Raw genomic sequence first — 288,358 nt, 5'->3', positions numbered from 1 at the left:
TTAACTTTTTTATTTCTTCATCAGCATTTTGAAGATTTCCTTGCATTTAGGTGAGACTTAAATCAGAATCCTGTAACTTTCAGAAAGATAACGAATTGAATTTGTTAGATTGTTTTCTTTAAAAACATTTACTTGGAAATACTGTATCTCAGAAATACCATGATGGCTACATATGCTTTGACACTCCTTACCTGAACCTGGGCTGGCCTATGACTGATTTGACCAAAGAAATGGTGAATACAATACTATGCCAGTTCCAGACATATGCTACTAGAGGACTAGCAACTCCTACCTAGCTCTCTTGGAGCCCTGAGCTCCCATGTAAAACAAGAGAAGGGGTCAGCTGAGCCCAGGTTTATAGTCATCTCCATCAGGTGCTGGATTCTAAGTGAAGCCATCTTAGACCCATCCTACCAGGTGCTAGTGGAATGCCACTAAATGACTCCAGCCACCACTATAGAACAGAAAATCACCCAGTCAAGGCCTGCCTAAATACTCTGACCCACAGTGTGAGCATAATACAATTATTGTTCTTTATAGGTACTAAATTTTAGGGTAGTTTGTTGTGAAGTAACAGACAACCAGAATAGAAATATTTTAAGGGACCCAAAATATAATAAAAAACTAAGCATGAACAGAACATTCATGCTTATTTTCTTTATTGTGGTGATTTTTATTGATACATCATTCAACAAATATTTATTGAGCATTTACTTCTTTGTGTGCATGCTGGGAACCCATAATAAATAAGACAGGCAGTCCCAGCTTCCCTGAAGTTTATATTTTTGAAGAAAAAAAGAAAAATAAGTAGACCAAAAAAAATTCTGTACTTTCACATAAGTGTAAGAGCTATAAAGAAAATAAAACAGAGGAAGGGGCAAGATGGTGGAGTAGGTAAACACTGTGCTTGCTTCCTCTCATGAGCACATTAAAATTACAACTAAATTATAGAACAAACAATCTGAAGCCTAGCTAAACAGAAGTCCTATAACTAAGGACATAAAGCAGAAGCCACTGGAGATTAGTAGGAGGGGTAGGCTGGCCCCACACCCACATATGGCAATTGACAATCTGGAGGGATATCTTAGCTGCAGAGCTCCCCCGAGAGCAAAGGGCCCCAGCCCGCCCACACCACGCTCCCCAGCCCAGAGCACTGGTGGTGGGAATAGGAGCCCCCACAACATCTGTCTGTGAAAACGATGGAGATTCTGTATATCCGGATGAAACAGAAGAATGCAGTGCATATAACGTGGGCATGGCCAATCCTCACAGCCACTCAGCCTAATGTCAGTCCCACTCACTGATGTGCCAACAGTAATCAAGTCTCAACTACAACAGGAGGGCACACACAACCCACACAAGGGACATTCCTAGAGCACCTGGAAATATAGCAGATCTACCTAATACATAGAAACAAACACAGAGAGGCAGCCAAAATGAGGAAACAAATGACCAGTTGTTGGAAAATTATAAGACATTGAAGAAAGAAACCAAAAAAGATACAAATAAATGGAAGCATATATTGTGCTCATGGACAAAAAGAATTAATATCATTAAAATGTCCATACTACACAAATCTATAGATTGAATGCAATCCCCATCAAAATACCAATGGCATTTTTCACAGAACTCAAACAAATAATCCTAAAATTAAATGGAACTACAAAAGACCCCAAATAGCCACAGCAATCTCGAGAAAGAAGGACAAAATTAGAATTTTCAGCCTACCTGACATCAAACTATACTACAAGGCAATTGTAACCAAAACAGGATGGTACTGACATAAAAACAGATACATAGTTCAATGGAACAGAACAGAAAACCCAGAAATAAACTCATGCCCACATGGTCAATTAATCTATGACAAAGGAAGCAAGAATACACAGTATAGACAGTCTATTCAATAAATGGTGTTGAGAAAACTGGACAGATACATACAAAACAATGAAACTGGACCACCTTTTTACACCATGTACAAAAATAAACTCAAAATGGATTAAAGACTTAAATGTAAGACCCGAAACCATATAACTCCTAGATGAAAACATAGGCATTAAATACTCTGACATTGCTCTTAAAAGCAACTTTTTCTGATATATCTCTTCAGGCAAGGGGAATAAAAGAAAAATAAACAAATTGGACTACATCAAACTAAAAAGTTTTTCAAAAGCAAAGGAAACCATCAAACAAAATGAAAAGACAACTTACCAATTGGGAGAAGTGGTTAATAATACATCCAATAAGGGGTTAGTATCCAAAATTTATAAAGGACTCATACAACTTAACACCAAAAAACAAACAATCCAATTAAAAAATGGGCAGAGAACCTGAGTAGACATTTCTCCAAAGAGAACATATACATGGGCGATAGACATGAAAAGATGCTCAGATGCTCAACATCACTAATCATCAGAGAAATGCAAATAAAAACCACAATGAGATATCATCTCTCACCTGTCAGAATGGCTTTCATCAATAAATCAACAAACAACAAGTATTGGTGAGGATTTGGAAAAAATGGAACCCTCATGCATTGTTGGTGGATTGTAAATTTATGCAGCCACTATGGAAAACAGGAGATTCCTCAAAAAATTAAAAATAGCACTACCATATGACCCAGCAATTCTAGTTCTGGGTATTTATCCAAAGAAATCCAAAACTCTAATTCAAAAAGATATATGCACCTCTATGTTCATTGCACCATTATTTATAATAGCCAAAATATCTAAGTGCTCATCAGTACATGATTGGTTAAAGAAGATGTGGTACATACATATAATGGAATATTATTCAGCCATCAAAAAGAATGAAGTCTTACCATCTGCAACAACGTGGATGGACCCAGAGGATATTATGCTAAGTGAAATATGTCAGAGAAAGACAAATACCATATAATCTCACTTATATGTGGAATCTAAAGAGCAAAATAAATGAACAAAGAAAACAGCAACAGACTCATAGATAACAGAGAACAAACTGATGGTTGCCAGAGGGGAGGGAGTTCGGGGTGTTGGTGAAAAAAGTGAAAGGATTAAGAAGTACAAATTGGTAGTTACAAAATAGTCATGGGGATGTAAACTACAGCATAGGAAATATAGTCAATAATATGGTAACAACTATGTAAAGTGCCAGGCGGGTACTAATCAGGGGATCACTTTATAAATTATATAAATGTCTAACCATATGCTGTACACCTGAAACAAATATAATGTTGAATGTCAGCTGTAATTGAAAAATAAAATAAAGTAGCATAATGAGATGGCTAACTGGGGAGAAGGGTGTGGAAGTATTATAAATAAGTGATCACAAAACTCTTAAGAACAGGACATTGAGTTGACACACAAATGTTGAGAAAGGCACAGCAAGTATAAAGGCCTTCCTATGGTATGAGTTATACATACTAAAGGAATGGCAAGACAGCCAGTTAAATGACTGGTGCACATAACTCGACTGAGTCTCATTAACTTTGTTTCTACATAATAACTGCATCTCAATTTTAACTCTTACTTGTCACTATTCTATAATAGTTTGAACTCGTTCCAGACAAAAAACCAGCCTATGTGCACCTTCCATCTTTATGTGGCCCTTCTTTAACAAGAATAAAGTGATAATAGGTCATAACAACATCCACGTCTTAGCATTAATTAAAGACTGCAATAATGCATCTGCAGGAAACTGAGGATACACAAACAATGTAATAAAGTAAGGCTGCTGATTTTTAGATAGTATTTCAAAGAGGCACAGAAAAGTCATTTATTGCTGATATGAAACGTTAACTTGCATGTTTTATTAAAAATATTTTGATCAAAAGTTTTCCTCATGTTCTTCTTAGTCATTAGTTCAACTCTTCTTAATATAAATATTTATCAAACAAGCTGGTGAAGAAACAAAACTAATAAGTCATTTGTAGAGTGTAGTTGGTAACAGATAATACAGCAATTGGATAAGCACTGCAGTTTCCAAAATTAAGGACATCTATTGAAATCTTAAAATATTTTTTAATATTCTTTCTCTGTTAATAATGATTTGAGACATAACAGAGAAGACACTTTTTTTTTGACATTCAATATTATTTTATATTGGTTTCAGGTTTACAGCATAGTGGTTAGACAGTTATATAATTTACAAAGTGATTCCCCCAGTTAGTCTAGTACTATACCTGGCACTATACATAGTTATTACAATATTGTTGACTATATTCCCTATGCTGTACTTTACATCCCTATACGTGACTATTTTGTAAATAACAATTTGTACTTCGTTTTTTTAAATTAAATTTATTGAGGTGACAATGGTTAGTAAAATACATAGGTTTCAAGTGTACAATTCTGTAATACATCATCTATATATCATATTGTGTGCTCACCACCCAGGGTCAGTTCTTCCATCACCACATATTTGACCCCCTTTACCCTCTTCTACTATCCCCTCCCTCTTACTCTCTGGTAACCACTGAACCATTGTCTGTGTCTATGAGTTTTTGTTTCTTTGTTTGCCTTGTCCCTTTGTTGCTTTCAGTTTTATATCCCACATATCAGTGAAGTCAAATGGTTCTTGACTTTTTCTGTCTGACTTATTTCACTTAGCATAATAATTTCAAGATCCATCCATGTTGTCACAAATGGTGGTATTTCATCTTTTCTTACAGCAGAGTAGTATTCCATTGTGTATATACACCACATCTTTATCCATTCATCTATTGAAGGACACTGGTTGTTTCCATGTCTTGGTCACAGTAAATAAAGCTGCAATGAACATTGGAGCACATATATCTTTATGGATAAATGTTTTCAGATTTTTTGCATATATACCCAGGAGAAGGATTGCTGGGTCATATGGTAATTCTATTTGTAATTTTTTTGAGGAACCTCCACACTGCCTTCCATGGTAGCTGCACCAGTCTGCATTCCCACCAAAAGGGTATGAGGGTTCCTTTTTCTCCACAGCCTCTCCAACACTTGTTATTATTTGGAGAAGATACATTTTTAAGGGCCATATTATATATTGGATCTGATTACCTGCTGCCCACTGGCCTTGTCTTAGTCCTTTAAAGAAAGGGGTTCAGGGAAAACTTTGTCAACAGAGCCAATTTTGTGAAACTCAGGGATCTCCTTCCTCCCCCCCACTTAGGGATAGATCAGTGGTGGAAGAATTGGTTACCTTCCATGAAGAATTCTTTATCCCCAAAGTTAGAATATTGACACTAACATCCTTATTAGTACATTTCTAAATTTGTGAATGGTTGGACTATGCTTACAATAATTGACTCTCTTTCCATAACACATACAGAGTTAAAGCACTGCTCTCCTGAAATGACTAAAAGCAGTGTGTTCGTCAGAAAGTGCATGATTTGAATTTGGTCACCCTTTATAATCTAACTTAACTACTACTGTGTGTAAGTGGAAAACAACTGCAAAGGTCAATATAAATTCTCAGTGTTAATGCTTCTGCCTTGATTATCTAAGTTATCTAACTTATCTGTGTGATAAGAATAATTCCTTACTTGGAGTCACTTTGAACTCCTTCTCAGAAGGACAACTGTTACATTGTCTTTTACATAGATTTTTATAGGTCAACAGAAATCAATCGAATTTTCACTGTACAACAACAAATGTGACTTTTTGCCCTCTGGATAAATATTAGCATGCCCTGCCTTGTCAGGGTTCACTGGAGCATTTTCCTTTTAGAAAACAGTCCGTTAGGCAGCTTGTCCTCTTCTGTGTTTGTGATGACTGCACATCCAGACCGGTGATGTTGACCTTGTAATTCATTTATGAACATAATCATTAAGTCATAATCTGTCACCATTAAAGTACACATATTCTAATTTAGGAAATTAGGCACTATGTCATTTATTTTAATTCTTGGGTGATATCCAGCTAACCTTCTTAATATGATTATGCTTGAAGTAATCTAAATTGATATAAACTTGCCTGATAATTTTAAATCCTATAAATAATAGAAAGTTTCTCCCAAGTAAGTCAGCGTCTTCAATTATGTTAGGAGAAACATTTACATTTAAAGTAGTAAATTTATCAAAAAGCCTATAACCTCACTGTTGACCTACACATCTGATTATATATAATGTACCTCAAATTGTGGATCAATTTACTAAAATAGTCATTGGTAGTTTTAAAGGTATGTACAAACAGAACAACAGAAATATGAAAAGAATTTTGCAGTGATAGTAGATTTCACGATTAGGATATTGTTTCTTTCTCCAAGTCCTACAAATCAAAGTAATTCCAGAATTTTTTTGTTATTGTTGTTTCATAGAAATAATGTGAGGCATAATGAATAAAGGAAACTACCATCATTTATTTAAGAACTACTTCTGTAGTAAGAATAACGACATACCTGGGTATAATAGACCTGTTTAAGACCCTTGAGGATCTAAGATTCTATGATAAGCTATGCCCAGAATCCTCATTTATATTTTAACCATGTTTGCAATAAAAAATTATTTGAACTTCTGAGGAAATCTCGTAGGTCATATTTCTCAGTAAGCAGATTAAATAGAATTAAATACAATCACTGCTTATACAGAATTGGGTATAATAGAGGTTAAAAAAAAAGTCTTGTAAATGAACACAAGTCAGAATAGAAGACATGTAATAAAGGAACTCCAATAAATTCATATCTTCCACAAAATACACAGCAAAAATTTTAATCAGATAAAGTCTGACTTACTGCTACAAAAAAGGATATAAACAATACTTTTTAACATATCCGTTTAAACTGCTAGCTACTATAAAGAGAGCTAACCTTGCTTTAAGACAAATAAGGTCAAGTGCTTTGGTCTCTACATTTTAAAATATTACACCTGGTTTGATGCCTTTATGGAAATGTTATCCTTAGCTCTGGGATGTTGGTTAGCACTGTAATTGGTGAAGTAAACATAGCATCATTACTAATACCTGGAATTCCCTTGACATTTTTCAGAAAACGTTTATTTTAGTTTAAGAATGTGATTTGCAAACCTTAACATTACTGTACATAAAAACTCACTACTATAGTTGAATTCTACCTCTTTTCCTTTCTTCCACCATAGTCTAAATTGGATCATTAGAAAATATCAGACAAACCAAAATTGAGAGACATTCTACAAAATAACTAATCAGGATTCATCAAGAGGGTCAAGGTCATGAAAGACAAGGAACAATTGAGGAATTGTCACAGATTGGAGAGAACTAAAAACATACAGTAACTAAAAGCAATGTAAAACACAAAAAGGACATAAGAAGGAAAATGAGTAAAATTTGAATCAGATTTGTACTTTAGTAAATAGTATCATAGCAATGTTTATTTCCTGGTTTTGATTATTGTAAATGATGATGTAAGTTAACATGGAGCAAAACTGAATGAAGGTTATATGTGAACTCTCTGTACTGTTTTTATAAGTTTTCTACAAGTATAACATTATTTAAGTTTTAAAAAAAAAAAGATGACCCCAAAGTGGATGGCTGTGTTGTTGAACAAACAGGATTGGGAGTAGAAAACAAGAATTTGTATTTGGACATATGAAGTTTGAAATGTCTATTAGATTTGGGATGAAAGAAATAGTCATGAGCAAAGAAGTCAGAAAATTTGTATTTAGGTCTAAATAATGTATAAAGATGGCTGTGAAGCTTAATGAAATTTTTTAAAAGGATCCTTTGTTTAAAAATTTTGAAGGTATAATTTATAAGTTATTAGTAACCTGGAACTTAAATCTCTATGATTTCAATAAAACATCTCTCCATAAGAAATCTTCTTGATGAAATACTTTCTTCACTTAGTTTCATGGACATCTGTAGTCTCCTAGTTTTCTTCCTTCTTCAATAGCCACTCCTCAGACTGCTGATTTTCTTGTCCTCTTAATACTTGATTGTCCAAGGTGCATTTCTATATTCACTGCCTGGTGATCTCATCCAATCATATAGCTTTATATACTCTCTCTGAATACTGACACTTGCAAATTTCTATCAACTGCTGATTTTTCCTATGAACTTCACATTTGTATATCCATTTTCCAACTTCACATCTCCATTTGTATCTAACAGATACAGTTAATATGTCCCAAACTAAACTTCTGATATTCCCTCACAAACCTACATCTCAACTAATAGTACCTCCATCCTTCCCTTTGCTCAGGCCAAAAATTTTGAAGTAATCCTTGACTTACTCTCTCTCTCTCTCTCTCTCTCTCTCACACACACACACACACACACACACATATACATACACACACACACACACACAAAAGCCATCAGCAAATTCTGTTATCTCATCCTTCAAAATACACCTAGAATCCAACAAGTCTACCACATCTACCACTACTATGCAAATCTAAGCTACCATCATCTCTCCCCTTGTTATTGTCTCTTGACAGATCATTCTGAAATCTGCCTTTGCTCCCCTTTCAGTACACTCTGAACACAGCATCCAGAGTACTTGTCTTTTAAAAAAAAAAAAAGATTTTATTGGGGAAGGGGAACAGGACTTTATTGGGGAACAGTGTGTACTTCCAGGACTTTTTTCCAAGTCAAGTTGTTGTCCTTTCAATCTTAGTTGTGGAGGGTGCTGTTCAGCTTCAAGTTGTCCTTTCAGTCTTAGTTGTGGAGGGCGCAGCTCAGCTCCAGGTCCAGTTGCCATTGCTAGTTGCAGGGGGTGCAGCCCACCACCCCTTGTGGGAGTCAAGGAATCAAACTGGCAACCTTATGGTTGAAAGGATGCACTCCAACCAACTAAGCCATTCGGGAGCTCAGCAGCAGCTCAGCTCAAGGGGCCATGTTCAATTTTTTAGTTGCAGAGGGCGCTGCCCACCATCCCTTGCAGGACTTGAGGAATTGAACTGGTAACCTTGTGGTTGAGCGCCCACTGGCCCATGTGGGAATTGAACCGGCAGCCTTTGGAGTTAGGAGCATGGAGCTCTAAGCGCCTGAGCCACCGGACCAGCCCGAGTGCTTCTTTTCAAATGTAAGTTAGATCATGTCACTCTACTAAAAACTCTCCGGTATTCCTCTTCTCATTAAGCGTATAAGACAAATTCCTCCTGGAGATCTAAGATGGAGGAGTAAACACTGTGTCTGCACCCTTCCATGAAAACATTAAAATTACAACTAAATTGTTCAACAATCAATCTGGAGAACAATCTGAAGTCTAGCTGAACAGAAGTCCTACAACTAAAAATATAAATAAGAAGCCAAGCTGAGACTGGTAGGAGAGGTGGAGATGCAGAACGGGCCCTACACCTGCGTGTGGCAGCTGAAAATCAGGAGGGATATCTCGGCCACCTTGGTTCCCCCTGGAGGAGCAAGGGACCTCAGCACACCCCACACACACCAGGCTTCCCAGCCCAGAGTACTGCTGCCAAGAAGAGGAGCCCCCACAACATCCAACTATGAAAAACAGTGAAGATTCAGACAGTTAGGGTGGGCCAGAAGGCTTTGGGGAAACCCAGACGTCCTCTTAAATGGCCGGCACACAGACTCGCTCACTGACAAGCACTCACCTTGGGCTCCAGCAGATGGACGGTGACTCAGGAGGCCTTGGAGACACATGGGGGAGGGGGGCAGACTGAGGTGTGTGACTTCGGGGAAGAACTAGAGGATAGTCAGCATTTTCCCAGTGAGGGGCCCACCTTTGTGCAACAGGCAGGCGGCGCCATCTTTCCTGTGTTGAGCCCGCCCCCTCCAGCCTGATTGGCCTGTTGAGCTCCACTGCTCTGCCTTGCTAATTCACTGGGAACCCATTCCACCCAACCTGAGCACTGCTGGAGAAACTTTCTCCTGGAGCAGCCAGCCCCACCTGCATTGCACTTTCTTGGAAAATTGTCAGAGTTCACGAGCCCCAGGTAAGTGGTGACTGATCTCATTGTGCTGTGAGACTTTTGTTGAGTTGCTCCAGGCTCAGCACTGTCACCAAACCAGAATTTACATTAACCTGGTGACCACAATTCTTCCCACTCTAATGACTACCTGAGAACCCTGCCTCACCCACCTTGCATACTGCATGAGATGTTATCAGAAGGTGAACCTTATGTAGATGGTGGGCATCTAAGTAGTACCTTGTCTTGTACACCTGAAACTAATTTAAAAAAAAAAAAAAGATTATCTTAAAGCATGATTCCCACATGTTGGCCTTAAAAAAAAATAAAAAAAATAAAAAAAGTCAGGTGGGAACAGAAAATCCTAGGCTCACTATTAAAAAATAAAATAAAAAATTAAAACAAGAATTTAATGAAAGAATTTAAGGAATAAACCAACACAAGTTAAAAAAAAAAAAAAAAAGGTGAACCTTAAGGGAGCTGGCAGATGGCAGCAGGCCTCAGTCAGGCCTCCTGACTTTTTGCAGAGCTACCCCAGACCTAGTACTGGTGTCAACCATCCTCAAATAATCAGAGATGACCAAGTACCAGCACGATGAGAGTCAGCAGAAACAACAAAGAACAGATTTAGATTCCAAATGATTAGCAATTCAGAATATAGAACAGCTATGTATGGAGTATTTACTGACATAATCACTAAGAGAAACACTTTATCTGTTGGCCTTCAGTGTAGAAAACAGAAATCACCCTGGGTATTTTGTTCAGAAAAGGTATTTTGTTTTGGTTTTGGGGGTGTGTGTGTGTGTGTGTGTGTGTGTGTGTGTGTGTGTGTAACAGGGATTTGGTGGTATTTAATATGTTGGAGGGGTGGGGGCTGAAAAAATGATGCCAGACACCATCACTAGACTTTTGGCTTTAAGATTACGTTTGGAAACTGCAATTGCTATTACCACTGCCACAGCCTCCCACACTAATGCATTTGGAGACATCCCAGGAAATGTGAGGCTGGCTGCTACAAATACTCATGACGCCAGAGGTGACTCATCAGCCTCTACCACCATCAGAAGTATCACCTGTCTTTCTTCAAAAGTTTATATGAAAACAATCCCCAACCTAGAATTCTAAACCCAAACAACCAAACAAATATGTGGGTAGAAAAAGACATATAATTTATTTAAAAATTTACTCCCTCTGTAACTTTCTTCAGGAAACTACTAGAGAACATGCTTCACCAAAATGAGGGAGTAAACAAAGAAGAGGAAAATGTGGGATGCAGAAAACAGGCAATCTAGCAGGAGAAAAGGGAGGGGAATCCGCAGGTGACAGCTGTGCACCAAGTATAGAGGGCAAGCAGTTTGGATGCAGCAGTCACTCAGGAGACACGCATAGCAAGGGCTGTCATTACTATGCCCTTGGGACAAAGCCACTGGGGCACACACTCCATGACAATGAGGGAGTGAACCAAGAAAAAGGAAAGAATGAGATTCAAATAACAGAATCCAAATCAGGATAAAGGTTAAGGAATTCCTAAGATGTCAGCAAAGGGAAGTCCCAAGAGTGCAATTAGGCAAAGCATCACTAGATAGAGGGGAATGAAGGTCTCCAGGAGAAGTAACTCCAAGGGAAAACATTAAAATTAATAATAAAGGAGATGGGCCTTTTGGAAAAATTGTACAGAGAGCTATTGGCAGGTATGGAAAGTCTTAGCAATAGGTACAAAGACAACTAAGCAAATGAAAATAACAAGGCAATTATTAAACTATAAGAAAAAGGAAAAGAGAGCATAATCATAGAATACTACAATACTACAATACTCAGCAATGAATAACATTTATGTAAAAATAATGTAAACCCTAAATATCAATTTAACCGAAAAGGTCAATATTTTTTACCAAAAGGAAATGGGGTATAAGAAGCCTAAGTTCTCATTTACCATAACAGGAAATCAATAATCTAAAATTAATTAATTGAAAGATAGCAGTACCTGAATATTATGCAAAGTGTAAATAGGAAGAGGTATACATTTACAAAAACAGCTAAAAGATTTGAAGGTGGGGAAGAGGGCTGTGAGAAGGGAATACCTTAAAAAAACAAAAAAATAATTAAAAAAAAATCACACATGAACACAAAACTATAAAAGTACTAAAAAGAAAATATAAGAGAGTAGCAATATAATTTTAGAATGGGCATGGCTTTCCTAGCCCAGGAATATTAAAGAATATGAATAACAAATTTGATTGCATAAAAATGAAAATATTTTGTACATGTAAATACATTAAAACAGTTATTATGTTCTAAAATTGATTGTGGTAGTGGCTGCACAGCTCTAAATATACTAATATACTAAAAATTGTTCAATTGCATATATTTAGTGGATGAATTGTATGGCATGGGAATTATATATCAGTAAAGATTCTCTCAAAAGACAAATTGTTGGGAAAAAATATTTACAACATATATGTCAGAAAAGGACTTAATGCTTTATATATAATGAGCTCTTTCTAATTCAAAGGAAAAGACAAAAAACAGAACAGTTAACCAAGGAGATGAAAAGGCAACTCACAGGAGAGGAAATAAAAAGACCAATAAGAATATGAAAAGATTAGTAATCAGAGAAGTCCAAATGAATGCAGAAATGAGATACCATCTTTTCCTTACTATATTGACAAAAAAGAAAAGGACTGGTAATACCCAGTATTGAGGAGAGTAGGGGAAACTGGCTCTGATGCACTAATGGTAGGAGCTTATAAGTATTAACTGACTTTCTGAAGGGCAATCAGAAAATATCCATAAACATAGAAAATGCACACACCCTTCAACACAGCAATTCCAATTTTAGCAATCTCTTGTATCGCTTATGTATGCACAGTCGTGAATTCAGGGTTGTCAATTGCTGGATTGTTTGTAATAGAAAAAAATGAAGACTTTTGAATGTTTACCCATAGGTAAATAGTTAAATAAAGTATGGTGCACCTCTATCATGGAATAGTATGCATCTATCGAAAAACATTGAGCTAGAACTATGTGTACTGACATAGAAAGATCTTCGAAATAAATTATTAAGAGAATAAAGCACATTGTAGAGCACTGTGTATGGTGTGTGATTTATGGTTTTTAAAACTGCGAAAAGTGTGTGTGTGTGTGTGTGTGTGCGCGCGTGTGTGTGTGTGTGTGTGTGTGTGTGTAAGGATACACTCCAAATATTAACGGGGGACTTTAATTTTTTGCTCCATATTCTTTTATTTTCTCTCTTTTAAAACCACTGCTTAAAAACGTATTACCAGTATTTTTTAAAATATGAATTCTAAGAAGAAACAGAAGTCAAGTGTCTACTCAGATCTACCTAATCAGACTCCAGAGGTGGAGAGTGAGCATATTGAATTTTTAAAGCTCAAGGGGTGGTTCTGATGCATAGCCCAAATTGTGGAAAACAGTATGGAAGTTCCTCAAAAATTTAAACATAGAATTACCATATGATCTAGCAATTCTGCTTCTGGATATATAATCCAAAGAATTTAAAGCAGGAGCTCCAACAAATATTTGTACACCCAAGTTCATAGTAGCATTATGCCCAGCAGTCAAAAGGTGGAAACAACCCAAATGTTCATCAACAGATGAACAGATAAACATCAACAGATGAACAGATAAATGTTCATCAACAGGTGAACAGATACACATACAATTGAATATTATTTAGCCTTAAAAAGGAATTACATTCTGGCACATGCTGACATAATGCTAAGTGAAATAATCCAGACACAAAAGGAAAAAAATTGTATGATTCTACTTGTATGAGGTATTTGGAGTAGTCAAATTTATAGATACAGAAAATAAAATGGTGGTTTCCAGGGGCTGGAGAAGAGGAATATGGGAAGTTATTGTTAAATGAGTACAGTTTCATCTTTGGGAAGATGAAAAAGCTCTGGAGATGGATGGTGATGATGGTTGCACGATATGACTATATTTAATAGCATTTAATGGCAATGAACTGTGCATCCAAAAATGGCTAAACGGTAAATCTTATGTTGTATACTCTAGTACAACGAAAACATTCTTTTTGAAAGAATGAATGAGAAAAACTATATATGAAGAAACCTTTGTGATGACAATGACTTAATATTGAGGGTTAAAGAATTCTCAACTATTTATAAAGATAGATTATGGATTTATGAAATATTTATCATGATTTGGTGAATCAGGATAAGGGTTTCATCTTTCCTTAACAATTACCAAATACTTATTGAATATTTTACTCATAAAAGGGCTCACCATACTATCTTCCACAGCAGCTGTGCCACTTTCCTCCCCCACTAGCAATGCACAAGGGTTCCCATGCATCCATGTACTCACCAGCACTTGGCATTTTCTGGTGGGTTTTGTTTTCATAACAGGCAACCTCAGGGGTGTAAAGTTATGTTATTTTTATCTGCATATGTTCTGATTAAATCAGCTAATGAACTTAGCCTGACAATTATCCGTTTTCTTATATGAAACCTGAAATAGCTTCATGACAAATTATTGGTCACTAGTAAATAATTACTGAGTACCCATTTCAAAACTTAGCCTTTGTCAATAATCTCTTTTTTAATTAATAGACTTTTTCTTGAGCAACTGTAGCTACAGAGTCTTCATATACTCCTTTACTCCCTGCCACCGGCACCTCATTTCTCCTATTTTTACCATCTTATGTTAGTGTGGTACATTTGTTATAATTGATCAACCAATTTGATACATTGTTATTAACTAAAGTACCTACATTCTATGAACTTTACATTGGGTTTTGATGAATGGATCACCATCTGTATCCCACAGAAAAATAGTTTCACTTCCTTAAAAATCCCCTGTGACCCACCTATTCATCCCTCTCTCCCCCAATCCCTGATAATCACCGACCCATTCACTGTTTCCAGATTATCAAATAGTTGGACTCAAACAGTAGCCTTTTCAGATTGCCTTCTTTCACTTAGTAATATGTCTGTAAGGCACCTCCTTGACTTTTCCTGGCTTGATAGCGCTGTCTTTTTATCACGGAATAATATTCCATTGTACGGATGTACCACAGCTTATTTATCTATTCACCTACCAAAGGACATACTGTAGGTTGCTTTAGGTTGCTACTATAGGTTGCTTCCAAGTTTTGGAAACTATGAATAACGTTATAACCATTTGTGTGCAGTTTTTGTATGAACATAAGTTTTCGACTCATTTGAGTCAATACAAAGCAGTGTGACTGCTGGATAGTGTGATGTGAGTATATTTTACGGTAGTTTTGTAAGAAACTTTTAGGTAGTTTTGTAAGAGACTTAGAAACTATCTTCTAGAATGTCTGTACCATTTTGCATTTCCACCAACAATGAGTAAGAGTTCCTATTGCTCCACATCCTCGCTGGCATTTGCTATTGTCAGTGTTTTAGATTTTGACCATTCTAATAGGTATATAATGGTATCTCATTGTTGCTTCAACTTGTAATTCCCTAATGACATATAATGTGAAACATCTTTTCATATGCTTATTTGCCATCTGTACATTTTCTTTGCTGAGATGTTTGTTCAGATCTTTTGCCTGTTGTTTAATTGGTTTTTTAAATTATTATTATTGAGTTGTAAGGGCTCTTTGTACATTTTGGATACCAGTCTTTTATCTGATATTTATCTGTTTGGCAAAGATTTTTCTCCTAGTCTGTGGCTTATCTTTTCATTCTCTTAACAGTGTCTTTTGCAAAGCAGAAGTTTTTTTATTATTATTTTAATGAAGTCCAACTTATAACTTTTCTTTTATAGGTTGTGCTTCTGGAATCCTATGTACAAAGTCATCTCCAAAGTCAAGGTCTTCTAGATTTTCTTCTATGTTATCTTCTAGAAGTTTTATGGTTTTCCTTTTTTATATTTAGGTCTATGATCCACTTTGAAATAATTTTTGTGAGGTGTGTAGACCTGGGTCTAGATTCATTTTTTTCGCATGTGGATATCCAATTGTTCCAGCACCATTTGTTGAAAGGCTATCATTTCTCCATTGAATTGCCTTTGCTCCTTTGTCACAGATAAATTAACTATATTTGTGTGGGTGTATTCCAGGGCTTTCTTCTCTATTCCATTGCTTTGTGTCTGTTCTTTCCCAATACCACACTGTCTTGATTACCATAGCTTCAGAATAAGTCTTGAAGTTAGGTGACATCGGTCCTTGGATTGTCAGCCCTTCAATATTGTATTGGCTATTCTGGGTCTTTTGCTTTTCCATGTAAAGTTTAGATCAATTTGCCAATATCTACAGATTAACTGGCTAGGATTTTTGTTACATTGAATCTATAAATCAAGTATTATACAAATTTATATTCCAATCAACAGTGTCTTACAATATCATCAACACTAGTTTACATCACTTATTTTTATTTTTTATAATTTTACCGTTATTTTTATATGTTTTTATATGTGTTTACATGTATTTTTATATGTGTTTTTACTGCTGATTTAAATTTTTTTCCTTTAGTATACAATTGCATTTCCTCTTTTGTATATTTCTATTCATGTTTCTTAACCATTTGTCTGTCACAAATTTAGAATGGTTTTCTTATTGATATCCATGAATTACATATGTAATAAAAAGTTGGCCATTTGCCTTCTAGATTTGCTCAAACATTTTCCAAGTTTGTGATTTTTCTCCTAGTCTGTAGTCTCAATTGTTTTTTATGATTTTAATTATAGTTAAATTATTTATATATAATCATATAAACTATATATTTGTATAATTTCATATTTACTTCTATTTTCTTCTAGTTTTCTGTGGACCTATATATTTTTTAATTGTGGTAAAATACATGTAACATAAAATTTACCATCTTGACCATTTCTGTGGCTGTATATTTTTTAAGTAAATGTATTTGTGAGGGTGTAAATTATTACATTACAAATTTTTATTTTTAGTAATAATTTTTCAATATATATATATATCAAATCATTATGTTGCACACCTTAAACTAATATAAGATTATATGTCAATTATCTCAATAAACCTTGAAACTTTTTATTTTATTAGTAGTGAATTAAATGTACCAACTCCATTCATTCGATAGAAAATGATTAAGCATTTACTATGATAAGCAGTGGTAAAAATTTAGATAAGAGATTGTCTTACAGTATAGTGGAGGAGACAAACAATTCCAGGATTATGTGATAAATGCAGTGATGGGGTATACATAGTATACTATAAGTACATTCATTCATTCAACATACTCATATACTTTAGTGACTACTAGGCCTCATATTAATATATTCAACAGAGAACCAAACAGTCATGGTCCCTGTTTTTGAGAGAGAGAGAGAGAGAGAGAGAGAGAGAGAGAGAGAGAGAGACCAGTTGAACAGAGGATACAGATAAATTTATTGTGTGATGACTGTCATAATAGAGAAAGCATGGGCTGCCATGGTAACACAGAGGAGATCCATCTAAATCAAATCAAACTGGCTTTTTTCCTCCCTGACTGCCTGTGGCTCAACCACCAACATGAACAACACAGTAACTGTCTGGACCAGGAAGTTTATGACAACTGACTAGTCTAACAGAAACAGTCATGGACGTCCTTTACCCTAAGAAGGCAACAGTATCTAAGACAGAAATTTGGGGAAAACTAGCCAAAATGTACAAGAGCACACTAGATGTCATCTTTGTATTTGGATTCAGAACCCATTTTGGTGATGACGAGACAACAGCTTCAGTATAATTTACAATTCCTTAGATTACACACACACAAAAAACACACACGCACAAAAATGAACCCAGGCATAGACTAGCAAGACGCAGCCTGTATGAGAAGAAACAGATCTCAAGGAAACAGTGAAAGGAATGCAAGAACAGAATGAAGAAGGTCAAGGGGACTGCAAAGGCCAATGTTGGTGCTGGCAAAAAATGAGCTGGAGATCGGACAACAGGAGTAAAGATTCTGCAGTGAATTTATCTGAAATGGTTGTGTAGATTTTTCACAAGAGGATTGATTAAATTAAACAATTTTAAAAATGTAAATAAATTAATTAAACTGGGGTGTCAGAAAGGCTTTCCAGAGGAGGCACTGAAGTTTTGAAAAGCAGGTAGACATAAGCTAGTGAAGTAGGGGAACACATCCTAAGTGGAGAGCTCAAGTACCAAGGCCCAGAGATGTGACTGGTCGTGATGTATACTACTTATTAAAACTTGTTTACTCTAGCTAAGGGGAAGGGTACTACATGTAGTTAACTTATGAGAAATGAAGCTAAGAAATGTAGGCAAGAGCCAGAACAGAGTATCTTTTATGCTAAATCCTAGCATCACTTCCTGGATAATCTTTCCCTTTCACATAAAAATGCGAGTAATGTTTATTGAGCACTTACTATGTGTCACTCTGTTCTAAGTGCTTTACATGTATTAACTCATTTAATTTTCACAATAATCCACACAATAGATACTATTTTTATGCCTTTTCTTACATAAGAGAAAACGGAAGTACAGAAAAGTCCCTAGTCACACAACTATATTTAAACTCAGGCAGTTTAAATCCAGAGGCCAAACATTAACCACTCTGCCTTTCATTAGTATGTGATACTTCGAATATTTAAAGCATTGAATTTTTTCAAGGTTATTTGGAGGCTATAGATTTTGTACAATATTTGTTCCTATTTATTCTTATTCTAGAATCATGCTGTTTAAATTGTGCTTTTTTATGTTTTCATATCTGAAGGTAGTCTATGCCTTCACTATTTTCTTTTTCAGATATTTTGGGAATTATTGCCTATTTATTCTTCAAGTGAACTTTCATAATAATTTTGTTTAAAATTTGAGAGCAGAAGATTTGAGTTAAAAGTGCATTAAATTTATAAATTAAATTGGAACGTATTCAGTGTTTCCGCCCAAGGAGTGCTATATATTTTTCATTTATTTTCATTCAAATTTATCAATACATTTTTGTAATTTTCTTACAATAAGTAACATTTAATAAGATTATTCTTAGATGTGTTATAATTTTTATGAAAGTATAATATCTTACTATGTTTTCTAATTCTTTTGTTGTGTTTTGTTTTGTTTTCTAATTCTTTATTATTGGTATATAAGAATGTTACTTATTTGCATATAATAGTTTTCCCGAAATTTGAAATAGTAAAATTACCACTCAAAAACTATAAAATTAGAAAAGGCATATATTATAGGCAATAATGTTCAAAACGTGCAGAAAAGATTTGGGTCAATAGAAAAGGCTACAAAGAAAATACCGCATTTTCTATTCACTGTTGATATATGTTTTAATCACACATTTGAACGATTTTCACTGATGCATTTTCATCTGATTTTTAGATGAAAACCTTATTATTCTCATAATAAGAGAATGAAACGTGTTGCTGGCTCTAGTAGAGCCACCTCCCTCAAATTACGTTGCTCTCCATGACCCATCCTGAGTCTCACAGTTCAAGCTAATCATTGACAGAGCTTTACAATCACAAGCTTTTACTGAAGCGTTGATAAGACAGTCAAGCAGTTAGTGGCAAATGAAGCCAGTCTGTGCGGCAAGATCTCCAGGGAATGAATGGATTTTTTTCAGTACTGAAGAAAGAAACATATGCTATAGGAAAACAATGTCCAACGCGGGACTGCAAAGATCTGTCATCCTGTCAGCATTTATTCTCCTAGGAGCTGTTACTGGATTCTCCGGAGACGGAAGAGCTATATGGTCTAAAAATCCTAATTATAGTCCGGTAAATGAAAGTCAGCTGTTTCTCTATGACACTTTTCCTAAAAACTTTTCCTGGGGCGTTGGCACTGGAGCATTTCAAGTGGAAGGGAATTGGAATACAGATGGAAAAGGTCCTTCTATATGGGATCATTTCATCCATACACACCTTAAAAATGTCAACAGCAATGATAGTTCCAGTGACAGTTACATTTTTCTGGAAAAAGACTTGTCGGCTTTGGATTTTATAGGAGTTTCTTTTTATCAATTTTCCATTTCCTGGCCAAGGCTCTTCCCTGACGGAATAGTAACAGTTGCCAACGCAAAGGGTCTGCAGTACTATAATACTCTTCTGGACGCTCTAGTACTTAGAAACATTGAACCTATAGTTACTTTATACCATTGGGATTTGCCTTTGGCACTGCAAGAAAAATATGGGGGGTGGAAAAATGAGACCATAATAGCTATCTTCAATGACTATGCCACATACTGTTTCCAGACATTTGGGGACCGTGTCAAATATTGGATTACAATTCACAACCCATATCTAGTTGCTTGGCATGGGTATGGGACAGGTATGCATGCCCCTGGAGAGAAAGAAAATCCAGCAGCTGTCTACTCTGTGGGACACAACCTGATCAAGGTACTGTATAGCTGGCTTCATATTGTAGCTTTAGAATATAAGGAGCAGGAGTTAAAAAAAAAAAAAAGACTAAGAAATGTATCTTCTTTTTAAAAAATTATCTTTACTGAAATCAACTCAACTAATTTTAGTCGAACTCACAAGTTCATCCTCAATTTCATATATAAAGTTGTATATTTTTATTTATCCAAGCTAATATTCATGTATTAATCCAATTATTGTCCTTAAAAGTTGTGTTTTTTAAATTTAACTATTTTAAAATCTACAGTTATACATTAGAGTATGAGAATATCAGTTTACTTGCATTCTGTGGAAAACAGTACTTCACAAATTTAATTGTTGAAACCCTTTTATGACAACATGCAGCCAATTCAGAATTAGGTTAAGACATGACCATTTCATATATGTATTTGTTGTTACTATTGCTATTCTTAGTGATACTTAGCTATATAAGAAGCTAACTAAATGTTAACTAACTGATACATACTAAATACAGGAATTGAAATAAACGTACTTCACAATTGGTTTTATTTGTGCTACATAGCAGAAAAGATGAGATTAATTGTTCGAGGGGTTAAAATTAAACTAGTAACATAAAAAACTGGGAAGACTGTGCTCTACTAAGTGTTTTAAAGCAGTATAGTTCAAAGCTTAGAGTTTATGTCGGGAAATGTTAAAATTATTAAACATTAGTGAAAATGTAAGCAAAATAATAGTTAATATTCATTGAGTGTTTACTATGTGCCACAGACGACATTAAACATTTTGCATGCATTATCACATTTAATCTTCATGATAAATTTATGAACTAGGTCCTATTATTATGCCCATTTTAAAGATGGGAAAATTGAAGCTTAGTGAGATTAAATAATTTGCCCATGGTTATGGAATAAAATGCAGCTGTTGTGAGCATGGTGTTTATAAATGACAACATAATTTAACACTAAATGTCTTTATTAAGAATGTTTTTAAAAGGGCGATCTTTGGGGAATTTTTAAGAGATTTTGCCTCACACTGAGTCTGATATCTAGAATCAGGTTTAACTGTTTGAGTCAACTAGTTTACTTGGGAAAATAAATTACTCTGGACGTCTGTTACATATTGAAAATGGGTTTCATAATGTGCTAAGAGAAGTAATCTGATTTCTAATAATCAAATGTTAAATACATAGAAAAAGAAAAATAGGAACATAAAATTACTCCATGTCTAAATTTGCACATACAAAAATATCTGCTAACCCTTCTTTTTGAAATTTCTGGATTATTATACATGTGCACTGTACTATAATTCAGTCATATCTGCTCTTGCAGCAAACAGGTTGCATATGATTTCAAGGTCATTTACATATCTTTGAATAGAGCTGTATATAGAACATATTAATGTGTGAGTATACTGTGATTTGGGAAATAATACCTTAAAGGGGAGAAAAGTTATAGCTATTAACTATGACTATCATGCATATATAAGTTAGAAAACTATTCACTTTATCTAATTCTTTTATTAAAACAATACATGCTCATGGAAATTGAGAAATATCAGATTGTACCAAAGGATACAGAGTGAAAAAGTTAAATTCCTCTCTTCCTCTCCACCTGACAATCCCAACCTTGAGGAAACTACTGTTAATAGTTTCTCACATAATCTATTTAAAGTTTTCTACCCAAATATATGTACATGTATGTTTATTTAACCTTTTAATTTTAAAATATTCTAAATTGTTGAAAGTTTTTGGTTACCTGGAAAAATGTTATCAATTAGAATTTTCATGAAAAATATGTTTAGTGGTTAATTTAAAGCCTCAAAAACTGTCTATTTGATTAAAAACAGACAGAAAAAAGTTGTAAATAGCAAATAGATATTGCTTCCAAACTTAGCATAAAAAAATGCTACACTTTCAAATGTTTTGCGTTTTCCTCTAATTTGAGATAAACTATGCCTTTAACATGAAATTAGCACTCTGACAGTGAGGTAAATTTTGTTTTAACCTGAGGGATCACATTTTTAAATTGTTGTGTTTTCCAGATAATTTCTTCCACCTCTTTAAAATTTCTAAATCACTAACCTAAATAAGGACCGTAAGGGGCCCCTTGAAATTAGTCAGAAAGTGAAATATGCTGCATAACCCAGTGACTTATAGTACCAGAGAGAAATCTTGCAATGGTTTGGTAGCCCGAGGTGAACTTGTTCTTCCCACTTGTCCCCTCTCTGCCTTTCCTTTAACAAAGAAAAGATTAACTTAATATTTTATGTTGCAATAAAATATTTATTCCTTATTATGCCACCCTGTGGCCAAGAGGAAGCATTCTTTATGATTAATTTTTAGTCCAAGACCATTTATTGAGTTAAAAAAAATCTAATATAAAACTAAGTTCATGGGTGCTTGTAGACCACTTTATTCCCCAATTCTCAGATATTGAAAAGACTGGGTAGTGGCTACTGGGGTCTTTTAAGTTCCAGGATGAACTTGAAAACTCCATCTCAGTCTGAAATGTCCTGGTTTGGAGGAAACCTGAATTGTCTAGCCAAGTCCTGAGATTGACCTGAAATTTCGATTCTGCTTTATTTATCTGTAATTTGTGCAACTACCTTGCCAAGCACCTATTATTATCCCCATTTTACAGAATTATATTTCTAACATGCATCATATAATTCCCCTGCATAAGATCCATTAGTGACTCCCCAAAGCTTTTGCGATGAAGCCCCAGTTTTTCATCAAGATCTTCAAGACACAACCCGGCCACCATTCCAGCCTCCTTCCTGGCCACTTTCCCATCCCCTCACTAATGCCAATCCCTTGTACCCCACACTCCACTATAATGCACAACTAGCAGTGTCTTGATTTTACCTTACTATTCTTCTCCACTCAGCCTCTACTAGTGCTCTATTCAACTAGAATGCCCTTCTTACTCCCTGCTTTGCCAATATATACTCAATTCAGGCAGCCACCATCTCTAAGTTATTCTTGACCAATTAGAGTTAGTGCCCCACTGAGGGCTCTCATAATAAGATGTGCATAGCACTCCTCCATATGATACTTTTCTGTCTCCCCAACTAGACCAAGTGCCTTGAAAGGAGAGGCTATTTTTCATGTCTTTATGTTTCCAGTACCTTGCACAGAATATTAGGTACGTTTATACTAGGTATAAACGTTTGCTGAATGAGTGATTTAGGACTTCTATCTTAAACCTGTAATCAAAGACCCAATCTCAAGTTCAAAATTCATATTTCACTGCATTATTGCTAATTCCTGAAATTGCCTATATTAATTCAGTGGTGTATTAGTCAGGTCTCTTTTGGTTGCAAATGACAGAACCCTAATTCAAGTTAGCTTAAGCAAAAAATGAGCCATTTCCTGGCTTGGTAACCAAATCACAGGAATAAATGGACCCAGTAACGAGGACACTCTCAGAGGCCCCTTATATCACTCTTTCATGTCCATTTTTTTCTTGTGGATTGGCGTCTCTCCTTTGTAGAGGAAAGATTTCTCTCTCCCAAGTTCAGTTTTTAAAATTCCAAACTATTTGGCCTATGCCCTCATCCCTCAGATCAGCGAAGCTCCAAAGTCTCACATTAGTACAGGCAGTAATAGAGTCTATTTTCATTTTATTTTCAGATCAATACATATGCATAATAATTTAAACTTGTGTATTTCTCCCCTGCTTAAAATGGAACATTGAGAGCCTCTGAGTAAACATGCAGAGGTTGAGGGAGATGAGTTTGCTCATGAGATAGTAGCTCATACATTTTATTATTCCACTAATTACTGCCAGCTTCCATGATAGCTTTGATCAATTCATGGCTTTAAATTACTATCTTTCATAGACATATGCTGTTTATGTATACAGGATTTCTCAACCTCAGCACTATGGACACTCTGAGCCAGACAGTTCTTTGTTGTGGTGAGCTGTCTTATACACTGTAGTATATTTAGCAGGTTTACCCACTAGATTCCAGTAGTACTCATGTCCCCAGGGTTGTGACAACCAAAAATGTCTCCAGACATTGCTAAATGTCCCCAGGGAAGGGGGGGGGACAAAATTGCTCTCCCTTCCCTCCCTTGAAAACCACTGACTTATACCTATAACAGACAACTGGTTAAAGGCATGAAGCATAAAAAGCAAGGACATTGAAACATAACCAGCATGAGGGACACAATAAACGATAATAATTTACAAAATTGCCTCAAAGAGATTTTCACCAAACCTATAAGTTGCAAACATAAACTCAAAATTAATTTATAGTATACCAAGATTTTTTAGGGGAAAAAACAATGCTTTAAGAAATATTAAATGAGGAAATAATGTTGGTGATTATATCTAGTTTGACTTTTCACATAATTGGGAATAAAGACTGTCCCTATTGGCTTTGTGTTATTTGTGAAATACTTGAAAGAGCTGCCCCAAACCATTTCTCTTGTATACGTAGTTATTTACAAACAAAACACTAAACTTATTTTTTGAAAGCTTGTACTTTTTAAAAAGCAAAATTTAAGAATTTAAGCGAAATGTTATAGAAACAATTTTTATTGTCGAAATGTTATAGAAACAATAAAAATTGTTTTTGATGCCATAACATCGTGTTTCACAAAGTTTAGTTTTTTTGTGTGTATCACTTTATATTGGCCTTTTTGCTGGCTTTTTTATTTGTTTGCATATCCAAGCACCACATGTACTATTATTTATTTAAATATTTTCCTATAAAATGTTAATTTTGAAAGGAAACTTTATATCTTACTAAATATGAGACCAATATTTTCTAATACCCTTAAAATAAATGTAACATTTAAAATTTAAAAATTAATTTTTTTATACCTAGTGTCATCTCCTATATAAAAAGAGATAGGCGTGCCAGACTTGGAAAACACCACAAAGCGTGTAAATTTTACTCCACATTTTAGTACATATTTTGTCCTAAAACCAAATACGGGTGTCATTTTAAAATGTGTCATAAAATGCTTTTTCTTACATAATTAAAATAATTTAAATAATGAAATCGTGTTTATTAGATGGTAAAATGTCAATACTTATGTTTGTTTGTATATTATGAGTATTTTAAATATCCATAATTTATTTTCTGACTATTTTCAATAAACTTTACAATCTTTAAATAGACTTACACAAATAAGTAGATGTCAACAGTGTTTTGTATACTACACACAAATGATGAAATGATTTTTTAAATTCCTCAGGGATTCAAGAGCTTACTTAATATTGTGAAAGAGGCTTTCAGGACAAGAAATGTTAGGAAACACTAATCTAGGTCAAGGCCTGACTAAATTGTTCCTGAGCCTGGGATATTTATTTCTTCCCTATTTTTCCAGCTCTTTGAGAAACTTTGCCTTAGCATTTCTTGGCACAATTCCCTCAGAGAAGCTCGCACAAGGATGGATATGTGTTAGATATTCAATGAATAATTCAACTGATTATTTGCTATTCAAAGACGATCTACTTTGTCCCAGAAAGGATTTAAAATTGCAATTGAATAGAACTGTATTTCAGGCACACATATACCCTAACACATACGTACTTAAACATAAACATGTAGTCTTTTCAGAACATGAACTTAATTATTTATGCCTGTTTCTATGAAAAATTTTCCATTGAAAGTACATCTTGAATGCAGAATGTTGAGTTGCAGAATGTTGACAACTCTTAAAGCTGAGTTACGTGCTCATACGTGTTCACTATACTATTCTTTCGATTTTTGTGTATTATGACAATTTCTACAATTAAAAGTAAAAACTAAAATAGAATAAAATAAAACAATCGCCGCTATATAGTTCAGTTCTTAAAGGCTCTGTCAAAATTCTTAACCAAAATTTAGTATGAAAACTGCAAAAACAGCTGTGAAAAAGCCACCATTCACGTAATTATTAATAGCTAAGGCTTCTTTACCAACAGACTACTGCAACTGCTTTCTTAAATAAGAAGACTGCAGTGTTTCACAAGCACATTTATATAGATTAAACGCCATTTTAAAATCTGTTCTGCCCAATCCCCTACAATATCTTGAAGACTGTAATATTTTGAAATGGAAATACTAGCAGAATCCTTTTTTAGTCTGTCTTGGTTAGATAGAAGCAAAATTTTCAAAGATCATCTGAAATGATGTTTTTACAATAAAGGAATATTTTAAAACTCCCTTGCTAAAGTTGGGTTGCAAGACAATAACATACAAAATTAATTTTTGCTAAATCTTGTAGCTAAAAATCTAACCCAAGCTTTTCTGTCAATGATGAGCAGAAAAAAGAAGCTTAAGAAAAAAACCCAAAGAACTTGTTATTTGCTATCTTTCACCACCTTCCCCTCCCACACACAAAAAAAACACAAAAACAAATGGGACAACAGAGGTTCGTCTTAAAGTGGAGGATTGAGATAATTATTACAGATAAACTTTTGATATTCTATAATACTATTCTTAATTATTATTATTATTATAAGAATACGTTATTGCATACCTACTGTAGTGTCAGAAACTATACTAGGTACTTCTCATATATCATCTCGTTTAATTCTCACGTCAACCCTAAAGGTAAGTATTCTTATAGTCATTTTATAGGTGATGAAACTGAAGCCAGAGAAATTGGCCTGAGGTTACACACCTGTCTAAGTGTGCTTTTACTCCATAAAAGTGTCAGAGCCAAAATGCAAATCTTGTCTGTGGGAATCCAAGCCAGCAAGGTTTAATGATATGAATTAGCGACCCAGCTTCCATGAAGAATTTACAGCTTAAAACCCATGGCAGCCATTTGTGTTGATACTGACTCAACAGATATTTGACTTTACTTTGCGTATGTAAAGGCCAAAACAATCTATCTACATGTTTTATTTCTCCACAAAATCTATGAACAATTTATCCCTGACTCATACATTAACATGAGGCTTTTCATTTGTCCCCATGAGTTTACTTTTCATTTGCTCAAAACTTTAGTGTTCCATTACAGTGATGTTAAATCACATACGTGTGCCCTTGGCAATACCATCTAAAGTGATTCAATTTATTAGCTAATGCATAGTACCTATATTATAATCCCGACTCATCTCCATTAGGACCTAAGACACCTCTAACAAAACATAGAAAATAATGATCAAACAAGTTAAAACTAGCACTATTACAGATGTTTCTAATCAAATTTGAATAAAACATAAAACCCGCTTGCAAGTAAGAATTGCCAAAGACAGATTCTATAACCAGAATACCATTGTTAGATATAAGAATCATGTAAAAAACCTAATGTAGATGAAAATTGGTATCTAAAACCTTCAAGAGAGCAATATTTACTTTTTCTAATCGTTAAGTAGAAAAAGTTACACTTCAGTGAATGATTAACAAGAGTTTAAATAGATGTAATTATAAATGCTCAGAGAATAACATTGTGATCATGTTTAAACAGCTTGATTTGATATGAATACTCTCATATCATACATGGAAAATTAGGTCCAACTGGAGATCAGAAAATATTGAGTAATGGTAACAGAATTGGATATGATGAATCTATGAAATGAGGAAAACATTACATTAAATTATAGTATAAAATAAGTCATTTAATTGCATATAAAAATCTTATTGAGAAAACTTAATTTTAGAAAATAGTCTATGTTAAAAGAAAAAAGCTATTGAACATTAACAACGATTCTTGATGAAAAGTAGTCGGGATGCTGTGAATAGATCAGAACCGTTTAACTTACTAACAAGTAATGAGTGCATCACAGAAGCAATTAAAGTGGTTCTAGGTACAGTGGTATCTCGGTTTTCCGCCGTCTCTGTTGACGAACATTTTGGTTTATGAATGCCGTAAACCTGGAAGTAAACGCTTCGGTTTTCAAACACGACTCAGAAGTCGAACATGTCACATGGCTTCCGCTGAGTGCAAGATCCTGAGGCCTAGCTGTCGGCTGTTTTCGAACGTTTCGGAACTTGTGGATTACGTTCGAAAACTGAGGTACCGCTGTAATCTGGTAGTGCTACTTGAAAATGTTTGGGATCAGGGAAGCCTTGAGGCTGGTGAAAACCAGGATCTTTTAGTATTTGTGGGAGTCCATCGGTTGGTTCTTCATAGGATCATATCTTGACCAGAGATTACGTGACTGAATCTTAAATAAAGGGCTGGGGTTTACCGTTATCAGATCTTCTTTCATGTTAACTACATATGCATTGTATGCCTCCTTCTTTTACCTTTAAATATCAACATACTGCTATGGAGTAAACAAACATTATTTAATATATAATGGAATCAAGAGTAACAACTTTTTATTTGCTTCTGTTTTTTCCTTTGAAATTTCTGGAACTTTGAAGAAACTAAAGAGTGATAGCATACAGCAATTAAATTCACTGACAGAAACTATCTGCTTCAACCAATTCTCTTGACTTTCTTAAATTACAAAAATAATGCATTTTTACTACAAAACATTTAAACAATACATAAAGACATAAAGTTAAAAATGAAGTATCCTTTTTTCTTACCCCGTAACTCCATATCCCAGAAGTAACAACTGCTAGCAGCTTGTTCAATATCCAAATATTTGTCTATGTATATACATAAACACATATATAGTCAAAATAAGTTTTACAGAATTCAAATCATATTACTACAGTAAGTTTTGGTTATCATTTCTGATTAATTGAAACATAAATCATACTCCCTTTTTTTAAGTTATTTCTGTACTTCCTTCTCCTATTAGAGGTCATAAGTCATCTAAATGTAGGAGCTATCATGTTAATCTTTTTTCTAAATGCCAATCATAGTGCCTTGTATTAGTTAAATAAGTGTTTACGGACCTGAATTTAAGGAAATAATCAGTATAAATGAAAAATAAAGACAAGTATAAAATGATAGCTGTGGGTTAAAGGAAACTCAGATAAATAAAAATGATGTATCTAAACTTGCTTTTGATGATGTGTATAGTTTCTGTAAGGGAAAAAAGCTAAACAGAATAGAAGGTAATATTGATGAATTGTCTGACTGGGCACTGAAGCAATGCTTCAGGGCGTGCGGCAGGATGAAGGCCTAATCAAACCATGACTTTCAGACAGCTTCTTTCCTTAATGGGTTCTTAGCACCCAAACACAGCTTTCTGAGGCCCTTTTTTTTTTTTTAATGCCATGGCTGTTACATACTCCTTGCATTTTCATAGCCTATTCAATCACATTTGAGTCTAAAGCGTAAAAGTGTGTTTCAAAGGCACATAATTTAATTTGCACAATGACATGACAGTGAACAAGAAGACTGAAGTACTTAGTTCTAATTCTAGCTTTGCCAGTAACTGAAACTTTGGGTAGGCTATTTATTTGCTGTGGGGGGTGGGGGACTTCAGCTTCTTAATCTATAATAGAAAAGAAATTTAACTGGACCAAGGGACCTTCGAGATCCATTCCCTACTTCTAACCAGCAGGCAAGAGCACAGAACTTGGAGCAATACAGCCAGGGCTTGACTTAACTCATGAAACTAGACAAGTTACTCTCTACCCCTTGGTTTCCTCTCCTGTAAAATGGGAATAACAGCACCTACCTCAAGAAATTTAAATGAGGTTTAAATGAGCTAGTGCATGGAAAGCATTTGGAACAGTGCCCTGGCACATTTGGCACTAGATGCATGTTAGTTTTTATTACTATTGATATTTTTTATTTTCTATGGTTCTTTAATCACTATTCTGTTATATTTGGTTATGAAAGTCACTCATCTTTAAGGACCATTTAATTATGACTTGTTTGAAGGTGATGATGTGTTAAACACTCTGCACGCAGAGCAATCCTGCCCTGTCACGCTAACATTGCCAGTGGTGTACAGGCTGCTCTCCTCAAGCAAGTGTAGAAGGGATTCATTTCCTCTGGTACCAGTGAGGACAGTATCCAATGCCAATATTGCTGGTTCTAGGAGAGAGGCCCAGGCAATCACACATAAATGGTACGTGCTGTGCTAGGCATTTGGACAACTACATGGTTTTCGGAGCACCCCAAATTTGTTGGCTGGTCTTCCAGGACTTTTCTAGATGATCCTGAATTCCAGACATACATAGATATTTTCCTCTCGGTATGCAGGCGTGCGAGATGATTCTCTCATTTTAGGACTGTTTTGTTCTTTTAATAACCAAGTACAACAGAAAGAAAATAAAATTTTAAAACAGCATGTTGTGGTTCATGTCCAGTGGACTTTCCCCAGCAGCTTCAAAATTTAGAACTTGTGGGACATACAGAAAGCAGGATGGTTTAATAAAGAGATCAGGGAGGCCTGGGTTCAAAGCCTAGCTCCACTAGTATCCAGGCTCTGGGAACTTCAGTTTCTCCTCTAAAATGGGAAAAATAAAAACTGCCTTGCAAAGGCTGTATTATCAAAACTATATGTCAGGTGATGAGGCTCTCCGGATGCTGAGGCTGGGGGACAGCCCTGCCCCCCGCTACCCTGCAACCCCAGCTGGGGATGTAATGGAGCTCTGAGTTCTGGCAGGCAGTGCCCCTGCCCACCCTCCTTCTCTCCAGTAGGGGAGACCAACACCCCCATGAAGGGACCAGCTGCCCTGCTTTTCCTCCATATCAGCCCTCTGGGCACCAGACCCTTCCTCCAAAAGAGGACACTGAGCCCAATAGAACCCTGGGGTGGGAGGGACAGCAGCATAGGAATGGAGGCATGCCCCCCCACCCCAGAAGTGAATAAAGATTGCTGAGCAGAGGGGAAAAAAAAGAAGAAAAAAAACTATATGTCAGGTGACCGACAACCTAATTGACCCATAGTGGGTATTCATTCAACAAGTATTCTATGCCAGGTTCTTCCTGGGGATCTGTGTGTCCAACTATGGACAAAATAGATATAGTCCCTGCACTCGGGAAGCTCGTAGGCCAGACATGGACTTACGTTGTGTGGGCCTGAGACAATCTGGGGGCCCTTTCCAGGAAAAATATACAAAATTATAAACATAAAAGTTGGTACAAAAGTATTTATTTAGAATTTAAAAAAATGTTACAGCAAATTACTTAGAGATAAAGTCTTAAGAGATGCAGTTTCCTTTTTTTCTGAGGTCTCTTTAGGGAATTTATCAAAAATACTTACCTAGAAATGCTTCTAATCACCTAGTCCACCTAGAACTTCTTACAGGGACCCATACAAGTCAGCAGCCCTGAAGCTTCAGCTTCCTTAGATTCGTGGTAAATTTGCCTTTGTGGTAGGCCCCAAAATCATAGGTCTTATTTTTGTTATTGTAATAATTATATTATTTGTAATTTCCAGAGTGGTTTCTACATTGGCTATCTTTAACTCTTCATTCCTAAATCCTGAGGAAAGGCTTCAAGTCACCAATCCAGTCTATTTTTAACTTCATGTTATATTCTGAGATATGGTCCTTTTGCATGAAAAAAAATTAGTAACAGGATTAGTATTATTAATTTAGTAATAACAGAAAGCTGAAAATATCATTCTACCCTCTGCAAAATTGGCGTGCAAATGTTTTCCCTGGGCAAGGAAGCTGAACTTCAGTAAAGCACCAATTTACTAAATACTAATTTCTTCTGAGCTCCCTTCTAATATCTGAGCTGCTTCATTTAATTAATTATGAACTTTATTCTACACCTTTTTCCTTTTGTATTGCCAGGTTTAGATTCCAGCTCAGGCATTCATTGAATTTAGCAATAATATAATAGAAATCAGAATTTATAAACAATAATAGCACCATTATTTTGAAGAAAGAAATATTATTAGAGTTTAGTTCATTCCTATGGGGAAATCTTGAAGCTATACAAACTGAGAATAATCAATGATTTGTTAAGATTATTTGAAAATATAATGACTGAAAAGAAAATCGGAGGAAATATTTTCTTTATGAAAGGTGGTAACTTTTATTAATATTTAAATTCTCTCCTAAGAATAATAAGGATAATAATATAGAGTTTCTAAGAGAATTTCAAGATTGTGGGGGGAAAATATTAAATAACAGTCACATAACATATTTTAAGGAAATAATAGTCACATAATTTTTTAACAATGAACAGTTAAGTTCACATATCTTAAGCACCCAATAAATATTTGTGGAATGCAGAATAAATGAATGAATGTTATATAATCTGGAAGAGCAATAATTATAATTAGTAGAAAATAATACAAAGAAGTGATGAGTAGATGAAAAAAAAGGAATCGAACTGAAATTAATCCCAGTTCAAATAGATAATGAATAAAACTCAATTGGCTACAAAAAAATCAAATGAGAACAAAGATGTTAGCCATGAAACTTGAGAGGTAAGGGAGAACTCTCTTCATGCCCACACAGATTCCCTACCGTTGTTTTCCATAGTTAGTTAAATTATTTCAGCTTGCTCTTTCAAAGTACTTCAAATTTACATTTGTGTAGTTTCCATAGGGTCTTCACATGTTACCTCATTCCATCTTCACCACAATTCCCTAGTGTTTATTTTTAGCTCAGTATAATGGAGGAGGGAACTGAGGCTGCTGAGAGGGAAATGATTTATCCAAGATAATAAAGCTAATCAGTAGCAGGGCCAGTACTAGAGACTGGGTGTCCTGCTTTCAAGACCCAGGTCTGTCCTCTATAGTACCATGTAGGTAAGTAGCACCTTTATATCATTCCTGATGGCCATTTATCCCTAAAAAGAGCAATCTATGTTTCAAAATAGATTGTCAAAGAACACTCATATCAAAAGACAAAATGTGTGGAAAGCAATTCAGAGTTATGCAAAACGACTTTAAAAATTGTTAGATAGTCATTTCTGGGATTAACTAAAGGAAATAAATCAAACATATTAAAAGCTATTTGGCCAAAGTTAGTTATTACAACATTATTTGTGACAGGAAAAGGGAAAGAGAGGAAGGAAAGAAGGAAAAAAGGAAGGAAGGAAGGAAGGAAGGAAGGAAGGAAGGAAGGAAGGAAGGAAGGAAGGAAAGAAGGAAAGAAGGAAAGAAGGAAGGAAAGAAAGAAGGAAGGTAATACTATCAAAAGAGATGACTAAGTAAATCATATTTCATCAAACTGATGAATTATCATACTGTTAAGATAATTAGGAAGAGTAAAAACAATGTGCAAAACGTTCAGAGAAATTTTAGCTGGGAAAAGCTGGAAGAGAACACAGAACTATGTGCTGTGATTGTGGAGGTTTATAGTTAATTTTTTTAATAGTTTTTATTTAATACTTTATTAAATCACTTTAACAATAAACAAGTACATAGTTCACATGAAGATACTTTGGCCAAAATGTGACTAAAATCATGCACAGATTTGGAAATTTAACTTTTGACAAATGATTAGAGAATAACATGCTGGGTTTGCTTATCTGTCTTCCACCCATGCCTTCCACAGTACTTCCTTCCACAAGTGTCCTGCCATGTCTTCCTGACCTCTAATCCCTTCTTCATTTTTGTTTCTAAAGTTATGCCAGCTATCTTATTTGCCTCCTATCATCCATTGAACTTATCTGAGTCTGGATATCCAGGGGCATCAAAGAGAACTGCTACACTAGACTAGCAGCTGTCTCTCAATGACATGAGCCCCTGATAGCTGGCTCAAAAAGAAAAAGCAGCTAACTTCCCCTTTAAGCTACTGAATCTAAAGAACAAAGGTTGAAGCTCCCTTAAATCAATCATTCCAAAGGTAGATGGCCTTGTACAGATAGAGGGTAACCTTGGAAAATCCCAGAATAACTATTGTGCAAGGTTGCAGGGCCCAGGTTGCACTCCCCTACCAATCCCAGTTTAGTTTTCCCAACAGCCCACCTTTATGAGCATCAGACCAAAAAACATATGTAGTTATCCCTGTTTCATCAAGATCTATGTCAAACTCACTATCTCTGACCAATACTTTTTACCTTGTTACTTAGCAAACAGGATCAAGTTATAACTATAATAAGCACCACCCAAAGAATCTCCCCCACATTCTCTACATGAGAATGGAGGGCTGTCTTCAGCCCAGAGCAGATAACCCTTGATACCTTGATAGCCTATGCAAATAGCAGCAAAGGTGAAAGAAATACTGTGAAATACGAAGGTCACCTTGGGGCATGACCATATGTGTGTGTGTGAGCGTATATATATACATATATATATATGTATATATATACATATATATATATGTATATATATACATATATATATATCTGGAGATTTTATATATATAAAATCTCCAGAAAACTTGCTTGGGAAGGTATTGCAAAAGAAGTATGTCTGTTGTCTTCTAAGCTGTCCTGTTGCTCATTAAAATGCTGATGCAACAAAGATTTTATCATAACTTAGGTCATCTTTCATATAATTACTGAAATATGCAACAGAAGGTCTATTTTAAAGAAACTCCCCCAACACCACCCCCACCTTTCTTTTTCCTATTAGGGCTAGTTCATTGCTAGTAGGACTGGTTTAATGAATTTGTACTGATTCCATCTCACTCTCCCTTTAGTATCTGATGGCATCATTATTTGCAAGGCAGCTAGTTTCTGGCTCAGAATCTTACACATGTTCAGAGCTTTACAGTTTATACATTGAAGGTGTGCAACAGCCCTGAAGAGACGTACTGATCACTGAGGCTTTTGTGGATGAAAGCACTGAGGTTTTTGGTGGATGAAAGCACTAGGGATTAAGAGATCGATTAGAATAAAGCAAAGAATGCTCCTTTTGAATTCTGGTAAAGCCTGACTGCTTTTGTTTCAAATCAGAAAAAAAGGTGGTTCTCCACACTTTAGATTGTGATTCCAGGCCCAGAAAAGCCCAGAAACAGTGGCTAAGACCACTTAAGGTGGAGTCTGTCCCTGGCTCCCAGAGGCTGGAACCTAAGGTTGGAGACAGGGGAGGAAGCTACAGTCTGAACAACTTGTCTGAGAGGAGAGCATTGTTAAAGATATTTGGGAACATTTGGGTGCTAAATGGTTCCAGGATTTCCAGTGAAAACCAAGGAAGACCAGATAGACAGAGGGGTAATACCTCGAGGCATCTACTTCAGAAAAATCTTTCAGGGAATGATTTAAATTAGCTCTTCTTGCATAAAGCAAAGAGGCACCAGTTTTGGAATCCTCACCCCTTATATTAACGCCTACCTTTACCTACCCGATCCGCATTTATGGAACATTTTTGGTGTCCACGGGCTCTATTAACTTTGAACTATTGTACATATTTGATTGTTATTGACCTACAAAAAGGCAGTTTCAGATAATTCAACCCAATATAAAGCATCTCTAATGAGCAAAAGGAAGTTAAGAAACAAAACTGAAAGCAGACGTTGTAAGTTAAAAGGGTTTGTAAGCTTGTTTCAGAAACAGCCAAATAGAGGAGAAATTGGGAAACCTGGGAAGAGGCAAGCAAGTCAACAGCTGAGGGAAAGAGAGATGGACACCGGTAAAGGATTATTTTATGATTGGCACTTGTAATGTGGGCTTGGGTATTTCACTGGCCTAGAATCCTTCACTGGAGTTCTTCACGTTTGCTTCTCCTTCTGATACAGCTCATGGCTCTTTACAGAACGGTGCCTTTTGGCTTTTCATTATTTTTCATTTCATGCCTTATTTTATATCATTTTATATGTTTCTTTTTCACACAATTCAGTCTCATTTCCCCAATAAGATTATTGGCTCCTGAGGGCAAGTTTCACTGACACTTATTTCAGCCTCTCAGGGCCAGCAAGATAGGCATTGAGTTAGCACTCATACCTATTACATAGACTGGAAACCAATCACGAGGCTCTGCTATAAGAGCTCAACCAGAAATGTAAACTCCGGGAGGACCAATAATAGTAACCTAGGCAGTAGCTCCTCAGTGCTCTATTCTATGCCACATACTTAATATATACATTAGCTCTACATCTAACAACAATTTTTCCAAGGGCATTTTTTTAACTTCATTGTACAGCAGAGAATACTAAGACATTTCAGAAAGGTTAAGTGACTTATTTAAGGCCACACAGTAAGTACCTGAACCTCAAGCCCAAGTGTGCTGACCTCAAGGCCCACACTCTTTCCACTGATTTTCTACTTTGTGCATGCCTGCCACCCATTTATAATAGTAACAATAGCTAAGGCTTATACTGAGGTTACTTTTTACCAGGAAGTGTTCTAAGGCCCATTATATACACTAATTCATTCACTCCTCACAACAAGCCTAGGAGATGGACTCTATTATTATTCATTTAGAGCCTGCATTATCCTGAACTTCTAAATAAGGTCCAAAAGGAGATTCTGTAGAACAACGAAAGATCACTGCTCCGTGTCTTTTTATCCGGAGAAAGAAACCCTATAATACACATAGTAGCTCACATTCACCCAGCCTCAAGAGGGCCCAGCAAAGGAGCCAGAGAAAAGAGAAGTAAGATGGAGCTTGGACTAGGGCTCTCTGCTTGCCCCTCGGCGGTCCTGTAGAAGAAGCTTTAGGTTGGAGACACAGGGAAGTGGACAGAGAGTAGAATTTGAGGTCAACAGGGCTCGCGGCAGTTTCCCCATGCATCTCCCTGTGCTTCATGAATTTGTTCATGGAAAGACCTTCTACCAGCCAAGTCAAAACCCTTGTAAGAACAATAAAGATTAATAATATTTTCTTCTTCTTAGGCTCATTCGAAAGTTTGGCATAACTACAATACAAATTTCCGCCCACATCAGAAGGGTTGGTTATCGATCACATTGGGATCCCACTGGATTGAACCAAACAGATCAGAAAACATGACAGATATACTCAAGTGCCAACAGTCCATGGTTTCTGTGCTCGGGTGGTTTGCCAACCCTATCCATGGGGATGGTGACTATCCAGAGATGATGAAAAAGGAGTTGCTCTCCATTCTGCCCCCTTTCTCTGAAGCAGAGAAGGATGAGGTGAGGGGCACAGCTGACTTCTTTGCCTTTTCCTTTGGACCCAACAATTTCAAGCCCCAGAATACCATGGATAAAATGGGACAAAATGTGTCACTCAATTTAAGAGAAGTGCTGAACTGGATTAAACTGGAATACGGCAACCCCCGAATTTTAATTACTGAGAATGGCTGGTTCACAGATAGTCATGTGGAAACAGAAGATACCACAGCAATCTACATGATGAAGAATTTCCTCAACCAGGTTCTGCAAGGTTGGTTGTATATTGGCTCAATTTTTAAAATTAAATCAATTAAATATGCTATAGCATCTTTAAAGTCACCTTTGAATATATGGTTGCTGTTGTTGGTGTTGGATTTTTGTATTGTCCAATGTTGACAGAATTTTTTAATGTTACTCTCATGTCCTTTTTTAGTAAAAGTTTGATTACTAACAATTGTCACCCCAATAAATTTAATTTAAAAAAAGTTTGAGAGAAAAGTAATTTCAGAGTGTAGATACATCCTTAATGGGCAATAAGATGCTGTCTCATTCTTTTAAAAGGACGTAATGCTAAAAGAGCTATGTCCAAAGTTTTCTAGCAGTAGTACTTTAAGATGTTGAAAGCTTTTCTTGAAATTGTCTCCTTTCACCTTATTACATGACTAAATGATTAAAAAAAAGAAAAGTATGAAGACAAAGAAGGAGCTGTGAATGGCAAAGATGAATAATTTCTATTGCTCCTGGATATTGTTCTGATCCCTACTTATTCCCTCATTCCTTTTCCATTACTCAAGGAGTGATATCTACAGGTGACTGTTACATGGTGATGGAAGAACTGCCTCTAGGTGGTAAACACACAATGTGATATATAGATGATGTAATACAGAATTGTACACTTGAAACCTATGTAACTTTACTAATCATTGGCACCCCAATAAACTTTAATTTAAAATATAAATAATGGAGCAGAAGACAAGCTCAAATTATGATGGTTCTGTCTACAGAGTTGGGCTCCATTTCATGCAACTATAAAGGAGTTGTTGGTGGACCCTTCTAAAACTCTGTAGCTCTCTTTAAAAGCCACAAGCCTGGAGGAAAATCCCAGGTTCTGCAGTACAGAGTGCTCAGGAAGGGACCTCAGGGAGAGTAAGATCCTGCTGCCCAAGCTGCAGGAAGGAGTAGCATGAAACAGAGCCATGCCCAGCCACAGGGCAATGCATATGGGGGATGGAGGGGGGCTTCCAGAGCAGAGGGCCTGGGCCACATGCCATTCACAGAGCAGAAAGGTGTCATCTCCCAGGTGTTACCCTTCCACCTCTCCTCAGCATTCTATAACACCAAAGGAACTAGAACCAGGGCCTGTTAAAATGTATATATCTCACAGGAATCTCTTGGCATGGATTTTTCTATCTTTTAGGAGAACGGTATCAGTGATAAAACCCCAAAAATGCAGAAGTGAGGCATTTCTATGAGAGAAATAAAAACTTTTAGGAAAGAGAAATGGTTCATGATTGACTTGGGTATTTGTTGCTTTTAAAGTTGCTGTTGATTTTCGTGTTTCATTGTTTTACCCAATTCTTAAGTTATTGAATCAGAGTTTTCAAGCAAGAAAGGTCCCGAGACATCATCTTTTCCAATCTTTTCTGTTTACAAATGAGGAAACTGAAGTTAAGAAACTTGCCCAATAGCACCCTCCCACCTCCTGCCCCTCAGCCCAGTGAGTTCTTGTTCTCTTACATCATTGTACTTCGTTCTCCTTCTTATATTTACACTCATTTGTGTTAATTCTCAAAGCTGGTGTTTGTGTCCCTGAAGGGTAGTTTCATAGAAGATAGTCTGTCCACAAACAGGAACCAGCCCAAGCTTGAAATGAGAAACTCTTGGTCATGAGCAAACATTGGTCCCAAAAAGTTCTGGAAATTACCATGCCCTCTGACAAAGACTTGCACACTAAATCTCAGAAATATTTTTAGTTTGATTCTTTAACTGTGTCATTTACTTGTTGGGGGGGGACCATTCTGGATGAAAATAACTGCCACTTTTCAGGTATAACCACGAAATTTCTATTTGATGTGATGGGCCTACAAATTAGGCAAAAGGTTGGTTTCACAATATACTGTCCCCTGACATGTTGTTAGTGAAGTCATAAACATGAACTAGCATGTTTAGGCCTCCAAACATCTCTGCTTTTTTTCCCTCTATGCAGCAATACGGTTTGATGAAATACAAGTGTTTGGTTACACGGCCTGGTCTCTCCTGGATGGCTTTGAATGGCAGGACGCTTACACCATTCGCCGAGGATTATTTTATGTGGATTTTAATAGTAAACAAAAAGAAAGAAAACCCAAGTCTTCAGCACATTACTATAAACAGATAATACAAGAAAATGGTTTTACTTTCAAAGAGTCCACACCAGATGTGCAGGGTCAGTTTCCCTGCAACTTCTCCTGGGGTGTCACTGAATCTGTCCTTATGGTAAGTGGCGACTTACAAATTTACTATAAACTGGGGCAAATAGTACACAATATTTTATTTCATGTACTCAGTGACAGCTAAGAGAGCTGTCAGACAATTTCAAATGCCGTGATTACTTGGAGGTTATGAAGGGAAGTTGGGGAAAGAGGAAGAGGAAGAGAAGAGTTAACGCTTACTAAGAGCTTTTCATGTGCCAGAACTCATGATGGAGACCTTGGTGATGGAGACCAAAAGGCTCCTCAAGGAGCACACAGTCCAGAGGGAACGTACAGTCATTTCTGTGAGAGGCACTTGTTAGTAGTGTCAAAATTACAGGAAAAAAATTTTAGATTTTTGTTTTGCCAAAAGTAAATTATTAGTGGCCCTTTAAGTGATTCCTGTTGTTTGATACATTTGGGTAATTTGCCTGATGAGGTCTCTGTATGGGGGGGGGGGGGGGGGGGGTCTCCGTACATGTCTCATTCCTCAACTTCTTCAGATAGTTATTCAAATGTCATGTCATGTTCTCAAAAATGCTTCCCTCCACTCCAAAAATATAACCCCATCACTATCACTTCTCATCCCACTTTCCTGCTTTATTTTTCTATATAGCATTCATCACTATCTAACTTACATGTACTTTACACATTCTTCTATTTCTCCAGATTATACTTATTGATATAATTGATATACAGCATTGTATAAGTGTAAAGTATACAACATGTTGGTTTGTTACACTTATATATCACAAAAAAAATTACCAACACAGTATTAGCTACAACCTGTATACTGTCACAAAATTCCCATTTCCTCCTTGTGAACATTTAAGATCTACTCTCTTAGCAACTTTCGAGTATATAATGCAGTATTATTAGCTATAGTTACATGCTGTACATTAGAGTCCCAGACTTGTTATTTTTTTTAACTTTTATTTATTTAAGTGTGTTTTTCCAGGATCCATCAGCACCAAGTCAAGTACTTGTTTCAGTCTGGTTGTGGAGGGCACAGCTCACAGTGGCCCACGTGGAGATCGAACCAGCAACCTTGTTGTTAAGAGCACTGTGCTCTAACCAACTGAGATAACCAGCCACCCCAGAACTTGTTAATTTTATAACTGGAAGTTTACACCCTTTGACCAGTATCTCCCCATTTTTCTAGACTTCCAGCCCTTGGTAACCATTTCACGCATTTTTCTTATCACCTGTCTTCCCTGTTAGAATGCACACTTTCTCCACAAAAAAGTGGAGATGTTACAGGCTTTGCTGCCTGCTATATACCTTTCTAGAGCAGTGTCAGGCACATGGTAAGTGCTCAGTGTGTAGTGAATGAATAACGTAAACTTTAGAGCCAAGTGAGACCCTACGGACCCTCTATTCCAAATCCTTCATTTTATAGATGAGCAAAGTGAGATGCATCAATTAATAATTGAGACCTAAGTGACTTGCCCAGCGTAACAGGCAAAACTGCAACAGGCAACCCTCAAGCCTCCAGAGGCACAGTGCTCTTTCCAAAATAATAGCATAAGCCCATATTATGTGCCAACCATTTAACTGCTGTATGCACGCACATTCTCTCGGCCTAGTCTTAAAACCCTCATTTTACAGGCAAGGAAACTGAAGTTTAGGGAGGTTCCATAATGTGTCCAGGTGACCCAAATCTGTCTGTCTCCTGATCACCATGCTAGAAGACCTCACAGTATGACACTATTGCCTGTATTTGAGAAGCATATGGAAAACAACAAGATGTTCAAGGGATGGGACCAGACCAAAGGGCTCAAACCTTGACTGGGCAAAGTTCACAGGTTACGAATTTCAACCCCTGTCGATATTTAAACAAGACTTTAGTAAAGGCTCAGGGTGATAAAAGGGGAAAAGATACAGACAGTAATATAAACACAGTGACTCACCTTCAGTTCGTGTCCCCTATAGAGCCACCTACTTACTCCATTCCTATCTCCCCCTCCACACAGAATGGGCAGGCAGCCATCTTTTCCCTCCCACTTCAAGTGGGTTTATATTTTCCAAAATTCCAGACCCAGTGTCATGGAGGGTGTCATGCGAGGTCTCTGGTCTCACTTCCCACATAAGAACGCAGGACATGGTGAGGCCAAAAAGGAACACCCACAGAGCCATAGATAGGGGAGTCAGACCACTATATTCTCGCTGGCAGCTGGGTTGGAGACACAGGAAGCAGGAGCCACACGGTCCGCAACTTGCCATCTGCTTCTCTGCCTACCAACCTCACATGCTAACTGCAATCGCTCTTGCTAGCTCAGCCACCATCTTCTTGCTAGCCCCCATTTTCTGCTAGCGTAGCCTCGGCAGTTATATTAGAGGCCAATGGCTCACTGGTAACAGCCAATGGTTCACTGGTAACAGCTGATGGCCAACTAGCCACAGCTGATGGCCATCCAATCACAGTTGATGTCCATTTACTAGCCGAGCCAGGACCTTTCCACGTAAGGCCGAGAGCCTGGAAACTGCACTCCTGGCTCTGTCCCCACACCCAGCAAAAAGAGAGATCAGGAGAGACAAGTGTTCCTGCCTGTGCATGACCCAGCTTGCAAGTTCTTGCTTCATTTGAAGACCTCCATCTGTTCCCCATCGACTGACGGTGTGAATGTCTGCCCCATTCTGAGGACCATACTCGGACGCCGAGTAGGAGCAAAAGCTGATCACTTGGGTCAAGGGAAAGAAATTCTGTAATCAACCAGGTCTGGGTTTCATGTTCACTCCTGCAGCCCAGCAAGGAGTCAGCTCCCCTTGAAGTTGGACTAAGAATGAGGATGAATGGTTTGCTAAGAAAAAATAGGACGCTTTATGAAAATCAGCCGGAGGATGTATGTATAGGTGATGTGTAGGCAAAACCTAGATGTCCTCTATAAGAAGGCTGATAAAGTGAAAGTTACACTTTAAAAATATTACTATGCCTACCTATACATACCCCCATTTTATTTTCCCCCAAGCTCTTACCATTCTTTTCTCCTTTGAATATTGTTTTGAAAATTTTCAAACTCATACAATAAACACCCATATTCCCCTCAGCAAAATTAACCAGTTGTTAACATGTTGCCACACTTGCTTTATCTGTCTTTTTCTTGTATGAACCATTGAAAAGTTGTAGACCTCATTACACTTCATCCCAAAATATTTTAACATGTATCGCATAAGAACAAGGACATTCTCCTACCTCATTATAATATTATCAAACTCAGGAAATTTAGTATTGATTCAATATCTAACATACAATCCATATTTAAATTTCCTTAATGTTCCAAAAGTGTCATATATATATTTAAATTTGATCACAAACAAGGATCACACATTGGCTGTCATGTATCTTTAGTCTCTCTAATTCAGAACAATCGGTCCCCCAAACTCAAGGTACTGTCATTTTTTAAGAGTCCTGGCCAGTTGCTTATAGAATGTCTCATGGATTTCTCTGATAGTTTCTTTATCAGATTCAGTTAACAATTTCTGGATATACCACTACACAGATGATGTGCATTTCCTAATACATCACACGAGAAGGTACATGATGTCAGTTTGTTTCATTACTAAAATGTCAGTTGAAATAGTAGCCACTAGATTTCTTGGTTAAGGTGGCATTTGCCAGACCTCCTAATTGAAAGGTACTTTTCCATTTGTAAATAAGAAGTAATTTGATGGTGCTACTTTGAGGCCGTATAAATATCCTGTTCCCCAACATTTCACCCAATGGTCTTAACATTGATTATGAATCTTGCTTGAATTAGTGCTTTATAGATTGCAAAATGGTGATTTTCTAATTAGATTATTCCTTCCACATTTATTAGGTAGTTTTTTTAAATTTTGTAATTTAAGTATAGTTGGTATACAGTATTATATTGGTTATATTAGGTTCAGGTGTACAATATAGTTATTCAACATTTTGTACCTTACAATGTGATCACCTCACTGAGATGGTTTCTTCTAAATTCAGTGTGTTATAACTCACTGTTGTCATTGTTTCATTAGAACTTTTGATGTTCAAATTATACCAAATTTGGCCAATGGGGCTCCTTCAAGCTGCTCCTGTCTTTTTAAAATTTCCTTTTCAGTTTTCAAGCACTTCTTTATTTTCCTGGCACAAGCTGTACCAGCATCACCTCATTCTTTGCCTGCCCCAGACCTGGAAAAAGCCATTTCTCCATTTCTCCAAGACCCTTATACTAAAGAATAGAATTTTAGAACAAAGCACTGGGAACTAGAGTTGAGACCAACAGGCATCATTTTTAACTAGATCTCTTAGCAGATTAATCACACCCACTTGCTAAGACTAATGCTTTCTGAAGGTTTTTAAAAGTAAAACAGATTTTCATTTGATCTTGCCTTACCCGATGGTCAGATTGCCCATTGTAAACATCTTTTCAATACCATGATTCTCTGATGTTTCAGAACACTGAAACTGGCTTTCTAGGCTAGCAGGATTTTACTCAAATAATTATATACAAATTTAACTTCAAGATCACCTGATCAGTGTTCTCTCAGTTTAATGTTCTAGATAACTGGTTGACAGATGGCAAGTGAGCAGTGATATGGTTTTGTAATTAGACTATGAAAGATGACACATGAGAAAACAATTAGAGGGAAAATATTTACCAAAGGTTAAATTCAGCCATGGGAAGAAAAAGTACTTTAAAATAAGTTGTTTTTAAAACTCTTAGTTTCTCTTATTAATTTGAATTTAGAAATGTTTTTTTCTTAAGCCCTCTGCTGTTTTAATTTAGACTCAAGGGCCTAGCTATGATTGCAACCAGGGAAAACTAAACCCAAGTCATGTCTACCCTGTTTGTAGAGTTCTTTAGAGTTAACAGAGCACAGCAAACCTGTGAGGCGGGGGAGATTGCTCCATCACTATTTAAGCTGCAAAGTCTGAGTTTCAAAGGAGCAGAAGTAGAACAGGAATCCAGGGCTGTTTCCTTGGTGGATGGGGCAGGGAATGAGACACCATCAGATCTAAAAGTCAACATGTGAGTTTCTGGAGAATATCTTACTGTCCTTTCCACTCATAATCCAGGTGCCTTGCATAAAAAGGGTGTTCAGTATTCTCCTGTTGGATGAATAAATGATGTGTACTCATAGGCACGGGGTGGGGGAGAACATAATGAGGCACATGTGACCATATCACTCGGACTTTTCAAATAGGAGGCATTAGGGAGTTGCATTCAGCAAATGCAAGGGGTCGTTTCCTACCTGATCCCATTGGTTTCTTTTAGAAACTGTGGCTGGGGTCAACCAGCCTTCTCTAACCCAAAGTGCTGTTCTCAGGGAAATCCCTATCACTGGAATTTTAATTTTGCCTTCACTTTATGGTAGGGTTTGAAAAGTCCATCTTTCATGATTCCTTTCAACTGAGGGTACCAAGCCAATATCCTGATGCACTTGAACAGAATCACGGGAGACCCCATGGTATGATCTAGATTTTTAGGATGAATAAACTGGAAAACAGTTTCTCAGTGTTTTCTGTTAAATGGCTTATTTTTCAAGCCAAGCCCAGGTCTCCCTGGGAAATTTCAAGGGCTGAGAGGGAGGATAATCCATCAGGCCTTTTCTCTGACATCTCCAGGTCAGCCGGGACACACAGGTAGGACATATGCATCATTTATTTTCTCTGTTGTCAGTGAGAGGCTCTTCTCCCTCTCTGATGATGTATACAATACTGTTTCCCCGAACATGAGACCCAGCTGGACCATCAGCTCTAATGCGTCTGTTGGAGCAAAAATTAATATAAGACCCGGTCTTAGTTTAATATAAGACCGGGTGCTTACCCTGAATGTGCTTGTTTTTTCACAGCCAGAATTGGTGGCTTCCACCCCACAGTTCACCGATCCTCACCTGTATGTGTGGAATGTGACAGGCAACAGACTGTTGTACCAAGTGGAAGGAGTGAGGCTGAAAACACGGCCAAGTCAATGCACGGATTTTTTCAGTATCAAAAGACAACTTGATATGTTGGCAAGAATGAAAGTCACCCACTACCGGTTTGCTCTGGACTGGCCCTCAATCCTTCCCAATGGCAACCTGTTCACAGTTAACCGACAAGCTCTGAGGTACTACAGGTGTGTGGTCAGTGAGGGACTGAAGGTCAACATTTCCACAATGGTCACATTGTACCACCCGACCCACGCCCACGTAGGCCTCCCCATCCCGCTGCTGCAGAGTGGAGGATGGCTGAACCCATCGACGGCCAAGGCCTTCCAGGACTATGCCGGGCTGTGCTTCCAAGAGCTGGGGGACCTCGTGAAGCTCTGGATCACCATCAACGAGCCCAATCGGCTGAGTGACACCTACAAACGCACTAGTAATGACACCTATAGGGCCGCCCACAACCTGCTGATCGCCCACGCCCTAGCCTGGCACCTCTATGACCAGCAGTACAGGCCCACGCAGCGCGGGGCCGTGTCGCTGTCCCTGCACGCGGACTGGGCGGAACCCGCCAACCCCTACGCCGACTCGCACCGGCAGGCGGCCGAGCGTTTCCTACAGTTCGAAATCGCCTGGTTTGCAGAACCCCTCTTCAAGACCGGAGACTACCCGCTGGCCATGAGGGAGTACATCGCCCTCAAGAACAAGCAAGGCCTGTCGCGCTCCACGTTGCCTCAGTTTACCAAGGAGGAAAAGAAGCTGGTCAAGGGCGCTGCTGACTTCTGTGCCCTGAACCACTTCACTACCAGGTACGTGATGTACGCGCGCCACAACGGCAGCCGCTACAACGCGGACAGGGACGTCCAGTTTCTGCAGGACATCACCTGCCTGAGCTCCCCCACCCGCCTGGCTGTGCTGCCCTGGGGGCAGCGAAAGGTGCTGAGCTGGATCCAAAGGCACTATGGAGACATGGATGTTTACATCACAGCCAATGGCATCGACGACCAATCTCTGGAAAATGATGAACTCCGAAAGTACTACTTAGAGAAATACATTCAGGAGACCTTGAAAGGTGAGGTTCGTGGGCCATTTCAGATACAGCGAAGTATATGACATTTCCAGCTAATGTGAATAAAAAAATGAGGGGAATGGAATAGGCTCGTTAGTGACAGTGTCAGCTCATTAGGAAAATTTGGCAAGTACAGAAAAGTATTGAAAGAAAAGAAGGAAGGAAGGAAGGAAGGAAGGAAGGAGGGAGGGAGGGAGGGAGGGAGGGAGGGAGGGAGGGAGGGAGGGAGGAAGGAAGGAAGGAAGGAAGGAAGGAAGGAAGGAAGGAAGGAAGGGAGAAAATAATCACCCAAAATCTGACTCCCCCAAACACGTAGACTTGTGCTTCCTAGACATTTTTAATGCAACTGAGCTCATGCCATAGTAGTCTTGTATCCGTTTTCTCAATATCACATTTTAATGTATTCCATGTTCCTTGTTAACATTATTTTAATGATTACTTAATATCTCACCATATGGCCATGTCTCCATGTATTTAACCATTCCTCTAATGTTTAATATTTAGATTTTTTTAATTACTAAAAAAATAGGTATCTTTGTACACAAGTATAAATCTTTGTCTTCATTTCTGATTATCTCCTTAGGATGGATTAACCAATATGGAATTATTAGTCAAACATTATAAACAGCAGTGTTTAAGAGTACTTATCTCATATACTCTTCCCAGCATTGGCTATTATCATTCTTTAAATCTTAATTTTAAATGTTCCTGATTGATTTATTGAAGCAGCAAAAAGTTCCCAGAAATTTACTCATTTGACAAATACTCATTGAGCATCTAATATGGGCAAAAATTGTCCTGGGCACTATATCATCACTGAACAAAACAATTATTACTGTCCTTATGGAGCTTATATTTTTATGGATTAAGAGTCAACAAACAGATAAGATATAGTGTGTCAGAAGTGAAAAGGTCTATAGAAATAAAATAGAGCAGGGAAGAGGGTGCCCGGGGTGGGAGAAAGGAAAGTGATTACAACTCTAAATAGAGTGGTTAGGGAAGTCTTCAAAGATCTGGAGCGGTGAGGCAGCAAACCCATGCAGTTATTTGGAAACAGAGTGCCAGGTAAGGGAATACCAAATGCAGAAACCCTGATGGAGCATGCCTGGCCTGTGTGAGGATAAGGAAGGATGAGTGTAGAGAAGAATGAGCAAGGGGGGAAGTAAAGAAAAGATGAGGCCATGAAGGTAAAGAAAGAGGCAGGTCAGGTAGGGGTTGGCAGGCCATTGTAGGAATTCCGGGTCTCACACTGAGTGAAATAGAAAGGTTCGGGAAGGTTTTTAACAGAAGGGTGACATGATCTAACTTAACACTTTAAAAGAATCACTCTGGCTGCTCTTTTGTGAATATGCTATGTCAAACCAAACCTTTTCATGGCTGAAAGCTCTTCTGAGGGTTTCTTGAGCCATATGCTGGCCAGGAAAAGGACAGATCCTGGGGCATGCAGCCTGAACCACCACCAGCAGTGCTACATGGAAAAGAGACACATGTCCACTGCCTTGGAGCTGACTGAGATTTTTATACAGTGGGTTTGAGGGAAGAAAGATGTAAATTGTTTTGAATTTACATTGGCTATAGATAAACGAAGGTGGGGAAGTGAAGTGGAGACAGTTCTGGGATAGGTGCATAGTCCCTAAGGAAGTATTTGATGCTTCTGGATTGGTTGTGGACAACAGTCCAGAAAGCTCGTATATAAGCAAGATGCGGTGGAGTCTGGTGATGGGCATCCCTTTTTAGATAAGAGCTGAACTAGCCACCTGGAAGTTGATTCAAAGTTTCAATATACATTTAGGAATGTGAGCAATCTTTGGTTGGTTTTGGCTTTGTTAGCTGACCAAACTCCTTGTCTCTTCTTCCCATTGTCCAGCTGTAATTTAATTTAGGATATCTCAAAATTTTTCGCTTGTCAACTGTAAAGGAGCAACACAGAAACAGTGTTTGTACTAGTCTACTCATAGGTAACAGATAATGGTGGGTTGGATCAGGTTATTAAACGTGGAGATGGTAAGTTTGCAAGTCTTTGCTTGGGACACGTATGCCTCAGCTAATGTCAGAGACCAGTGACGAGTGCGGGATTGAAGACAGCTCAGAATGAGGGGGGAGTGGGGTGGGCAGACCCTGATTCTTACTATAAGCATGGATGCGCTCGGAACAAGTCTGAGCTCCCGAGATAGGGCTGCTCGGGGCCGGATAGCCTCCATCCCCAGCGAAAGAGGTACCTGACTAGTCTTCCTGAGAGTCCCACCCGGTGCTTCCTTCCTGGTGACGCCGAGCCCCAGGCCTTTGGGTGGCGCAAAGCCAGCCTTACCTGCGCACTGACAGGAGAGCCCAAGCTGGATAAGTCAGCGAGTGAGTGGTTGTAGGACTGTCCCTCGGCCAGGGAGACGCTGTGGCAGCAGGAGGATGACACCTCGCAGTGAGCGTTGAAGGAACCATCACCGACCGTGATGTTCTCAAAGTCAGAGAGAGGGGCTGAGGGGCAGAGCTGCGGAGGAGCGCGGTCACCGCTTGCCCGCCGCGGCCGCCCGCTCCGTGCCGGCCTCCCCGCCCGCCTCCCCGCCGCCCGCTGCAGTTGTGGTTGGAGCACGAGCCGCAGCGCTTTTATAGCAGCGCGTTCGGACTAAGCGCAGCGACGTCACGGCGCAACCATTGCGGACAGCGGAGGGGTGGCGACCGACCGTCTGCGGCCTCCTTGCCGCCATTGCCGCGCGCTTACCGCCGCCGCCACCCCCATCGCTCCATGGCCCGGTCTTGTGGTGGTTCTTTTTCTTATGAGCGTTTGGCCATCTGGCTCTTAGGGGTGTCGTGGATCGCGACTTTGGAGATAGTTCACCCCAGGCTGCAATAGTACTGGAAATTGAAGCCTCTTCCAGACATGCACAGCCTGTGGAGCGGGGAGGTACTGATGCGAACCGCTCGCCTGCGGCAGCCTTTTTCCTTTAAAAAACAAAAATTTGAAACACCCACCCTCGTAGTAAAGTAGGTTTCGTCTTCTCTTATTTTTGATTCCCCCACTTTCTGCTTCCAAACCCAGTTACAGTCCTGGTAGTGCTTGAGCCCCGGGGCGTGGGGCTTGGGGTGAGGGTCCGCTTGTCCGGTTGGCACGGAGGTAAGTCTAGAATTGGGGATGGGGTGGGGGTGCAGCCCTTGGCCAGCCGAGGCCGAAGCCCTCAGCACTGTTTCTCCTGGACCTGAGCCTCAGCACTGTTCCCTGGTTCCTACGCACTGGTTAAAAGGCGTCCCCCCAGCCCCCCGCACCCTGGGGAAAAGGGTCTGCATCGAACGTCGCAAATCTTTGCTCGCGTTCTCCGCCTTCGGGCCTCCCCACTCGGGCCAGGGGCCCTGCTTCGCCACACGGGACAGACCCTCATCCCAAGCCCCAAGCCCCAGACGCAAGCAATACTAGGACTGTAACTACATTTGGAACCAGAAAGTTGGGGAATCCAAAGCAAGAGAGTACAATAACGTACTTTACCTACAACGACGCTGGGTATTTTAAATTTTCATTTTTAAGGGAAAAGGCGCATTTCCCCCCCTAGGGCATATATGAGGATATTAGTGTTAATGTCAAATTCCTTAGACACTAGCCAAAAAACACTGTGCAGAAACTCCAAAAAACAAAAAGTGGAGATGGTGAGAAGGGGCTAGATTCTGAATATAGTTTGAAGATAAAGTCAACAGGATTGGGTGTGGGGTGTGAGGTAAAAGTGAAAAATGATTCCGAGGTTTTGGTTTAAATAATGAAGTGGCCATTTACCAGGTTTAGGGAGACTGGTAGGCACGGGCTTTTGGAAGAGTTGTTTTAGTGTTGCACAGGTGGTTTGAGATGTCCATTAGAGATCCAATTAGATGTCAAGTAGGCTAATAGATACAACAGTCTCAGGTTCAGAGGAGAGGTCTGGGGCTGAGATACAAATTTGGGACTCAAGAGCAAATGGATTTTTAAAAATAGGGCTTAATGAAATCGCTAAGGGAGCAACCATAGAGAAGGGGCAGAGTCCTAGGACACTTCAGACTTCAGAGGTCGGAGATGAGAAATCAGTGAGAGACCGAACAGGAGCTAGTCCTGTGCAAGGTAACTAGAGGATGTGTAATCAAGGGAGGTGGGTGCTTTTAAGATACCAGAAGTTACAACATGTTTAGTCAGTAGGTGGGTAGACAGACGTGATTGTGAAAGATTGGAGAAGTGCCCTGAGTGCTTGTTTTTCAGTGAAGTAGGAAGGTCATCACTTCAAAGCAAGGATGACAAAGGAGGTGCTGTAAGTTTGAGGACATAGAAAAGGTGAAAACAGCAGGACAGAGTGAGTGATTTGGGGAAACCAAGTGTGGTTATTGGCAGCACAAGGGCACATCTGAGGTTTGGAAGCAGACCAAATAAGCAAGACTTTCGTGCTGTGACCCTATGATCAAAAGTGACAGTCCTTTGACCTTCATACCTCCAATTCTTAAATTTGCTCCCCCACCTCCCGGATATTTTTGTATTATATATGCATCAAAGTTTTACTTCAAAATTTAAACTTAAATTATTACACATATTTTCACCTTAATATCAATTATAGAAGAATGTCAAAAAGCCCTTTAATGAAAATCACTTATGGACATGTTTACCTTGTTTCAATGAAAACATCTTTTTCAAAGATATTTTATAGTTGTGATTTATAATGTTCATTTCTGATATTTTTCAGCATACCTGTTTGATAAAGTCAAAATCAAAGGCTATTATGCATTCAAACTGACTGAAGAAAAATCTAAGCGCAAATTTGGATTCTTCACATCTGATTTCAAAGCAAAGTCCTCAATTCAGTTTTACAACCACCTCATCAACAACAGTGGCTTCCCCTCTGAGGACAGCAATCATATATGCAGCCAGGTGCAAATAAACACGGAGTGCATTTCCTGCTTATTTCTTGCACAGAAGACGCCACTGATATTTTTTAGTTGTTGCTTCTTCTCCACCCTGGTTCTACTTTTATCAATTGCCATTTTTCATAAGCGAAAGAGAAGAACATTTTGGAAAACAAATAACTTACAACATATACCATTAGAGGAAACCCACAAGAAAGTTTGTAGCCAAACTGACCCTATTTCTGTTTGCATGACAGAAAGTTTCAAAATTCACTCCAGTTCCATATACCAGTAACTCACAAAAGATATGCCTATATCGTAGAACACAGTTGTGGTAGCCAAGGTGATGACAATGTCTCTGCTGTGTGGTTCAAATGAATTTTCCCTTAGGTGTTTACTGTTGACGACAGTGAATTCTTGGATATGAAGATAAAGGCTTGTAGACAGTAAACTATAAGGATTATGATACATTGCTTCAGGACGTTTGATGAGCTATTTTCCATCATTCCTCTCTAGCTATCTTTTTTTTTTTTTTTTTTTAAGGAGGGCGCAGCTCACAGTGGCCCATGTGGGGATCGAACTGGCAACCTTCGTGTTATCAGCACCATGCTCTAACCAACCGAGCTAACCAGCCACCCCATAGCTATCTTTTATAAATACCTATAGCTACTTAGCATAAAGAAATTTTTGAAAAAGTGCAACTTTTTGTTATACTCCATACCAGAGATTTAATACTCTTAACACTGGATAGTGCTATATTCTGTCACTTCTAACAAGGTGCTTTCCCCTTTAAGACAGAGTGATTTTCAAATGGAAAGGAAAAAACACAGTAGGGTAAACAGTCCTTATCTGTAGCCAGTTACAGCACACTCTTAGGCACATTCCTTTAATTTTACTCAGTAGAAAAAAATTATCAAACATTTATAAAGCATGTAATTTTGAGGTCTTTTATCAGATCTGATTTTTTAAAAATAAGGTTAACTTCCAAAACTCACTTCATGGAATGGTAAGAGTACTAAGGAGAGCTAGACACAAATGCCTGTGAAGATACTGTATGCATAGATGGATCGACCTCTCAAGGCACAGAATGCTGCCATATCTGGACCTAGCAACTGTGACTCTCGATGCAATTCCGAATGTTGATTGTCTGAATGAGTTAACTTTTTACATTGGACCTTTTGAAGCTGGGATAAAGTAAATCCTTAAATCTGTACTTGCTAGTTTGACTTTCTTGAACTCTGTACTCAAGATTTGTTCAGTGAACCATTGTCAGAAATCTTGAATGTAAACCCATTTATACCGATTGTTTCTTTAGGTTAATCAACACTAAATAACCCATTGCACACAGTAGCTAGTCACTATCCACCCTCTGCAGGAATTTAGACTTTGTTAAAAGTCAAAGAAAAATTCTTTTGGTTCAAAAAGCCTTTGTAGGAAACTACCCTAAATTAAGGCAATTGTGATTTGTTTTCTGGGTCCACCTATTATGTCAGAAGCCCAATTTCATAGATATGATTCTAAGTGATAATGAATAGCAATGTTTCAATGATACTGTAGAGGTAACATAATTGTTCGAGTAATTGCAAAAGAAATGAGAAATAAATTTGCTATTTGGCTGGCAAAATACTAAACTTTTGCTTGTTTTTTTCTGTTCTCCTTGCCCCCACTGTACTCACTCCTCCAACCATAGCAGTTTTTAGGTTAGCCTTTCCAAAGAATTTTTGGTATTTTCTCTTTGAGAACTCACTAAGTGGACCTGAGGCTATACAAAATTACAATAACTGGTCAACTGTTTTTAATATACTCGGTCTGACAATTAAGTTCGAGAACTTGTTGCAATGATGTTGCTAACCTTTTTAGATTATCAGAGGGATTATTCATTATGAATTTGTACCAACTGGACAGTTAACCAAGTTTACTATTTGGAAGTGCTGAAAAGGCTGTGTGAAAGTTAGATAACCTAACTTTTCCTCAATTCATGGTTCTTGCATCATGAAAATGCACCAGCTCACACGGCACTTGTCTGTGAGGGAGTTTTTAGCCAGTAAACAGTAACTGTATTAGAACCACTCCCCCACACACACTCACCTTTCTGGCCCCCAATGGCTTCTTTCTTTACCCAAAATGTTGAAAGGAAGAGACATTTTGATGACATTCAGGACATCAAGGGTAATACAACAGCTCTGATGGCCTTTCCAGAAAGAGTTCCAAAATTGCTTTGAAGGGTGGACTGGGCGCTGGTGTTGGTGCATAGCTTCCCAAGGGGAGTACTTTGAAAGGGACCGTAGTGATATTCAGCAATGAGGTATGTAGAACTTTTTCTGGGATGAGTTCACGAACTTAATTGTCAGGTCTGGTATTAACTACACTGATATATTTCAGTAAGAATCACTTGGCTCAGTTTTTCCCCCCTTCGTACCACATGGATTCACTGACCCAGATCTCCAGTGATTACTACAGAAGTATCAGTTAACTCATTCCCAACTTCTTAAGATCTGTAACATCCAAGGTTTTGAAAAAGAAGTGCATATTTAGCCTACGAATAACAAAGATTTAGAATTAAATTTAAGTTTTGCTTTTCTGGTCTCTTTTTTGTGCTATTTGTATCTTATATTCATGGTTTACAAGTCCGTAAGCATCACTTTTTAATGTCTTTAGATTTAGAGCTCACGCTTAAAACTTATGTCCTTCTTTTTCTAACTTGCTGCCTTGCCATAACGCTCCCAAATATTAAAATCCCAAACCCAGTGCTTACAGTCCTCCCTTTATGCCACTTGGGAATTACTTTACTATTAGGTTGGCGCAAAAGTAATTGTGGTTTAAAAGGTTAAAAGCAATTGCGAAAACCACAATTACTTTTGTACCAACCTAATGATTTTCAAGCCATCACCACTGAAGAATCCTTAGGTAAACAATCTGGCTTATGATCGACTATACTTACTATTTGGATTTATCCTACTCATTTAAAAATCATAAAAGGTCCATTAGAAACTGTTGACAGCTTTTGACAGGATAAGACCTTTAGAACAAAGTTTTTCTGAGACTTCTTGGAAAAAAACCTGTTTAACCTGTTTAACTTATGTTACACTTGTGTATTCAATATAACTCTTTCACTAACAAGTCTTTGATACACGTACCGTTTCCCCAAAAATAAGACCTAGCCGGACCATCACCTCGAATGCGTCTTCTGGAGCAAAAATTAATATGACCCGGTCTCATATTAATTTTTGCTCCAGAAGACGCATTCGAGCTGCTGGTCCGGCTAGGTCTTATTTTAGGGGTTAACATGGTATACATATGTGTATGTACATATATATATACACACACAGAACTACCTTAAAAGTGTTTTAAGTTTCTGGAAAATTAGGTCAGTACATTGTGACTGGTTAATTCTCAGTGTAATTTATTCCAAATAAACCGGTAACACTTTAGTCAATTTTAAGAACTGTGGAATGTGAATGGGTTTGGTGTTGCAACTGGGTGCTGCCCCAACACTGCTTTCCACATGCTCCCATGATATGGGTCAACTGGATTATTTGAGTATTTTCTCATTATAAAATGTGGACTCCTACACCTCAACGTTAGGAGCATAACACACAAAAGCTTATCCATAGTAGACACAGAAGACATGGAAGTCTTCTCTGGGGAATCCAGACTTTCATTTACCATATCTAAGTTATTAAATGGAATCACTCCTTAGCTACAGATAACCAACCTCTCCAAGTTACCTCCTATAAAGGTCTCACCCAGCATACCAACCCACCTTCACTCTTGGAAAAATCACATCTACTCTCACAGCTGCTACTAGCACCTACCATGTTTCCCTGAAAATAAGACCCGGTCTTATTAATTTCTTCTCCAAAAGACGCCTTAGGGCTTATGTTCAGGGGATGTCATCCTGAAAAATAAATCATGCTAGAGCTCATTTTCCAGTTAGGTCTTATTTTCGGGAAAACATGGTATATTGCTATGGGTCTTTATATTGAAGTTAATACTGACACTTTCAGTATTAACACCTCTTTACCTGTGATAGTCCCTTGAAAATTTCTTCCTCACATTCAGCTTTGAAATCCTATTTAAACCTTCCAAAACATCTTTCCAGTCCCATTGTTATTGCTGTGGGTCTTTATAACTTGCACCTCCCTGGCAATCTGGGTACCATTCACTTGGCAAATAGCTATGTGTCAAACAGTTCCAGGTACTTAGAATATCCCTCTGTAGAAAAGACTGAATCCTCAGGAAGGTTCCTTTATAGCAGCAAAAAAAATAAGGAGAGAGCACTATTAGTAGTGTGGTCAAAGTGGGCTTCACTGAAAACATTTGACTACAAACTTGAAGTGGCCGCTCCAAGGGGCAAGACAACTTGAAGGCTTAGAGGCAGTGACACTGATGAACAGGAAGATCTGTTCAGTCAGTGTGTCAGAAAGGTTAAGAGGGAGTTGAGTTTGAAAAATACACTCTGGCTGCTGCTGAAAACATGGGGGAAGGAGCAAACGTTACCAGTTAAAAGGTTATTACACCGGGCGGCCAGTTTGCTCAGTGGTTAAAGAGCAGTGCTCATAATACCAACGTCGCTGGTTCAATTCCCATATGGGCCAGTGAGCTGTGCCCTCCACAACTAGATTAAACACGATTTGACTTGGAGCTGAGCTGCGCCCCCCACAACTAGATTGAAAACGACTTGACATGGAGCTGATGAGTCCTGGAAAAACAGTTCCCCAATTAAAAAAAAAAGTTATTATACTAATCCAGGTGAAATGTGCAGGGCTTTTTGATTCATTTCCACATTATGAAAAATTTCAACACTATATTAAATAGCGACAGTATAGTGAATTCCCATTCAGTATCAATAAATTTGTAAGTAACTTGTTTCGCCTAGTACAACCCTATCCAATACCTACTCCCACCCCACACCAGAAGTATTTCAAAGCAAATCCCAGATTTATCATTTCATCCACTTAAAAAATTTTTAACCATTATAATCAAACCAAACATACTTTAAGTATAACACATGGAATTCAGAGATTATGAAAGGATTATCAGTTTTTAAAAATATCAAGGACTAGGATATGGGAGTAAATGGCTGAGGGAGGGTAGAGGACACTGAAGACCTTGGACCACAGATACCAGGTTCATCAGGAACACAACTGCGTCTTCTAATGCTTGCTAAGGTGGTTAGCACCTTATTCTTCCCACTGCTTCTGCACAAGTTAGTGGTACACAGACAACTGACTCAGGCTCACTTGTCTCACAAATATTCAAATTCATGCCTCTGCATGAACATCTTCAGAACATCCCCCCAAATTCTGCACCTGATAATTAACAGCCATAGAGTTGCTTATCACTGATACCATATTCTTCTTGCCTGAAATACCCTTGATATGCCTTCAAAAAACCAGATTCAAGTCATTTCTTCCAGGAAGTCTAGAATAAACTGTTCCTTCTGTTACTGTTTTTAGCACGTTGGAATTTACTTAACTGTTTACCTGCCAAATACCTGGAAATTATAATCAGTTTAAGAAAAAAGTCCCAAATCAATACATGTCTTTTATTGCGCCTTCAAAATATCACAAAGTTCAGATTCGCTCTGTGTCTTGATATCTTGGTGCTTCTGTAGCTGGACAACTGTAAAAAGAAATAAAAATGCCTGTAAATCTCCATCCATACCCTTGCCCAGAAAAGGCCAACTTTAATCTAAAACATACTTTAAGATTATCACTTACTGGTTCATATTAAATACATGCATCAATTCCATCTTATTCTGCCAAATTTTCTGTTTTAGATGCAATTCTTCATTTTCTGCCATTACATCTCTAATCTGTCTGTTAATAAATTGAGACACCCAAATAAAGCAGTAATAAAACTTAAGACCTACCTTACACCTTATTCATCAGCCTGCTGAACTGTTCCTTTTTCAGAAACATAGATACCATCCAAAAATTTTCTGATGTCCTTGTTTTTAACTGTTGTGGCTTGTTGAATCAAAGCAGCTGTAAGAGTGACAAAGATAAGGCAATTACTTTATCAGCCAAATCTACCTTAAAAGAAACTTATTTTAACATAAATATAAAAAGTATTTTACACTTAGAAAACCTGAATCTTTGGGATAGTTTTTGATTTAATTTCCACAATACAAAAAAGCTCCCAAAATGAACAGCATGTATTCAACTACAAGATTCACACAAAATTTTGTAGGAATAAACACACCAACCTGAATTTGATACAAGTTCAATGTCATTTCCTTCAAGAATTAACTCATCTTTCTGGGCTTGAGATACTGAACAAGCAACACCTAAAAAGAGAGAGTGCATTTGCATAATGTCAACATGAAATCAGAGGAAATACTTAATTTAAAAATATTTCAATAGCAATTTATGCCCTTTAAAATTCCACAGATTAAATGAAACGTCTCCAGTTTTTGTTTTACAGGATTTGATTTATCTGGTCTGAAATCTTGTATTTCTCCTTAAATGAATGTGTTAGACTCTGTAATACAAATAAGGAGTTTGAGAAGATGATGGTATTCAGCTAGTGTGATTTAGCTAAACAAAGCTTCCATCAAGTTTATTTCTACTGTTCCTGTAGAGCCATTAAACTGGTACTAAAAATCGCTTTCCCCCCCACTTTCCCCCCTCAATAGAATAAAAAAGCATCGAGCATTTAACTTTAAAATTTTCTAATGCTTCAGTGTTAACTATGTAGCAGGCAAGAACTGTTTCATGTGCATTTCAATTTTAACTCATTTAATCATTAGATGTTCCTAATTTTACCGATGAGTAACATGAGATACAGAGGTGATTTGCCCAAGGTTGCTAATGAGACCTGAGAACTGAACCTAGTCAGAGTCTATGCTATTAACCACCATTTAAACGGTCCTTTCAAAAAACACAACTACCATGCTCTGCAAACTACTCCAACGTAAAAAAAAAAAAAAAAAAAAAAGCCTTCAGGAACCACAATTGGTATGTAAAGCCTTCATTAACACAAAGTTATTATAAGCATAATGAAAATAGACAATTCTGAAATTAATCTAGTTTTATTTATAGCCAACCCAAAGCACAATGTCTCACAAGTATAAAGGAAGAATTTCTGAATCCTATCTGAAGGTATGCACATACCTGACCTCATCCGAACCCTGCGGATGTACTTTTCACCCAAGAAATTTCGGATTTCAACAAGAGAACCATTCTCCTGAATAACAACGTTGATGGGGAAGTGAGCATACACAGACCTCATCTTGTAACGGAAGCCCTATGTTAAAGTAAACAATTATCGATGTTGAGAAATTTAAAAGACAAGAAATCCAGTTTTTAAATTTTATAGGGTGCTTACAATCATACTTATTTAAAAATGAAGTAGTCCTCACATAGCACTCACTGTCAAGATTTTATAACAACTGTCACCTGAACCAAGCGTAACAAAAATTTTATACACAAATATTTGTTTTCAGTGTCTCCTCGCTTAAGATTTATTTTAATTCTTAATTACCAGAGGGGAAACTGGTTAGCTCAGTTGGTTAGAGGACGGTGCTCTTAACAACAAGGTTGCTGGTTCGATCCCCACATGGGCCACTGTGAGCTGCACCCTCCACAACTAGATTGAAACAACTACTTGACTTGGTGCTGATGGGTCCTGGAAAACACACTTGAAATAAATAAAAGTTTTAAAAAAAAGGTATTTACTACTTCCTATAAACCTACAGTAAACAATGCTAGCTTCTTTTTTTTTTTAATGGGGAACATTGGGGAACAGTGTTTCTCCAGGGCCCATCAGCTCCAAGTCGTTGTTCTTCAATCTAGTTGTGGAGAGCGCAGCTCAGCTCCAATTCCAGTCGCCGTTTCAATCTCAGTTGCAAGGGGCGCAGCCCACCATCCCATGCAGGGATTGAACTGGCAACCTCGTTGAGAGCTCCCACTCTAAACAACTGAGCCATCCGGCAGCTCCAATGGTAGCTTCTTTTAATAACACCAAAGCCCTTCATCTTGGGCATTAGACTAATGGGCATTAGACTAACATTTACTGAGTTACTAAGGTAGGCCAGCCAGATGGCAAGAAGTAAGGATATCAAGGAAGGCAAGGATACCCTGCCTTCAAAGAACTTGGCTTGGGAGCAAGGAGAAACACAAGATAGGGTTATAATGGAGTTAATTAAGTACAGGGTGCCATTACCAGGGGTACTCTAGATAGGCTGAGTTTTAATGAACAGTATTTCAGCAAAGGCAGAAGCATAAATTTTATCTTAAAGGCTGGGAGGGAGGAAGGTTTAAAAAGAGAATAGTGACATCAACCATGCTTTTAGGGAAATGGACAGGGAGCTCAGAAATTAGATCCATCTTTTTCTATCCCCACAGGACTTAGTGGTGAGGTATACGAACCTCAAAGCCTACCTTATGTGCTACATTTCCTATTAAAAAAAAGTGCATCCTGAAGACATGAATCTAATTTTGTGTGAAAAACACCATCAACATACTAAGACCATCTGGTCTTTACTCCCATTTATCACTTAATCCTAAAGATAAGGATGCCAAAATTACGTTTTCCGCGTTCTAGAATTCAAGCATCTCAGTAATTACATGTCTTCTCTGCAGTAGACATTTCTATTGCATAAAGTACAGCCAAGAAAGCTCCCCTTCCTAAACAAAGTAGTCTGACGGGTCTGCTTACCAGTGTAACACCCTTGATCATGTTCTGTACATGACTACAGATAGTGCGAACAGTAGCCAGTTCCTTTCTATTTCCCCACCATTTGTCAACCCGAAGCTGCAAAAGAACAAAAAGTTTAGCCCATTCTTTCCTGGAATGAGTAGGCTTGGAAGAAAACAAAGTAAATTCTAGTATGTCATTAAAGTACATGATTTTCAACTGGAAAAATGCAACCACATGTAAAGCCTTCAATAATTAACTTTCTATTAATTATCACAGGGACACAATTTCACGAAGGAGTGACAACCCAGAAACACTCATTTTTGTACACGTTGCATCAAACTTCCTTTTTAGAAAGCTAAAATGCTCGGTGTAAAAGTCTACTGCCTCGTTCCTAAGATTCTTACAAAACAATCACGAGGAAAACAAACCTCACCTGTAGTAGTATTAAGACCTGCCACTAATGAGGACTACCAATATCGAACTTTATAATCCACTCTACTCAGAATTCAGTTTTCCAACTTCGCTAAAACGCTCACACTAAAGCTGGCAACAATTTGGACACCAAATTTAAGCTAAAACATTACACCTCTTTAATTTTTAAAGAACCAATTTTGGTGTTATTAAATCACAACTTTCCCAACATGCAATTGAGGTGTCAAAAAAAAAAAAACAAAACAAAACAAAAACTCACCCTCTTCTTCTTCTTTCCGAGGAGACTGAGTTCTACATTGATGTGATTGAAGTCCCTCCGCAGGGTGCCTCTGGGGCCCTTCACGATAACGGTGCGTCCCTTCAGGGTGATGTCCACTAAGAGAGAATGCATTTGTAAGGCCTCTGAATGAGGTCTAGAACATGCAGTAAAGACGCAAAAAAAAAAAAAAAGAAGCAAATATTAAGTCACGTACCATTTTCTGGAATGTCCACAGTCTGATTGCTGAGAATGGTCTTCATCCTGAAATACAAACATTTGGGATAAGAAAGCGCGCGGAGGCTTGTTTTCCACCCCACTACGCCGCCCAGAGCTTCTCTCCCACCGGAGGCCGGCAGGCAAAACTCCCGGGGAAGGTAAAGGGAGGCCCACACGGAGAGCGGCCGCCGCTGCGTTCTGCCCTGCAAGGAGCAATACTAAGCCGGTGTCACGAGGCCCGCCAGCCGGCGAACTCTCGTTCAGCGCAACCCTGGGAGCCCTATCAGGGAGGCGCCATCCCGGCAAGGCTGAGGGGCGGGGGTTAGGCCTAAAAGCCCAGTACAGGGGTCGAATCCCAGCGCCACCACATGCATATGGCGCTCGCCGCGCAGGGGGACAACCAGGATAAAAGCTCCGAGAGCCACAGGCTCGCCGCTGGCTTTTCCGCGACGATGGCTTCAGATTCCCAGGGCCCACCAACTATTCACACATCCTCACCTCGCAGTAGATTCAGCAAAGAGAGAACGTCTGTCGTCATCACGTTCTTGTAGCCGTAAGGGCCCTGCGTATGGCGTCTTCAGCGCGCGACGACACTAGGTGAAAGCAACCAATCGCAAGGCAGCTCAAGTTCCAACGGCTTAGCGGTGGCTCAGGTTCTCTGTCATACACTCTGCGACGTCTTGTCTGTCTTTTTCCCGGGAATTCGTGTTCCCTCGACCCTGCGAGAAAACAGAAGAGGATGTCGCTACGCTGCGGGAGCGTAGCCCGCTCCGTGAGGCCCCGGGTGAGCGGCGGAGCGAGTAGGGTGCAGGCGTGGGGTGCGGGCTCCCCTTCCTTCAGAATGCCCAGTAATAAGGCCAGCACTTACTGAGCCTTTAGTTCTAGCCAGGCACCTGTTCTAAACTGTTTTCATTTAATTTTTCCTGCTCACCCATTAGATGGAGTCTCTGGTATTGGTTAGCTTCTAGGTTCTCCGGCCGGCACTGAGCTTTTTTTTTTCTGCTTATCAGTTATTCTTACCCTGTATTTTTTGGAGCTCTATAGGAGCCATGAGCACCCCAAATCATTACTTTGTGTTGGCCTCTTACTACGTACTAGACACCACTCTGGACGCTGGGAACACAAACCTGTGCTCTAGGCTTTAGCGGGAGACGTGGACGACTGGCGTAACGATCGTGCAGCACCTTTTTTGAATTGTCAGAGGTTCTTTTGTGTTACATGTACTGATTCATGAGTTTTACAGTATTTGGCCATCTTGTCACATTTGTATTCAGATCTAGAAGCCAGTGGTTTCTTATGGTCAACAAATGTATACAACTGACCCTTGCACAACATGGCTCTGAATTGTCGGGAGGGGGGCGGGGCGAAGGGGGTCCACTTATACCCTTTTTTTTTCCCCAATAAATACCTGTACTGTTTTCAATCTGCAGTTGGGGAGTCCAAACAGGGAGGGTGGACTGTATGCATTGATCTGCGCCATTTTATATAGGGGATTTGAGCATGCTTTGGTCTATTTTGGGGGGGGTTTTGGGGGGAGGGAAGATAAGGGTTATTAAATAGATTAAAAGTAAATTTTTTCCAAGCCCTACTAAATAAATGTCATGATATACTCTTTAGGTATTTGGAAAATATTTATGCAGCCCAGTGAGAGCAGTAAGTTCCTTGACAGATAAAAAAAAGGAATTTCTGCAGAATGGACCAGACCTTCAAGATTTTGTATCTGGTGATCTTGCAGACAAGAGTACCTGGGATGACTATAAAGGAAACTTAAAACGCCAGAAAGGAGAACGGTAATTGAAATTTTGAGATAATTTTAATGTCCCATTCCTTCATCGTGCATTATTTTTAGATATAACCAAGCCTTAGAGTATATTTTTAATCAGACTTCTTAAATTTAGCTTAAAGTCATTAGAGAGAAGTGATAACAGACATAAAACAGGTAAGTAGGTGAAATTGCTGGAATCCTTTTCTTTTTTCTATGCCCTTTGACAGTTTTCCTTCATCCTTCCTAAAACTTAACCTTCCTAACTGCCATCTCCTATTTTCTCTCCACCATCAAATTTTTTCAGAAAGTGAAGGTGTATTACCTTGCTACTAGTCTATTAGACCTTGATAAATTTATCAGTTTTTCGTTGTTACTGTTTGTTGATAATCTAACTTGTTGCTTCTCCTAATCAGTGTACTTATAAACTGTGCATACTTGGCCTTAATTTAAAAGAATGGTGAGGGAATTTCATGCAGAGGGCAAATTGTTTTGCTCTCCAGCAATTTCTAGATCATAAGTCGGTGGAAGTGAAGGGGAACCTTAGGATACATAGTCTTCACTCCGAATTTTAGAATTTTTCCATTTAATAATCATCATAAAAAGTAGAATAGAAAGTAGAGCAGAAAGTACACTTGTGGACTGTCTCCTTACTCTGAACAAATATAGAATTTTTTGTCAGTAGTATTTATTGGGGAATGAGATTTTCAAAACTTCCTCATTCTTTTATTAGGATGGTGTTGCTTTATACCTTTGTAAAAGGTTCACACAAGCAAGTAACTTCAATGCTGTGCGATTTGTTAATGGATTGTTTTGATTTTCCTCAGGTTAAGACTACCTCCATGGCTAAAGACAGAGATTCCCATGGGGAAAAATTACAATAACCTGAAAAATACATTGCGGAATTTAAATCTCCATACAGTAAGTCGTCAAACTGGTAAATATTTCTCTTAACCAAAAGCCATAATGTTTCTACATATGTGTAACTTAAAAATTAATAAAATACATATCAATAACAGCAAGGAACGTGAATAAAGATGTTTAGGATGCATTGCTATCAGTAATGGAAATATATTTAAAAGTCATTTTGTCTGCAACAGAAACAAAAAGTAACTATTTCTTAGCTTCTCATTTAATAGTTAAAAATAAAAGATTTTTCTGCATCTTAGGAAATGAGGGTTTGTTTGTTTTATATTACAAATTAAGAACATGCTTGTTAGAGTATAATATTAAATGTGAAACATCATATATGCAATCCCAAATTTTAACCACATCACTTTGTTTTTCAATATATATTTTTCCAGATCTTTTTCTTTGCACATGTAGTCTTTCATTTAAAAATGGGATCCATATATATATATATATACACACACACACACACAAACACATATATATATGTATACACACAGACACACACACACAGAGTTTGGCAGGTTAATAGCATTTTTGTATAGTGAATTTCTTCATAAATATGTTGTAAAGATGAACAGTGTAAAATGCCTGATCACTAATTTGTTCAGTTGGTAAATATTTACAACCTGATTGTATTCAGTTCCCTTTTACATACAGGTGTGTGAGGAAGCTCGATGTCCCAATATTGGAGAGTGTTGGGGGGGTGGAGAATATGCTACTGCCACAGCCACAATCATGGTAAGGCCAGCCTCAAACTCTAAACTTTTAGTCTAGAGACTGAAAGGAAATATTTTACGTCTTTCTTCTAAAAATGTGCATTGTGAATCTCTGATCAGATTTTTCATTACATATGAATTTATGAGAAATTGAAAAAAACCTGAAGTATAATCCAGACTATTATGATCTCACCTTCTCTGAACAAATCTCTTACTAATTCTTCCATCTCTCTGACAGTTAATCCTTGCTGCCTTGAGCTATCTTTTCTATTAAATTTTGGAAATGTTGCTTATGATTGCTTAACTTCTTCCCCCCCCCCCAAACATCAAGAATTTATTTTTCTCTTTCATGAGTCTTTCGGTTACCTGGGGTTCAGCCGATCTTCACTGGGCTAAGCTGGGCTCCAGGAAGTAGGTTGGATCCAGGTCTGCTCTACATAGCTTTGTTCTCCTTGACCAGCAGCTCTTCCAGGCATATTCTTATCATGGATAATGGAAGGAGCACAAGAGGGCAAGCCAACCATCTATGCACATTTGAGGCTTCTGCTTGGTCATGCCTGCTATCATTCTATTGGCCAAAAAAAGTCACATGGCCAAGCCAAACAGTGGGGGTAGAGATAGGAGCTCCTCCTCCAGTGGAAGGGTCCTGTAAGTTACATGGCAAATGTTGAGATGTATAACTTTGATATGGTGGAGTAAGAATTGGGATTAACAGTGTAGTCTACCATATTTATCCAGAGTGGTATGGAGAGTGAGGTATTAGGGTTAAACCTAAATTGTGTGCAACCAAAAGTTCATACTTTTCTGGAAATGTCTGAAAACTGTTGAGTTATACCAGCAGGATGCTGTTTACATGAAGAACTGAGGATTCTTAGGAGATAGAGCTCCTTCTGGAATAACACAGCGTCAACCAGGGAGCTTATCCAAGTTACACACCCCAATTCTTGAAGGAAGAAGTGATTCTGAATACTCCATGATGGAAATCTCTGGTTTCACCCCTTACCTGGTCCCCTTTCCTGCTATTGACTCAGTTGGTTCCTGGGGAGAGTTCATTGTTTCAGTAAAACTCTGAGATGTTGGGCCTGAGCACCACTGCTGTGAGTCCTCTGTGGAGAGTTAAACATAAAGGAGAGAAGGAGTTTTTCACCCCCAAATCACAACCCCAACTGTGGGACTTTGAAACTTCGTTGGCCCCAGAATATCTGTAATGGCTGCGCTTGGCAGGGGGCAGAACATGGTACTGACCTGTGGCAGCCAAAGCAGTGTCTTGGAAAGAATGGTTCCCACAGAAAGCAATTTATTAACTTTTTATGTGTTTTCTGTTTCACATATTTAACAAGAAGGAGGTGTGGCTTGTGTTTAACTCTCACAGAGACCTGTATATCGATATGTTAATTAAATATTTTTAAATCATATTTATTAATATTAAATAGGTACAAAAGAATCTTTATAACCTATGTGTAAGTTATAAAGAATACCAATACAACTGACACCCTGATACCCCCAGTTTAAGAGCAAAACATCAGCATTATCTTTGAACCCCCCCGTGTATGCCTTGCTGGTCCCATCCCCTTTCTTTTTCCCTTAACACTATTCTTAATTCTGAGTTTATCGGTTCCCTTTCTAGTTTTACCACATTACATTTTATTCCTTAACTGTATTGTTTAGCTTTGAATGTTTCAAATTTCTTATAAACAGAATAAAATTGTATTCATTCTTTGCAACTTTATTCTCTCAACATTATATTCTTGAGGGTCATCTGTCTACTTGGTTTAAATTGTAACATCTCTATTCTAGTTGATGGGTGACACATGTACAAGAGGTTGCAGATTTTGTTCTGTTAAGACTGCAAGAAAACCACCTCCACTGGATGTCAATGAGCCCTACAATACTGCAAAGGCAATTGCAGATTGGGGTCTGGATTATGTTGTCCTGACATCTGTGGATCGAGATGGTTAGTGTGTCATCATTGCCTCTTCCAGAAATTGGCTCTTATTAAGTTGTGACGTCATGTTGAGCAGTGGACTCTTGTTTCTAGATATGCCTGATGGAGGAGCTGAGCACTTTGCAAAGACTGTATCATACTTAAAGGAAAGGTACTTCTTTTTGCATTGCTTATGTATTTGACTTTTTTTGACTGATATAAATTCAGGTTATTTAAGGTCTTTACCTTAAAGCAGTGGTCATTAACCTTTTTGGTGGGGGGGCGGTTATAAATCCTTCTAATAATCTGCTGGAAATTATGTGGTTTTTCTTCCAATAAAAGCATATTTGAACATACAGATTCATATTTGCACAAAATTTAGGGACTCGGGCACAAACTTATCCTTAATCTATAGAGCACCTGCTTCATATTTGAGTTAGTCAAAACTTTGAGTAATTTTAAAAGTATAAAACTGCAGTCTTCCTAGCACTGATTTTGAATAAGTCATCATCTAGAAGTAGTTAGGATGAGATAAGCTCCCACATTGTTAAATAAAATATGTAAGTCTTGATATAGATTTTATCTATATTCACATGCCCTTGGAATTTTACCCATAATCCACATTTTCATTAATATTTTAATCTTATCAATTTAAAAAGCATTAAAAAAGAATTTATGCTTATTTCCTACGGCTCAATGCTAGTCTAGCACCTAGCACACGTAGTAAATGTTTCAGTGATTTCCCCCAATATTTTCTGGGGTTTTTTATAGTTCATTTTAAAACTTTGTTTGCAACCCACTAAATTGATTTCACAAACTAATGGATCTCAATCTGCAGTTAAAAAACAGTGAATTATAGGATGTGTTCTTTCAGCATCTCTTAATATCCGTGAGAGGGTGTGTATGTGGTCCTTTATACGTCTGTTCTCTCAGAAAACTGCTCCAAAAACTTGGCATTTTGGTTTGTGGAAAAATTTATCAGCTGTCCCAGTCATTTCTACTGCTGTCCAAGGAAGCAGCACTGACCTAGTTCACATTTTAATGCTTGAATTCGCGGAGATAGCCAGAATATAAATAGGAAGATTAACGTTTTGCTTATATTTCGTTTAAACAAAGCTTTCAACTTAAATCACTGAGGCATTTTTACTACTGTTCTGTTAAAATCAGGATTTTAGTGCTTGCCATCACCCGATGAGTTCAGAAGCAGCTTTTCTGTGGAGAGTAAGAATAATTGTGTACAAGTAGAGAAATGACAACCAAGGACAACCTCCATGTAATAAAAATTTGTTTAAAGTTTAAAGAAATACACACGTAGCGCTTGTGAAATATTTGTCCAGAGAAAGGGAGGTTGGCACCATTTGATGAATTTTAAAAGAAATCAAAATTAAAGCAATCAAATAATGTTTAAATTCACATAAGAAATGTCCTGATTGCTTTCTAAAGAATAAAAATACACTTTATATTTAATGTTTTAATATTTATATTTTAATTCCTTTAAGCACTTTTATTTTTTTAATACCTACTCAATAGTTTAGAAGGCTGTGGAATCTCAAAATTTATTCTGATCATTATTTGCATGCAGATGTGCTTTAACCACTATATATTGTTTAATGTTCTGGGTTTGCTTGTGGTTTGTTTGTTTGTTTGTTTTGTTTTTCCATTTAACAGTTCATATATAAACATTTGTATGTTCATGCTTTTCTTGGCAGACTTCTACAGATGAATATGTTGAAACTGATACAGCATGAGTACTGGTGATTTCTGTTTTGAGCAGCAGTTATGTCAATTCTTTTCCTCAGTTTGATACTTATCTTTTTATTCTCCTAGGAATCCAAAAATTCTTGTGGAATGTCTCACCCCTGATTTCCGAGGAGATCTTAAAGCAATAGAAAAAGTGGCTCTGTCAGGATTAGATGTATATGCACATAATGTAGAAACAGTTCCAGAATTACAGAGGTAATTACACATACAGAGTAATGTTGGCAGTTTAGAGGGTCAGAATCAGCTATATTTTCTCACTTTTTTTCAGGGGAGAACTTCGTAATTGATTTGTATAAAGTGAACTCTTTAAAAACATATATATACACACACATATATATACATATGTTTATTATAGAAAAATTAAAAACATAGCCAACGAAAAGAATGTAAATATCACCCACAATATTTCTGCCCAGTAATATTGATTACTAACATGTAAGTGTATACATACATACTTATACATATTTGTATGTTTTGTTACACATAATGAGCATCTTTTTTCTTTTTTTAATAGTATATTACAAGTGCCAGTGAGTTATTTTTTCTAAAGAATAGTTTTCAAAAAAAAAATTACACAAGGTTAATTGCTTTGCTTGTAATTCCAAAAAAAATAGACCTTTAAAATGAATTTGGCACTAATATATGCAATAAACGATGCCACAGAAAAACTGGTATCATTCAAGTGTATTAAATCTCTTTTAAAAAGTAGACACTAGGCTTCCTTACTTTTCCTAATAATTTTAGTAGTTAGGAATAATTACAGATTGTTAATCCACATCAATGCCTATGTTCATGTTTCAGAAAAATGAAAATTACTTTAGCCTAGCAAGATTAATACATTCATTTTACTTAATTTTAGTAGAGTATTTGGCAGTGGTTTTCTTAGCTTCTCTACATCATTCTGTGATGGAGAACTTGAAAGAAGTATGATAAACAACCATCATTTCCACTAAATCTGATACATTAGGGAACATAACTTAAATTCAGTAGAGAAATACTTTCAGAAAGTAATTAATTACTTTCTGTGTTACCAGTTTTATGGTTACTTTTATATTCATAAATTTGTTTCCTCTCTTTCCTGTGAACTGGTCTCTGATTAAAAATAACAACCACAACAACAAATCAATTACACAAAATAAAGGTGCATTTGAATTCAAGTAAATGCTGATTTAACATCAGCAACTTTTCTATCCTTTGGTCCTTGTCCCCATTTTAGCCATGGTGGTTTGGCCCCCGTTGAAGCACACAGCCTGTTCCAGCCCTGTCATAGCTCATGATACCACCGCCAGTGGGTGCCAATTTCCCTGGTTTCACTTAAGAAACATTATCCTTTCCAGTGAAAATTCCAGAATCACAAGGTTTTTTTTCACCTAAAAGATGTTAATGTTGCATACTCACCAGCAGAGGGCAGCTTAGTCTTTAGAAAAGAAATGAACGTAAAAGTTTCAGACCTCTGAAATGTGGGTTCGGGTTAAACAGGTTTTTCTTTGTTCATCGATATTTTCTTCTCTTCCCCTTCTCTCTTGACTACCCTTTGCAGTTACTCATTCTCAGCTTCAGAATTCTGTTTTTTTGAGTTATTGATAAATTGAATTACTTCCATTTTAGTTTTCTCTGCCCTAGGCTTGAAAGGCCTTAAAAGTCAACAGAACTAGAGGGCCCCATGAAGCCTTATTTTCTATCCTAAAATAAATAACATTATTCACAAATTCTACCATTGAACCATATGATATAATGTCCGAAATGTACTTCTCTGGCTTTTAGGTTGCTTGCATAACTATGTCCTTAGTTGAGCTTGTTATTCTTGCTGACAACAGCCCTGCTGTTTTCAAGGAAAGTTCGTGACCCCCGCGCCAATTTTGACCAGTCTCTACGCGTACTGAAACACGCCAAGGAGGTTCGGCCTGATGTTATTTCTAAAACATCTATAATGTTGGGTTTAGGCGAGAATGACGAGCAAGTATATGCAACAATGAAAGGTAAAGAAAGTGAAAAATGAAAACTCCCATTTAATTTGAGTGATAGCAGGAACAACCTCCCCCCCTTCCCGTTATACCGCCATAGTGTCAGTGAAAGTGCCAATAAGAACAAAATACAGTATGTGGTTATAAATAGCACCATAAAAAGGAAAGGAAGTGTGTTTCCTTAGAACTTTATGGAATAATGTGCAGGAAGCTCGGGATACAAAATTTGTACCCCATTTTATTCCCTACCCTTTTATTGAGGAAAGCCATGATTTTGTCTACTTGTTCTGTCATTGGACAGTTTTTTAGAGCCATTCAGGTACCAGGAGCTGTGGCGGCACTGACAGTTCAAAGATGAATAAATCCAGGCTTTCAGGAACAGCTTCCTTGTAGCATTGTTACATAACATGCTTTGGACTTGGCTGAACCTTAGTCCAGTAAGCCCATTTGTGTTGTGATTCTTGGGCTTTTTAAATTTTAAAATATAAAAGCTTTCTTTCACCTGAGGGTCATTGGCTTTCTTGCAGTTATTTATTAGTTCAAAAAGTAATAAATTCAAATAGTAATTAAAACCTGCTCTTTACCACAATGTATATAGTTTTATTAGATTTTGATGTCAGAGGTCAACTCACATTCCCCAGGGCGTATCTCGTACACTAAGCGAAAGCCTAATACAGTCTATAATATGGATCTTTTCAGGTCTTTCATATACTACTTCACCTTTTCTGTCTAGCAGACTTCTTCTCCAGATACCTTCCACCCCCTATTCTATTTAGCATGTATTGCATAGTATTGGAGTTGTTTGTCCATATATTAGCCCCATATGACTGTCTTAATTATTCCTGTGTTTTCAATCCTTACCATATTTCCTGGCACATACATTCCTTTGAATGGATAGCTATAGTCTTTTCCAATATCAGGATTATAGGCCAGGATAATATTCATGCTGTTCTGAAGTAAAATTACGTTCTGAAAAATTATGCTTAAATCTGCAATTTTAGCATCATAGAAACATCTGCTAATGTAATGTGTGCTTTTTTTCTCTAGCACTTCGTGAGGCAGGTGTGGACTGTTTGACTTTAGGACAATATATGCAGCCAACCAAGCGCCACCTTAAGGTATAGCTACCATGAGTTGCCAAATGTTTATTGGTAATTTGAATTAAATCTTTATTGTCCACAGGTAAAATTAAGAAGCTGCTGGATTTTTAGTATAATGTTACATATATATATTTCCAATTTCCATTTTAATAGCTGCATAAAGCAGTTACATTGGCACTTAGTTGCTGCCCCCAAAATTATATGATTTATGTGAACCTACAGGAAAAAAATTTTTAAGTTGGAAAATTCCTTTCGTATACCTCCTTGGTGATCTTGTGATTTGTTTTAGAGTTATGTGAGAGCCAGAGGTGAAGAAAGAAAGAAAAGTCAGTCAGTCTTCCTATTTTTTATATTGGACATTTATTCATTCATTCAAGAAACTTTTCTTAAGTGTGAACCATGTGCCAGGTACAATGCTGAGCAGAAGATGCAAGATGAGTAAGACACAGTCTTGTCCTCAAGAATCTTATAGGCATGACTAATTCATGCATATGCCTGTTAGTAAAGGAATGATATAGATATTCTCTGTAGGTAATCTCATTTTCTTTCTCTGTCCTTTGGAATAGTTAATCTAATTGAGAATTGCTGTTTTCCATCCTCTCTAATTCCCTGTAATTATGCTGTGGTAGAGGGACCAGAGGGGAACAGTGAGGAGGGAGAGGAAGAAGCCTGGGGGTGCCTGGGTAAATTAGGACATGAAAATCACCCCGAATGCATGGGAATAGATTTTCTGTAGAATCAAAACAATTTGTGGAAATTCTAGAATCTATCAGAATTAATTATTTAAATCTAGGTTGAAGAATACATTACTCCTGAAAAGTTCAAATATTGGGAAAAAGTAGGAAATGAACTTGGATTTCATTATACTGCAAGTGGACCTCTGGTGCGTTCTTCATACAAAGCAGGTAAGTTAGACCGCAGGGGATGGTTTTATTTAGACCATAACTTTCCACATTAAAATTATAATTGCTGTGGTTGTCTTTTATGGAGGGGAGAGGTTGTTGTTTTTTTCTGTAACACCCTTAGGAGATTTCCATAAGGGTCATACTAAAGAAAAAATGTTTCTTAAATATAGTTTTTTCCTTAAATAAAGAACCTTGCCCCCTACACCCCCCATTAATAGCTCAGCTACTATAATGAAAGCAGAAGTCATCAGTTAATTCTACGTGTGGATTTCAATAGTAGGTTATTCAGACAAAGATCTGTCAAGCATGTAACATGGTTTTCTAGAAAATGTATGTTCATTTGACAGGAATGTCAGTGGCATCTCCAAACTCCCAATTTCAGATCAATTTAAACTCTGAAAAGTATCTACTCGACAGTATTGCTGTTTGCACCATTATCTTTGTGTTTTTCCTCTCAGAAGCAACAGAAAAAAATGCTTAAGATTATTTTCCCTATAGAAATTTTTAGTGTTTTTACTAGCTACAATGCTGTTTTTCAGCTTTGTAATTCTGGCTGTTGATTTGATCAGTAGTTTGAGCTGACTTATGAAAATAAAAGCCTTTTCCAAGAAATAAAAAGTCATGTGGTAATGGCCATCAAAAGGTCTATGAGAATATATCTGAAGATTGAATTTAACCTAAAGAAAAATATTTATGATGTTTTTCTTGTCGGTTAAACTTAACAATTAAAATTTTTTGAAGAATATACAGCTACTTATTTTTTGGATATATCTAAACTATGTTATTACTATTAATGATCTTTTAAATGACTTACATATTAGAATCTAAATCATAGGTATATTTAAATTCTATTTGTAAAAATTAATGTTCAAGTATTAGTAATATTCAGTGTGTTCCTGTAAAGAAATTGAAGACATTTTACTGAAGTATCAACTTATCCGAGTTACAAAACCCAAAAATTTGATTCAGCACTGACTGACAAGGTGTGGGGACTTTGGAAACCTGTGATTATAAGTGATTTATTATTAGTCAAGTGGCGCTACTGGCAAGCTAAAACTATACATAAAGAACAGAAAAAACATCAGCTTCCCGAGTGATTAAAGTAGAATATCATTTGAAAGGAGTTTTTCTTTTGCTGGGGTTTTTTTTAAGGAAAGTTTCTAACATTTATAAGGAACTAAGTTATGAACTTTTAAATAATGCTTTTTAAATTAAGTAAAGAGTAAGAGATCAAATTCTGGTATGTGGAGCATGAGACTCAGATGATGGAGTAATATCTGATCATGTTGGTTCTACTCCTATCAGATTTAGATGAGATATGGAGCAGCACGGATTATTCTATCCATTATTTGGCTAGGTGATGAGCCTGGGGATTCTTGTGATTGTGTACAGATAGGATAGTTGGAATTCTACTCATATATTAAGATGACAGAGAAGTTAATCAGACTCCACATAAAATCAGACCTGCAGTGCTGAGCTCTGCCAATAAGCACTGAGCCGTGCTGTAACAGTGACAGACTAAATGGAACCCTAATGACCTGAAAAGAGAATGTGTCCCTTCTAAGCAGCTAACTTACCACATAAGCACACTTAGCGGGTAGAGAGAAAGCCCTTTTAAATGAAGAGCTCTTACTTCTCTAGAAGGGAATAAGCTAAAGAGATTCCATCAGATGAGTCTGTTCAACTGCAGTGAGGTCTGTTTTATAAACATTAGATCCAGGCTAATAATGTAACAGAATTGCTCTCTGAAATGAATTGTGTCAACAGCAATACTTTTGTCAATGATGAGGAATAGATAGTGTACATAAAGTGGAATAAATGTACAGAAGCAGACCCATAGATACAATAGGGTCCCTTTATAATACTGAGTTACTAGGAAAAATAATAGAACTGTAGTGATAAAAAAAATTTTTAAAGAATAATGATTAATCATTATTTTGGGGAAAAGGGCCAATGGGTATATGTGAGGTTAGAAAATTATTGCCATTGAGATTTAAGAAGAGAAATGTCTTCTCAAATACAAGTCTTCTTTAAAGGGCAACACTAAAGTGTAATTACTCTGAAATTTATTAAAACTATAGATTTTAATAAATTTATTAAAACTATAAAACTAAAATTTATTAATAATAAATTTTATTAAATTTATTAAAACTAATAATGTGTTTTCATTTTTCCTAAATAGGTGAATTTTTCCTGAAAAATCTAGTGGCTAAGAGAAAGACAAAAGCCCTCTAATATTTAACAAGACATTCAAGATCAAAGGAATTTAAAAAACGTGATTCCAGTTGGTAACAGAGGTGGTGTCAGAATGCCTACACTTCAGTGGATGAACTCCAGTTTTTTGTTTTAAGAAAAATATCAATAAGCTATGCATACTTAATTATAGTAATTTGTCTTTTACCATATCTTTGTCCCAGTAAACAATTGCTTGCTATGATGTAATCATTAAACATCTTTGTAAGAGTTTGCTGTTAAAAGTATAATTAAAAATATACATAGGGCCTGCTCGGTGGCTCAGGTGGTTAGAGCTCTGTGCTCCTAACTCCGAAGGCTGCCGGTTCGATTCCCACATGGGCCAGTGGGCTCTCAACCACAAGGTTGCCCGTTCAATTCCTCAAGTCCCTGCAACTAAAATTAAACACGGCACCTTTAAAAAAAAAAAAAAAATATATATATATATATATATATATTGGGGCTGCCTAGAGCACGGTGCTCTTAACAAGGTTGCCGGTTCGATCCCCACGTGGGCCACTGTGAGCTTGCGCCCTTCACAACTAGATTGAAAACGACTACTTGATTTGGAGCTGATGGGTCCTGGAAAAAAACACATTATAAAAATATATACATATTAAAAATTTGTAGAAAATCTTTTTTTTAATTTATTGGGGTGACATTTGTTAGTAAAATTACATAGATTTCAGGTGTACAATTCTGTATTACATCATCTATAAATCCCATTGTGTGTTCACCACCCAGAGTCAGTTCTCCTTCCATCACCATATATCTGACCCCCTGACCCTCATCTCCCACCCCTCACCCCCTAGAAAATCTTTAAGCCTCTGTTACCTGTACCTCATGACACAATTCATTTCTGAAAAAGGACATACTGTGATGAAACAGTCAATGTAGTTTGAGACTGATCAGCTCACTCATAATTAGCATGTGTTCTTTGCATAATAAAACATTGAAATAATTTTAAAAGGCTTACAATTTTGAGTGATTTTTTTACACTGGCACGACTACTTCAGACCTGCAAAATAGTTCTACATTAATTACTTGCTCAGGACCTCTGTGAAACCAAGACCATGGTGTTGTCCAAGACTGGGTAATATAACCTAAGAATAACAATATTAATGCTCATCTTATAATAGTTTGCTACATCACATGTACTCTCCCATTTATTCTTTTTATTCCTCATATCTCTCTGGTGTGGTGTTTGTACTGTATGATAGTAATGACCCGAGGAAGGAATTTCTTTCCTAAGTAATAGGAACTTTAGACTCTGAAGCCTGTCTTTCTACATCTCACAGGAAATCTTCAGATGACTGTACTGTAAAATATGAATTGTGGTAGCCAGTTTGGTTTTGAATTTTTAAATATGTGAACTATTATTTTTTCACAAAAATATGCACAGCTTTGAAAATTAGTTAAATTTTAACTTGGGAGCCATATATTCTTTGACTCTCTTTATAGACCCTAATAAATTTTGCTGTGTAAAATTAACCCCATTGACTATATGAAACTTAAAAGCTTCTGCACAGCAAAAGAAACCATCGACAAAATAAAGAGGCAACCAACTGAATGGGAGATTTTTGCAAACAGTGCCTCCGATAAGGGGCTAATATCCAAAATATACAAGGAACTCATGAAACTCAACAACAAAAAACCCAATTGAAAAATGGGCAGAGGACCTGCTGAAGAGACATTTCTCCAAAGAGGACATACAAATGGCAAATAAACATATAAAAAAATCCTCAACATCACTAATCATCAGAGAAATGCAAATAAAAACCACAATGAGATATCACCTCACCCCAGTCAGAATGGCTATCATCAACAAGACAAATAGTAACAAGTGTTGGAAAGGCTGTGGAGAAAAAGGAACCCTCATACACTTGGTGGGAATGCAGTCTGGTGCAGCCGCTATGGAAGGCAGTGTGGAGGTTCCTCAAAAAATTACGAATAGAATTACCATATGACCCAGCAATCCCTCTCCTGGGTATCTACCAAAAAAATCTGAAAACATTTATATATGAAGACACGTGTGCTCCAATGTTCATTGCAGCTTTGTTTACGGTGCAATGGCCAAGACATGGAAACAACCAAAATGTCCTTCGATAGATGAATGGATAAAGAAGTTGTGGTATATATACACAATGGAATACTATTCGGCGGTAAGAAAAGATGATATAGGAACATTTGTGACAACATGGATGGATCTTGAGAGTATGATGCTAAGCGAAATAAGTCAGGAAAAGCAGAGAACCCTATGATTTCACTGATATGTGGTATATAAACCAAAAACAACAAAAGAACAAGACAAACGAGAAACAAAAACTCAGACACAGACAATAGTTTAGTGGTTACCAGAGGGTAAAGGGGAGTGGGGGATGGAAGATGAGGGTAAGAGGGATCAAATATATGGTGATGGAAGGAGAACTGACTCTGGGTGGTGAACACACAATGGGATTTATAGATGATGTAATACAGAATTGTACACCTGAAATCTATGTAATTTTACTAACAAATGTCACCCCAATAAATTTTTTTTAAAAATTAACTACATTAACTTTAATCTCTGGCAGCCACCCTCCCTAAAATCTATGCTTTCACAGGAATAATTAGACTCCAATTTTGTAACATAATTTGGATATTTTCTGGTTTTGCACACTGGAGGGAAATGCTAATAAAACATTTTAGCAAAAGAATCATTTTGTCAAATGAAATTTTCATGGAATCCCAATGTAAAATAAAATGGCATTTTCTTAGCACAATGTATGGTAACAACTATATATAAAAACTGACTGATAAAATGAAGCAATTTTGATAACAATGTGAAATTGGGAGTCACAGATGACATTTGCAGTCTTGTCAGCCTCAGCAGTCTACTTATTCGTTTTATTTTGGTTGCACAGTAATGAGAAAAATCCTGACACAGCTAAGTAACTAAACTAAGAAATATTAAAACACCTCATCTTGCAATCTCAGGATACTCGCCAGTTAAACTTAATCCAAAAACTTGAAAGAGTAGCAAGAAATGTCTGCTTCAAAGTGGAATCATAAATAGTCTCTCAGTGTATGTTATTCATTCTCTCATTATTGCATAACTGACCATAACACCGTAACTAGAGGCCAAATGCCAGGGTGTGGCCGGACATTTGAATGGTGAACGTGTGCGGTAGAGGAATACTCCTTTACACAACTGTACAAGAAAGGATAGGTTTGAATTTTAAAAGGCCAGGGCAGAGCTTTCACCTTCCTAAACAGTGCTGCATTAATAAGCACATTTAGATGCACAGACTTGGCAGGAGGTCTATACAAAAATTCTTGATTGGGCAGCACAAAATAATGCATCAGTGGTCTCCAATGTATGAAAATGTATGTGCCCGTTTCAGTATGTCTGATCTCTTCCTTTCTGTAGTACAAATGACATTTTTAAGAAAATGAAAGTGATAAATGCACATGGTTTATAAGAAATCAACAGTACAGAGTACAGAGGTCCCTGCCCCTTTTCAAACCACTGAATCAGCCAACCCTGAAAGCCACCTCCTGTTTGGTGAGATAATAAATGTCTTTCTTCATGACACCAGTTCGAATAGGATTTTCTCTTACTTGATGCTGAAAGCATCTTAACTTTAGAAGAATTACATTAAGAAATGTGAGCACCAGTGGCCATAGGCAGAAAAAGGGAATAACACCCAAAAAAAGATTCAGAATGTGAGTAGAGCAACACAGCAGCAGGAGCCGCAGCTGAGGGGTCTGAGTACGTGGCGTACGTCCCCCTGGGGACTCCAGCAACTCAGAAGCCACACACACACACACACACACACACACACACACACACACACGTTTATGCTAACAGTATACCATTTTAATGTATTTTACATTGGGCTTCCATAAAAATTTCATTTGACAAATGATTCCCTTGGTAAAATTTTGGCCACTACGTTTTAATTTTCAAAAGCTCTTCTCTGGGCCAGACAGTCGCTCAGGCGGTTGGAGCTCCGTGCTCCTAACTCCAAAGGCTGCCGGTTCGATTCCCAAATGGGCCAGTGGGCTCTCAACCACAAGGTTGCTGGTTCAACAACTCGAGTCCCGCAAGGGATTGTGAGCTCCGTCCCCTGCAACTAAGATTGAACACGGCACCTTGAGCTGAGCTGCTGCTGAGCTCCCAGATGGCTCAGTTGGTTGGAGCGCCTCCTTTCAACCACAAGGTTGCCAGTTGGATTCCTCGACTCCCGCAAGGGATGGTGGGCTGCGCCCCCTGCAACTAGAAAAGGGCAACTGGACCTGGAGCTGAGCTGCGCCTTCCACAACTAAGACTGAAAGGACAACAACTTGACTTGGGAAAAAAGGCCTGGAAGTACACACTGTTCCCCAAGAAAATCCTGTTCCCATTCCCCAATAAAAATCTTTTTTTTTTTTTTAAAAAAAAGCTCTTCTCTGATAATTCTTTTGTGTTTTTTAATTTTTTTTTATAATAGCATCCTGTACCTGTTTCTTATCTTCAATTTCTTCCATTTTTCTCTGACAATTCGCTTTTTTTTTTTTTTTGACAATTCGCTTTTGGAAGTTGGGGTTCCTCTGCATTGAGCATTGTCTGTTCCATGTGTTTGTTTTGGTTTCTGCCTTTTGTGTTAAAAGCTCTCCTCAAGTGTCTGGTGATCCTTGGCTCTACATATAGTCTACGAGCCACTCTAAAACTGAAGGAAAGGGTAGAGGATGCTATCAGAGCTTCACTGTAAGTGGGGGGATGAGCTGGATTTTTCAATGAAGGACTCACAAATATCACGATTATTTCCCTAAAGCCATTCAAGTTGTTTTCTGTGTTTTTTTTTAATCTGAAGTCTCCTGCCTGGAGGGTTATAAACTGCTGCCAACTTTCTCAGAGCCAGATGGTTTAAAGCAAGTAGGCTAGGGGAGTGTGGGTCTCTGCTCCAAACACAGCCTTTAATTTATTTCCCTTGTTTCTTCTGGCATCTCCCCAAGTCTGAAACTCTGATGCTATTTCCCCTGAAAATCAGCCTCTAATAGCTTATGAGTAAGGGGTGAGAAAGGTCCTTTGTTGGTGTGAGGTGGGGTAGAGACTTGTGTGCATTTATTCCATATCTAATCTTCCAACAAAGTCCCATTTTCAGGCTCACACCTCAACTCCACCGTTTGGGGTATCTGGTGTCTCCAATTCTTGAGAGTGTCTAAGGGGCTAATTACCTGCATCTAAAAGGCCGTCCTTCGTGTGGGCGTTGAAGTTTCTGTTTGCTCTCCTTTGTAGTTACTAGCCTCCCAATGCTTTCCACCTTCCAAAATTTGGTTGACATATCTCATCCACAAATGTCTCCTTTCCTGTTCTCTTTGTCTTTGTCTGTTTACAGCTTTCTTAGGCCATTACTGCCATTTTAGTATGGTTTCAGGAGAGAATAAAAATAGCACGTGTTTAATTCAACCCTTATAACCAAAAGTCCAGTCTTTTAACCTGCTGGCTTTGCTTTAGGGCAAACGCAGCTGGAGTAAACTTGACCTTTGTGCCCACACTGCATTTGTTTTTATCATTCAGGGCTATTTTCATATTTAGCCAGTTATTTCTGTATGCGTCTTAGCTTCTCTACAAGGTTGCTCATTCATCTATATGTCCTCCACTTCTTAGCACCCCACAGCATGCCTTATAATCCCCACACCTAAGCTGAAATATTTTAGTTACCTGTTAGTACAAAGGAGCTTACCTCGACAGCTAGACCTTAATTTCACTAGTTTGTCTTGCCACCCTACCTTCTCTTCCCCATTCCCAGCCTCTTGTAGAACCTCAGAGACCCCTTTCTAAGTGAGCAGTTAGTTGGGAGTCCCCAGGAAGGTGAAGGGAATGTACTCACATCCATTTCAGCTGTTGCTTATGCTGTTTGGTCCTCCCCACCTTCTGATTCCTTCCTTGGAATGTTATTCCATTCTGCCTAAGGCCACAGGTACTCATTCCTCTTAACACCTCTATAACGAGGATACCTAATTAGGAACTTCAAGAAAAGGTCCTACTCAAATTGTTGTGACCTTGAGGAAGTTACTTCATCTTTCTAGCCTTCTGCCCTTCATCTGCAGATGGGAATAGGACTTATCTCAAAGGAGTTATGTGAGGAACAGATGAGAAAATACACCTAAAGGCCTTAGCATAGTGCCTGCCCTGTAATGCTGTTAATTACTGTACTCTTAGTGATTCCAGAAACTACCCTCCGCTCTGGTTCAGTGGGACCAGCTTGTTATGGTGTCTAACGGGAGTACCTGCCTACCATCCACTGTGCCAGTAAGATCTTTGTGTAAACATTGATGTCATGTAATCCTCATGACAACTTTTTGAGTTACAGATTAAGTATCTCTATTTTAAAGATGATGAAACTTAGCCAAGATATCACACGCTAGTAGGTGATGCATTTAAGACTTAAAGCTGTAAGTCTTAAAAAAAAAAAAAAAAAAAAAAAAAAGCTGTCTTATGTGGAATAACAAGTGATCTTGCAGAGCACATTGAGGGAGAGATTTTCTTTTCTTTTCTTTTCTTTTTTTTTTTTTAACATTTTTTGGGGGAAGGGGAACAGGACTTTATTGGGGAACAGCGTGTACTTCCAGGCCTTTTTCTTCCAAGTCAAGTTGTTGTCCTTTCAATACTAGTTGGGGAGGGTGCCATTCAGCTTCAAGTTGTTGTCCTTTCAGTCTTAGTTGTGGAGGGCGCAGCTCAGCTCCAGGTGCAGTTGCCCTTTTCTAGTTGCAGGGGGCACAGCCCACCATCCCTTGCGGGAGTCAAACCGGCAACCTTGTGGTTGAGAGGACGCACTCCGACTAACTGAGCCATCCGGGAGCTCAGCGGCAGCTCAGCTCAAGGTGCCATGTTCAATCTTAGTTGCAGGGGGCGCTGCCCACCATCCCTTGCGGGAGTCGAGGAATCGAACTGGCAACCTTGTGGTTGAGAGTCCACTGGCCCATGTGGGAATCGAACCGGCAGCCTTCGGAGTTAGGAGCACGGAGCTCCAACCGCCTGAGCCACCAGGCCGGCCCCAAGATTTTCATTTTTTATATACCCTTCTGTAGGTACTTTTTTTTTTTTTTTTTTACCATTTCCATGTATTATTTTGTTTTAATTAGCTAATAAATCTCACCAATATACATTAACCCCCATTAAAAATATTAGCTAATAAAAATAGAAACTGTATTATTAATAAAAAGAAATCATGGTCTTTAAATTTCTTAGTAGGGGAATTTTTCACACAAAGCTCGCAAATTACTGTTACCTCCCCAGTTACTGGATTTTTTTTTCCTTCCTATCACAAACATCAAATTTACATGGCTCTATGAGTCATCTTTTGCCCATTTTCCTCCACTTACCAATTCTCCTACCTTTTAATCAGTAACTATTTTTTTATACATGAATAGTAGGCATTGAAACATGCTGCAAATAAAAAAACGGTGCCTAACTCTATCTGCTTTAGCAAGACATTTTTGGGTTATAATTCCTTTACTAGAATATAAAATTATTAAGCATAATACAAGAATACTAGGGATGCCAAAAAATATGTATATAAGTGGACACTTTGGTCAGCGTTGCTCAAGCAGTAGTTTGCCGTAATCAGAAGTGTCTGGACACTGATGGTAACCACTTTGAGCACCTCTTGTAACTGCAGAAGTCAAATGTGGCGTGTATTCATCTTTCGTTATCAGCATATATTATTACAATTTTAATAGTTTTCCTTTCTTAAAATGTGTATACATTTTTTGGCACCCTCTGTATTTTCAAGCAGCAATGTAAAGCAAATTCTAATTAATAAGCTCATCCTTACTTACAGATCTTATGAGTAAGGGATCGTGTTATGTTCCATAGTCTGGTGTTTGTCTCTTTTAGGGGTCTGCAAACACTTTCTTGAAGGACCAGGTGGCAAATATTTCAGGCTTTTCAGGCCAAGGGGCAAAATTGGGGACTTACATAACCATTTAAAATGTAGTCACGTAAAAATGTAAAAACCATTCTTCTCTCACAGGTGGCTGGCCATATTTGGCTCAAGTTATAATTTGCTGATACCTAGTCTACGTGCTAAATTTCCTCCCTTTCTTGCATCATTTGAAAGTGATTGTCATGCAGTGACTCAGCTCCCGCTCCCCACACAAGAACACAGGATATGGTGAGGCCAAAAAGGAACACCAAAGGAGCCATGGATAGGGGAGTCATACCACTATATTCTCGATGGTGGCTGGTTGAGACACAAAAGCAAACATCCGCTAGCACCCCAACGAGGAGTCCTCCTGCACCCCAGCTTCACCGGCAGCTGGGCGAGACAAAGGAAGTAGGATCAAAACGATCTGCAATCCGCCACCCACGCTTGCTAACCCACCTGCTAGCCGCAATCGCCGTCCACTTCTTTGCCAACCAACCAACTCCACTTGCTAGCTGCAATTCACCGCAATCTGCGCCTGCTAGACCAGCCACAGAAGTTATATTAGTGGCCAATGGCTAACTGGTTACAGCTGATGGCCAACTAGTCACAGCTGATGGCCATCTACTACCCAAGCCAGCGCCTTTCCACGTGAGGTCAAGAGCCTGCAAACGGCTCTCATGTCTCTGTCCCCACAAAGATGCAATGCCCTTTTCTCAAAAACGTAAGGAGTGACTTTTTCCTAACGTCAGACTGTCATGACTCAGTTATTTGCACTGTGACAAAAAATAAACCCACACAGTTGTTGATGCAGAATTTTTATTTATGTGTTTGATATCTATACAGATGTCTCTGTCCTTTATTTGTTTCTGTGTTCTTATTGCACAGCATTAATTCCTAAAGGATGAGGCCTGTATCTGCTTAACTTAGTTTGTACACTTTCAGCAGAGCATAAGCATCAAATGGATTTCTGACATATTTCAATAATAACAAAACAGAAGAGAAAACAGTCAAATATAAGCCAACAAGAGACATAAGAAAAAAGCAGATGGAAATACATACAAAAATTCTTATTTTAGAATTATGCTATACGTAATTCACAAAACCTGTCTTTACATTTATATATAAGATTATATTGGTTTTCTTATATAAAGAAAAGGGGAAATTGCAATGAATAATGGAAATAAAAATGCAAAGTCAAGGTATTTTTGGCTCTTGGACTAAAATAATAATGATCAGTGAGGAAAAACAAAAAGTGAAGAGGAATGAAACAGACCACTACTGATTCTTCTGTTCATGTTAAAAAAGAAATTGCCTTTTACACTTATTTGGATTGATTGAAAATAGGAGTGATGACCTTTTTGGGCTAAAAAACCAATGACACGGCTCATTAAAACAAAAGGGTTACTTCTAACATGGGAGCATAGAAAAAATATTATAAGCATTAGAAAAAAAAGGTAAAGCACAAAAGGCCCCATTTTGTCCATTGCATCCAAGAAATGGCTTGGAAAACACCTTACCCAAATAAGCCAGAAACCTCTAAGTGACACTTTCTGAAAGGATAACAGGGTTAGCCCAGCATTTAGCACAGCAATCGTATGGTTTAAAATACATATTTAATGACAAGTAAACAAACCGATGATCAGAAAAACGGAAGAGTGCCTTTCCGTTTACAATGCGATATTAAAGTGCTGCCTGTGGATGTTTTGTAAGTAAAAAGTGTTTGAAGTTTAATTTTTGTTTTACAAAAATCGACACCATTAAAATCAACATGATTATTTGCCACTTATCCAATCACTGAGGTAACATTATATTATAAAAATATGTAAAAAATAGTCTAGATTCATAATTACCAGATATGCTGATTCCCATATAGCTAGTATAAATTGATTATTAAAAAATAGTTTTGTTTCCTTAAAAACACTTGGTTCATTTACCATTAAATATTTGATAGATATTTGCTATCCTGAAGTACCAAAAAAAAAATTACAAATAAAAACGGCACTGTCTACACTTTGGGTTTCTTGTTAGGCGGATCCTGCAGACTGAACTTGGGAATTTCACCAGAAGGAGCATATGGAATTCTCTTTGAAGACACCTTTTTGCCAATTGTTTCAATCTAGGGAAAAAAAAGATTTTAGAAAGAAAACTATTAACAATTATAATACAAAATGTAAAACCTATAATGAAGTATAGGAAAGCCTAGATTATTTTTCTTTTTAAAAGCAGAAAATGTTCCTCAAGTTGTCTGAGTTGCAATGAAAGATCTTTGGTTTCTTCCCTATTTTTTATGTTCCTGGAGTCAATGTACATGCCACGTTTCACATTCATATCTAGACACCCTCACTCCTACCAATCTCAACCCTAAAACACTTCAGAGTAGAGAATCAGATGCCTCTGTTTTAGTAGCATATATGAAAGCAATTAAGAGACTAATTCCAGTTAATTCACATGCTCTCCTATACTCTATTCTTGTGTCCACTTCCCTTATTCTAAAAAACTTGCATAAGCTGTAATAACAGTTTTTACGAGTTCAGACTTCAGATTCTGAAAGGCCCCAGTTGGTATCCTGACTGGTAATTGCTATGTTAGCTAAACTCTCTAGGTCTTTCTTCTTTGTTTGTATTAATTCCACCTGCCTCAAAGGGTTGTGGTTAAGGATTAAAGTGTTCAGTATGGTGTTTGGCATACAAGTCAGCCTTCAATAAATAAAATCAAATTTTATTTTGCAGATCACATTTTACACTGTTTTTATATATCCAAAATCATCAATCTTATCTTTAGACACTGCTTCTTTAATAACCATAAGTTTATCTCCTCTCTACAGCAGAGATAAACATACATGCAATTTTCTTAAATGTCTTTTGAATTAAAAATATTTAATTCTGACTTGTACCACAAAGGAAGAGTTTCTGCTTTGTGTTAATTGTCTTAATGACTTATATTAATAAAGTCTGGTTTTTTCATGATTCCATAGCTAATTTTTTTTCATCCTTACTAGGGAAAGTTAACATATAAGAACTCAAACTCAGTTTAAATGTATACTTCTTTATATATCTTCTCCCTTAGATGCATAAAACAGGAATGAGAGAAAATTTGTCTATGCCTTGCAAATACTCTTTAAAAAGTAAATTTCTGAGTTAAGTCCTGACTGGGAAAAGTCATGTTGTTATTCACTGAAGAGGGTTGGGCCAGAAGAACCCCCAAGGCCCTTGATGGAGTATTAACAGACAAAATGCCATCTGATGCTTGGTGCATCTCTCACGAATGAGAAATGGACACTGAATTCTAAAGAAGGCTCTTCAGCAAGTCGGTGACACTTTCAGAGAAGCAGATATTCTGAACAGTAGGTGAGGCCTTATCGTGCTTCCAGGACAGCTGGCGCTGAGCAGATGCGCACGGCCAGCTCTGAACAGCGCCTGTCTGCTCTGCTGGAGGACCACGCGGACAGCAACCCCCTGGCACGTTTTTTATAGTCCCTTAACCTCCCCCGGTCCTCCCACCCCCATACAGACTGCTGGGAGGAAACAGAAAGTAGCTCCTTCTTAGTAATACTTTTGGGACTCCTGGTAAAACTGAAATAGATGCAACATATAAACATACTATTCTGGGCAGAGGTTCTGTCAGTTCTCGAAACATTCCATAATTAATTGACAAACTTTGAATGAGAAGAGGGCCAGTACCACTGAAGCCTCCATTATGCATTTTGCAGTTTTCACCCCATTTGTACAGGAATAAAAGCCCAGGCCTCTGAGGGGGGCAGTATGCTGCAAACAGTTCAGTATAGCAGGCTCGTGCTCCAGTAAAAAACTTTGTTTAGTATTTTCTTACTTGATCTTTATATTAGGTAAGGGAGGGTACATTCTGTCCCTATATGATAGGCAACTGATGACTTCCCAGATACTATGTAAGGGAGACAAACACTGAATGACCTTTAGATCACAAACGTTTGTAAGGAAGACTTACAAAAATCCTATAGAGACTTCCCAGAGAACTGATCCACAACCATGTTGCCTCAGAGTCATGCTATTGCTAAATGAGCAAATATTAAAATCTAAAACACAAAGCCATTAAAAAGCACATGACCAAACAAAACAAAACCAGCCCAGGATCATGATTACCTGAAAGCCAATGGTTTGTAGTTCATTGTGGAGCCCGTCCAGGACACGTCGTCCATCAAAGATAAAGGCTGGCTTTAGCATTTTTTTGTGAATACGTTCATAATCTAACTCCTAACAAAGATAGAACCAAAGGGATAATTAGAACATCTACATGAGCACATACTCAACCCCAACTGATACTAGAACACCTCTAAAACTCTCCTTAATACGATTTCTGTCGCCTCACCTTAAACATGTCCCACTCAGTGCAAATAACAACAGCATGGGCGCCATCACATGCTTCATACGGATCCTTAGAAATGGTCACGAGTCTGGACACTGTAACAACAACAGCAACAAAAAACTCAATAGGAAAGGAGTTATTTGAAATTATGTATTTTTAACATTAGGATTGCAGGTGGACTTGAAGGTCTGAATGAAATGGAATAGTCTGGCTGAAGTGTCACTGAGAGTAATGATGTGGGGCCTGGAGCACCCCCAATCTTACCCAGAAGTATCTCCTTGGAATTTTTCTAGAGCTTTTTAGAATACGTTGAAAATATCGTTAGAGTAACTACATCACTTCAATTCAAAGCTGACAAAGGAATGCCTAAGAGTTTGATTTTAGACAAATGAGGTTGAAAACAGGGCCTGCCAATGATATAAATGATAAAAGCTGAACCAACAAAGGTTTCTGGAAAACAAACAAGTTTTGGGGCCCATACTCAAAGTCACTCATAAGACTCAACTCCTTACCTTGGTCATCCTCTGAAACTCCTGGATGAGAAAGATCCACAACTATTTGTTCCCTTGGTACTTTTGGATCATATATATGGAGGTGTGCACCTTCATCCATCAAATATTTGCTAACATATATACTAGAAGATTCTCTGAAGAAGAAAAAAATCAGTATTGCTAAGCTGTTTAAATGGCATATACTCTAATACCTTAGAGATTTAATATATAGGTAAGATCCTATTTCTTGTGAGATTATGGATGTTTATTTTTATTCTTTATACTATATATATTTCTCACACACACATCCACCAATCAAACAGGATAAGATATGGAATTAACACTCTCAACTGAGCTGAAATATTTTAAAGAACTGATACCTTGTGTCACCAGTGTCCTTTTTGAATGCAAACCCCAAAATCGCTATCTTCTTATCAGTCACTGTATTAAACAGACTGTCTATAATCCGGGAAGCAAATCTTCTTCTCTGGTAGTCATTTATGTCTATGACCTGAAATTACATGTACAATTATGCAATGATTATTTAAAAGAAGTGAAGCTTGTGCCATACATTGCTCAGATTTTTATCATGAGTACCACTGTATGAATCCAAGCCTTATAAATTAATAAGAGGCAAAGATTAACCAACCTCTATAGTATCTACAGATTAAAAAGAAATTTATCCCCCACGTAAAGCCATATTAAAATTTTTAATGTTTCTATGATTTATCTTTCCATGCTTCAGGCTGAGATGGATGTAAAAATGGGGGACACAGCTAAGTTTCAACCCATTTGAGGTCCAGCTCCGAAGCCAGCCTAAATAAGGCACGCAGAAAACTGTTCGCCTTAGACAACTTCTCCAAACCCTATGGAAGCAAGACTGTAAGCAATCAAATCCCAAAGTACTCCCTCATATGCTCACCCTCACTCCTCACCAAAATTGAGTGTGAATCGAAAGTGGACAAAGAATAGTCAAACAATGTACAGAGAGTTACAGCTGCCTCTGGATGAACCATAACACCGTGAACATTTGGCAGTTTTTAACTAAATGTTGAGTAAAAGTCTCTGATCACCTATGTGTTACTCTCCTAAGAGTTTATAAACAAGACTTCATATTGGTGGTTAGATGAATATAAGGAGACTTTTTTGTGTGTGTTTTTAAAGATTCTAAGCTAGGGCCTATATCAAACCCTGAGAACTTGAGAAATGAGCCCCAAGTATTGGAAAATCAAGCCTTTACCTGCATTTTCCCCACAATGGACAGTAAGATAAAGCCATACCGATGGATTGAGTGAAACTAACTTAAAAGCATACATTTCCATTAAAAAAACGTGCATTTCCTTACATTCCCACCCAGTGCTGAAATCTGAAAAATTATAAACTTGAGAGGAAAATATTGGGAAAAGGTATATACACTGGCTGGTATCTTGGACAAATTACTTAACATCTCTAAGTTTCAACCTCCTCATCATGGGGGATGATGTCAGTGATGAGGACTAAAATGAACACCAAGCAAAGTACTTAAAAGAGTCCCCGGCACAGAGCAAGCACTCAACAAATGTTAACTCTATTCCCAGTTTTGGAAAGGTGTTTTAATTTTAGCTCTGTGACTCTCAAAGGGACAAGACAAACATCAACACATGGAAACCATTTAAAATCATTATAATGTAGGTTCCTCCTTTATTTTGATTTTAATGCCTTTCAAGATATAGAAGAATTATAATTTAGAATAAGTGCTTGCTTTACTGTGGGAACAAGTTTAGTTATAAAATTAGAAGAAATACTGGTTTATCAGAAACTTCCATCACAGGTGATTAGCAAAAAAGACAAATTAAAAATATAGAAACCCAGTAATAAACCTAAGATTAAAAATTGTGTATAATAATAGTTGAGTTCCTGGAATAAATAAATCCTATCAAAAATTTTTCACTGAAAAAAGGGTAACATGTTTTATTTAGACGTTAATCATCAGTTGTTGACTACAAAGCTTAATACCTGCTGCCAATAATGAGCTACTTCAGGCAGATTTAGGGCCTCACAGAGATAAACCAAATTCAGAACATCTTTTTGAAAGCAGCTCCCACCAAAACCTAAAGAAAAAGAAAATGACAATATTTTCATTTAGGAGCCACACAACTGAATCACGTGACAAATTTCTGTCACACTAAATCAGAAGACCTATGCTAGGATTTTTAGTACTAAAATTCAGATATTGGAAAATGAATGGCTTTATAAATTGTGTGAAATTTGCAAGCAACTAATCAATTCTATAAAGAAATTACAAATAATTTTTTAGTTAAAGTTTTATTATAGCTATATTTTCTATTTTTTTCTTCACTCATCTGGTATCATTGCCCCACATATCTAACTCTAGCACGGAGCTGGCAAACCTTTATAAGCCAGATAGTAAATATTTTAATCTTTGTGGGTCATACAGTCTCTGGCACAACTCTTCAACTCTGCCTTTGTAGTTCAAAAACCAACATAGACAATATATAATCAAATAGGCACTGCTATGTTCCAATAAAACTTTATTTACAAAAACAAGCTGTGCACCCGTTCTAGTGCAACACAGTATATCGTGAAGGTTGGCATAGGCTCGGGAGTCAGAAACAACTAGTCACTCAATAGTTGTATGACTCCGAGCAAGTTGCAAAAATTTCCCTGATCCTCAATCATCTCTATAAAGGCTATACCAGCACCTTCATAACAGGTTATAAAGATTAATAATGAGATATATAAAGTGCTGATTCAGAACGTGGTGCATAATATGCCTTTAGTAAATAGTTGCTATTTTTATTAAATGGTAGCTAGAAGAAAATATCAAAAAGATAGATAAAAGAGGCCAGGGAAAGCAGTATTAGGAAATGGCATAAGGCCCCGAAATGCAGGACAGGTTGCCTATGGCCCTATAAAAGGTTCTATTTACTTTTACATCAACCTTATTAACTTATATCAAATAATACAGTCAGTTTTCATTATACTCAGTAGTTACGTCCTACAAAACTGCCACAAACACTGAATTAGCAAATGCTGAAGCACTGCTCCTAGGTAAAGTGCAGTAAGGTTCCTGTAGCTTCTGGTCACATTTTCATCAACCAGTCAATACATAACCTTGTTTTATGTGTTTCTATTTATAGACACCTTATTTAATATGTATTGTTGGTTCATTAAGATTAAACTCACAGTCAACAGCACTATAACTCGTACCTGAACGAAGCTTACCTAATCATATACATTTTCTCCCTAAGGCACAGCACAGCTTTCTGGCACTCAGAACACTAGATAACACTTCATCAATATACTTGGGGGCCATTGTAAACAGTGAGATCACCAACAAAAAGCACAAAAATGTGAAAAACGGGGCACTTAATAGACCACAAAAACAGCAGATGTTTGCAGCACTGAAAGAAGGAGGCAAAGGGCATTGCCTTATTCAGCTTCAGCTGAGAATGTGACTCAAATTTTTTGCTGCTCTGTTCATGTCTGCAAATAAATGACCACGAAACACTATGAGTATTGATTGGGGGTTACAAATAAATTTTAGTGAGTAAGCTAACTCACAAATACGGAATCTGCAAATAATAAAAATGAACCGTATTTCACCCAGGCCACATTGCGAAAACATTAGTAGGAAAAGCAAATGATAGTGAATTGTTTATTACCTGCTGCTTGAGTCATTTACTATGTGGTCCCGCAAGCTTATTCTTTCTAAATAAATACTAATTTATTCCTTCTAAAACACTGAACTATGTTTCTACTAATCAGTCAGTAATTATGAAACAATGGAAGTTTCATAATAACTACTGCCTCACTTAAAAAGTGCATGAAAGGCTGAAGGCTGCATGGATAATAGAATAATTATTTTAAGGACATTGAAGTAAAGACTTCCTTAAATTTAGAGACCTAGCTAAATGAACCTACTTTATGTGCCAAAAATTTTCATTTTACCAACACTGGCTTTCAGAAACTTATTTCCAATTCTCTGGTCCATCCCGATAGCCCTGGCCACCTCTTCCACGTCGGCTCCTGTAGCTTCACAGAGGGCACTTATAGAGTTAATACTGCTGATTCTCTGCGCAAGAAAAGCATTTGCTGCCTAAAAAAACAAAAGGGGGGGTGGGTGGGTATGATGAGCTAAAATAGCCATTTTATACATCTGGGTTATATTTCTTTGAGTTGATGCCAATTACTGAAAGAAAAAAGTTATGGATGGTCTCAATGTGAGGAGGCAATGGATGGGCTGGTAAAGGAAAATGTTTTAATTAGAAAAGAAAGATGATTAAGAAAGCGGGTAAAAGAAGGGAAAGAATGGTTTTAAACATTACTCTTTTAATGTATCCTCCATTTTATCTTACAGTTCATGAAAATTTTATAATTTTCTAGAATATTTTATATACTAATATTTGGTCCCCCTCGTGAAAATTACTTCTTAATGTATAAGAACACTATCTTCAAAAGCATATCTTTTATTAAGAAAGTAGCTATGTCACTTATTAGGTTTAAGAGAAATAAGTCCTTGGCTTTAAATTTAATGGAAAGTTGAATGTCATGTACCAACCAGTTTGGAAAGTTCTGAAGACCAGGTATTGGTGGTGAGGATCTTTTCTTTGGGAACCCAGTGCTCATATACAGCACACAGTGCCTGCACCGCTCTCTGGCCTTCTGGGGTTTCATCCCCGCCGATCAGTACTCTGTCTGGGTTCTTGAGGTCCTTGATGGCCGTTCCTTCTGCCAAGAACTCAGGGTTGGACAGCACCTAGAATTAATAGCATTAATTATGAACAACTTTAAGGCATCAATGTTTACATAAGAACCAGATTCTAATGCTTCCTTTTTTTAATACCTGTAAATTCAAGTTGGGTTTTGTGTTTGCATCAAATATTTGACGAATACTTTCTGCTGCCCGCACAGGAACTGTGCTTTTCTCGGTCACAATTTTGTACCCATGTGAGTTTTGCACAATGCGTCTAGCACAAGCTTCAATATACTTCAGATCTGCTGCACGGCCTTTCCCCATTCCATAGGTTTTTGTTGGAGTGTTCACCTGGTGAAAGTGTAATGGAGTAAGAACAGATTATCTGTGAGATACTCAGTGATTTCCAGATAGGCCCTGAACCATTAATTAGCTAGTCACGTGGGAAGTTAACTACCATCAGTAGCCCTGACTTGAATCCTCTATCAGTTCCTGGAAAATAATACATTTCATAAATATAATCACCAGAAGGAAAGCTTGAAGCATCTGGAGAACTCATTCAGTAAGTGTTCACAATCCAAAATGAAATGTAAGTTTTCTCTTCTTTCCTCTCTTTATTGTATGTAACATATTACCATGGTCTTTAAAACTAAACTTCAAATTCCTTTTTTTTTCTCCATTTTTATAGGCCTATATCAAAAGCTTTAAAAAATGTTTACAGTATCATTCACAAATGCTTTCTTGGCTCATTAAAGCTAGGAATCATCTAGCATCTTCAGGATACAGAATACTATGTAGACAAAGACTATAAAATAGAAAGAAAAATAAATCATGAGTCCAGAGTCTAGGCATTTAGTTTTGGCTTACCTCTATTATGTAACCTTGGGGGAGTGTGGCTGCCTTTGCCTCAATGACCTGATTGGAAAATGAGGCTAACACACTTTCTAAAATCTAACATGAGTTTTATAACACTCTGATAAAAATGAAAGTACTTTGAAAAGTCCAAAATTTTATAGAGGAGTAATTTTTGAACCAGTAATAAGCAGCACCAATTCTCTTCCCCTGACAAGCTTATGACCTAATGGGAGACTAAACAAAGGAATTAGCCAAAATAAATCAAAACTTAAAGACTGAGTTGAGGTGTGAAAAGCAGGAGGAAAAACTTGTTTCTGTGCATGGCACAACTTGGGAAAAGACTTAGTCATAGATGGCTGGGTGCAGTGGAGTCAGAAGGGCAATGACAGCCGGCTGATGGGATAAGGTAAAACATGCCAGAGATGGGCGATGATCAGATGGCTTCCCCTGGTAAAGGAGCTCTGAAGATAACAAATGAAAACTGATTTGTATAAAACTATTCCCATCTGGAATTTGCCTTAAAAAATCTGGGGTGGGAAGAAGTGGATAGAAGTAGTAAATGAAACAAGATCAGCCATGATAACCGTTGACAATGGAGAATGAGTAAATAGGGGTTCATTATATTACTGTGTTCACCTTTTGTATACATTTGATATTTTCCATAATGAAAAGTATACAAGTGATTTTTTTTAAAAAAAGATCCAGAGAATGTAAACTACATGTGAGTTATATAATAATAAATTACCCAAACAGGCAGGCACACAAAGCAACAGCTTAGAAAAATTCAGGGCAGCTCAGGTTATATGGGCAGTGAGACAAATGTAAAACCAGCTATCTGTGCCAGACCACCCTACGGTGGACTCTATTGCCTGAGAGTAGATTATTTTTAAATACTTTCTTTACAGAAAATTTCCCAATTGCCATTCCAGGGTCTGGTTAGCCAAACTAAGATAATCAGAGAAATAAGGTAACTTCTTTTTTTTTCTTTAACATATTTTATTCAAATATCACTTTGATCACATATGGCCCAAGAACATTCAAATAATAAACCCAAAAGAAACAGATTGGTCTTCAAAAGTTAAAGATTGGCTAAAAGCATTTTTCTATAGAGACACGTGTACTCCAATGTTCATTGCAGCTTTGTTTACGGTGGCCAAGACATGGAAACAACCAAAATGTCCTTCAATAGATGAATGGATAAAGAAGTTGTGGTATATATACACAATGGAATACTATTCGGCGTTAAGGAAAGATGATATAGGAGCATTTGTGACAACATGGATAGATCTTGAGAGTATAATGCTAAGCGAAATAAGTCAGACAGAAAAAGCAGAGAACCCTATGATTTCACTGATATGTGGTATATAAACCAAAAACAACAAAAGAACAAGACAAACAAATGAGAAAGAAAAACTCCTAGACACAGACAATAATTTAGTGGTTACCAGAGGGTAAGGGGCTGGGGGGAGGGAGATGAGGGTAAGGGGGATCAAATATATGGTGATGGAAGGAGAACTGACTCTGGGTGGTGAACACACAATGGGATTTATAGATGATGTAATACAGAATTGTACACCTAAAATCTATGTAAATTTACTAACAATTGTCACCCCAATAAATTTAATTTAAAAAAAAAGGTTAAAGATTGGTCTTCAAACCTTACAGCCAATGATGCCACGCTTGCCTGTGGTCTCGCCGACATGAAACTACACCCCCATCTCACTGGCCACCTCATTCAGCGGAGCTTCCTTAACTGTGAGCTGTTTGAAGCTACCAGTTTGAGCAATAATGACTTTTTTTCCTAAGCTGTGAATAACTGTAAGGATCTCAGCAGATGTTGGAGGAACCAGCTCAACCTTGGCATAGTACCAAAATGTGGCCATTTGAGGCTTCGACTAAGTCACAGCACCGTTGACCAGCGCCAGGGCCTTCTCTGCGAGGTTACGGACAAATTGGGCCATGATGCTAGGATGGAAAGTCAGTAACTTCTTGATTAACTCCAAGTATCTAGCTACTCCGAAATATTTTCTCATTTTCTCTGCCTCTTCCCTAACCTTCTGCAAACTTAAGCAGAGGATGGGTAGGTAAGTCACAGAAGCTGCATCAATTTCTCTGAAGCAATTAAGAAGGCCAAAAAAAGAGACTTAATTTATTTATTTTTAATTTTCTTTTTCCTTCCTTCCTTCCTTCCTTCCTTCCTTCCTTCCTTCCTTCCTTCCTTCCTTCCTTCCTTCCTTCCTTCCTTCCTTCCTTCCTTCCTTCCTTCCTTCCTTCCTTCCTTCCTTCCTTCCTTCCTTCCTTCCTTCCTTCCTTCCTTCCTTCCTTTCTTTTTTTAAAGTTTATTGGGTGACAATGGTTAGTAAAGTTACATAGGATTCAAGTGTACAATTCTGTAATACATCATCTAACCTTTTTCCCAAAAAATAAGACCTAGCCGGACAATCAGCTCTAATGCGTCTTTCGGAGCAAAAATTAATATAAGACCTGGTCTTATATTACATTACATTACATTATATTACATAAGACCCGGTCTTATATTATAGCAAAATAAGACTGGGTCTTGTATTAATTTTTGCTCCAAAGGATGCATTAGAGCTGACTGTCCGGCTAGGTCTTATTTTCGAGGAAACATGGTATATATCACATTGCGTGTTCACCACCCAGAGTCAGTTCTCCTTCCATCACCATATATTTGATCCCATTTACCCTTAATTAATAACAGTTTTCCCACTGGCTTCATTACCACTTTCTTCTCGAGTTCACAGAGCTTCACAGTACTGCTTTTGTCTCACCAGTCAGAAAACCCCTTATTCAACAACTTACAGACCTTAACAAATGTATAATCGATTCAACAGCATCTACCCTCTATGGACCTCATGGTGTTTCCTTCCTTTATCTCATAGGACCCCATCAAAGCTCACACCAAAGCCTTGCCCTTTATTCTTAAGGCCCTAAAGGCCTTAAGTCATACAACACCCTAGGTCAGCCACCAAATGGTTGATAACTATACCATCACACACAGAATATTTGAGATGGTTACCAGGACATCAAGAAATAAGTTACCTTGGTTGAAATACTGAGTTACTAGAGTTTACTCCCAAGCATTAGATCTATTTCTTTTTCATTGCAGAGGTACAACAGTTTAGCCAAATTATAAGCTGAAGGTGCCTGCGGACTAGCCTGATAACCTAACCAACACATGCCAACTTCCAAATAATTAATTTAAAATGACTTCTGGAACACAATTTACCTAATTAGGAGATGCCTGTAAGTTTGCAAGTAAAACTTTACCTGATTTTCTTTACCTCACCTCTACCCACCAGTAGAAACAAGAAATGATGAAATATATATACTATCACACATGTGCTCATACATTACCAGTACTTCCTAATTCTAGATATCAGACTAGAACTTTCTCTGAATTTATTTGTTTAATGGTCTGAAATACCATATTTGACCAAATGATTATAGAGTTTGGTGAAATGTTGGACAAAGTTAGTGACAACCAAAATTCAACTGGACAATGGCTACTAAGCAATGCTCTGGCTTAATACAATGGATTTACTATTAAAATAAAATGAAACTTCTATATAGATAAGAATACATTAAAACTCCCATAGCAAAGGGAAATACTTACAGAAATAAATACAAGATCAGCTTCTTTAATGGCATCATCAATATTGGTAGAAAAAAATAGATTTTTTCCTCGACAGGATTCTACCACTTCTTTTAGTCCTGGCTAAAATGAAAAAGAGTTGTGTATGTACTGTTTACCAGTCATGTAAAATAACCTAATAGTATAAAATTACATGTGTTAAAGTAATTTAAAGATCTTGCTCTAGACTTGCTCTCAAATAACACCTTTGTAGAAAAATCAAAGACTACACACGAAAGGCCGTAAGTAAACATTATGTAACATTACTAAATAAAGGAAAATTGAACTTACCACAATTAAAGTAATAGCTCATTTTAATGCTGTGTCATTGTTTACCATGTGCCTGACTGTCTATAAGTTAATAATTAACTCTGAGTATCAACACAATTATCAGAAAATTCAATGTCTTCTGTGATTTTAAGCAAACACTTTATTTCTGCATTATCATTATGAATACAGGATTTCACCCCCCAAGAATTTAGGTCATTCATTTGGTTGTGAAACAGTCAGTGTTTACACATACATACACATATTTTTTCTAAGTCCCTATTATAAGAAACCTTTAATGAAAATTTTGTTTTCCCATACAATTTAACAGGAGATGCAGTAATGTTAAGAATATTAAGCTGTACAACACCACCTAACAAGTATTCTTGGAAAAAAACACACAAAAAAATCAGGTCTAAATCTGATCACACTAGCCCAATCAGCAAAATCCACACTGTGAAAAATGTCTACAGGCTAAACAATCTGGTTTCTGTAACAAATAAACTGAAGAGAATAACAGGGGATGGGGGGTTGGGAGTGTTAAAATACTGTGGTCTTAAAAGACACTGAAACAATACAAATCTGTTGCAATATATGGATCTTACTTGGAGCCTGATTCAAATAAACTAGAGATGAAGAACATGTATAAGAATTCTTGATATTAAAAAATTATTTAAAATGTTAGTAATGATAATGGCGATGTGCTTAGGTTTTAAAAACTAATTATTCTTTTTAAAGATACATAACGAGAGGCTTATGGATGAAATTATAAATAATCAGGATGGTAATAGGTGGGAGGGGGGACTGGTCATGTTGATAAATTTTTGAAACATGGTGATGGGCACATGGGGATTCATTATACTATTCTCTCCACTTTATTACATGTTTGAAATTTTCCATAATAAAAAGGAAAAAAAAACAACAAACAGACCTAAACCACTAAAGCTTACTTTTCTTGGGGGAGAAGTTTCAAAAAATATACACAATATTATGGATGTTTATAAAACTACCTATGCAGATAACAAAATAAAAGCCACTACAGGTTTAGAATTATACCCAGAGGCAATTCACTTTTCTTCATGGTTCTGGGGCCTTTGAACATAAGCAATTAGAGGAAGTGTAAAATGTAAATTCAAATTTCCATTAGTTTGACTAAATGTTTAACAAGACCAGCAAAATATATAAACCACTACAACGATGAATACAGTGTCATCAATCACAGTAACTGTTTCCTTGGTTATTTTGACTAAGTTCCGGAAAATGAGAGTAAAAGGTTATGAAATTTGGGGATTTAGCAGAGAAAATTTAATACAGTCCTATATATAAAATTTCTTAATACTGTATTTAAATTGAAGTATCCTAAAATCAGAGCAATGCAAAATTTATACTAAGCCTTAATAAGACCTCAAAATGAACTACATTTTTCTGTTAAAACCAATAGGATATTTGTAGATCTTCAAAATGATGGAATAGCAGTTAATATAGGTTCTACCTCTTATTAGAGTCATTATGTAATTATCATAATTAGTATTTAGAATTTACATGGTGCTTTTTTGGGGGAAGAATTCCAATCCTTTCACAGGGTAAAATTATCTTTTATTTTACTCAGAAAAAGAAAAGCAAATTATCCATTTTTTAAAAAGTAGTTATTAAAAACACTGATGAACAAAGTTAACAAAAAAGCAATGACTATTCAACAAATATGGTAACACAAAATAAAATGTTTTAATTGTTAAATGTTAACAGTATCTACTATACTATTTTCTGAGTAAAACTGAAGTATCTTATTACCACATTTTATCAACTAGCCTGTGCTATTTTTTTCTCTGGCGATAAAAATGACTACTTTTTTACTAATACAGTTTTGACCCCTAAAATATAAGCTTATAAGATTAGAAAGAACCACAGTAAACAGAAGCTGATGGGTTTTCTTTTTTTTTTTTTTTTTTTTTTTTTTTTTTAATTAATTTTATTGGGGTGACAATTGTTAGTAAATTTACATAGATTTCAGGTGTACAATTCTGTATTACATCGTCTATAAATCCCATTGTGTGTTCACCACCCAGAGTCAGTTCTCCTTCCATCACCATATATTTGATCCCCTGCTGATGGGTTTTCAATGTGGCCTGATAAATCTTTTTACTTGTCCTCTCTATTCTCAGATACTGACTTATGATGGTTCGACTTACAATTTTTTGACTTATCAATGATGCGAAAGCAATATGCATTCAATAAAAACCATACTTTGAATTTTGATCTTTTCCAAGCTCGTGATATGCAATACCATACTCTCGTGATTCTGGGTGGCAGCAGTGATCACCAGGGTGAACAACTGATACTCTACAGTGCACTGTGTTGCCAAAGTTTTTTGGATGTTGTGTTTTTGCATCCCACAATGTCCACAAAACACCCATCTGTATCTCCTACTCTTGGTGAGAAGAGGAAGGCAATTACTCTTGAGATGAAACTGAAGATAACTGTTCATCAGTAGGCTACTAACGGAAGTATTCTGAGGACATTTAAAATAGGCTAGTAAGTTATGATGCTCAGCAGGTTAGATGTAGTAAATGCATTTTTTACTTATACTATTTCTAAGTTACAATGCATTTCTCTGGACATAACCCCATTTGTAAGTTGTGGAACATTTATACTGCTCTGAACCTTACTACACGCAAGTCCTTGACCTCACACTACCCCTTTTCTCTTCTTCAGAATATCTCACTTCCCAATTCCAGATTATTAAGATTACCAATATGGAAGTCACCTTTAGTTCATGTCCCACCAACAAAACTGTATGTATCTTTATTCATCCTTGTTTTCTTCCCTCTGGTCTCCAAAGACGAGGCTTTCAAGGCCAATCCCTCCACTTATACTTTTTATCCCATCCTGTTGCTATCTTTCTAGATTTTATTCCACCAAGTAGATCCTTTCTTCTTATGCTTTTGACCTTTCTTTCTCTATGTGATTTTATTAGATGCTCAATCCTTTATAAACCACAGAAAAATATATAAATAAATAAAATCACTTCCTTTAACCTGTGTCCCTCTCCAGTGACCACCCCTTTTGTTTCCTTCTAAATTAAACTTCTTACGAGTCTTACTCCTTGTCTATATTCTCCCACCCTCAATCTCCTACCATTTGGAATTATTCTTGCAAAAGTTACAATGGCCCCCATAATACCAAATTTAACAAATCTGTCTTAGTTCTTATTTCTTCTGCACTTGGCATAACTGACAGCTCATTCATTCAGCAAATATTTATTGAGCACTTAACTCTGTACTGGTCACTGTGTTAGTCACTCATAATCAAGGCATACACATCTTTTAGGAGCTTGAACTACTAAATCTATTCTGGTTTTTGGTTCACTTTCCCTAAACTACTCTTCATTGCTTCTCTACGGCATTCCTTCCCACAAACACCACCATCCCTAGAATTTTCTAGGGTTCTGTTCTTGAGCCATGCTCTGTTCTTTCCACAAGCTCTTCTTGGAGAGCTCAGCTATACTGATTTTAACTGCTACCTGCATAATCCTAACTTTACATTTCCAGCCCTGAATTCTTTTCCTAAACTTTTGATATATACCCCGTGGCCTCCTGCAAATCTCTATCTGGACATTACAACTAGTAACAATATGTTTAAGTTACTCAATAAAGCAATTCAGAAAGCAACATGAACTCTGGTTAAACCTATGCCATTCATTTTTCTTCTTTTATAGTTGTTCCTATTTGACATTTCACTTAATATTTCACATCTCTAATATGGCCAAAGAAATGTGCAGGGATAGATAATTTTACAACATAAAGAAATAAAAATGGAACAAAGGCTAACATATCTCTGAAAATGGATATTGGGTCATATAATTCATCCCCCCCCCCATTTTTGTTTTTCTTAACACAATTTTACAGAAATCTTTTTTTAAAACTTGATTTATAAATTTCTTAAGCAGGCATGTTTTAACAACTGGTGTCTTAGAAAGACACATGAAAATTGTATGTCTACAATCACTTATGTGCTAAAAGGAAAATCATTCTACTTGCTAAGAAGATTTCTTCTAGAATTTTAAAGTTGCAGTGCCATGTTTATAATCTCCAAAGCCAGCTGGTTTTCGGAAACAGATTTCATTTCCTTTGTAGGCTTCACCAAATAGTGCAGAACTAAAATAGCTGCCTATGTTATCATCATCTAATTGTCGTATTAAAAAATGAGATAAAATTAAGACTTTAAATAGCAAATAACCATTTAGTTAACTAATAACCATTAAATATAGCCAATACAATTATGGGATTTCAGAGTTCAGAGACTCACACACTGCTTCTTAATGAGCACAGACTTTCAAATATTATTTTCCAGTTAGAGTGACTTAAAAAAGAAAAAATTTATGTATGAAATAAAAGTGTGAAACAACCAAAAATACTTTCATTTTTTTTTTGTTTATAAAAGATAGGTTATTGAGAAAAAAACAAGACATGGAAAATAAATCATTTTAGATCTTAACACTCTTAATATGACTATATATTCCAAATGGATTAAACGTAAATGTACAATACACTATTTTAAATTTAAAGCACTGAAGTCTTAGGAAGAGAGTTTCAGATTTCAAATAATGGAAATAGTAATACCAATAATAAGAGTCTCACTGAATAAGAACCTGGCCAGGAAACAAGCCCAGCCAATTGATATTTTTGTTTTCTTCAAGAAAAATGTCTAATTCCGATATATTACATATGGTTTATACTTTTTTTCTTGTCCAGGATACCCTTTGTTTTTTCAGTAAAATTTTTATTGAAGTAAAACAAAAATACAGAAAAGTGCACATACATTAGTATAGAAAAATGTTTAACTTAATTTTAACAAGTGAATACACTTGTGTAGCCACTATCCACATCAAGAGTTAGAAGAACATTAACAGTAAATCAGAGTCTGCAATGTGCCCTTCTCCTAGTCACGACTACCCTTCAAATTACCATCATGTGAATGAGTTTGTCTATTTTTGAACTTTAGACAAATGAAATTATATAGTATGTATTATCTTTGTGTCTGACAACACATTACTTTTGTGAGAATTTAACCATATTCTTGCATGCAGTAGTGTCTTTGATTTTCAATGCAGCGTAGTATTTTATTACCGGATGGAAACTACAAATTTATGTATCCATTCTATTGATAATGAACATTTAGGTCGTTTTCCCTTTGGGGCTACTATGAATAGCACTGTTAATACCTGTCATTTGACGTGCACATATGTATGCATTTTTGTTGGATATATATACACTTAGGACTGAAACTGCTGGGTCATAGATTATACATATTTTCAGCTTTAATAGATACTGCCAAAAGTACTACAAAGTAGTTGTACCAATTTACATCCTGATCAGCAGTGTATAAAGTTCCAATTGTTCTAAATCCTTGCAAACACTTGGTATTGTCAGTAGTAAAATTTTAGCCATTCTTATGGGTGCCCTTTGTTTTTGAAGAGTAGAATACACTGCTGGCAGAATTAGTTACTGAATGATTGGCTATAAATATGAATTACAGGGTTTCAGATGACTTGTAGACCTTTTATGGATATCAGAATTATAAAACTCATTATCAAGTTATAGTTCCAAAATGTTTTTTAAAATTCCCCCAAACCAAATATAGTAGTAATGTTGTAATGGGGAAAGAAATGCTATTATACTGAGGTATGTAAAGAACTATTATGGGCAGTCATTTGGTAGAAGAAAGGATTAAAGTACAAACAGAAGCTACCACATACACACAGGATATTTTCTAAAAATCTTAGGTCTGATTCACATGAGTAAATCCACGATGTTGAATTGTTACTACTCTATGAGTGCTTTTTCACAGATTTTTATGTTTCATATGCCTATAAATAGCAGGGAGATTTGTCCTCCAGATTGAACTAGGATGAGACTACCCTTCCAAAGGCCTAACATGCCTGAAGACTATGGTTGATGATAATCTTATAAAAAATAAAGCTTTTTGAGGGTGGTGGGGGGTGTTTTATCTGTATACATAAATATAAATGTTGGATAGAAAAATGCTACCATTAAGTTTTGAAATATTTTCCTATTGGTCTTTAAAAGCATAATATCTTGAACTCATTTTGTAATAATACAATAAAAAATAGGACAGCCAACTTAACAAAATGGTTAAAACATATTTTTCTTAACCATAAAACTGTAAATTCTCTAAATTCACATAAATTTTTAAATTCCAATTGAACTAATTTGTGATATTAAACACTAAATATGAAAGACACCATTTATCCATCCAAGATTTACTTGATATAAATTTAATAATCTAAAAACATAAGACTTACATGAATTCATATTATAAACGTCCAGTTTTATTTTATTTTTACAGAATGCCACTTTTAAATTTTACTATCTTAATATACCCATAATAACAGACAAAATTAGAAAGCAGAGAAAAAATTACCCACAATCTCACTGCATTGATACAACCATTATTAATATTCCAATATACTTTTTTCCAGTCATTTTCCCCGGTCATACTTGACATAATTGTAATAATAATGTCCTTAACATTGTGTATCTAAATGTTTTCATTTAATTTTTGACCAGTTCCAGTCATAAACTTTTATATCAATAGTAAATTTTTAAACAAAAACAGTGAGAAGACAAAGAGCATAAGAAACAAAGAGTTGTTTAACATGATTTACCTCATAAATAGGAAGCGTAGGAGAGTTCCATGCATTGATTCTTGATTCATTGACATCAACCACCGTTACCCTGACTTCAGGGCACATCTGAGCTATGACACTACACGTGGGTCCTCCGACATAGCCTGCACCGATGCAACAGATTTTCTTAATTTCAAACATCATTGTACTAGAAGAGAAACAGTAAGACTGTTTTAGTATCGAGAACAGAAAATTTAAAGACATCACATTGCACATTCATCACACTTTATAAAACCTGTCAAGGTGACAGATATTTGGAAAGATCACTTACTTTCACACTCATTAAGAATTATGAAAATAGTGATAAAAAATAACATTCCAATTGAATAAGCTAGCCTGTTCTCTACTGCACTAGCATGAAACATACGGAAAAAATTACAGGAACTGATATTACTGGAGAAGAGCCACAAAGATTATAATGACCCAATATTTAAGAAAGTCAAGAAGCAGAATAAAACCTTACCTTGGCCTCTAATACACTAGGGCAACTTGACTGCTGAGGGAAAGTTCAAAGGTGAACATACTAGTGTAATTCTTGCTTAAATAAATGCTGGTATTCAAAGGTCAGCCTTGAGACAGGTTTAGACTAACACAACAGATATTAAGATTAGTTCCATAGTCCAAAATTGGACTCTGAGATTGTATTCCCTACCCAATTTGACTTCAGTTTATTTTTACCTATTTGACAATGACCTTAAACTCGATTTCAAATTTAATCAAAAACCATGAGACGGTTAAAGGAAAGTAGTTACCAAAGCTGTAACACAGATTTTGATAGGTTTTCAAAAGCCATTAAGTAAACCAATTCACACTAATCAAAATTACACAGGGCTGATTTATACATAATAATACTGAGTTTATTCATTATGAGAATACAAATTGTCAAACTGACCAAGTTCTTAGAATTTTAGTCCTGGCCAAATCCTCAGACATCTCCTAATTCGTGGATTCCAAAGAAAAGGAAAATGGTAGTCAGAAAGCTTAACAATTTGTTAGTATACTCCTGCATGGATCTAGAAGGCTGATCTAATTACAATGCCTGGCAAGTATATCCCTTTATGAAAAAAGATACACAAAGCACATAATTAAGATGATCTAATTCCCTTTGGTCAATCTGTATTACTCAAACTATATTCTAATCTTCATTGGTTCTCTGAGTAGATTTCCTTATTGGAAGACAGTGAGCTGATATAAGTATACTGGTCTGCATTAAGAAAACAATCTGGCATATAAATTGATCTGTGGTTGTCATGATTAGCAGATATTGACTCAGAGTCTGATCTCTAATGACTTTTTTTTTTTTTTTAAGATTTTATTGGGGAAGGGGAACAGGACTTTATTGGGGAACAGTGTGTACTTCCAGGACATTTTTTCCAAATCAAGTTGTTGTCCTTTCAGTCTTAGTTGTGGAGGGCACAGCTCAACTCCAGGTCCGGTTGCCATTGCTAGTTGCAGGGGGCGCAACCTACCATCCCTTGCGGCACTCGAGGAATCGAACTGGCAACCTTGTGGTTGAGAGCCCACTGGCCCATATGGGAATCGAACCGGCAGCCTTCGGAGTTAGGAGCACGGAGCTCCAACCGCCTGAGACACCGGGCCGGCCCTCTAATGACTTTTTTAAAAATATAAAACGAAACAATTTTCTGAGCAAAATTTGGAATCTAATGATTCTATGAAAGAAAGCAATATACTTAGCAATATACATAAAGAAAAAATTTTCATTTATTTTTTTGTTCTGAATAGATAACACATTCATATGGTTCAAAAATTAAACCTGTATAATAAGGTATATACACTAAGAAGCCTCTATCCCTTACTTTGCTTCCACCCAACAGCCCCTTTATTAGATTCTTGCATATTCTTTCAGTGTTTTTAATACAGTACAAGTAAATAGACATGTATATTCTAATAACCCTTCTTTCTAAATTCAAAAGGTAGAATACCATATATACTATCAACATTTGGCTTTTTTTCACTTAATGCATTTTGAAGACCTGTCCATTTCCTCTCCTCTCTCTCTTCTTTTTTTTCCTCTTAATAGTTACACTGTATTCCATTGTTTGGATGTACTGTATTTTGCCGTGTATAATGTGCACCCACGTTTTTGGCCCAAACTTTTAGGGGAAAAAATCTTTGGTTTTAATTTTTTAATTCAAATTTTTGTTTGTTTACACTTAGGTACTTGTTTTTTTTATTATAAAGGAATTTTAGCATTTATTTTTTCAACATATTATGGTACAAGAAATTTTATAATATATAACAAATAATTACAAAACACAAGAGCAAATACAAGGTATAAGAAATTTTATGTACCGGTAACAAATTTACGATATTTAGGCATCATAGAAGGTCAAGAACTCTTCATTGTTGCAAGTTCGTCATAAGTTCAACAAAACTGATTATCATATTCCAGCGTATTATTTTGCATATGGATATCATTACTGATTTCTAGAGTTACACTTTTTTTAAATTTATTGGGGTGACAACTGTCAGTAAAATTACATAGATATCAGGTGTACAATTCTGTATTACATCATCTATAAATCCCATTGTGTGTTCACAACCCAGAGTCAGTTCTCCTTCCATCACATATATTTGTAGAGTTACACTTTTAACTCATATGCATAAATAAAAGAACGAAAAACGTTTAGATTGATATGGAATTAGTACTACCCATGTATAATGCACATCCTTATTTTTCCCTCACAGATTTGGGCAAAAGAGTACGCATTATACATGGCAAAATACAGTACTTATCAGGCAATAGTAAAACCATGCTAAATCTGGTAGATTCTCTCCTTAATAATCTAAATCAGTGGGTTAAGAGTTCCCTACTAACACTTGTAAAGCCATAAAAATATGATATTCCTATTAAACGTTTAGGATTCCAAGATTCACCTCAGCAAAAAACACAAAATTTACTTTTGGCAACCATTCATCTTTCACTTCTTCACCTTTCTTCTACTTTTCACTTCTGCCCTTTATCTCTCTCCAAGCTTCAAGTGCCCTATCCACCAGGAGAAAGAGAAACTACGGGAGAGGAAAAGACTGCATTGGGACTGATTGCTAGTAAGTGGCTAAAGCTCAGGGGAATGTTTTCCTGAAAAGTTCCCACCTGTGGGAGGGACAGCTGAGCCTGGAGAAGGCTTACCAGAGATATGTCTGTCTCCAGCATTTCCTGTTGCTGTTCCCACCTCCACAATAGAAAAGCCTTAGCATCCGGTTTCAAAAAAATTGCTTCAACTTGCTTCAGGCCTATTCTGTCTTCTTCACCTTCATGAAAGATTAATATTCCCAATTTAAGGGTCTACTGTGTGGGCATGGTAGAGAATTTGGCCAGAGATATAGGCCCTGACACTCAAGTATTTACAATTTATTTAGGGAATAATTAAATCAAAAAAACCGTTAAATACCGTACTACGTAACAGTCACTACTGATCCATATACTGTGGATACAATAGTAAACACGGCATATGCAGTTCCTACTTTACAGTTATAGTCTAGAAGGAGAGCACACAAACAAAATGATGGCAGCTGTGATAAATTCCACATAAAGGACATAAACTTGTAGGAGAATGAGTGGGAAAGACTACTTGTGGAGAAAGGACTACTTTAGATAGGGTAGTTAAAGGACTCTCTGAGAAGGGAACTTTTAAGCTAACTTAAAAGATGAAAAGGAGTTAGTCGCACCTAAGTAACATGGTTAAATTATAAAAGGCAGTACAATCAATTAAATGACAAAATGAGTGTTAGAAGTCCAGAAGGAAAAAAGAAAACCAAAAGAATAAGGCATCTACATTAAGGCAAATGTAGAATCTAAGCTTGGCCTAAAGAATGAGAAGGATGGAGAAAGAAAGGTAAGTGGGGAAGGGCATTCCAGATGAGAAGAAGGGAATAAATAAGAACTTATACACAGAAATGAGATCTGCCTATTTGGACAATAAAAGTGGGTATTGAGAAGTAGTGAGCAGCAATAATTGTCTCCTAGGGTAGAAATGAATTGCAAGTGGGTCTTGAATGTCCTTTCAGGAAAGCATGACCATAACAATCCATGAGGCTATAATTTAACAGGTAACGACACATAGCTGAAAGTAACCTAGTAAGTTAAAGTAAGCTAAAACCTAACAAACTCCACTGAAGAGAAAAAAAGGGGTTAGCAAAGGGAATGATCCATCTGGAAAGAGTTAAGCACAAGACTGACAGTGTTTATTTCAGCATTGTCTAGAGAAGAGTGGCACAGACCCTGAAGTCAGGAGTATTCTGGTTTCAGAGAGGTGAGGTAAGAATAGCCTTTCCCAATGGATGGATGGCATATTCCCCAAAGATTCTTTTATTCTGGTTTCCGAGAGGTGAGGTAAGAATAGCCTTTTGCAATGGATGGATGGCATATTCCCCAAAGATTCTTTTTTTCTGATTCCACGCTGCTTTATGCATTCAGATTCCCAAGAACCATAATACTAAACAGGGATGGCCTGGATTTGAGACACAAGTATTCCAGGCACTGGAATAAAAAAATTTCCCTACTGTAATAGCTAAGTTCCCTTCATTCCAGTGTATTCACCAATTTCTTATGAGCTTAATCATCATAAGTTAACATCTAAAGCCTCATTAATTCTGGGTCCATGTGGGGGGGGGAGAATCTACTTTCCAGATATATAAGGCTGAAGATTACGTCCTGAACTATGATGGACCTGAAGAATATCACAGACTGTTGTTGTCACACAGCTGCCTGCCCATCTGTCCCCTCGTCCCTACCCCTAAAAAGAAAGAAGAGTCCGTGAGACTATTCCTTTCAGGGACATTGCTTCACCTTTATACCATCTCCTTGTTTGGACCCCAAGGATGGCTGGCTAGCCAATGACAGGTAAGATTCCTCAAGAAAGGAACAACCTACAACAGGCACAGTCGTGTGGGGACCACCAGGAGAATTCACGGGGTTGACAGAGGTGGGCACAGCCCCCCACCATCCCCCGTCTAAGGAGAACTTCTGCCTCTGTGGCTGCATTCCTTCCCACAACCTGCTTGGGAAGTGATTCTAGATGTGATAACATCAGTTCTCCATCTCAGTAAGTTTTCAACATAAAGGTTTTGTCCCCTGGGGAGGTACAAACAATAATTATTTCTACATCATGGGACTTTCGACAGGCAAGGGTGATTGGTTGAACCAGTTTTCTGGTGTATGAGACTCACAGACCATAGAAAAAACATGCTACTTCCTTGTACGTGCTTCAATAAAAGCCACAAGGTGGCCCGATTCGGGATTCTCAGTCCTTTGAGGCTGTGAGACCCTTGGCCCCTGTTTCAAAACTTTCTTTATTTCTGTTTCTTTCTTAACCCTTCGCCGCCCCTTCTCTTTCTCTCACTGCCTGTGTTGCGCTGGACGTGACACACTGTAACACCCTTTCTGGACAGGTAGCCAACCTCCCTCCTAATTAAAACCAGTGTATCTAAAGTACCCAAACCATGGCATCTCAAAGTATTTTTGGAGCAAAGGATGTTTTGGGGTTATCACTTAATCCCATAGCCAAGAGGTTATTAGGGCAGCTTATGCTCACAATCACAAGCAGAAGAGGTTCTGCTAACATACTTATAATAAACATGGATTGAATGTCTACATGAAGCAACTCAGGCTCAAGAAGTTCATAGCTGAATAAGGTGATCCCAGGCTAACAGTTCCCATCTGCTGTTCACCTCAACACCTAGAACAGTAGGTGTTCAATCAATATTAATTGAATGAATAACTCTCTACAAGGGCCTATCTTTTTGAGATAAGACTGTTATTTGAGTATCTTTAGTTCAAATGGCTGATCATAGTATTTTTGCAGATTGTCCAGAATTCTATCATCTTCTCTTCTTTAGGTAGAACTTCAGCCATGTCTTCCCAGAGTTACTTCTTATCCACATTGATTGCCAGGCTGTATTCAGCTTGCCTTACATCCAGCAGTTGGGGTAAACAATTGATTGTGGACCTTTATTATAGAATGCACGTGTTTCTGGGTATCCCTGCATTGCTGTTTCATAAGAAGTATGGCTTGCAGATGACAATGGGAAAAATACAGAAGAAGCTAGATGGACAATCTATGAAAATCCAAATAAATTATTACTTGGAATTTTCAATAAGCTTTAAAATGGAGAGTGATACAATGTTAGTGATATACTTTCCCTGACACAGATGTCTTCTGATTCTATTTTCTATTCCTATTTTTATGGACCTTCTGATCCTCTCTACTGTGCTGTCTGGGAAATGGGAATGTTTGCTTATTTTATAAGTCAGTTTGAAATGAGTTTTTACCTCTGTATTTTAGAAAAGCCACAACACACCAGGCCATTCCACAACTACTGTTCATTTAAAATTTTATAAATTCAGATCAATAGTTCAAGCTAGAAGACATGGCTAACAAATAGGGGAGGTCCTACGACAATCTAAACATCTGAATATAATCCCTGTACCCCACCCTTCATCAGTATACTCTGCATAATTGCCCAGCAGCTAAAGCAATGGATGTTATAGCTAGACACATCAATTCCACAAATATTAATCATTTCCAAAAATTAAATACTATCAGATGCTTGACCCAAGAAAAATACTTAATCAGGGAGATTATTAATGTTATATCTAAAGGATTATCATACAAAGCTCTAGAAATAGCAAGAGGGAGGATGGAATATGCTTAGCAGTTATTAATTTTATGTAGAGAAAGATGTACAGCAAAGGGAGAAATCAGATCCTTTCAATCAGGGTTGTCTACCACCTACCTTGAGCTAGATGCTTGGGTAAGACCAAGCACATTTCAGAACAGACAGTAAGATCTTTCATTTCCAGAACGCCCCTGAAGAAACAGACCAGACCACTATTTTCCATTTCTTAGGGGACTTGAAGAAACTCAAAGACTCACTGTGTCTTTGAGGGCAGTCAATGGACAGCTACTCCTCTGTATATCCGTGAAAAGCTCCCTACCAGTGAATCCCTCTCTTCTATATGCCAGAGTTCTAAGCCCTACTCAATATATATTATAAGGGGTATAATAATTTTTCAAGGTCTCACACAAACATGGTCTTCTGAAACACTTAAGAAAGGACTTCACGGACATGAAATAAAGCAATTATATATATATATATGGTGTGGCGGCCAACAATGGATTCCAGGACAGCCTATACAGACGTCCCGATAGAACGTCTTAGGATTTCGCCCTCGAAAGGGCTTTCTGGCTTCGTTTTCTCTTTAGTTTGTTAAGAAAGGCGGCCAGTGCCGTGAGGAAAGCAACAGACCCCAGGTGAGCAGACTTTGCACAAACAAAAGGCAATACTCTGAGACTGAAATGGGGTCCCTAATCAGAGGACCACTTCCTTCGATGAACCGTCGGCTTTTTCAGGCGCCGGAAAAAAAAATTCTCATTTAGTTCAAGTCAGAAAGTGGGAAAAAAGAAGAAAAGATGCGGCGGCTGGAAGGCTCGCGAGTCCTGACTGAAAAGCCTAACCTATCCCATCCCCACGGCAGCAGATGCAAAAGGCGATTCCCGCCCAGAACCCAAAGGAGGAGACGGGGTTCGTGAGACTGGAAGCCCGGGACCGACGGCAGGGAGCGACCCGGGGCAGCGCGCACATCCCGGCTCCGCTCCCTCCACAAGCCGCCGGGACGCCAGAGCATCCCCACGCGGCGGCGGGGCCAGCCCGGGAAAGGGACTTACCCACTTCCAAGCACCAGAGGCGGCTTCCGCTCCTATCCCAACGGCTCCGACAGCTGCTCCCTCTGGGCCGCACTGCCGCCGCTCCGCCAGATCTCCTCTCACCGCACCCCGAGGCCCGGGCCCGGGCCCGTATTTAAAGACTTCTGCCCGAGAAGGCGGAGGCTTCATCCCCCCGTAGCCAGACCCTCCCGGATTCTGCCCTGTGCCGCAACCACACTCCTCCTCCCGCCACACTAGGCCCAGGACCCGCCCCTATTTCCTCCAGGGTCCAGGGGCGGGGAGGCGGGGGCGCGGCCAGTCCTGGAGGGGGCTGGCCCCGCCCCTGGCCGAGCCTGAGCGAATCCGCTCTGGCCAGATCAGCGGCCCCGCCCCTGCCGTGAGGGCGCTGGGCGGAGCTGCGAGCGTAACGGGTCCGTGTTCGCCGCGGGGCTGGATGTCAGGCGCCTCACGCCCGGGGCAGTCAGAGACGCGGTCCTGTCTGGCCTCGCTTCCCTGCCGGTATCCCCGTCTTGACGGACGATCGGCGCTAAGGTCGTGCCCCGTGCGCGCCAGGTCAGCCGTACTCTGGGGTGCGGGTGTGCTGTGCAGGCTGCGCCCCAAGTGGACCGGAAGGTCCCGGCCCTCTTTCCGGTCTCCCCGGCAGCCTGGAGGGCTGGCTTTTGTTTTGTCCCAGTGGACCCTGCGGGTCAGACCCGGCCTGCGGCTCACTCCCCTCCCACGCCCTCCAGGCCCCTGGGTCCGCCGCACCCTCCGGGCCCGCGGCCTAAGGTTTAGTCAGATCCCTTGTGACCCGCCGCTTCTGGGAAGGTGGTACCTCCTGTCTCGAGGATGCTCAGACCGGTCATGACTGGACCGGTTACTGCCCCCGCCCCGATCCCTGGGAGGAGAAGCGGGACACCCACGCCCTCCAGAGATGTTTTCCAGAGGTGGTACTCCTGCCAAATTCGGGAGGTGGGGTGTCCGTGCACGAGGTTTAGAGTATGCAGCATGTAAGTGCTGAACACGAGGAAGGGCAACGTGAACATACGGAGCCTATCCACTTTTAATGTGGAGGGCAGTCCCGTTCCTCTTTCCCCACGCGAAGGTCATCTTAAACCAAAAATAAGAAAAAGCAGTCATGACTTGGTTTCCCTCATTAAATTAAGAATTACATCCTGTGACATAATGCGTGCTTGAAGTCAAACATCATCTTTAAATGCGTCATGAGGAAAGTGATTAGGAGTTTCTAAAGACACATTAAAATACCACATAGATAATGGTTTTCTCGATAGGATCATGACGACGTTTAAAAAGCTGTTGAATGTTGGTTAAATACAGTTCTCTGTGAATTATAGAAAGTGTGGTAGGATGTGTAAAGGTTGTACATTCTGTGCAGTTAAATTCATCCATCAAATATTTAGTGTGTTAGACATTATCCTAGAGAACAAAGATGCAAAATGAATGAAAACCCAATTCCTTCTTCCAAACTCACAGGCTAGCAGGAGAGAGAAATGAACAAGTAATTGCAATGCATGTGGTTAATACTATAATAGAGCTATCTTTTTGAACTTGGCATATATTAATACACAAATTTAAGTTACCTTATTACAATTGGGTTTCTAATAAAAACCACTATTCTTTTTTTCAATTCAACCTTTTGCTACCTATTATCACTTCACATTTTTTGTTACTATTTTGATAATAATCGTAATCTTCAAAACAATGGACCTTTGAATCTACAGTAGCTCTCAAAATGTGCTGACAGTCTTTGAGACCCTTTCATCAGATCCAGGAGTTCAAAACATTTTCATGATAAAACTAATATTACTTGCTTTATTCACTGTCTGTCACAAGTTTACGGTGGAATTTTTGAAAGGCTCTTTGACGTGTGACGTTACAGATTGAATGCAGATTTATGGATTTATAATAGATTTACAAAAATGTAAAGCAATACCAATGTTCTTACTAATTTTTTATTTGGAAATATAGTAATTTTCATTAAAATATACTACTTATGTTAACATGTAGTGGATTTATTAATCACTTTTAAAGAATCAGTGTATTTTTCATAATTTATCAGTTTTCATTTCCAGTAGGGTAACCAATAGATAGAATCAACAAGAAAAAAACTTTTGGGGGTCTTCAAATTTTAAATATGTAAAGGAGTCCTGAGAACAAAAAGTTTGAGAACTTCTTGATGTAGGCCAATTATTTTCAAATTATGTGTCATGAAACCGTAAGTTTCTCTGGTGGCGAGTCAGCCTCTGAGGAAAGAGAATGAGCGGGAGGTTAAAACAGGCAGGGCTCTGGGTCTCCTGCATGTATCTCCCTTCTCAAAATCACAGCGGTTTTACTGTTACCTGCTTTATATATCAATTTTCATGTAGTATTTCAATTTATAAACAGGTTCCTCTTACAATTTAAAAACCATTCATTCTTTCTCTCATTCATTCATTCTGTATTTCCTCCAGGTGTTACATGATAGGATTGTGCTAGTCACTAGGAATATAATTGTGAGTAAAGAAAAGTACATTGCCTGCTTTCATAAATTTTACTTTCTCTGGGGAAACAATCGTACAGATAAATGTAAAATTATAACTTTAGTAAGGGGAGATACATAGTTTTATGAGAGTATACAATAGGATTATTTAACATAGCAGGTCAAAGATGCTTCTTCAGGTTGTGATAATTGAGTTCCTAAAGGAAGTACAAACACTAACTAGAGGAAATAAAGAGGGCAGTTAGAGAAATAAAACGAGTGAATATGGAGAGAGCAATTCAGAACTAATTACAGTTATCAAGAATTAGCATATCGAGGGCCAGCCTGGTGGCTCAGGCAGTTAGAGCTCCGTGCTCCTAACTCTGAAGGCTGCCGGTTAGATTCCCACATGGGCCACTGGACTCTCAACCATAAGGTTGCCAGTTCAACTCCCGCAAGGGATGGTGGGCTGTGACCCCTGCAACTAGAAACGGCAACTGGACTTGGAGCTGAGCTGTGCCCTCCACTACTGACTGAAAGGACAACTTGAAGCTGAACGGCACCCTCCACAACTAAGATTGAAAGGACAACAACTTGACTTGGAAAAAAATCCTGGAAGTACACACTGTTCCCCAATAAAGTCCTGTTCCCCTTCCCCAATAAAATGTTAAAAAAAGAATTAGCATATCGAGCATAGTAGCCATGGAGATTCAGAGAAATAAACAGATTCAAGAGATGATCAGAGAATAAAAGCATGAGAACTTTGACAATAATTATACACACCCTCCCTTCCCTGCCACACACACGCACACACACACACACACACACACACACACACACACACACCCTCCAATGGTGACTATAGTATCCAGGCTTCTCACAGTAAAGGTTAGTTTTGCCTTCCTTGCACAGATATATTTAAGGGAATCAATTTCTAGCTCCTCAGCTTCCACAGGTCTCCTTCCCAAGTGATCCGCCTGAGAACAGTCCATTTTACAAAAGAAAGGCTTACCTTTCACCCAAGCAAAACCTTACTATGATCCATTATCCAGGGATAAAATTCTCCTGAGTATCAAAGACATAAACTGAACTCTGGTTTGGGGGAAGTCCCCTACAGTGATTAATCAAGACACTTCAAATCTGTCTTTCCTCATTTTATACTTACTTTTTTTAAGGCTGAAGTTGAGAGTTAGAAATAGGACAGTTTGGTCTATGTTGGATGTTCTGAATTCCAAACAGAAGATGCCATATAAATGACGGCCTTGATTATTTTAAAAGCAACTTGAATACTAAACCTTTCAAGAGATGTTGGATAAAATTTACAAGACTTATTCAGTAAAGTACTTCAACTTAGTTTTATCAAATCTTATATTTTCCAGGCTGTTGAATCATACTGATTCTGGCACACGGACAGCAGCTTGAGTTGTGATTATCTTAGTGCTTTGGAGCTATCCAATCTTGTCTGCAAGTTTTGCAAAATCTCTGGTGGTTTCTGTGTTGTGATTTTGCTATCAGTAGTGGCTTTACCTTGTATTAAAATAAATGGAGGTAGTTTTGAATCTGGGGTAGAGGTTCCACTTCGTTTGCTTACAGATGGAGCCTAGTTAAGTAAGTGAAAAGGTACAAGTCAAGGCTTAAACCCCCTTCTGCTTCCCGGTATATTTTCACCAAATAGAGAAAAAAGAATTAAATGACACCAATAGTATGGTTAGCTGAGCTTTTGAAGTGGGAGGGACACATATGAACCTTTTTACGGGAGAGCATTAAGATTGCTTTGCATTTCAGTTCTTAAAAAACAGTGCAAGACAGTATGGAGTTTTTAAAAATTCTTTTAGGAATATACAAGCAATAAAGGTAGCAATTACACATCTAGAATATGCCAGTGGGAGTGGATGGCTGCAGTTGTATGAAAAACAAGATCATTGGAGGAGAGATCAGGGGACTGAATATTGGGAGGATTGTCTACTTGGATATAGATATCACCAAGAATCATGACAGGAAGAGTGCGGGAAAGTAAAGCAGAAAGTCCAGCACTAAAATCTTCAAGGAATGAGGACTGATCCAGAGGTCTATAGATGACTGCAATAGATAGGGTATCATGTGGAATACTCTGTCAGCATGAGCTTTCAAAGAGATGGAGAGTTTTAGGGAGGAGAGAGGGATAGCCTGGCAGCCAGAATGAGAAACCGGGAAGCAGCTCACTCTGCATTGACATTCTTTGGTTATATAGTCCGGAAAAGTAAACAGCTCCCATTTAAGAGGGCAATGGGAGGGTCAGTGCCATTAAGGAGATGCAGGTTCAGAGAAAAGGTTGAAATTTTTGCTGATGAAAGCCCTTGAAGTTCGGAATGTGAGGAAGGGTGTAAGTGAGATTGAATCAGTTTAAGGGGATGGTTGAGTGATGTGACCTGAGGGCTTGGATTTCTAGTGGATGTTGATACAAATGGGTATAGGACACGACAAGATCTATCGTAATAGTCTCTAAGGCCAATTATAGCAAAGCCACAAATATAGGGAAACAATAAAAAGATGGGCTTGAGGAAGCCTTGGCAAAAACATGCAGATGTCAGTGGGTCTTCCTCTCAAACATGAGAGTGCTGCTGATGCCAACAGAGGGTGGACATCACTGTGGGGAAGTGGAGGGGGGTCTGTGGGTATCCCCATACAATTCTGTACACACTCTTATCTTACATCTTATCTTACATAAAATAACAATAAAAATCTCTCCCTCTCACTCCAGACCCTATTTCACTCAAGTTACCGCCCCATTTCTCTGCTCCCGTTCATTGTAAAACTCCTCTAAAGAGTCGCTTATACTTTGACTCTCTTTTTTACTCCCAATTCTTTTCCTTAACTATTCCAGTTGGGTTTTCTTCCTCATTATTGCACCAAAATATCTTTTGTCAAGTTCAACCATTGAATCTTTAGCCCCAAAATGTTCAATTCTCCATCCCAATGGTTTGATTTATCAGTAGAATTTGACACCACTGAGTGGTCACAGAGTTTTCTTCTTTCACTGGATGCTCCTTCTCAGTCTACTCTGTTGGTTCCTCTCTCTGAACCCGAGCTCTCAATATTGCAGTACTCCAGGTCCCAGTCCTGGGATTTCTTTGTCTTTACTGTCTCTTTAAGTGACAGTCCCAAAGATTCAAATGCTATCTATATTCTGTTGGCTTTAAATTTACATCTACTTTTATGATGGAATTTTAGTTCCATACGTATCTATTCAACCACCTACTCAAGAGCTCCAGTTGGATGTCTAATAGGCACCTCAGAATCATCATAGCCAATACAAGTATCATTTTTCCTCTCTGGCCGTGACTGCAGCTGACCCCTAATTCTGTTTAGTAATAAAATTCCCAAATTTCAGCTGGTAAGATATTTCCCGGAAAGAAGACTACATTGAATAACGTCCTTTGGGTATGGTCACATGGCTAAGTTTCGGCTAAGGGTGTGAATGGAAGGGACATGTTCAACTTCCAGGATAAACCCTTAAATGAAGAGACAGGCCCTCCAATATTAGCTTTCCCTCCTCCCCTCAGGCTGGAACACTGATTCAATGGCTGTTGTGGGGAACTATATTTGAACATGCAGACAAGAACATTGGGTGGACCACACACGAGCAGTTTGAGAAGCACTGTCTGAGGAGTCAGTGGAGCAATACTTGAAGCAAGAGTTTCAAACCCTAAACTGGTTATATTCTTGAACTATAACATGAAAGAGAACTGAAATCTATCTGGATTAAGCCACTACAGTCTATTCCAGCAAGTTAACCTGTATCTTAACTAATATTAGCTCCTAATCTGTTTCTTCTGCACCTTCATTTCCCTTACTATAAAACTTTCCCATCTCAATTTATATCACCAACCACACCCTGTTGTTCAGGCCCCAAAACTAGACGTCATTCTTGCTTTCTGCCTTCCCTCGCATTTGTTGCCTGGGTGGCCTGTTGGCTTTACTTCAAAAATAAATCCCAAATCTTATCTCTTATAATTCACATTGTCACAAGCTTAGTCAAAGCTACTAGCATCTCTTATATGGGCTCCAGTGGCTTACTAGCTTCCTGCCTCCCTTCTTGATACACATTTCATCTTCTACACAGCAGCCAGAGTAAGATTATAAAGTCATAAATCAGGTTAGTCACTTAGTAGCTGTCTGGGTTATCAGATTGACTGTCGGTATGACAGTGCTTGCATTCAAGTAACCCTTATTTTATTTGATAATGGCCCAAAGTGCAAGAGTAGTGATGCTGACAATTTGGATATGCCAGAGAGAAGATGTAAAGTGCTCCTTTTAAGTGAAAAGCATCTATGAAGATAGTCATAATTTTTAGAAGGTTCTAGTCAAGATGGTGGAGTAGGTAAACACTGCTCTCTCTTCCTCCCCATGACCACATCAAAGTTACAACTAAATAATAGAAGAGCCAACCTGGAGAACCATCTGAAGTCTAGCTGAACAGAAGTCCCATAACTCGGGATATAAAGCAGCCACGTAGAGATGAGTAGGAGTGGAGACATGAAATGGGCTGGCCCTCCTCCATCCATATGTGGCGGTTGAGAATGAGGAGGGATATCCTGGTTGCAGAGGTCCCCCTTGAGGAGCGAGGGGTCCCAGTCCCACACCCGGCTTCCCAGCCCAGAACTCCAGTGGTGGGAAGGGGAATCAGCACAACAGCTGGCTGTGAAACTCAGCGATATCCAGTCCTGGTGAGACAGAGGGCTTCTGGAAACCCAGATATCCTCTCAAAGGGCCCATGCACAGACTCACTCACAAACACTCATCTTCAGCTCCAGTTAAGGGACAGAAGATCAAAAGGTGCCACAGGTGTATGGAAATTATATAAAAGTCTAACCGTTATGCCATACTCCTGAGAGTAATATAAAATACCGAATGTCAACTGTTATTGAAAATGATTCAAAAATCATAATCAGATCATATGTCTCCCACCTCCTACCCCAGTGGCTTTTATACTCTTAATAAAATCCAAAATCCTTACTTTGGATTCCAAGATCCTACAAGATTTAGACCTTATTTCTGATCTTGTACAGGTCATTTACCCTTATTCTGGTTCTTTGAAAATGCCAAATCTGTTTCAATCTCAGGGCCTTTGCACTTTTTTTCTCTTGGAAAACTGCCTGGATGTTTGCATAGCTGCATCATGCAGGTCCCAACTCAAATCTCTTCAGAAGGCTCTTGCATCGTGATTGTGTTTTAATTTCTCTGTAGCAGTCAGCAGTCCCTGAAAGTCTTACCTCGTTTGTTAGCTTTTGTATTTGTCCCCTGTAAATAGACTATAACCTTTTTGAGGACAGGAACTAAAAACAAATGACCTTACTACAGAATTTATTTTTCAGAAGAACAAAGTCTATTTGTGTGAGGAATATTTACCCTATCAACATAATTTTTATCCAGTTCCCTGTAAAGTAGTATTCTACCTGTATTCCTTATGATAGTATTGTTTTTGTTTCCTTGGACTTTAAAAACAAAAATTTCCTACCTATATACAGTGTGAAAGTATTTTTTCTTTCTTTGTGTTTGTCTTTAATCTGTAGAACTAAACTCAAGGTTTAGCATTCTGTATGGTTATCACCCTTAGCTATTGGAAATCACCTATAGATCCATTGGCCAAACTCCATACCAACTAACCCCATATCAGAATCACTGAGATGTGGGGCCAAAGCATCAGTGGTTTTTAAAGCTCTCCAGGTGGGTGCTATGTATAGCCAAAGTTGAAAACTAGTAGGTCTAATAGTTTTCTGTTTAGCCTTTCTTGGAATGGATTTATTCATCTATTCAAAATTTGCTTTACTGTTTACCTTTCAATGTTTTAAAATTTTGATTAGACACTGCAATATTTTAATCTTTTAACATTTTTCATATGCCAGCCACTGACCTAAAGATGCCATTGTCCATTCCTATTAGGGTGCATTCCTTCCAATGGGAATTCAATGGAAGTGTCTTAAATTCAGTGTCCACACAACTTAAGGTTTTGAAGTGTGTGTGTATGTGTTGGGATGGTGAAGGCCTTTACATAATATTTATTTTGGGTTTTACAAAGCATTTTTACAAACATTTCATTTGATCCTCACTTCAGCTTGCTATGAAGTAGTAGTACATGTGATAAAGGAGGAAACTGATGCTCTGAATTAAGTGGGCTGACGAAGGGTCATATAACTTGTGTTCCCCAGTCAAGGCATTGGCTGCTCAAATACCATTAGTCTTGTAGTAATTGAAAACATATGAGGTGTGACAATTAAGTTCGGGAACTTTTTGAACCGATGTTGCTAACCTTTTTTGGTATCAGAGGGATTATTTATTATGAATTTGTACCAACTGGACAATTAACCAAGTTTACTGTTTGGAAGTGCTGAAAAGGCTGCATGAAAAAGATGAAAACGACCTGAACTTTTCGCCAACAATTCATGGCTCTTGCATCATGACAATGCACCAGCTCACACGGCACTGTCTGAGGGAGTTTTTAGCCAATAAACAAATAACTGTATTGGAACACCCTCCCTACTCACCTGATCTGGCCCCCAGTGACTTCTTTCTTTACCCGAAGATAAAGGAAATATTGAAAAGAAGACATTTTGATGACATTCAGGACAGCAAGTGTAATACGACAACAGCTCTGATGGCCATTCCAGAAAGAGTTCCAAAATTGCTTTGCAGGGTGGACTAGGCGCTGGCGTCGGTGCATAGCTTCCCAAGGGGAGCACTTCAAAGGTGACTGTAGTGATATTCAGCAATGAGGTATGTAGCACTTTTTCTAGGATGAGTTCACGAACTTAACTGTCAGACCTTGTATGTATAATTGCATCAGGGAAGATAGTGCAACATTGAATGCAGAAGTAAAAATGATAACCCAGCTTTCTTCTATTAATTAAGCCAGCCATTAAAGAGACTTGCAAAATGTAAAACAGTGCCACTCTTCTCACTAAATGGGGGCACCAACTCTATACATTGAGATTCTGAACTGAAAAAAACGACCAGATGAAATGGCAGGAAGTGAAACATTTATTTTATTAGAATTCCATTTTCTGGGAGGAATACTAGTATTCAGAGTCATTAAATGAAAACTTAGTTTTAATGGGGATTCAGCTGTCCACTTACATATATATGACAAACTTTAGATTGAAATTGTTAACTATCTCCAGGCAATTATGTATTCCACAAATTTTGCTATTTTAAACAACACTGAAGTATTACACAGGCACTGACATCATAATCATGCCAGAGCAATTTTACCATTTTTTACATGTACACAGTTTTAATGATTTTTTAGTATCTGGATCCATTCCAGGTAACAGAACAAAAGCGAATTTTCACTTTTGTATGTTTTCAGTACAGTTACATTTCTAGCTCTTTATGGGTAATATGTCTACTCAAATAATTAGCTCTGTTGAATTTTGTTCCTTCAAAGCAAATGTCTATTGATCCTGTATTCTAGGAAGAAATAAAAAATAATAATGAGGGGCGGCTGGATGGCTCAGTTGGTTGGAGTGCAAGGTCTGAACAACAGGCTTGTTGGTTCAATTCCCACATGGGCTAGTGAGCTGCACCCTCCACAACTCGATTGAAAACAATGAGCTGCCACTGAGCTTCCAGAGGGGATGGCTCAGTTGGTTAGACCGTAAGCTCTCAACAAGGTTGCTGGTTCAATTCCTGGATGGGATGGTGGGCTGCGCCCCCTGCAACTAAGATTGAATACGGCGACTGGACTTGGAGCTGAGCTGCGCCCTCCACAACTAGACTGAAGAACAACGACTTGGAGCTGATGGGCCCTGGAGAAACACACTGTTCCCAAATATTCCCCAATAAAATTTTAAAAAATTTCCCTATATAAAAAAAAATGAAAGAAATAATTACTGCGGTACTTTACTAGAGATTTTTAGAATTTCTACTTCTGAATACTGGCCCCATACTCCTATTACATAAATATTTTTCTTATAACTTCAAGTTCTCTTTTAGGAAAGTCTTTAGTTGGGGGTAAAAAGTCTTACAAAAAAACTGTTTAATAAAGGATGTTAACATTTTACTAGGCAAGATACTGTTTCTCTTCCCACAAAAGCCAAACAGAAAACAATGAGTGTTACTAATGTTTTCTATTTATTCATTAATAAAAAGTGCATAGTACAAGCCCTTTATCCCAATCCAAGTACTCAGTAAAAGATTACAATAAACCCTGGGTGGCACAGACATGATTTGTTTGGCATGGTTTAAACATTTAAAAACAGCAATTAACATTTAGTGTATTACGTGACCACTTTTGCTTTTCACAAAGTAATCATCAGACATAGTAACAAATATGCATGGTTTTTCATTTAGAAATATTGTAATGTTAAGACAAAACCTACTGCAACAACAAAAATTTAACCCATTAACCCATTAACTGAGAACTCTCATTTTTTCTTCAACTTGATGTTTTGTGTCTTAAGCTGAGCTGGTCAAATTTTAGCACATATTCATGTAAAGTGATAGACTTCCATTCAGAATAATTTCCAAGGTTCCTTTAAAAATGTAAGAATTTGGTAATTCCATAAACACTATCATGTTACATACCACAAAAACACAAAAGTAACCATGGAATAGCTGAACTTAATAGATACTTCAGAAAATCTCTGCAAGTTGTTTAAAATATGACATGCTGACCATGGGATAGTGCTTGGATAGATACATAATAAAATCTTTTACTACACACAGTTCCAATGTTAACTTTTTCCATATGGAAAGCAAAAAAACAAGTTATTTTGCATAAAAGAACATTAAATGACTAAGACAAAGTAAACTCTTAATGGCATTGGTGGAATGTTTAAGAGCGCAAAGTGAGTAAAATGTGAGGATTCATCTTTTTCCAGATTATTTTAAAATAATTATAGTCATATAGTTCAGGTGAACGTTTACAAGCCAAGTAATGAATATGAATGTGCTCAACAAAAAATTGTTTAATAAAGGATGTTAACATTATATGTAGAAGCTTTAAGAGTTAAAAATAATATAAATTATAGTTAGGATAACAGGAATACTTTATATGCAGTAGTACACTGTCTATTTCAGGACAACAGAGAAATTTTATAAGCAAGAAACCCAAGACTAAATGCTCCCCTAAAAACTTTGTTACTAGACAGATGGTCAATATAGGAAAAAGTTAATTTCTAGATGTAATGTCCATAAAGTGTGTGTGACAGAAATGAAGAACCAGGAATAAGAATCTAGATTTCTAGGTCTCGTGCTAACACTAGACATTGTTTCCAAGTCTTGGCCACATCTTCTACCAAAGCCAATTCTCAATTATTTGTGAGCCGTTGATATAGTAAATATATCCATATTTCTGTTAGAGATTGGCTTTCGAGCAGCTTAGAGAACAGATATGCAAGCCTTCCAAGTTCAAAGGGCAAGGGCAGAAAAAGAAATGCTTCTAGGCATTTAGCTCCACTTAATACCATTTGTGCCCTCTGGGTTTTAAATACTTTAACAGATGTACAGCTGGGAAGGCTTCCAGTAGGCCACAGCAAGAAGAAAAACCTTAACTCTAGTGTGTGTTTATCCAGGATTTGACTTACCTGTGTTACGATACCCCTCGATCAGCACAAGTAATTAAGAGTAGCTTATGTTAGTTCAGGAAGTTGAGCACGAAGCCAAGATGCACAGGAGGGATGCAAGCAGTCAGTACTGGATTATATACTGAGATGAAGCCCTTACAATGTTTATGGCCCAGAATGTAATCATAATAAAGGGAAGGTAATACCCTAAGAGCATCACACAATTGTATTAGAGATTCTATTAAACAATACAATGATATAGAGAAGTTTATTCAATTCATACAAGTAATTTCTGTTTGATACAGTAAAAAGCTAGACAGTCTAGGGGAAAAAAATCCTTACGCTGATAGCAAAATATCTTCTAGCCCTCATAAATCATCTGCAATCACTTGCTAGGAAAAAATTCCATAACCACATAGGTCCTGCAGACTTTTAAAAAACGCCATTTGTATTCACTTTCTTTCAAACTCACCCAACAATGGAATCTTTTACTTTTTATACATTTCAAAATTTTACCTATATTGCTCCTCCCCGACCCAATCTGTCACATTACCATGAGATAAGGGGTAAGAATGAGATAAGGGGTAAACAAAAGATCCTTTTCCCTTGGAGTAAACCAAGAATTCATTAAATATTTTTTTAAAGTCTGAAGGATAACAAAAGATTCAAATTATTTTCTTCAAAGAAAAAAAATAGAGCAAGTAAGTAAATAGCATTCAAATGTCAGTATCCAAACAGGACCTCAATACAGCTGTAAGAGAGTTTCATTTAAGAGGGAAGTGTTAGAACAGAAAAGAAGCTTTGTGAGAGTCACCCATTTTTAAAATAAATTACAGATTAAATTATTACTGTATAGATTATACCTGGCAAAGGCAGAAAAAAAAAAACTATTTTCCTCCTTTCATGAGCCCTGCAAGGCTAGTGTGCAGTGGCTTCAAATGTCCTATAATGGACTGTAAATCATCCACCATATTTAAATCATGTTTAAAGTTTTCTTAATATTAGATATTTTTATCAGAATAAAAAAACTTAGTAGACAATTATTTCATTTTTTTCTCCTCCTTTTCTAGTCACATAAACCAGTTTTAGTGGATGATACAGATTTCAGCTGTAACTTGTAAAATATTCCAAAGGCTGCCACAGTCCCAAGAACTAGAGAAAACTGCCACCCACAAATAAACTACCAAGGTAAATGTAAATACAGTGTGGTTCTAATGTTATTTCATACAATCTCAGACAATCCCAAGTAAGTTTATAAATACCTATGAAAAATGCAATTTTAAAACCTATCAAAACTATTTAAAATATTTAAATGCAGAGATCTCAAATTTCCTTCAATCAGGCCAAAAATCATCACAGAAATTATGATCATGGTTACAAACAGAATGAGTGGAATGTGTAAGTTTAGGATAACCAAAAGGCCCATGTAACTTTTTTTTTAATAGAATCATTTACTCAAATATACTGTAAATAGGAATGGTGATAACACAGGAAGCAAAAATAAGCTTGCAAGTGAAATTTCTAGAAGCTCATGAAAACTATACCATCCCATATTGCAGATGCAAAAGGAAGAACAGTTCTAACGGGGTTAAGAGTACTCTGGTCATCTTCGTTCATTTGGTCGTGCAAGGTGGTAACTATTTTCACTTCCCAAATCCTAGTTAGTCCACAGGTGGGGCTGGTGGATCCTGTCCCTGGTGTTAGAGAGAGAGAAATTATGGAACCGACTGCTTAAATCCCAGTGCACCCAATCTAACACATACAGTAAGAACTGAGCAGCAGTGCCCCCACCCTCCCATCCCAGATCATAACCTTATTTGGACTTTTCATGTTTTTGCACAAGGGAACACTAGATTAGCATTGTGATTCCCCAACATTTGTCTCATTCTTCCCTGTGGTACAGAAAAATGGAAAATGTGTAACAATGATACGTTTGGGGTGAAATTGCTCCCCCTGACAACTCCAGAGGTGATATTTAAACTAATAAAGGTAGTTTCATACCTCTTGCTATGCTGATTGACTGAGTACAGCACAATCAAAGCGAAGCTAGAGACTGTTTCCCTACAGAATATCAGTGAAGACCCACTGGCTCCAGTCGCTATTGGCAGCCATGTAATGACCACAAAGGGAGCCCACCTTGAAATGAAACGAGGTCTTTGATGACACTGTTAAACCTTCTAAACACTGACCCTACCTCTGGATATTCTGATGTGCAAACTAATAAATCATGTATTTAAACGAGGTTGAGTTGATTTTTGTGACTTGCAATAGAAAGCACCTGAACTGCAAAGGAAAGATGAACACTTGTAAGACTCTTCAGGAAGATTCCATTTGTTTACTCTGACATGCTAACATGAGGCCCTAGTTAAGGGTGATCAATTTTTCTATTTGGAATTAGCTGATATGTTTTCTTGCTTATTCTTAGGGCAGTAGGACTACTATTCCTAGAATTCCTACAATGAACTAAGATTCAGGGTACTGTAATTTTGCATTTCTGTCACTTTTAATGGCTTCTAAGTCAGCTTATTAAGTTGTATTTCTTTAGCTCCAAACACTGAGGAAGTTCCTCTTTGATATGAAATAAAAATGTACATAAAGAGTAAGAAAAAAGTCTAAGGAGAACATACTTTATCAAGATTATACAGGATGTTTTATGGATAACTCCCTCTCCAAGAAGAAACAAAAATAAATTCAAGGCTTTTTATATAGTGTTAATGATGCCTTCGTTTTTAATTAAATCAGTCACCATGCTACATATGTACATGTTCTAATCCTAAAGAAACCAAAGCACTGACCAATTAACATTACACATTAGCTTTCTCTTGTATAAAAAATAAGTCTAACTGAACTTCTTCCCTGTATCAACAACACAAGATTAGGGAAAAGAAGCAGTTATTTTAGGAATTCCACATGGTGAAGGTTGAAAAAGGTAGTCAGTGAGATAATTTGGTGTTCAGTAAGTGAATCCATAATGGAAATATTTCTTTTTATTTTATTTTATTTTAATTTATTAGTTTCAGGTGTACAAGACAAGGTAATACTTAGATGTTCATCATTTATATCCCTCACACTGTGAACCCCCCTCCCCTCATCCACTATCCCTCCAACCTCGCACTGAGCCATCACATTATATATATAAAATTATAGTTGGCATTCATTAATGTTTAGCTTCTGCTGTACAATGCCATGATCAGGCATCCACAGTATCCCTGAGGTGGTCTCCCAAATAGGACGCATGTCCATTGGATACCCAACAAAATTTTTACATTATTGAATACGTTCATAATGGAAATATTTCTAAAGTGATAACATTGAAATCAAATAAAAATATATATGTATAAATACTGATTCTGAAAATAATTAAAAGGAATCCTTTAATGGAGTTTCCATCAAAAATAGTACCAAAAACTCCCTGTTGGGTCACTTTATCATGTTTTTTTTCATTTAGAAGATTCTAAAAATGGTTGTAATCATGACTATCAAGATTTATCAACATAAATGATTCCTATCTCTGCTTTTACCAGCTCAGTTGATGTACTGTGATGCAGAACTAGAAAAATGAGTTTGAGAGAAACAGGATGGGAAAACGAGGAAAACAGGATTTAGCCATATAGGCTCAGTGTCTCTACTATATCTAATAGCTAGGACAGAGGAAGAAAATGAAGTGGGAGTGGGGAACATTTGGACTGTAGCTAGTATGAAATTTAGGGAGCTGGAAGCATGAGAAGAAGCAAGGGATCAACTTTGAGTTGGATAGGACTGGGGAGTATAGGACTGAGATTTGAGAAATATTGCTGTAGATTATCATGAACTGAATTTTTTATGTTTCTCATGAGTAAAGATTGGAAATCACTTTTAAATTATTTTTGGGCTACTGTGCTGCTCTCTCTATGTAACTTCATGAAGACGAAGTCATTTGAGCTTGCAAGATATGCTAGGAAGACATGGGAAGAACTTATTCCATGAATGAAATCTTCCTTTTCCTAATTCAAATATTTCAGTCAAGACAAACTCATCCCTCTTCCCAGGCTACAGTCGTCCCCCCACTGCAATGGGTTTCTAATCTACACCACTTACATTATGAGGACTGGTTGGCTTTCCAGTTAGGTTGGATCCTCTTAGATTAGGAGGTCGCAGTAGAAACAAGATCACAGCAATAACCATCCAGGCCATCAAGATCATGGTGATACTGATGCCATTATCAGCGGAGGGTCCTGGTACTGAAGACAAACGAAAAATGTATTGCAACAAAAACTGTAGCGTGATTATAATACTGTTAGATAAATGTAAAAACAACTGCTTAAATGTCAACTTCAAAAACTGTATTAATATAAAAAGTTGTGGGGGCCGGCCCGGTGGCTCAGGCGGTTAGAGCTCCGTACTCCTAACTCCAAAGGCTGCCGGTTCAATTCCCACATGGGCCAGTGGGCTCTCAACCACAAGGTTGCCGGTTCGACTTCCACAAGGGATGGTGGGCAGCGCCCCCTGCAACTAGCAACGGCAACTGGACCTGGAGCTGAGCTGTGCCCTCCACAACTAAGACTGAAAGGACAACTTGACTTGGAAAAAAATCCTGGAAATACAAACTGTTCCCCAATAAAGTCCTGTTCCCCTTCCCAATTAAAAAAAAACAATCTTAAAAAAAAAATAAAAGTTGTGTCAACAATTTTAAGAAATACAATTATGAAGGATTACATTTTCAATTTCTGTTTCCTCCTATGAGAAAATCTAAATGGTAAATGATAAAATCCAAAGTCTATTAAATGAAAATTTTAATAGTGCAGTTCTTAATATTTCAGAGTAATAGAGTCCTTTGGGAATTTGATAAAAATTAAGGACTTTTTCACCATGAGAATCCATGCACACACATTCAACAATTTTGCATATAATTGTGGAAGGTTCATGGACCCACAAAGCCACTAATCCACAGATATACAGAGATCTACAGAACCCAGGTAAAAATCACCTGATATACAGTAAAGACACTCTAATTTGGGTAGTGTGGAGGGGTAGGTCTGTGGGGGGGAACGGGGGACTCTGAATTTTAATTACAGAAGCAGCAAAAAAACTAGAACTTAAGGAAAAGGGAACATCAGTATAATATATAAAGATCCCTTTGATGATATTTTGAAACAGAGATATAAAAGTGGCCTTCTTTTTTGCAAAATGAAGTTGGATTTTGATCTAGATATTTTAAAGTCTACCCATTTATCAAGAGAAATAGGCCAGAGGTGTGTGTAGGTTTCAGTCTTTCCCAGCTCCTTGAGGCAGCCACATCCTATTCAGAATAACAAGTACCTATCACGGCGCCTGACCCATGGTATGAACTTAAAAAACTTCTAATAAATGAAACAGCTTTTTTATTGAATTATATTAGAGAACACAAATGTCAGAAATGAGAATTACAGAAGATTGGAATTCTAAAAAATACATAGTATCTCTAGTTGGTTATTAAAATAGCCCATCAAGACTATAACTGTTTGGTTTTGTTCTCCTTGCCTCAGGAAAAAGTGAAAGAAATCCAGACAAACGATGTTCAAACTAAGCTGATGCATTGCATTGGGGTCCATAGGCCTTGGGCTCACTCCCAAGATATGGAAGGGATGGGTGGCGTTGCTGAAGTCAAAAGATTAGTGATGAAAGGGGATAGAGTCAAGCAAAGAGCTGCGCTAGCCCAGGAACAGGCTGGGCAGGAACAAAGCCTCTGTCCCAACCCCATCACTTCCCCAGAAACAGCTAACGCAATACTCAAGAGTCACCAGAATTGCATTACTCACCACACAACTCATCAGCAGTTTTGTTTTCTCGATATCCATATCCATTCTTTCCCTTGTTCCTTCCAATCACAATGAACATGCCTCCCTTCATAACTAAGACCAATTTCTTCACTTGAGCTTTGGATCCCATTGCTCTTGCAGAGATCTATTCACTATCCTTTCTCTTTTGTGTATTCAACACCCCCATCTCCATTGCAGCCAACCATAATCACTTAACCATAATCAAGTTTCTCCCATCTTTGGGGGGAAAAAGTCCCTCCCTCAACCCCTTTCTCTGTCCAGCTATCAAAGCTAACATCTTGAGAGCTGCCTACATTTCACTACCTCACATTCACTCGTGTGGCTGGTATCCACCTCCATCGTCATTCAAACAGCTCTTCAAAAGGTCACCTCCATGCTGCTAAGCCTACGGCTTAACTTTAGTCCTCATTTCCATGACCATTCTCTCCTTTTGAAAAATACTTCCTTCCTTTGTCTTCTTTACCACTGCTTGATTTTCTTTCTAACAATTAGCTGTTCTTTTACATGTTTGTTTTCCTTTTCCTGGCTGTACAATTTTAGAATTCCTCGTGGTCACTTTTAGGTTCCCTTCTCGTCTTGCTCTACACACACAGTCAGCCTCACCCGTAGCTTCATTTACCTCTGGATGAAGATCACACCTAAATTTGTACCCAGTCCTGACTCTCTGAACTTCAGACCCAAATCTCCAATCATCTATCCACATCAATAGTTCTGTCTTTTTTTATCTTCACATCAACAGTTCTTAAAGCGTGGTACATATCAGAGCCATTCACCAGCTTCTGAAAAACACAGGTGACTAAATCCCACCTCACACTTAACATACTCAGGATCCCAAACTCATTCCATGAGCCTCACCCCTGCCCCACCCTCCATGCCCCACCAAAATGGCTCTCCATTCATCCAGCTGCCTTGGCCAGAAACCTTTTGCTCTCCCCCAATGACCCTTTACTTAACCCATCATGAAGTTTCTGTCCATTTTACTTCCTAAATATTACTCAAATCTACGTCTAGCTCCACTCCCATACTTGCTCAAGCTACAATTACTTCTTGTCTGATGGCCTCTTAACTGATCTCTCCATAACTACTCTTGCCTCCCGTAATTCTGTCCTCTATGCTGCTCCAAGAGTGATTTAAAAAAAAAAAAAAAAACCCACACAAGTATTATCTATTTTTACTACTAAATAATAGCTAAAATTTCAGTGGTTACTTTGAACCAGACATTATCTCTTACTCCTTTTAACGATCTTATTTTATGGTAGGTACTATCGTATCTTCACTTATAGATGAGGAAACTGGGGAAAAGGGGGGTTAAATCCCAATGTCATGTAGTTGGTATGCAGCCAAGCTGGGATTTAAATACAAGGTCTAGTTCCAGCGCCTGCGCACTTGACCTCTTTGCTATGTCATAATCTCTGACAGTGACACACAGTGAGGCAGACCCTGAAAAGTATTAGTCCTAAAGGTAGTAAAATTGCAAAATACAGCTTTAAAACAGATTTTTGATAAACTTATAACTAACTTCTAAAAAAATCTAGATTATTTAAAGTTAGTCAAAGAAAGATAACTGTACCTTCCACACGTTATCACCTTTGACAGTGTCCGTCTATTTCAGAAATAAAACACTTAATTGTATAGACCAGAGTGTAACTCCAATGCCAATTCTTATGTTATTCAATTTGGAAAAAGGGTCCCTTACTTGTTTTTTTTTTTTTTTTTTTTTTTTTGTGTGTGTGTGTGTGTGTGTGTATGTGTGTGTTGAGAGCCCACTGGCCCATGTGGGAATCGAACCGGCAGCCTTCGGAGCTAGGAGCATGGAGCTCCAACCGCCTGAGCCACCGGGCCGGCCAGGTCCCTTACTTTTTGATACTCTTTTCAGTAAAAGACTCAGAAGTTTCAGAGAGTTGAATCTCAGATCACAAATTTACAATTCATATTTCTGGACAAAGCAGCCCTGATACAATGTCCACTCCTTTTTAAGACTCTATAGTGATAATATGACTTGTAGCTCCCTGTAGCTGTCCCCTGGCTTGGTTCCTATTGCAGCCTTTCCTTCCTGCATTTTGCTGCCAGAAAAGTCTGCTTAACACACTGCTCTTAACGCTTCTCTGCTGACCAACCCCGTGACTCACTCTATACTGCCTCTGCGTCAACGCTGAACGTTCAGCCTGGCTTTTCCGCAGATGATTTGGCCTACTCATCGATAGTAAGTCTTACCATTTCTCAGAACGAGCATCCTCTGCTCTAGCCAACCCTACACCTTCTTCCTTCTGTCGCCTGTGATTCCTACCTTCCTGGGCATCAGAATAGCCTCTGAGGACACCGACACCATAGAGTCTAAGATCCTGCCTCACACTATCTATCTGAGGAGCAGCTCAGGGATGGGGTCAGGAAACAACAGTAATTTAAAAGCTTTCCAAATGAAATCTGACGCAATAGTCAATGCTAGTTTGGCTGACAGCATGTGCCAACTTTGGAAACTCACCCTAGGGGCACTCATGTTTCCTTTTCTGGCCTGTTCTTACACCTGACCTCCATTTATTCACCTATATCCTACACCCCTCTCTCTTCTGTAAAAATCTCCATTTCCTCTGCTCACTCTTTCTTTTCTTCTCTAGACTAGTGTAGCATTTTTAGTTTGAAGGGATGGTTTCCTTTTTCTCCTAACTAGGTCATTAACTTTTTAAGAACTGAAACTTTCTCTTAGCTAAATAATCTCTATGCCTCAGTTTTGTTACCTGTGAAATAGAAATATTACCATCACCTATCTCACAGAGTAGTTGTAAGGATTGAAACGGTCAGTACATGAAAAGCACTTAGCACAGTGCCCAGTAGATGGTAGGTATTCAATAAAAATTAGCCATTACCAGTATTAGGGTCAACTACAGCGCTGGAAAGTCTGAGTGCAGATAAACCCTACTGGGACTAACTAGCCTGGATAAGATGGTGAAGAATGGAAAAGGGTCAAATACAAACGGTACTAGGATGGAAGAAGCACAACACTTCGTGATTGACTGAAATGGTTACCAGCAGCAACTGGAGGAGGAAGAAAAAGGAGTTAAGGATGCCTCTAAAATTTCTAAAGGGTCGTAGTATGCAGTAGAATCTCTCTACTTAAAAGACTAAGTGGATATAGTTTTCCCGACCTCCAAGATTTAATAAAATCATTTTCGTATTGTTTATTAATTGAAGGTCCATCTCACAATAAAGGGTAATAGATGAACCAATTAAAGTCGAACCTCTTAATGACAGCCAATGTTTTTCAGTTATAGCAGTCTCAGAGAATTAAGACTGGTTCTAGAATGTACTTTCACATGGGCATATTGTGCAAGGCTATTAACAAAAAACTGGAACAAACCTAAATGGCAGCGAAGAGTGTCTGATTAATAAATTACAGTACAGCTATATAATGTATACTATGACACTAAAAACATGTTAAAGGAAGTCTCCATGAGATATGCTATTTTTTTTTGACAGGTAAAAAAAAAAGCAGATGAAGAACAGTGTGTCCAAAAAATGGGGGCAGCGGAGACAAATAACATATTTTACTTGTACATACATATGAAATTCTGGAAACATATGCACACAGAAGACTAACAGCATCTAGAGATAGAGCTTAGGTAGATGGGAGAATGAGTAGGAAGACAATTTTTCACTGTACACTAATTAAGTTCTTGATTTTTTGAACCATATGTGAAATTAAACATATTGAATTAAACTAAAAAGCACCTCTAAAATATATTGGGGTTTGGAGATACTGGGTATCTGAACTGAGTTAGATTTCCTGAAATACTGAGGAACAGAAACAAATGACCCTGTGGAATGAATGAATCACCGAAGTCTTTTTGTGATTATTCAGTCCCCTATGACAAGACCCACTTCCTTCGTATAGTCTCAGAACTCATATGCTACTCACACTCCATGACACTGCATGCAGCTAATACAAGCAAACACTAGGAGCAGCTATTTTAAATGAACATGGAGAGGTGAATGGGTCTTTAAATGATCTGGCCACTGTGGTTTTTATTGTGATAACTGGAAAGATGTCAAACCATGAAAATGTAAAACACTTTGTACACCAAAATACAGTGTTCTGTTCTGCTTAAGGATTAAGTCTTTGGTTATAAGCAAAACAGGACTATTATAAATAAGAAGCCAAATGGAATATTCACAATGAAGCTATTAACTTAGCTGAACACAGGAAGATGAAATAGAAGGAGGCTCTACAAGCTGGCCAATCCTGGGGGATTATTTCTACATACTTTTATAGGTTTCCAGTGGAAAAAGTGGAAATAGAAAGTGGACAATGCACCAGTAGGTTTTAAGCCTGTAATTTTTGGTTTGTATACAGTAATTACATTATTCTCACTACAGCTACCATGTACTTCAAAAGTAAGTTAGTGATAGAGCTGGTTTCCATACAACTCTTTATACGAAAGGCAGTCTTTCAGAAGAGTAAGCAGACTTATTCTATATTGTTCTGGAGAACAAACTGGGGTGGACATGACAATTAAGTGGAACTTAGCTCATTATAAAGAATCACACAGAAACTAGATTGTAAACAGATTGCAACTAGATTCTGCTGCCTCATGAAGTAATGAGAGCCCTATTCAATTAAATCATCTCAAATACATGCAACACACCATGGCAGGCCCAATGGGTAATGTGATATTGTGATATAATAAGAAATACGTATTTGGTTTGCATCCTGGTTCCTCGAACAAAGCTCCCAAAGCCCTTGGAATTTCCTGAGTGACAAGATGACAGGACCGTCTTTTGTTATTCATACCATGTTTCCACCAAAATAAGACGTAACCGGAAACTAAGCCCTAGCATGACTTGTCAGATGACATCCCCGAACATAAGCCCTAATGTGTCTTTTGGAGCAAAAATTAATATAAGACCCGGTCTTATTTTCAGGGAAACATGGTAATAAATCCCTTTCAACCATGCCTGAGTTTATGCTAATGAGGCCTTGGTGGGCCCCTATGTAGCTTCAGGATGGGGCTGGTAGCCAGAGTTTAACCACCAGTGTGAACAGAGGATTGGAACTTTCAGCTCTATGCCTCCACTTCTAGGCAGGAGAGGGGCGGGAGATCCAGTTAATCACCAACGGCCAATGATTTAGTCATTTGTGCCAACAGAATGGAACCTCCATAAAAACCCTAAATAATGGGGCTCAGATGCTTCCTGGCTGGTGAATACATGGAGGTGCCGGGAGGGTAACACCAAGAGAAGACAGGAGAGCTCTACACGCCTTCCCCTCAGACCTTGCCCTATGCATCTTTTCCGTCTGGCTGCTCCTGAGTTGTAACTTCTATAATAAACGAGTGATAGTAAATTAATTGTTTTCCTGAGTACTGTGAGCCACTTTAGCAAATTACTGAACCTGAGAAGGGGATAGTCGGAACCTATGTTTTATGAAAAAAGATGAGCTCATTGGAGAAAATTTAGAATACACAGAAAAAGTGTTTCTATTTCCCAGAGGAAACAACTGCTTAAGCCATTTAAAAATATGGCTCTCAGAAAGGATTTCCAACGAACGCTAGAAGAACTGGGTGGGGGGGGAACTGGTCAATATGACTAAATTAATATTCAAGATCTAGAATTTATCTTAGGATGAAGGAAATGAAATTTCACTCTGAAATAAAGAGTATATTTGGTTACAGGTGGGGCTGGCTCAAGGGTCACAAATACCACAAATGTAACACACACTAGTTTTCCTGTAAGAAGTTCAGTAAGATTATTTTCAACTAGACGAACAAGTTTTAGCTTTACCTGGTGAGGCAAACACTTCAGTTGCTTATTAGAAGGCATGATGTAGATTAATGAATGCTACTGAAGAAGCGACATAAAGAAACATGAAGTGAGGGCCCCACCACCCATCACCCTAACAACCTAACACAACATCTGCACATTACCATTACCTGCTTGTCCAGAGCCTAAAATTATTACCCTGTTGCACCAACGGACTACATTTTGACAAAATTCCTACTTTGGGCAAGGCACTGTACCAGCTCCTATTTCTTTAAAACGTTATATGGAATTTGATGGGACACCAAGTTCACCCAGCAGTAGCAACAATATCGTAATAACAAGCCCCTTTGTAGTGGTACCTTACTGTGTTTTGTTTTACTTTCAAATACAAAATAATGTAGAGCTTAGCTTCAGAGATGTTAAGTATAAGCAACTAGCCTATTAATAAATGCAATTTAGCACTATGTCAAAAGCCTTAAAATGTGCATACAAAGGATGTTTAACTATTGCTTATAATAGCAAAAAAATATATCATAAACCTAAGATTCCAACAAAAGGGAGACATTTAAACACTGATTAAATGACCCATAATAGATTATTATTTAGTCAGTAATATTTTTCGAATAAATATACACTGATATATTCACAACATAGTAGTGAAAAACAACACATACAAAGCAATTGATGATGCCATTTTATAAGTGTACATGAAATCTAACTGTGCCGGTCTTCACCATCCTGTGAACGTCATACTTCCATTCTTAACAGTCGAATTAATAGAGCACAAGACTGGACAGGCTTAAATGTTAGTTATTAATTCCCCTTAAAGTATCCTGCAAGTTATTTCTGTCCTGAAAAATGCCTCACATAATGGCCACTAAGTCTTGTCAGCTCCATTCACTATGCAGGACTCACTCACCTTCCTGCTCTGATTCTCACTTTACTATCACCACTATATACAGCCACACGGAGAGAAATCTCCCCACTGCCCATTCCCTCTTGAGAATGCGAATGTCAGAACCAAAGGAATGATTCCACAGGCTCCCAAAGCTTCCAAACCTCGGGAAAAAATGGCCTCTTCCTTTACTCAGAAGTTCTCAAAGCTGCCAATGGATGAAAATAGATGTTAAGGAAAGAGTGAGGGGTTTGTGCTAGCAGCCTCAATGTTCCAGTTCAACCAGCCAAAAGTGCCCTGTGACACGTATATTTGCCAAGAAAAAGGTCTGGAAGAGTTTACACCCAGTTTGTCAACAGTGTTTACTTTTAGTATTCTGGAAGTTTCTCCTTTTTTCTTTCTTTTCTTTGATTTTTATAATTTTCTTCAATGACCAGGGTTTGTTTTTGAGGCAGGAAAAAAAACTTTAAGTTAAAAAATTAAATATTTAGTAGAAAACATGTTACCGAGAACCATTTCCTTAAAAAACAAACTGTAAGAATAATTTTTGACATTCAGTCATTTGGCCCCTAATTCTGCCCCCAATACCAAGCCTCCTTCTGTCCCACTGTTACTTACATTCTTGAAGACATTCCGTGTCTGTGCAGTAGGACTGGGACTGCCTCAACTACAGTGAAGAAGAAGAAAGGAACGTTAGCTACTGGACCTCACCAAAGACCGATACTACATACTAGAGAGATCATGTTTTGTTTTTTAATGCATGCTACTATAGTATACCTCATACCTTCGAAATCAGATAAACAGAACACATTGAGGGTCTGTTCAGTTTGGGGGGATTTCTCCTACTCAAAATAATTTTCAAATACACTGTGATTCTACTGCAATTCACCTGTTTGAATTAAGGAATTAAAAAAAAATCACTTATGACAGAAACTCCTACTGCCTTACATTATTAGACTTCCCAAAGGAAAACTGCTATACTATAGAGGAGAGCTACTAGAGAGAGAATAAACTTTGTTAATGTGATGTTTTTTCCCATTGAAAACTAAAGCAAATAGAAAAAAAAAAAGATTCTATTTGTAGAAAATACACTTTTGAAAGGGAAGAACACATATTTTTTTTCCTTTTTGTTTACCTCTGTATAAACAGTGGTCGGATAAATAAACTAATAAAAACGAACACCACAGCAGTAGAGGGTGGGATGGACAACAGGGTGGGCTCTGACAACCATAGGGAGTTAGGTGGGAAGTTCAAGTTTTCAATGCCTATCTTTTTACATTATCTAATTTCGGAACCATATGATTATCAGTTTTAAAAAAATTAAGAAGAAAACTATCAATAAATATGTATCATCCTTTTATGAATGTTCACCCTATGCTGAAGCCTTTTGGGATGTTTAGAAATGATAATCTCATTAATCTTAAAATAGAGATGATTACATAGTAAAGAGAATAAGGAGCATGCAACTTTTCAAGTCAGCCTCAATTCAACTACAGCTTTTCAATACACCCGCTCTCACAACTTGTGATTGTTTGGGGAAGCAACTATAGAGCAGTGTGCTTAGCTAGTTAAACATGGACTCTGCAGAAAGACCGACCTTGCTTTAAAGTCTGGTTCTCTAACTTTCTAGTTTCAAGACCTTGGGCAAATTCTTTAAGAACTCTAAGCTTTAGTTTCCTCATCTGGTAAGATGGGGTAATATTACCTGAATCTGATTAAAATAGACGATACATGTGAATTGTAGTAACAATCCAAGAAACACTAGCTATTATTATTACTGCGCCACACTAATTATGACCTTATCTAAACTAATTATTGGAACTAACAACTAGACAAATCATTTTGTAAACTGTTCTCTAAGACGAACCATCTTGCCCTGGTGTATACCACTACATGCAATCATACTGAAGTGGAATGGGAAAACAGCTCGTAATGAATGTAAAAATATACTGCATATCTTAATGCTTTCTAAATATGAAAGGAAATCAACCCAAAAACTCTTAAATAAATCACATATTCTACAGGTATTATAGAAAAGACAAGAAATAACCAGTGTTGGAGAGGATATGTAAAAAAGGGAATTCTTGGTGCACTGTCGGTGGGAATGTAAATTGGTGCAGCCACTATCGAAAACAGTATGGAGGTTACAAAATATTTTAAAATAGAACTACCATATGATTCAGCAATTCCACTTCTGGGTACTTATCTGAACAAAAACTAATTTGAAAAGATAACTGCACCCTCATGTTCACTGCAGCGTTATTGACAATAGGCAAGGTATGGACGCAGCCTAGGTGTCCATCTACAGGTGAATGAATAAAGAAGATGTGGTGTATATACCCGACGGAATCTTATTCAGCTATAACAAAAGAACAAAATCTTGCCATTTGTGACAACACAGGTGGACCTTGAGGACATTATGCTAAGTGAAATAAGTCACACAGAAGAAGATAAATACTGTATGATCTCACTTATATGTGGAATCAAAACACAAAAACAAAAATCCGAGCTCATGGATATAGAAAACAGATCGGTGGTTGCCTGAGGTAGGCGGGGTCAGTAGTGGGCAAAATGAATCAAAAGGTACAAATTTCCAGTTATAAAATGACTAAGTCATGCAGATGTAATATACAACATAATGACTATAGTTAATAATACTGTAAAAAAACATACACATTCTACAGAAATTAGAAAAAGAAAGACCCTTAAACCCTTGGTCACAAAACAGGCATAATCAGCCTCTAAATTTGCATATATTTTAAGTTTTATTTGTTTTTTCCCCCAATAATATGTATACACAGCAGAACATTCAAAAGTACAAAAGGATAGTCTGCGCAAGGCAAATCTCCCATTCTCTCCTGTCCTTCAGCCTCCCCAGCACTCAGGGGTTTTTTGTTTGTTTGTCTGTTGTGTGTGTGTGTGTGTGTGTGTGAATCTCTCCAGAGATGTTCTTACATTTTTATAAGCATGTGTGTCTTTCCCCATTATTCCTCCACATACAAGTAGCATTGGTAGAGAATGTAAAACAAAGAGAGATTTATTTTGGTAAAAATAAATGGTAAATGGTAAAAAGGTCCTTGGATCGAACAAGAACTATCTAATTACTTAAAATATCAAATAAGGAGCCAAAATAACTTTCCTACTCAATTGATTATCCTGGGTTTAATCTTTAGCAATGACATAGCATATCCGAAAATCTATAGCTGCGATCTAAATGACCAACAAATTGTGCTCACTTTGGCAGCACATATACCAAAACTGGAACAATACAGAAGGATGATAACAAATTCGTGAAGCGTTCCATATTTAAAAAATAAAAGAAAAAGAAAAAAATAAATGACCACCAAATTATCGGGTCATTGTATGTTATGTAACTCCGTGTCAGCCCTGGCTTTGGAAGTGCAGCCCTTGCCTTAACATCTGCCCTTAAGGTCTGACTGGCTGTCTGTAACTCAACAGTATCTATAAATACATGACTTCCATGTGAGAAGTCCAAAAATCTTTGTACATCCATTTCCTCACAAATCTACTTCTACGTAGGGCCACGTCAGCAGCTCTAAGCTCCCTCCTTAGGAATCCACCAGTCCCATCGTCCTTTCCAGTGTGAGCCTACCAGATGCTCACTGCTTTTTTTCTCCTTCGTGACAATCCGGGTCTGGTTTTCACCACACACCCTCGTAGTGGCTTTGTGGTCTACAGCAGGAGTCACCAGCAGGCTGGAGGCCTATTTTTATAGTTTTACTGAAACACACCCATTCATTTACACATTGTCTACGGCTGCTTTCACTACAACAGCTGAGTAGCTGCCACACAAACTCCAAGACTAAAATAGTAACTATCTGATGGCCTTTAAATCACTGAAAATTGCATGGATGAAAGACACGTAGGGAATACCACAAGAAAGAGAAAAGGCAAATATTTTTGTGTAGGTATATAAAAACATTCATTTAGAAATGTGAGATACTCATTAGTTATGTCTAGTAATGCAATAATCATTTATTCACTTATTCATTCAAAATATTTACATACTGGGCCGGCCTGGTGGCTCAGGCGGTTGGAGCCCCATGCTCCTAACTCCGAAGGCTGCCGGTTCGATTCCCACATGGGCCAGTGGGCTCTCAACCACAAGGTTGCCAGTTCAACTCCTCGACTCCGGCAAGGATTGGTGGGCTCCACCCCCTGCAACTAGCAATGGCGACTGGACCTGAAGCTGAGCTGCGCCCTCCACAACTAAGACTGAAAGGACAACAACTTGCCTTGGAAAAAAGTCCTAGAAGTACACACTGTTCCCCAATAAAGTCCTGTTCCCCTTCCCCAATAAAAAAAGCTTTAAAAAAAGATTTACATATTGAATTCCTACTATGTATCTCCAAGTACTGGGGATGTGGTATGAATGAGACGAAATTTCTACTCTTGTGGATCATACAGCCTTGTGGGGGAAATCAGACAATCGACAAACATAGTATAAGAAATCTCATAAAGGACATAAAAAAACTAAAGCCACGCGGAGGACAAAACAGGATGGCAAGATATAGTGGCAGTCAAGTAGCCACTAAGGCAGACAGACACAGTAACACTTAAGGGCTTTCCACATGATGAAGATCAAAGGGATGAACATTCCAGCCAGAATAAGCAACTAGGAAAGGTCCCTGGGTGAAAAGGCACCAGTGAGTTGGTGATGAGGAACCAAAAAGCCAACGTGGCCATGCTACTTAGCTGTAGTACCGAGTCACCCAAACGCTCTTCATAATGTGCTCAAATCATCAGTTTGCTATTAGTAAGTCATTTGTCTGACTGCCTCCAACTTTAAGACCGATCAATATATAACAAACACCAATGTGGAAAATAGGAATACTTTCTCATTATATATTTGCGATATATTTAAATATAAATATATTTTAGTGATCAGTTAAAATTTACATATACTTTTTAAATGATTTAAGAAATAATTTATATTACATATTATAACATTACATAATTTTTAGAAATTAATGTAGAGTAACTCACTGCCCTAATATAATCTCTTTATGTTCATTTCCACTGTTAAAATATGCACACTTTCACACAACTACAATTATTACAATAACAAATATTTACTGGAAAGTTGTATGTGGTAGGTACCATACTAAGAACTTTATTATCTTATTTAATCCTCACAACCACTGTCAGGCGACAGGTGCTATTCTACCTAATTTATCAATGAAGAAACCTGGGTTTGGAGCAGGTTAACTAACACATCCAGTACTAACTCCGAAGTCGAAATTCTTATCACAATTCCATTCTAGTACACAAGGTATAAAATTTTGTATCATAATTTTGGGTAACGTATCATCAGCATGAAACATTCTTTCAACCACAATTTTAAATGGTTACAAAATGCTCCTTGTAACCAGTTGATGTACGACTGCACAACTGAACTGAAGTACATTCAGAGGAAAGTGAAAATCACAGTTACTTAATAGTCTCTAAGACCAACACAGCCAGTGTTTTCCTTCAGCACTAAAAGAGAGCTCTCTTCCTTTAGGTATCACCAGAAGAGGGCTCTGATTTAAAAAAAAAAAAAAAAAAAAAGGTGGTGGTGGGGTAATGTACAACTTGTCAGTTTAATGTGGAAGCTATGTTGGTTCTGAGGAATAGAATGAAGGCATAAAAGGGAGTCACTACAGTCGAGCTGCTAAATTATTAAAATCAAGTAGGTTGAGGTATGAAGAAACTATTCTATTTTTGTTTTAACTAGCCTGGGAACTTAAAATTTTTGAACTTTCCAGTCCTGCGTCAATGCCTGGATATGCATCAAACCTTCAGATAACCCTCTGATTACTCCTGAAGGACTAAGGAAAGAATGTTCACATTTCGAGACCGCCTGACATCCAGTATCCAGACCACCTTTCCTCTACGGAACAATCTCAGACCGATCTAGAGGCTAGAATGCAGGACTGATTCTCCTCAAGAATGTACTTTTCACTGTAAGAACTCTTAGCTTTTTTCCCTTCTTTGAAACACTGGGTATTGCCTACTTGTGTTTCTGGTTTGCAAACCAACCAAGAATGAGAAAAGATCATTCACTGGGAGCCTGGCTGAGTGAAGCATGTCATCTCTAGCCCAGCTGCAGCGAACCTTCGGGACATTCCATCCAGCGCTGGGGTTGAATCCTGCCCTCTGGCTGGTCTCCTATGGGTTCCTGGCTACATGCTTCATGTTCACAAAGAGGTGGTGCTGCAGACTCTGAATAATGAGGTGCCCAAGTATCAGGACCACATTACTAGCCCAGGACACAGTGCTCTTTCCCCCACCAGTGTGTTGGAATCATTTATCCATCACAGCTGTTTGAATCTGATATACTGAAAACCCATTCCAGTATATCAGATTCAAACAGCTGTGATGGGTAAATGATAGTCTTTACAGAATTCAAAAACCATATATTTAAAACAAGAGAATCTCACTGTTTTGATGGAACTCTTTAAACAGAGGCCTAATTTACAATGCAGCTTGATTTTCTCTTGACTTATTTGGAGAATACAGTGGTATTGTTGATGCAGATTTTGGCTACTCCAAAAGGAGAACAATTTGTGAAAACAAACATAATTATAAGAAAACCATGGATAATAGGTGAAGGAAGCAGGTATGGCAGTACCTACAGGATGGAGCCATAGAACTTCAAACATTTTCTGTTTTGTGATGGAGGAAGGAAGCACAAGTGGGCTATCTATAGCCAATAGTTGCTGTACAAGTAAACATTCATGTTAACACTGATCCTAGGATCCCCGGAAAGAATTAAAAGAAGATTTCGATCTCCCCACTTAAACAGGATGGTCATGAAAAGTTCATGAGGTGAGTTACCTTCCAAATTGCAGAGACAGCATAAATATGAGTAGAATAAATGTGTTTCTTCATTGGGGGAAAAGGCAGAAAAAAAGACTAAAAGAGATTGACAGAATAGAAGAGTCTTGGCACAGAAATGTAATGTTAGGGAAAATTACAGAACCTAAAATAGTCTATTAGAATATTCATGAAGCTTACCAGAAACCTTGGCTGGCAGAGGCTTGTGGGAAAATGTAGATCAAAGAGAAGATTCTAATGACAAAAACTAGATAAATGTAACTTTCATAAGGAATCTTACTTTGGAGAAACTATTTGAAAAATATTACAAAGAACAGAAAGTCTCTTTTTGGAGTTATAAATGTACCTTCTATGGACTAAATGTTCATGCCCCCCCCCCTCCCCAATTCATATATTGAAGCCCTAATCCCCAATGTGATGGTATTTGGAGGTGGGGCCTTTGGGAGGTAGTTAGGTTTAGATGAGGTCTGGAGGGTAGAGCTCCCATGATATAAGAAGAGGAAGAGGCCAGAGCCCTCATTCTCTCTGTGCTATGTGAGGACACAGCAAGAAGGCAGCCGTGCGCAAACCAAAGGAGGGCCCTCACCAGATATCCAATCTGTTGGCACCTTGATTTTGGAATCCCAGCCTCCAGAACTCTAGAACTAAAGCTACCCAGTCTGTGCTATTTTGCTGTAGTAGTCTGAGCTGACTAAGTACCTAAACATGATCGTATTTGCTATTTTTCTATGTCTACTCAAAAACCATGTATATTGGAGGTGCCCTTCTTTTCCCTGAATAGCAGCTGCCTGTGGACTGGTGAACAGTGTGGTACAAAACAGTAGTTAAACAGAGAAGCTTTAAAGTCAGAGGCATCTGAGATCAGCATCTGAGTTCAAATTCTGTCTGTTACTTTCTAAGGCAGAGTTTCAAATGACATTATGAACCTTAAGGTCACTGCGTGGATTCAAGGATGTAATTAAATACACACACACACACACACACACACACATATATATACATATATATATATATAATGTATATAAAGAACTCAGTTCATGACCTAAAGGATATTTTCAGATCATAGCAATATTGTAGATATTATGAGGTGCTTAATTAAGAAAGTGCCCGAACAGAACCCTGGTGCTTCCTAACTAGCACAATTTACACCCTCCTAGAACCTTGTTTTTTATTGTGTCCTTTCTACTTAGAAGTGAAAACCTTAAAGACCTCTGTCTTTTCTATTTTGGGCTTGAATCTTGTTATTTATATTGTGGCATTTTTCTCTATACACTGTATAATACAATGACTTTCTAATATTTTGTACCTCAAACATTTATATTTTGCCTTCAAAATTCAGATGTTTAAGTTTTTTTCTTAGTAAGCAGATTTTCCTGTTTAACAATGGAGTTTTATACAATTTGTCCTTCACTTTCTAAACAGAACCTAAATTAGATCACTTTGTTTTTTTTTAGGCAGCTCCATTATTATAATTCTTATGGCTTTTATTTAGAATATGAAGGTAGAAAAAGACCTAAACTTCCAAGTTACATTGGTCACCACTCAGAATTGAGGAGGCAGGGGGGGGGGGGGAGCGCGCGCACGCGAGAGCACTCACTGGTAACTAATTCAAAGGTGTCTTTTCTAGATATAACCAGCACTTATTGTAAGGTATGCTGGAAGAAGAGTAGCCTCTAAAGACCCAATTTTACTATTCTACTTTTGTTTCTAGTGTCTGGGTTGCTCTTGCTTGCTACACAACTTTTATTCAACGGGCTCCTTCCTTTGTAGCAAATGGTTCATAAGAGAAAAAGGAGGAGAAAGGATTCTTTTTGAATATGAAATGAGCAAGTAACCTCTTATGTGTTCCCGTCATGTGTGGTACTAGTCCACGAGTAACTAAAATCTAGTTCAACATTCATTCAAATTGAGTTTGTGCTTCACCTTTAAATTTTTTAATTCCCCCCTTCCCCCAAAAATCACAAATGAGGAAGAATGAATTAATTCATGGCCTCAGGAGGTCTGAGTAAATAAAGACATTTAATAGGTGGTTATCCATACATGCAACATTTTACTTCTATGGACACAGAAACCCAGTCCTTAACCAACCAGATACAGGAAAGGGGGACAAGTCCTACTTGTTTGTGCAAATAAGCCTGCTCAAAATGATCACTACTATTTTTATTTTTTTAAAAGAAAACTAAACACCAAAACCAACAACAAAAAAAGTACTTTTAAATCAATGGTTAAACAGTTCGTCAATGTCCTCTCTACCAGACCTCACACAGCTCACAGGTTAGCTTGAAAATCTCTAAGCAGTAAGATTTCTGCAGCTTTCCTCAAAACATAAATACAGAAAAGTATTCATTTATTTGACAACTATTTAACAAGTGCCTTCTATGTGCATGTTGTCAAAATAAGGTTTTCAGATTTTAAGAGGCTATTTTTTTTAATTCCTCAGAGGAATTATATATATATATCAACTTTATTTTTAACCACTCATTTCTTCCCCAGCTTAAGAACAAGCTATTATTGAAAATGAAGATGCGAATGAAATAGGTGTGCCCAGTTTTAAATATTCTAACTGGTCAGGTCATGGGTTCGATTTGGGGTTTGGGAGACACAGCCACAGAAATACTGAGTTTATACTATGGATCAGAAGATACAGCAGAAATAAAACAAAGTCTTATTTAAAAAAACAAACAAAAACATTTCCTATGTTCTGATGTTACTCAGTAACCTTTAAGTAGTTAGGAATAGAGCTGTGAAGAAAATGGACAAAATCCCACCATCCAATGATAACCATTTCGTTAACATTTTGGTTAAATGTGTTCCAGGTATACATTTTTTGTAACATATACCATATGATTGTACATACGATTTTATAAACAGGACATTCTTCATGTTACTTTGCTTGCTATCTTTTTGCCACATCCAATGCCTACTTGCAAATCTTTTAATGCCAAAACCCCACTCTACATAACTTTTAATGCTGCATAGTGTTCCATTTAATTCCAACATTTCCAAATTTATATATGAAAAACAATGCTGTGGTGAATGGTCCTATAAATACATTTTTACACACTTCATTAATCTCACTAGGATAAGGAATAGAAGAATTGCTAGAATAAAGATATGCACATTTTAAGTTTTGGTACACATTGCCAAATTACAGGAGGGGAATTTTAAAGAAATGACAAAGTACATTCAATTCAAGTATTTCTGCATAATCCCACCATTGTAGAAGTTCAGTGTTTCAACTGGGAGACCAACTAGAACCTAATATTTCTGATTACATTTAGTTCTTAATGACTAAGTAACATCTCTACATATTTCCTACAACATCAACAAAAATGATTTTGAAGGACCACAATAATCTCACACTTAAGCCTCAAGACTTCAAATAATCAAGTTAAAGGCAAGTCTGAATATTCTGAAAATATTTTTTAAATGCCTAACACTAATAGGTTGGGCTGCTTTGCCCAAATGATATGTACATCCTTCCCCCAATCCTACAGAATATCATCTGAATTTGCGTTTAATTGATTTACTGAACCAAAAATCATCACATAATTTATGGCCACTGATGAAACAATAGTATAGTTTATATGCTATACCCTTATGGTAAAATCTATTTTTATTATATATAATGATATATAAATGCATAGATATGTGACCACAAAGTCCACAAACTGAACGCAATCTCTGACCAAACGAGTGATAGTGGTCATGAGGTAGACCGGTGAGTGGGGGCGGGGGGCCACAGGAAGGGGGACTTTGACATTTTGCTCTATACTTCTATATTACTTCATGTATTCATAATTTGGATATACACATATTTTGTGTGTTATTAAAAGACAAAAAGGACACACACACCGAAGACAAAATTCTAAAAATGAGGCTGACTTTGATTTTTTGTTTTAGACTGAATATTTCTCTCAAAATTTGTATGTTGAATTCCTAACCCCTAATGTGATGGTATTAGGAGGTGGGGCCTTTGGGAGGTGATTAGGTCACGAGGGTGGAGCCCTCATGAGTGGAATTAGTGCTCTTATTAAGAGACCCCAGAATGTTCTCTTGCCCCCATGTGAGGATACAACAAGAAAATGCCGTCTGCAATCCACAAGAGGGCTCTCACCAGAAATGAACCATGCTGGTACCCTGATTTTGGACTTCCAGCCTCCAGAACTGTGATAAATAAATTTATAACCCACCCAGTCTGTAGTATTGTTTTAGCAGCCTGAACTAAGACATTGCTAATATGAAAAGATATATGAAGTGAAAAAACCAAGTTGCAGAAATGTATATGTTCTATGATCTCTCCTATGTAAAACACATTTCTAGAAGGATATTCGTGGCAGATTATATTTCCTAAAAACAGCCACAGCAGTATTTCCAGTCACACATGCTCTTCCAGAATCTTACCACTCCCCATCAGGAGACGATGTCTATTTGCCCTCCCCTTGAACCTGACACAGCAGGCCTGTGGCTGCTATAACCAAGAGTTTAGCAGAAGTGTTGAATGTGTGCGACTTCTTAGGCTAGGTCATAAAGTCTCCAGCTGCTGCCTGGTTCTCTCCCTCCTCCATCCTCCCTTGGGAGGGATGCTTGCCCTTGGAACCATGCCACCATGCTGTGAGGAAGCCAAGCAGCCATATGAAAATATCATATGTAGGTGTTTTGGCTGACAGTACTAGGAAGGGTTCCAGCCACCCGCCAGCACCAACTGCCAGTGAGTGAGCAAGCCTCCAGATGTTTCCTGCTCCCAGGCTGAGTCTCCCGGCTAAGAATCCAGACATTGTGTAGCAGACAAGCCATCCCCACTGTGCTCTGCATGAACTCGAGACACATAACTTGTCAGCTTAATAAAAGGTAGTTTTATGCCATTAAGTTCTGGGATAATTTTTTATATAGCCATAATAACTGGAACAACATAAAAGAAAATGTTACTAGTTCATATTCAGTCAAGTGGAAATGAGGAGTTGGGGAACACGAAGAGATTTTTTGCTTTTCCTTTTCTACACTTAGTACTGCTTGGATTTTATGCCATGAAGACATGCAATACTTATTTTATTTTTTAAATAAAACAAACTCACTTTCTAAGTGGTAAAATCAATTGTACAATTAACCACAGGTGGACTATCTAGTCTTCCAGTGCCTGTATGATAGTGATAAAAAAGTATTAAGATAAGAAAGAAGTCCAATAAAATTTCCTTTACTGACTAAAATAAAGCCCAAAAGTTGATCATGATTAAAAGAAGGCTTTGTAGCAACATGGAAAATGCTAAATATTATTATTAAATTGGGGGGAAAACACATATATGTACCATAGTATCTAAATACATATTTGTTAGAAAGACCTGGGAAGAGGCACACCAAATTCATCAGGGAAGCAGGGAATAAACCAGATTTGGAGAAGTGACTGAGGAGTTTAGTCTTACTTTAAATGTATAGATTGCTTGTTTTTTGAAAGAACATAATCACGTATTATTTATATCAATAGTTAAATATTTTACAAAAATATAAATAGGAAAAGATAGTAGTAGATATATTTGTTGGGTACAGGTTTCTCAAGAAAATTTTCAGACATACATATTTTTTTTCCAGGAAAAGGCCAATAGGTTTCAACGTGACTTATTTAAGTACAGTAAATATCAGTCACAATTCACAGTGACTCTGGGCCTATAAAGAGGAATCTGACCAACGATCTCCCAGATCACATGCTTATATAGTACTCTAATACGGAAACAAATATAAGTAAATTGAAGATGTAGAAGTTTCAATTACACTGTTTAGATTAGAGTTGAAATACAGAGTTCAACAAACAAAAAGGGATTACTGCATCTTGGGTTACAACAGAGAATAGGAAAAACACAGAGCATAATCCAAGTTCACATTTCTAAATTCATCTGTTCTTTCTGGAACTCCTATCATTATAGAAGAAACTAAACACCAAGAAACAGCCAAAGAGAACAGGAGAAGGAGAAGGTGGCAAGGGAACAGAAGAGGGTGAAGCCAGAATGATGCTGCAAATGGCTTCAATGGGAATTAATAACAGCCCCTCTCCAGGCGGTTTTTATGGTTGTAAGGAAATGAGTGGTTTAAAACAAAACTAGATACATTAGCTATAAGGAAATAATACCTTTTTTTTAACTTTTTTAAAGAATACTAACCTTAGATGGGGCACACACACAAAAAAACTAGACAACTTAAAAGCGCGATTTACAATTATATGATGGTTTTGTGTTGGCATTTTTCTACATATGTAGTAGTGTTCTATTACAACAGTACTAAAAATACGTATTTATCACTGGGCATAGTCACATATTAAATCAAGTAATAAAACACAGAATTATATGTAACATGACAAAGGTATCTGATTTTAATTGAAACTCACTGTACATTCCTATCCACCTCTTTGAGTCCTATTAGCCAGTATTTAACAAGCATGAAAGTTCTAATTAGAGCATTAGACTAGGATAGAAAAATATCTGTAATGACAGATAATACCTCCATTTTTAATGTTTCTGAACATTCCTGAGACAAACAGAAACATACATGCACCTGGCAAAACACAACTGCATTAAGAATAGTCTAACACTTGTGTAACTCGATGTAATTAAATCATAGGAAGGAAACATGCCAAGAGAAGTAAAGCTTTGTCACGAGCACCCCAAAATGGGCATTCTCTGTACTACAGTCTTATCAGTTTTGAACTTTAACATTATTTATAATGAATGCATCATTTAAAAATGCTCCTATAGTAATACAGAGATACATTCATTTACTTTAAAGTCCATATTGCAGATAGACAATAAAAAGAATGATAATCAGATTTATATTCTTTGTACTGGTCAGCTTAGCAGTTAAGCAATCAAAATGCACATAAGTATTGATGAGGCAGCAGAATCTGAATTATTATTTGTATCCAGTAAGCTTAAGGAAACACAAATTATTTATGTATACATATATATGTATATATAGACAGACAAAAAATTATATATACATTTTAAGAAAGGAAAATACTATTAAAATTATGCTGATGGTAACCACTTTGAGCACCTCTTGTAATTGCAGAAGTCAAACGTGACTTGTATTCATCTTTTGTTATTGGTATATATTGAGTTTTAATACAGTTTTTTCCTGTCTTAAAATGTGTATACATTTTTTTTGGCACCGTGTGTGTTTGCACGTGTGTGTGTGTGTTTTACATTCTGATGAGAAAAAAGATCTACCAATTTAGAAATCAAAGAAGAAAGTCTTATCAGAATTATTGAAAAGCTAACTATCATAGAATACAGTATTTTGTTTTCAAATCATGTAATAGTACATTCAAAATTTTTAATCTCTAGTGACAAAGTCTGTAATTACAAATTTTGGTATATGAATGTACTGCTTTTAATACCTTTGAAGATGTTTACAAAGTTTTATTTTTAATTATTTGAATAGGTAATACATTCACACAGTTTTAAAATGTAAAAATACAGCGAAGAGTCTCCCATTTTCTCCTATCCCTCTACAGCCTCTTCATTTCAAATACTGTGCTTTTTAAGGTGCCCGAAGGAGATCACCAGGCAATGGAGCAGAACATAGTACTAAAGAAACATTACAGGGCTTGGAACTAAACTCAGGGCTGAAGTGCCTCTGCCACTCAGGTCAGCTCCAATACCTGGGAAAAGGGACTCACTTCTCTGTATCTCTGTTTCCTCATTTGTGAAAGGAAAACCTACATCAGACATTTTCTATGGGCTTAACAGTTCCTAGACTCCCTTCAAACTCTCTCCAATACAACCACTGTTATGAGTCTGAGGTGTATCTCTTGGAACCTCTTTCCTGCATTTACATTATACTGACCTACACATACACTCTCTCTAACCTGCAAAGGCATCTCTATGGCTTTCACTAGCATTTCTCAGATACTTCTAAAACATGCTTCTTCTTGTATTTCTAGTGATGTTTACATTCTGTTTTCTGAACATAAAGGTTTATATCTTTTTGATGAATTCTTTTTTTTGGGGGGGGGGTAAACATAATTCTTGTGTTCCAATTAATTGTTTTGGCTTTGAATTATATTTTATCTGAGATTTAGAGTATCACATTCTTTTGGGACCGCTTTTTCCCTCTCCTTTATCATTTATCTAAGATATTTTGTTTTCAGTGTCTCTCTTGGAAACAGCATTTAAAAACTCCAATCTGGGGGCCAGCCCAGTAGCTCAGACAGTTGGAGCTCCGGGTTCCTAACTCTGAAGGCTGCCGGTTAGATTCCCACATGGGCCAGTGGGCTCTCAACCACAAGGTTGCCAGTTCCATTCCTTGACTCCCGCAAGGGATGGTGGGCTCCACCCCCTGCAACTAGAAAAACAGGCAACTGGACCTGGAGCTGAGCTGCGCCCTCCACAACTAAGACTGAAAGGACAACAACTTGAAGCTGAACAGCGCCCTCCACAGCTAAGGTTGAAAGGACAACTTGACTTGGAAAAAAGTCCTGGAAGTACACACTGTTCCCCAATAAAGTCCTGTTCCCCAATAAAATCTTAAAAAAAAAAAGTTATGCTGAAATTATTAAAGAGAAAAAAAAACTCCAATCTGTCTCTTTTAATAGGGGAGTATAACCTATTTACCAGTAACATTTACTTTATGCTTTCTATTAATTATGCTTCCCTTCTTTCTTCTTGCCTACTTTCACAAGTTAATTTTCGTTTCTTTTTTTTAAAACCCTTATTCTCCTCCCACTCAAAGGTTCTCAAATGTGTCAGTACTAGGGCATCCTGGATATGTAGGAAGCAGATCTTTGGTTGTTACTAGCTTGTGCCCCACGACTTCCAAAAAAAACCGCCCTTCATGTAAGTGAAAAAAACACATTCACGTAAGTGAAAAACCTGAGTTTATAATAATCTAAGTACATTTCAAAGAAAAACACAAAGTATTTTTCCAGTGGTTTTACTTGACACTGAATTATCAAGAAATGTAGTGACTTTAGCATTTAAATCAAGGGAACATTATACTTAATTTTGTTTACAACTTTACCAAGAATTGTTCCCATTTCAGAAAATCATGTTGCTGGTGGTATTTAAGACCAGCACAACATAGCTGTTGTGAGGCTGTGTTGACAATCATAACATTCTAACGCTCTCTCATCTTAGAAGTATCTGACTATTTCATCTTGCCTTCTAATGTAGCTATACCCAATCACATTGTGGTCCTCTAACTTTCTTCGACTACTCTGCTTGTTTTTCCGTTCACATTTATTAATAAAGGACTAGGTTGGTAAGCAGTTGAGGTATATAAAGACCTTATCAAGGAAGCTTGCAGGCAGGCTAGAGAATCTCCCAATGCTCAAAGCAGGGAAGGCTTCATCGTATTATTTCATTCTTGGACCAAGCATTCTTTCTTTTTTTTAATTTAATATTGTTTTCGTTAAGGTTTTATTTATTTGTTTTTGCAATGTCATTCCATACAAAAGCAACAGAAACATAATAGTCTTAACAGGAAGTTTACAATTAATATTTGAACAGAAAACCTGTATACATTCTCATTTACAGCAATTTTACATGAGAAATTCACTGTGTAAAAAAACTGTTCTTTCTAAATCCCTCTGCTGCCTCAACTGTTGGAGTATTATTGGTAGAAGTCCTACATAGCACAAATTAAAACGGTATAACTTACATAAAACCTATTAATTTAACAGTTCAATTTAATACCTTTGACTATTCAGTGCTCTGTATGAAGGAAAAAAAGCCATCTTTACATATTGATAAAAGGCCAAAACTTAAGTTTCCATAAAGACATTAAAGGTATCTGATCCTGAGAATACTTATTAGTCAGACACCAGTAAGGAAAGCTGATGTTAGATTGGTCCCGTGAACATATGGTTAAACCCAAACCAGCCATCTGACAAGTGGAAACTTAATGTCTAAAATACTTGTGGGAAATCAGTTAAAGTATGTTTGTCCGGTTACCTTGGAGGATGTTAGGGACGAAGCAATTAAGTTTGTTGGAAGACTGCTTCAAGTTCAATTTTCATTGGATTTAGCTCCATTTTCAATTTAAAACATGCAAAATTCACTCTACATAAAATTGTTCAAGAAAATAAGGCAAGAATAACAATTCCCCATGAGATAATAATTAACAGAAACCACACAGTTGCAAATGCAGAGGCATGCTTGGCTGGCCCTCCCTCCAGCCAGGTAGAGGCAACTTGCTCTCAGTGGCCTCCTCATGGCACCAGTTCGCTCATGGCTGAAAAGTCTTTCAAGGGTTTAAACAAGCTTCCAAGTCAAACACATCCTCTACTTGACAATCTACGAGTCCACCTTTGGAGGGTGTGCCAGAGTACATATGGAAGTTATCCTGAGAGCTTGTCTGGGACTCAGAGCTGCTTTCTGTGGATTCAGTCTTGGGATGAAGGCCAGCTTGTCATAGGTGCCTCTGGACTTCTTTTATACAGTGGTCATAGGCAATGACGTGCTTTCCATAGTTGATCTGCTTCTGTCTTCTCGTCGGGACACTTTCAACTGTCTCCAAGTCGGCGAGTACTGCAGACATCAACTCCTTCAAATCAACTTCCCGATGATGACTTTCTCTCTATTCCAAAGTCATTTATAAGGAGTTTTCTTTTATATTTTGCAATTTCTTTCACTCTGGTCCTCATTTCATCTTCTTCAACTGTACTTGCAGTTGTGCAGAACTGGGCTTTGAGCCTTCAGGAAGGGTAAAGCTGTCAGGTCTGCGGGACCCCCTGTTGGCTTTGCGAGGCCCCTGGCCCTGCACAAGCAGTGGGCTCTGCACTTGTCCCCAAGGCTCCAACTCGTGCCCAAGGCTCTAAATCATAAGAAGTGAAGGAGGGGCAACACCCCAGGCATTCTTTATTTTCCTTCTTTACATCCACTAAAGAGGTTTGGAGTTACCTGGCTTCTCTCTTGGTCCGTAACACCCAACTAAGAGCCTTCCCCATGAATAGCTTTCCCTCTTCTTAGAAAGCAGTAATCCTGGTTTTAGCCTGGATAGCAAAGGCCTCATAGAGGGGAAAAAGACACACATACAACAGATCTAGCTATCTAAAAGATTCACACCTACTTTTTATACTCCCTAACTTGGAAGGTTTTTGCTTTTTGTTGTTTTAATTTTTATTAGTTATTCATTTACACGGTTCAGAGTTAAATACTTCTACAAGTTTGTTCCCCAAAAAAGCAGTTCCTCATCCCTTACTACCTATTTTCCCTCCAGAGGCAACTACTTTCAACTTTTAACTGCTTATTTTAGTATTTATTCCATGTCTTTATATATACATATGCATTGTTGCTACTTCTTGATTTTTCAGTTTTAAGCGACATATATTGATTCACCAGTTTAGAATAAGACCAAGTTCTCTTTTCTTGACCTCACCTCACATGTTCACTCTTCCCATCTCCTAATAATAGTTATATCACAAAATGGTTTAGCTCAATAGTCAGTTTTAACATCACTATAACTATGTAAATGCTCTTCACAGTTGAGCCATGTAGTAAACTACAATTGCTTTTTCTTTTCTGTACAGTTTTCAGTGTTACCGTAGAGTTAACAATATTCTTTTGTTTTTTCATTTACTTGGTTTTCTGTGACTGTTCACAACTTGTTTTCAGTTCTCTAGATCACAAGATGTCTAGATTTCCCAGCTATTCTACCAATTTATCTTTGTGAAAAAGTTTGTCCTAGAGCTGTGTGACACCCTCCCAACTAAACCAGCTCTCCTGTGGCCCTGGTGCACAGCTGTTACTAGTGTTTCCAAATTCCTGACATTTTGGAACCTTCAGGAATTGAGAACGGGAAATCTTAGTTCCCGAGAATTCTCGAGAATTCCCGAAATAATCTTTTTAATTTAATTTTTATCGATCATCTGTAATAATGGCTGTAACAGTAAATGTTAATAAACAGAAAAGCCGTAGAGAAGGTGGGGTAACTGGGGTTCATGGCCCCGGTGAAGTCTTTCAGAGTTTTCGAGACACTCCCATATGCAAAAGGTCGATGCAAAACTTGAGTAAATAAAATTTCCTAAATGGAGGTCAACTGGAATTCCAAGACTAGTGCATCGCTTGCCCTGAGCGCTAAACAGGGGTCACTATGATATCATTTTGGCTAGATTTCTGTTATATTTCAGGTTTTCTCAAAATATAAACAATGTAATTAATACAAACTTTATGTAACCAAACCTTATAGTATACAGTGAGTTTTTACAGATATCCTAATCTCATTTAAATATTTTATTAAATTAAACATTAATAGAAAACAAATGCAAATATTATTCATTTGAAAACTTAAAAAATACTTCAAACAGTTTTTATTTGTCATTTTTAAAATGAAACTTTAAGAAACATAGAGCAAAAAAAAAAAAAAAAAAAAAAAAAAAAAAAAAAAAAAAAAAACATAGAGCATTAATTGCCCGATCAGACAATCGTGATCTTCTCTTTGTAACAAATATACTTGATGTGGAAAAATTTCTTTCATTTTCTGTAGATGTTGGTCGAATTGTTATGAGTGAGTCTAAAAGCATCTTCAAGTTGGGAGTGAGAGAATGTATTGCTTCATATAAGCTCATTTCCTTCCTTAAAGAAGCAAATATTTTGTCTGCACGCATAGGGCTGGGCTTTGATGTCAAAATTGATAATGTTTTAGTCATTTCACACTTCAGATCAGATTTTGACTTAATGTCAGAACTCTCTATAAGGACATCCTTTATTTCTTCTCTTGGAACTTCTTCTGCTGTAAATGTTCCTTTAAAATGTCTTTCCATTAATGACTTCGCCAATCATGCAATTTCATTCTTACCTGACAAAGCAAAAAAATTCATCCTCTTCCATCTCACATAGACAACTAATGTTGCTCAAGTACTTTGTGAGAGACACAAGATCTTTATTTCTATGTTTAACCAATTCAAATTTTATTCCCTTTAAAAGCATTAAGAAAAAATTAAGAAAGACCTATATTGTGCCCCGAATATTTACAGCTAAAAAGTGCCACAAAACATTATGATATGAGACTAGAAATTATTGTAATATTGGAATAAAATATTAGCAGGGCAAGTTGTTTTAAATAGACTGACTTACCCACTGTTGCTGAGAGAGCCACGTACACTCACATACATCACAGTCGTCAGCTGCAAACAAACTGATCGAATGTGGTTGGTGGTATCCGCTGTCACTTTGTAGAAATGATTCATCATAGAGAACAGAACACAGTTGGTATTTACACAGAGAAGTATTTGTTTTCACAACCCAGGATTTGACTACAATGTCATATTAAGGTAAACTACCTTAGATTTCCTTAGTTCACCCAAAGATGACATTGTAGTCAAATTCTGAGTTGTGAAAATAAGTATTTCTCTGTGTAAATACAAACTGTCTTCTGTTCTCATGATCAAATGAGCTCAATTTACAAGAGCTAAAATTAGCTGGTCATGTGACCTCTGATTCTGGCATTACCACGTGCATGTCTGGTGGCGTGTAACATTGTAACACAGTGTAACTTTAGATAGCAATAAATAGGAAACATGTCGAGGAGATACATTGTGAGTAGTACCTTTATTTCCCATTGTGGGTATTACTGGGTTCAAAGAGCTGATTTTCCCGATTTCTCCACCAACTTTTCTTGGGATTCAGGAACGAGAAAGCGAAAAAAATTCCCGAGAACGGGCGGGAAAGAATTCTCGCCTGGAAACCCTAGCTGTCACCCTGAGATTTCCCTTCACTGTTATCCTGGAAGTTACTTTTGCCTCTCTTATGTCCTGGATCTCCTGCTTTTAATACTCCAAATCTTAGTCTTCTTTCTTGGTTTATGCCTTCATTTTGATGAAAAACAGTTCATTGTTTAATAACTAAGAAAAAGTAGGAGATAAAATTTTTGAAGACAAATTTTTAAAGATATCCTACTTGACTGATTGGGTGGCTATAGAATGCTGGCTTGGTAATGATTTCCCTTCTGAATTTAAAGTCATTGTGTCAATGCCTTCCCGTTCTGCTGTTTGTGAGTTATATAAATGTCTAACCACTATGCTGTATATCTGAAACTCATAATATTGAATGTCAACTGTAACTGAATGTCTTTTTAATTAAAAAAATACTGCTATTAGCGTGTTATACATGAGTGGATTACCCATCAATAATTTACATTGTGTGAAAATATCCAGGATACACAAAAAGATGTGGACTTTGAAAGGAATTTATAATATACCCTCACATAATTACAAGGTACTTTAATCCAGGACTGCTATAAACAATATCCCGTCAAGCATAAAATAAAGTGCCCATAACAAAACAAAACAAACAAACAAAAAAGCTAAACATGCCTTTGCTGACAATCTACTAAAGTAGAGAATAGAAATGCACAGGGCATCGTACAAAGTTTTGGCTATCCCTAAAAAAGCGAAGAACTAACAGAAACTATGTTAAAAACAAAGAATACTATACTAATAAAAAGAGTTAGTAACCCTTATTAAAAACTGATCTCCTAGGAAAATTTATCACAGTTAAATTACAAATCTATTTTTTGTTCTTAATATCACAGTAATTTGAAAAATTTTTGCCTTAGGTTTGATTGAATTTAGACATATAAAGTATCAGCTCTAACTTCGTAACAAGAGAAGATAGTTTTTAAAACATTCTTTCCTCAGACTCATCTATTTTTACATCGAGTTATCAGAGATATGATACTCCCATTATACGAGGTCTGACAATTAAGTTTGAGAACTTGCCACCGTGTGCTTACATTGGCAGCGCTGTACAAACAGCTTGGTAAGGTTTCATAACCTTGGTACATCAGTGTCTCATAGCTGAGCTCATGTCAATATGTGGTGGTGTCTTGCTGAGTGGCGTTCATTATTGTGGTTGCGTGTTTCTGTGTGCTGTCGCAAGAATGTCTAAACCTGAATTAGAGCAACAAACAAACATTAAATTTCTTGTTCAACTTGGCAACAGTGGAAGTGAAATCAGGGACATGTTAGTCCAAGTTTATGGGGATAATGCCATGAAGAAAATGGCAGTGTACAAGTGGATTAAACGTTTTTCTGAGGGGAGAACGAATCACTGATAAAGAGAGGTTAGGGCAGCCAGTAACGAGCAGAACTGACGAAAACATTGCAGAAATTCGAATTGTGCATCAAAATCGTCGGCTGACTATGAGAAGCATAGCAAACAAAGTAAACATCACTAGAGACACAGGAAAATGTTAACTGAAAATCTTGGCATGAGAAAGGTCTGTGCAAAAATGGTCCTATAGGAGCTCTTGCATCACGACAATGCACCAGCTCACACTGCACTGTCTGTGAGGTAGTTTTTAGCCAGTAAACAAATAACTGTATTGGAACACCCTCCCTACTCACCTGGCCCCCAGTGACTTTTTTTACCCAAAGATAAAGGAAATATTGAAAGAAAGACCTTTTGATGACATTCAGGACATCAAGGGTAATATGATGACAGCTCTGATGTCCATTCCAGAAAAAGAGTTCCAAAATTACTTTGAAGGGTGGACTAGGCACTGGCATCGGCGCATAGCTTCCGAAGGGGAGTACTTCGAAGGTGACCTAGTGATATTCAGCAATGAGGTATGTAGCACTTTTTCTAGGACGAGTTCGCGAACTTAATTGTCAAACCTCATATTTCTATACCCACAAAAGTCTGATTTAATTTATAAGGTCTTAGTTTTGTTTTCCATCTAAGCCATTTTTTAAGATCACAAGTCCTAGTATATGCTGATTCTAAAAGAAATATCATTCACAAGAAACACACTTCTGATCACTGTATCTAGATACTGAGTCAACAGAAAACCTTATGTGCTACCAACCATCAAATATTTAAGCAGATATTTGTACCTGCCTTTATTAACTCACCAATGGTAATATACCCCTGTACAAGAGTATTCTAAAACAGCAATGAAATGTTGTTATAATGTATGACATAACAATATACTTAATAATGGTCAAATTTCTCCTTTTGTCCATAAAAAGTATAATACATAAACAGCTCACAAATTCAAGATTATAGATTAGGAAAGTCTTAAAAATCCCACAATTCAAATCTCACCACAATCCAAAGCCTGTTGTTCAGAAATCTGCCTCTGTCAAATAATTAATTTGGATTTGGAAATGCTTTATGTGGAGATTTTTATTGTCATGCCATTTGGCAGACTAGGATTTGAAATACATTACAACAGAAACTGACTTCATAGCAATTTATCAGGTAAACAAGCTCCATATAACTAATGACTATATGCTTTAACACAGAACAAAAAAGGCTGTATTCGAATGTGTTACCCACCCATGATGTGGGGAATTTCACCAACATAAATCTAACATAAAGACAAATTTATCTCTACTAAAAGAATTGCTGTAAGCATTTTAACCATTACAACTTAAAACCACTGTTGAATTTCAATTATGAAATGACTTTAGTGACCATCAGATGACAATCTTCCAATAACCAACATTTTCACAGAAACAGGATGGAAGTAGTACAGTTCAGTTCTGAATAGGACTGTCCTGTTCATCTCACCAGATTGATCAGTCTTCTCATCGCATGTTCATGAGAGCAAACACATTCACAGGGATCGAATCCACCTTCTGCCATGATTACACAGCTTGATCTAAGTTCACGGTTTAAACCTAGGAGGAAGGAAAAAACATAAGACTACTATTCAGTTATTTTGTCTTGAGCTATGAAAATTTTATATATTGTACAGATTCACAATAGCTCTCTTAACTTAGTTCTTATTTATTAATGACCTGTATGTATGAATTTATTACTACTCTTATATGAATTAATTTATTATATGAATTATAAATCTATGCAAATGATTGTACCCCTTCTGCCATCAGACTGATTTCCTATGAAAGTGACTGTCTTCAGATGCTCTGTACTGGCCCCACCTGGGAAGCTGATGATGCCAGAGCCTTACTCTGCTTAATTACTTATTTAATTTTGTTCGCTCCAGTACTGCTATGGACTGAATATTTATGTCCCTCCTAAAACTCGTCTGTTGAAGCCGTAATCCCCAATGTGATGGTATTTGGAGGTAAGGTCTTTGGGAGATAATTAGGTCACGTGAGTAGAGCCATCATGAATGGGATCAGTGGCCTTAAAGAAAAAAGTTGAGAGAAATGATCTCTCTTCTCCACCATGTGCAGATACAGCAGGAAGGCAGCCCTCTACACACCAGGGAGAGGGTCTTGCACCAAACGATGAATCTGTGGGCACCTTGATCGTGGAGCTCCCAGGCTCCAGAACTACGGTGGTGTGCTATCACAGCCTCAGCGGACTAAGACAACTTTGCTGCCTTTATCCTATACAAAGAAAACCCTTGGAAAGGAAAAAAATGAGTTATCTAAAATGATACAAAGGGTTCTCTGGGTTTGTTTTTTTTTTGGGGGGGGGAGCAGGGGTTGGACATGAATTAACATTACTTAACCTGACAAGGGACACAAAATAGCTGGGGAGATTTTAAAAAATAAAATAACAAGTAGCAGGCCAAGATGGAATACTATCAATATTTAAGAGGGAACAGACAGATCAATGCAACAATTCATAAATTAACTTAAAGGAACTACATTTATTCATTCAAAAACTATTTAGCACCTTTTCATGGCTTTAGAAATATAAAAGTGAACAGACTGACATAGTCCTCACCCACAGAATGAGAGAACATACTCTAATGGTGTTCACATTCTAATGGTGGAGACATATACTAATCTCTTTAAAATTATAAATACAAATTTGTAAATGCTACAAAAGATAAGAACCAAAACACTAAAAAGACAACCCACAGAATGAGAGAAAACATATCCAAATCATGTATCTGATAAAGACTTAATATGCAGCATACATAAAGAACCCCTCTAACTCATTAACAAAAACTACTCAAAAATGGGTAAAGGGGGCTGGCCTGGTGGCTCAGGCGGTTGGAGCTCCATGCTCCTAACTCCAAAGGCTACCGGTTCGATTCCCACATGGGCCAGTGGGCTCTCAACCTCAAGGTTGCCAGTTCGATTCCTCGACTCCCGCAAGGGATGGTGGGCAGCGCCCCCTGCAACTAAGATTGAACACGGCACCTTGAGCTGAGCTGCCTCCCGGATGGCTCAGTTAGTTGGAGTGCGTCCTCTCAACCACAAGGTTGCCGGTTTGACTCCCGCAAGGGATGGTGGGCTGTGCCCCCTGCAACTAGAAAAGGGCAACTGCACCTGGAGCTGAGCTGCGCCCTCCACAACTAAGACTGAAAGGACAACAACTTGAAGCTGAATGGCACCCTCCCCAACTAGTATTGAAAGGACAACAACTTGACTTGGAAGAAAAAGGCCTGGAAGTACATGCTGTTCCCCAATAAAGTCCTGTTCCCCTTCCCCAATAAAAAAAAAAGAGCAAAAAAACCTGAACAGACATTTCTTCAAAGATACACAAAAAGCCAATAAGCAAATAAAAAAATGCTCAATGTTATTACTCATTAGAGAAATACAAATCAAAACCACAATGAGATAACCTTTCACACCTATTAGGTTGACTATACTAAAAAAATAGAAATAAGTGATGTGGAGATATTAGAACCCTCCTATATTGGTAGTGGGGACGTAAAATGGTGTAGCCTCTCTGGAAAAGTTTGATGGTTCCTCAAAAAGTTAAACAGATAAGGGGAGGTGGGGACTGGAAGGCGAGTGGAGTTGCAGGCAACCTAAGCTGAAAAGTCTAACTCTCCAGAAGTAGGAAATATCAGTATAAATCCTGACCACTTCAGAGTTTTGCCCACTGTGTCCACATCTTTTTCTGAAAATTGATTATCTTTCACGTTAGAGAACTAACTGCACATATCCAACACAGAAAACCCTGAAAGTAAATATACTCCACCCTTATATGTAGATAAAGTTCACCCTTGGAAAGCCTTTTTCTCAATTGTCTTTTCAAATTGTCCACAAGGGGGAAAAAGGCTCGGACTGTACTGGTGTGGAGCTCAGCAAGTGTCCACTGCTTACAAACACTTTCTTACCCTCTTTCCTCCCGATTTGTGCCTCCTCAGGCCAATGATAAAACGTCTGGTGAAATGAAAGGATGGTGAAATGAAAGGATACTGTACTAAGATTTTTAAAAATGAAATTCAAATACTAAAATGCCTAATACCTATCCAGTTCTGTAGCCTCTAAACATGGAAATGCTGAAAAAGTACAACAGGTCCTCCAATAAGGTGCTTTCATTGTTAACACTGCTGAGAAAAAAAACCTGATTTATGGCAGGAGCCATTGTCTGTCTGGAGTCTGCATGTTTTCCCCTTGTCTGCACAGGTGTTCTCTGGGAACACCCCAAAGACGTTCATGTGAAGTGAACTGGTGTGTCTGTCTCAATTGTCCCAGTGTGAAAGAGGGAGAGGGAGGGGGAGAATGAGTGTGTGTGTGTGTGTGTGTGTGTGTGTGTGTGTGTAAGGGTGTCCTGTCCAAGGAGGGTTCCCGCCTTGCACCCTGAGCTGCCAGGAGAGGATCCAGCCACCTGTGACCCTGAACAGGAACAAGAGGGCTAGAAAATAATTACCTTGTTTTTATTAATCTTTCTTAAATGTATATATAGCTCACATGTATTTCAATGATTAATATTACAAGTGTTTTAGGTCTTTACTTAGAAGTTCGGTGATATTTTTGTGACCAGAAATATGCCATAGGAATTTAACTCTTATTTATATCAATTAGCCTATAGTAAAATTGGTTTCTTTATACTGTGTTTCACTTAACGTTGCAGTTTCCAAGAACCTATCAATAACATTAGCTGAGGACTTACGTACTAGCAAACTGACTTTTATAAGGAAAGGGAGACTTGCTTTTATGGCCCATAAAAACTGTAAAACACAGCTTTTAACTCTTTTTGATCCATCTGGTTAACAAAATTAGATTCTACCACTACCATCACCCTCCTGGCCCCCCACCCAAGAAAAACAGCTTCTTAAGGGCAGGAACCTATCTTAGTCACCTCTTTTTGCAAACACCTCCCTCACTGCTTAAGCCACAGCAATGAATAAATATTTACTGAATTTTGACAATGTTTATTTTCTCTGTTATCTATATGTACCAGGAACATGTCAATCAATGAGAATTTTAAAGTATACTCAGTTTTAATTAGCCTCCAGTAAAATGAGAAAATGTATTTATAAACAGGACATTCCTCAATAGTGCTATGCTTCTATGGAAATTTCGTCACGTAAACTTGAGCTTTTTAAGTACTATTCAGTTTTCAGATAATAGTTTCCACTTTAAAATTACCTTTGTTTAAAAAAAAATAGAAAAAAAATAGAATGGAAACAAGTTTTCTTTTAGCTAGGACCTCAGAACGTGTGTCAATGCACACCCAGCAGCTAAGCACTAGAGCAAAAATCTTAACCAACCCCACTCACATTTAAATACCATGGTGTCCAGAGACATGAGAAGCTGCGCTGGCCTGGGCAAAACAGAACCTGGGTCACTGAATCACAATTCTGATAAGTCAGCCTAGAAGAGTCCTCTGACAGAAGGTAATTTTAAAACAATGCTTTTGCCTTTCACGTTTCAGAGGAATTTTTCACCTCCCCGACACATATCCCTAACATGACAACTGTTAAATAACACCAAAGGCAAGGGCTTGAGCCCTGAAGACAACTGCTTTACCCAATTGGTCACAAAAGGTCTAAGTGAGAAAAATATGAACAGTGCGCTAAAAAAGTTCAAAATAATCCAGAGCAGGAGGGGGAGAAGTAAATATGGGCACAGATGAAATAGATTAAATAAAACGGGCTATGAGCTGATAATTACTGAAGTTGGGTCCTGGGGGGGATTCCTACACAATTTTACTTTTTTATATTTTTGAAATTTTCCATAATAAGTATTGACTATTTATATATCAGTATTTTCCTATTATAATTACTATCTGTGACAGCAATCTGACTCTTGGTCTAAATTCAGCAGGAGTTTATAGGTGACATTTTATGCAGCATACAGGACAAAACAGGTGCACACATGTAAAGATCCCAAACCACCCACTCCTAGACAACTCTTAGCACAAAAAAGCAGTGAAATAATGCACACTACGTTGGGAGGGCAAATAAAATCCCCCACCGTCCTCAAATTCAGGTCACTTCCTCCCTCCACAATTAACAAAACTTTCCTGGTAGAGTTCAGCTGTGATAAGTCAGTTGAGTCATCCTGTTTCTGTATGTGCTGAGGGAATTTTCCAGGCTGTTAATGAATTTATTGTCTGCTGTTAGAACCTTAAACACTGGAGCCCAAGCTGGGTGGGTTTAATTTACTTTACATCACCTTTGGGAGTCAAATTTAATTGCCTGCTTATAACTTTGGAAAAGGTGAAAAAGTAGATACTGTAATCTCACAATAGTGTTTTCTAGAATTACGCCATGGAAATACATGCTTATACATAGGATTGATTCTTGGGAATAAACTTCTCAAATGTGTTTCTTAATGAGGCCGAACACTCTTAGCAGGAAACAGTAAAACAGCGAAGTTATCAGTGTTACATATTTTTACCAGGTCAATGGTATCCCCAGAAGTACCTAGAGTAAAATGGAAAATGTCAACCTTCCCATTCCTCTCTCCCCAATTCTCCTCCCTTTCCCCAGAAGGACCACTTCCAGGTCTTTTTATAAGTATTTACACCCTTAATGTAAACAGATATACATGGGTTTTATGAGATCATTTTATACATGTTCTGCAACTTATACGTGTTCTGTAACACAAAAGCTTTGGAGACCCTACCATACATAAGGTTCTACTTCATTCTTTTTAACGGCTACATACTACTCCAAAACATGAACAATTTTAACATTCCTTCAGTAGAGATTACTTAAGGCCTTTCCAATTTTTTTTTTGTTAATATAATGTTGCAACAAACGTCTTTGGGCCCGTATTTCTATAGGACAGACTACAAAAAATGAAGTCTTCAGGTCTTAAAGACATTCACAAAAAACCACTACAAATTTTAATCCTATCAACAACACACAGTACATATTACAAATTGTATAGCATATTAACTAAGTACATATTATGAACTGTATAGCATATTAACTACATACAATGTTATTACTATCGCTAGTAGCACAATAATATATAGATATATTCAATTAACAAATGTTTGCCAGGATATCAGGACCAAACTGCTATTTTATTTTAAAGATTTTATTGGGGTAAGGGAACAGGACTTTATTGGGGAACAGTGTGTACTTCCAGGACTTTTTTCCAAATCAAGTTGTTGTCCTTTCAATCTTAGTTGTGGAGGGTGCTGTTCAGCTTCAAGTTGCTGTCCCTTCAGTCTTAGTTGTGGAGGGCACAGCTCAGCTCCAGGTCCAGTTGCCCTTTTCTAGTTGCAGGGGGCGCAGCCCACCATCCCTTGCGGGAGTCGAGGAATCGAACTGGCAACCTTATGGTTGAGAGGATGTGCTCCAACCAACTGAGCCATCTGGGAGCTCAATGGCAGCTCAGCTCAAGGTGCCGTGTTCTATCTTAGTTGCAGGGGGTGCTGCCCACCATCCCTTGCGAGATTCAAGGAGTTGAACCAGCAACCTTGTGGTTGAGAGCGCACTGGCCCATGTGGGAATCGAATCGACAGCCTTCGGAGTTAGGAGCATGGATCTCTAACCGCCTGAGCCACCGGGCTGGCCCCAAAAATGTTATCTTATTGATTATATTTCCCAATTCTAAAGAGGCTGTGAGGCTTTTCAAGTTTACATTTCTTCGTTTTCAAACTCTTTTTGTCTTACTGATTTTAGGAGCTCTTTATATTATTGAGTATTAATACACTGCTGTATCATAGTAGAATTGAGAACTTTTTATAGGTTGTTTCCCTTCCTTCTAAGTGGCACTAAAACCAGATTAATAAGGGTTTATTTTCACATGTTTTTTCAACTATTTATCTATCTTCTCAGACTACTAGCTAAAGAGTTAAAATTGCAAACCATAGAAAAATAAATCTAAAATCCCAATACAGCAATTGAAAATAACAATCAACAATAACATGAAGTATTGGGAGAGTATTTTCGTTTTTTTAAATGTTTTAACACACTAATTTCTTTCAGGGACATAGTAGAGGAACTGAAAGTTAATGATAAACCCTGAATTTTCTTTTGACAATTTTACTTCAGCTCTTTTATATTCGAGCTATTTTTTGCTGCCACCGCGGTTAAGAACACACATGTAGGAAAAAAAACAATGTCTTCAAACAAAGCCATTAAAGATTTAAGGGGGAAAGTGTTTATAGTGTGTGTGTGTGTGTTCATTTTCATTCCTTTTTCAGAAGAAAATATTTGATTTGGGATATGTGCTTTTAAGAAACTATTATAGTCTAAATTTCTTTTCTGTAAAAAGATACATTATAAATACCTAGGGGTAACAAAAATTCCCAAAATTTAATAAAATGTCAACACAGGTTTCAAGATTTAAAAAGTACTTTTCAAATATGTTAGCTATGTTTGTAACATGTTGCAAAATAGTAAGGATTTTAAAAGTGCTTTTAACACATAATTCTTGGGAGAATCAGGAATTTTAAAAGCAAATAAACTAATCATATGATAGATTAACCCATAATAGTTCTCACATTACTTTGAGATGGAACTACTATTACATGACTTTTACCTAAAATGACCTTACTTGTTTATTTACCAGTGGCTACAAATTTCCTCCCAGTAGAGAAATGTAACAGAATCAAGAAATAAACTGAAAGAAAACAATAGGACTAAGAATGATGTGGTCGTGAGATCTGAGAAAAAGAGAAAACCCTGAAGAGGATTAAAAATTAAGGGCTAGGCCCGGTGGCTCAGGCGGTTAGAGCTCCATGCTCCTAAATTCCAAGGCTGCCGGTTCACCGATTCCCACATGGGCCAGTGGGCTCTCAACCACAAGGTTGCCAGTTCAACTCCTCGAGTCCCGCAAAGGGTGGGCTATGCCCCCTGCAACTAGCAACAGCAACTGGACCTGGAGCTGAGCTGCACCCTCCACAACTAAGACTGAAAGGACAACAACTTGAAGCTGAACAGCACCCTCCACAACTAAGATTGAAAGGACAACAACTTGACTTGGAAAAAAGTCCTGGAAGTACACACTGTTCCCCAATAAAGTTCAAAAAAAAAATTACGGGCTAGTAAGCAAAATGTAAATAAATGTCTTACGTCTCTAAGGGACAAAAGAGTTAAAATAACCAAGAGTCTATAAAAAACTTTTGAAATAGGTAAAGCCCAAGGGAAAAGATAATTCTCCAAAGAGATATTACAGCTACTTAACATTTTCTTAAAGGTCACTTTAAGTCATCCAATAAATGCAAGTTAAAATGTGAACTTTCACTTAAACACAAAACACAAAAAAGTACAATGAAAGTTTAGTCATACATTAATTCTACAATTTACGACAACTCTTCTGGAATGTAATTTGTATCAAGAACTATAAAAACGTTCATATCAATGACGTGTCTTATCTGTGGCTTGCTTTAAAATATTTCAAGAGAGAGAACGGGACAAATCTTCCCTACAGAATTCCAAACAACGTTAGATTTATCCCCCTCCAGGCGGTGAAGCTTAACCCTCTCTCCCTTCCTTGAATGTGGACTGGACTTAGTGACTCATTTCTAAAGGATAGAATTACCTTAACCAAAAAAAAATCACTACCTAAACCAAACTTACACTACATTAACCAAAAAAAATCAGATAAACAACATTAGTGGTAAGTCGTGTTGATATCATGTACCTTTTGATATGATGTGAAGGGCACTTCACTTCTGTGATATTCTTCCCCAAAACCATGACACCAACTCAAATCATGAGAAAAATCATCAAACCCAAATTGAGGGGAATTATACAAAATATCTAACCAAACTCTTCAAAACTGTCAAGGACATCAACAAGGGAAGCCTACAAAACTCACTGACCAGAGAAGACAAAACAGACTAATGCACTTATAAATGATAAAAATAAATAGATTATTGCTGACATTTTACCTACTATCTTAAGTGAATAATATTGGGTAATGCACTATTAATCTCACAGTCATCCACTGTTCTCCAGAAATTTGGGGGATCACCCTCCCTGTAATTCTACCAAGAGGCTTACAAATTAATTTTGATTTGAAGCAGAGCGAGGCATTTCTGTCCTTCCATGAAGCATCCAACCCCTGTACATTTTATGACTTGGGAGCTTCTGGCTGCCTCAGCTTCATTGTGCTCCCAACATAAACTGAATGAAAGGTCCTTTCCTTTCCTTTCCTTCCCCTTCCCCTTCCTTTCCCCTTTCCTTTTTCCTTTCCTTCTCTTCCCTTCTTTTCCCTTCCCTTCCCTTCCCTTCCCTTTCCAAACAAATCCTCCCTGATACCCACATCAAAACAGAATGTCAACTTATCCTCTACACACCTCAGATTCATTCCTTACTTAAAAAAAAAAAAGGCAGTTCTAAGAACCCAAAATTTGTTTTTTCAACTTGATTTTTCCTTTTATTTTTTTCAAGGCTGAATAATAAAAATATTTACCCTTATTTAACCTCCCTACTCTTGCCAACCTCTAGTTTCCCCTCTTCTTCAATAAAGGCAGTTCCCTGTTCCAGCTTCCAGGAGCAATACTGCTAAGAATTTCACTTCCCTCATAAGCAATGAGTCACAAAACCAGTATGCTCAATGTGAAATTCTTGCAGTTAAGGGGCAAAAAAAGTAGAATTACTGTATGTCTACAATTTAAACCTAGGAAAGAATTACTCTACTTTAAAATGATTATATTGGTTAAGGTGATCAGATATTTTTTCTCATTTTCCTAATTGTCTATACTACATTTTCCTTTCTGAATTATATATTTACATACACATTTAAACAAAAGATTCTACCCAAAATAAATACTAAAGATTCATGTCAAACTCCCACAAATTAATAACTTAAAGACAAATTTTCACCTGTGAAAAAAAGCTTGCAAATGGTTTAAAACCTTAAGAATTTAGTATTTAAAAATAATTTATTATTGGTTGCCTCTGAAAAGGGGGCCTAAGTGGCAAGGGAATGTAGAAATAGTAAGGAAACTTTTTACTCTATACCGTTTGTGTCTTCTGAACTACTCACAAAATAATAACTTTCTAAAAGAATAACCTTACAATGAGCTTCTTGTTTTTCCCCCTACCAGAACCATTAGCTCTAGGGACAAACAATCTCAATTTTCTCTTGAACTGAATGTGCTAAATTGTCCTAACTCTCTATCTGACCCTCTGTAATCACTGAATTTTTGGGCTACAGTTTATAATAAAAAAGATTCTAAACTCTATAAAAAAATGTGTTACAAAATGAACCAAATCCCATCATCAATGAGAAATGACCAAATATAAACAGACCGTATGACGGATACTTCTAGAGTCAGCCTTTATCCTAAATCTGAAGTAATCATTCTTTACAAAATCAGTTTTCAAAGTTTACCTTTTCCTTCCCCTATCCACCCTCAGGTAGAAGCTTTAAATTTAGAGAATCAAAATAATAAAACAACAGTGTATGTGACACCAACTATTAATGTTGGTATAATGCTTTGTCAAATTGAGTTTAAAATAAAGGCAAATGAAAATTCATTTTATAATTCATTTTAAAATACACATAAAACAGAAGGGAAAAAAAGAAAAAAGATAAGGACTAGACTAATTTTTTTCAGGTGTTTTTCTAAGGCACATTCGGAATCAAAGACATCTAGATGCATACATACTACAGCTGGGATGGCAAGCAGAAAAAAGAAGGTGGAGAGAGGATAGGGATAAGAGATAACAGTATATCCAGCAAATAAGAAATCAATTTTTCTTTCTAGAATTTTCTGAACATGCCAATCATAAAATATACTTATTTATATTTATATATCAAAACTTGAATCACAGGGATGGCCCAGTGGCTCAGGTGGTTGGAGCTCTGGGGTCCTAACGCCGAAAGCTGCCGGTTGGATTCCCACATGGGCCAGTGGGCTCTCAACCACAAGGTTGCTGGTTCGATTCCTCGACTCCCACAAAGGATGGTGGGCTGTGGAAATAACAACGGCAACTGGACCTGGACCTGAGCTGTGCCCTCTACAACTAAGATTGAAAGAACAACAACTTGACTTGGAAAAAGACCTGGAAGTACACACTGTTCCCCAATGAAGTCCTGTTCCCCTTCCCCAATAAAATCTTTTTAAAAAAAATCCTGAATCACAAATAAATGAGGAAGGAATCAATATTTCAATAAATGGCCCTAGGGAAATGGTCCTGCTAGCAATTAAGGAAAAACACTTATCAGCAATTCTAGAAGACAATTTAGGTGAATATTGTGAAGAACTTCCAAAAGATACATACTATGGAAAATATCAACAAATTTACAACATAAGAATGTGTGCATAAAAATAAATAAATTAATTAATTAAATTAAAAGAGCAAAAGAATTAGGGGAAAAAATTCCACTAATATGGCTGGCAAAAGACAGATTAATAACAGTATATGCAAACAGACCCTTAAATAAGAGTCTGCATTTGATATCACAAACTATAATAACTTTTATAGCAATACGAATTCAGAAGTTAAAAATGCTTGTGTCCTCTGAATAATTCCACTTCTAACGTTCTATAACAAAAAACAAAAAAATAATCTGGGGTGGCCAATAGCTCTGCTCTGAACAACAGGGTTGCCGGTTCAATTCCCACATGGGCCAGTGAGCTGTGCCCTCCACAACTAGATTGAAAGACAACAACTTGGAGCTGATGAGCCCTAGAGAAACATACTGTTCCCAAATATTCCCCAATAAAAAAATTTTTTTAAATCTAAGATGTACAGAGATGGTTATCATAGCTTTATAATAGTGAAATATTGGAACAATCTAAATGTCTGGCTAAAAGGGAATGTTTAAATTACGATACTGTGTTTCCCAGAAAATCAGACCAAGCTGGACAATCAACTCTAAAATTTAACTAAAAATTAACTCTAAAAATTAGCTCTAAAAATTAACGTAAGACCCAGTCTTATATTATGTTACATTACATTGTATTATATAATACCGGGTCTTATATTATAGTAAAATAAGACCAGGTCTTATATTAATTTTTGTTCCAAAAGACGCACTAGAGTTGACTGTCCGAATAGGTTTTATTTTCGGGGAAACACGGTACATACTGTAGCCAAATGTTTCATTTTCTTTCATAATGACATGGAGAAATGATCACAACACAATATAAAAGTATTCCAAATAGGATATAAAAATAAGCACAGCACATGCAAATAAGTTTAAAAAGCACACACTTGAAAAACAAAACTTTAACATTGGTTATCCCTTGGTGATATGATTTTACTTTTTATTTTGTACATTTTATTTTTCAAATATCGTACAATGATCATATATTACCTCATAACCAGGAAAAAAAATTTGGATGCAGCAGCTAAGTCCAGGAAAACTTAACTCAGATTTTTCAATAAATAAATGGCAAAAATAAGTAAAACTTTAAGAGATGGCAGGGATATGATTACAGTTTGAGAGGTTTAAGAGATATCAATCAAATGCCACGTATAGACCTTGTTTGAATCCTGATTCAAACAAACATAATAAAGGACATTTCCTGGACAATGTTCCTGGAACAACCAAGAACTTTGAACACTGACTGGATTAAATGACATTTAGCAATTACTAATTTTTTTAAACATAACTACAATGTCAATTATCAAATCTAAAGAGTCCTTCTCTTTGAGAGGTCCCACTAAGTATTTTTATTTAAAGAGATATAATGCCTGGGATCTAATTGAAAATAATGCTGCAAAGGGGGCAGTATAGACAAAATAAAACAGCCATGAGTTGAATAACTGTTGAATCCAGCTGATTGGGTACAGAGGGATTCATTATACTATTCTACCTTTTAGTACTAAAAATTTCAAACATACCACTTTTTAAATACTTTTTTATAGAAAAACAAAACAAAAACTCCTTCACTCCCCGCCCCCCCCCCATGCAAACACAGGGCTCTTCTAGAGAAAGCAGGGATGACCAAGACTAATTCAAGGTCAGAATGAAAACTCTCTACTGTGATTTTAAGAAGGTGATTTACGATGAAATCACCTTTTCAAATAGCCAGTCAAATCTTTACAGTGATCAAAAATGATTATCAAAATTCTTCCCATTTAAAAATTACAAATAAAAACCCACAGCAAGAGCAAAAGCCAAGTAACAATTTAGAATGCATGCAATTTGTTTTTATAAGACAGAAAATAGAGATGCTTGCCAATAAAATGGGGAACTCAGCAGAAGTGTTCTAAAAAGAAATGGGGAACTCCGAAGAGGCATTTATCTAAAAAGCATCAATGCTATTGATTAGAGCTCCAAAGTTATAAAACCATGGAAGTGAATCATATGACAGAAACTGCTGTAACTGTCTGCAGGATATTCAGGAAACCTACACTTGAGTTCGCTCTCTCTTTTTAACCTTATTCCCAATTATATATTGCAGGGGTAATTACTCACCTCTAAAAAAAGTATTTTTCAAGAACTAGCTTCCTGACCCCAAGTTTTTACCCAGTAGCCAATCAGAAAACTGATCAACCAAATGAGCAGAGATATCCCAAAACTCGGGCTACCTTTCATATTAAACAGGGAGAACAAAATATTTATCTATCAATTTCAGTATTACTATCATATTATACTGTACACTAATGTACTATAATAAGTAGTTGGGATTACTTTTATCAAATGACCCAACATCTCAAGGTAATAAGGCGTTCAAATTCACTCATATACAATACTTTTTTTGCAACATATTAATTTGCTTTATTCTTTTATCAGAAACAGACCTCAAACATAGCTATAGCTAATAATAGTTTGTTATTAGCTTTACTAACTACTTTCACATCCTAAAAACCACCCTTCTGACAAAGTCAAAGCAGGAAAATTATTCCTGCTTCAAAATGAGGAAAATAGGTTCAGATAAGCTAGCAATTTAACTATGACACATCTGGTACGAAACAGACCTTGGACAGGAAGTCACAATGTAAATTCCTGACCAGAACTCATTCCATATCTGTCTAATATGATCAGCTATGCTAGTTACATTAATTTCACCCCTATAAAGACAACTGTAGAGCAATACAGAAATTAGGTAACTATCAGTTGACTCCCTATTACTTCTTATTAAAGACATATTTTTCTGTTAAACTACATTTGCATCTTTGATGGGAAGTGGACAAGGAAAGGATGCAGATTCAAATTCATATCAATCAATCATTATTTGTTTAAAAATGTGATAAAGCTACACCTGGGGGAAGTTAAAGACATTTCAAAAATTTAAATATTGAAATAAACCCTAAATATCACAATTCTCTGTGCTTAAAAGAGTTAAGACTCCCTGAATTCTATCATGACATTTTTTTTCACTGTTTATGATTCCATTTACATTAAGTGTCCAGAATAGACAAATCCACAGAAACAGAAATGAGGTTACTGATTGCCAGGGGCTGGAGAGATAAGAGGTGAGTGCTAATAGGTATGTAGTTTCTTATGGGGGTGATGAAATGTTCTGGAATTAGTGTACAACGTTGTGAATATACTAAAACCCACTAAAATTTATACTTTAAAAAGGTGAATTTTATGGGATGAATTGGGATTCATTTTATGGGATTGAATTATATTTCAACTTAAAAGCAAAAAAGTCCCTTCAAGTATTCTCATCACACATTCTAGGAGTGAGGTAATTTCATTAAGAGGCTAGGTGATACCAACATGCAAACAGATTGTAGTAATACAAAACAATTGTTAAAATGACCATATATATTTAAATGATTATATGTAAAAAGAATAAGCTACAAGTCTAGTTAAGAGGGAAAAAATGGCATTTTCCTTGGAGTTTTCCAAATCAATATTTGTTTTTCTGCTTTTTATTTTTTTGTACTGTCTCTAAATCGGGGGTCGAGGGTGTGGAGAGCAGTAGAGAAAGATGGGCTATATTACCATCTGGTCCTTTTCCCTCAACAACTTTAATCTTTGAAGCTGTCACCTCCATTTACTATATCACATGAACTTACTCTGCATAACTGGTAGCAAAACTAGCTGCAACATAGCTCTTTTGCTATGATTTTCATCAATTCTTTTTTTCAACAGCCACTTCTTATATGAGTGTGAAACAGGAGAAAACAATTTATAAGAAATTGGAAAAAAGAGGTAGTGACATTTAACATTAATATTTCAAAGACTCAGGTTGAATTTTAAGTACCACAGTCCCAGGAATGTGACACTTGGAAAGTTCTGCAGTCTTAACTCATTATCTTTGAGGTTGCAGACACACTTGGCAGACATTAGCTCAGATACTCCCCTGAGTGTACTTGCGGAAAAACACCCCTTGCACCTTCCCAAAAATTTCATAATCCACCGATATTAGGGTGTCCCCTTCTACCATACTCATGCTCAAACCCTCTAGGTCCGGCACAACACCCCGACCACCACTGCAACGATTCATGACATTTTTTTAAAAATTCTAATTTATAGCCAAGCAATTATAGTTACAAATTCCTTATAATATTCCCTATACTGATCCAATAAGGTACCATATATTGTTCCATCCAGTAGTATTTATAAGAGTAAAATATAAGGGGCCGGCCTGAGCGGTTGGAGCTCCGTGCTCCTAACTCCAAAGGCTGCCGGTTCGATTCCCACATGGGCCAGTGGGCTCTTAACCACAAGGTTGCCAGTTCAATTCCTCGAATCCCGCAAGGGATGGTGGGCTGCAGCCCCTGCAACTAAGATTGAACACAGCACCTTGAGCTGAGCTGCCTCCCGGATGGCTCAGTTGTTTGGAGCGTGTCCTCTCAACCACAAGGTTGCCAGTTCGACTCTCGCAAGGGATGGTGGGCTATGCCCCCTGCAACTAGCAATAGCAACTGGACCCGGAGCTGAGCTGCGCCTTCCACAACTAAGACTGAAAGGACAACAACTTGACTTGGAAAAAGTCTTGGAAGTACACACTGTTCCCCAATAAAGTCCTGTTCCCCTTCCCCAATAAAATCCTTAAAAAAAAAAAAAAGAGTAAAATATAATAAAAACCACCTCTGAAAGTCTTATCATAAAATGTTTTTACAGGAAAACAAAAAGCTTAAAGACACGAGTGGCACAGGCGGTTGGAGCTCTGTGCTCCTAACGCCAAAGGCTGCCGGTTCGATTCCCACATGGGCCAGTGGGCTCTCAACCACAAGGTTGCCAGTTCAACTCCTCGAGTCCCACAAGGGATAGTGGGCTCTGCCCCCTGCAACTAAGATTGAACACGGAACCTTGAACTGAGCTGCCGCTGAGCTCCCGGATGGCTCAGTTGGTTGGAGCAGGTCCTCTCAACCACAAGGTTGCCGGTTCAACTCCTCGAGTCCCACAAGGGATGGTGGGCTCCGCCACCTGCAACTAAAATTGAACACGGCGCCTTGAGCTGAGCTGCTGCTGAGCTCCAGGATGCTTCAATTGGTTAGAGCGCATCCTCTCAACCACAAAGGTTGCCAGTTCAACTCCTGCAAGGATGGTGGGCTGTGCCCCCTGCAACTAGCAACGGCAACTGGACCTGGAGCTGAGCTGCGCCCTCCACAACTAAGATTGAATGAACAATAACTTGACTTTGAAAAAACCCTGGAAATACACACTGTTCCCCAAAAAAGTCCTAGTCCCCTTCTCCAATAAAATATTTTTTAAAAAAGGAAGCTTAAAGATACTCTTTCAGAGGCCACATTATTCAAAAGGAAGAGACTAGAGCAAGCTAGAAAAACATGACAACAAATGTTAATTCTCCATCAGTACAATGGGAACGTATACAGGAAACAAGCTGGCATGATCAGGATGTCTTTGCAAGGTATCACTGTATAGAGATCAGGTATAGATTAGAGGGTGCCAAGTCCTCATTTATTCATATTCAACAAATCGCAACTTCACAAATAGCACTATTAAAATTTGGGGGATGCACCAGGTTTCACCCACTCATTTAAAGAGGAAAGAACTGATGTCCAGAGAGCTTCAGTGACTTAGCTGAAGTCACACCGCAGAGAAGCGATTCAAACCTATGTCGTTCTCACTTCTTCTTTCCTGAAAAGGATATAGCTAACAAGTCCACAGGGAACTAAGTGAGTGGCAGAGAGTTCTGAGAAGGATACAGAAAAAATAAACAGCAGCCCTTACTTCCAAGTGCTGGCAATCAAGTTAATTATTAATTATAATTAATTCTATGACAATAATATAATTACATACCAATTAGTCAAAATAAATGTCACAGACAAATGATTTCTGTGATAACCTCTCTGGAGAAAGCTCAAATTCAAAGAAAAGGAGAACTACTTCTCTCCTATTAAAAGCTTAACTTTCAAGGTCATCAAGAATTTTCTTATTTCCTTAATTCCCCCATTTCTCTGCAGCACAGGTCTCTATTAAAGGTCCACCCTGGGGCTGCTATCACTTTTCTGGACATTCTCAGTTAATGTGACCCTATTTTCCTATGTCTTAGACATTACCTTCTCTTTCCTCAGTGACCCTTTTATTCCTTACCAGTATTTGATCATATTCTAGGAATCACCCTAGCAACGCTTGCTAAAACGTCATGGGATAGCAAAAAGGAATACACCTTAGATAAATGATTCAAGTTGTGGCACTACACAGAGGAATGGATAAATTGCTTAGCTTCTCTGTGACTTCTTCAGTTTCTCTAACAAAACAGGAATGTTAACTGAAACTATTCATTTTAAAGGGTTGTTGCGAGGATCAAGTGAGAATTTGTAAGAGTGCTTTATAAACTGTAAAATGCTCTGGGCCAATTCAACTCTGAGCCCTTAGATTTGAAACGTATCTTCAACCCTCAAGCCCAAGTTCTTATATACTGCTTTGGACTGTTTGTATTTCCCTGGAGCTCAGCTATCACTCTTAGGCATAAAAGGGAAAGGGAGAAAGAAGTCTTCTGTTCTGAATTTTAGTCCCTCACCTAAGGATTTCTTGTCCTTCCCTGGTAGTTCCTTACTCCTGGTACAATCCCAAAGATTCTCTCAAGGTCCAGAGGTAAAATTTATTATAAATGGTCAAAGGAAAACTTTTCAAATGTTTATATTCAATATCATAACCCAAAGTTTCACATTACGGAAATGTTTTCTAAAATTTCTACTCAAGAGTATTTAATACACATGAAACCAAAAGGAAAAAAAGGGGGGATTTAATAGTCATACTCTGAATTTAAAATTTTAAACTCAGGGGGAAAAAGATCTCTTCGTAAGTTAAAAACTGAAAAATTCAATAGAAAATGATATAAAAATTCCATACTATGTGATCCCAACTCAGTGGATAAGTTATTTTATAAATGTGAAGAAAGCAGTTTTCAACAACTGTATTACCGATACTAGTGTGTTGTGAAATTGTGAGGTACATACAAGTATCGTTAAATGTAATATTACCTTATTTTTTAAAAGTATGTTGTAAGGTAAAACAAGATAACAGCAGAACACTGCCCTCTAAGTCTGGTGCATACACCATGAAGATGCTTACTCTATCCCTAACTTGAAGAACCTTTATTAACTGTTAAATTTTAAAAACGCTGCACCTGTAACACTTGTCAATGCATGCAGTCAAGCAAAAACCAGCTTCATTCTGTAGTTTTTACAAAGCTGAGGCTCACATCTGTGCTTTGAACTAAATTTAAAAAAGGAAATGAAAATTCAGTATGAAAATAAGCAACAAGAAGGTAACTTTCTCCAAAAGTACTGAAGTTTAAAATGTTATAAACCAAATATAAACCCTACTATCCCCCTAAAAATTGGTTTTAGTTTAGTAAAATATACTTATCCAAAGAGTTGAATTTAATTTTAAAAGCTATACACATTTATAGTTTTAAAATTCAAACACAGAAAGGCTAAAAAAAAAATTTAAAAAAACCACAAAAGTTAAAAGGTACTGTCCTCTCTGTAGAGGACGCTATTAAAATCCTTCATGTAAATTTTCTAGGCATTGCAAGTGTATGTATGCTGTTTATATTTGCTGAATTATGATTAAAATCGCTACATTTCAAATCATTAGAATGTCTTAAACATGACTTGTTTTGTAATTAAACTGGTTGGTCTAATTTTTCAGAGTGTGAGTTAACTATTTAAAACCATGGTTCATCGCAGTATTTATAATGGTGAAAACTGGAAACTACATTCATGCCCAAAATTAACCAGTTTTATTCAAAATATCTCATAAAATATTGCCAGTTAAAATCAAAGTTAGAAAGTTTCTAAGGCTATGGTAAAAAGCTCATTAAGTTAAACTAAACAAAAAAATTAGGATACAAGCTTATGTGGGTATTACATCTCATTTACACGAACATGAATTAAAAAAAAAGACTGGAAGGAAATATGTGCATAGAGATGACTTCCGAATGAGTGGATTGTATTTTGTTGTTAGCAAACAACAAAATAAATTTTGTTAATTTTGTTGTATTTTGTTTGTCTGTTATATATTACGATCCTTTGCAGCTTTCAACGAACTTGTCTTGTGTTTACAAAAAGGGGGCTATTAGAAATGCATATCCAAGGGCAGCCAGATGGCTCAGTTGGTTAGAGCGCGAGCTCTGAACAACAGGGTTGCTGGTTCAATTCCCGCATGGGCCAGTGAGCTGCACCTTCAACTTGATTGAAGACAACAAGCTGCCATTGAGCTGCCAGTGGAGCGGCCAGATGGCTCAGTTGGTTGGAGCACGAGCTCTTAACAACAAGGTTGCTGGTTCAACTCTCGCAAAGGATGGTGGGATGCGCCCCCTTGCAACTAACAACACCAACTGGACCTAGAGCTGAACTGCGCCCTCCACAACTAAGACTGAAAGGACAACAACTTAGCTTGGAAAAGTCCCGGAAGTACACACTGTTTCCCAATAAAGTCCTGTTCCCCTGCCCCAATAAAATCTTGAAAGAAAAAGAAAACAGACTTGGGTTCAAATCCAACTTTCTGCCACTTGCTAAGTCTCAGTTCCTCCCTTTGTACAATGGGAATAGGAATAACTGAATTGCTTTCCAGTTAAATGAAAAACACGTTTAAGAGTTTTTCATGACATATAGTACATATAGTACATGACATATAGTGTCCCCCAAAATGATAGCTATCATTACTAATATAGAGAACCAATCTCCTAGAGAAAAGCCATTAAAATATTAAGACATTTTATTAGGATATAAAATTTTGATTAAAGTTTAAAAATCACCTGAAGCACTTGTTGAAAATGCGGGTTCCTGGGACCCATTCCTCCCAGGGATTAATTCTACAGGCCTAAAGTAGAATGTGGTCCAAACATTGAGAATTATTGAAGTAGGACAATCAAGACACTGCCCTTTTAAAGCTGAAAATTAGGGTTCCTCCATAGAAAGAACTGGTCTAAAATAGACAGTACGGTTCAAAGAGGAATACAGACATATTCACCAACTTCACTCGTTACACCAATATTCATTGAGTACCTATTATGTGAAAGGACAGTGAAAAGGACAGACAAGGTCTCCACTTTGGGAGTTGAATTCCTACTGTAGGAAACAGAATATAAAAAATAAGGAAATTACAGATACTGACAATTGTTAGGAAGAAAACAAAAAAGAATAGAGAGATCATTGGGAGCAATCTCCTTGAAGAGGCAACATCTAGAACTGAGACCTGAATGACATCAAGGAAATAGCAGCAGAAAAATCTGGGAGAAGAGTACGGAAGACCTAGGGTATACCAAGCGCAAATGCCCTAAGGCAGGAGCAAGCATGGCGAGCTCCAGGGACCAAGCTAGTGAATATGGAACACAGGAAGACACTGTGGCCAGGCTCCAGAGTAATGATCCAGGCAGAGGGACACAAGGTGAGATGAGAGTGGAAAGGAGTGCCAAAACTTCTAGTACCTGGCAAGCCCTGGTAAGGAGTTTAGATTTTATTCTGAATGTGACGGGAGGCTTTCAACAAAGGGGTGATATAATCTGATTTACATTTTAAATGATCTCTTAGGCTGTAGTAAAGGGAAGGTAGCATAAAAACGCCAAAGTGGAAGCAGAGAGACCAAGATGTTAGTGCGATAGGCCAGGCAAGAGATGGTGATAGTTGGCAAAGGTGGTAGTAGTAGACGTGGGAAGAAGGGGACAAATCTAGAATGTATATTAAACATTATAATTTAAAGGCAAAACAAAGAAAAATAACTAAGTCACATAACGAGTAGTAAGCCTCTAGGACTAATTACCCAAGAGATACAGAATGAAAATTGAGATTTAAAGATTTTAGGTAAGTTTATGACTAACAGACACCCAAATGGGTTATCAGCATATTTAGGAGACTTCGTAGTACGTCTGTACTAATCCTTTGAAGTTGAGGTGACAGGAACATTTCCTTCTCTTTTGGCACCACCCATAAAGCACTGGAAAAATGGGCAAACATCCAAGACTCAACGTTTAATAAACCCTATTAAGTGGGATTCATAAAGTAAAATCTTTCAGGACTTTACTGCTGCAGGCCCAAACAGATGGGCAGCATTGGGAGCACAGTGGAGCAATGGAGAACTAAATTAGCAAAAATTTTTTCATTTTCCATACTGTCAACTCAGGTTATTCTTTGCCTGCTTTCCCAAGAGTTAAATAAATAAGCAAAGCCTTACTTTGCCATACAATGCATATTAATTTCTTAAATCTTACAATATCATTATAGATATTTGGGAGGAAATCTTTTAAAACCATGATTTCAATTGTTATGGTCTAGAAAACAGTGAATATTCTCTAAAAGTGAAGGTCCAAAACTCCATATTTGAGAAAACAGGTTACAGAAAAACATATGTGGTATATACCATTTTTGCATAAAATATACAAATACAAAAAATCTGTCTGGAAGGATATAAGCTGCTGCTAACACTGGTGATCTATGAATGGCAGGTATACTGATGACTTATTTATTTTTTTGCTTATCTGCCTTAATATTTTCCCCAATTACCACAAATTATTTTGTATAGGCAAAAATATTCAGTTACAGGTTAGCATAAAAGGTAAAAAAAAGAACTTCAAGAAAACAATTTGATTTGTCTAAATCAGCAGGATTCCAACTGTGGTATTAAGAAAAAAGATCTCAACTGCCCACAAGGGGGGAAGAAATTTGTTAAGAGCTCCATGTTATACCACACAAGAACATACCTTTCAAGGGAGTAGTCTAAACTCATAAGAACAGGATTTGATAAGGGGCAATCAATTAGCACATACTTTTGTTTTTCTTTCTTGCTGTTTACCAAAGAAACACTCCAATAAATGAGTTCTCTGGAGGAAATGTTCTTTTTAAAAACCAAGTTACGACAAAAAGGAGGTTTTGTCTTCAGGTCTCCTTCGTTCCCTCGTGGAACACGGAGGGTGGTAAGGCTCAGACAGAACAGGCTACACTAGAGGAATCTGTGCGGCCAGTCACCTGAAGTGGAAAGCAACACAAGCTTTCTGCAACCTCCACGGAACTGGGCAGTGAGAACACTTCCTAAAGGTCTCAACACTAAAACACCTGAAAGGTCTACGCTGTCCAAGTTACTGCAGGCACAGCTTCCAACGATTTCTGACAATAACACACAAAAACTGGAAGGTCTCTGTTCGATAAACACAGGTATTACATGCTTAAGGCTCATCTGATTCTCTCGATGCAAATCCAAGACATTCCCTATTCCCTTATTAAGGCCGTATCTTCGATTTTGCAAACTAGGACAACTGAAAACATACTGTTGACTCTCTACAGCTAACAAACATCACTACGGCTAAAATCCTAACACAGAGAAACACGCCACTTTGAAAAACTTGGGCTTTAAATGGCAGCATGGGACTTCAGGTACTCAGGTACGTTATCGTACGTTATCTGTTCGAATAAAAGGTGCTACCTCTTTACTGTCAGTTCCACTTACTGAACAAACGGAAAAATGGGAATCCTTTCAATTTGCAACACATTAAAAGGATGAAAAGCTCCCACTTTCTGGATGACAGCTTTCCTGTTTCATCAATCACAACAAAAGACGCATCCCAGTGACTTCATCAAACCCGGCAAGAGCTGAGGGACAGAGGTAAATGCGTGTGTGGATTTCAGGATTTGCAGGTTTCTCCTTGCAGCTATGACTCCCTTCTTTTTACTCCATTATACGCCTCCACCCGAGTTGACTGTCTTACCCTAAAAATAAAACCACCCGGGGCTACCGTTCACTTCCCTGCCAAGCCTGGACTCTGGCTTCCTGCAGAGAAAGCCAAATTGCAGGCTGTCTGCCTCACTCTTCGCCGGGAGACGCGGGCTCGGCAGCAGAGGGTTCCTCCCGGGGCAGAGCCGCCAGGCAGCCCGGCCGGGGAACCACGGAGCCCGAGAAGCAGTCCCGCACTGCCGCAGCCACCGCAGTCCGCGAGAGCCCGAGGAACCTCCGGGAAAAATGGGGGTGAAGGGAAGGTGGGCCGGCTAACGGTGTTGGGAGACGGGGAGACACTCACCCGCCCAGACAACAACCGACGGGGCGGGGAGGATGGGAGCCGAGACCAAGGCTCGGCAGAAAGACCGCCTGGAGCTTCGGGAACGTTGCAGCTGCTCCGGACGCCGCCGCCGCTGCTGCTGCTGCTGCTCCCGGCCGCCGGCTTCCTCCCCTCCTGTGTTTTGATTCGATTGACCACGTCACTCTTAGCCACGAGACCCGGATCTGCCCGCTCCAGCGGGCGGCGGCGCAACAGATAGCAGCTGCCCGAGACCCCAGCGGCCCGTCTGCCGCGCATGCGCGCGCTCCGCGCCTGCCCAGTGCATCCGGGGAGGCGGGACGGGCGCGAGCGCTACGGGAGCGAGCATCACGCTATTCGTGGAGCGGCGAGCGGAGGTTGCAGTTCCGGTTGGGGGGTGGGGCCGAGCGTTGTGAAGTAGTGAGGGCGGGGTCTGTTGAGCTGGCCCGCGTAGCCTCTGTTTCGTAAAAGGTGGGCAGTTTCCTGTGCTGTGCGTCTCCCTTTGCCGAAGCCGATGCCTTTCCGCTCCCGGAGTCTTTAGACTAATGGGGGTAGAGGTAGAGGTGGGCGCAGGATAATGTCAGCTGAGACAGGGTACTCCTGTAAAAATTGTGTTTTTGATTACTCAGGCCCAGGTGAAAAGTGGACATCGAGGATTTTGTCTAATGTACAAAAGTACGTCAAAGTCCGGCAGTTATTAATCCCTTTTACCCCCCCTAACATATTTGCACCCGGAAAGCTGGCTAAAATTAAAAGGGAAGATGTCACCAAAGATGACTTGCTGGTGGGGAGATGGGGGGGGGGGAGGGAAAGGGAAAGCTGTTGGTAGGCAGCTGGCCCAAGCCTTTGCTTTGACCTTAGGGGCTGGAATAAGGATATTATTTGTGGGTAAAACGCCATTTCTTTTTAGACCAACTTGTTCCTTCCTACCTCAAATTCTGACGACCTCCAGTCTCCCTGCTAAGCCTTTGGGGCCCGGGAAATTTCTCAATTTGGCAAAATTTAGGGCTATTCTGTTGTTTTCTTAAGGTCCACGAGTTGGCAAACTTTAATTAAAATGGATCAGTGGTAAAAGTGTGAGTTTTAAACAAAGATTTAACAAAGGTGCCTTTGCCTATCCTGCAAGAGAAGTGAAAGCTGTAAGCAACTTCCTTTCTCTGACAGCTGACCTTTTGACCTACTACCCGGACTTGTAGCTCAGGTTAATCATTTCAGCTAGCCCAGGTACCTTCAGAAAATTGGTATAATCTGCAAGAGCTTTTTAATTAAAGTAGCTATTGAGTACAGGTAAAGGTTTCTAGAAAATTAAAGGTTTCAGGGAAAACTCAGTGTTTCCTAGTTAATTAACAGATTAAAAGTAGAAGTCAAACTTCTTGGCCCTGAATCTGCAATCTTAAACTCTGTTCAAATTCATCGAGTTTGAGGTAGAATCTAGTGGCCTAAAGAAGTTCATGGGCTGACCCTGTAGCAGAGGGTCTTTAATCAGTGGAACAGGAAGTCTTGTATGCTTGGATGCACCCAGGTGCATATATGTGTTTGAGAACATAGCAGTGCTTAACAGATCAGTATGATACAAAACTAGACTTGTACACATTGTTGCAAAATTATGAGTATTTGCTTTGTAAAAAAAAATCAAGATGTTAGGATCCCTGATAGCTAGCTTCCAAGACAACCCTGCAATGATTCTCTCCTTTGGAAATGTAGTCTCCTCCAGCCCTTTGAATCAGGGCTACTCCATTTGACCTGTAGAATACAGCTGCAGGTGTGTGACTTCTAAGACTATGTCATAGAGTCACTTATTGCACCTTTCCACCTCATTTTCTTGGATTGCTTGTTCTAGGGGAAGCTAGTCTCCATACCACTCCACTCAAACAGTCCTATGTCTTCATGCAGAGAGGAGCAAAAGCCTCCACCAATAGCAGCCTACACCAACTTGCCAGCCATGTAAGTGAACTCTCTTGATTGGGTTGATCCTGCAACCCCAATCAAATATTGCGTAGATTGCCTACCGGCCCAACATCTGCTTGCAATCTCCTGAGAGAAAGGGCTAGCTCTTCTAACTATATAAGACAGAGTTTGAAAGGAGCCCAGCTCATATCATTGTCTATGTCAGAGATTGTTTCCTTTTAAATGAAGTACGATCCTGATTTTGAGCCCATGGCTAAGAATACAAAGTCTGTCAATTAAATTCGTGAACTCATCCTAGAAAAAGTGCTGCATACCTCATTGCTGAATATCACTATGGTCTCCTCCTTCGAAGTACTCTACTTGGGAAGCTATGCAATGATGCCAGCATGTAGTCCACCCTTCAAAGCAATTTTGGAACTCTTTTTCTGGAATGGCCATCAGGGCTGTTGTCATATTACCCTTGATGTCCTGAATGTCGTTAAAATGTCTTCCTTTCAATATTTCCTTTATCTTCGGGTAAAGAAAGAAGTCATTGGGGGCCAGATCAGGTGAGTAGGGAGGGTGTTCCAACACAGTTTTTTGTTTACTGGGTAAAACTCCCTCACAGACAGTGCGGTGATGCAAGAGCCATGAATTGTTGGCAAGAGCCATGAAAAGTTCGAGTCGTCTAACTTTTTCACGCAGCCTTTTCAGCACTCCCAAATAGTAAACTTGGTTAACTGTCCACTTGGTACAAATTCATAATGAATAATCCCTCTGATATCAAAAAAGGTTAGGAACACTGTAGCAACAAGTTTATGAACTTAATTGTCAGACCTAGTACATAGTGCTAAAAACTACCCTCCACGAACCCATTATATATCTGAAGAAGCATGGGCTTTTGGAGTCTATCTCTATCTATCCCTCTTGGCTTAGTGACCAGTTACGAACAGTACCACTTCTGTTATCCCCTCACTCATAAAAGGGACAGACGAGAACAAGTGAAAGTTACCTTTTTGGGGGAATGCAGTATTCTTATGTTGTAAAGGGGAGTAGGGAATTTTCTCTTTCCCCCGGACCAGGGAGGGAGTCACCAAAAGAATCACTCATAAATCTAGGGGTGCTTGAACCCTCTGAACCATCACCTGCTTCAATAAGCTGAGAATTAATGATTGTCTCCAGTCTAAAAATTGCCAGGCCATTGACCTAGGGAATGGAAAAAGAGGCATGAGAGGGGGTAGGTAAAGCTGAGAGAGGGCAGTATCAGCTGAGTAGTGGGGCAGTCTGCATTTCTCCTGTTTGGAATAGTAAGAAGTTTGCCAAAAGTCACGTGGTACTACATGGTACAGCAGGGCCCTGGACAACTGTCCCATCACCACACACACGCACAAATGCACATGCAGTGCATACCCACACCGACTATATATTATCTCCAGTTCAAGCAGTCAAAAGAAACTCCAAATCTTATCTTTTAGAGATACATAGTGATGTATTTACAGACGAAATAAGAGTCCTAGGATTTGCCTCAACTCTTCTAGTAGTAGGGGTAGTGGATATAGCCATATGTTATGTTGTTGAAGCTAAGTTTTGTTATACCATTTCCTCTACTTTTGTATATTAATTTGAAAATTTTAATACTGAAAATATTTTTTAAAATATTTGGGCCCAAAAAGTTTTTGTAAAAAAATCAATTGAATCAATCACAATTTATAGGCTTTATTTGGATCCCTATTTGAAAAAACTTTCAAAAATTATAAGACAATCAGGAAAGTGCAAACATTAACTGGATATTTGATGATACTAAAGGATTTCTGTTAATTTTTTTCTGTATAGTAATGCTATTGTGGCTTGGTTTAAAAGAGAACTTTTCTTTTAGAGACATATAATAAAATATTATAGATGAAATGTGATGTTTGGAATTTGCTTCAAAATTGTCACAGAGAGGAAAATGGGTGGTGATATAGATGAAAGAAGCTGGACCATTATCAATACAGATTGACCATGTATTGATAGTTTTTAAAACTGAGTCATTATTATTAATTTTTCTCTTTACTTTCGTAAAGATTGATCCATAATTTCCTCAATAACATGTTTATTTTCGGTTTTTCATTTTAATGCATGGTATTTTAAAATTTATTTAACCTTGCTTTTCACTCCTCTATGAAGAGTTCACTGTTGATCATTTTGTCTAAAGATCAGTAACTGAATCAGAAGTTTTAGAACTTCCCAACAATATTCAGAAGGTACATGTTTCAACACTACATTTCTGATTCTATATCCTTGTTATTTCCATATACCTATTAAACTTACATTATCAATAATTAATGGTGTGCTGGAGCCAACCCATACTTGCTCCTTCCTTATGAAAGCCAATTGTGTCCATCTCTTCGCAACTTCATGTTCAGTGATGTCACATTAGTAGCTTAAAATTGGCACAATAGGAATATTAACACCATGGAAATTGGCAAATGCTACAAATCAAGGGCTACTTCCCCCAACACACCACTCCAGAGAGTTGTTAAACATTTACCATCACAATACTGCCAATAATTTCCTTCTTGCCATATGAAGTAGATATGTTAAGCATTCATAGTGTCATTCACACAAAGGTGCCGGCTAGAAGGAAGTTTCATATACTAAAGACTAAATTTGATATAAGTATTAAAGGAAATAAAGATTATTTACATGATAAAAAGAGTTTTTAATGTAAAATAATTCTCTGTATAAGCATTATTATACATAACTGTCCCAAACTGGAAAATATCCAAATGTTATTCAATATATAAATGGATAAATAAACCATGGTTCATCCACACATGGAATACTCAGCAATAAGCAGGAATGGATTATTGATACATACAACAACATGAATGAATCTCAAATGCATTATCCTGAGTGAAAGAATCTAATATCAAAAGATTACATACTGTATGATTCCATTTATATGACATTCTAAAAAAGGATAAATACAGGAATAGATATAATTCACACAGATCAGAGTCAAGAATAGGTGTGGAAAAGGGTCTAAATACAAAGGGGCAGCAGGAGAGAATTCTTTCGGGTGCTGTTTTGTAGCCTATCTGTGGTGGTGGTTACAAGAATCTATGAGTGTGCATGTATAAAATCTCAGAAATGTACACACATCAAAAAATTAATTTTTATGTAGTTTTTTTAATTTGAAAGAAAAAAGAATTCTATGCATAGAGAAGGAGCTTCCTTGATGCTTTAAAAAATGTTACTTTGTTTACCTATATTTAGCTTAACATAGGTTTTCATAAATCTGTTGTATGAACTGAGGCTCACTGAAACTATACCAATTTTCCCCCAAGAAGTCTCTCTACCTCTCTGCAAAAGATTAAGAATTTTAAAAACAATCTTAGTGAAGTAAAATTAACTTAAAATAAATCACATGTTTAAAGACTACAACTTGATAGGTATTAACATATGTATACAACCACGAACTGTCACCATGACCAGGAAAACTAATTTATCGTACCCAAGTGTTGCTTTTGTAAAACCCTCTCTCCTGTTCCTCCCAGACCCTTGTACCCAGGTAATCACTGATCTTAGTTTCTATAACTATAGAATATGTTTGCATTTTCTAAACTTTTATATAAATAGATTCATACAATAAGTACTCCTTTTGTCTACTTTCGCTCAGCATATTTATTTTGAGATTTATCCCTATTTTTTCATGAATCGGTAGTTAATACCTTTTTATTGCTGTGTAGCATTCCATTGTATGGACATAGTACAATTTGTTTTTTGTTTTTTTAAGATTTTTTTATTGGGGAATGGAATCAGGACTTTATTGGGGAACAGTGTGTGCTTCTAGTACTTTTTTCCAAGTCAAGTTGTTGTCCTTGCAATTTTTTTTAGTTGTGGAGGGCACAGCTCAGTTCTAGGTCCAGTTGCCTTTGCTAGTTGCAGGGGGCACAGCCCACCATCCCTTGTGGTAGTTGAACTGGCAACCCTATGGTTGAGAGGATCTGCTCCAACCAACTGAGCCATCCGGGAGCTCAGCTCAAGGTGCCGTGTTCAATCTTAGTTGCAGAGGGCAGAGCCCATCATCCCTTCTGGGACTCCAGGAGTTGAACTGGCAACCTCGTGGTTGAGAGCCCACTGGCCCATGTGGGAATCAAACCGGCAGCCTTCAGAGTTGGAAGCACGGAGCTCCAACCGCCTGAGACACCGGAGCGGGCCCCGATTTGTTTATCCTTGAACTTTTGGGTTCCTGGGAACCTTAATTCTCCATACCTTTACCAATAATTGTTATGGTCACTCTTTTTAATTTTAGGCATTCTAATAGGGTGGAGTATTATCTCATTGTGGTATTAGTTTGCATATCCCTAATAGCTAATGATGTTGAGCATCTTTTCATGTGATTATTTGATATCTATATGTTCTCTTTGGTGAAGTAAATCTAAAGATTGTAATGAAATATCTTTCAAGAGACATAAACATGAAATTTAACCTTTCAAGTATTTACTATTTCCTCTAAGAGCTCCTTTTTAAGAGTTTGTTTAAATAATAGCTTTATTGATCTATAGTTCAAATACTATAAAATTCACCCATTTAAAGTGTATAATTCAGTAAATATTCATAGATTTGGGCAACCATTACCAGTGTCTACTTCCAAAACACTTTCATCACTCCAAAAAGAAACCCTATAACCACCAAGAGTCACTTCCCATTCACCTACTTCTATTAGGTTGGTGCAAAAGCAATTGCAGTTGACAAGGTTAAAAATAATTACAAAAACTGCAATTACTTTTGCACCATTCTAATAGCTCCTGGCAACCACGAATCACTTTGTTTCTGTGGATTTGCCTATTTGGACATAGCAATCGAATTTCTGGAGCACATCGTAACTCTAAGTTTGAGATTTTTAATAATTATCAAACTGTTTTCCAAAGTGGCTATACCATTTTGTAATCCCACCGGCAATGTGTGAGAGTTCTAATTTCTCCACATTCTCACTAACAGTTGTTATTGTCATTATTTTATTCAATGTTAGCCACCTTATTGGGTATGAAGTGGTATTTCAATGTGTTTTTGGTTTGCATTTCCTTAGTGACTATGTCAGGCATCTTTGCATGTGCTTACTGACCATTTGTATAGAAACGTCTATTCACATCTTTTACCCATTTTTTAAATCGAATTGTCATTTTATTCAGTTATACTAGTTCTCTATATATTCTGGATGCAACTCCCTTATCAGGTATATGATTTACAAATATTTTCTCCTATTCAGTGGATTGTCTTTTCACTTTCTTAAATAGTGTCCTTTGAAGCACAGAAATTTTTAACTGATGAAGTCCAGTTTATCTATATTTTCTTTTGTCACTGGTATTTTTGGTGATATACCTAAGAAACTACTGCCTAATATGAAGTCATGAAGATTTACTTCTATGTTTCCTTCTACAAGTTTTATAGCTTTAGCTCTTATATTTAGGTCTATTATCCATTTTGAGTTAATTTTGGCATAAGTTTTGCATGTGGAGACACACTTGTCCCAGTACCATTTGTTGAAAAGGCTTATTTACTCCATCTTTTTAATAGTTTTAATTCCTGATTAGGAAATATATCTATGCAAAACTCATGCATCACTTAATTTCTAAATTCATTTTCATCATATTTATTTAATGACTATCAGAATTATCTGTCATCTCATGACCTGAATTTGAATAATCATAGTTTTAGTTTGCTTTCACTTCTGAAAGATCTTCAGGAAGTAAGCTGTATTTGCTTTTCAAAAAAATTGATTCCTGTATAGTAATAGTTTGTTATTCTTAGGGACAAAAATATGTAACTATTTGCAAATTTAACTTTTAGTACTAGTTAACTCTTTACAATGTTATTTAGTCCTATAGTTTCATTTATAACCTATACCATTTTTTAAAGTGCAAAAACATTGATAGAACCTTTTGCTTATATCCAATGATAACTTCATTAGAGCTAGAGCATTGATTTTCCATTTAGCTTTAAAGTTTACATTTTTAAACAAAATTGACATAACTTAAAAGAAAACATTTGTGGTGGATTTGTACTGTGTTAATTTAGTTAAGCAGGAACTATCATTCCCAGAAATTCCCTTCTCTACGTAGTTACAGATTAGCCTGGGCCACAGACATTTTGTGCAAGATTTAGAAAGACGTGCCGGTCCAGTGGCTCAGGCAGTTGGAGCACTGTGCTTCTAATGCCAAAGGCTGCCAGTTCGATTCCCACGTGGACCAGTGGGCTCTCAACCACAAGGTTGCCAGTTTGATTCCCACAAGGGATGGTGGGCTGCGCCCCCTGCAACTAACAACGGGCAACTGGATCTGGAGCTGAACTGCGCCCTCCACAACTAAGATCGAAAGGACAACTACTTGACTTGGAAAAAGACCTGGAAGTACACACTGTTCCCCAATAAAGTCCTGTTCCCCTTCCCCAATAAAATCTTTAAAAAAAAAAACTTAGAAAGACTGAAATAACAGGTATCTCCCCCCCCTTAAACAGCTTTATTAAGACATAATTCACATACCATACAACTCACAGTTGTCATCTTTTGCACTCAGAGGGTCAATGCAGGGTACCAGGTACTTGTGCAGTTCATGCACACTGTCGCTGATTTTTTGACCCACTTTGCAAAGGTGTGAGACAGCAGCTGGGTCCACAGCAACTGTCTCCTGCTGGTTCTCCTCCTTCCGCTTCTACAACTCTGATTCCTGGGTCAGGTGTTCATCAAACTTCATAATAAAGGATATACTTCTCTTGCAGGTCACCTACATCACTGAAGTTAGAGGCTTAAAGGTGATATGGGACCAAGGCAGGTTCCAGCTTGTCCTTATGGGTTCCAGGTTGACTTTGCTCTGCCCCACTTCATGTCCACCTTTTCTTCTGGACTTCTTGCCATGCTGACATCACGCCCAGAACCAGACACAGAAGCAAAAGCTATACATAATCTATTTAACCAGTTTCCACAACTGTGTGAAGTCAAATCCTTGTAACTAATACCCTATCATTCCCAGTGGTGCTGTTTCTCTGATCAAATCCTGTTACACCTTTACACACTCACAATCTTTGAGAATCCTTCCTGTCAATAAGACATCCAAGGGTATAATTAATGGAGAATCAACTGATCTAGGCAGCTTTCACCCCTAATTCAGAAATGTTTGTCTGGAGGGTATTTTGTTCAAGCACCCCTTTGTGAGCTTTTATTTCTTACATTACAATATTTAGCTCAATATTATCACTTGGATCTTCCCCCATATTCAGCTTTTGTATATCAAATGAACAACAGATGGGATGAAATGGCCTAAGGATAAAGAATAAACTTTTAGATCTATTAAATACAGAAGCACAATGTACAATATTGGCTAGGCTTGCTAATCAGCCCCTTAGGGTGATAGAATTAATTTAAGGGATGTGGCATACTACTGTAAAAGGAATGACAATTAAAATATGGTTAAAATTTAGAATGTATGATTTTAAAAATGTATATTGTGGAGGTGTCTCTCTACCTGAATGTATAATTGATATAGGCATAATGTTTGAATAGAAATTTTCCCCCTACTGGGTAGAATTTAAAAAGGAATAATATATTCATCAACCCTTTGACCAGTATTAGTTGGAGATGCAAAATAGGAGCCTTTGGTTCCCTAAGCCAGACCTCGCCTGCTGTTGTTGTGGAATTGGGCCTCTCATTTCAACCAACTGTTCAAGGATATTAGGCAGTTGGTGAAGTGAGTTGACATAGGGGAATTCAAGCCATACAACAGTGGACCAGATGCAAAATACACTAGTGGCCCTCATTTAAAGTTCAAACCAGTAATGATAATTATTCTGTTTGCCGTCAGGAAAGACAGTATTTGCAGTTAGTCCTGGGAAGTAGTACCAGGGGCGAAAGTCCAGCCCATGGCTGGCAAGTAGATAATACTGACCCTTTGTCTATTGCTTCAGAGGAAGTGGGATATGACAGAGCTTGATACATACATATTCTGGGTTTTGCTTTGCATACCTACTGACTGAAGCTAATGCTTTTAATACTATCAAAAAGCTGGAACAAAAATATTGTACCAATTTGGCCTTCCTAATTACATTTCTTTGGATCAAAGCAATTCTCTGCCCACATGGTACAACAGTAGGTAAAGAACCGTTATATTCAATGGACTGGACTTATATTCCTTATCACCCTCAAAGTAGGAGATTGATAGACAATTGTTTGAGATACAACAACTGCTTAAAAAGATGCAGGGGTGACAATTAGTCTACAAACCTTAGCTTGTGCTTTGCAACTTAACATTAGGAGGACAAAAGTTGGGTCCCCATTAGCTAAATTGTTATGTTTTTACAGTGGGGATAGAGAAAAGAGAGCAGGGGATGATTAAATAGATTCAAATAGTAGTTTACCACAGTTTTCTTTTTCAATATATCTTGATCTGTTTGGGCTGCTATAACAAAATACCATAGATTAGGTGACTTATAAACAACAGAAATTTATTTCTCACAGTTCTGAAGGCTGGAAATCAGAGATTCTGGTGCCAGCATGGTGAGGTTCTGGTGGGAACCATCTTCCAGGTTACAAATTGCCAAATTCTCGTTGTTTCCTTACAAAGCAGAGAGCAGAGAGCAGCAAGCTCCCTGGTGCCTCCTATAAGGGCACTGATCCCATTATCTCCCATGAGCTCATCTAATCCTAATTACCTTCCAAAGGCCCCTCCTCTTAATGCCATCACATTGCGGGTAAGGTTTTAACATGAATTTGGGGGAAGACGCAAACCTTCAGTCTATAACAAATGCCAACTCAGTAGTCCCAAAACTGGGTGTATAATTAAGGACTCCAGAGGCTAATGATCTGAAATGAGATACTGTGCCTATTAATTTGAACCTAATGCAAGAATTGCAGAGATTGATAGGGGAAAGATTGTCCCTTCTCCCAGGTCACCACATCGGGGCTAACTGTGTAAATGTTTTGTTGCCTAGTGGACGAGATAACCCCGCTTTCCTTACTTATCCAATGTGACCCCCTGTAATTAGGGATGGATTGATATGGAAGTCCAACCGTGTCTCGTCTTGCTACAAGCCCTTTGGACTAGCTCAGTGGCTGAACCAGAGGATCTGCTTCAGGGCGAAAGGTTTGGGTTAAAATTAATGATTAATGAAAGAAGGGTGAAACTATTGCTGAGAGGAAAGGAACCAATAAATGAGTTTTATGAAAAGGAAAACCTAACAATTCTGCTGAGGCTTAGAGAGAGGCTTAGGCCAAGAGAGTAATATTCTGTGTTAGCTTGAACTCAGATGCCTGTTGCACAGAAGGACCCTGATCAAATCTTTTCCTCTTTTGAAGAGCCAAGAAGTGAGCAAAATGAAAAACAACAAAACAAACTTCCAGAAGTGGTCTACATTCTCAAATAAAGAAAAGGGAGCTCTAAGTATGACTATCTAGAAAAACACTTATGTGGCTATGTCTTTGGTTTTTGTTTCGCATGGCATTATCCCTGTGGAGGAAAACTGGCCTAAGGAAGATGGAGACTTGATTAGTGCTGGATGGATTAGGGTACATAATCATGCAGCAGATGATTTAGTTATCTATAAAGTATAGCTATCGATACCTTAAGATTCAGATAGCTATAGATCAAGGAGGCAAGAAAATTATAAAGTCAGTATAAAACAATGAGAAAATTTATGCTGGTGTTATTGAAAGGTTTAGTTTCTGTTTAAATCCAACCAACTCTTCACTGGTTATTGCAAATGTTTAGAATCTGTGCGCACATTTCAACAGCAAGGCAACTCAAATTCTATCAAACTAAAGATTCTTTTTTTTTGTAAAAAAAAAAGTCTTGAAAACAGATCAGGGTGGAGGACCATACTGTGACAGTTAGTTCCAGTAGTTCAGGGATTAGCCTGAATTGTTTTGCTAAAGTTCCTACATGGCACTGACCCCTGGTCAAGGCATGAAATATATTGATTAATAGTGTTGTTTAGTAACCACTGGGCTGAGGAGTTTTGGGGTAGTTGTAGTTTCTACCACTTTGTCAACATTGATTATTTATATCAGTGAGATCAAGTAAGGGCTCTAGAGGCTGATAATCTAAAATAAGATACCGTGTCTATTAATTTGAACCTAATGCAAGAATTACAAAGATATTGATGGGATAAGGTATCCCTTCCCTCATTTTTCCAATTGGGGCTAACTGTGCAAATGTTTGTTGCCTATTGGACAGGACAGCCCCATTTTCTTTACTCATCCAATCTGACTCCCTACAATTAGAAATGGACCAAAGGGAAGTTCAACCACGTCTCTTTTTGCTAACAACCATATGAACTAAACTAGTTTTATACCTGGTCTCAGCTGTGCTGTTGAAAACGGTTACTTAGCAGGAATATGTTCTACATAACCAGCAAAATACAAAAAACTGCACCCAAGACTCTATTTTGGGCTTTTTGCTTCCAAGGTATCCTGTGCACATGTCAGTGTTTCCTGCTTTGTGAGAAAAACTGCATCTGGTCTCAACCCTTATAAAGGGCGAACAAAGCAGCCTGCCCTGGCCTTTCTGGACCCCTTACAGTGAGGCAGTCTTTGTTATGATGCAATCCTTACTTTCATGGCATTGATATATACTTTCCCTGTAACAAACAATAAACTATTGTTATTTTGAGTCTTTTGAGTCTTTTTTAGTAATAAACCCTGTTTAACTACTACTGCTAGTGCATGTTTAGATATTACACATAAACGAAAAATATATAAGACAATAAGGGCTTGCAAGTTAAATTATCATCAGGGGCTCTGTTTAAAAGATAAGTTGGTCCAGTGGCTCAAGTGGTTGGAGCACCGTGCTCCTAACTCCAAGGTCTCCGGTTCGATTCCCACATGGGCCAGTGAGCTGCTCCCTCTACAGCTAAGATTGTGAACACGGCTCTCCCTGGAGCTGGGCTGCCAGAGGTTGGCGAGAGCTGCTGCCAGCTGTTGTGTGCTGCCAGAAGTGGCCGACAGCCATCTTGAGCAGCTGTGAGCGGCCGACCGACAACTGGCAACCGACTGCCTTAGCCCGGGGGAGCTCAAGGCTCGTAATACTCGCATGGGCCAGGGAGCTGAGCTGTGTCCTATACAACTAGACTGAGAAATTGAACTGGAGTTAGAGGTGGAAGAAAGGGGGGAAAAAAGATAAGAAAGGAAATAAAGGATGATGAATATAATACCTAATTAGGGAGAAAAAATAATAAGAATATTTTGACTCCAGAATCCCACTTCTTAAAAGGAGAGTCAGAACTGGCTGCTCCAATTTTAATCAGAACTATCCTGCACACATAGAAGTTTATTTCAAATTAAAATACTTGGCTAAACATTCAGCTGGTATGACATCACAGTATGGCTGGCCAAGAGTATAGTCAGAGTTCAACAAATGATTTTATGACATTTAAACATATAATCCTAGAGTCTCCCCTAACTCCAAGCTAAGGGCATCATGATCCATGAATAAATGAGCTGGTGGGGAGATTTAAGAGTGGTATTCGTGAATAAATTGGTATGTTTGGTGAAATACTTTGTAGCACCCCATATGAATTAAAACTGGAAACATAAACCTCCCATAGAAGAATTTTCAGTTCCTAAATATAAGTTTTCTAGGGCCAGGGCAAAAGTTTTGAGAGAATATAAGATCAGTTGGATCCAGCAGATAAAAATGAAAAAGAGATGAGTTTTGGCAATATTTTGAAAGCATAGTGTAAGAACAAAGAAGTCTTACTCTAAAATTATAGAAATCAAAGTGTTTGTATTTGAACCAGGGACAAAATCCAAGATAAAGATTTCTGAACAAAATGATATATATGAATGGAGGCCTGCTTTTCCTACTGGAAGACTGGCCTTACGTACATAATTTAGGGCCAGATATAGCACTTTCAACAATTAAATCATAGAACTACTGAGTAATGTAAAGCCAAAGACAGACACTGTGGTTATTTAATGACTGAATAAACATGACAGAAACAGAACACATAGTTCTTGGCTTTGCTAAACAGTTCTCCACCCAAATACTGGAAATCACATAAGCAGCAACTGACATTAAATTATGGATGACTCTGTCCACCAATTACTTGTAAACATAGCAGATAGATCATCAGGGATAGTCCAAAGTAAAACCTAATAGTCACAGCCAATGCTCAGTCAGAGCTGAGCATTTTAACGTGCCAACTTTTGTACTGTGTTGAGTATAGTGTGTAATTCTCATAATCACGCAATAGATAATATTACCCTTTTATTGATGAGAAAACTGAGAAACATAAAGTCACTCCAGCTTTCTGACTTCAGAGCCAAAGTGTTTAATCATTCTCCTCTAAAACTCTAGTCTCCACAGGCCATTGTTTAAGACTCTACCTATGCAGAGTGGCTAGTGGTAGCAATGGGGAAAGAATTTCTGAAAATAAAAATGGAGCTCACTAGACTTTAATTACCGAAAGTGATTACTCCAAATGAAGAGTTTATAGTACAGAATTTATTCTAGGGCGGCTGGATGGCTCAGTTGGTTAGAGCGTGAGGTCTGAACAACAGGGTTGCTGGTTCGATTCCCACAAGGGCCAGTGAGCTGCACCCTCCACAACTAGACTCAAGACAATGAGCTGCCGCTGAGCTTCCAGGGGGGCGGCCAGATGGCTCAGTTGGTTAGAGCAGGAGCTCTTAACAACAAGGTTGCCAGTTCAATTCCCACATGGGATGGTGGGCTGTGCCTCCTGCAACTAAAGATTGAAAATGGCAACTGGACTTGGAGCTGAGCTGCGCCATCCACAACTAGATTGAAGAACAACTGCTCGGAGCCGATGGGCCCTGGAAAAACACACTGTCCCCCAATATTTCCAATAAAATTAAAAATTAAGAAGAATTCATTGTATCTCTTCTTCTGTTATGCATAATTTATATGAATCACAGCACCAATTAAATATCCACTTTTATAAAGTATTTTCACCATCATCATTCAGTATTAATAATAAATTATGCATTGTACTAACCTGATGCTAAATCTTAAAGAACCAACATGAAAAAGTCTTTACCTTATGCTTCCTCGTGTGCTGGAGATCTTAACAGATGCCCACTCCCCTTCAATAAAGCAAAACAATCCCTGCCTACACACAAAATAATGCAAAATAAAAGAAACTGAGTTGTGTGATGAAGAGGTGATTCTTTGCCTTTCTTTCTTATCCAAAATGTACACATTTAAACTCATATTCTGAGAGGAAAAAAGAAACAAGAGAACCACTAAATTGACATTATGTAAGGCAGGTTTTTTTAAAGGCAACAGGCATTTTTAATCAAAATTTTGTATTTTAACCACTTTTGTTGTATTAATAGTAAATTTGCTTCATTTCTAAAATCACCAGTGTACTGAGAAGATACTTCCAATGGTTTTACTAGCACAAAAATAACTTTCAGTTTAAAATATTTTTTGTTAAGTTGAAATTGGTAGTTACAAAATAATCACAGGGATGTTAAATACAGCATAGGGCATATAGTCAATAATATTATAATAACTATGTATAGTGCCAGGTGGGTACTTAACTTATTGGGGGGATCACTTTGTAAATTGTATAAATGTCTAACCATTATGCTCTTCAACTGAAACTACTATAAAACGATATTATCAACTGTAATTGAAAATGTTTAAAAAAAGAAAATTTTCATAAAGACTAGCTAATGTGTTGGTATTTTTTGGATCGTTCATTATGGGGAAGCCAGTTGGCATGTTGTGGGAAGAGGTCCATTTGACAAAGAACCAAGGCCTCCAACATCCAAAGTCCACCTGACGGGTTTATAGCCTTCTCTATTGGAGGGATTAAAAGAATATGGTGGAAGGTCCCTTTCCTACTTAATACCCTGTCCCTTCAGCCTCGACAGATAAACACAACAGACTCTGCTGGAATCAAAAATAATAATTACAGAGGAAAATTATGATATAGAAAAGGCAAGGGTTAATATACCGCCAACTTAAAATTTCTGTTGCATTCCAGAAGGGAAAGAACTCAAAGACTTTACTGAGAGGGAGTCCCCTTTGGGCCATCCCCTTTGTTCCTAACAGGAAACTCCAGGTTTCTGCCCCTGCCTCAAGTATCTCCTCTTTAAGACACACAGTCCTACAACCCCACACTATCCCTGGTTGGAGGAGAGGGGGGATCTGCTCCTGCTCTTTCCATAGGAAAAGATTCTGCCCCTGGACACTTCTTCCTCAATCTGCCCAGTCTAGGCCCTAAGGCCTCAAACAGGGACCATAAGAAGAGAGGGAGCCAATACAAATCACTAATAAGACTGAGTATATTGCATACCAATACTAATCTGTTCTTGCTGGGCAAGAATTTTTCACCAGTGGGGTACTCACTCTCAACGGCTCTGGTCTCAAGTAACTTTGTGAACTTCAACTAGGTGGGCAGCCACACTGCCAGTCCCTTGGTCATATTTAAGGTAAGCATATCTCCCAAGAACTTGCATTAATGATTTTTCTTGAAGACATCAAAGTCTAAATTCATAGTGAAGAAAGATTGTGTCCTCTGTCGTCAAGACTCCCTGTTGAGTTAATAAGTTTCCAATGAGGACATCACAAATTTACTTACTGGCAATTATAGTCTCCCTTCTCTCTAACTCAGAGATTGGCACTTACCACTGTACTTTGGACCCACACACTCCTATTGACAAGAATTAAAAAAGAGATTGTTAAAACTTTCCATCGTAAGGGCATGGTCCAATGAAAGTAAGGACAAAAAAGATCAGGAAAACATTTTTTTTGATACCTGAATGCCTAACTCCAGGAGAATGTTTTCATGTTTATTCATGCAACTGTCATTTACTGAGTGCCTGCTATATGCCAAGTATTGTAAATACAAAGCCAAATAAGATGTAAAACATGCAAAAACCGATTCACTGAGAGCTCATAGTTTGATATTTATTATTTTTTTCAATGCAATTGTAAATGGGATTGTTTCCTTAATTTCTCTTTCTGATCATTATTGGTGTATAAAGGTGTGATTGTTTTCTGAATATTAATTTTGTATCCTGCTACTTTACTGAATTTATTTATCACTTCTAATAGTTTGGGGGTGGAATCTTTAGGGTTCTTTCTACATAGTATCATGTCGTTTGCAAATAATGGCAGTTTTACTTCTTCCTTTCCAATTTGGATGAGTTTTATTTCTTTTTCTTGTCTGATTGCTGTGACTAGAACTTCCAATACTATGTTGAACAAAAGCGTTAAAAGTGGACATCCTTGTCTTGTTCCTGATCTTAAGGAAAATGATTTTAGCTTTTATCTGTTGAGTAGGATGTTAGCAGTGGGTTTGTCATATATGGCCTTTATTATGTTGAGGTATGTTCCCTCTATTCCCACTTTGCTGAGAGGTTTTATATAAATGGATGCTGGATCTTGTCAAACGTTTTTTTTGCATCAATTGATATGATCATATGATTTTATACTTCATTTTGTTTATGTGGAGTATCACATCAATAGATTTGCAGATACTGAACTAATCTTGCATCCCAGGAATAAATCCCACTTAATCATGGTGTATGATCTTTTTAATGAATTGCTAAATTCAGTGTGCTAATATTTTGTTGAGCATTTTTACATCTATGTTCATCAGGGATATCAGCCTATAATTATCTTTCTTTGTAATGTTTTTTTGGCTGGTTTTTGAATCAGTGTATTGGTGTCCTCGTACAATGAGGTTGGGAGCCTTGTCTCCTTTTGAATTTTTTTGGAGTGGTTTGAGAAGGATAGGTGTTAATTCTTCTTTGAATGTTTGCTAAAATTCATCTGTGAAGCCATCCAGTCCAGGATGTTTGTTTGTTGGGAGTTTTTAGATTTCTGATTCAATTTCATCAGTAGTTATCGGTCTGTTCAGATTTTCTGTTTCTTCTTGACTCAGTATTGGAAGATTGTATATTTCTAGTAATTTATCCATTTCTTTGAGATTGTCCAATTTGTTGGCATATAACTGTCTATAGTATTTTCTTATAACCCTTTGTATTTCTGTGGTGTCCGTTGCCACTTCTTCTCTTTCGTTTCTGATTCTATTCATTTAGGTCATCTCTCTTTTTTTCTTAATGAGGCTTAATGAGGTTAATGGTTTATCAATTTTGTTTATCTTTTCAAAGAATCAGCTCTTGGTTTCAATGATCTTTTCTACTTCCCCCCCCCCATCTATTTCCTATATTTCTGCTTTGATCTTTAATATTTCCTTCCTTCTAATTTGGGCTTTATTTATTGTTCTTGTACTAGTTTCTTTAGCTGTAAGATTAGAGAGTTTACTTGAGATTTTTCTTGTTTCTTGAGGTAGCCCTGTATTGCTATAAAGTTCCGTATTAGGACTGTTTTCACTGTGTCCCATAGACTTGGGTCATTGGGTTTTTATTTTCATTTGTCTCAACATATCTTTTGATTTCTCTTTGATGTCATTGTTAACACATTCATTGTTTAATTCTTGTCATCGTTTAATTCTAGATAGTATCATGCTATCTAGCCTTCATATGTTTATGTGTATTTAAGTTTTGTTTTGTTTTTTTAAATTTTTATTGGGGAATATTGGGGAACTGTGTGTTTTTCCAGGACCCATCAGCTCCATTTCAAGTCGTTGTCTTCAGTCTAGTTGTGGAGGGTGTAGCTCACTGGCCCATGTGCGAACTGACCGGTGACCTTGGTGTTATGAGCACCGTGCTCTAACCACTGCACAACCGGCCACCCTGTGTATTTAAGTTTTTTCTTGTAATTGATTTATAGTTTCATACAATTGTGGTCATAGAAGATGTTTGATATGATTTCAATCTTCTTAAATTTATTGAGATTTGTTTTGTAGACTAACATGTGGTGTATCTTAGAAACTGTTCTATGTGCACTTGAAAAGAATGTATATTCTGCTACTTTGGGGTAAAATGCTCTAAAAATGTTAATTAAATCCATCTGATCTAGTGTGTCATTTAATGTCATTGCTTCCTTTTTGATTTTCTGTCTGGAAGATCTATCCATTGATGTCAATGGGGTGTTAAAGTCTCCTACTGTGTCTGGATTACTATTGATCTCTCCCTTTATGTCCATCAATATTTGCTTTATAAATTTAGGTGTTCCTACGTTGGGTGCATAAATGCTTACAAGTGTTAACATTTGTAACATTTGTAACTCTGTTGGACTGATCCCTTTATCCTTATACAGTATCCTTCTTTGTCTCTCATTATAGCCTTTGTTTTAAAGTCTATTTTGTCTGGTATAAGTATTTCTGCCTCTGCTTTTTTTTTAATTTCCATTTGCATGAAATACCTTTTCCATCCCTTTACTTTCAGTCCATGTGTGTCTTTGGATCTGAAGTGGGTCTCCTGTAGACAGCATATGTATGGGTCTTGTTTTCTTATCCATTAAAGCACCCTATGTCTTGATTGGAGTATTAAGTTATTTACATTTCAAGTGGCTATTGATAGGTATATAGTTCTTGTCATTTTATTATTTATATTTATGCCTGCCCCCCCCCATTCTTAAAGAAGTCCCTTTAACATTTGTTGTAATACTGGTTTGCTGATGATGAACTCCTTTAGCTTTGTCTTGTCTGGGAAGCTCTTTATCTGTCCTTCAGTTCTAAATGATAGCTTTGCTGGGTAAAGTAATCTTGGTTGTTGGTCCTTGCTTTTCATCACTTTGAATATCTTGTGCCAATCCCTTCTGGCCTACAAAGTTTCTTTGAGAAATCAGCTGACAGTCTTATGCGGGCTCCCTTGCAGGTAACTCACTGCTTTTCTCTCGTCATTTTAAGAGTCTCTCTTTGTCTTTAACCTTTGGCATTTTAATTATGTGTTTTAGTGTCAGCCTCTTTGGGTTCATCTTGTTTGGGACTCTGTGCTTCCTAAATTTTTGTGTCTATTTCCTTCCCCTGGTTAGGGAAGTTTTCAGTCATTATTTCTTCAAATAGGTTTTGATCATTTGCTCTGTCTTTTCTCCTTCCGGTACTCCCCTCATGTAAATGTTGGTGTGCTTGATGTTGTCTCAGAAGTCCCTTAAACTGTTCTCATTTTTCCTTTTGCTGTTCTGATTGGGTGTTTTCCACTACCTTGTCTTCCAAGTCACTGATTCAGTCCTCTGTTTCATCCAATCTGCTGTTGATTCCTTCTAATGTATTCTTCATTTCAGTTATTGTATTCTTCATTTCTGTGTTTTTTTTTTAATGGTTTCTACATCCTTTATATGTTTACTATCTCTTTTTGGACATCATCACTGAGTTGATCTGTTTGTCCCCATGTTCACTGAGCATCCTTATAACCAGTGTTTTTAACTCTGTGTCTCTTAGATTGCTTGATTCCATTTTGTTCAGTTATTTTTCTGGAGTTTTTCCCTGTTCTTTCATTTGGGACATGTTTCTTTGTTTCCTCATTTTGGCTGCCTCTCTGTACTTGTTTCTATGCATTTGGTAGATCTGCTACATCTCCCAATCTTGGCAGAGTGGACATATCTAGTAAGTGTCCTGTGGGGCCCAGTGGCACAATCTCCCTGTCACCTGAGTCAGGTGCTCCAGGAGTGTCCCGTGTGTGAATTGTGTGTGTCCTCCTGTTGTAGTTGAGCCTTGATTGCTGTTGGAACATCAGTGGTTGGGGTTGACCTTCAAGCTGACTGGCTGTGAGGAGTGGCCACAACCACAGTGGGGTTTGACCCCATGAAACAGAATTTGCCCTAGTGGTGCTCTGTTGCCTGCTGATACCAGCTTTTGGGTGTTCCATTTGTAGAGCTAATCAGGTGGTGCTCTGTCATGATCTGAAGCTGGCCACTGGGTGTGTTGGTTCTGGGGCCTCTTGAGTGGGGTTCTGGTTGTAGGCCAAGTCAGCCACTGCCTGTACATGGCCTGGGACCTCCTGATAGGAGCTACAAAATGATCCACGTTTGGTAGCTGCCTGTGCTGGGCCCAGAGGTGCTTGGGAGAGGCCACACTGCAACCCAAAGCTGGCTCCCACAAGCACCAGGCCTGGGTCCACTGTGCAAAAGTCACAGGGCACAATGACGCCAGCCACTGCCTGCCTTGGCCCTGCAGATTTTGAAGAGTTTTTAAGAAAGTTTGCAGTGCAGACCAAGGCCTGCTGCCCTTCAGGCACAGCCACTGGAGGAGTCAATGGTGGTACACAAGTTGGGTAGAAAGGAATCTCAGAGAGTCTCCAGGGTGGGGCAAGCAGTGTTCACCAGGTTAATGCAGATTCCAATTTGGTGCCCGTTTCGTACCTGCAGGCTCTGTGGGGAGAGGGCTTCACACAAGGACAATGGTGATCCTAGCCCTGGAGCCACACAATTCAGTTTCTCCCCTTATGTCTCTAGTGACTTTCAAGCTGCTGTCCCTTCACTGGAGCTTATGGTGAGTGTCTCGGAATGAGTAAATCTGTGTATGGGCCGTTTAAGAGGATGCCTGGGTTTCCAGCATCCCTCCATCTGACCAGGACAGAATCCATGCCGATCTTCCCAGCCCTGTAACCCTTGGTTGGGGAGCACAGTATAGGGCTGGAACCCCTCTCTCCCAGCTGGGACCTCTCTAGCTGAGATATCCCTCCCTATTCTCAATGACTATATGTGGGTATGGGACCAGCCTATTTCACATCTCCAGCCCTCCTTCCGGTCTCAACGTGGCTTCTTTTTATATCCTTCGTTATAGGAGTTCCATTCAGCTAGTATTCAGAATGATTGTTCTATAATTTAGCTGTAATTTTGATGTGATCATGGGAGGAGGTGAGCATAGCATTTATCTACTCTGCCACCTTGACTGGAACCTTTCCTAAGTTGATTTCAAAGATAGACTAATAGAAGTCATCTTCAAGATGCCTCTTCAAACCTAGATCAAATCCTAAGCAGCCAGCTTTGTGCTGCCTCCTCCTGGATTCCTTTAATTGTCAAGAATTAAAAGGTATTGGGCTGGCCCGGTGGCTCAGGCGGTTAGAGCTCCGTGCTCCTAATTCCGAAGGCTGCCGGTTCGATTCCCACATGGGCCAGTGGGCTCTTAACCACAAAGTTGCCAGTTCAGTTCCTCAAGTCCCGCAAGGGATGGTGGGCTCTGCCTCCTGCAACTAAGATTGAACACGGAACCTTGAGCTGAGCTGCCACTGAGCTCCCGGATGGCTCAGTTGGTTGGAGCGCATCCTCTCAACCACAAGGTTGCCAGTTCAATTCACCGACTCTCGCAAGGGATGGTGGGCTGCGCCCCCTGCAACTAGCAATGGCAACTGGACCTGGAGCTGGGCTGCGCCCTCCACAACTAAGACTGAAAGGACAACAACTTGACTTGGGAAAAGTCCTGGAAGTACACACTGTTCCCCAATAAAGTCCTGTTCCCCTTCCCCAATAAAATCTTTAAAACAAAAAAAAAGAATTAAAAGGTATAGAAGGCATTCCTTTAGAAAAAAGAAAAAGAAAACAAAAGCACCACCACCATTACCCTACCCCCAACAACAACATATGAATCTTAAGCTACTGTGATACCTGAAGTCCCAAAAGTTAAAAAAAAAAATAATACTATCTCTAACCAAAAATAGTCCAAGCCGATTTAGCTTCCATTATGCACGATCCCTTGCTTTGTAAGTCTCAACAAAGTGCTCAGACACAACCATTTAGGGAAGGATAAGTAGGACATTTGTCTACTTTCCTTTCTACCAGCCAGTACTACCATATTTTCCTGAAAATAAGATGGTCTTATATTAATTTTTGCTCCAAAAGACGCATTAGGGCTCATTTTCAGGGATATCTTATTTTTTTCATGAGCAGCAATCTACATTTATTAATGTACAACAATCTACATTTACTCATTTATTCATATACAAAAATCTACATTTATTCAAATACAGTCATGTCATCATCTTCTGGAACATCGTCATAACTCTCCAAACCCCAAATTCCGGCTTGAATTTCTTGCGACTCCATTTTCTGTGGAACCATTGGCCCCATTCTCTCATGTCCAGCAATAGAGCTCTCCTTAAATGAGCACTTCTTGTTTATGTAGCCTGCTCGTAGTGTATTGGCTACACAGCTGTCAGTGATTTTATCCCATGAATTCTTCACCGAAGTCACCACCTCTTGCAGGCTAGGCTTTACAAAGTTTCCACGTTGATTTCTCTCCATTTTATTTTCAACATAATCATTGATTTCCATGCACAAATGGTCCTTAAATGGCTTGTTTATTGCAGTATCAAGAGTCTGGAGATAGGCAGTCATTTCTGCGGGAATCATTATTTCATCTATTCTTCTCTCTGCAAGAAAGTTCTTCATGTCTTTAGTGGGGTGAGTGCTGGCTGAATCCCAGACTAGGAGACCTCTTTGGCCACCTTGCAAAACAAGTGACAGCGTTAAATTGACCCACTTCCTCATAACTCCTTGTGTGCACCACGCTTTTTTAGTTTCAAGAACATAAATGCCTGAAACATGTTCAACCTTATCGTTCTTGCCCTTAGGGATGATTAGAGGTGGGGCTTTCTTTCCATCCACACAAATTGCCAAAATACAGGTAACACATGCACTTTCGTAACCAGTGGAGGGAATGTAGATTGACGACGCACCCCTCTGATCAATTGTTGTTTGAGATCCTTGGCCGATAAGCACTGTAGTTTCATCCATAGCAATCATGTTGGAGAGTTAGTATTTAGAAAAGTCAATACCATCAACAAAGGACTTGAATGCAAGTGCACGTTTAGTAACTTCAGTATCTTCCAGTTTGAACAGTGTTGTCGATATTAGAGACAGTTTATATCGCTGAAGGAAGCCAGCCAGTCAGTGTTGTGATGCTTTGAATCTTCTGGGGCTATTTCTAACTGTGGTGCCATTGCAAGGGCAAATGCTTGAATATCAGCCCTGCGCACAACCAAAGCCTTTGCTCTTCTGTCAGCAGTCCATTCACAGATGATGTCTTCCAGCTCAGGAAATAATGGTTGCCGACCAGATCCATACTTGGGCTTCTTAGCATTTCCCTCATCCACCTGTTGGCTGAGGTTATCGTATACTCTGCTTGCCATTTTTGGACCATTCGGAGATCCAATTTCATGTCTTTGCAGAGAGCCATAAGATTCTTGCCCCAGGAATCCTCTATGATTCCTATCTTGTATTCGATAGAATAGCTCTTTCTTTTTACAGTCATCTAGTCTGGGAGTCAAAATATTATTCCCTTTAAATCTACCGTTAAATCAAGTGTTAATTGAAGACATAAGAGACAGGAGTTGCAACAAAAATGATGACAGTTAAGAATGATGGTCCACACAAAAGTGACAAAAAATTGCAGGCACCAAAATTCAGAAAATGTTTCTTTATTTCACACAAGTGCACTAAGTACATTCGTTAAAACACATGACATATTGAATTATGAAGATTCATATTAGACACAGCCATGTCCATTCGTTATCAAGTGCACACGTTATTTGTGCGTTGTGTGTGTACTCCGATTGGTCATTCAGCAATATGTCTCGAGTTCATCTGTTTACATAGGCGGTTACCTCTCATCCAAAGGCACCTGCTTGGGTATTTACAAATACGTAATTATAATTTATATTATCATTTATTTTAAGTATTAATGTCAATATATTATTTATATTTAATTATATATTAATATTATTATTTTACAATCCAATACATCCGTCATGTGTTGCAACAGATGTACTAAATGCATCCGTCTGGCTGACGATCTTAACTCGGGCTTATTTTTGGGGTAGGGCTTATATTATGAGCATCATGCTAGGGCTTATTTTCAGGTTAGGTCTTATTTTCGGGGAAATGCGGTATGAAAACAGTATTTGCGTTTCCATGGTAACTCCAAACCCCTCTCACCCTTCTTTATTATGGATTCTGATGCATTCCCAGTATCCTCTCTGTAAGGTACAGTTGAAAGAAATAGCATAAGTCAGAAGATTGGAAAGGGGATGCAGTGTAGACCTTGAGAGCCACTGATTAATTATAAATTAGCATTTTTCAATGTAGCATGACAAAGATCTACGGTGTGAAAAGAGTTCCCATATATTATGTCGTATAAAAGAAACTTGCTTTGGCCTCGTTTTCTTCTCATCATCCCTTTTCTCCTTTATCACCCTTTGCAGCTTTTTTACTTCTATCTTCTTTTTTTTGATTTACATTTTTGTCATTGTGTCGTTTATCTCACTAGTCCTCCTTTTCCCTTTTCTTTACACTGCTTAGTACATTGTAGAAATGTATATTTTAAAATTTGTCATATTGCATTTCTTGTTCTTGAATAGAAATTGAGCAAGAGTAGGAATTTAAGATACAAGAAATTTGTTATATTCATTTTCTGCCTCTGTAGAGAAATAGTGCCTTCTAGTGTTTGCAATAATGTTTTGTATTTGCACCATTTCCATTCAACTGAAAAGTAAAATACTTTCACTTTTTGTAGTTGTCCTACCATATTTATTAAATACATAGATAGCATTATTATCTCTATTTTAGAGATTTCAAACCCAGAATCATAAAACACTTATTTAATGAGTTGAGGATAGCTTCGACCAACCATATGAAAGGGTTACAAAAATGTATTCCACTTAATGCACTCCCAATTCAGCTGCCATTAGTCACTAACTGGTGAGGAGACAGATCACAAAAATATGATTCATGATATTGCAAAGCCCACTAAAAAGAATGCCATAGATAGAGAATTGCAAAAGCTGGTTGCTTCAGGGCACCGTGAGTAGGAAATGTTGCAGAAGTGTCACTCATTTTTTCTATTCCTCAAGGTAACCTTTCTAGGGGTGAGTTGATTGACATGTCTTCTTTGGTTCTACTGCTTCTGAGTCACCTGTATTTCTCTTAGAACTGGCCATGTTCTTTTGGAGAACAGCAGTGCTCTCTGAGAGGCAAATATATTCCTTAAGAGATTTAACAGATATGAGAAGTTAGGTGATACCCAGTATTTCCCAACTTCCTGTGTGTTTGAATAAGCATTCCCTGAAATGCATTCTCACTTGTTGACTATTATGAAAATGTGAGGAATAAGTATGCATGTGTAGATCTATGGAATTGTGTTAGGGTTCTCCAGAGAAAGAGAATCATTAAGATGTATGTGTGTATTATTTCTATTTTTTAATTTTTATTTATAAAGAGATTTGTTACAGGGAATTGGCTCATGCAGTCATGGAGTCTGAGAAGTCCCAAGATCTGCAGGATGAGTTGGCAAACTGGAAACCAAAGAGAGCTAATTCAGTTCCAGTCAGAGTTCAAGGGCCTGAGAACCAGGAGAGTCAATGCTTCAGTTCTAGTAAAGGCTGGCAGTCTTGAGACCTAGGAAGAGTTAATGTTTCAGTTTGAGTCTGAAGACAGGAAAAATTCTTCCTTCCTTGACGGAAGGTCAACTTTTGTGCTCTATTCATGCCATCAACTGATTAGATGAAGCCCACCCACACTGGGGGAAATCTGCTGTACTTTACAGTAAATCTCCTGATTCACATGTTAATATCTCCAGAAACACCTTCAAGACACACCCAGAATATTGTTTGACCAAATGTCTGAGCATCCCTTGGCCCTGTTAAGTATATACGTAAAATTAACCATCACAGATATTATCAACATGTATAAATTAAAGTACGTTTATTTCTTTGTACTGCATATCTTTAAAATGTTTACAGCACCATTGTTTTATAAGCAAGATATGATTTCAGTATTTGTCATTTGAGTCATATGACTTTCTTTCTTCAAAGCAGTATACTATATAATCTCTAAATGAGTTATTGTAGACAGTACCTTTGCTCTGCAAATAACTGGAAGGAATATGGAGATAAGATATATTGAATACCAATCATCTATTTGGGATTAGCTATGTGTTTGTACATTTAATTCTCACAATAATCAATTGAAGTAGGTAGGATTACTATTATTCTAGAGATGAAGAAGCTGACTCAGAGAGGTTAAATAACTCGATCCAAAGTTGCACAATTATGAAGTGGAATTGTGAAGCACAATTATGAAGTGGAGCCAAAATCTGACTTTAGAAATATTTTACTTAAAAGCCCATATTCTTTCTACTTCAATTTGTTATCATTAATAAGCTATATAACTGGAGGCAAACAAACTTCTCCAGGTCTTAGTTTCCCATTTGCAAAACGTCTATGAACTAGATGATTTCTTAGGTCTTGATAGTTAGGCTGGTGGCAGAGATTTCAAATGGTTTACCCAATATCCATTAACCAATTCTTTCCTACTATGTAATAGAATGGGGAAAATCTCATTTAGCACACATACTTTCTTTTGACTTTCACTCTTACTCTTATTCCTACTTGGAATGCAGACATGATACTAGAAGAAGCATCATGTCCCAATTTCTTGGTGCAGTGTTTGTTTTCTACTGTTCTCCTAGTTAATGATCTTTTCAACTTGATTCCAGAATCCAATGTTGGCCTTCAAAGTAGAGTGCATCCATAAGCAGGGTGGAGCAGGAAAATGACGTGTGTGTCAAAAGAAATATTGATATTTTAAATCATAGGTCTTTCCTGAATTCAGGGAAAACCTTTGCCATTGAGTAATTTGGAAAATACTGAAAAAACAAATTAGAAAAAAAAAAAAAGAAGAAGAAGCCTGTTATTCCAAAATTAAGAGAAAACCATTTTTGAAATTTTGCTGTGTTTGACTTCCAGTTCTGGTCAATGTGGAAAAATTCACTGTAAAACCTCACAAAACATATTCAGCAACTATTTTTAGACTGTGTACAATAAACAACACAGACTGTAGTTTCTAAGATAAAGGGAACTCATGAGGTGAGTGAGTCCCATGATTGATCAGCTTTCTGCCTGGGGACAATTTCCTAACTATAGTACAGACAGCCTGAGTCTCAGCAGAGCATAGAGATCCTGCTGAACTGAGGAGGCAGATATGAAAGTCTGTGGCATCTAAGTTGGCTAACATCTCTGGGGTAAAGCATTGGAGAGGAATAAGCTGTACAGCAAGGGGGTCCCAGATCTATCCATCCATCTATCTATCCATCTATCCATCCATCCATCCATCCATCCATCCACCCACCTACCTATCTACCTATTTATTAATTTATATAGGTACAGTATACAGATACAGATATAGATATATAGATATACAGTATATATAGCTATATATAAATATATGTATATATATAGCTACATATCTCTTGTCTATCAACACAGAAAAAGCATTTGGCAAAAGTCAATAACTATTCATGACAAATTCTCATCAAATTAAGAATAGAAGAGAACCCCCCTAGTCTGAGAAGAAACATGTACAAAAACTGCGGCTAATATCGTACTTAACGGTGAACTAAGGAATGCTTTCCCTCTAAGAATGAGCATAAGGATAGGATATCCACATTCACCACTTCTATTATTATTGTATTGGAGGTCTCAGCTAATGAAACAAGGCAGGGGGGAGAAAAGATAGATTCAAAAGGAAGAAGAAAAACTGTTTCTATTCGCAGATCACAATTGATTGCTTACATAGAAAATCCTAGGGAATATACACACAAAAAAATCTATAATAAATGAATTTAGCAGGGAAGCAGGCTAAAGAATCAATTGTCTATCAGTATACTAGAAATCATTTGTTTGTCATTATATCAGCAACAAATTATTGGAAAATAAAAAAAATTAAAATACTATTTTAAATAACATAATTAGGAATAAATTTAACGAAAGATGTCCAAGACCTCTTCATTGAAAGAAAGTAAAAGATGACTAAGAGAAATTAAGGATTTAAATAACAGAAAAAATATAACATTCATGGATTGGAAGACCCAAAATTGTTAAGATGTTAATTATCCCTAAATTTATCTATAGAATCAATGCAATGTTAATCAAACTCATTGAAGACTCTTTGGAGAAATGGATAGCGGATTTCAAAATTTACAATTTATATGGAAATGCAAGAAACGAAAATAGCCAAAACAATTTTGGATATCTTATTGTTTCAATGCTATTTGTTAAAAGACATTCCCCATTTGGATTGTTTTGATGCCTTTGTCAAAAATAATCTTATAAGTGTGGATCTATTCTGGGGCTCTCTATTTTGTTCCATTGATCTATGTATTGATTTTTCTTTTGCCATTACTACACTATTTTGATTGATGGCTGTTGTTTCTGTGTCTGGTTCTGGAGCCTGTAGTCCACGGGGCAGGAAAAGAAGATACATGAGAAGTGAGAGAAGCAAGAACAAACTGAAATCTGTGAAGCTGAGCTGAACATCCACAGAATGGACGGGAACTCAAATAGGTCTCTTATCTCTTCCAAGCCTACAACTTTAATGATGGAGGTATAATGCAAGAAATAAAGCTGGTGCCTTTTATCTAAGAGCTATTTAGGCGCTCTCCCAGGGAGTTAAAGAAAATGAAGAAGATCGGCAGGAGTTAAGAGTTGCGGTAACCCCTGGCTACTGCCTCACACCACTCATGTGAGCCAGCAGGTAAGAGACAGCTTCAACACTTGCTAGTGCTCTGCGTTGACATTACAAATATTTTTTAAAAGATGGCTGCTACCTCATGTCTGCCTTCTAAATCTCAGCTGATATTTTTCTCTTTTGGAAACAGCCACAGCATCCACAAATAATGATAATTTTGTCCCCTGTTTTCTGATCATTCTAAGTTGAGTGTTAAAATTAAGGATGCAGGCTCTGGAGTCAAAAGACCTGTGGGAATCTTGTCTCTTTCATTTCCCAGTATTTAACTTTATGTCAGGGTTACTTAGCTTGCCATGTTTCAGTTTCTTCATCTGCAAAATGAGCTTATTGTGAGATTAAAAGAGTCAATTTTGATAACTTAATTACATATGTAAAGCACCTGGGAAAATGCCTGACACTAAGTAAGCACTCAGAATGTCCCTTTTTTTTCTTGGAATTTTAACTGTATAGAACTTCCAGATCACTGTTAAATAGTATCCTCAGGGTCACGCAATAGATGGCTATTACAGTTCCAGCTCAGTGATATCCAGAGGCAGGAAAAAGGGAATGACCCTGCTTTGTGTCTTTTTAAAGGATAACCAGAAGACCCTTTCTTCAATCGGAGACCCACAGCAGATTTTCCCTCATTGATGACTGGCCAGAATTATGGCACATGCTCATACCTAACCTAATTAAGACAACCGTGATTATTGGGCCAATCAAGGGTCACTTTTTGGGTCTTGGGAGGGGCCCAGACTCCCTTGAGCACATGGCCCATGGATGATGAACACTTGAACAAAAACAAACTCTTCTAAGGAGAATGGGGCAGGTGAGGGAAATGGATTTGGGTGGGCAATGAACAGTGTCTGCCTCACCAATCAGCTCAGAACATAAAAATTTGAACTGATTTTCTTCCCATACCTGCACTTCTTCCTATCTTCCCTATTTCTGTTAATGATACCGAAGGAAAGCTGTGAGTTTTCTTTGCTTCCTTTCTTCCTCTTGACTTTTAAATCTAAACAGTTGGCTGGAAATATTTTACATATATGTGTATATACTTTTGTCTCCATTCACATGATTACTACCCTCTTACAGGTACTGTTTACTTTTCTCCTATAGCAGTGGTTCTCAACTGTTCCCCCATACCAGAATCACCTGGAGGATTTATTAAAACACAGATTGCTAGACCCTAATTCAAAGTTTCTGACTCAGTAGCCCTGGGGTGGGAACCAAAAATTTGCATTTCTAACAAATTCCCAAGTGATGCTATGATGTTAGACCCCACTGTTGGGAAACACTGTCCTCGAATATTTTCACAGCTACCCAAGTAGGCTTCCTTCTCCCTCTCTATTCCAATCCAGCCTACCCAGACCTGCCAGTATTAATCTTCCTAAAACACAGCATCAGTATAGCATTACTTGAAACAAAAGCTTTCAAAAATTTCCTATTGTCTTAGACATAAAAATTCACACTCTTTTGCATGGCTTTGTGTGGGATTCTATAAACCTAAGAGAAACAGGTCTTCTGACCCAGACAGTAGTTCCTTCTGGATTACTGATTGGTATCTTTTATTTTCTTCTTTATTTTTAAATAACTGCTTTATTGAAATGTAGTTCATATACAATAAAATTCATATTGTTTTTAGGAGTGATGGGGTTGGTGAAGCTGGTCATTTTTTTTTTTTTTAAGTAACACCTTTATTGAGACACAATTTACATACAATACAACTCACCTATTTAATATATACAACTTCATGGCTTTTAGTATTCACAGAGTTGCACAATCACCATCATAATCAGTTTCAGAACATTCTCATCACCCAGAAAAGAAATCCCATGCCCATTAGCAGTCACTTTCCATTCTATCCCCTTTCCCTCCCCTCCCCTCCAGACCAAGGCAATCAGTAATTTACTTTCTGTTTGTATAGATTTCCCTATTCTCAACATTTCATATACACGGAATAACACAATATTTGGCCCTTTGTGACTGGCTTCTTTCACTATCTGTAATGTTTTTAAGGTTCATCATGTTGTAGCATGTATCAGTACTTTATTTTGTTAATTGCTGGATAATATTCCATTGTATAGATATACCACTTATGTTTATCCATTCATCAGTTCATGGACATTTGCACTGTTTCATTTTTTTTTTTGGCTATCATGAATAACGCTACTGTGAACACTTGTATGCATACTGATTGGTATCTTAATATTTAAAATCCATTTCTAAAACCACAGCCTCTGAACTCCTAAAGCATGTAATTTCTGTGCCATTTATTTTAAAATTAGCATATGCTATTCTGTATTTGTATTCGTCTTTTAAAGAGCTATTCTATCTCCCCCAGTAAGTTTCATGAGCAGAGTCTATATCTTAATTCCTTTATTATCCCTAACATCTAACAGTTACTTGTACACCCATAAATGTTGATGATAATAATAATGGCTTTTCTTCAAATATAAAGATTTGCCTGGGAAGAAAGATAAAAATAAACTTTGTGGTTAAAGCTTAAGATGATCCCTCACATACATGATCAAATGGGTTTTCAACAAGGGTGCCAAGACTATTCAATGGGGAAAAGACAGTCTTTTCAACAAATGATGTTGGGAAAACTGGGTATCTACATGCAAAAGAATGTAGTAGGACCCTTATCTTAAACCATATACAAAAATCTACTCAAAAGGAACAAAAAGTCTAAACATAAACAGCCAAAACTATAAAAATTTTAGAAGAAAACGGGAAAATCTTCATGACATTAGAGTTGGCAATGATTTCTTAGATATAACAACAAAAGCACAGCTGAGCAAAAAGAAAAAAAAGGTTAATTGGACTTCATCAACATTAAACACTTTGAATCAAAGACACTATCAAGCTAATGAAAAAGTAACCCACAAAATGGAAGAAAATATTTCCAAATCATGTATCTGATAAGGGATTAATATACAGAATATGGTTTTTTTTTAAAAAAAGCCTCCTACAACTCAACAATAACAAAACAAACAATCTGATTCAAACGTAAGCAAAGAACTGTATTTCTCCAACAAAGTTATACAAATGGGTAATAAGTACATGAAAAGATGCTTAACATCACTTAATCAATAGGGAAATGCATATCAAAACCATAATGAGATACCAACTCACACACATTAGGATGGACATTATAAAAGAGAAAAAAGAAAAAACAGAAAGTAACAAGGGTTGGCAAGGATGTGGAGAAATCAGAACCTTCCTACACTGCTGGTAGGAATGAAAATTATTTAGTCACTGTAGACAGTGGTATGGTGGTTCCTCAAAGAATTCAACATGGAATTACCATGTGATCCAGCAATTTCACTTCAGGTTATATACTCAAGAGAATTGAAGCAGGGTTTTGAAGAGATAATTTACACACTTATTGTCATAGGAGCATTATTCACAGTAGGCAAAAGGTGAAAACAACCCTAGTGTTCATCAATGGATGATGAATGGATAAACAAAATGTGATATATAAATATAATGGAATATTATTCAGTCTTAAAAAGGAAGGAAGTTCTGATACATGCTACAACATAGATGAACCTTGAAAACATAAGTGATAGAAGCCAGGCACAAAAGGGCAAATATTGTATGATTCCAGTTAAATGAGGTACCTAGAATAGTCAAATTCATAGAGACAGAAAATAGAATAGTAGACACCAGAGACCAAGAGGAGGGAGTTGTTGTTTAATGGATATAGAGTTTTAGTTTGGGATGATGAAAAAGTTCCAGAAATGAATGGTGGTAACGGTTATACAACAGTGTGAATGCATTTAAGGCCATTGAACTGTATACTTAAAAATGGTTAAAATAATGAGTTTTGTTATGTACATTTACCACAAATAAGAAAAGTAAAAAGCTTGGGAGGTGTTGCAAGGAAGCATATTTAGAGCCTGTATAAAAAAAAATCCTTCATACTTAGTTTTAAATAATGACAGAAATCTAAAAATCTAATTGTCCAGTGAGTAAAATAAAGCTTAGATGTTTTTAAAAAATAATTCAATTTATCACTAAGTGTGCTTAGTCTACATACTAGTCTAGACATATTTGAAGCTCTAATTGTTGTAGTATCTAAGTGCTTTGCTGCACTTTTCAGATGGGAAATTTGAGATGTATCTTCCTTAATCAAATATACACAATTGTGGAATAATAAATTACCAAATGCTATTTAAACTACTTTTCTTTAAAACTAACATCCTTCCTAATATTAACGTAATAAAATATTATGCTAATAGGTTAAAGATGCGTGAAAATTCATAATATTGTGAATACATCAAAATCATAAGAAGTATTAATATAAAACATAGTTGCATCAAATTCTGAGCACAATGCCTTTGTTGAAATGTTTATTTGGTATGTCTCCTACTACTTTGGATTATGTTTTTCATTACAGCTCTCTATGCAGAGAAGACAGGCCTCTGTAGGGTCTCTTGAAAGTGCTTAAATCATGGTGCTTACTAACTTTAGAGAGCACAGGGGGAATTCTTTTGCATATGCTTCTCTAAGCCTCTGGGAAGAGGGACCTAAAGCTGGATTTTTCCATCCTGGAAAGGAGCCATTCCCTTGGATGGTCATTCAATTGAATGCTCAGCTACAGAGAGCTGAAAGGGGGTGTGACTCTTCACTTCAGGGATCACCAAGGAAGGGAAAGATTTTTATCTGTTATTCATAGGGCAATACCTGTAGTGGTCATTCTCAGTTGGTCTCTCAGAGTTTGGTCTTCCCTCTAGTGGGGAAAAGTTGTAACACTGAGCTCCTCTGAGTGATCCTGATGCACAGGCTGCGAAACAGTAGAGAAAAGAGTAGTTAGCTTCCTCAATAACAGCAACATCCAGGAGAGTAAGAAATTATGGTTGTACCTTGGTGTACGAGAAAGGGTCTTGGCAAGATGCCAGTGGTTAATCGGAAGAATTTGTTGAAGAGACTATTTATAAAAGTTAAAGGCAGTTGACAAAGGCTAACAACAGCAGGGAGCTCTTGGCACCTCCAGGCTTGATGGGGTAAAGGGAGCAAGATTACCAGAATCGTGGAAAAGCAATGGTAGTAGCTGTAGCTGTAGCTAAAGGAGAGAGCTATTGGACAGGAATTGTAGCCTTTGGTAGGGAAATGCAGCATTGTTAACCCTTGGCCTCATTTCCTTCCAGAGCCTCCCATTTGCCACGCTCAACTGGAATCCAGAAGGTAAGGACGTCTTGTTGATGTAGAGACAACACTGTAGATCATACCTCTAGGGGCAGAGTAGAGAACATTGGACAGTAGATTTGGAGGACCAAATGAAAACCATCTGGCTGACTTAATGAGGCTTACACGACTTATGAAAATCTGTATTCTAAATGAATGATAAATAATTGACATAATTGAGGGGTTGAGTAGGTAAAAGGCAGATGTGGATTTTAGTTAGTGGGAAGTTCCCATGTTGGACAGTTCATGGTCTTTGAGATGACCAAAGGAAGGAGATTTTGAAGAGTGACTTCTGGAGGATTGGGGTCTTTGCACTGTGACTGGGGCCCCAGTGACTCTAAGCTCTAAAATAGAGAACTCTTACTTTAAAAGACACAAAAGAATTAATCAACTCAGCAAAAACAATTGGGATGATCAGCAGAGGGCAGTCTACTGGAAAGAGAGCTGGTGTCTTGAATGTGAAGTGTAAAGGCCCCATAGCTATGTGCCACTTGTAGCTGCATATTCCTTGGACAGAGTGGAAGTATGAAATCCCTTCCTAAAAAGACTCCCAAAAAAAGAATCTCTGTGCCTGACAGGATCCTAATCAGTAACTTAAGACAAGGAAACATATTCTGTGCTATTAAAACCAGCTTTCCACAACACGCTGTAGATAATTTTAAAAGCCACAATGGTGGGCGTTCTGATCAATTCTCTACATTTGGGATATAGTGTAATTCTAATCAATACCGTGGTGCCCACTGGCCTGGAGCAAGGTTTAGAAGTTCAACTGTGGATCTAAATGTTGTTTTCCACCTTTGCTGCTAGAGCTGGGAAAAGGTAGGGAAGAGGAGCTAACAAGATGGAAAGGGCAGAACTCAGTGAAGGGGTTTGAAAAAAGCAAAATGATCTCAGATTTATGACTGGGTGTTTCAAAAAGAGAGTTAAATGAGAGGCTTGAGTGGAATAGGCAGTGGTGAGAGACAGAGGAAAAAAGTCTCCAAAAGCTGGCAAAACATAAGGTCAGGAAAGGCCATAGAAAAAAATATTGCTCTGCATTTAGAAGAACAGGAAATTTGAATCTCAAAAGCAGTAACAGTAATAGCAGGATCTACAAAAAGGAAGGAGCTACTTTCACATTTCCAATGTTGGCGATTATTATCAAGGGTCAGCAAAGCATTATTATGCCTTACTGCATTTTTTTATGTGAATCAACGCATCAAAACACATTGTTCTGTTAGGGACAACAGAAGAGTTACCAGATTAACTTTCCTCCATCAATCTAAAACCAATTTTACAACCTTTACATATATACAGTTTTCTAAATTATTCTGAAATTGTGTGACTTTTTAGATTTAAGCCTCACATCTACGCAGTACAGTATACTTAAATGTACTCAAGTTTCTTTTACAATCTTCAAAAACATTGAGAATTCCAAAGAGCATTTGTTTGCGGGTTAAACAACATTGTGTTAGAAATTAAAACTGACAAATTATTGAAACACTTATTAATAACTAGAATAAATCCATTACATGCTCACATAAATATTTTAAGTGAAAAATAACTATATTTTCCTAAGAAAATCTTTTAATGCCTGGCTTAATAGAACATAGCTGAATTTTCATATATGCTTTTGCATTCAATGTTGCCTATGTTGCTCTGGTTGAAGTATATGAAGAAAATCCAGCTTCATCCAGATACATAGTTGGAAATTTTAATAAGTTTTTCAGACAATTGGGGATATTCTTCTTTAATACTAAGATAAATCTAGACAAATGGTAGTTTCTTAAAGGTTAGTTGCAATGTGGAATCTGAAACATTATCAATGAACTTTCTGTACTGTTACATTAAAATCCATTGGTCTCTCTCAAACCTTAAATGGATGTTTTACACATACATGAATTCTGTAATATCATGCACTGGTCGTTTGGAAAATATTGGTTTACTGATATAGCAGATCTTCCAAATGTTAAAACATTTGTACAATTTCAAGTAATCTCATTTGTTAATATCATCACCAATTTAATCAGAAATGTCTTAAAGTGTATTGGGAAGCTGTCAAGTCAAAGTGGCAGATTTGTTCTCAAAAACTCTAATTTTCAGTTGAAAGTTTGAATGTTATCATTGGCAACAAATTCTACCAGTTTGAAGTGACAGGTTCACATTGTTCATTTTTGATAAAATATCTGCCAAATACCCAACTCCTAATGAACATAATTTGTCTCAATCATTACTCCAAGTAAAAATGGTGTTCTGTGAAAAATTGGCTAGTTCAGCTCGTAACTCAACTAATTGCACAAGTGCTTTGCCACATATCTTGGTGTACTGCAGACGAGCTTTATGTAACCTTCACGTGTATCACACAGAATATTAACAAGATATGTACTCAAAAGTTTAAGTTTAATAAAAATTAATAATCTCTACTGCTTCACCAAAAACATTCTAAAGTGGCATTTTTAAATAGTATGTGGTATTAATAAAATTATTACTACTATAGTAATTGTTTTTGCCCACTATTGCTTTTACATCATCAGTGCAAATGTCAATGCAGTAAAAAGGCAAATAATGTCTTAGTTTTATTATGATAATAGTTTGGGCATTGCAGACTGCCTCCCGAAAACATCTCAGGGGCCCCCAGGTGTCTGCAGACTATACTTTAAAATTAATTCTCCCCATCCCTGCTAGAATGTAAATCCTACAATTCCAGGTTTTCTTTGTCTCTTGTTCACTGATATCCCTCCAGGGCCTAGGTCATGCCTGGCACACAGTAGACATTCAATAAATAGTTGCTTAATTAACTAATTACTTAATGAAGTAATTAATCAGAACTAGATCTTAACAGTGAAGAGCATATAATCTGCATTACTGGAAACTCCTTTTTTAAAATTTAGTTTTTAATAGATAAAATATACAACAGGATACATGGTGGAAAGTCTCCCACCTTGCCTTCCACAAGGCAACTTAAGCTGCTTTCTCAGAGATAACCACTGTTGTCAGTTTCTTATGTATTTCTCCAGTGATATTTTATGGATTCACAAGTGTTATATACACAAGCATATTCCTTTCTTCCTTAGCACATACGGTGGTGTTCTATATGCAATATGGATTGCATCATGCTTTTGAAAAAGTAAACTTTTTCTTTTGGAATAATTTTAGATTTACAGAGACGTTTCAGAGATTCTTGTATACTCACTTCTACTAATGTCAACATCTTAAATAACCCTAATACTTAGTCAAAACAAAGAAATTAACATTGCACAATACTATTAATTAAATTACACAACTTATTCAGATTTCACTAGTTATGTCCTTTCAGTTTTAGAGTCCAATTCAGGATACCACATTACATTTAGCATAGTGCTTTTTTCCCCCCTTAAAATGTATTTTTAGGATTGCCTCCTATCAGTTAATACGTAGTTGCCTTATTCTCTGGAAAAACTCTAGAATGACTTCCTGGAAGTAGAATTTCAAGGCCAATAATTATGTGCATTTAAAAATTAACAAACCCCTTTCCCTCAAAGAAATTACCAAACCCTTCTAACTAGTACTCTTGTGATTTGAATGTTCCAAGTTTCTTTGAAAGTAATAAATGTAAAATACCCAAAATATTTTTTGCACACTTCACAATAATTATTTTTAATGTACTGGAAAAAATACACATAGCATTGCACGATTTATATTATACCAGTAATTCATTGTACCATGACCCACGTATATAATCGGTTCCTCTTAGGACCACTAGGGGGCTCTGCAGAAAGCGTTTTTATAATTTATGTTAGTCCGTTAAGGGAAAGGTTTCCCCACGATGCTTTAGAATTCTGAACTTTTAAAACTTGAAAGAGATCACCTAATCCAGCTTTCTTATTTTCCAGGTGAGAAAACCAAGTTGGCCAAGAGAGCTGGCATGGAGGAGAGCTGGAATCAAAAATATCCTCTTGGCTCCTGTGGCCGGGGTTCCAGAAAATCTTTTTTGCCATGTGCCTCCACTGAGTGATTCACTCCCTGTGGCTATCTCCTTTCTTTGCTGCCACAATCTTAGTAATACTTGCTAAAACAGTGTATTTGTGATATTTTTCTGATAGGGTACTTTACTAATTGGTTAGGTGAAAGAAGTGCCTGAAATACAAACTTCTAAGTAACCTTTATTATTCTAAAATGTTTTATTCAAACTATCGAATCACCAAAACCATATTACTTACTGTAAACTCTCCCAACCACTTCACATTGCCTTTCAAACTTACTTTCCACTTAAAACATTTTACTCTTATCTTTACTCATTTATTCATTATTTATTAAGTGCCTACTAGTGCCAGATACTGTTGTAGGCCCTAGACTTACAGAAGTAAAGCTGCCCTTCTTCCCCAGAAAACATCTATTTCTCCATTTTTCACTTTAATATACATGTAAATTATTTTCACATGCTTTAGCTCAGTGGCTCTCATAGTGTGGTCCCTGAACCAGGAGTAGGAGCAGCAGCATCTGGGAACTTGTTAGAAATGCAAATTGTGAGGCCTACCCCACACGCCAACGATGGGGCCCAACAATCCGATGTTTTAAACAATGGATTCCGATGTTTTAAACAATGGATTCCGATGTACACACTCAAATTTAAAAACTATGGTTTTAGTTCCACAGCTAGGTATTAATGATCCAAATAGATCAAAGATCAACCTCTGGCTTCTAAAACCATCTCAAACATCTCCACGGAGCATGGGACCCAACAAAGACCACATTTAATTCAATGGTTTGTAATACCTGGCATGACCGTAACAGTGGCTCTGTAATGGCTTCAGAACAAAAAACGGACAGCGGTGGATTTTCTGGGCCTGTAAGCTAGCAGCAGAAAACCGGCCGGTCTGAGTTCTGGGACAGTGTTTTCACACGCAGAGCCACGCGCACTGAGCCCGGGCTCTGCTGGAGTTCAGGGCAGCGCTCCAGGCCGAGCGGGGCCGTAGGAAGCCGGCAGGGTGCACGCCAGCCTTTGGCTGGGGGCTGGAAGCCCGGACCGTACCATCCTGGTTTGAAGAACAGGCGGAGGAAGAGGAGACGCCCGGGGAGGCGGGTGTACCGCAGCCTAGCGCGGAAGCCGCACCCTCCAGGCCCCAGACGCCGGCAGGGCGGAGCCACGCGGCCGCAGCTCCGGCAGAGACGCGCGGCGCGGCGCGACGCGGCGCTCGCGGCTCCCGGCTCGCGGCCGAGGCGTGTGGGGCTACAACCGTAGCGGCTGCGCCGCCGGGTCGGGTCAGCGTGGTGCGCATGCGCGGGGCCGGCGCCATTTTGGTGGCCGGGCACGGAGGTGATCCCATACTGAAGAGAGCGAGGCGGCCGGGGTGGCAGCGGCAGCGTTCGTGTGCTCGGGTGTGAATCGCCGAAGGAGGAGGCAGTGGAGGAAGAGGTGGCGGCGGTGGCGGTGGTCGTAGCGGTGGCGGAGGAGGCGGGTACGAATCAGCTGCGGGCGGAGACATGGCCAACATCGCGGTGCAGCGAATCAAGCGGGAGTTCAAGGAGGTGCTGAAGAGCGAGGAGGTCAGAAATGAACTCCGGGACATCCCCCATCTCAGCCCGGGGCGGGAGGGCCCTGCCAGCGGCGGCTCCCAGCATCCCCGGTAACCCCCGGGTGGCCCTCCTTGCGGCCGCCCTTCGGCCCGGGGAAGCAGCAGTCTCCCCCTCCTTCCGCCGCCTTCCCCTCCCCTCCCCGGGCCCTGGGATGGACGCGCTCGCGGGCGGGGCGTGTGGCGAGGAACACGGTTTTGGGGGGGCACATGCAGAAGGGGGCACTTGGTGGGTGTGAGCCCTAGAGAGACCCCGGGGCAGTGGCAACAGCTGGAAGTGTGGCTGTCGGGTGGTGGGGAGGGAGCAGGCCGAGCCTGAGAAAACCCGGGAAGTGCGTTGGGGGAAGGGGAAAGGTGGTAACTGGATCCCGAGAGCCGCGCGGCTCCCAGGCCCACACTTTTAGGGGTATTCTCGGTGATAGCCCGTCTGGCCTCCACGGCCCTTTCCTTAAAGGAAGTCCCTAGTTACTGATGAAAGGAGAAGGATGTTTCGAGTTACTCCCTCTTGGTTGGGTGTTGGGAGAGAAGAGGAGACATAATGGGATACTGTCTTACGGGAGTGGGGGATGAGGGAATTTTCACCTCCGAGAGGACATTAATTCCAATCTAGACCATTATCTCATTTTCATTTACCCCCGATTCCTAGGCCTCTTTTGTGTTGACACCTAAAGCTTTTGACTGGGTAAAGGCAAGTTGTTGTTGTTGTTGTTGTTGTTGTTTTGTCTGAAAGGCATTTAAATATTTTTAGCTAGGAAAAAATAATGGGAGTGTATGAGAAGCTTATTTCAAAATATTACTTACAAGTCACAGAAGTTACAGATCAGAAAGCCTCTCCTAAGACAATGCCTTTGTGACTGTGCTATGCCATGAAACTTCATTATGATGTGCCTCATAGTTAATGCTTACTTTTGAAAAACAGCCGTATTAATAAACACATGGGATTTTGCCACATTAATACATTATTATAGTTCCTTATCAAGTGAGTAGGTGTCTCATAATATATCTGAAATGATTTTAAAAAAATTTTTGTCTCAAACTGCTCTTGAGTTCTGCAGAATTTAGATACTCTAGTGTTAGCCACATTTGTTTACATAAGATATTTACAGTGTTCTAGTAATTTGACTCAAAACCATGCAAGTGTCAGTAAAATTTTTCATACCCAAATCAACAAGAATACCAGGTTGTTTTTCCTCCTTGGATTTAACAAACAAAAATTAATAAGCAATACTGAAATGATTATTATTTTCAAGATGTCACATGCCATTATTGAACGTATCATTGCTATTTGTATTTTTATCTTATGTCGGTACTTTGATAATCTCAATGATTTATGAAATTCAGCACTCTAAGTGTGTGATGAGTAATTGACATAAATCTGGTAGCACTTGAGCTTTTTTTTTTTGCTACCGAGTCTATACTGATTATGTATCTTTCCAGTTAGACAAAGTAGTTCTTTAAAATTATTAAAAAATGACAAATACTAGATTTATTGAGTGTAGTATATAAGTAATGATCGGTTTTGCAGAGCAAAACCTCTGTTTGTTCATGTGCCAAAATTCTGAATGGAAGGATGACTTTGTATTTTGTATTGCAGAAATAGAGTCATAAATGTACTGATAACACAGTAAAACAATGATTTTATTTTTTATTTAATAAGAAGACATTTTCCAGGGCAGTTGACATATATGTTCCTAATGAAAGATTGCAGCTAATATTGTTACCAACAGCCTAAAACATTCCTTTTATAATAAGGTTGTACAATGCCGAAACTTAATATAAAAGTTCTAATGCTTTATTTTCTAATACTTAAAAGTGGTAAGTTGCTGCTCTTGTGATTTATATGGGCTCTGCTTGTATGCAGTGACTTTTCACTGTGATATTCTTAGTACTTAAATTGAACCTTAAAAGAAATCTTGTATTAGTAATGCATATTGTTAAAATAAAACTGCTGTTTACATGTAAGGGATGGTGAAGCCTTGCTTCAAGTGTCTTAGTGTTCAGAGGAAGAAAACAGGAAATGCAAACAAACTTTTTTTTTAAAGAATCGTACCTTTATAAATCTGGAAGGAATCTTCTTCTGGAAAGTATGTTTCAAAGCACACTTAAGAAAGAGTCAGATAATTTAATTTTGGAATATAACCAATGAATAGTTTTATTGGCTCCAATATTTTATTTCACCTGTGTTTTAGTAGGGCCAGTTCTGTAAGTGAATTATTTTCAACTCATTGAGGGATTTATAGTACAGTCCATGTGTTTCCTTTTTAAGTATGTAAATGCACTATCTTGAGTCGTTGATCTAGTAATCAAGTTTTTCATGTCACTTGTATAAATTTCCAGTTTACCAAAGTTTATTTCATATGCTTGTGTTTACTAAGAATACTGGTTGATTTAAGGATGGGGGAGCGGCTTTGAAGTGCCTTTGTAACGATTGCTAATGTTTGCTGAATTCTGGCCATAAAAAGTTATAATTGCCATTCTTGAAGTGTGTTGTTAATTAAAATATAGCCTCTAAGATAAGGCAAATGTGAAAGGCCAGGTGCTGAATAGTGTGAAGGCCACAATTTTTATCAGAAGGGGAAAATATACAGATTCATATAATATATATTGTGTGTGTGTGTGTGTGTGTATGTGTGTGTGTCTGAAAAGGTTAATGACAGGTTGGTAATTGGATTTCTGGGACAACATGCACCAAAAGATCCCCTTTGAATTTTGAAACATTCCAACATGTTACTTAGTCAAAACAAATAAAATAATAAATAAAGTCACCATCTAGGACATTTTTTCCTTGAGTCTGTCTGGAAATTTATCCTTTATCTGTCATATTTTTCTGAGTAAGAATTTCAAGTAATGTTTCAAAATTGATAGGAATGGAAAATTTATGTAAAGTACATTCTAATTTTATGAGTCAAATTACATAAGTGAATTGTTGATTGTGAGGATATAACAAAACTATAATCTATATTCATAGGTTATTTACTATTATTGCTGTTAACTACCATTTGTAGAGTGGCTCAGTACGATTTTTTTAAATACATTTTTGCTAATTCTCAAGAACAGGTCTTTGAATTAGATTTTCTATTTCTTTTTTTTTTTTTTAATAATATTCCATTTATTAAATTGTAAGACTTTTTTTTTTTTTTTTTTTTTTTGGTTGTTGAGAGCCCACTGGCCCATGTGGGAATCGAACCGGCAGCCTTCGGAGTTAGGAGCATGTAGGTCTAACCGCCTGCGCCACCGGGCCGGCCCCAGATTTTCTATTTCTTAAAAGAGAAAATATTCAGAAAAGTTAAATTATTTGTCTGCAAACATAAAGCTTTGGGATTTGGATCTAGGTCTGCCTGTGTTTATATTGTACCACGCTGTCTTGACTGCCAAGGATAGGCCTGCTTTTAATTATTTAAAAATAATTGATCTTGGTTTGTATTACTTGTTAAAGGATTTAAACACAACATAATTTAATTGTTAATATAAATATTAATGTAAACTTTGCTTGTAATTAATGTAAAGATTTGCATGCATTTCAGTATGCAAAATATTTTAAAATTTGAAGCTCAATGAAGTAAAATGCCCTTAAATCAGTGCACTTACTCTTGCAGTTTTTGTACTATTTGGTATCTGTAGTTTTTTTTCCATATTAGCTATGCTTCGCTAACATTTTATAGGATTCTTACAGAGAATAATTAAATCTATGGCATTAACAAATTGGTTTCATGAATAAGGTTTGTGTAAGTTTTCCTTAAGCATTTAAATGGATTTTTGTATCATTGTTTAATATATAACATATTCGATCTAACTTCATTGGATTATTTTAGATACGAAGTAGCACAGCCAACCCTCCCTCCCACCTCCTTACCCTCTGCCAGTTGTATCAACTAAAAATGTCTTCAGATGTTGCCGAACATTTAAGACTATTAACTATGTAAGATGTGTAGTTTAATTTATCTAAAAGATGGACAGTAAAGGTACAAAAAATTATATAGCATGGCTATTACTACCTTTGAATGTTCTGTTTCTGTTTTTTTTAAAGAATTTAAGTTTGTTTCTCCTTTATAAATTAATGATTATCTTTTTCTTTTAAACTTCATCCTTTTTGATTTAAAGAAAAAGGTTTGAAATCGCTGTTAAAAACCAATGTAAGCAGTATTAGAACAAGTTTTTTAGTAGAAAAGTGGTTGGTTTGTTGTCACAGTGACATAAATTATAGTTCTGCATAACTTATTTAAATAGTGTGTCTTTTTGGGTTCTGGGTGTGAGTTGAGCAAGGAAAATTTATAGATTAAAAAAAATCAAAGTCTGTTGAAGTAATACTGTTTGGGGTACATTTCTTGTTTTACTTTACTATTATGAAGACTTTGATCTGTGTCCATCAGTCATAGATTTACCGTGTTTCCCCGAAAATAAGACCTAACCTGACCATCAGCTCTAATGCGTCTTTTGGAGCAAAAATTAATATAAGAGCGGGTCTTATTTTAATATTTTATTTTTATATTAAAATAAGACCCGATCTTATATAATGTAATATAATATAATATAATATATAATATAATAAATACCGGGTCATATTAATTTTTGCTCCAAAAGACACGTTAGAGCTGATGGTCCAGCTAGGTCTTATTTTCGGGGAAACATGATAGATGCATCTGGCGTCCCGTCACCTCTCCGTAAAGAATATGTCTTCTTATTTTCCAGTAAATGTTATCAACAGTTACTGAGCATATTGACCAGAGCCCCAAAGACTTACCCGGTTGGAGATAGATGAAAATGTTAGCTGCAGAGAGTAAATACTATAGGAGTTGTGAGGCTAGGTGTCTGAAGAGAGGTTCTTGAGGTAGATCCCAAAGGAAAGTTAGGACTGACCTCAAATTTCAGAAGACTGTCCCAAAGGAATTACAGGAATACTGTAATAAGTAAATGATCTCTTCTGTATGCATCTGAATTGGAACTAGGAAGCAGAGATTATTGACAAAATAAGGAACACATTTACATACTTAGAACAGAAAGATTGCATAGCTCTAGTATACAGAAACATAGTTGTGGAAGTTAGAGCATCTTTGTAAGTTTCTTCATTGTTGTCTTTGGAAAGAAACACAGTTTTCATATCAAAGTAAAATGTGCATATAATAAAGTGTGACCAGTACTGAAATGAATAAACAGAATATTACCAGCACCATAGTAATCCCCACCCCCACCCCTTTCCACTTTCCTGACTTCTAATAGCATAGATTAGCTTTGAGTGTTTGAGTAAAAGAATAGACATGAATGTATACTACATGATTGTTTTAATTTTGAGGGTTTTCAAAAGATGCCTGTGTTCAAAAAATATATTAATATCTAGCGGTCATGTCTAAAATTGCTTCTAAGAAATGTGTCTGAGAAATATGTTAAGATTCACTGACGGTTAAGAGTTTAAAGAGATCTTAGATATAGGCCAGACTCATCTATGAGTGTAAGATCAGGAAACTGAGGCCTGAAGAGACTGATTGGTGCTCGGTGACATAGATCTAGTTAATGGTGAACCCAGTCCACTCCAGCCATTATATCTGATAGTTTTATGGGACTATCCTTTTCATAAATAATACGATAAAAGCTGAATGCTAATAAAACTTTTAAGTACAACAATAAATGATAGTTTGGTATTGAGTATTGTATTTAAGTGTATTTTGCTTTTCTTTCTTGGTGTGAGAACTTAAATTTTCCAGGAGGCAGAGATATGTAGCTCCTTAAGCATAATAAAGTAAATTTAGCTTAGTAAGAGTGCAGATTTGGAATTAGATTTGCTTTGAGTCCTGGCTTTTCTTCTTAATGCATGCAGCACTGACTCTGTGTCTCAGTTTTCTTATCTGTGAAAATGTGGGAAGATTAAAAGTCTTTACAGTGCTTAGAGCAATGCCTGGGACACATTAAACATTCAGTAAATGGATGGCTGTTAAGATACCAGAATTAACTGTGCTTTCATTTTCTGCTTATTGTTCTTGGATCATAAAGGTTTCCTTCAATGGTTTAGTGATAGGTATACTTGAATTTGACTAAGAAAAGGCTTGACATATGGAGCTTTAGTGCTTCTGATAGCGTTTCTTTGTCATTGTGGGCAAACAACCTATGGGGCTAGTGGCTGAGGAGAATACAAAAGAATATATGTGGACCTTATGTTAGCTATTATAAAAAAAAAGGTGCATTGAGCATTATTATAAATGTTTACTTGGGCACGTAAGTTTTTCTATGAAGTAGAATTGTAGTACATATCTGAGTGTATTTTTATCTTTTGCAGGACTAGCTAGCAGTACGTAAGAGTCCTAATGACCTAAGACTTAGATTTTTGTCAGTTAGATAGATATGAAATGGTAACTTATTTTAATTTTCATTGTCTAGTCAGTAGACATATTAAGTACATTTTTGTGTTTATTAACCTTTAGGTTTTCTTGTGTGAATTTAGCGTTAGCATTCCTTACCCATTTTTTAAAAATTGTATGGTTTGTGTTTTTCTTGATTTGCGGAATTCTTTATGGATATAATTTTGACTGCTTTCATTATGTGGCTTGACTTTTAACTTTATCTTGTGTTATGCTCTTTTTGAAATTGTGGTAAAATACACGTAACAAAATTTACCATCTTGTATATTTTTAAGTGTATAATTTCTTTGACATTAAGTACATTCACATTGTCGTGCCACCATTACCACTGTCCATCTCGAGAACTCTTTTCATCTTGTAAAACCAACTCTGTACCCATAAAACACCTAACTCCCTACTCCGAAGCCCAGCCCCTAGCCATCACCATTCTACTTTCTGTCTCTATGAATTTGACTATTCTATTATACATTGTCCTTTTATGACTGGCTGTTTTACCTAACTTTGTTATATCTTTTGTCTTACCAAAGTTTAATTTTAATGTAGTCAGATTTTTCTGTCTTTTCTTTATGTTGTGCCTTTTGTATTTTGTTTAAGAAATTTTTTCCTGCTTTGATTATAATAAAGATATTCTATATTTGGTTCACAAAAGTTAATTCATTCCTTAACTTCTATACTCAGGCTTCTGTCTCTACCATATCATATTGAAACGATTTCTTCAGGCATTACCAATAGCTTCCAAATTGTCAAATGCATAGTAACTTCATAGCAATCCATTTTTTACACCTTTCTTCAGCATTTACATTCCCATCTCAAAGAGCTTTCCTCTTTGTTCTGATACTGCTTTTCCAGTTTTCCTTCAGTCTGTTACTACCATTTATATTGCTGGTTTTATCCCCTCATCTCCGTTTGTATCCTGACTCTCTCCTGCATTCCTTTGTTCATCACCCTAAGTCAGGTTTTCCTATTTCAGATGGACTATTTATATTACAATAGCTTACTTAGTGACACTTATTTCTCTGCCTTTAATTATCTCTGCCCACATCTATCTATTCAGCCCTCCTGGTGACATGTCACTAGATTTAATTTAAGTATGATCTTGTCATTTTCCTCTAGGTTCTCTACTGCGTATTGCATATTCAAAACCTTTATACTCTTCTAGTCCACCTTTCCAGACCTATTTTCTGTAAGTCTCAATGCTGTTACATGCCTACGCCCTAACTATCCCTCAAACCTTTAGTTATACTAAATTGCTTGCTATTTAGTTGTTCTGTCTGCCTGGAATAAGCCCTCACCTCCTTTCTTTGTCTTTTGAAACTTAGTTATCCTAAAATGCCACTTCTGATAAGCCTTACTTGAACCCACAGTTTACCTGTGTCCTCCAGTATTACTTTGTCAGGATTTTATTAAAGCAGGTATTATATTATTGATAATTTTATATATGTCTTTCTGCTCCTGGTAGATCATTGAGCTCCTTGAGGATTCTTATCTTTTTCTCCAGCATTTTGCATGGTGTCTGGGATGTAATAGGCTTTGTAACATTTAAAGTACTCCAAAAAAATTTGTGGTGGGTATCTAATTTTTTTGGAGCTGCTGCCAAAAAGTGCTCTTTTCATACGTTTAGGGCAGGCCTATGATACTCTGCATTATTTTCAGCCTTTGTGTGATTATGGATATTTTTCTAGTAATTACAAATGCAGGGTGAGTATATGTACCCTTTTGTCTCAAGTGACCATGGGTGCTTTACTTTTAGGGTTTTTCGTTTGTTTTAGGTGACCTGTCCTGTTTGGGATTGGCATACGCAATTGTGAGTTGTCTGATACTGTTGTTTTCAGCAGTGATAATAAAACATTTTGTGCTTCATTTTTCTTATATTATTTTGTGGTAGTTCTTTCATTAAAAAATATATATTGTAGCTTATGCATCTGTTTATTGTATATTTGGTTATTTCCAGTTTCTTGCTGGTGCACATGTGCAAGACTTTTGGGTGTGTATCTGAGAGTGGTATTACTAGGTCATTGGGTATTTGAATGAGGTTTTACGTGGTTGTATATGTCAGACATTTTTTGTATCTGTGGGCTTGGTCATACTTTGATTATATTCTTAGGTGTTTACTTAGGTGCTTTATCTCCATCTACCTATAGGAACTGTGTGAGTCATTGAGGGCAGGGACCAAGTATCACTGGTTTTTGGTTCTTCATTGCTTGACACATGGCCTGGTAAGCCAGAGGCACTTGTTTTCCTGAATTAGTTTAAGGATTTTTTTTTTTTTTTTTTTTGAAGCTCCAGGGAGCTCATCCCCAGCCACTATGAAAGTAATAACTCTTATCCTGCCTCTGGGACTAGTAAGAGTTGATTGTGTTGGTAAAGGTGGCCTCCAGGTGAAGTTCGGTTTCTATTCTAAATTTAAGTGTTGATAATATAGTCAGGTCCTGAATTGGGGTGATACAATGTCCAAGCCAAAAACTGGGAAGATCGTGGTGAGGGAATCTTTTTTGTTTTTTATTTTTTCACCTTATTTTGTAGTCTTCCTGTTTGAAGATCTCAAGGGGTGTCTATTTAGTATTGTATATGACATCTGTACCTACGGTTTAACTCTAGTTTAATTCTACATTTTGCTTCATTTCTTTAACAAATACTTATTGAATGTCATCTGTGTTATTAGTAAGATAGACATGGTCCATGCTGTTGTGGAGTAAATTATGGTCCAGTAAGGCAATCAGATGTTGAACAGCTAATTATATGTGTGTTTGTTGGGTTTATGTAAGGAAAACTGGGGGGGGGGGATAACCTAACCTCAGGGAAAAGGTTTCTAGGGAATAACCCTTAAACTTATACTTGGGAGGGTAAATTGTAATTAACTTGCTATACATTAGGATGATCAACTCTAATATGCATATAGAAAGCTAATATTATCATACAGTCAAGAATGTAGAGCCATTTAATTGCTTTTGCCCTTTAAATAACCAATTTCTGTGAATATGAAAGTAGCAAGTGTTTGCTTATTGAAGTTTGGAAAATACAGGGAACTGTATTAAAGTAAAAATTACCTATAATCCCACCGCCATGGATAATTCTTTAAAATGTTTTTGTTTTGTCTATGAAATACTTCAAATACGCAGAGATACTCTTAACTTTGGTATTTCCTTCCATTGTTTTTTCTGTGTATGTCATATATACACATATTTAGAAGTTGTCTTTTTTTTAAGAGCTTTGAATATAATTTTCATCTAACTTTAAACCCAAATCTATAATTTTTAATGTTTTTAGTCATTTGAAGCAGTCTTTTCCTATTAGACTCCAGGCTTCTCAAGGCTAGGCATCAAGGCGTATCCGTCCATGTTGTTAGTACCAAGAGCTCATTTATGTTTGAGGGCCGGCTTTATGCTGTGTTGCCAGCACCATGCTATGTGCTGGGGACATAGTGAGGAGTGGGGTAAAAGGAGAGAGACAAACAAGTGATAAATGCAACGGCGAGAAATACAATAATATTGTACAGATGAAATTAATTAGCTGTCTTTGATTGGGTGTTCAGGAAAGGCATTTCCTAGATTTTAGACTTAGATTGAGATCAGAATTATAAAGCCATGTGTCTCGGGAAGATCTTTCCAGATCAGAGGAAACAGTTAATGTAAAGGTCCTGAAGCAGGAATGCATTTGCTATGAGGTTATTGTGGCTGGAGTATTATGGGTAAGGGAGGAGAATGGTGCAAGATAAAGTTGAAGATGCATTTGGGAGTCAGATCACATAAGATTTTCTAAGTCCAAAGTAGGAAATTTAGATTTTTAGTGACTGGAAGCCATTTGAGGATTTAAAGCAAAGGACAAAATTTGTGTGTTTAAAAGACTACGTTGGCTGCTACGTGGAGAATGAAGAGACTGGAGGTATGAGGAAAAGGGATTTAAGAGTTGAGTTTGGCTGGACGTAACAAAAGAAACAGTAATGGTTCAAACAAATAACAGTCTTGGGGGAACTATTCCCGAGTTGCTTTGTTAGGGGCCTTACGGTGTTAATACACTACTTCTAAATTTCACTTTACCATTCTTAGGAGTTTGACCCTTGTCCTTAAATTCTAAATGGCTGTCAGCGATCCAGACAATATGTCAGAAAGGGAAAGGCATGAGGCACATGCCAGCTGAGTTCCTTCCCTTTAAAGAGCTTTCTGAGAAGCCCCATTAAGTGACCTCTGTTTTTATTTTTTTAATCCAGGGCTGTCATAATCTCTAAGAGAGGCTAGGAAATGTTTTGTAGCTGAGCACATTGCTCCCCAATTTAAAATCGTGGTTTCATTAACAAGGAAGAGGAGAAAGGAAATTGGTTAGGCAACTTTTCGTTTATGTGTTGGGGGAGGGACAGGAATGAACTTAGATCATTTGGGGAGCCTTTCTAGGTAGCCTAGGCAAGAGATGATTGTAGCTTGGGGTTAAGGTTGAATAGGGGGCTGAAGAGAAGTAAAAATATTTGGGAGATGTTTTAAAGGTCAAGTCACCAGAACTTGCTGATGGTGCAGCGGGAAAATGTAGAACCGGAAAAAGCATGTAGATTTTGTTTTTAGCAACTAGATAGATGGTGGTGCTAATTTCTCAGATGGAAAAGAGTGGGAGGAACACATTGGAGTTGTCAGGGAAGAATAAGAGTTTTTCTTTGTTCTTGTAAGGTGGGGAAGTAACAAGCAGTTGAATAGGTACATGAATCTGGAGTTCTGACCTGGAGAGAGATTTGGGCATCATAGGTACATAGATGGTCTATTTAAAGCTTAGATGGGGTGACGTAACTCTAGGAGAATTTGGTTTGAAAAGAAAGATGGTCTAGGACAAAGTCCTGGTAATTGTCGTGGGGTCCTAGCACATTTCAAGTTGAACCAAGGAGAACCAATAAAGGATAAGGAGAGTGAGCTATTAGTGATATATTAGCAAAACCAGGAGAGAGGGGTGTCAGTGAAGCCGAGAAGACAGAGTGGTCAACTTTGTCTTGCTGCTGAAGGAGAAATGACTTGAATTTGCAGCACGGTGATCATTGGTGGCCTTTCATTGGAATGGTGAAGATGGATGTTATTGGAGTGGATTAAGAGGAAGTGAGATGAGGAGCTGGCAACTCTGGTCAATTTTTGAAAGGAGTTTTGCTTTGCTAGGGGAGCAGAGAAGAGAGGAGGAGCTGGAGAACATGGCTTCAGAGAGCTTTTGAAAATTTTTTTCTGTTGTATATTAGTGTATGTTTGTATGTTGATGGAAGAAATTGATTATGCTTGAGAGAGGAGTAATTGAAGGTGCAAAGTCCTTGAGAAGAACAGGGTTGGTATTCCTAGCATAAGTGGAAGGATGATTCTTTAATAGGAACAGAAATACCCAGGGCCAAGTGAAGTTTCTATTGATATTTGTGTATATTCTTCACTTGAACATGAGAGCAATTAATGGTGGTTGTGTGTGTGTGTTATTTTTATTTTTTCCAGCAATGCTGCTTGGGGCAGACACATTTTTTTAAAATTGTGGAATGAGTTTGACTAGCTTTGGGGCTTTGCCACATGAGTACCACAAAGGAAGGAAAATATCAAGGTTGTCGAGAGTTTTTGCAAGGGAGTGACCATAATAAGTGCCTATGGAATCAAAACTGGTTAAGGAGGGACAAGAGGACATTATGTTCACTGATTGATAATGAGGGAGAGTAGTGATGTTTCAATGAAGCTAGCAGATAGGTGGGTTTGGAATACTCAAGTCAACTTAATATAAGGATGTTGGTAATGGAGAGTCTTGACATGGATTTCGGAGAAGGTGCAGTTTTTGTTGATGACAAAAACAAGGATATGACTGTAGGGAAGAGAGCTTCCACTCTGTCAATATTTATCAGGAACACAGTCCTCATTTCCTTGCTCTTCTATGAGAATTGAGAAGAAATGTACAAAGCTGACAAACTTGAGTGAAAATCTCTGCTCAACCACAGACAGCTGTTGATACTGACATATTTTTTTCTTTTTACCAAATCAGGATCTTAGTATGTATACTGTTTTATATCCCTTTTTCTTAATATACTCTTATGACCAAAATGCTTTTCATTCAGAAAGGTTGTTGTAAATTACTGTAGCACTGGCACTACATGAGGCAGCCCATTTCACCATATTCTCACCATTATTGCAATCTTTTTTTCTTACAGTCAAAGAGAAAAATTGACTGTATTTTTAGTGAGACTAGCCTGTATTTGTTCAGAACTTTCCTAGATACATTTGAGGGATCAAAAGTCTATTGGTCTTATAAAATGTGTTTGCAATCCTATCTATTTCCTTGTTTTGAAACAGTATGGATTATTCTTTGTAAATTTGGATATATATATTTGAGAACGAGGTGGCTTTTGGAGAGTGATTGTTAAAAGGCATTTAAAACTTTTTTCCCCAGTTTTTGTCCTTAGGTTCTGTTCATATTCAAAATGATCAGTTGGTGTTTTTTTTAAAAAATCCTTGTTTAATGTAATACTTATTACTTATGATGTTATTGATGTAGTAAATACAGGGTACAGTTCATCTCATTTTTACATTCCTTCTTCCTGCTGTTATTTTACTTAATCTCTATTTTATCAATTGAGTCCATGAATTTTCAGTTTTACTTTATTTCAGTGAGTCACTGGTTCTATTGTTTTTCTTTCTCTTTGTTTTAGTTCTTTAGTTTTATTATTTTGCTGTCGGTTCTTTGTACCCTTTTAAATTCCTTCTTAAATTTTCTTAGGCAATACAAAAATTTAGAAGATAAAAAATTAAATTAAGGATACAGGGTCTTGGTGTCAAATTTTTCCAAATACAGAAATATAGAGTAAAAGTTTTTGATACCCATCCACTCTTTCCTTCCTTCAGTCCTAATCTTCTCTTCCAGAGGGAACCTTTAAAAACTTTTTCTGTGTATTTACATATTTAGAAAATACAGAAGCTTTCAGTTTAAGAACTTTAATAAATACAACTAAGAGCATAGCCACACTAAAAGTACTTTAGCTCTGTGCGATGATAGTTACTGTAAAGGAAAATGTATACTGTATCACAAGATTTGTGAACAAAGACATCTAAGAACAGCTTTTTGACAACGAACTACATAGTTTGTAAGTGGAAGAGTTTTATACTCATTTAGATTTTGACAGAAGAATGTCATTAAGTTTGATTAATAAAAATTAAAAATATATATCAGAGTTTTTATTTTTTATCTTGTAATACTTTATTACGATGTTTCTGAACAAATTACTTGAGTATTTTTAAATGGCTGTGTACTGACTTCCCCTTTTCCTTAATTACCCTGTGATAAGGACGTGTTGAATGCATTGCCAGTTTTATATACTAATTTGTGTTTCCCTAGGAGATGCTCAGTTGTTTTGTGAAAATGTGTATGTTTGATGGACTATCTTTTTAAATTCTCTTAGTGTACCTGCAAGCTTTTCTGTTATATTAATTAATAAATTACTTATTAAGTCACTGGTTATTCACTTTATTTAAAAATATTGAGGTATCTGATTCAAATTATATTACTTTTTTTTAAAAAGATTTTATTGGGGAAGGGGAACGGGACTTCAGTGGGGAACAACGTGTACTTCCAGGACTGTTTTCCAAGTCAAATGTTGTCCTTTTAGTCTCAGTTGTGGAGGGTGCAGCTCAGCTCCAGGTCCAGTTGCCGTTGCCGTTGCTAGTTGCAGGGGGCGCAGCCCACCATCCCTCGTGGGAGTCGGGGAATCGAACCAGCAACCTTGTGGTTGAGAGCCCACTGGCCCATATGGGAATCGAACTGGCACAGCAGCCTTCAGAGTTAGGAGCATGGAGCTCCAACCGCCTGAGCCACTGGGCCAGCCCCAAAATTGTATTACTTTTTGTATTTTTGCTTGTTTTTTTCTGAAGTAAGCCAAGGTATTTTATTTTATTTTTATTTATTTATTTATTTTTTTGTTACCGGGTGAGGGTTACCTTAAGGATTAGTGTTAGAATTGAGTTTAAGTATATATTTAGAGTTAGAGTTAGGGTGGAGGTTAAATATAGGGTTAGGTTTAGGTTTAAGGTTATGAAAGATTTAGATGTAGCATTAGAGTTAGAATTGTGGTTACATATAAGATTAGGGATAGGGTTGAGGTTAGGTATAGAGGTAGGGTTTAGGTTAGTGGTAGAGGTTAGGTTAGATTTGGGGTTAGGATTAGTTTTTTTTATTTTTCAGTTATAGTTGACATTCAGTATTACAGTGGTATCTCAGTTTTTTAATGTCTCTGTTGATGAACAATTCAGTTTATGAACGCCGTATATTTTATGGATCTATGGTATCATTAGATAGCAAAATTCATGCCAAATTTGCAGTTTTAGGGGTTGATTTTAAAGGTCTGGAACGGATTAATCCATTTTGCGTTACTTTCTATGGGGAAGCCGTATCTGAGTTCTCGAACGTTTCAGAACTCGAATGGTCTTCCGGAATGGATTATGTTTGAAAACCGAGGTACCACTGTATATAAGTTTCAGGTGTACAGCACAGGTTAGACATTTATATAACTTACAAAGTGATCTCCCTCAATAAGTCTAGTGCCCACGTGTCACCATACATAGTTATTAACAATATTATTGACTATATTCTCCATGCTGTACCTTCACCCCCTTGACTGATTTGTAACTGCCACTTTGTACTTCTTAGTCCCTTTACCTTTTTCACCCAGCCCCTCAACCCCCCTCCCATCTGGCAACCATCAAAACGTTCACTGTATTTATGAGTCTGTTTCTGTTTTGTTTGTTCGTTTATTTTGTTCTTTGATTCCACATGAGTGAAATTATATGGTATTTGTTTCTCTGACTTATTTCACTTAACGTAATACTCTCTAGGTCCTCCCATCTTGTCACAAATGGTTAGATTTCATTGTTTTTTATGGCAGATAATACTCTATTGTATATATGTAGCACCTCTTTATCTGATTGTTTACTGATGGGCACTTAGGTTGCTCTCATATCTTGGCTATTTGGAAATAATGCTACAGTGAACGTAACGGGGTGCATATACATGGTCTTATAAGTTGGTGAACTCATCCTAGAAGAAGGGCTACATACCTCATTGCTGAATATCACTACGGTCACCTTCTAAATTCTCCCCTTGGGAAGCTATACACTGACGCCAGCGCCTAATCCACCCATCAAAGCAATTTTGGAACTCTTTTTCTGGAATGGCCATCAGAGCTGTTGTTGTATTACCCTTGATGTCCTGAATGTCATCAAATTGTCTTCCTTTCAATATTTCCTTTATCTTTGGGTAAAGAAAGAAGTCATTGGGGGCCAGATCAGGTGAGTAAGGAGGGTGTTCCAATACAGTTATTTGTTTACTGGCTAAAAACTCCCTCACAGACAGTGTCGTGTGAGCTGGTGCATTGTCGTGTTGCAAGAGCCATGAATTGTTGGCGAAGAGTTTGTCTTACCTTTTCATGCAGCCTTTTCAGCACTCCCAAATAGTAAACTTAGTTAACTGTCCAGTTGGTACAAATTCATAATGAATAATCCCTCTGATATCAAAGAAGGTTAGTGACATCGGTGCAACAAGTTCACGAACTTGTCCGACCTCATATCTTTTTGAATTAATGTTTTGGATTTCTTCAGATTAATACCCAAAAGTGGAATTGCTGGGTCATAAAGTAGTTCTACTTTTATATTGTTGAGGAACCTCCTCAAAAAAATACTGTTTTCCATAGTAGCTGCACCAATTGACAATCCCACCAGCAATGCACAAGGGTTCCCTTTTCTCTGTATCCTCACCAACACTTGTTTGTTGATTTATTGATGATAGCCATTCTGACAGGTATGAACTGTTACTTCATTGTGGTTTTAATTTGCATTTCTCTGATGATTAGTGACATTGAGCATCTTTTCATATGTTTATTGGCTATCTGTATGTTCTCTTTGGGAAAAAGTTTATTGAGGTCATCTGCCCATGTTTTTAATTGGATTGTTTGCTTTTTTTGGTGTTAAGTTGCATGAGTCCTTTATAAGTTTTGGATATTAACACTTTATTGGATATATCATTAGTGAATATCTTCTCCCAATCAGTAGGTTGTCTTTTTGTTTTGTTGATTGTTTCCTTTACTGTGCAAAAACTGATGTAGTCCCATTTGTTTATTTTTTCTTTTGTTTCCTTTTCCCGCGGAGACGTGTCCAAGAAAATGTTACTAAGAGCAGTGTCCAAGAGTGTACTGCCTATGTTTTCTTCTGGAGTTTTATGGGCTTGAGTCTTCCATTTAAGTCTTTAATCCATTTTGAGTTGATTCTTGTATATGGTGTAAGAAAGTGGTCTAATTTCATTTTTTTCCCATGTATCCGATTTCCCCAATACCATTTATTGAACAGACTCTTTATTTCATTTTTTTCCCATGTATCCGATTTCCCCAATACCGTTTATTGAACAGACTCTTTATCCCATTGTGCATTCTTACCTCCTTTGTTATAGATTAATCATATAGGCGTGAGTTGATTGCTGGTTGGTGAAATGTATTGGCCCTTCCAAGGTGAAGTTGCTGTGGTAAGGAAGAAGTGAAGTCCAAGATGCAGTTATGTAGTTGGCTTAAAAGTTCAAAAGTTCATGGGTGGGATGTGCGTAAGGAAGATTTGTTTATGGTCTCCCAGCTCTATTTTAGTTCCCTTGACATAAATGACTCTTGAAAATTTCCATTCACAACATTTAAGATTATAATTGACACAGTTGGATTAATGTCTCCCATATTTTTTATGATTCAATGTTTTTCTCTCTCAGCATATCATTTGTGCTTTTATTTTATTTTATTTACTCCCCCTTCTTCTGCCTCTCCCCTGCACTTCAGTTCAAGCCATTGTTTCTCAATCTAGTTGTGTAGGACACAGCTCCCTGGCCCATGCTGGTGGTATTATGAGCCATGCTGTTCCCCGTGGCTGTGACTGAGGCAGTCGGTTGCCAGTTGCTGGTCGCCACTCACAGCAGCTCTCGGGAAGCTCTCGCCGGCTATCGGCTGCTCCTGCTGGCTGCTGGCCTCTCATGCTGGCTGCCGGCCTCTCACACTGGCCACCAGCCGCTCCTGGCAGCACACGGTAGCCCATGCCAACCTCCGGCTGCTCACGGCAGCCCAGCTCCAGGGAGACCCATTGTTCACAATCTTAGCTGTAGAGGGCGCAGCTCACTGGCCCATGTGGGAATCGAACCGGCGGCCTTGGTGTTAGGAGCAAGATGCTCCAACCATCTGAGCCACCAGGCCGGCCTGCGCTTTTATTTTTTAAAACTTTTTAAAGTAGTTTTCCTTTGGTTTGCCGTATGCACTTACAAGTGCTCTTTCAAATAACAGTATACTACTTCATGGGTAGTGCAGGTACTTTATAACAATTCACATTTCCTCCCTCCCATCCATTATAACATTTCTGTCATTCATTTCATTAATCCATCAGCTATGATCACCAAATACTTTGTTGTTACTATTTTGAACATACTGTTGTCTGTTAGATCAATTAAGAAAAATGAAATTAAAGATTTTATTTTACCGTCATTTTTTCTCTGCTTTCCCTTTCTCTATGTAAATTCCAAGTTTCTGATCTATATTATTTTTCTTTCTTTCTGAAAAATTCCTGATAATGTTTCTTGCAACGCAGGTGTCTTGGGAATAGATTGCCTCAATTTTTTATCTGAGAAGTCTTTATTTGTCCTTCATTTTTGAAGGATATTTTCACTGGGTATAGAATTCTAGGTGGGGATTTTTTCTTTCAACACTTTATATCACTCCATTCTCCTTTTGCTTCCCTGGTTTCTGAAGAGATGTCTGTTGTAACTTTTGTATTTGCTTCTCTATAGGCAAGGTGTTTTTTCTCTGTGGCTTCTTTCAAGATTTTGTTGTTGATTTTCTTCAGGTTGAACCTGATACATCTATGTATCGATTATTTAGGATTTATCCTGGTTGTACTCTGAGTTTTCTGGATCTGATTTCGTGTCTATCATTAATTTGGGGAAATTCTTAGTCATTATTGCTTCAAATATTCTTTTCCTTCTAGTATTCCCATTGTATGTTATATTTTTTGGATGTTCTGTTCTTTTTTGTTTTTCCTTTGCATTTCAATTTTGGAAATTTCTGTTGACATTTTTTTCTAGCTCACTGATTTTTTTGTTCATCTAATGAGCCCATCAAAGGCAATTTTCGTTTCTGGTACAGTGTTTTTTATTTCCAGCATTTCCATTTGATTCTTTCTTATAGTTTCTACATCATTCTGCCTGCATTACGCATCTGCATTGTCAACTTTTTCCATTAGAGTACTTAGCATATTAATCATAGTTTTCAATTTCCAGTCTAAGTCTAGCATTTCTGCCATATCTAAGTCTGGTTCTGTGTTTTTTGACCTTTAGTATGCCTTGTAATGTTTTTCTTGAAAGCCAGACATGATGTACTGGGTAAAAGGAACTGAGGTAAATAGTCTTTTAGTGTAAGACGTTATGTTTATCTGTCTAGGTACTAGGCTGTGTTTTACTGTTTACTGTACCTTTAGGTATCAGAAGCTAAAGTCTCTGATGTCCTTGTTTTTGTCTCCCCTGTCGACTGACTTTAAGGTCCAAGTTGTGTAGTTCTTTGAGTTGTAATCTCCTATTGATGTGGTAAAGTTTAGGGAGAGGGGAAGCATTCTATGTTCTGTAATTGGATCTCAGTCTTCCAGTGAGCCTGTGCTTCTAAGTTGTGACCTTCAAAAGTGCTTCTCAGTCCCCTCCCCCATGAGGTGATACTGAAAGGCTAGAGGGGGCTGGAATTTCTCTTCCCTCCGGTTGGTTAGATTTGTTAAAACCCCAGCTGGTTAGACTCTGGTGAAATAGTTTCTCTTGAAGGTTGGCTTTATTAAGAATAGAATATTTTGGGCTTATTTCAAAATGGTGACTCCCTTCCCTCCTCCCCCCACGCCCAGCCAGAAGGATGAGGACATTTTTCTCTAATCTTCACTAGTGAAAACCTGGTAGGGGTCCTGGAGGTAAAAGCTCACAGAAGTGGAGGAGTTTTTCACTCTCAGATTCATCCTCACTGAGCCCTCAGCAATTTGTCAGTTACAGTTTAGGTTTCCTACTTGTATAATGGTTCATGCAGAGATGCTTGTGAGCTTTTGCTCTGGTCAGGTTTGAGTCTTTCTTCTGCCCACCTGTCTCCAATTTGGGGGCCGTGGTTTGCCCTTGTAACTTCAGTGCTCTGATAGATCTAAGAAGAGCTGTTGGTTTTCAGTTTGTTCAGTTTTTTCTTTTCTTTTGTGGATGGAAGTGAGGACTTCAAGTTTTTACACGCTGGATCAGAAACCAGAAGTTATGCTTTTATTTTGTTTGTATTATTCTATTAAATTGTACCATAATTCTTGTAGACATCCCTCAATGCTTGGATACTTAGACTATTATTTTTCATTATATGTAGTGTTTTAGTGATTCCTGCGCTGATTGTAGTGTTTTCTACCTTTAATGAAATGATTCCTTAGGTAGTTTTTCGGAGTAATGGATTAAAAATTACGACAAATATTATGGTATTAATACTTTTTTGCTGTTATTAACTTTAAAACGGGGTTTATGAGCTTTATTGGTATCACTTCAACCTTACTAGTATTGGGTATTTTGTTAAGAATTTTGCCAGTTTAGCTTTTTTTGGCCACGGCGCATGACTCAGCTCAGTCCAATTCAAGATGCTGACAAACTTCAGGGCTGGTGCTTGGAACACAGAATTATGGTGCTTAAAAGAAGCTTTTCACATAGATAAGCTGTATTTGAACATGTGACGATTGATATACACAAAGAAGTTTTTGCTTTCCTTGTCCCTCTTATGGGCGTAAAATTTGAGGAGGTGCCAAATATCTGTAAGAACATATATCTGCCCCATAGAGAATTCCCATAAAATTCAATTTCGTTCTTTAACAGTTTTTCTACCAACTGGCTCCAGCCTGCAGATTGACACAGTAACTAGCTATTCTACAGCTATCTTAAGACAGCTTTGTCAACAGTGCTTTAATTTACAAAGATTATTTTAAAATTCCATTCTTTTGGCTATTCTGAAGATTATATATTCCAAAGTATCCTTTTAAAAATTAGGTTTTATATGCTTACAGATTTTTCCATAATAGATCACTTTAATGATTAAATTTGACCCTTTTGACAGCAAATGGATTCCTAGGGAGGGGTTAGTTGCAGAGGAGCATGAGAGAGTTTTGAGGAACTGTTGTACATCTTAATTATGCTGGTGATTGTGCATTGGTCAAATTTGGGGTGAGTTTTACTGAGTGTAAATTATGCTTCAATAAACATGATTTAAAAAACTTAAAATAATTTTTTTTGATAGTTTGGAAAATTGAAAGTGTAATATAAGATTGCTTTGCACATGGATGTCCAGTTCTAGCACCGTTTGTTGAAAATACCCCTTTTTCTGTCAAATTACTCCTTTGTCAAAGATCAGTTGACTATATAAGTTTGGGCCTACCTCTGGGCTCCCTATTCTCCCTATTCTGTTCCATTGTTCCGTGTGTCTGTTTTTTCACCAATATTAAGCTGTCTCGATTTCAGTAGCTTTACAGTGGCCCCATCAGAAGTGGAACTTACTTCAACAAAAAATGGAAAAGGGAAGATGTGATTGCTCCCATGCAAGATGAAGTGAAGGAGTGTACAAATGTGACTGTGGGTGTTATTGTTGCTGTACATACACTGATGTAATTGTGAGCATCAGAGCATATTAATTCAGACACATTCCTACACTGGACATTATTCTCTTTGCGAATTAGAGTTAAGCCAGTCCTCAGAAGTATTGAGTTCTTACAGTGTGCTGGTACTGAATTAAATTTAGACCCAGTAATCTTCCAGTAATCTCCCAATAAGTGATCCTAAGAGACTATGATACATCCGGATGATTATGGCAGAGGTCACAATTAACACTTGATTCCTGAAGATTTAAATAGCCCACACTAGTAGGGTGGGAAAAAGTTAGGAGTTCATCAAGGGTAGAAAAGCAAGAAAGCTATACAGCTACATTGACCTGCATATATACATCTTTTTCTCCTTTCCTGATAAAGTTTAGGTGGCCCATTCTCTTATTTAAGGCCAGTCATTTATTCTTCTCATTCTGGATTTCATCCCATCTTGTTCATTATATTATCTGCTGTCCTTTCTTTTTTAACCTCTCTCTACCATAGAACTGTCCTTATACCCTCTTTCTTACTTCAACCACTGCCCTATTTCTCGCTTTCCCTCCATAGCCAAAATTTGGGAGAGTTATCTCAGCATGGTGTTCATTCACTCACCTTTCATGGACTATCCAATTAGAATGGATGGTTTTACTTTCTCACTTGTCAAAAACCTACCTGTTGCTCAGTCCATCAGCCTTTTTAAAGTGTTTTACAGCCGAAGTTTTATGTGTATGTGTTTAAAATAATTTTCAAACAGCACTATGGTCTCCCATCTACCCTAGATCCATAATTCTTAGTTTTCGTACCATAAGGGGACCACTATTACCAGTTAGTTACGTATGTTTCTGGAAGTATTTTCTGTGTGTGAGCAAAATAACTTTTGCTTAGTTTTTCTTTGTGTAATCTTAACCGTGATGTATGTAAAGTCTCTTTGACTAAGCTAAAAATAACTATTCTAAATGATAAAAGATTGTGTGATAGTATAAGTGGGGGTGTTCTTTTCTCAGTGGCTTATGTTGGGGGATTTTATAATTGATGGTATCTTAGAGTCAATAAAATAGAACAACTCATGACTCATTTTTGAAACCTGGCTTCTCTGATTATCTGTGGGACCTCTGTATCTCAGTCTTTTCTTATTGGTAAACACACAAGATTGTTACAAGGGTTGAATGACTTGTTACATATAAATCAGTTAGAATACTGCTTATTAGGTATTGCGTAAATATTAAGTGCTATTATTATCATTACTATTAATCCCGCAGCAACATTAGCTACTCTGTCCTTGAAACATTTTGCTTCCTTTGGTGCCAATGATAATAGACTATCCTGTTTTTTCCTGTCTTGCTCTTTATATCATCTGGCTCAGCTCACTCCTGAACTCTAGCCCTGAGGTTTCAACAGTCTACTTGGCCCTTTAAATTTTCATAGATTTCATGTCTGTTCTCAACATTCCTAAAATTTAATTTTTGATTTTCCCTCTTCCCCAAACTCTGACCCCTTAATTTCTTATTTCCTTGTCTTAGTTTATTGTAGTGTATCATCCACCCAGTGGGAAATCAAACATATAAGAGTGATCCTTGTTCCCTCGTTAGAATCAGACATTTTTAGTATGCAATAACTAAATCCTGTAAATTTTACCTCCTGTCTCTCTTAATTCATCTATTTCTCTTCATCTCATCTCAATGGACTTTCTAATCACTCTCACTGGATTCCTAACCTTTCTCTCTGTATCTTTTTTAATCTCCCTTCAAGCATTTTTCCCTCATTATAGCCAGGTTGTAAAGACCCAAATCTGATCGTCATGTCACAACTTTAAATGTTGCTCATTATTCATCATAATCCTAAATAATCTGGCTCTTGCCAACTTTCCCTACCTCATTTCTGTTCTTTTATTCTTTGTATTCTAGTCACATTGGTGGCTTTTCAATTCCTAAACATGCGAAGCCCTTCTTTGCTTCTATTTTACACAGGATGGACTTTCTGCCTAAAATGCTGTCATAGGCTTTACCTAGTTAAATCTTTTAAAGATAGGTTCCTTAGGGAAGCCTCTTCTTACCCTCCAGATTCCCTCTGTTAAATTATTACTCTCGTGGTATCTTACACTTCATTTAAAATTTTTGTAATTCATTGTTCAGTACCTTAGGGTGAAAGCTCCATTTATGGGGATAGCGTAGGTTAGAGAACATTTCTGAGTGATCATTTTACCAATGGTACCTATTTGCCTTGCAAAATAGTTGGTACTCAGTAAATATTTATGGAGTCACTATGTTCAGAACGTTAATTATTCTGCATTGTAGATTGTGTGAAGTGTGATGACAAAAGTTTAGAAAGTAAAATTTTAATGGCACGCTGTTGCTGTAGTTGGAAAGGCTATTATTTCTTGGTTCTCTAGAGAATCATTGTCCAATCCTGTAGCCGCTAGCTGCATGTGACTTGTTTTTCAAGTTTTTAAAAATTATTTTTGATTTTAAATTTGGTGGGTTTTAGTATATTGATAAGGTTGTGCAACTGTCATGATTAATTCCAGAACATTTTATCACCCCCCCAAAGAATCCCCATACTCATTAGCAGATCCTTCATATTTTCCCGTCTTTCACCCATAACAATCCTCAAAATATATTAAAAAATATATAATTTTTTTTTATATTTTGGAGATTAATGTATGATTAAAGTTAATTTGTTTCATTTTATGTGTTAATGTGATTACAACAAAATTTTAAAGTATATTTGTGGTTTACATTATATTTCTACTTGACAGCACTGTTCTAGAACTTATAGTTAGTAAGAAACATAAATGTGTCCCCGTGGCTTCAGTTTCCCATCGGCCTTCTAGTCTCTTAGTTTCCATGTCAACCCTTCTCTGAATGTGACATATCCCAAGCTTCAGGATTTTTTTTTTTTTTTTTAACTGCTAGAAGGTGGAATCTTTCCTATTTCTCGGGCCTTAGAATAGCAGGAGAAAGATAAGTCATTTATTTTAAATTATGAGAAAATCATGACAACTGTTATACCTTGTAAGCCTCATTTCCAACAAATTAAGAAGAATTGAATTTCACATTTATTTGCATGATAACGATGAACAATGACTAAATTTTGGTAGTTGTGATTGACTAAGAAATCAGATCAGTAATTTCTTTAGAGCATATGAGAGTTATCTATATCTTTGGATGTCATTTAGAATTACATTTGTCTTATCTGAAATTTGAATTTAAATTTTGTTTTAGAACAAATTTTCCAGAATAATTAAAAGTGAAACTAATGTGATAAATTATCCTTTAAAAAAAGTACAGAATTTGCTTTGGGTGGAAGTTTTCTGCTCCAACATTATTATCAAAGTTGAAATGGCTACTGTACATTGAGCATTTACTGTATGGTGGCCATTGTTCTGTATACTGTGTTAATTCATTAAATTCCTCTGTGAAGCTGTATGTGGTATGTACTACCGTGTTTCCCCAAAAATAAGACCGGGTCTTACATTAATTTTTGCTCCAAAAGATGCATGAGGGCTTATTTTCAGGGGATGTCATCCTGAAATATGCTAGGGCTTATTTTCCAGTTAAGTCTTATTTTCGGGGAAACACAGTATTATAATCCGCAGTTGACAGAGGATGAAACATGCAGAATGCTTAACTGGCTCGAGGTTATATAGTAAGTTTTAAACGGGTTAAACACAAAATACTTTATACTTAGTGCTTATATGATAAAATCTCAATTTTCAGTTTTTCCCTCTGGAATGTAAACTCCAACTGGGCAGGAACTTAATTTTGTTCATTAACACTTGAAGTTGCTTTCTGGCATATAGTAGACCCCAGGAATTATTTGAAAGAATTTTGTGATGATAATATCAATTCACCAGGAGACTTGGCCTTGGGAATCTATTAGAATTGCTTTAAATTCTCCACTGTTGTTTTTTAGCAATAATGCTCATTTATTTACCACATTGAAATTAGCTTCAGTATTGTGTGCCATTTTGCATACTTTATGTATATCTTAACAAAATAGTTTATTTAAAACAAATGTTTACTAGGAGCTGTAGCTTCTGTTTATGTCTTTTCCTTTTATGTGTTGAAAATGCATTGGCGCCACAAGGGAACATCAAAAAAGTCATGACTCCCAGAGGTCCTACTGTGTGTTTAGCTGAGTTGGGAGAAGAAAGTATACAAAAGCAACTTTGCAGCTTTCCTCACAAAACATGTAGTGCAGTGATAACACAGTTCTTCAAGGTATCACCCAAAATCCTTGACCTCCTGGTTGTTGCTGTCATTAAAATGAATAGCACATTGTTTTGTTATTTGTTTTTAGAAATTACATTTCCATTCTTAGACTGGAAACAGAACTGTGAATACATTTTATAAAATTTTATATACATTTTATAAAAAAACAAAACCCTTTGAAATCAAAGGTTTTTGTAGTTAACATTGCTAGGGGAAGGGTAACTATGCTATTTCTATCCAGAAGATTCTCATTTAATTCTGAGATATGTATTCTCATTTTACAATAATAAAATTGAGAGATGTTAAGTGACTTACCTGAATTAATGCCCTGGTAAGTGGCAAAACTAGGATTCAGCTCACATCTGTCTGACTCCAAAGGCCATGTGTTTTTTGATAGTTATCTTTTGCCATTTTCCATGTCTTCCTTACAGTTCCTGAGTCGTAAGTGGGATTTTAAGTTAGTTTGTAGTGGACACTGGGGTTGTGGAGTTTTGGGTTGTGTAATAACTTGATATTTGAATTAAACTGTGCATAATAAAGGATAATTGTGTAATAGAAAAATTAGGCTGTGAAAAATCTTTGTCTTTAACTTTCCATTTTCTTTTTATCTGTGGTTATCTGCAGATAAAGACCCTACTCTAAACCATATAGAATGCTCTTTATGAGGGGTTACCATCTGTGCTGTCAGGGTGGTCCAGTGGTCTAAGGCGCCAGACTCAAGCTTCTGCTTCCTGTGCCCCGGGGTTTCTTTATAATGGGTTTTATCATGCTGATTGTATTTTCTTGAGCTGATTTAATAAAATTTTCATACACTAATGGTGTTCTTTCTCTAGAGTGAAAAAAGACCCCTTTTTCTCTGAATTATAATTTGAGGGTAATGAGGACAAAAATAAGGACAGAGGTATAAAAATTAATAATTGTTTATTTAGCATTTTACTAACCAGACAGTTGGGAGCGATCTAGAAGGCAGCTTTTCTAATTTGTTATCTCTTTCTCCCTTCCCCCAAACTTGAGTCTAATCCTTTCCTTTAGTAACCTGACATTTTTTTTTTTTTACTTCTATTTAGGAAGGGTGTATTGTGGGAAACTATAGGCAACTTTGAAAGCATTGATGATTTGCAAGATCTGATTACTCTTGTTTTACTTAGAAATCTGAGGAAAGAAATGGAAGTCTGTAGTTAACATTTGTGGCTCCTAAAATTGATGGGTGAAAGTCTGATGCCTCCGATTTCATACTAATATTATTCATTCCTGTGCCTACTCTACAAAGTATTTTACCATTGCTAAAATTGTACATTGTATCTTGTACCACAAATACCAAGGATGATAGTGACATTTTTAGGGCACAGGAAGGAATTTCCCTTTATGCATGTTTATAGTTAATTTTAATTTGGGGTAAAATTCAGACAAATAATGAAATACTTTAATCCTAAGTGTAAAAAAGTTATGAAATAAGCCAATACTAATTAGAAGGTTTAATTTTAGAATGCATAAAGTATTTTAATCCTATGTTCTTATTTTTTTAAAAAAGTTAAGCTTAATTAGGAGTCAGATGAAATCTTTAAAATTTGGGTTTTAAGTTGTGTTTTTTCTATATTTAACATTCTTACTAAAACTGTTCGGTGCATAAAAATGGTATCTTCTATTGGGGGTTGGAGGACGAAGCCAAGGACCTTATGTAACACACTTGCATTCAGTAAGCAAGTTTAAGAAGATGGGTTCAAAGGCAAAAATTTACTCTTGAAATCTTGTGAGGCTTTCTTTCATAAGGGTTGTGTTGCTTAGGTAAAAATATGAAAGAAATCCTAACGAAAAAATTAAAACATAACTTGTATGTTAATTTATATTTTTTTAAAATTGAGAAAAGGGGAGGATTTACTGTATTAGGAATATAAACCAGTGAGATACTAGCATAGGTCAGAAAATGTAAGTGGACAATCCATTATCAGACAGGTACTTGGTGAATGTTGATATAAATCCTGCTGGAAGGTTTTCAGAATCACTGTTGACTGAACAGATTGAGAGAAATGAAGTGATACTGTAGATATGAAAGCACTTTGGGAAGTGTAAAATGCAAAATAGGTGTCTATAAATTTAAAGTAGAAATCTGTTTTGAAAGTAGATCTTTGCCATTGAAATAAACTATGCAGAAAAACAAATTGAAGAAGGTATTAGAAGATTCTAGTGAGGCCTTTAGGCTTCAGGAATTTTTATGGTAAGGGAAATTAATTACATACTTAGAGCTTTCACCATGTGAGTGGATGGTGTGGTATTTCGGTTACCTAAACATCTAGAGTTGTGCTTATTTCAAGTGAGAGCTTATAAATGGCTTTTCATGACCCTGAATTTTCTGTTGAGATGGATAGAACTCATGTAGCCTGGGGGAATAGTATTGCAGCATTCATCTACAGATGAATAGATTTATCACTTTGGACCTAACATACATGAGGTTGGCAAATATAAAATAGGTGTCTGCTGTTTTTCTCTAAATATTCCTAAAAAGTCAACAAGCCATTATACTTTTTTTAAATGTGATTTTATTTCATTAAACACACTGAAGTGAAATTTTGTTAGTTTTTTTGTTTAAAATATTCTTAAAACTGGCTAATTAAGTCCTAGAAAAACACAGGCTATTATTTTTACTAGACCAGGTATCCAAGCTAATGAAAGAGGGGGTTTCAGAATTTTTTATAGGTAATACTTTATAATAGGCTTTTTTCTTGCTGATATAACTAACATTTATTTTCTGTTTATTTTTAAGACGAGCAAAAATCAAATTAAAGTAGATCTTGTAGATGAGAATTTTACAGAATTAAGAGGAGAAATAGCAGGACCTCCAGACACACCATATGAAGGCAAGTACTTTTTTCTGTATCAAAATATTGTGCATATTAGAACTTGTCTGAAACATTAAGTCAGAATAATCTTAAGTATCTATTTATTATAAATTACATGGAAGGTACCTTCATTTGGCTTAGGTTATACAGCAATTTTTAAATAATATAGATACTTATCTATACTGATTTTTCTTACTGAATTTTAGTAATTTTTTTCTTTCCCCAAAATAGATTTACTAGTGCTGAGTTACAAGTTATATAGATTAGAATTTAATAGTGTAAAACATCTATATGTTAAGCCTCTAATTTATATGGTCTATAGCCTCTCAGGTGCCCTTCATATAGTATCTATTAATATAACAAGCCGTCCTTAAATTTCTGACTGATAAAATATTTGTGTTTTTAAAAAAGTTCCTCTCTCTTATTTGTTATTTAGCATTTCATTCACTCATATGTCTTCATACAGGCTGTGTTCCAAATATTTAATTTTCTTTGTTCAGAAAAGCTTTACTCAAAGCTTTTCTGAACAAAGAATTTACTCAAATTTGAAGACATAGAAAAGAAAGAAGGCAGCTTTACTGAACTTCATGTTTACAAACTAAGTCTGTAGCTGCTTTAGACCATGGAATTGGGTGGTAGGATACAGGAAGAAGCTTTATAGCTTTTTATTTCCTCATTAAGCATATCTTTACTAATGAGTATTATAAATTTGGGTTTATAGTATCACCAAGTTTCTTGAATATAATAGTCATTCAAATATTTAATAGAAATCACGTACCAATTTGTAGTAGTAGCATTTATTGAGCTTTTACTTATTCGAGCTTTACATGTATTTTCTCAATTCAATTCTTACAACAAATCTTATGAGGTAAGTGCAGTTATCACTCTTTCATAGGTAAAGAAACTTCAGCTCAGAGAATTTAAGTAACTTGTCCAAGGTCAAACTTCTAAGTAGCACAGCTGGGATTTCAGTCTCAGCCTTTGACTTCAAAGCCTGTTTCTCATCTCTTTCTGCTTTTGAATAAATCAGGATTGACTGAATATTAGAAGTGATAGTTATGTGTTCTTTGAGTGTGGTGGTTCTGTAATTCTGTAATGAACAATTACCCCAAAATTTTCAGAAGAATCCAATATTCTACAGTATTTTTGTTTTTATTCAAATTTTAAAGACCCTAGAATGTCTTTACCAGACCTTAAATGATAAAACTTTATTTATGAGCCATCATTTAATATTTTATATTATATATTGTTTCCCATATGCCAGGCCTCCTCTGGTTACTTTCATAGAAGCTCTTCATTTAGTCCTTTTGACAATCATTAGATGGATAATAGATCTTTAATTATTTTACAAAAATCAAGTTCTTGTTAAGACGAGGTATTGTATGTAATGATATACAGTCAGCCCTCCATCTCCAGGTTCAGCATCCATGGATTCAGTCAATCTCAGATGAAAATAGTCAGGAAAATGTTATGTTCTTGCTGATGTGTACTATGTAGCTAGACCTACGATGTTTGTGTCTGTACTGAACATGTTCCTACTTTTTTCTTGTCATCATTCCCTAAACAGTACAGTATAACAACTATTTATATAGCATTTACATTGTATTAGGTATTATAAGTAATATAAAGATGATTTAAAGTACAAGGGAGGATGTGCATAGATTATATGCAAATGCTACGCCATTTTATAGAAGGAACTTCAGCAGCCGTGGATTTTGGTATTGCGGGGGGCGGAGGGGTGTCCTGGAACCAATCCCCTGAAGATATTGAGGGATGACTGTAATAGCTTCTTCCTGAAGGCAGGCATTATAAATATTCTTGAATTACTTTCTTAGGTTGTTTAGATGTATTTTAAAAGACAGTAGGGCAGTAGCATTATCATTCTAGAGCTCTTCCAGCAAATTGATACGTATAAATAAGGCACCTCCTGAACAACATTAGATAGGCAAAATGTTCATTACGTTCTTGGCAGCCCTTAAGAAAGGTAGATAAATTTTTAAAAATTGGAATATGTAGTTATTTGTAGGACGATTATTAAGTTATAAATATACCATATATTTAAATTAGAAACAAGTTTCGTCATTTTTAAGTGCTTGTTTCTGCTGCTGCCACTAGATGAGACATTAATCTTTTATAAGATTAGTTTTAATATGCTTTTTGGATATGTATATATTTGAGATTAACTTAATTGTGTTCTTTTTATCATAAAACTTTTGAAGAAACGTTCACTATGTTTAGGAAAAGCACAATTCAAGGGCGTAAACTTAGCCACTTGCTTTTGAAATATGAACATGGATAAAATATTTTGATAATATTTATTGCAGGGCTCTTGCTAGTTTTCAAGGATTTTTTTTTCAATCTCAATCTAATAGCTAAGGTACAAGTTTACATGAGCAATATTAAATTGTTTATAACCATCATTAAGTAATGAGGCAGCTATTTTATGTAGTGTTAAAAGTATTCAGATTGAGAAGTAGAATACCCATGGAAAAATTACTGTTATTTAAAAATTGCACATTACTTAACTCAGTTCTCGTTTTGCTTTTGTAGGTCAGTGGAAAGAGAACAGTTTAGTTCTTGAGCCTTTTTCCTAAGAATTGTTTTGAATTTATGGAATTATTGTTGATACTGTTAAAAATTTCATTCCTTCCCCTGTCTTCCCTTTATATTAAGTTAAATTTAAAGATTATAAATTTTTAATAATAAAAGCTATTCAAGAAGTAAATGTTTTGTAGCGAAAGGTGTTGTAATACGAATAATGCAGTTATAAAGCTCCCTTAGTTGTGTTGATCTGGTATAGATCAACTAATGCTATGGTGATTGTGTATTGAAAGTTATCAGTTAATAATGCAAGACAGCATATTAATGCTGTCATATCGTATGTAGAAATAGGATTTGGGGTACTCCAGAGTTCAGCAATATATCTGGGCTCTCCAAGGAGGAAGAACATATATAGAGACACTAATCTGGAATTTAATCATAAAAAAGTAAGGTTCTTAGGAAGGAAAAACAACCTACATATTTTTCAGGCCAAATTTATTATACCTATATTTGAAGCTAGCGTTTATAACTGAACATAAACAGTTATCTCTGTACTCACAAAATTTTTTCAGACTTACCTGTCTTATTTTTTGTTCCTTTTGTTTAGACTACTTTATATTTCACTGCTGCCATATGTCCTATGATTCAGGAATTCAGTTCAACTCATGCATTAATCGCTATGGGATTCTATTAAAAAGAATTAGCAACAAAAGAAGAATTGGAACCAAAAAGGGCTTAAAGAAAGTGGTACCAAGTGAATTGTTTTGTTTTTCTCCTCATCCACATTCATCTATTCCTAACAATGGAGGAGGAGAATTTGAGAGAATTCAGGATATACTGAGAGTTGAATGTATTGAATTTTGACGTTAATATTGCTCTTAGTGCACTTTTTATTTTATTTTACTTTTCATTATGGAAATTTTCAGATATATATAGAAAAATACAAATGATATAATGAATTCTCCGTGTGCTCAACAGCCAGCTTTAGTAACTGTCAACTCATGGCCAGTCTTTGATCTGGTCTATAACCTTGATTATTTTTAAACAAATCCCAGTTATATGGGATTACATAGTTTCATATGTAGATATTCCTGTAGCTCAGTTTTATTTGTTGTATTTTGGAATAGTGACTATTCTGTTAATGGATCATAAAATCTTAGGAAGGTTCCTTAGAGTTAAGATTTAGATCCAGCCTCTCATCCGGTGCAAAGGCTTCCCCCTTCAGAATTTCCTGAGAAGCAGTTATCCTCACACCAGGTGTGGGAAGCGAGATAAACTTTTTAAAATAATTTATTTAGCTGCTAGTTGCTCAAGAATGTTGCCTTCTGTTTATATGTTCTGTTTATGTGTTACTGATGAGAACAACCTCTTTTGTAAAGTTTTGCATTTTTTTATACCCATTTAGAGGTAGAGAATAGTTTTTTGTCTTTATGCCTACCTCTTGCCTTACTGTTGAATTTTATTTTAACTAGAAGTATTTGGCATTTAATTTAGGGCACAAGTTAAAAGATTGGGACATTTTTGCATTTGAGAGAACCAGCTAGAAGTAGATTTTTTTCAGTTTATGGCATAATCTGTATATCCTTTTTTTTTTTAATACTGTCTGTGCATGTATACCTCCCTGCCTTTCTGTTTTTCTTTGTTTCTTTTTCTGTTTTCTTTCCATTTTTTTCCTGTGAACTAGAGGAAACAAGGAGACAGGACCTATACTACTTAATCGTCTCAATGAAGTCTTTGGCATTGGATTATCTAGACTTAATGTATTCATCTATCTCTAGCCCTATTATTCACTGATAAGCTAATACAGTTGCATAAAATGAGTATTCTGTATTCTTTAAATAACCTTTAAATTGAAAACTAGTGCTTTTAATTCCTTTTTTGGTTTTCAGCTTTAAAATGAATGTTATAATTGAATATAAAATAGTACGTGTTTTGAAAAGCCACTGTATTTGGATTTACGTATTTGAGATGAACAGCATTCTTAACTTTGTTTTCCCCATTTTCTAGGAGGAAGATATCAACTAGAGATAAAAATACCAGAAACATATCCATTTAATCCCCCTAAGGTATTGTAAACCTATTTTTGTGCATGAACTTCTAAAATATATTTCTTGGCCCATTTAATTAATAATATATTTTAGTGTTTATTAACATTACAGGGTTGTTTTTTTTTTGAGTTATTGGTTGTGTTAATTTAATGTGGACAAGAGTTCAGGTAATGGCAGATGATTTGCTTTTGGAATTATAATGAAAAGCAAGCTTAATGAGAGGTAGCTAGTAACAGCTCTCGACAGGAATCGGATATGCATCTGACAATGGCTTAAATTCTAGGTCTGGAAAAACTTGCAGTGTTCCCAGATGTAGAAAACCCTTATACAAATTCTTACTTTCCTCAAAGATTTTTTTTTTTTAAAGGGAAAAGTGTATTCTAAATTTCTTTAACAATTATTTGAGTACTCTGTGCCAATATAGCAATAAATAAGACTTACACTGCCCTTGCTTTCGTGGAGCTCACATTCTAGCAGGGGAAAAAAAAAGAACAAATAATTGCAACTGTGATGAATGTTAAAAGAGGAAATGAAATGCTCTGGCATGGTGTATAGGAGGGGAACTAACTAATCTAAACTTATTTTTTTACTAAATAGCTTCCATTGTCTTTACTTTTGCTATCATCACCACTTTAATTTAGGCTTTCAACTTTGTCACTTCCCTGTTTTGCCTATTATTTAATCACCTATCATCTAATCTTCTTCTACCCTCACCTGCAACTTGGGTCTCATTTGGCAGCCTAGATTATTTGCTATTTGTAGGTGATTATTCTTTCAGACTTTTCTGTCATTTTCACGCGAATCATAGTCCTTATTATTTAAAATTCAACTTTTCTTTTGATGTCTAGGTAAAGTATTACTTTCTCCATTAGGCTGTGCCTATCAAATTGTTTCTCCCTCTACTCTCTCGATAGCATTTTATATAATTTATATAGTACCAAAACAAATACAGTACCAATTAATGTATTATTTGGGGTGTGTATCTTTCACTTGCTTTTATGCTCCTGAGGTGAAGGACCTTTGTATTTTATGTGGCTCCTAACAGTATAGTGTCCCTTGAACATATGCTAGTACTCACTCAGTATGTGTTCTGGAATTCACTCATTCAGTCTATTGGTTGTTCCCATTTAAGAATAGACATGGTAATGGAAGTTCCAGGGTGAGTTTGGGCCATCTGCCAGTTTAGGTACCTATTATTCTGTTGCTTATGTACATCTATTTTCTGATAAGCCTGTTGTGTGTTTTTTTAATAGTGGTAAAATATACATAACATAAAATTTACTATTTTAACCAATTGTAAGTGTACACATCAGTGGCATTAATTACATTTACATTGTTGTGCAACTATCACCATCATCCATTTCCAGAACTTTTTCATTTTTTATATTAAGCAGTAACTCCCTGTCATGCCCCCAGTTCCTGGTAACCACTGTTTTACTTTCTGTGAATGTGACTACTCTAGGGTACCTCATTTAAGTTGAATCATACAATATTTTCCTTTTGTATTAGGCTTATTTCCTTTGGCGTATTGTCTTAAAGGATCATCCATGTTATAGCACATGTCAGAATTTCATTGCTTTTTAAAGGCTAAATAGCATTCCACTGTACATATATACCACATTTTATTTATCCGTTCGGCCATTGTGGGCATTTTATTTGTTTCTCTTTTAAGCCTGGTTGATTTTTTTTTTCCATTTTTTTTCCTTTTATAAAAGTTGTTTGTTTGTTTTAGAAATTTGAGCAAGTTATACAGTGAAGTACAAAAACCAAAAACAATTTTTCAATATGACTACTTAGAGATGTCCACTGTTAAGTCTTCATCTTATATCTGTGACTGAATTTTCATTCTCATCCTGGTTTCTGTCCACTGGATTCAATCTAGGTTGTCAATATTATCATTAAAATGAATAATCACTTGAGAGGACCTTAATTGTCGAATACCATGAATTTAAGAAAAGAAGACTTAAACATGTTTAGAGATCTGGGTGACCTTATAGTCTAATTTTTTTTTTTAATGGAAATGAGGAAGAAATAAAGAAAAGACTTCAAGACTGCTTTCAAGCTACACTTTTACTATTAAATAATGATAGTAGCAGCTGTCACTTGTTTTGTGCTAAGCATTGTATATGCCTTTTCTGAAGCAGACTTTAAAATAATCCTAATAAATGAGGGAACTTAGGCTAGAGGTTAAATAGAACGCAGATCTCATAAAGCCCACTGTGCTCTCCTTCCATGATCCTGATGGGGAAGGAGTAAGGCAAAAGCTCTGAAACGGTTAAAGTGACTGCCAAGAACAAGAAGAATCAACCAGAGTTTAAATCTTTTCTTCTGCCATTTAAATGGACTTGTGATTTGGGGCAAGCTATCTAACTGGTTGTATCTCACTCAGTTTCCTTATCTGTAAAGTCCTCTCATAGGATTGTAAAGATTAAAGAAGTTAATCCATGTCAAGAACTATGTTTCAGTAAGTCTGTGAAACACTTTTTTCATATTTTTTAACACCTCTGAAATCAGGATATATCTTTCAGTGGATGGCATGTCGTAATTTGGGAGAGTCTTTTTCTTAAGGGGTGTGTAAAATAATGGTGTATTGAATAATTGATGGTACCTGAGATTTAATGAACTATAATACTTAGAACAGTGCCTGCATAAAGTTAAGCACTCTGGAAATACTAGCTATCGTGTTTCTCCGAAAATAAGACCTAGCCAGACAATCAGCTCTAATACGTCTTTTGGAGCAAAAATTAATATAACACCTGGTCTTATTTTACTATAATATAAGACTAGGTCTTATATATAATATAATACAATGTAATGTAATATAATTAATATAATACCAGGTGTTACATTAATTTTTGCTCCAAAAGACGCATTAGACCTGATTGTCCAGCTAGGTATTATTTTCGGGGGGGGAAAGGGTAGCATTAACCAATGACTACCACCCTAAGAAGCCATTCTTGAAGTCGTCTACTGGCTTTGCTCTGTAACATCAATTTAAAATATGGTAGCATTGACACTTAAATTACCTTTATAAATTGAAATTCTCATACATTGCTAGTGGGGATGAAAAATGGTGGAGATATTTTGGGAAATAGTTTGGTTAAAATGGTAACTGTAGAGCTAGCTACCTTGTGACCTAGCAATTCTTCTAGGTATCTACCCAATAGAAATGAAAAACATATGTCCATACAACTTCTTCAAAAATGTTTATACCATCACATTCATAATAGCTAAAAAGTGGAAGTGACCTAAATGTCCACCAAATGAATGGATAAATAAGTGTGGCATATCCATATCATGTAATATTATTTGGTTATAAAAAGGATGAAGTACTGACATGTACAAGATAGATGAACTTTGAAAGCATCATGCTAATAGAAAGAAGTCAGACACTAAAGGCCACACATTGTGTGATTTTATTTATATGAAATATTGGAAGAAGCAAATCCATAGATAACAAAATAGATTGGTAGTTGCCTAGGGTGTGCAGAGGCATGGTGACTACTGATGGTTACATGGTTTCTTTTTGAGGTGACAAAATAGTCAAACATTAGATTGTGTTGATGGTGGCACAGCTCTGAATATACTAAAAATCATGAAGTTGTGCCACTTTATGTGCCACTTAGGTGGTCTCAATAAAATTGTTTGTTTTCCTCTATAGTCTATATACGGCTTCAAAGTGATTGCATAGTCCTGGCTCTGTTTTAGGCACTATTTTAGGCATTATTTCATTTAATCCTTGAAATTGTTGTTTTATTAACTCTAGCCCTTTCTCTTTTATAGTATAATGAGAAAAATAGACTCAAAACATAAGAACTGAGGTCTGTCTGAAGTTTTGCTACTAGCTCATGTTGTTCTTCAGCCCACTGCTGTCCTAATTTCAGCCATTGTATGTTGAGATAGCTTCAGGATTCCTTTAATTTGGGTTGATTTCTTTAATCAACCGAAATTTGTCTCCCTCTGGCTTCATCCAGTTAGTTGTACAGTAGTTGGAATTTAGTATTTTTTTAAATATGGTACTCATCCCATTTATGGCATTGTTTTTGCACTAAATGTTAATGAACACATCATAAATATGTATGTATTGATTTGAACTTTTTACTGATTGATAAATGTAATGGAAAGTAAGGAATATTGGATTAAATTTCTTGTTGAATTGTGTTCAGATATGTTTGTTATATATGCTTAGGTTTAATTTTAAGCCGTAAGAGGTAAAATTACTGAAGTTAGCTGATTATAGTCTCTTCTCATTACGGTACAGCTAAAACTGCACAAGATTGAAAACTTACATTGATTTGTTTTAACGTGGCCTCAAATTATTTTCTGTTTATTATCCTGCAATAAATTACTGACCTAAAGAGCAGAATGTTTACTTCTAGACAGAGAATATGTCTTTGAACCAGCTGAATATAGCGTAGAAGGGATTTGATTCAATGTATACAACCATGTTATTACTAGAGTAAATTGTAATTTATATTTTATTAATGAAAAATCCATTAAATTAGGAAAACTGTAGCTCATTGATTTGTCCAGTTGTGTATTAGAGATTAAGTTGTGAATGTTCTTCTTTTTCCTTGGTGTTATAAACATATACTTTCATATGTGAAATTGTAAATTCCAATGTTAATAATCTTTAATGAGTCTGCTTATCTGCACATGAATCTTTAAAGTAAAATAGCGTTTTCTTTTGTACAATAAGTTAGCTAAAGCTGGTTTCATATGGTAACTTCCTTGAGTTCCAAGCTTGAAATTGGAAATTCCCAATGGAAATAAAAGCTCACATTTACCATAAAGTAGTTGCTGAACTGTTCATTGAACTAAAGAGCGAATAAATATAGGATGTATCCGTGCCCCTGTAGGAGGAGATAAGGTCACTGATGAGGACGTGCCAATACCATCTGTATGCCAATAATCAAGAATAGTCCCTTTCTTTCATTTCAGTGTGGTAATACTGTGTACATAGTGTTAAGATTTTTGTTTTTATTCTTTGAGTGCTCCTCAAAGCTAATGAATATTCTGAAGTAATCCAAGTGGTACTACTATTAGTTTTAGTTGTGAAAATAAGACTTGAATTGTCGTTAGTAAATGTTTTGGTACTGTAAACCATCCCATATCTGTTTTGTAATCAGTTAAATGTGACTCATGTAGGTCATAATATGTCAATGTATCATTACTTACTCTTATACTTCATCCCTTCTAAGTTCTTTTGATTCAACATTTTTGTTAATACAGGACAGGAATGGTGGCACTATGGGGAAAAGTGACCAATACAATGGGTGTGAATTGGGTATAGAATACTACCCAGTGGGACATAATTCGGGGATACATTTGGGTACCGCTGATGACATTAAGGTTTGAGATAGAGGAAGAAGTGAAAAATCTAAGAAAGGAGGTAGTTGATGACAAAGATGACAGAGAAGAGGGGAATAGGAGATAAAGAGTGGTAGACACATAAGAACTACTTCTAAGACAGTTTACATTTGTACTGGTGAATAATGGCGTGCCCTCTTAAAATTTAAATTCTTCATTAGATCATCTGGAAATTCACAGTTATTTATTCATCATTGCAGATTATAATACAGAGTAAGAAATAGTTCAGTAATTTCCTTGGTTCTACATATATGCATATTTGTTTTCATGTAGTGTCTATAGAGAATCATGTATTGAAGACTTCTTTAAAAAGCACCATACAGTTTACATAGCCTTAGATCACTTGCCTAAACCATAAACTTTCTGACATCTGCAGTAGTATTTTAAAATACTGTTTTCCAGTCATGTTGAAAATATTGAACCAACTTTTGTTTTAAAATCATAAAGTGCTGTAATGTCTGAGTTATTGAAATTCTGGCATATGGTTATTTTGTATTTACGCTATATCTTTTACAAAGAAATGTTTGTTGTACGTAAGCCCTCTATGCCTGTCTTATCTGACCTGTACCATATCTGAGAGGGATACCGTTTAGCTTTATAACAACAGGTTTGCATATTCATTCAGTATGAGGCACTTTAGATACTGGGGATGCCCTGGGAAGCAGGGTAAGTACTGGGCCTCAGGAAGACCATACAAACAGGAAGAGATGATAGAAGTGTGATCAGTACTATGACATAGCAAAGTACAGTACAGGGTGCTACGGATCAGGAAGAAGTGATATGGAAGCTGCAACTGGAAGGATAGGTAGGTGTTAGCCAGGAGAAGAGGGCGTTCAGGTGTGTTGAGAGAAGAAACATGTTTAAAGGCCCCAAGGCAAAAAGAAAAAAAAAATTAATAAGATTTGTTGAGCAAGAGCATGGAATATGAGGTGGAAGTGAGATTTGAGAGGTAGGTTAGGGCCAGTTTATGAATATGGGTTTACATAAAGGGAATGAGAGGTCAGTAAAGGGCCTTAAGTAGAGTTGGATTTGTTTTAAAGGGCTCTCTTTGGTTTCAGTGTGGAGAATGGATTGGATGGAGGGAGCAAAACTGAAGGCAATAAAGTCAATAGATTGTTCAGTAACACAGGTGAAGAATGATAGTCTCTTTTAACAAGACGGTGGTTCTGTGGATGGAGAGAAGTAGGTATCATTGAAATCATTAAGATTATTTTAAGAATAAAAAAAGATCAAGGTATGGCAAGTGTCCATTAGTTTTAGGTGTTTTGAAGTTACTGGGGACTTAAAGTGCTATTTTAGAAGACATATACCTGTATGTTAGTGAGTAGGTGAGGAATTAGAGATAGGTAGCACAGACAAAGCAAAGGGAGAAGTGGAAGCCGTTCAACGTCTTTTTGTTTAGTAGCTTAGGTTTGGAGCTACATTGATGAGTTAATTTTTGTTAAGTAGTTAGAATGTTCTTGGCTCATAGTAACACTATTAAGTGTTAAGGAATTTTGGTTCAGGTGACTATCGTATGTCTGATATAATAATCATAATAATCCTCCACAAGCTCGTAAGTAAGAGCTGATGAAATAGATTTTATTTCATGGTGATCTGATAGTATTTTTCACTTTGTTGATTTCTTATTCTTCCATGCTGAGATAGATAGGTGAGTAGAGACTCAGAATTTGAGACTGGATTTTGTCCTGTTGCAAACTAGTTATTTGATTTTGGATAAGTATCTTAAACTCTTAAGCTTCAGTGTCTATAATAATAATTCTTCAAATATTTGTTGAATTTCTTTCTTTTTTTAATTTGAGAAAAATTACTACAAAAAAATTAGGAGCAATCTTACAGCCAGTTACTATTTGTGCTCCATGTATTACTGATTTTGCTTACTTTTTCCTTCAAACCTATTCTACATCCTAGTTCACACTAAAAATTTATTACCTATATTTTGACTTTATATACATCTTTATCTACCTAAATGGATTTTAGTCCATGTTGTATTTCTCATAGCATCTAACATTATGCTAGGTAAATTGTAAACACCTAGTAATTGTTGGGTTTCTTTAAAGGCGGAGCATTTATTAAAAGGTTTATAAAGAATGTACGTCAATGACAACATTCGGCTTACTAAATGCTTTGTCTTCTACACCCCTCCCTTCACTTAGGCAAAATGAGGTAATGTAAGTATGGACATTTTTTTTTAATCTGAGGATTTCATTTTCTTGTAGTTCTATTTAAACTATATGTGTTTTATTTTCGTTACTTAAAAACTGAAGTGTGCTTTATATTTCTAGGTTCGGTTTATTACTAAAATATGGCATCCTAATATTAGTTCCGTCACAGGGGCTATTTGTTTGGATATCCTGAAAGATCAATGGTAAGAGATTTTGAATTTACCTTCTCCCCTCTCTCATATGTTCCAATGCTATATTTACCCATAGAGTGTTAAATGTGTACCTGCCTCAAAATATAAGCATATATTATACTTTCTCTTATGGGCAACAATTTTAAAACTTTATGAAATCTCTTAAGTACGTAATTAAAAATGTGTTATAATTGAGATCATAATCTGTAAAATATAGTGACTTATTAGGTAATGTCCGATGCTAGCTTTACATCTTGAAAAGTGTTGGACTTCATTTCTTATTTTGGCAAATTTGATTCTTTGCTATCTCAAGAAGGTATTTGTGAAAGACTGAAAAAAATTAAGTACTGAAGTAATCAGCTCTGACTTGGATGGAAAGTAGGCAACAAAAATGTTAAAAGTTGTGTTACTTGAGCACAGTTAAGGTTCTCAGATTCCAAGGAGGAGTACTTTGTAGGTGATATTGTCATTTGCACAGCAGTTTATAGTGCTGTCACATATTTTGTGTGATTTGATCTTAGCAGCATAGTGTTTTAAGAGTTCTTAACTCCAGAGCCATTACGTTCAAATCCTGGCTCTGCCATTTACTAAGCTGTGTAGTCTTGAGCAAATTACCTCGTCTTTGTGCCTTAGTTTCCTCATCTGAAAAAAAAATGAGGCTGTACCTACTTCGTAGGGCTGTTAAGAGGACTAAATGAGTTGTTTTATGTAATTCTTAGACTAGAGCCTGATTTGTTCTAAAACTATGGATGGGAGGACTAAGACAAAGGTTATATAAAAAGATATTGGAATGGGAGAAGACAGTAATAAGTTATGTGTTTGCTTTGTTAATGAAGGGAAAGAATGGAACCTGAACAAGGTGGAACAAACAGGAATGACAACATTCAGCGTATGGGTAATTTGGTTTAGTAACTGGATCAACAGACAAGAGTTGCTGGTTTGGTTTTGTTTTCTTTTTCCATCCTAATAGCACAGCTGAGTAAGGCCTCTCCCTCAGTAGATCATGTCTTGAGATCTAGTTTCGTGATCTGTATTTCATACTGTTATACATTGAACAGTGTGGAATACACTTAACTTTATCTTCTGTCATTCATTTGATTTTCATCTTTTCACAACCTTCTGAGTCTTTTGGCCTCAGTATTTTTACCTATAACGTCGTCTCCAAGGCCCCTAGCTCTGTCATTCATTGATACTAATGAATATTTGCGGTGTGAGGAACATCTTACTTTTTTTCATGGTTCCAGGACATCAGTTCTGTTCTTCCCTTCCTGTGCCCACTCCCAGACTCCTTAACTAGTTCCTCCCTCATCTCCTGGAGCTTTGCACACGAGAATTCCTTGGGGCTGTCTTGACCTCTGCTCCTTTCCATCTGTACTCACTTCTTTGGTGAGCTCATCTGATCTCATAACTTTACCATTTACATATTAGCAATCATGTCCTGCTTCTTTCTTAACATATTTGAATATGTAATGGATATCTCAGACTTAAACATGTCACATACAACTGATAGTCCCTTAACCAAAAACCTGCTTCACCCCATCTAAGTTATTGGAAACTACCTCCTTGACCAAAACGTCATCATGATCCTTGGTTCTTCTTTCTCTGGTACCCCTGTACCCTGTCTGCAAATCCTGTTGGTAAACCTTCCACAATCTTAGCAGCAGCTTCACTACTACCACCTTGGTCCAAGTTGCACTACCTCTTGCCTGGATGATTATAGTCGATTGCCTCCCCGTTTCTGACTTTTCTGTACTCAGGTTCTTCTCAGCAGCCAGAATGATACTCTTCCCCACCCCACCCTCTCACCCCCCAAATCTCTTAAAAATAAGGTTCCAGACTAAAATCTTCCACTCACTTTCCTTTTTGCTGAGTTAAGCCAGCACTACTACCACTTCTGATTATCTCCCTATGGATAAATGAAAGGTGATGGTATATGTATAGGGAGAGAATTTGATTTTTTTTGTACCAAAACACTTTTTATCAACTATTTCCATATCTTAAGACAGGTAAAATAGCCGACTTTAGTCTTGTTTGATATCTGTATAATTGAAATATCAAAAGATATCAAAGACATCACATAAAATAGGTGAGATTAGATATCCATGGATTTGTTCTGTCCCCACTCTTCTTAGCTTTATTGAGGTATAATTGACATTTAGTGGATATCTATGGTTAAGCGTGAATGTTTAGGCTTCCGACCTGGAATTTGATAAAACTACAGGACAGTAATCTTGGGGGAAAAAAATTGAAAAGCACTGAATATTAATTTGGGACAGGTATGCTTAAAAAAATTGTTAATCTTTTATTAACACATGTGGATGGTAATTTAATATTTAACAACTTATGTTAGTATGGTTTATTTCTTAACTCCATAACTTAGCCTATTTGGAAACTATTTTCTGGTTGTTGTTTTTTTTCCTTTTTTTTCCATTGACACCTGTTACGACTAAAGGTGTCTGTTTACCTGAGGAAGAAAATGACGACACATAAAAATTGCACGCACTCAATGATAGTGCCCCTCCAAAAGACAGAAGCAGGCATTGAGAGAATATCTAGATGGTTGATAAGCTGTGCTCAGTATCATTAGTCATCAGGGGAATGCAAATTAAAATCACAATTAGATACCACTGCACACTTGTAAGTTGTTCTCATGAATTGCTGTAGGAATGTGGTTCATCCATCCACTCAATTGGCAGCATCTACCGAAGTAAAACATACTACAGTATGTCCCAGCAGTTGTACTCCTAAGTATATATCCAAGAGAAATAAGTGCATGTGCCTCCCAAAAGACTTGTACAAGAATATTTATAGCAGATTTATTCAAATGGGAAATAACCCAATGTCTATCAACAAGAAAATGGACATATAATGACATAATTGTACAGTGGAACACTGCAAGCAGTTAAAATATATAGAGAGAGAGACACTATATGGATGACTCTCATAGACATGCTGAGTGACCAAAGCCAGATACAATGGAGTATGTACTGTAGGGTTCTGTTTTTATGAAATTGAAGTTGAAGATGAGTCAAACTAATTTTTGGTGGTAAAAATTAGGACAGTAGTGGGGATAGGTAAGCGTTGCAAATAGGAGAGGCAAGATTGAATCTTTTTTGAGAGCTGGAAATACTCGATATTTTGATCTCAGTGGTGGTTACATGGACGTATACATAAATAAAAATTCATGCAGCTGTACAGCATTTTACTCTGCTTATTATACCTTAAAAACATTGTAACAAAACTGCCATTCTCTTTAGCATTCAGTGTTTTGAATAAACATTATTTATTGATGCTTTTCTGGAAGATCCTTAACAGAGAAGTTAGTCAACAATACAAATAATTCACATGCTTATTCTACATGCTAAAGGTCCTACTGAGTCCACATGAATGAATATTTAATTAGTGATATTAACTGTGCTTTTGATTTGATATGAACAAAATTAATTTAGTGAAAATAGATTTATATGGTACTCATCATCCACTGATTAATTAAAATTGGCTAACACATTTTGAAATTTTATACTCGTTTGCCTGTATTTGTTTTTAATAGATTTAAGCTAGTTTTACACACTGAAACCTAAAAACCTCAACGCAATATGAATTTAATCAGTACTTTATGAAAAGAAGAATAAATGGAACAAAATACTCTATTTTCAGTTGTATACTTTAAAACAGTCAAAAAATATACACCTTTATGCCTTCAAAGATGTTAACAGTGTCTATAATGCTTAGGGCCAGAAGAGTAGGTTTCATTTTGATATTAATTTTATTACAACTAATTATTAAAATAATGACATTATTTGCTATTAATTTTGTTTTCAGCTTTTTAAAACTTTGCATTTAGATTTCTTTATTCAGCTAGTTTTTAATGGTTTGTAAACGCCTCCTCAACGTTTTATTATGAAAATTTTCAAGCATATAGAAAACTTACAGCTTTTTCTCATTGAGATTTTTACGAATTGAATCTAAAGTTATAGCTCCAGATTTTTACTTTAGTTTTTAGGGCAAACTATCCCTTTTAACATGTTCAATTGTGGGTCCTTTGTTTTGATTCTTGAAGTGGTAACTTCAGAGATCTAGAATAGTTTGTGTCTTCCCAATAAAGACCTCACAGGACGTAGAAAGTATTTATAACAATTTATGAATGTCTAAGGGAAGTATTTGTGACTTAAATTCTTAAAAATATATAATTGTAAAATACATACGACATGAAATTCACTATCTTGGTTTCTTTTTTTAAATTGACATATATAACATTGTAATCTTAACTGTTTTAAAGTGTACAGTTAAGTAATAAGTATATTCACATTGTTGTGCAAAATCAAAACTCCCTTTTTTTGGAAAAATGGAACTTTATTCATTTAGAGCAATTCTGGGTTCATAGCAAGACTGAGAGAAAGGTACAGAGATTGCCCATATCCTCCCTGCCCCCATACAAGCACAGACTACCCCTCCTCAGCACCCCAATCAGAGCGGTGCATTTGTGAGAGTTGATGAACCTTCACTGACATATCCCAGTTACCCAAATTCCATAGTTTATATTGTGGTTCACTCTTGGTGTGTTGTACATTCTATGGGTTTGAACAAATGTGTAATGATATGTATCCATCATTATGGTAAACTATTTTCGCTGCCCTAAAACTCCTCTGCTCTCTGCCTCTTCATCCCTCCCCTCCTAGAACTCTTTTTGGCTTGCAAAACTGAAACTCTCAACCCCTAAGCTTCCCATCTACCCCCCCACGCCACACACACACACACACCCACCCACCCACCCACCATCCAGCCCATTACAACCACCATTCTACTTTCTGTCTCTATGAATCACAGTGTTTGCCTCTTTATTCCTGGTTTCACTTAACACAATGTCTTCAGGATTTATCCATGTTGTAGTAGGTGTCAGATTTTTCTTTCTTTTCAAGGCTGAATAATATTCCACTGTGTGTGTTTACCGCATTTTGTACATTCATTGGTTGATGGAAACTTGAATTGCTTCCACCTTTGGCTATTTTAAATGCTTATGAACATGAGTGTACACATACAGTGGTAACTCGGTTGTCGAACGTAATCTGTTCCGGAAGACCTTTCAAGTTCTGAAACATTTGAAAATAGCCGACAGCTAGTCCTCAGGATCTTGCACTCAGAGGGAGCCGCGTGACATGTTAGACTTCCGAGGCGTGTTCGAAAACCGAAGTATTTACTTCCTGGTTTACGGCGTTCGTAAATCGAAATGTTCGTCAATGGAGACTTGAGAAAACCGAGGTCCAACTGTATGTTTGAATCCCAGTTATTTTGGGTATATAGCCACAAGTGGAATTACTGTATGTTTTTGTTTTTTTCTTTTTCTGTTTTTCTGTAGTGGTTGCCCCATTTTGCATTCCCACCAATAGTGCACAAGGATTCCAGTTACTCTACCTCCTCTCCAACTGTTATTTTCTGTTTTTTTGATAGTAGTCGTCCTAATGGTTGTGAGGTGGTATCTCATTGTTTGATTTACATTTCCCTATTGATTTGTGATGTTAAGCATTTTTTTATGTACTTATCAGCTGCTTCTGTGTCTTCATTGGAGAAATCTTTGTTCAAATCCTTTCTCATTTTTTTTAATCAGGATTTTTTGTTGTGTTGTAGAAATGTTTATATATTCTAGATATTATCCCCTTATCAGAGATATGATTTGCACATATTTTCTCCCGTTCAGTGGGTTGCCTTTCACTCTTGTTGATTATATCCTTTGTACAGGAGGTTTTGGGTTTCTCAACCCCGCTACTCCCCCTACACAGTTTTTAGCTTTGATGTAGTTATATACCAGTTTCTCTATTTTCTTTTATTGCCTGTGCTTTTGGATGATGCCAACAAATCATTGCCGACTCAAATGTGTTTTCTTCTAAGAGTTTTATAGATTTAGCTTTTACATTTAGGTCTTTGATTAATTTTGATTTAATTTTTATATATGGTGTAAAGCAAGGTCCCAACTTCATTCTTTGGAGAGTTCATCAAGTTTTAAAATGTTTACTGCCCTGTTGATAAATATATAAAACTGCCTTGTGATGTTAAGATTTTGCTAAGATTTAAAAGATGGACTTTATTTGACATGCTTTTATTTTTTTGCAAATTAAAATAATTAGAGTTAAATAATTGTATTAATATGAAATACTTCCTTTGAGTGAAGATTTTTCTTCAATAATCAGATAAATTTCCTTCAAAGAAATAATTGTATTAATTAAAATAATATAAATTAAGATTTTGTTTAAAGTGATAGCATGGTTTTTTTTTAATTAGGATGCTTAAACAAGTCCATTGGGATATTAGAGTAGCCAGCTTAACTTTGTATATTCAATTTCTGTGATGTTTTGAATTTTTGTCCTTTTTTGGGTTTTTTAAGTCAACTTCATGCTGATACATCTAGGCAGCTTTTGATGTGCATGTGCCTTTAAAATATTCACTTTAAAATTACGCAAACATAAAATGAAATTACAGTAGTGTACTACTATTTAAGAAAGATCTCAACCTTGTTATGGTAATAATAGCAGGATAAGAATGAACATTTAAGAACTAAATTTGGATTTTGATGCTTTGACTTCTGTCTTAAAAGAATACTGTAGGTTCTAAAGATGTTACAACTATTGGTTGAAAATAACTTGTGTAAGTTCCTAGGAAATTTAGATCCTTAGTCTAGAAAAACAATTTCTATTTTCTAGCCCAATTTCAGAATTAGAAATTTCTGTTATCTAAAATTGTATAATGGTTTTAAAAACTTTTAAAATCCTATTTCTCTCTTTTTAATACAAGTTTAGCATTTTGGCTAATTTTTAAGCATTATACCAATTTTTTTTTCCTATTCCTGTAGCTTCTCTAAAATAATAAATTGATCAACAAAATATTTTATTCTGATAGTATTTTAAAGGACCATTTGTGATGTAATTTTTCTCTAATATATAATATACAGACCTACGAATGTGATACTGATTTTATTTTATCAGTTTAGAACAGCCTTTCGCAAATTAGTTTAATCTGTAATACATAAAGCAGTATTTCTCAAACATTAGCTTGCATTAGAATCACTTGGTGTACCTGTTAAAACACCCCGGAGTTTCTAATTCAGTACGTCTGGGATGAGGCCGAGACTTTTCATTTCTTTCAAGTTTCTAGGTGATATTGATGCTACTGGTTGGGGCAAGCACACTTTGTGAGACAATTTTCTTCTAAGTATCTAGGATGGTACTATTTGTACACTAACCTTGGGAAAATTGAGAAAATAGTCACTCAGTAATGTTCTCTGTTCTGTTCTGTGGTTAAAATGAGGAACCTAATTGAGAAGGACTAATTTAGAATGATGTGATTTGTGTGGTAAAATGAGCATATTGTTTAATATCTTTAAGATTTTAAATATTAGTATTTCACTATGTTATGCTTATTTATAAATATTTCTATATTGGTGAAACAATTTTTTAAACAGAAATGGTATGAATCCTTGCTAGTTAGGTAGATACCATTTTCTAGATACATACTTGCTTTATAAACACAATTAGAAGCATGAATTAAGTGATATATTTTAAGCAAAATCTTGCGATGTTTCAGAATGTTATGGAATAATTCTAGGCTTTCTTGAAAGTAAACGATATTTGCTTGATGATATCTTACTTGTTTTTAGAGTGCCATTGAAAGAAATTTCCACATATTAGTATATCACTTTATTTCAAGTTTATGTCTAGAGAAATAGCAAGTCAGTAGATAAAGCTTAACAGAAAGATACTGGTGACAAGAAAAAAAGCAAGGAAAAAAACCATTTAGGACAGCTTGAATTGTCTTAAGAAATAGAAAGATTCATTCATTGTAAAGAAAAAAAATAGGATAGGCAGATATGTATTAGGCTGGTGCAAAAGTAATTGTGGTTTAAAAGATTAAAAACAATTGCAAAAACCACTATTACTTTTGCACCAACCTAATAATTACAAATTTTTATAACTTAATTGTATAATTAAGCTAAAACCTGGGTTATTGTTAGCTCTATTCGTTATTTTGTTTTAGTCAGAAAACATCCAGTTTGCTTTTATCATGCAGAGCATTCTTAACTCAGTATTTCTCTATTTTTAGGGCAGCGGCAATGACTCTCCGCACCGTCTTGTTGTCGTTGCAAGCACTGTTGGCAGCCGCGGAACCGGATGACCCACAAGATGCTGTAGTAGCAAATCAGGTAACAGCTGCTTTCTTCTACTTACTTTTGAGGCTCTACTTTAATGGCTTGCAATGTTAACATATGAGTAGACTAATATTGTAACTAAATTTGGAAATGGTTACCTTGCTTGTCGTAAGATTTTGTCAGATGTAATAGTGAAAACTTGATTGATTTTTAACATACTAGTTTAATTGGGCATATGGTGGATGCTTTTCTTTCCTAACATATGAAAATTTTCAAACACGCAATGTCAAAAATTATACAGTGAACACCCATATGCCTACCTGCCATCTAGATTCTATAATTAACATTTTACTACACGTGTATCTATCTGCATCTCTCCATAAAGTGATAATTCCTTTCTAATGATAATTTTAACCAGTTCCTACTTTGGCACTGAAGTGGCATGGTAAAGGTTACCAAGCATCTTATAATTGCCAAATGGAGTACAAATGTTTTAGTTCTGATCTTTGGTCTTCAAGAAAGAAGTCATCAGTTATGGCCAGACTGACTGTTTTTGTACACAATGTTTTATTGGAACACAGCCTCATCCGGTTGTTTACTTTCCAGCTATAAGTCACAGAGTTGTGACAGAGACGATATGGTTTGAAAGCCTGAAGTAATTATCTGGTCTTATAAGAAAGCTTGCCAACCTCTTCTCTATGCCATTAGAATTTACTGAGCGTTCTTTTCTTTTCCACCTAGAAATTTTGTTTTCCTCTTGACTTCTGAGATAATACTATTCTCTTCATATCTTTGTATTGGTAGTTGTTCTTTCTTAGTTCCTACAATTATTTATCTTCTTCCTCCTCCCTTTTAAATATAGTTCCTTGGTCCAGACATTATTCCTTTCACTTTCCATTATATATTCACTTGGATGAGCATATTTACACCAATTTACCACCTGTATGTTGATAAAATGTTCAGGCTTGACCTCTTTCCTGAGCCCATAAACTATTCGGAACTGGATAGCTCTGTATGAATGTTCCATGGATACCTCAGCACAACGTTCCCAAAACCAAATGCAGAATCTTAAATCCTGCAAATCTGTCCATCATCATAACCTGTAAATCTCATTTTACTTTATTACTAAAAACTTCTTAATAGTAGTTCAACTATCACCTACCTGTTAAGTCCAAATTCTTTAGTTTTCAGAGTTCCTCCATGATTTGAATTGTCTACAAACCCAGCTTCATTCCCTAAATACTTACTGTTCCTCAACCTCATGCTCTTTCAAGACGGTGTTCATTTCTACACGTCATTTCATCCAAGCTGCTGTGTTTCTTCTGCCTGAGGAAACTTTTCCTCTTAGCAGACTTCTTTTTTTCCTTTACAAAGCTATTTACTCCTTGTTTTATGTATATCCTTGTTAATATGTTCTATTATATGTCTCAGAGTGCTTAGAATTACAGTTTTACGTGTTATATTCATTCATTTTTGGTAGTCAGAAGCATAGCTTGAGTCCCAACTTTGATTTCCTGTTTAGTCTGAGCCTAAAAGGTTTCTCAAGGTTTGACTCAGGGTTTCTTCTAACTCCTAAAACAATACAATAATTTTACTTATTTCCTTGTTAAGAACTTCAAATGGTATAAACTAGATTTATCATTTTAATGTACTAAAAGTTCATTGGTCTTAAAATATTAAAGATGCATAAAATACTTTAAAAAGAAATATTAAAGTGAATTGAACAGTTACTTTAAATTTGTACTTTATTAAGTAATAGTGGAATATTTGAGAATAAATTTACCTCTTTCCAATGCATATGGGAAGTCTTCTCTTTTGAAAGTACTGTATGATAGTTCATAATCATCTTAAAACATGTGCTGTAAGTTAGGACTTTGCATATGGGGTTTTCCAAAGTCACTGTATAATAATACAGCTCTAGGAAAACAGAAAAGTCCAGTTGTGTTCTCTAGCCTGAGCTGTGGTTAATACAAAAGTTAGTCACATTTATTAATGTCCATATTATTTTAGAAGCTAGTAGTTCTGTTCAGCTAGTAGTTCTGTTCAATGTTTGCCTTACACAGTGTTTAGAAACATCTCTAATACCTCACTTCACTTAGTTTTCTGCTACTTAACATTTGTTGAAATTGGAGATTAAAGTTGATAAATGTTATTTGTGTCTTTGTTTTTCTTTTGTCAGTATTACTTATGAATTATAGCTTCAGATTAAACAATCTTTTCTTGAGTGACATAGTTTGCAGTGGAAAGTAAATCAATCACATTTTAAATCTACATTGGTTTTATTTAGAAAAAGCAGGTTCTTAGGCAATTAAGAGCTGAGCTACTGTACTGAATGTTGTAACTGTGTTGTAAATCAATTTTTTTTTCTCATGTAGTACAAACAAAATCCTGAAATGTTCAAACAGACAGCTCGACTTTGGGCACATGTGTATGCTGGAGCACCAGTTTCTAGTCCAGAATACACCAAAAAAATAGAAAACCTATGTGCTATGGGCTTTGATAGGGTAAGTAACAAAAAGGCATGTTGATTTTGATATATTGATTGATTTTAATTACTGCTGCAGATCCTTGGATGTCAGAAGTGGTTCAAAAATACTCTAAATTTAGTTTTGATAAACAAACTTTGTATTAAAATCAGTGGTTTTTCTTTTCTTTTTGCTGATTCTGATCGTTGGTTTTAAAAGCTTTTTATGCACTACAGTGCAAGGCAACATAAAAGACAAAAAGCAAGGTGTGGTTTCTCAGTATAAAGACAGAGAGTGATCCAGTATTGTAAAAATATTTCCTTGAGATTTGATATTTTTTGTTCCCATTTTTTCTCTACAGAATGCGGTAATAGTGGCCTTGTCTTCAAAATCATGGGATGTAGAGACTGCAACAGAATTGCTTCTGAGTAATTGATTTACCACCTGTATGAGTGAGAGAGCTGCTGATATATTCAAGCTTGCCCCTTCTTGAGGAGCATCAACATCTGTTATTTTTAGGATTCTGCATAGATTTCTTTTAAACTGGCATTCTTGCCTAATGATGTTATCTAGGCACCATTGGAGACTGAAAACAAAAAAAATCCCTGCTCTGTAAATAAAGCTAATTAAACGTCTGTGTAAATTGAAAAAGGGGAAATATTTTAATTTTTTTTTCTTAATAGTGTACAAATTCTTTGAGCTAAGGTAAAACTATGGAAAAAACATGCTACTTTAGTGTTTAGCAGTGTACCAAGACTAGCAAGAGTTTGCTTCAGGATTTTGTTGATAATTAAGGTAATATTTTGAGTGTGTCAGGGCCATTCAAATTGTTGGTGTTGCATCACGGCTACCTTAACTGTTTTTAACATGGATCCTCTGTGCCTGTGAATTTACTTGCATGCTTGTACTTGACTTCTTAGGATGGGTAGCTGAAAAGACCACCATTTTAAGCGTTTGAGAATTCTTAAATATGAGATTTATCTAGAATTGAAGATGGTGACCTATTCAGAGCCTTCTTGTCCTTGTCAACAGACTGGGACATCTTATCTATTTTTCCCCTCTTACCACACACAGCTAATATTCTAATAGTAAATTTCTCTATATTTGGTGGGGAAATGTGCTGAGGGTCAGTATCCCTTGCTCCATTTTTAGGTTGTCCATGGTGGAATGTTTTGTCACAGTTCTTCACTCTTAAAACGTTCCTATATAAGTAAGTAAGAATATAAAAATGGAGCTGTCAATTTTGTTTCTGTTGCAGAACCAGTAAATACTTGATGATGCAGTATCCCCAAGATTTAATGAAAAAACCCAACTTAGTTATTCAGTGAATTTGACATCTTTTCTATTTTTAAACTGATGAAATTTTTCTTTGAGAACTTGAAAGGATGAAATCAACTGCAGTATTTTTTAGCCTAATTTTGGCATTATAGAGGTTGCTTTATTGGATACTTTAAATGTCACTCTTGCTTGCATTTCCCACTATTGACACATGAAAGCTGTGTTGGTGTTTTACTGTACATACTTCAAATGCACATAGGAATAGGAGTGTGTTATAAATCTAGCTTTCTTTATGATGTTTCTGATAAAATGAGGATTGAAAACTTTACCTTCTCTTGTACATAGTCAGACTTTCTATTCGTACTGAAGTTACATTTCATTCTAAGTTCAAAAAGTTTGAAAATTGTTAGTTTTGCAAACTAAAACACTAATGTGACCATTTTATGAAGGTTGAAATGGATTTATGCAGGCAGTTCTATACATAGAAACACAGTTCTTATTAAATTTTTAGGACCAATGCAAAATAACAAAAATGTAATCAGAATGAATTAAAGTAAGGCTGTATATTGAAAGTCATATTATAAAAGGTTTGCTTTCTTCAAATGTTATTCATCCTAAATTATAATCATTAAGTGTTTGGAAAATAATTTTGAACCATAAATTCAGCATAATTTCATTTGACTTCTTAATAATCTTAGAAGCAATAAAAGAACCATTGTTAAATATATTGTAATGTTAAAGATGTGAAGGTTCTTCCAAAAACTTGTAAGGCTTTCCTAATCAATAGTAAACTCTTCTAGTTGATATTATTGCATACTAAACACAAGTTGCTATGTTTTTTTCCCCTCTATATTTGCTTAAGCATAAATTTCTTTATACAATCACCTCCTATTATTGTTGTAGTTTAGTTACTTTTCTAAAGATGCCAAAGGAAACAAGATTTTTCTTTATTTATTTTAAATAACTAAAACTTTGTACTTTTCTTTATATTTTGAAGTAAGGTTGGAATTGTATGAAAATGTGGACAGTTTTGTTGCATTATTGGTTAGAATTTTTTATTTTTAGTGGAGGGCAGCTTGGTAATACTAGTAATATTTGAATTATTTTAAGTAGCAAACACATCTACCCAGTTTACTATTTGCCTATATTATCAGGGTATATTTAATTGTCCTGTGGTTAGACAAAGGAGAGAACTCAGAGGTTACTAAAGGTCAAGCATTACCTACTTAGCTCTGGAAGGCAGCTATATCTTGCCTTTGATTTTTATGCACGTTAGCCCTATAGGGTATCTACTCATCTAACTATATTTCAACATCCCAGTGCCCAGAAAATTTAAAAGTACAATCAATATTTGGTATGAGAGGTTTCTCCGTAATGGATTTCATTTCAAAATTTATTTACCTCATTTTCGTTTAATGTGATAATCCCCCTTTCCTTTCTGTCATCCCACTGTCATCCTGGTGTTTTTGTTTGCTTGGTTTTGTTTGTTTTTTTCACTTCTCTGTAGGTAGATTTATTTCCCCAAACATAGAAATTAAAGCAATTCCTGTTTTTCTCGGTCTTACATATGTTTGGGAAACGGACACTAGAAATACAGGTATAGAGAAAAGGTATCCTGGCAAAAATTATTTTTATAATTCTCAATTTTTTTGTGATTTCTCAGTTTTAAAGGCCTCAAAAATTATGGTTAAAAACCTATATAATGATATCCTATTTAGAACAGCCAGATTTGCTCGAAGTCACTGATACTCCAATAGGCTTTTATCGTAATCAAGTCTACTTCATGAGTATGTGCCTGACTTTTAAAAGGACGAATAATTAGTTGTATAGTATTTCAGTACAAGTTACTGAATATGAATGCATAGCAATTTGTGACCCAAATAAGTATACAATAAGTAGTACATAAATATTTGAGGAACTTGTACTAAATTAGATGCTCTGAGTTAGTTCCCCCAAATGTTTGGCATTTGGCTGTGATTTACTTAAACACATAACTCATTCAAATATATACATACATATATTTGTTTGGATTCCGAGTATTTTGCTTTTGAGGAGAATCATCTATGAAATGAAAGTAAGACTGATTTTGGGGTGGGGAAAGTATTTCACATATGTGATTGTTGGTGACGCTTAAAACTATGCAAAATAATTTTTTAAAGTATAAGAAAATTGGCAGTTAAAGTGGATATTGCTTCTTCGTGCACTACAGAATGTAGCATATCATGTTACTGTTTAGGCTGCTTAATAAGTTTATCAATGTGAAAAGCAGATCTTGGCTATAAGTGTATGCCTGATTCGAGCTTTTGAAACTGCAATAGGATTTGTGATGATGTTTCCACAATCTTGTAGCAATATAGGAAATAAAGCATTTTGTCATTTCAAAGATTTAAGATGGATTTGGGCAGGGAAGAGTTGGAGCCAGGTATACTTTCTTGTACATAGATGGAAACAATGTTTGGATATGAAAAAGGAAGCCGTCTGTTTACAGTTAACTTTATTTCATGGACTTTTGCAAAATGATGTTTGTGTTAATCACTTTTTCTAGTTAAAGAAATTTCAATTCCAGGGTACAAACCATTTTTAAAAATCTGCATTTTCATTCTTTTAGTACCAGTTTGAAATAAATGTTTGATATCAGCTATTTGCTATCACTGGGGAAGAAGGCAACTTGAAGTATTTACTGATAAATAGCCTTTTTCCCAAATGTGACTTTTCTGCAGTGTCTACATATTATGTCACACGTTCTATTTGCACTGTTGCAATATGGATCAAAAATCTTGTGGCACGGGTAGGGGAATGTCAGTGTCTCCCTTGTCCTGTTTGTTCTGTTACTGCTTTATTGGACTTATCTACCCTCATAAACCTGTGATCATCACCTAAATGTAAGTTGTGAGTGTGTCACCTTTTGCTTGGTTGTTTCAACCACGCTGCTATATATAATCAGGTGTGGCACAGTTTATCAATTTTGTTCTAGGGGGTGAGTGGATACAAATCATTGCACTGTGCTGTTAACCAATCCTGTGTGCTTGCAGTTACTTTTTACGGGCATCATAATAAAAGCTAGACTATTTCTTTTTTGGGGGGAAGAGACTTATTTAATGTAATTTAAAGACTTTTTTCCAATAGAAAATGAAATACTATTGAAAATATCTATTTTTTAGCTTTCAGCAATTGATGGTGCTTTGTTGTGGTGTCTGCTGGAAGTCTACTGCCATTATAGGGATTCTCATTAACCTCACCAAGAAAGAACCTTGCTTGTTAGTTTCTCTAGATCTCTATTCTAAACGATCTGTTAGTGATGATAAATTCTGTAGGAAGGTCTATTCTGAGCCGTTAACTTCCTGTAAGGGGAAAATGGGTGGGTTACCAGAAGGACCATGCAGCAGGGTGGGCTGTGGGTGGAGGGTTGGGTGTTTGTCTTGAGAATTAAAACTACGAAACACTTTTGTACACAACTGATTTTTTAAAAAATAAACACATTTTTTAAAATGTTGAATTTTCCCCCCCTTACTGGGAATTCTTAAAAATAAATGCATGCATGTTTTCCCCTGGAAATGGTTTATATCTTCTTTCTGGGTATCATCTATGGTCAGGCAGTTAAGCTTCAACATTACATTAACAAGAAAAAAGAGCAAGGTAGAGATTTCTCTTAGATAAGTTTCAAAGTGATGAGCATATGATGATAGGTGCAATAAATTGTATTGGGTCTTTGAATTTAAAAATGGGTTGAAATTGTTTATTTCTATTAAAGTTATTTGAAAATAGAACAGTATTTGGCTAGGTTCTAATCCAAAATTTAGAGTAATCCAGAGTTAATTGGTACCAAAAGTAATACTATTGATTGTTTTCATATGTGCACACAAATCTTTCTGGAAAGGGTGCCTATTACAGTGGAAAGGACTCTAAATTGTTTCAAAAGTCCTGGGTCACTATCTTTGGATTGTCCTTGCCTCCATTAGTATTGATAATTAGAAGAGGTTGTGTTGATTAGGATTTGTACTAGTCATTTCACATAGCAAAACTGATTGTGTTACTTTGTGTCTCTAGGGCATTCATAACCCGCTTTCAGCAGTCCTATGAGTTTCTGTAGCCTGGAAATGGAATTGCTCCTGACTGGAATAACAGTATGAAATGCTCTTTCATGGAGCAAGCTGGATCTTTACATACTAAAAATCAAGGGTAACAAATGGAATTCAAGTGAGCTCTCACGCCAATCCCTAGCAAAGGATGGTCAGATTTAAAGGGTAGTAAATACTTGGTTCATGTTTTGATTTTGGTCATCAAAGAATTAAAGATTTTCAGTGAATAACATGAATTCTCTAATAAAGCTTTTAAGTGTCCTATATCAATATACTATCCATGTATTCATGTTGTAATGTTCATTTCACCCATTTAATTTCAGTAAAAATACATTAAAGCACAACTTTATTATTTAATCTTATATTGTAAATTACCTTTTAATAAGATACTGAGCCAAAGTCAAGAAGGCCAAACTGTTTAAATACTCAGTCTGGAATACTTGCAAGAGCCTTTTTTCAGTATACATAGATAAAACAAGGTAAACACTGTATAAAATTGGACAAAATTTGAGAAACCCAGAGTATATTTCTCACTGAATTAATATACCTAGTTCTTTGTATACATAAAAATTTTGTTGCATGTACAGAATATTCCTAACTTGATTTAACAGCAACTAAGTAGTGCCTTTTCTTCACTTACACAGCTAACATTCAGCTCTTTATTGTACTCTGCAACTCTTCATTTTCAATATGTAAGATCCATTCCTTTCTATATACACTCATTATTTTCATTGATAGATGAATGGCCTGTCCTAAGTAATATTAAGGAACAGATTAATGACATTCCACTGGTATCGTCTAACCATATCTATAGAATTACAGAATTTTAAGGAAAAGGGGAAACTTCCAGTCTCTTCTACCTTTTTCCCCCCATCATTTTTTCTCCTTTTTAAACAGATTAATGGTTTAGATACTGAGTTGCAGGTTATTTTTAGTAGAAATCCCATAACATTGCTATTTCTATGTACCTACTAAATTTGGTAGCATTTTGAGATCTAAAATACTATTCTTGTTTTCCTTAAAAATAGGAAATGTCGAGAGATCATTTGCAAGCATGAAAAGGAAAACCAGTTCAGGTAGGAGCGAGGTCTTCAAGGAAAGTGTATCCAAACCAGTTCTCATGGTGTGAATTGAACGAATTGTTTTGGTGAAGTAGTTTCAGTTGTATTTAGCGTTCTGGGACTACTGCTGAAGTTACTTTACATGCACCAAACGTACTTTCTTCCTATTTGGGGAATAATAGAATACATTTTTCCTATTTGGAGAATAATAGAATACATAGCAGTGTTCTTGGTTTATGGGACCTATAAAAAATTACCTCCTAAACCGCAAAATCCATCTGGCCCTAAACATTTTATTCCATTACAGACACTTTAGTTCTTAATTGCATAATGTCATACTTCTGTGTATATGAGGAGAGGTGTAGTTCCTCTCAGGTTAACCCTAAGAAGTCAAGACGGGTAAAATCAAAAAGCAAAATTTTTGTAAGGAAACATTCAGGGTAATAGTCTGCTGAGGTAATGATTATTAGCATGGCTGATTTTCTTCATTTAAAAAATCATTTTAAATGTACTTTTTAAAATCAGTGGTAATGAAGAGTTCATAGTGGAAGAATCTATGATCCTCTTTCTACCACTAGCCACAGAGAAAATAGCTTTCAAATGGCTCTAGTTACTGTTACCTCCAGGTAGTTGAGCAACACGCCTAGCCCTCTTGTAATTCTTGACTTGCTTGTAACAGTAAGTTAATTACATTTCTGTTCCCTCAATTATACCTAGTATCGATTCCTTATTTTTATCCCTAACCTCTACACTTAGTAATAGAATTTAGGTTGAGGGAGTGCTGTTGCATGCACAAAAGAATTGAGAAAGGCTGACTTTGGGGGCAGGATAGGTATAGGTAAGGGGCACCTACTCACTGAAGCAGAAGCTTTGGAACTGAGGTAGAGATAAAAAGGAAGTGAACAAAGAGACATACCTAGATTGGGATAGCAATTCGCAGATGAAGAGATGTAGAGATTATGTCTAAAGTGATTATTGATATGGTTGATTTAAAGTCCTCAGTAGCAATTTTTAATCCCACACTATATTCCTGAAGGTGAGACAGATGCACTCTGAGTTATTCACCTTTACCCATCCTAGATTCCATGGGCCATCACTGTAATCGTCTTGTCCCTTGCTTCCTGACATTCCTTACAAGGTCTCATTTCTTTGCCTAGTCTGCTATACCTGCATAACAGAATTTACCTGGAGAAAAAAGGGCTGACTGACTAGTCTCACTGAACTGATAACCATTCTTTTCAAATGGGTCTTTAGCACTTAGCTTCAATCTCCCTGATCATTTCAATCGTCCATTCTCTGAGGTGACACTTGCACAACTTACTTGCCTTGAATCTCCAACAGCTGCTCCTAATCCCTCACAGTTAATGAATTCATTTCTCACATTACTGAGAGGTAGAAGTGAGGAGCACGCCATCTTTTCATCATCAAATGTGTCTGCATGCCTGCATCTGTTACACTGTCTTTCATCTAGTCAAGGACTTGGCTACCATCTCTCCTGCATTGTTAATTTCTCCCTTTTTACATCAACATACACACTGATTGTAATACCTCCATCTTAAAGAGAAAAAGGAAACCTTTGTAGGCTCCATAGCCCATCCAGTCCAGGATTCATGCAGTTACCTCCATGCTTTTAACCATTACTTGGAACATTGCAAACTTATGTTTAAAAGAAAGAATCATTCCCGCTCCAGCACCTCCCAGATCTGCTTCCTCTCCTTTTCCTCAGGCAGTTGAATGGTACCATCATTTATCCAGTTGCTCAAGCCAAACCCCTCAGAATCATCCTTCACAACTTTCTCTGCCTAACAGCCCATGTTAGCACCTCTTACTAAGTTTTGAATATATTCTGGTTCTGATTTCATTTACTGCTGTCTGCTACTTCCCTAACCAAGCTACTCTCACATTTGTTTGACCTCATATGTGTGCCTGTGTCCATTCTTGAGTTACAAGTCCATCAGCCACGTAGTTATGATGTTTTTTTAAAGTGCTGCTTGCCTGCTCAAAATGGCTTTTAACTAAATTTAGAATAATATGCATGCTCCATGCTATGCCCACAATATCTGTCCTTCTACTGATTGTTTTTCTAGCCTCCCCTTTCTTCTCTCCCTTGCTCACCCTACACTAGATTTACTAGCCTCTTGGCATTTGTCAAACACAACAGACTTCTTTCAGTCTCAGGTCCATTGATTAGCCTGTTTTCTCTGCCTGGAATGCTCTTCTCCCAGATTCTCACATGTTTTGCTTAATCATTTTTCTTTATGTTGCTGTCAAATGTCAGGCTTTCCATGATCATCCTAAAACAGTTTTTGCCTCTATTCAGCTCTCCCCCTCCCTGATTAAATTTTCTTTATGGTACTGTTAATCTGCTTTTTAATTTTATCCAGCATGAGGATTGGGATTTGATTACTACTTTATATCTAATGCCCAGAACGTGGATTGCATGGAACATAGAAAAATAGGTCAGTCATCAGTAAATATTTGTGAATGAATGAATAGAAGGGTAGTAAATAAAGAGGATGTCTCAATGGGAAAAAACAAGACAGGTAGAAAACCGAAGCAAGAATATGATAAATATACTGGATCAACCTAGAAGATTTGACAACTAATCCCAGAAAGAAAACAAACTCCACCAAGAGAATAGAGAAAATGAGAGATATTACCAATTAAATAGTCCATTTCTGAGCTGAAGGACACAAATTTCCAGATTGAAAGGTCTGCCAACTCAGTGCAGTCAATGAAAAAAGACATCTGTCAGACTTTAAAGAACTGGGCAGAAGAAAGGATCCTAAAGTTCTGAAGAATAAAGCAAGAATAAGACACAGTTAAAAAAGCTTATCTCAAGAGACCATAGACTAGAAAAGGTTGGGCAGAACACTTTCATTTAAGCCTTTTGTTTCTTTAACCATTTATTCTTTTCATAAAAATAAGTTTACATTAAAAGATGTTCCATTTTCTCCCTATAGTAGTAATGTTTCTCTAAGTACACATTGTGCTTCCTGCTTCATACATTTAAAATTACAGTTTCCTCTTTTGGATATGATTCTCTCCATATCTGTAAATTGAAATCATCCTTCAAGTCTGCCTCCAAATGCCACCACCTCCATGAACCTTCCTGAATATCCCATCAAACTTCCTAAGTGTTACAGTACTTACATTCTACCTTCCATTCTGGTTAGTTGTTCACCCAGTTGATTGTAAACTCCTTAAACACAATCTTGTTACTCTCCTGAGACATAATAGGCACTCAATAAATGTCAAATGAATTGAATTAGATGTGTACTGAAATACCAAGAGGAGCAGAGGAAATGGGACTATCAGCAAGATGGATGGAGCAGGTTAGAGCCAATCATTGCCTATGGGCAATACCATCAGCAGTTTGTTAGTTTTCTTCTAATCTGAGCAGTTTTGATCAAATGATGGGCTTAACAGCTTTAGAAGTTTAGAAATTACGGAGTGGTGAGCTAAAAAATTTTTTCGGTAGAGTTTAGCTCTTTAAAAGGGAACAAACATAATTACCCAGTAGAATCAGGTGAAGGTTTGCTTGCTTTCTAAAGTGTGAGAAACTGGTACACAGGTACATTTTATGACAAAAGGCAGTGGGGAGAGAAATTGAAGATGGGGAGATGAAAAATACTCTTGGTGGGAACACTGGGATACAGAACATGTATGGATTATAACCAAGAAATATATAAAATAGGTCTAAAATGCTGTACACTATATTGTTACTGTTTTGAAGGAATTATTGTCTGGAGTGCAGATGGCGGCGTCAGTAGGAAGAACCATAGAGATCTTTCAGGCACACCCTCTCATTTTGCTGGTGAGAAACTCAAGCTGAGATGTGATTTGCCTCAAATAATGTATACATTTGTTAATGAATCATGTAACTGGGATTTGAACTATCTCCAAATCTATATTCACCCCATCTCCGTACCCGGTCTGAAATAACCTGTCTTCCTTCTGAAAATCCTGTTTAACTAAAATGTCACTTTTCTGAAACCTTCCATCTGTCTATCTGAACTCCCTCTCATTCAGGCACAGTAAATGTTTTTCTAGACTCAGTTCTTTGTGTAAACTTTTATTATAGCAAATATCACACTGCATTTGCACAGTTTGTTTTCATGTCAGTTGTTTCCTTAAGGGTTGCAGTCATGTCTTTTTTACCTTTATTCCCAGCATATAGACTAGCAGAGAACTAGTGCTGAATATTGCCTGAGGTTTGGAACTCCTCTTGTTATGAACCATTTTGGTCTGTGAAAACAGTCCCGAAGGTGCTCTTCCTAAACCATACCAAAGATATCAGGCAGTTTATGCTCGTGGACAACATTTTGGAAACAAAAGCATCTAAATAACCAAACAGAAAAGTCAAATGTCTCAACTCCAAAGCCCCGAAGGATTTGGGTAATTCTAAGTCTTAGTGATCAGATTCGAGGCCTCTGAAAGGCAGATGAAGTGCAAGTCTTAGAAATGAGCAAGGAAAGTGAATTGAGTGTAAAATAGCTCTGTTTATAAGGGCCATATATTATATTTTTCTTTGAAGGGTTTGCTTCTCTACCTTTTTATACATTGACAAGTATCAAAAACAAAAAAGATTTGAGGCAAGTTTTAAGAGCAAGTAGAATAAATGAGTGGTAAAATAACTATTAGGGCCAAGGAGAAGAGAAGAGTCAAGACCAAAGGACAAGAAGACTGACTACGCAAGCATGACATTGTTACGTATCCGAAAGTGCTCACGCTCTCTCAGAGGGCCGGTGCAGAGTGTGGTCGGTACAGGGTTCAGTCCCAAACCCAAGGCTTCTGGGTCACGGCTATTTCTCCTAACGCGGATCCTGTCTAGATATTAAGTGACCTGTGGACTAAATGGAAAAGTGAACTGAAAAGCATATCTATATAAAATAGTTCAGAAAAGTGGAAAACAGTTTAAAAATATATACTTAAATTTTCATATAAATTACTAACGTATGTAAAATAGGTGTTATTTAAATGATACAGTAAGTACAATTCATTGCGGCAGTCCTTGTATCTACAACTGGTCCTGAGCAGTAGTTGACAAGTATCACGGTTATGATTTCCCTATATCTAATCCAAATTCACCTCCAGTTAGCTAGCGTCTCAGTAGATTGGGGTGTTTTCAGTATGGTACTAGTTTCCTGGATTCCTCCCACATCCCTCCCTTCTATTGTGGAACAGTAAAGGTTTTCCCTATTTAATAATATAGGTCCCTCATCAATCAATATTGTAACAGTTTTCTATCAGTGACAATACCTTGTGTTCAACTCCTGGAGTGGATCATTTTTTAATGTCCTTTATGCTACAAAATTATTTTCAGTAATCATGAAATAATACAAAAAAAATACTGAAAGTTTTCTTGGATTTCTTATATGTCAAACGTCAATTTTACAGTACAAAAGAAAATAGAGTACGTTTTAAATTACATTAATGTATTTTTTGAGATATTGAACTTTGTACAATGACTAGTATTGCGATTTCTATTTTTTGAGCCTTCTCCAAATTTATTAATGACTTTCAAAATTGATCTTTCTATATTAATGTTCAAAAAAGAATATACCCAGATTTGTCATCTATCCTCACTTATAGTTGAGTGAAGAACACTTTCAATTTTAAAAAGTATTTCAACAGGTAAACAAATTATAAGAAAAGTCTTAAATATAAGGATCAGTGTGTCAGAATTTCATAAGTCCAATATCACTGTATAGTCCATAAAAGCAATACTTTCAGAGCCTTTGCTTTTCACGATTGATTTTAGCGACTTTAATAGAAATATTCAAATACAAAAACTAATTGTCATATAGAATGACACAATTTAAATAACTGAAGTTCAGTTTTTTTTTTCTAATTATTGTAGATTTAAGGACTTCGGTCTTCTGCCTGGAATATAGAAAGCTGTAAAGAAGGTGGTTCCTACCCTAACGAGAAAAAGCCAGATAATCCACAAAGTCATAGCTTTTCTTGAACCGATCAGAGAACTGAAGTAAGCAAATGCCCTGAAATCTAAATACAGGTACGTCAGACAAAGAGGAGTTTCCACCTATTCACACGTGCTTCTGCGGCCCTCCTGGGGCACTCAGGAAGAAGCCTGGTGGTGCAGGCTTGGGAGAGGTGAGCAGCTGTTGCCGGGAAAGAAACCAAGCCCTGACTGAACGCTTCTCCCCTAAAAAACACACACACACACAAATAAAACAACAACAACAACAAAAAAAAAAACACTGTAGCTGCTGGGGAAGGAAAGCAACACTTCACTCTAGAGTACAGGTGAAGATCAGATGAAGCTGGGGAAAGAAAAAGTAAAAATCCCTGTCCCCTGTGGAAGGGGCAGAAAACCATCCGGTAACCAGACCACTGAAGGCTCCTGCAGAGAGCGTCAGGATCACTGAGGAAGCCCACCCTCTAGATGGTTTTCTGCCAGTTCGTCCTTTTTCTGGAGCAGCCTCTGGATTGTAGACGGGCACATTCTTGCTGCGTCTTCATGTGGCCTTTCCTTGGTGTGTGCAGGTGGAGAGAGTGCACAAGCTACTGCTCTGGTGTCTATAAGGACCCTAACCCTTTCAGATCCATGCCCCACCCTTATGACCTCATTTAACCTTAATTACCTCGGAAAAGCCCTCCCTCCAAATGCAGCCACATTGGGGGTTAGAGCCTTAATTTATGATGTGGGGTGGGGGCTCAATTAAGTCCATAGCAGATGATAATCTGATTGAACTGTTTCACCATTGTGACTATGTTCAGCAGAAGTCCCACCCCTTAGTACCTGCTACTGGATTCTCACTGCCTTCCGCCCTAACCAAGGCCTGGGAATTAATCCAAATTACCCCCATTTCCCAGAATGTCTGCTGCCTGCAACTACTTCTGGTACCAATTAGAAATAGCTGTAGCTAATTCAAGAAGAGAAATTTATTAGTGGGTACTGAGTAGCTCAGACTGTCTGGGAAATCGTGGTTATAGAGTCAGAAGCAATGCCAAAAACAGTATCACAGAACTATTTCTGTGAAGACACAGCCTCCGCTGCCACTACGGGGGGCACCCCAGCCAGCCTGCAGCACCAATAACACCGGTGCTGGACATCGGATACTGTTGCCCACCCCTTCCAGGATGGAGTGATCCCCATTCTGTGGTGTCACAATCCACAGCTCAAAGCAGGTGTGGGTGTTTGGTTGAGAGTACTCAGGTCATATGTCTGAGCCCTAGCTCCACATGAGGCTAGGAAAGTGAGTCGCGTTTTCAGCGTCCTCAGAGGGAAATGGGCTCTGCCTCATGAGGTGACAGTTGGGGGTGGTTCCCCAAACACGCAAAGTGCGTTCAATGTACTGACTCTGAAAAATGATGATAAACTTACTGTAGGTATGGCGTTTTGGGGCCTGAACTATATAGGAATGTGAGGAAATAGAAACTTTGTAGCCTGGCTCAAGAAAGACTAATTAACAGAAGTGGGATGGTTGGCCCAGAGCCTGGAAAACAGATACAACAAGCAGAAATAAAGTATCCGAGTCTGGCTTCAGTGTCGCCCAAGGCTGTTCAGGTGGTTGGGGCTCCTTGAGCAGCGATGACAGCTGTGAGCAGGTGAGCACTTACTATTGGCCAGACGTGTGTGAGGTGCTTTCAATACTTTACCCTATTTTTATCCTCACAACCATCTATAAAGCAGTTGTTTTACGGATGAGAAAACCAAGTTGTACGAGGGCTTAGTAGATTTCCAAGATCTCCCGGCCAGGTACTTCAGAACAGCGATGGATTCCGCAGGCGATTGTAGCTAATGCAGGCTGGCTCGCCCCGCAAAGCCTGCACTTCCCATACCTAACTCAGAGTCCGCTCCCCACAGAGACTTCCCAAGCAGGGAGAAGGAGCTGATCAGCCATTTGTGAACATGTTGGCCTCTGGTTTATACGGTGTCTTTGCGGTATAAGACCCATCCCATGGTCATGACCATAGTGGAGAAAACTGTTTCCAGACCCTCCTATCTGAGAACCAGACTGACCCCAGCAAGGAATCCTGTGAGGAGTAAAACCACGGATGGGTACGGTGTTTTGCCTGTAAGCTCAATTATTGTTGATAATGGTGCTTTTGACATGATGAGGAATTGACAATCTGTACTTAAGTACGTGCTGCTTTGCTTTGTATAGGTACACATTTTTTGGAAAATGTCTCATTTGTCTTAAACTTTATTGAGGTATAACTTACATACCATAAAATGTACCCCCTTAAATGTATATAATTCAGTGATTTTTAGTAAATTTCCTGAGTTGTGCAACCATCACGACAGTTCAGCTTTAGAACATTTCCATCACACCAGTAAGATCCCAGGAGCCCTTGTACAGTCAACTCTCTGCTCGCAGCCCTAGTCCCCCGGCAACCACTGATCTACTTTCTGTCTCTGTGGATTTGCCTTCTCTGGACATTTCATGTAAATGGAAGCAAACTAGTTTTTTTAATGTCTGGCTTCTTTCACTTAGCGTAATGTGTCTGAGAGTCATCTATGTTGTAGCATGATCAGCATTTCATTTTTGTTGCTGTGTAGTGTTCCATTTCATATACATTTTGGTTATAGATTTGGATAGTTCACATTTTGTTATCCATTCATCAATTGATGGAGTCGCATTTAATTTGAATTTCTTTAAAATGTTATTTGCCGACATATACATGGAAGCAACAGAAGCCAATAGGTGGTCTCACCCCGACTTCTGCGCTGTCTGTATTCATTCTCCATTTCCTTCACCATCCAGTTCCAGAGAGGTTGTGTGTCCGTGCAATGGGCTCACTTAATTGTTATAAAACACTTGTAATTTCCTTAATCCTTCTATAGAAACTATAAAATTTAGGTAATTCTGACCCTCTAAACACAATGCCATCATTATCAGTAACATAGAAATCCTGCATCAGTGATGATCAAGCCTTTGCATGACAAATACTTGAGTGCCATTTAGATTGCCATTGTGATGAAAAAGTGGGATTAGCAGGAGACTGGAGACGGTCTAATATTTGTGGAAGTTTTCATCTGAATCAGCTTTGGAGATTGGGACCTGCTTGACTACCGTGGTATGGTGGCTGTCTTGTGATCAAGAAAACATGCCAGTTGTGGCTGTATGAAGAGGAAGAGCAGTGATCTATCTAGTTTGGAGTTCAATGAGCCATGACTTCTAAAAAGAGACAGGCCCTGCTGCACATAACTGTAAGCCACTGCCAGATGGTTGACAAATGCAGAGACCCAGGCCACCTGGGCCTATTCGACATGCTACATTTAAAAGAGCCTCTGCAAAATGGTCATAAGTCAGGGAGTTTTAGCGGTACCAGCCTTCTCCCTTTCAGCCATAACCTGCGGAGGTATGCAAAGGGGCCTCCTCTTCTTTCTTTGCAGTTGACCTTTCCTTGGACAGTACACTCCATCACAGGCCATGGGAACCCAGATGGCAAAACTGCCAAAACCTTCCTGAGGAAAGGGTTTCAGGAGGCTGAGGAGTGTGTGACCACCAGGGTGACTCTCTTCTCAAAAGGGCTCACTAGCTGGGTCTCCACCAAACTGTGCTGCTTGGAAAAGCGCACTAAGTCCCTAGAATTACACGGTTTATTCAAAGAAACCATAGAAGTTATCAACACACCTGAATTTGTGTGTGGGCTGGGGTGCACTCTGGGTGGTGGAAAAGCAAAGTTTGGAGGCTGGGACCAGGTGTAGAGTCTGCGATGCAGCAAAGCTTTGCACATGGGAAGTGCTCAAGCGGTGTGTGTACTGCTGAAGCTGCAGCCTCCTGACGCGTCCCCAGCCAG

General features: G+C 37.2%; 6 protein-coding genes and 1 pseudogene across 16 annotated transcripts; 3 read left to right on the top strand and 4 right to left on the bottom strand.

Moving 5' to 3' along the window:
* Positions 1–19,226: 19,226 nt before the first annotated feature.
* Positions 19,227–52,786, top strand: KLB (klotho beta). Its single transcript, XM_081056485.1, has 5 exons — positions 19,227–20,143; positions 36,666–37,176; positions 39,112–39,380; positions 45,173–46,316; positions 50,999–52,786. The coding sequence occupies exons 1-5, from the start codon at positions 19,319–19,321 to the stop codon at positions 51,451–51,453; spliced, it is 3,204 nt and encodes a 1,067-aa protein (XP_080912611.1). The 5' UTR covers positions 19,227–19,318; the 3' UTR covers positions 51,454–52,786.
* A 3,901-nt stretch (positions 52,787–56,687) lies between these two features.
* Positions 56,688–61,260, bottom strand: RPL9 (ribosomal protein L9). Of its 5 annotated transcripts, none has more exons than XM_081056536.1 (8): positions 61,210–61,260; positions 60,710–60,756; positions 60,496–60,611; positions 59,823–59,918; positions 58,277–58,409; positions 57,370–57,450; positions 57,034–57,148; positions 56,688–56,783 (listed from the first exon to the last, which is right to left on the bottom strand). In XM_081056536.1, exons 2-7 carry the CDS (start codon positions 60,753–60,755, stop codon positions 57,042–57,044), a joined length of 579 nt encoding a protein of 192 aa, XP_080912662.1. In that variant the 5' UTR covers position 60,756; positions 61,210–61,260; the 3' UTR covers positions 56,688–56,783; positions 57,034–57,041. The 5 variants fall into 5 exon arrangements, with proteins under 5 accessions (XP_080912662.1, XP_080912666.1, XP_080912665.1 ...); XM_081056540.1 differs by having other exon boundaries at positions 60,886–61,217; XM_081056539.1 differs by having other exon boundaries at positions 61,055–61,217.
* A 72-nt stretch (positions 61,261–61,332) lies between these two features.
* LIAS (lipoic acid synthetase) lies at positions 61,333–74,406 on the top strand. Of its 4 annotated transcripts, XM_081056502.1 has the most exons (12): positions 61,347–61,495; positions 62,329–62,364; positions 62,447–62,501; positions 63,301–63,394; positions 64,043–64,123; positions 65,899–66,055; positions 66,140–66,197; positions 67,853–67,981; positions 69,620–69,765; positions 70,798–70,868; positions 71,644–71,755; positions 73,938–74,406. In XM_081056502.1, exons 2-12 carry the CDS (start codon positions 62,346–62,348, stop codon positions 73,988–73,990), a joined length of 975 nt encoding a protein of 324 aa, XP_080912628.1. In that variant the 5' UTR covers positions 61,347–61,495; positions 62,329–62,345; the 3' UTR covers positions 73,991–74,406. The 4 variants fall into 4 exon arrangements, with proteins under 4 accessions (XP_080912627.1, XP_080912626.1, XP_080912628.1 ...); XM_081056501.1 differs by having other exon boundaries at positions 61,333–61,495; positions 62,329–62,501; XM_081056500.1 differs by having other exon boundaries at positions 61,344–61,495; positions 62,329–62,501; positions 63,301–63,410; positions 64,026–64,123.
* Positions 74,407–82,682: 8,276 nt separating this feature from the next.
* Positions 82,683–111,203, bottom strand: UGDH (UDP-glucose 6-dehydrogenase). The gene is made up of 12 exons (XM_081056867.1): positions 110,582–111,203; positions 102,873–103,041; positions 95,903–96,004; positions 91,561–91,761; positions 91,276–91,473; positions 90,666–90,813; positions 88,710–88,804; positions 87,095–87,225; positions 86,736–86,869; positions 86,227–86,318; positions 86,001–86,111; positions 82,683–83,998 (listed from the first exon to the last, which is right to left on the bottom strand). The coding sequence occupies exons 2-12, from the start codon at positions 103,035–103,037 to the stop codon at positions 83,888–83,890; spliced, it is 1,488 nt and encodes a 495-aa protein (XP_080912993.1). The 5' UTR covers positions 103,038–103,041; positions 110,582–111,203; the 3' UTR covers positions 82,683–83,887.
* Positions 93,918–94,226, bottom strand: LOC308498942 (ATP synthase subunit g, mitochondrial-like; annotated as a pseudogene). Its single transcript has one exon. The product of its transcript is annotated as an ATP synthase subunit g, mitochondrial-like (transcript).
* A 9,926-nt stretch (positions 111,204–121,129) lies between the features above and the next one.
* On the bottom strand, positions 121,130–220,856 carry SMIM14 (small integral membrane protein 14). Of its 3 annotated transcripts, XM_081057743.1 has the most exons (6): positions 220,428–220,856; positions 215,193–215,292; positions 158,368–158,477; positions 135,647–135,695; positions 126,659–126,801; positions 121,130–124,275 (listed from the first exon to the last, which is right to left on the bottom strand). In XM_081057743.1, the coding sequence occupies exons 2-6, from the start codon at positions 215,203–215,205 to the stop codon at positions 124,243–124,245; spliced, it is 348 nt and encodes a 115-aa protein (XP_080913869.1). In that variant the 5' UTR covers positions 215,206–215,292; positions 220,428–220,856; the 3' UTR covers positions 121,130–124,242. The 3 variants fall into 3 exon arrangements, with proteins under 3 accessions (XP_080913869.1, XP_080913870.1, XP_080913868.1); XM_081057744.1 differs by lacking the exons at positions 215,193–215,292; positions 220,428–220,856 and adding an exon at positions 181,267–181,566; XM_081057742.1 differs by lacking the exons at positions 121,130–124,275; positions 126,659–126,801; positions 135,647–135,695; positions 158,368–158,477 and adding an exon at positions 203,881–205,623 and having other exon boundaries at positions 220,428–220,709.
* A 147-nt stretch (positions 220,857–221,003) lies between these two features.
* Positions 221,004–272,817, top strand: UBE2K (ubiquitin conjugating enzyme E2 K). The gene is given in 9 exon segments (XM_081057779.1): positions 221,004–221,198; position 247,246; positions 247,249–247,313; positions 249,174–249,267; positions 253,798–253,856; positions 261,494–261,576; positions 269,656–269,755; positions 272,077–272,205; positions 272,528–272,817. Coding segments are annotated over 9 exon segments (669 nt in total). The 5' UTR covers positions 221,004–221,135; the 3' UTR covers positions 272,603–272,817.
* The last annotated feature ends 15,541 nt before the right edge of the window (positions 272,818–288,358 follow it).

The sequence above is a fragment of the Rhinolophus hipposideros genome (genome assembly GCF_964194185.1).
Source record: "Rhinolophus hipposideros genome assembly, chromosome: 1".
In the NCBI taxonomy this organism is placed as follows: Eukaryota; Metazoa; Chordata; class Mammalia; order Chiroptera; family Rhinolophidae; genus Rhinolophus; species Rhinolophus hipposideros.
The sequence above is the reverse complement of the archived record's forward strand: the minus strand, read 5'-3'. Positions and strand labels throughout refer to the sequence as shown.

Coding starts and splice junctions, on each gene's coding strand:
- UGDH (XM_081056867.1), bottom strand. CDS start 103,037: ATGATGTTTGAAATTAAGAAAATCTGTTGCATCGGTGCAGGCTATGTC. Junction 91,762..95,902: donor CTGATCTTGTATTTATTTCT/GTAAGTATTTCC, acceptor CACTTTCACCAG/GTGAACACTCCAACAAAAAC. Junction 87,226..88,709: donor TAGCTCATTATTGGCAGCAG/GTATTAAGCTTT, acceptor ATGTAATTTCAG/GTCATAGACATAAATGACTA.
- SMIM14 (XM_081057742.1), bottom strand. CDS start 204,743: ATGATTGCTATGGATGAAACTACAGTGCTTATCGGCCAAGGATCTCAA.
- RPL9 (XM_081056536.1), bottom strand. CDS start 60,755: ATGAAGACCATTCTCAGCAATCAGACTGTGGACATTCCAGAAAATG. Junction 60,612..60,709: donor TGTGGACATTCCAGAAAATG/GTACGTGACTTA, acceptor ATTCTCTCTTAG/TGGACATCACCCTGAAGGGA. Junction 58,410..59,822: donor TGATCAAGGGTGTTACACTG/GTAAGCAGACCC, acceptor ACTTTAACATAG/GGCTTCCGTTACAAGATGAG.
- KLB (XM_081056485.1), top strand. CDS start 19,319: ATGAAGCCAGTCTGTGCGGCAAGATCTCCAGGGAATGAATGGATTTTT. Junction 37,177..39,111: donor CCTCAACCAGGTTCTGCAAG/GTTGGTTGTATA, acceptor CCCTCTATGCAG/CAATACGGTTTGATGAAATA. Junction 39,381..45,172: donor TCACTGAATCTGTCCTTATG/GTAAGTGGCGAC, acceptor GTTTTTTCACAG/CCAGAATTGGTGGCTTCCAC.
- LIAS (XM_081056500.1), top strand. CDS start 61,451: ATGTCGCTACGCTGCGGGAGCGTAGCCCGCTCCGTGAGGCCCCGG. Junction 61,496..62,328: donor CCCGCTCCGTGAGGCCCCGG/GTGAGCGGCGGA, acceptor TATACTCTTTAG/GTATTTGGAAAATATTTATG. Junction 64,124..65,898: donor CTGCCACAGCCACAATCATG/GTAAGGCCAGCC, acceptor TCTCTATTCTAG/TTGATGGGTGACACATGTAC.